A 245,724-nucleotide genomic window follows, 5' to 3' on the forward strand; every position below is an offset into this window, starting at 1 on the left:
CTGAAAGCATGGCCGGAATGACGATCAGAAGCTGAGGCATCGAACTGGGGGCCACTGGAGGACCGACAATTATGCGGCAACTGTAGCGGCAGGCAAGACAAGCAGCAACAGTGATGTTGACGTATCTTTTGGGCATAAAATTGAAATCCCGGCCAGGATGCGACGTTGCCGCCGCTGTTTGGCATTAAATTTGCCACATCTTCGACACACACACCAGCAGAAAGAGGAGCTACAGCAGCAGCAGCAGAAAGAGGCACAACAGCAACAGCAAAACGATGGCAACGACAGCAACATACAAATTTATATGGCCGTGGGGCATGTGAAATTATGCCATCAAATTGGTATCAACAGCCCATGCAGGCAGCAGCAACAGCAGACCCAGCAACATGGGCAACACAGTCCACAGTCCACTGCTAGGATGTTCTGGTTTTTGGCCTTGCAACAAGGGGCAACAGCAGCTCAGCAGCTCCAGCGACAATTTGTGTTGCTGGGTGTGAACCTAATGCGTGCTGATGGAGCAAGAGCCTCGTACAAAGCGAGGCTTGTAAGCAAATTAGAGCAACTCTGGCTGCAACATAAGACTGCAACTCCAATTGGTTTAATATAGACGTTACATCTAGATGGTTATGACAACATCCTAAGTAGCTCAAAAAAAAAAGCAAAGACTTTAAAGGGGGGACTTCTACGAAGAATGGAACTAAGCTGTGAATGAAAGACGAATATTTGAACGAAAGGGGATTGAAAGCTACATTTCTTAGCCCTGAATCATGCCCTTGATCGTGTTCGGAAAATGCTCTTCATGCAGTGAGTAATTTTAGTAACCAAAACCTTGGATCGCCCCGAAAACTTTACGAAAATTAAGAGCACAGAAAATAATTACGCACTTTTGCCATAATTTCATAAAAAGGCCAAGGATCGACCAGAGATGAGAGAGAGAGAGAGGGAACCGACATAGCATCAGGTAACATGAACCTGTCGGCAATCCACAGAGCCCTACAGAGCCAAATGGCAGAGAATGCCTCGAAAAAAAGAAGGAGTTGCACCACAATCAACGCCCCACAAGACCAGGCCAGATCAGACCCGACCGCAGCACTTGGCGGCGGCCCCAACAGAAGTTATGATGAGGCAGGGCCCGGCGGCGGCATCGACATACATACATAGGTGGATGGGATGCCGTATGCTGTTCCTTTCATGGGGTCTGAGGTCTGGGGTCGGACGGTTTTGGCAATTGGCGCGGCCTTTTTAGCCCTCAGCCTGAAATTGGTAGGAGTTGATGCGTTGATGCAATTACACCATAATATTCACACTTTGCGAGGTGAGAAAATTGCGGGCTATTAAAAGATCATAATAACGTTGCACCGCTCTGCTCTGTACCGCTCAGAAGATGAAGGAGATGAAGATGCTGCAAATTGTGGAGCATGCACAGTGGAGCACGGTGCACGGAACATCGATGAACCACCACCGGCAGCTCGAAGCAGTTGCAGATGGAAATTGTGCCCCAGCCAAAGGCCCCCATTTGCCGACATTTATGACAGGCTATGAAATAATTTTTGCACCCCTCTTTTTCCTTTTCTCATTCGTTTGAAACAACAAAAAAAAGAAAAGAAACAGATCATTTTGGTGCAATTTCAATGCCAGAGCCAGAGCCAGAGACAATGTTGCACACATGTCAAACTGGGGCGCTTCGCTTGATTTAGAACTGTGCCAAGTGGCAGTGGCGTTCGCAGAAATTGATTTAAAAACCGCTTTCAAAGCCATAAAAAGCCCATTCCCTTCCATTCGCATACAAAGTCTGAAAATCGGCGAAATTTATTCCCAAATTTAAATGGTTTTGGCTTACTGATTCGTAGAAGATTTGCTAATAGATTTTTAGTATATTTTATTCAGAGAAAGAAAGAGAAAATACAAATCCTTTGACTGAGTTTTAATAGATATTTTATTACCTGAAGGTATACCGTAATCAGAATGGACAGTCATTGTTGAATGAAATCTATAAAAATTAGGTTTTTCAGATCGTCTTAATACAAAGAAACTGCTGAGAAGACTAAATTATGCCATTGAACAAGTAAAGCGAGAAACATGCGAAATAGTAGAGCAGAAAGAACCGACGAACAAATTATTAAAATGCGCGTGTGAGCATGTCGCAATTGCATGAATCTCAATCACATGAGGCTCGAGACTAACAAATAATAAGAATTATATAAGAAGAGTATCTCTTTAACAGAACTACTTTTTTGGATCCCCAACAATTTCTTCGATATACCCTGATATCTTATCCAAAGTGTAATCCAAAAAATTTTTTAAAATCACTTTAATTCCGAAAAGAAACCAGTTTCCAGGCCAGAAAAGTGCCAGGCCAAAGTGTTATCCGAGCGATCGACTAAGACACCAGCACAGACAATCGTGGAGATCGAACAGCCGATATTTTAACACAATATCAAATTACGATCAAACAGGGGAAGCGGAAAAACAGGGCACACATACGTTGAGCATCCAAAGCGGCCTTTAATCAATATCAACTAGTTAGCGTTCGTTTCAATACGTTTTATGATTATTAATATTATATGATTATTTTCAGCTTGATTATCGCTTTGTTCGGAATCGGAATCCCAATCCAAATCGAATCCAGACAACACACGCTCCCCACAACCCATGCATATTATATCGCTTGGATGGAAACAGCAACGACAGAGATGAGGAGGAGAATATATCAAGAGTCATTAGAATTGTCAACGCATAAATTAATTGCTCGTAAAGTGGCAAAGTTATGGATATTGTATCAGTTTTTGTCTCTCCAGACCTCTGTCTATTTTTTTCATTATTATATTTATTAATTTGTGTGAAAGGGATTGTGTCCGACAGACCCTTCGATACTATTTGTATGATTATTATTATTACATTTTTCAATAAGTGCAACATTTCTTTTTCTTATTTCATTGATTGAATGGGAAACGCGCTGGACTTTTGAAATTTATTGCCTTTGTTCGAACCATTTTTGCGCTAAACACATGTCTTTTGTGCCATTTGATATGCGGAAAGATTGCCAATTGAGACGCACATAAATTAGCCGTGTTCTACATATCTAATTAAGTAATCTGAAAACTGGAATTCCGTTTAAACTGGATTGGCCATCAATGGCATTCAATGTTATGATCTGTCAAAGAAAGGCGATACGCAAATGAATTCCATGAGAATATGATTGAAAGATGATGGCAATGAATTGTTAAATAGGTAAGGAGATGCCAGTAAATGAGATAGAACTGAGTTATAGAAGCGATCAAATGGCAAAGCATCTTAAAGATGAATATCGAAAGCGGGTTATGAATGAATTTTAATTTTGATTTAAAGGGGGAAATATGTATCCAACCATCATTTGACCTTTCAATCACTCGGCATTTGACACGAATGACGCCATGGAGCCACTCAATTGCTCACTAAGTCACCATTTCAACACATTATCGGTATTGTTGGAAAACAGACAATTTTCTTCACGTCACTAATCAAGATAATTGCACAACAATTTTCAATGCTGGCAATTACGATTTCACGCGCATTTTGCCACGCACAATTTGAACCATCTTCAAGACTCTCTAAGATGTTTGTTGGCCAAAACACGAGTTGCTGCCAACAGTGGCAGCTGCATTCGACATGGCCTTGGCTGGGCAACCGAAAAAAATGCAGCGTTAAATGTTCAAATTTATGGAATTTTGATTAGCCAGGAGAGTGTCTGTCTGGCTTTGGGTTTTGAGGCAGCTCCAATTAGTGGCACGCCGGCGGAGTGATGCTGATGGAGATGGTTCAATCGGGGGGCTTCAACACAAATTTACGAAATTACATTTCAATTATTTTTGCTATTTTATTTCTCACTGCCAGACAGACCAGAAAAAAAGGGAGACGGCGTTCATCACACCTACTTTCTGGCACTGATAATTGTGCATAATTCAAGGGGTTTATGCCGCACTTTCCAGTCGGCAGTCGCCAGTCAACAGTCGACAGTCTCCGGTCTGCCTGTCAGAGTCCCAGTCCCAGTCGAGTCTTTCCTGACTGTCCAACACGTGCAACATGCCAGCAGCACACAGCAGCCAGCAGACAGCAGCTAGCATCTCTGCTGAATCTGTGGCACACAAATTAGCTTCGTGCTTAATGATTGCGTAAATGGTTGCAGGAATGCGTGTAGTTAATGCCATTAACTTGGTAGCACAGCTCCAGTGCCTGGAGCTCCATCCTGATCCCAAGTGCGAAATATTTTCACTTTTTAGATTATGAAATTAAAAAACAAAAACGAATTCCTGAAATTTCTTAAATATTCATTTGGTAAATCAAATTCTAACCTGCGCGCCCACCTTTTAAATTATTTTGCGACACGCATATCCCTCGAATAACTTCTCGAAAGAATACCTCACGAATACCTGGCTCTGGCTCTTTTTTTTATATAAATTAGCTGTAAGGTGCCTATATGTCTGCCATAAAAACGAAAAGCCATCAGCATTGACCCAGTCGCCAGTTGCCTGGACCCGTCATCAGTCCCTGGCCCAGACATATTGAAAATTAAAGCGAGCGCACGTTTAGCCCCTGGCTGCTGCCCAAGAACCCAAGAACCCGAGCCAGAACCAGAGACGGAGACGGAGACAGCGTCATAAACTCCAACTGGAAGGGAATGAAGCACTTTGCAGATCATTGATCATCATCACACAGACCCAGAGAGCGAGAGAGAGGGAGACAGAGATCCAGCGACGCTGAGATCGGGCGAGGAAGACCCAAAAGAAATTGTGATTATGATTCATAAGCGTCTCTGTCTCTGTCTCTGGCTCTTCTCAGTTCGCTTCGGTTCGGTTCATTTTGAATCTGTTGTGATCTGTTTTGGGGGTTTTCGAAAATTACCGGAATTACTTTTTCCCTCCTCGCTTTTTTTGGTTTTGTGGCCTCCAGCAACGGCCAACACCTTAGAATTGGTTGGCGTGTCTGTTGCGGTGTTCTTTTCTTGTTTTTTAGATAAATGAATTTGCGCTACTTCAAGCGGCTGCCGTGCAGATACAGATACTCGCAGCATACCCGGATCATGGGTCTGGGTCGCCCTCTGTCTCGGCTATCAACAGCAGCCACTGCGACTGCAAGCCGTCAGTGGCTCTGATTGAAGCACTCGCTCCAGACTGGACCCAAACGCCGAGCCCAGAAAACCCAAACTCAAACTCGAACGATCCCTGGCTGCAATTATACCGAAAAACCATCCATAATTATAGAGCGGCAACATATTTCGAAGTTAACACTTTCGTAGCATGGCTTTGGGAACTTGGCTGCAGGCAAATTTTATTGATGCATCACAATTTAATGTGCACTTGGTCCAGAGCTCTCTGACTTTCTGAGGGATCGACATCGCATGGGATCGGATCGCAGCGGATCGCATCGGATCGCTGGTCAGATCATCATCAGACAGGCCCAGGCCCAGACCCAGACCCAGAGCCTCGGGAATGTATAGTAATTTTTTAATAAACATTTTTGGTTTTCTTTTGGTTTTCATGTTATTGATTGGTATCTCGTGGAACTAAGAGAGTGTGTGTTTGTCAAGGCACGCAAGCATATCGGCTCTTTATATAAGAAATTGAGGTTATGTTTTGGCCCAGTTGAGGTTAAGTTGAAACACGAAATATGTGTGTCAGAATTGGAATCAATTTTGGAGAGTGTGATTGATGAATTGGATGGGATATTGTGGTTAAAGGGTATGAAAGTGGATGAAAGTGGCAGGAACGCGTTTAACAGAGATTCATTTTTAATGTTTGATTATATTATAACGTATTTTAAACTGAAATTAATATAAGGGTGTTCGTTATTTAAGCAAAAAACTGAATAAGTAACTTATTTTCACGCGTTCGGTTACGTTTTCTTCTGAAACTAAATACTACAGGTGTATTATGTCATGAATCAGTTGAATTTTCGAATAGGAAAGTTCATGAGGATGATCGATCGATCAGGGGAGTGTAAGACCGATTGTTATCGAATGAATGAAAGTCGGGCCTTTTAAAAGATGATACAGAGCTGCTACCAGAAAACTGCAAAATGACGTTCCTTAAGAAATGTATCTAATTCAAAGAAGAAGATACAAATTTTATGATTAAAACATTTAAAAAAAAAAACCATGTAGCAATCATTCTACTGATTCCCTATAAATCAATCTTTGAATATCTTCAGGTATCTATTCTGGACCTTTTAAAGCATAAGTTAACTTTTAGTCAGGTTAATAAATAATGGCAATATTTACATACATAAACCTTTACAAAAACCCATTTAAAAATCCTCCCACAATAATATTTTTGTAACCATAACTTTGGCAACATATTTATGCCAGGACAAATCGTACACCACCAACAATCCCAAAATTATTATACACATTTTTTCAACCTCAACCAGGAATAAAAAAGAATGTAATCAAATTTGTTTTTACCAACAATCAGAAACGCCAAAAAAACTCTTTATCAACAGACAATACACTGAGAAAAATAAGTTTGTTTTATGGATATTGTATTGCAAGTGCTTTTAACAGGAAGTCCATCCTTTCTTCGTACAATCGAGACTTCTTGGTTTTGTATAAAATAATAGATAATGATTTTGATGATGATTTTCATCGAAAATATCAACTTTAAATGTGCGAAAAGTTTGGAAACTGATTGACTATTTTTATTGATTCAAAGAAGTTCCCATTAAATTATTTTGATCCCTTTGGATAATTGGAAACTTTAGTTGAAATGACTTGAATTTTTTGCTAGTATATGAATAAAAGAGTAATATGTGAAACTGGGGGCATGCGGGCAAAACCACAACAACTCATTATTTTGCATATCACACATATTTTGACATGGCCATAACCGAGAACAAATAAATTGCAGCCAATCAGGTTAGGGGCTGCCTGCCACCAATGACCACCACCGCAGTGGTTCCACAATTCTCTGGGTCATAAATCCCAGCCATGTTCAATAATTCAGTGCCCGGAAATTTGCTTCCCCCCACATCCCCTGCCATCCTCTACGAACGAGCTCTACCCAGCTATACCGCCAAGAAGCAGAAGAAGTTGGTTATACAAATACAAATCAACCGCGGAAAAAAACGCGTAAAAATCTGTGAGGAAATTTATGAGGCAAATAACAACGGGAGATGACAAGGGCCAACACAGCAGAGGCCAGTGGTCAGGAACCACCTACAGTTCAATTTGTTTCGACCTGGTTATGGGGGGAGCACCTCCGAATGCTTTATTTCACTTTGAGTTCCCTCTTTTTCTGGTCTTCTGGTCAGTTGTAGAGTGCACTCTACACACAGATACACAGAGAGACACACAGAAAAAATGGTGATAAATATTTGCGTTTCATTTGTGCCTTGTGGTAGGAAGATATATAAATAATATTCGCACGATATATGTCCCCTTGGCAGGAAGATTCCGAGTGTAAAGCGGAAAGCGGTATGGTGTGTGTCTGCGCAGGCGCGAAACCGACTAAACTGGCGCCCCCGGGCAATACTCGTACTCTTGTGTGCCTCTCTCGCCTCTTTAACCTCGACGTGGGCGCCGCATTCAAAAAATGAACAAAAACCACAGAGCCTGGATACGAAAAGTCGAAGCTAAAGATACTCTGAAATTGGATAAGATGAATATTGATCTTTCTTACTTATACCCTTTATTGGAGCTGTCGAACCCATAATAAAGAAACATAAGTAGCATGAAATTCATTAATTTTCGTAGGAATATCCTTAGGATATACTTGGTCGTAGGAATATACCTGGTCCCAAGTAATCTTCACTGAGATATACTCCTCTTAGAGACGAGATCATTCTTATGAGAGTTCCTAATATTAAGATGTCAAAAGAGGCTGATAGACAGAGGATTTATGAAATACTGAAATATTTTCCTCAAGTTGTCATACCCTTTCGCAGAGCACAAAAAGCAGCAAAAAGCAAAAACTTTATGTGCGGAATTTTCATATTGGCTTGGCCCCCAAACACCGAATCCGCAACTCCCGAGTCCGTTCCGTTCCAGTGTTTGCTCCAACTTGATATATGCGCTGCCTGCTCATAAAAATGTCAAAAAATTGTGTGTTGCATACAGGGCTTTGTGTCGTACACCATGGCACCTTCGGGATCTGCGGTCACAGAGCCAGAGCCAGAGCCAGAGTGAGCTGCGCATGCGCGCATATTTCGCTTTAATTGGCAAGCAGCAAGGAAAAAGCAGCAAAAAAAGAAATACTATAAGAATATGCCCAGCTCTCGGGGCACCTCCAACGATGACGCTAAATGTGCCAAGCACACGCACCCATAGGTGGGCCCCGAGACCCGAGAACCTGGCTCAGACTCTACTTGGGATCGGGATCGGAATCGGAATGGGTTCCCGGTTTGTTTAGCGCTTTAAGCGCATTTAATGTGACACAGAACGAACAGGATAACGACGACGACAGCAGGCGCAGCCTCTCGGCAGCACGTGACACAAAGGTGGATGTGGTTGTGGATGTGGATGAGGTAGTGGTAGTGGACAGACCGGCAGGCGCATGCGTGCCAAAAGCAAATTTCACGCAAATCAAAATGTCATAAATTCGTGGCTTATCCCCTTGGGTCCAGCCCTCACCCTCGCCCCTCCCCACCCCTTCATGCAACCCTCTCTAGTGCTATATATTTATAATGAAAATGATACGACTGCGCATTTCTGATATTTCTAGAAGAAAGAGAGGGAGACGCACGCAGAACGAGGGAACGAAGGAGCGAAGAGAGAGAGGAAGAACAGGCAAATGACAAGTGTTAAATTGGCGCGCGAATTTCAACATGTCGTCGCCGGATCTAACAAAGACAGCAACAGCAACGAGCACCCAAAGAAGCGAGTGGAAGGGGGACAGCCAGACTGGCATGCCATATGTGGGTGTGGACTTCCAGAGACGATTATGATTGCCAGTGGGTACATCTCTACTTTGTGTGCGTCCAACAACATTGTAATCAAAGGGGGCAACCAATGGGTGAAACTCCCATGAATATAAAACATATCTACCAGAAACGATCTCGGTAGATGGTATTCTGACGGAAGTACTCAGGCTATCAGTAAAAATTCTTCTTTAAATACCTCTTAGGTCTAAACAACATAAACATAATTCAGACCACAAATAATTTTTAAATACTGAAAAGAATGACACTGTGCGACAAAAGGACCAGTTTTGAATGTAATTTACACTTGATAAAAATAAGATTGTAGGCCTGCATGAGTAAATAACTTCCTTATAATTGGATATTTCAATATACCCCCAAAATCTTTAAAGAAATTTTATAATTTTTACTTGGAATATGCAACGTGGATATCCATAAAAATTTACTAATTCCAAAGGGTATTGTGCGACCTATTACAGAATTTTCGATTCGTGTCGATAGAGTGGATATACCTGAAGATATAGCGTCCCAAAGTTGAATTTTTTTAGATGTTAGTTCTTTAGTGGCAATAATTCTCAACAAAATTAGCTAATAATCATTAAAATTCTCCAAAGAGTGTTAAATATTACGAAATATTTAGTAAATCAACACCAACACACATCTTTCCCCTACATCCCCTATGCAGACTTAATTTTACCCCATCAAGCATTCAAGTTTCTTGATAATCCCAAAAGCAGATACCCTCAGAATATGAAAGCACAGCCATATGCTATCCATAAGCTATAACCCACTTCTAATACTATTCGGTGGCGGCTCCGATGGCTTCTACTTAGGCAGACACGTACTGTACCTTCTGCGTAAGGAATTACCCCATTAACAATTTAACAGCCTCCATTTGGGGCACAACTGCTACGCTCCAGTGTTTGCGTGTGCGTGTGCCTGTGTGTGTCTGAGAGTGTGAACGCTATTGGTATTGGCAACATGGCAATTGCACATTAACGACATAACACCGTTATAACGGCAGCACACCTCATCGCCACAATCCCAATCCCCCACAAACCGTGGCTCCACTAGCGCACTGATTACGCTGATTATGCATATTGATCGGGAAGTGCCGTGGGCACGTCCCAGTCATCAATCGGGAGAGCTTAGTTCCTCCAATTAGTGTGAAATTACATGGACACTGTGCTCTTAGGCCGCTTGTTCGAGAGCCAAAGAAAGACCTGCCTCCGATTGATTTTCCAAACATTTTTGACAGCCCACCAATCGTAAATATCTCCTCCGTCCCGAGTCCGGCGCTATAAATGCTAATGAGAGAGGAGGCACATACTCGTACGAGTATATATTATTACTTTTCGGTTATGTCGGGCCTTCTCTCGTATAACTTTCATTGCTTTACGGCCATTTCAACACATACATCCTGCGGGGTCACCCAGCGGGTGCAACATTCTCCACTGAAATATGTATATAAAAAAAAAACCAACTTTAAATTTGTTGGTGGGGGGAGATCACACAACAATGCCGTTTTAATTTCGGCGTTTGGCCCAAGGATTCATGTTGCTTTTTTTATACGCTAGCAGCTCATCCATGAAGAGAACTCTTGAAGTGGTTCCGAAATTTGTTGGCCTTTTTTTTATGGGTTTCTGTGAGTCTTTGAGCTATTTGATATTTTTCTTCACACTTTCCGCCTCTAATGGTTTTTCTCTCTCGTGCATATTTTATCACATATTTCTGTGGTCATAACTATTCGTTTTCTTTCTTCGGGCTGCTCTTAATGTTTTCGACACTTCTAGGGCCGTTTATGATGGATATTATAAATTCATTGATTGGGCTTTATGATCGCCATTCGACATAAAACTGTATAATCGAATAGATCGGAGATATGGCAGCAGACTGGCTTCTTTTGAGTGTAACAAAAAGATAATCAATGGAATAATCATGGAAATATTTAATTTAGTCATTTTTAGAATGCCCCGTTGGCTGAGCTCTTGGTTTGTTTAACTTATAAATATTTCGAATATACAAATATGTATATCCCTGTGACTCACCCATCGATGATGATTCACATGTATCGACATCATTTATTATACAAATCTTCCCCTGCAACCTGCCACAAAAGTAGAAAAGAATTTCCCACCCACACCAGAGATCCAGAGAGACCACGTCAAACCGCATGGAACAAAATGCAATTGATATTCCGTTGTACATATCAATTTGCCACACACTCGGAGGACATTTATTATATGCCTATATGTGATTAATATGTCCACCAATTCCACCCTTGGGCTGCAGCCTGAGTTCGAGCACAGGGCCAACCCCTATGGTCCTTGGATGCACAAATCCCCAGTGGACAAATATCAATAATTGGCGTAACAAGTGCCAATTTTATGCCCACAATTTTTGGGCACAAGTAAAGTGAAATAAACCTAATCAACCGCATAGCGTTTTTCCAAGATTTTCCCATCGTTAAAAAATGACGGGCCAGGAAAAGGTTCTCACAAAGAAAACTGAGCAAAAGTTTTCGCAAATTTTCCAAACAAATTAATTTTCACTCAGCTGCAGGTACCCCAACAAATAAAAAAAACAAAGCACTCCTTCTAGTATCCCCAGAGAGACAGTCCTCCTCCCTTGTGGAAAAAGTTGAAAAAGTTCAACCCTGTAGCTCATCAATTAAAATTTAACCATCCTGAAAGTTTCCTTCGTTCTTCTGTTTCGTTCATCAGAATATTAAGGATAATTACATTTTAATCATCTTTATTGCTCTTTCACAAGTTTACTGTTATGTACACGTCGGTATAAACATACATATATGTACAGATACATAGAGGTACATGGGCCACAACAATTAGGGGTTGGCCAGCCAATGCGGTTGGGCTTTTTATGGGCCAGCAAAAAAAAACCCCACAAAATAAAAAGAAGAAGAGCACACCGAGGTCCAAGCAGACCGCAGACATTTTTCAGAAACGGTAGCAACCACAAAATTTCATAAAGTTTTCGGTTATTTTTTTACCATCGTGTGCGCTTCATCAATTGGTAATGAGTGGAGTAAAGTGGTTACTGGCTGGAGAGCTGGAGAGATGGAGGACTTTAAAGGGCGACTCTGTCTCTCTGACTCTGGATCCGACTCGTACCAGCTGTTGTCATTTACTGTGGAGCTGTTTGAACGTTGAACTCGTCGGTCGACGGTCACTTGAGTCACATTCCATTTAATTTGAGTTGAATTCAATTTGGTGAAACTTTTCGGGCCGGGCAGATGGGTTGGGCAAAAGGAAAATGAATTAACTGGCAAGGCAAATGCAGTAAAGGAAAGTTTAAAGATAATTTAGAAAATATACTACATCGAATACTGATAAAATACTCCATTCTGTTTGTTTTTAATGAGTTTCTTAACTTTTAGAGTCTCTTGGAGAGAAATATTTCTAGGTTAGAAGAAGAGTTTTCCTTATAATCCCTTATTTTGATTGGTTGAAGGTTGATATTACTTTCTCGAGAGTATCAGAGTCTTGACACTCACCGAGAATATGGCCGACAACGGCAAAAAGAACATTAAACATTTCCATCCGCTTAGTTCCTTCTTCTCGCGTTCGAGTTCGATCCAAATATTAAATATTCCGCTCATCCGAAAGTGCTGATTGGACAAAGAATGTCTCAATAGAACTGTGACCTGCAATACCGCTTACTGCGTGCGGCCATGAAGGAGAGAAACCGCTCGAAAAAAAAGCCATACACTGTTGGCCCTCGGCGCTCTCCCTTGAATATTTTGTAATTTGTAAAGCGTTCGAGAGGGAGATTCTTGGATTCATATTTACAAGTCTTCTAAATTTACGACTCTTTCGGAGATCCATAAATAGGCAGCATAAACTAATCAATATAAAATCGATGCCCGTATATGGCAGTGCTCTAATGATGAATTGCAATTGAACAATTTTTGGAAGAGCCGAGGGAATCGTCTTGCAACTCATCCTTATCTCCCAGGAGCTGCTGTGGCGGTGGCGGCTGCTCAATACACAAAAATTGAAATCAATTAAAATGACAACAAAAGTGGCCATAAATACTCATGTCCAGTTGCGCTGCTTTTTATGGGTTTGCCGATGCTGTTGCTGTTGGTGTTGCTGTTGCCATTGCAGCCTTTGGTCACTCTGGCAAATCTAATGAAGATTTACTTTAGGCCATAACACACATGGTGGAGGCGGCAGCGAGGCGCTTAAGTGGCAGCAACGCCAGCGGTGGCAGCAGCAGAGACATGGTTAGAGACCGGCGCAGAGGCAAGGGCTGGGGGAGCCTCGTGGCCATTTATTTGGAATTTTACATTTTACAGCACGCCGTCCGAGTGTGGGAGGCCCTGGTGTGGCAGATAGAGATGCGTGCTCACCGAACGTTCCACCAGCAGCAGGGGAAACAGCAACAACAAGCAATTATAAGCGTTGTACACACAGCAATCCCCAACAGCTCATCCCCTCCAGGCTTATACAGAATCACACTGGGCAGAAAAACTTTGGTATAAAATGGAGAATATGTTCACAAAATCAAAAATACATCGTTACGAAGTTATGATGAAGTCTAACAGCAATTCATAAAACTCGCTTTCCATAACTTACGATATATTGAGTATCGGTAAGTATATTTCTATAGCTTTACCAAATAAGAGCTCTCATTATTTTTTAACTGGAACAAGAACACTTTTCATAGATAATTGACGGAACAACAGTCCTTGTAATGACTTTGAAACAATGTCGTTATCATACAAATTGGTTCCCAATTTGAATATTCATATATGTCCCAATGAACCAACAAAACCAATTACAATGGAGACAAGAGCGAATGTTCGTAATTGACACTCACAGAGAAAATGGCAAACAATCAAGCAACAAACAATGGCAGTACATCAAGCATTTATATCCCCTTTGTTCCTTCGATCGAAAAATTGTAATCTTCCGCTCATCCGAAAGTGCTGCTTTGTACTACGTGCGGGGAAATATGCAATTCTGATGCAATTTTTACAAGAGAGATCAAATCTATCATCAGATAAATCGCATCGTTTTCCCCAAGATAAGATTGCACTTACCAATTCCGATATCCAACTTTCGTTGACCTCTTTTTCTCACAGTGCAACCAATTCCAATTCGAATCTCTGGCAGCAATTTCTAACAGTGGCAATAGCTTTGGCGACAGTCCCACCGAAATGCTTCCAGGGCTTGGTTGTGGGTGTGGGTTTTGTGTGTCTGGGGCTAAGGCTGGGGGCGTGGCAGCATATGGCCATGGCCAACCATTGCCATTGCAACACATAAAGTTCGATTTGTCGTTGGCGTTGCTGCTGCTGCTGCTGCTGCTGCTGTTGGCTGGTCCTGGATTTATGTGCGCTATATGCGGTTATAAATTCCAAATACATGAACGACTCCTCTTGGCCAGATCTACGGGTATGCGCCAAATTGCAGCAGCAGCGGCGGCAGCAGCAACAATACCATCGACAGTGGCAATAGCAATAGCAATGGCAGGAACACCAGTGACAGAGTTTTCTTTTTAGAATCGTAATCGGCTGTGCCAATCGGTTTGTGTGCATTCCTGGACTTTCTCATAATGATACCGTGTTTTGAACAAAGAAATATCAATTGAAAGGAACGAGCAGTGATATAATCTAGAACAGGAAGCTAGGTATTTCATGGAAAAATTATGATCATTTATACATGTATTTATCAAAGCATGGCAATGAATATTTGAAACCCAAAGAAAGTTTCAAGAGCTAACCTTAACTCCTTACTCTCCGAAAACAATAGACAGTAGAAGGGAGATTTCTTGTTAAGTTAAGTTTACATCTGCTTCGTTCCTTTTGTGCGAGCCAAATATTGACTATTGCGCTCATCCGAAAGTGCTGATTGGTGCTATGGATAAAGAATGTACCCGTTGGTTAAGCGCTTAAATTCAACCATGCGTCTCCAGATTAAAAACTGTTTCTAAAGTCCCACCGCACAGTTAAATTCATGATTCCAAATGACACCATTCGAAGCAACGAAAATGGTTAACAGTACTACGGCAAATGGTGAACAAAAGTAACATAATTTTGTCTCTATTCAAAAATAATCATATTCTCTCCATATCTCCTCCAACTTATAACCTATAGGGTACGCCCTAAATCGACTCCCTACGCTGCTAAATCTTCTCTTATGTTTTCAATTAGAGCAACTACAACAATCTGAAGCCGGAACAGCATTGGGGACAAAGCAACGAACAAACACACTGGAAAATGGCAAGTGATTCTTCTAAATTGCTTCACTGCCCAATTATTTCAATTTCGAGTGAGGCGGAGGCTAAGCCAAAACCACCAGCACCACCAGCAGCTTCCGGATGAGACCGGGGACCAACCCTAGGCCACTTCCAGCCACTTTCGTGGTGGTGGTCGTCGTATTGTCGTTATTTTGGGTTCCTTGGCCCATAAATCAGTTTGCTGCCTTTTTAATCCATTTTAATTGCTGTTCGTTGGTCAGACACTATGAATGTCGCAGGACGACTGGCATAAGGATATACATAGTTTCCATTTCTCTTGTTGTAACTATTCTCGTTATTGTTGCTACTGTTGTTTTCAAGGCGATTAAGAGAGCTGGAACACGTATCGCAGATGAATCTTCGTCCCTTATCCTAAGCGCTTTTTGGCCATTATAAACGTTGTACGCAGTCCGAAAAGGATTTACCTTTATGTCTTTGTCTGCCAATTGGCGAAATGTGTTTCAATTTTAGAGACTTTAAAGGTGGAAAATTTCACCAATTTGGGTTTTTAAAGAAAGATAAGATGTCTAAAATGTTCAGAGATTTGAATTCTTTAGTGTATCGATGATTAAAGGCAGAAAAAACTTGTAAATGTTACTGCTGTTTCTCCGAAAAAGTGTTTTTCGAATGCATTCCATTCCATTTCATAACGGACATAAATGCAGCATAATTGCGGCTGGCACACCTCCTTTTTTTGGCTACACCTAACCGCAAGTACGCCTTATCCGTCCACAAAAAATTCAAATTAATAATTACAACCCAAAAAAAAAGAAATAAAGTAGGGCCTACCACAGGGGAACCCAAAATGGATCGATCCCATCTGCCCGTCAGGAAAAGGTGAGAAAAGTATTACATGCAATTAGCCAAACAAAAAATTAAACGGAACCAAATGTTAAACGGAACCAAAAGTGGTTTCGAACAACCACAAAATTACATGCATCTGTTTAAATGGTTTTTTGCCGCTCTTAAGAGAAATACGAGTATATGGACAGGCCATCTCTATAGGGAATGTGGGTCAGAAACTGTTAGATCATTCCAGGACAACGCTTATCAGGCGATGGCTCTCGAGAGAATCGTTTAGAAAGTGTCGCCTGTCGGTGGTGCCGCTGCTGTTGCTGTCTCTGTCCCCTGCCTCTTTGGAGCTGTCACTCTTTCAACTTTAACAGGTGCACGCTGGGGGGGGAGCAAAAAGTATCCAGCTAAATTACAACGCCAACAAAAAAACTCAACAAAATACGAGGAAAAAATCTGAAAAAAGAGCAGTACAAAAAATGGAAATGAAAACTGCAAGCCACGAAACAAATGCGGATAACAAACTGTCAAAGTTGTACGCTTATTACAGGCAACATGGCCAGCGAAAAAAGAGATGAAGCAACTGGACCCTGTTCGTATTTGTATGACAGAGTGTCGCCCAATGGACTGTGGTGGCAGGTTCCAGGGACCACGACTCTGTACACAGTTTTAGTCGACGCGAGTGCCCCAGCGGGAAGCGCCTGCTGCTTTTGTGGGTGTACTCCATAAATATGGTGTGTCTTTTATTTTATTTAGACTTCTAAGAAATGTAAAGTGCTCTTGTTGGTGTTTCATCATCTGGTCTGCAACTTCCTTCCCTTTAATATCTACATATTCTCGATATGCTCAAAACTCCCAGGCTTTCCAGGCATTCCGAAGCTTTTATATCTCTGATTTCTCTGGTTTGGCTTTGCCTTAACAGTCAGTAACAGTAAAACGATTTGGCTAATACAAAATTGTCCGTGCACACTAATAAATCCGTAGCAATCCTCTTAAGGCAAAGGAAAAACCGAAAGGACTATGCGACAAGTTCTCTCTGGAAGGAGTGGTAACAATGCTAGTGATCGACGCCCTGTTCAATAGCCTGCTGGTGGTCAGCTCCGGCTATGCAATGTACACCTTGCATCCGGCAAAGACCCCGTACGCCTATGGGGCGGCAACCCTTAGTCTGATCCACGGACTGCTGGGCGTGGGGAAGGCCGCTTGCAACGATCACGACGATTGCAATCGGGTGCGACTGATCACATCGGGTGTCATGGAGATTGCTCCGCTGCCGCTGGTCAACATCGAACTGTACCTGAAGTCGAATCCCAGTCTGGCCTTTGCCCACAGCTTCTTTTTGGTGCCCCTTGCCTTCGATATAGTGGCCAAAATGAGCGATACCGAGGACATCTCCACGGAGTCGCTCAAGGAGCTTACACTCTTGGGCAACCTGGTCTCACTGCTCTTCCTGGGCGTCAATCATTCGAACAATATGTACGGAGCGATAGCCGCTGTGGCCTTTGCGGCCCGCTATGGATCCTTGATACTCGATCACTACTGGGAAGGACGCGGATCTGACTTCAGGCTTCTGGCCAATTCCCTTTTCATTGTATTGATGACCCTCGCCCTGTCGGCCAAGTAAAGAGGGATTCATACATCCATCCATCCATCAAATTATCAATCAGCATCTAAATCCTAACACTGACGAGACTCAATCCAAATGTAGACACTAATAGGGCTGGTTGTTCTCTATTAAAGTCCCATATCTATAAGAATGTTTTCGGCTACAAATCAATAAGTCTAGAGATACAAATATATATCTCATGGGTTCGAAAATGTTTATGTTTCTGTGCTATCCACATTTTCAAACCATAGAGTATTTAGGGTAAATATTTCGAATAGTCAAACTCACAAATCAAAATGGATTAGCCCCTTACAATACAAAAGCCTTTTGAGTGAGTAAGTTGTAAACTTTCAACAGATATGGCGTGATTACAGTTGCCTGCAGCTAGTACTCTGCAATTTTCATTTATGAAATGAGAATTCTGAACATAAAACGAAAGGAAGGAAAAACCCACACAAGTGCAGAGACAGAGACAGAGGGAAAGACAGTAACTTTTCTCGAGCTCATCAAAATATGCTTTTCCACACGAAGACACACACAAAATGGCGACAAAACGACACACACGCACCAAAAGAACATTAACTCACGCACACCAAAACAGAGAAAGCGAGAGAGAGAGATTGAGAGAGAAAGAGAAAGCTGAGGAAAAATGAGTCCCATGTCTTTCATTAAAACTTTCGGCAAATTATCGGGTAACATATGCTTGCGGCTTGATTATCAAATATAGTTCAGGAAAGGAAAGGAAAGGCAAGGAACGGAAACGAAACGAAAGGAAAGGAAAGGAAAGGAACCCACCAACTGTCTGTGCAACCCATGCCACATGCATATACAGATGTACCTACATACGAGTATGTACGAGTATATTCGAGTGTGCCACACATTTCCACTTGAGTGTTATAAGGGGAATTTCTCTCTATATACCCGCAGACCCAGACAGAGACATGAACTCTGTATAAATATTAGAGCAACTTCAACACAGACTCCATACGTTGTGTGTTTCCCTTTGATTTCCTCTGGGACCCCGAGCTAAGGGAGAGACAAAAAGCTTAAGGGAAAGCGGTTACATTTCCCCTTTTTGTTCCAGCATCCAATAAAAGAGGGGTTGGCCCGGCCCAACTCCCCACCGAAAAGAATGTAAATCCGCGCAGGCGTTGTAATAATTTGTCGTTGAGCAACTTTTCAGCTTGGAATGTAGAATGCTCGTTGGGTTTTGGTGAGTTATTTTATGAGAAGCAATAATACAATAGCTATCTGATCGGTTGGTTGTTTGAAGGATTGGTACACAATATCTGTTGATGGCTCATAGTCTCTTCTCAATCTTTCCTTAAATTAAACTTTATTCTGAAATCAATTCTATGCATGTTTTTGTAACTGCAAACTGAGCAATAGGAGTTCCATCTATTGACAGTCGATGGAAATTTGATTGAAATATGTTGTCTATAGGATAGAACTTAGAATAAACCAAATGGCAATAAAATGTTCTTAAGTACCAAAAAAAATAAGAAGTAGCCAAAGGAAAGCTGGGATAGGAAAAGATTTAACTGGGCTTAAGGATAATTATCTTAAAATGTGGAGGAGAATTTAGTTAAGAGGATGGGAACCAGAAACGGATAAAAAAAACAGGCAGTTGTGATTAATGAAACAGTTTATATAAGTCGGACTCCAAAGACGTCTTTTCTTAGCTTAGATTTTAGTCAAACCGAAGTCATTGTAAGGTATATATGTACATATATTCCATAAGAAAGATGCTATACACCCTTGAGGAACCAACTTAACAGCCATCCCAAAGAGTAGACTTTCCATGTTTAAGGGACCAGCTCTTGCCCCGAACTGGACCACCTTCCATTCCAACACGTGGGCGCTCTGCCGCTCAGTTCGTTTGCCTTGGCGGCAGTCATTAGTAGTCCTATGTTAATTTGGTGCGCCTAATAAACTGCTACTTTTTGCCAGCACCCCCCCACCCGTATCCCACCTGGCGCGCGGGCCCCAACCAACAGTCTCCATCCCTTACAGCCATTACTCTGCCACCAGCCTCCACCTCCTTATGCTCCTGCTCCTGCTTCTGGTGGCGCTGTGCGAATTTGCCACTTCAACAGCTCCTTGGTGGCAACACGGTCACGTACGCGAAACGAGTGAAAGCTGAAATTTCGTTGAAAAAGGATATATGGGCCCAGAGCTGGCATTGTCCTGGGGCCGTGAGTTGAATTCCAACTAAGTTCGTATCTGTATCCGTGTGTCCGTGGGTCTGTGTGTATCCTCTCCGTCTGTCTGCCCGCCATCTTGGCTTCTACATACAGACTTTTCCGCTATTTCTTTTTCTTTCGCGTTTTTTTTTTTATTTTTCTGTAAAATGGCGTGGCAATGTGCGGGAGACGCCAAAAAGTTGGTGTGGCAAAAGAGAAAAATGCAGAAAAATTATTGATTTTTTTGTTGGTAGCTGTTCTTTAGGCGCGGATTTCATCCTTAAGCTGCTTAAAGCCAATGAAGGAAGGATGCCTCGCAGGATGCTCGGAGGATCTCTGTCAGGCGGAATCAGTCAAACTAATTTCAGACCCACTCTGTCCAACTGTCAAAGAGCTGTATGTACCTGTCAAATCGGGATATATACTTTTATTTATTCATCGTTCGGCTGCCAACTCGTACATTATTTTCATAGTTGTGACACGGCATGCCCATCACTTTTTACCCACACGTTTTTAATATTCACAGAAAAGCACATGTCACAACAAAAGTCAAAGAACAAATCAGAAAAACTTCTGCCCATCCTCCCCCCCGTCATGTCACGCTGCCGCAGGTGAAGTGAGGAATACAGCCATCAAATTCTCAGAACTTCATTGGAAACTTTCGAAGGTGACAAGTGACTGACAATGGTGGGTGGGAAGGACTTCATTAGAAGCACTGTTCTGCGAGAAAATCTCAAAGGATCCACTGTAAAAGCCAAAAGGTTACTAGAGGTAGATAAATGGCTAGATTGATTTATAATTGTGGCAAGTCTTATATCCTTATCATAAAAATTGTAAAAAATACAATATAAACAAGCCCATGCATTTTGCACTCCATTTTTATATATAAAGATATCCTAAATATTTGGATTTTAATGGATATTAATATAAGTAATAAAGTGATGCTGATAAACAATAAAATCTCCGAAAAGCAAAGAAAAAACCCGAAAAAACACTATTCCCCAAACTGTTTCACTGATTACCCGTACTGAAACTCAACAGCCAAAGACACACACGATGATCCCCGGTCGTCCGAACAAACAACCAGTGGAACGTACTGCAGGATCACGCATCACAGATAGCTTCGAATCATTGAGAGGATGGATTCAGGAAAGCCTAGTCTCCCTGATCGTTATTTTATCGATAATAATAGCAATAATCCTGATTGGGTTTGTAAGATTTCTGAAGAACCAAGTTCTGAAGATCGTGAAATATATAAAGTGCTCTTAGATAAACAACCTCTCAATACACCCCACGAACCTGAGCATCCAGAGCGAAGGTGACTAGCAGGAGATGAAGATGAAGATGAAGGAGGCTACAACACATTCGATCTGCAGGCCATCACTTCTTCACAAGTGAATTTCAATAATTTTCATGCATTTTTACTTCATTTTTCATCAATTGTGGGTCTGAAAATCAAAAATTTCTCTTTTTATAAAAAATCGCCAAAAAGATCCATTATGCGATGTTTGGAAAATTATGCCAAACATTGCATTAACTTTCTCGTAATATTTTTAACCATTTTGTTTCTTGCCTTTAACACTCTTCTTGGTCGTCTGCACTTGTCTTTATATGGTCTTTTTTGAGGGCTCCGCTTTCAACACTCTTTAAAATAAGCGCATTAAATACAAAGCTGCAACTTCCGATTTTTATGCGGTGCACACGAAAGCACTCCGGGGCACCATCGAGGGGAGGGCAATGCTCGAAACCAGTTGTCGGTCTTAATTATGAGCAAATGTTGGTCAAGTTATGCGACCGTTCTTTATTTATTCCTTTTGCTCCCTTTTTGCAGGTTCACTTTTCATTTTATTGAAAGCTGAAGCTCGAAGGCGGCCTCGTATCGAAATCCTATAATTATGTGCAATCAATACTTTTTCAGCATCGGCTTAAAGCCGGAACGGATGTGCCCTGGACCAAGGCATAAGCTTGAACCTCGACTGGAGTCTGCTGGAGGAGGGTTCCGCAGATTCTGAAAAGGCCATGGCTAATAGAGCGATTCAGCAGCATTTTTTACAGCGAAGGGGTTTCCTAATGCGGAAGCAGTTTTCCATTGTTTGAATTTGAACGATACCAAAAACGAATGCTCTATAGCTTTTTAGAACAGGTGGAGAAAATTCAATAATTCTTAGACTGTTTAGGCTTCTATATATGTGCATTTTTGCCTACAAGTCTGTTAACCAGTTTCCAATTCAAATATTTACTTATTCCTCACATTTTTAGACCATCTTTTGCATTTTCAAATCATTTTTAGACCATTTGTCAGCGCTACAGGACATGTAAATGTAAAATATACATCATATATGTAGATACATGTCACATGCGACTTTCATCGGAGAAAACCAAAGACCAATAATTAAAATAAAATATTAATGTGCACAGTTGTCCTAAGTGGAAGTTTAACGCGCGTGTATCCATATATATTATTTTTAGCAAGCAGATTTGTTTGCAGGAAAACAACAAGTTTACACAAAATGCATGTAAAATGTCAAATACACAATGTCGCCAGGTGGCGTCTTGTCCATCAGAGATGTAAGCATCGCGTATACATTTTCAACTGACTTTTAAATCTTCGTAAATTGTAATTGTTTTTGTTTTGTTTCACTTGTTTATCAGCATCCAAATATCGCTGCAATTGTAAAAAAAAAAGAGTTTCCTTTGCTTTCATTTCAGTTTCATAACAAATCAACCCGGTTGAAGGCCTACTACGACTATATGTGTACGTGTGGCACCAAGGCAACGAAGCAACGCACACAACAAAGCAGATGACAAGTGTCAAAGTGAGGCAGCAAGTGAAAAGAGAGAAATTCGGATCCGGTGAAAAGTTGTAATCCAAAATGAGATTCATTCGGCTCCATACGACCAACACGGCGATCGTGTACAAGAATTCGCTGTGCTCGTTCGCCTCGCTACTGGTCCTGGCCTTCATCGCGCTGTCGGTGATGATGCCCGTTCTGCTGGTCTCCCTGCTCAGCCCGTACTCGGGCATTTCCGAGTCTCGGGTGCTGTACGAGCAGCCTAATGTGGCTTACAACTACCAGTACATATTCGTGGGCAGCACGGAGCCTGGAGAGGATGGCGAGCCAGAATCGCTGGTCGCGTGCAGCAGCTTCAGCTATTTCAATGCTCAAATGAGACCCCACACTAACAGCTGCTCCGCCAGCAAGTACTGGACAGAGGACGTGGACTATGATACGGTCACGGATCGGGCACACTTCCAGCTGGAACTACAGGATGTTCCAGCACGCCTGATGCACTTTGATCTGGTGCTCTTCTTCGACGCTCATCTGCAGCACAAGTGCGATCTGTCGCCGCCCTCGGTCCTGGCCTATCAGCTGCAGTTGCCGCCGTCGGGACGCTTTCGTAATGGTCGCATCCAACTCAAGGGTGAGCTGCAGCTAAAGCAGTACGTGGAGTTTACCTGCCCCTTTCCGGGGCGCGACATCAAGACCAAGTTTCGTCCCGTCCATGTGGAGACGAACGCCAGCTATGCGGACATGTCACAGTATAAAATAGAGTCACTGATGGCTCAGATAAAAGCAAATCCTGCTTACTTCCAGTTGTCCATCGAGGAGACCTACTACCGGCCAACGTCGCCACGCCTGAATCGCCTCAGCATCGAGCTGGAGCTGGATGTGCTGCAGGTGCCAGGACGCTATCATCTGAGCATTTGGGAGCGCCTCGGACAGTTCTGGCTGTACTTTGCCTCGTTCTTTGGCATTTCATTCTACATCGTAAACAAGGTGAAGGACTTTCTCTTTGGACGCCACATCATCCGCTCCTGGGAGATCATACCGTGGAAGAAGCTCTACTGACACGAGTCGGGCGCCATTCTGGAAATGGACAACTTCTCGATTGGCGAGTGAGGACTGCTATACCACAACTGGGGTTTTCCAATGGGATTTTCATTGTCAGTCAAAAAATAAATACAACAACTTAACAGAGAATTTAAGTGCAGTGAAGAATAATCAACTATTTGTCCTGACTATTGGACAAAAGGGCCAGACTTCCAAACGATGAAGATGTGGCAGGGGCAGTCTCTGGCTCGGGTATAGAATCAAGGGCGCGATTGTCTTCCAACACGATAGTGGTTCGGGGATAATGATCCAATTGCACAAACAAATAACGATATTCCAGTTTACCTGTGCAAGACTGTGGAAAAGATGGATTTTCATATAAATATAAATAAATTATTTGTTATAAATAGATCGTACCCTTCTCGATTCCAGTTGCACGGTGGCACGGTTCCTTAGTCCTTGAACATAAAACTGCATCCTCATATGTGGTTTTCCCTGTCGCTCGTAGCTCGAGTGCGCCACATGCTGGCGACGTCCTCGACGCGATGTCTCGCCAAAGCCTTTGATGGGAGCTCCAATGACATCCTGAACACGTGGATCATCAACCACACGTTTCAGGGCATCGGCATAGATATTATTGGGGCTTTCACTAGAGAAGAGCTCGCGGAAAATGGCATAAAACATGATGCCGGTCACGCCCAGACCTGCCACAATTATCGCCGTATAGCTGGCCGTCTTTGTGTTCTCCTTGATCTTCTCGCCAATGGGCCGTACATCGGTGGATACATCGGCGCCACCCTTTGACTGTTGTAGGGCGCCGCCTTGACCACTGCCTGGATGCATGAACAGGGGTTTAATTAATGTGAAGATAACTGTATTTAATAAAGTACAAACCGCGCGACGCTTCCTGTCGCAGGCAGGGGCTCATATGCAGCGTGGCCGCACATTGCAGGCGCGCCACTGCTTTGGGCAGTAAGTTCTGCCTATGGAAGACTAGGTTGCGCAATAAAGCTAATCGCGACATAGTTTGAACCAAAATCAATGGCCAAGAGAGTAAATAATAGCAGTTTTATAAGAATGAATAATTAACAACAGCTGTTATTCTTATCGATACACCGATAGCTGTGCATTAGATTACTGTGACACTCGACATCTCTAGAAATTCTAATCGTTTCTACATTTAAACATTTATTTAAAGCTTATTTGACAAAAAATTCAATACAAGGGAGTATTTAAAATTAGCCAATTGTGCAGAAAATTGATTTATATATCGGATAAAACTATGTGTTCACTATTGAGGGCACTAGCTAGCGAGTAATATTAGGCCGAATATAAAAATCGAGGAATATGATTTTCGATCATGGACAGATATTAACCCATTGCTGACCAGTGGGTTTTAAAAAGCACTTCACGAAAATTAAGAATCTTGAAGAATTTTTAGCGGAGATTACATAGGTGAAAGATATCGTGATGTTTTGCTTAAGTAAAGATAAAGGATAGAATGGGCCTACAAGAGAATGTATTATTATTATTACATGTATTATACTCCGAGGATTAACTCAAGTTATTCTGCTGTTTAAATAAAGGGGGCTTAAGTGGGCTAAGTATATCAGCAGGCCCTGCAATAAAATTTATAGAAGAAAAAGTAGTACAAATACAAACTCATACTTGCTAAATTGACTAGTATAAAGTTCGTATAAGAGCCGTACCGTGACTTTTGAAAGCCAGTTATTATAAAAGTGCCCCATCACGTCGGTCACACAGTTGTTCGGTCGCCTAATCAGACGCATATACGCGGTCGGTGTTAAAAAAGCGGATCCCAATAAAATTATGGTCGTCACACACAACGTGAAGGGTTTTGAGGAGTTCTCCAAGAAAATGGAGGAGCTGGAGACTGGAAACAATGCAGTGCATGTGTTGTTCAGCGGCGGCAAGGACGAGAACGGCGAGAGCTGGTGTCCATACTGTGTCAAGGGTGAGCAGCCCCTTTGTGGTTTTCCGCCGTCTATCCAATTACTTTATTCATTCCCAAACGACGCAACTTTTATTACAGCTGAGCCGGTGATACACGATGCTTTGAAGAAGGCCCCCGACAATTCGCACTTTGTGCATGTGGATGTGGGAGAGCGCGCCTAGTAAGTATATAGTGTGATGAAATAAAATATGCTGGGTATCGCCCAGAACATTCACGATAAAAGCAATTACCGGCTTATCGCTGATCGGTTTTTATGAGGGTCATTGGCACTTGAGTTGCCTTATCGTCATCCAGCGTAAATAATAAACTAATTCGAATTCTTATTCGTTTAGCTGGAAGGATTTGAACTGTCCCTTCCGCAAGGATCCCAATACACACTTGATTTTCTTGCCCACGCTGCTCCGCTGGAAGCAGCCACAGCGTCTGGATGGCGAGCGCTGCTCCAACAAGGACCTTGTCGAGATGATGTTCGAAGACGAGGATTAAACGGACTACTTAAAATTTTTACTTATATATTTTAGAACACCCATACATACAACACTGATTAAAGGCGCCTCCTCTCAGTAATTACTCTTGTACTTTTTGATTTCCACCATCACCACATGGATGTTGGTCAACTGGGAGCGCGCGTTGGGCGTCAGGAGCTTATGGAAGCGATGATAGTATTGCACTAGACTGGCCAGAGCCAGCTGCAGCAGCTGTGATCCTGTCAGCAGCGAGGGGAATGACAAAAGTACTTCGCGATTAAGTTCCTCCAGCGATTTCTTCCAGTTGGCCGAGAAGCTGGCCACCAGAGCAAGGCTGCGACGCTCCTGCTTGCGCAACTCATCCATCTGCTCCTTCTCAAAGAAGTGCTCGCACTCCTTGACAAACTGTATGATGCCCCCAAAGTGCGGGGCCAGTATTTCCTCCACATACTCGTTGCTACGGGCATTCAGTTGCTCGCGGAAGGCCTCCGCCTCCTTGGAGTTGTCGCGCGTGTGCTCCATCAGCACGCCCAGGACCAGGTCATAGTTGTTAATGAGATAAATGAGCTGATCCTTGCGTGTGGGAAATATGGCAGCCATGCGCAAAATGAAACACTCCACCTCATTCTGCAGCTCCAGCAGCAGCCGGCTAACCAGCTCGTTGGGTAAATGCTCCGAGATTCCCACAATGGCGGCACTGAACTCCGCATAGCGACGGGTTATCTGCAAGGCAAACGGGTTGTTGATTGTGATATGGCATCGTCATTAATCAGATTGTAAGGCATACATAGTGCGGTCCCAACTCCTTGTTGAACTTGGTGGGATCACAGGCATGGATGCTCTGTATGTTTAGGCGGAAAACATGCTCTAATCGTGGCCAGATAACCGATTGCAGCGAGTCCCAATATCTGTTGGTAATCTATGATTAAATCGGTATCTATGTAGATATGCCCAAAAAAAAAACTCACTTATCGAGGGCGGGCACACAGCGCTTGTGGCACATCAGTTGATAGCGGAATATCAAATGGATGCAAAGGAACATGGCTATGGTGTCGTAGCAGTCGTGTATGGACGTCTCCAGGGTTTTCTACGCAATCGCAAAATAAACATTAATTCCTTTAAGCGTATAGCAGACTTTACTTACAATCATCAGAGTCAAAGTTTTGCCCATTATCTGATTGAATAAATCCTGCGCTTGGCTGCCACGCACCATGAAGAATTCGGTCACAAATAGATACTCCCGACAGGCATTGTCCACCAGCGCATATTGCTCGGAACGAAACAGAGCCTCTACTGTGTACTGCAAATAAAAATCATCTTGGATATCAAGGTCTACCATACCATTTAGCATTCACAAATCTCACGCGATTCTTTAGCTGGGCATGCGGCACTATGATGGGAGCCTCCAGCTGCTGGTTAAGTATGTCTCCCCGCTTGCCAATGGTAAAGATGGTGCTCTTGTGCTTTAGGCTGGTGGTCTTGGAGAACAAACCTTTGGAGGCATTGTCTTCAATGCCCATCAGATCGTCCTTGGTGCAGGATTCCTCGAATTTGAGACTGGTCAAGCGGGTGGAATAACTCTGCAAAAAGCCATGGGTTCGGATTAGGTTTGCAAAATACGATCTCTTGAATCTCTTGAATTAAATGAAGCCTACCTTAAAATAACTATAGTAAATCTTGCCCATGGTATCGATATACTCGCTGCATATCTCCTGGGCCACGTGTCGCTCATTGGACAGAATGAATTCGAAGAAGAACTTATGCTTGAGCATGGCATTCTGTGGTATCTGATAGTTGGTCATGGGCTTGCGGAACTTGTAGATTTGCTCCAGCAGATAGCTGCGGATCTTTGTCATGGCCTTCAGTCGCAGCTTGTGCAGGACATCGCTCACATCGCTGGTGGACTTGGACTCCTTGAAGCTGAGCTCCTTCACCAGGGACAGCTTGTGATTCAGCACGTTCAGTTGACTGCTGAAATCACGCTCCGTGACCGGGGTCTCCATGATGATGGTTATCATCTCCTCGGACACGGCCATGTCCTCAATAAACTGCGACAGCTGTGCCTTCACCGACTGTCGGTTGGTCAACTGCAACGACATGGAGACGGATTTCCGTTGCAACTGGGTAATTTCGGTGCTGATGTTGTTGAGCACGCTCTGGAAGCTCATTAGCATGTTCTCCATACGTTCAAGCACATCGTCGCAGTCGTTTATCTGATTGTGCAGATTCGCAATGTTCTGGGACTCGGCGATGTAATCTAAATGTTGAAAGAACCCACTAAAGTTTGTTGTAATTGTGGAATTGTATCACCAGTACCCACCCTCGATGGATTTATTCTCCACTTCCTTGAATTCCTTTTCAATCTGACGGGAGTACTGGCGCAGATCGGTGGTGTTTTTCAGTATTTCCCGAACTTCTTCATTGTCCAACTGCTCCGTCATCTGAGGCGACGCCACTTCCAAGTGCGTGGCCATGGCCTGGCCTATAAACGTATTTAGCAATTTAGCAGCTCGACGCTATTCAGCGTTTGTTTTTGATTTTGGGCTTTCCAATCCAGTGTGACCACGGCCGCTGCTGATCATAAATTCGATAAACGGTCTTTTCTCAGCTGATTTTAACCCGATATACAAGTTTTGAAATTGATAAAAAGAACTTTTTGCATATATAACTATGTCATCATATTGGAATTTGTAAACTTTTGCAACCAAACAGCTGGTTTCTGTACCGATATACCTCGAAGAATACCCTTACTGCAATAGTGTCGTCACAAATGCATCCGCACACAAAACAAACAGCTGAGTGAGCGTCTATCGACACTATTACACTTGCAGGAGTACCCCTACTGGCTGCAGAAGTTTACGCGAATAGAAGCTAAAAAAGAAGGTTAATTCTGATTGTACAAAAGAAAAGATGACCAGCTTTCGCAAACGCAACGTGCAAAAGCCCATCCCGGGCACTCGCACCAGCCCCCACACCGCCCAGATAATAACATCGAGCGGTAATCCGTATCTTGACGTGGTAATCGGCGGCGGCCTGCCCGTGGGCTCCATTTGCTTGATTGAAGAGGATCGCTTCATGACCCATGCCAAAGTGCTGGCCAAGTACTTCCTGGCCGAGGGCGTGCTCTCCAAGCAGGAAATATTTCTCGGCAGTCTGGACGATATCCCCGCCGAGATGTTGCGTCGTCTGCCCCGGCCCCTGACCGAAGTGGAGCAGCGCGAGGAGCAGATAGCCAGTGAGCAGACGGGCGAGACAGGCGAGAATGGGCTAAGGATTGCATGGCGCTACAATGATTTGCCGTTGGTGAGCTCGGAGCATGCCACGGCCAAGATTGGACATCATTTCAATCTGATGGAGCAGATGGACTCGCGAATGCTGTACTATGCCAACACCGTCATTTGGGATGATAGCCACAAAGACAACTGGATTGGTGACGGCGAACTATCCAAGAGCAGCTCTCCATCCATCTCCATGGAGCAGCAGCCCATGGCCGAGGCTATGGGCGAGGAGGATTCGGCGGCTGTCGAACCCGAAGCCAATGTTGAGGCCGATGCCGATGGCGATATAAAACCCTTGGACAATAACGCCGCCACTGCAGCTACCGATAGCACTGCCAACAACACCGCCACCGTAACGACCAACACGAAAACGGGCAGCCAGCCAGCCGTTTGGCCCCACAATGTCTTCCATAATACGCGTTACGGCGGCCTGCTCAACGATATTCAGCAGCAGCTGCGTGACGAGAGCTTCATCACCGGCACCAAGAAGCATCTCTGCCGCGTTTGCCTCACCTCGCTGGGCTCACCCTTGTGGTACGACGATAACTTTGGTGAGGATCTGCTCAAGTTTCTGACCCTGCTCATGGCCAGCGTGCGCAACTGCAACTCAGTTTGCCTTATAACAATGCCCATGCATCTGATTGCCAAGTACGATGCCAGTCTAGTGCCCAAGATACGTCAACTGGTGGACTATGCCATCGAACTGGAGTCGTTTGCCGGCTCCGAGAGGGAAACGCACCCGGCCTTTAAGGAGTACAGCGGCCTGCTCCATCTGCACAAGATGTCGGCCCTAAACACCCTGGCCGTGCATATGCCGGAAACCACGGATCTGGCCTTCAAATTGCGCCGCAAGAAGTTCGTTATCGAGCGCTTCCATCTTCCGCCAGAGCTGCAGGAGTCGTCTGCCAATCCACAGTCTGCGCTGGCTGCTGATGATATTATGGCCTCGCCCAAGTGCGGGTCCAACGTGTTGATCAATTCCAATGCCTCCGCCTCGTTGGATTTCTAGCTATCAATGGTTGCTACGCACACTGCAGTGGAATTAGAAATTAAGTATGTATCCACAAAACAACAAAATTGCATAATAATAAGCCAAGTAATTGCATTAATATATCAACTCTGCATTTTTCCTCCCACTTTGAATGTCAACCGCCTGCATCTGTGTGTGCTCGATACCTTTCGTTTCGATAGCCATCAGCATCTGTTTCGTCGCTTTATCGACTATCGATAGTGACAATAGCAGACAAATGTAAACATGTCGGAGTTGAATCGTATTTTTAGTGATTTAAGAGAGAATTATGTTCCCGGTCTGCAGTGGGTCGATGTGGAGGAGTGGCTGTACGGCGAGATAGCAAGTCCGGATGAGGGCAATGAGCGCGCCCGGCAGTTCTGGTCGCTGCCGATATGGGGCCGCCAGGAACAACTGCAACAACAACTGCAGACGCTACGCGAATTGTCGGGCGTCATACGGTCTTTGCGCGACGACGAAGGCAGTATATCCACCAACAGCTATAGCAATACCCACGACAACTGGTCAAACATAAGTGTCTCTCCGGCCAGTGCATATCTCGCGTACATCTACACTGTCGTGAGCTTGTCCATTCCGCCCGCCCATATACTGAAGGCAGCTCCTGACGTGCTCAATCAGAACCTCAACCTTCAGCTGTCCCTGAATGCGGCCAGCACGTACCTGCTGACGCTCACCATTCCGGGAGCCAAGCGCTATGCTATCTTTGACGAGGACGTCATCGAGCAAGTGCTGAAGCTGTTCGGCCTGCTGGAGCAGAATGCGAACCGCAGCGTTTTTGCAGACACCATCTGGATGCACTTTCTGACGATGTGCGATGACCTGAAGCTGGTCTTTCGCTATGTGCACTTCAAGGAGCATGTCAAGCTAAGGGACAAGATAATCCGCTGCCTCCTACAGATTCTCTACATGAATTTCCAAATGGGCTATCAGAATTCTCGTAAGTTCAAAACATAAATTTAAGTCCAACATTGCCGTTTTTGCCGATGAGCGCCAAATGACTATCGATAGTTGTGGTGCCAAACAGCTGATAGAACTTGATGTGTACACACTGAAACGTATCAAGTGCCTAGGAAGATTATACAAACAGTGGGTTTTAGATGAAAACAACTAGGATTTACTCATTGGACAGACCGGACGAATAGTTTCAAATGCTGCGCACTCTTTTCGCCGTGCGTGGTCAGTGCCAGCAGCTACTGAGGAGAACATTCACCCCCCATTGCAGTGGCCAACGACCACAACAGCTCTTGCAATGCCGCATCCGGATGAAATCCACCGATTCTCCCGGCGAGGCAGCGCGAAAGCTACGACTCAAGAGTACTTTGTACTACATCACAGCCGGAGGGATTCTCATTATGGGCCTGAGCTATGCGGCCGTGCCGCTGTACAGCATTTTCTGCCAGGCCTATAGCTACGGAGGAACGACATCGCAGGGCCACGACACCGAAAAGGTGGAGCATATGGTGAAGGTGAACGATCGTGTGCTCAAAATACGCTTCAATGCGGACATTGGCTCCTCCATGCGCTGGAACTTCAAACCGCAGCAGTACGAGATCAAAGTGGCGCCCGGCGAGACCGCCCTGGCCTTCTACACGGCCAGAAATCCCACGGACAAGGCCGTAATTGGCATAAGCACCTACAATGTGATCCCCTTCGAGGCTGGCGCGTATTTCAACAAAATCCAATGCTTCTGCTTCGAGGAGCAACAGCTAAATCCTCACGAGGAGGTGGACATGCCCGTCTTTTTCTACATTGACCCCGAAATAACCCAAGATCCGGCGCTAGAGCATTGTGACACCATCACCCTGTCGTATACGTTCTTTGAGGCCAAAGAGGGTCTGAAACTGAACTTCCCCAGCTATGCCAAGCCTCATACGGCGGCTGCCTAGTGAAAGCTTTTCATCCCTTTGTTAATAAGCAATAAATATTTCTTACGTTCTGTATTAACTTTTTTTTAATGCAGATTTATTGATCAGATAAATTATCGATGAAAATTAGAACAAAACTAACTAAGAACGAATTACTACTAGAGCTGAAAGCTATTTTAGTACCTCATCAGTAGAATTATAATCCAAGCATAAGACCCTAAACAGCTCATGCAAAGAAATATTTGTTCTACAAAGCGGAAGGAAGAATGGTGATAACTGATAACTTAATGCGGCTTCAAAATTCGGATATGAGTACAAAGTAATGAATATCTTATAGAAAGAATTAGCCAGGAGGAAAGTCCGATTATGCTATGGAGCCATTGTATAAAGTTTTCCATCAAAATCACACCAAGTATGTTACTAAGATTAGTCAAAGAAGATAATAGATTATCCGATGTTGGGAATATTTAATTTGCATTCCACTGACGTTATACGGTGTTCTGTACTCAGAGCATCATACACAAGAGCAGTATTCTAAAAACGGATGAACTAGTAAGATATAGCAAGTGTTTATACATGATCGTCTTTTCTTGATGGTCAGGAATCCTGTGTAAATTCAAAATTCCAACGAGCCTCAAACAGCTGTAGCTGCAGTTTGAGAGCGATAGATATGTTATCGCCAGAGCGCGTCATATGGCGGCTGTGCTGGAGGAGGAGGCTGAATGCTGGGACATTTAACGCTCGTCATTTATAAATAGATTAGAGAACTCTCTTATTCTCCAGCATCAGTTCGAATAGAGCAGACGCTGCTTCCGTTGTGTGGCAGATAGTGCCTGTGCGTGTGACCTCCTTGAACCGACAATGTGTGGCATGTAATGACGTGGAAATGTTGAAGAAGCAAGTGTTTTCTGGCATCCTCCTGATTTGTGCCTTTGTGTGCATCTACGGCAAGGATGAGGATGAGAAAGAGGCTCAATATGAGTATCAGCCACCGACAGTGCTTGTGGCACTGCTGGTTCGCAACAAGGCGCACATTCTGCCCATGTTCCTCAGTTACTTGGAGCAGCAGGACTATCCCAAGGATCGCATAGCCTTTTGGTAAGGACAATACAACGTTTGAAGGATTCTCTCTGTCTCAACTATTTGTTATCCCAGGCTTCGGTGTGATCACAGCAGCGATGACAGCATTGAGCTGCTGAAGCAGTGGCTGAAACACTCGGGAGATCTCTATCACAGTGTGAACTACGCCTTTGACAGCGATGGGCCGCATGGCTATCAGAACGAGAGCTCCCCTTACGACTGGACGGTGTCGCGTTTCAAGCATGTGATTGCCCTGAAAGAGGAGGCATTCACATATGCCCGCGATATTTGGGCTGACTTTGTGTTTTTTCTCGACGCTGATGTCTTGCTAACATCGCAGCAGGCACTGCGTACGCTCACGGCCCTGAGGCTGCCAATTGTGGCACCCATGCTGCTGTCTGAGAGCTTGTACTCGAACTTCTGGTGTGGCATGACGGAGGAGTACTACTACCAGCGTACCGACGAGTACAAGGAGATCTATCATGTGAAGAAGCAGGGCAGCTTTCCGGTCCCCATGGTCCACACTGCAGTTCTCGTGGACATGAACCACAGGGGTGCCCGTAATCTCACCTTTGATCGCCAACGTTTGCGGGACATACAGCAGAGCAACCAACAGCTGGATCAGCCTCTCTACGAAGGCCCTGCGGATGATATCATTGTGTTTGCCATGTCTGCCAATAGCTCGGGCATTCCCTACATGTCTGCAATGAACTGACCTTTGGCTACATCCTGCAGCCGCTGGAACCCGGTGACAGCCTGGAGCAGGACCTGCAAATGCTATTAAACATCAGAGCCAGCATGGTTAGCGATTTGGGTGCGGTGCCCCCAGTCCTGGAGTACTTTCAGCCTCTGATCAAGACGCCCGAGAAGACAAAGCTGACCCTCGATCACATATTCATGATCAATCTGGAACGACGGCCGGAGAGGCGTCAAAAGATGGAGAATCTGTTTGAGGAAATCGGCCTGCAGGTGGAACACTTTCCTGCCGTCGATGGCAAAGAACTGAACGCGGATCGTGTGCAGGAGATGGGCATACGATTCCTTCCCGGCTACGAGGATCCCTACCATCATCGAGCCATGACCATGGGCGAGATTGGCTGCTTCCTCAGCCACTACCGCATCTGGGTGCGAATGGTGCAGCTCGAGCTAAAGGAAGTTCTCATCCTCGAGGACGACATTCGTTTCGATCCGTACTTCCGGGCCAATGCCGTGCGTGTACTGAATCAGGCAAGGAGCGTGGTGGAGTACGATCTCATCTACTTCGGACGCAAGCGTCTCAAGGAAGAGAGCGAACCGTGGGTAGCCGATGCCGATAGTCTCGTCCATGCTGGCTATTCTTACTGGACCCTCGGCTATGTCCTCTCTCTCCAGGGCGCCCTGAAACTGCTTGCTGCCAAGCCACTCGAGAAACTAATACCCGTTGATGAGTTCCTGCCGGTGATGTTTGATCGCCATCCCAACAAGACCTGGACCGCTGCCTTCAAGAAGCGCGACCTCATCGCCTTGAGTGCCGCCCCCTTGCTGCTCTATCCCATACACTACACAGGCGAATCAGGCTACATTTCGGACACGGAGGACTCCCAGCAGATAAATGTGCAAACCACTGAAGGTGTGGCGCGTCTGAAGAGCGATCGCGAGCAAGTGTTTGTGAAGAAAGGCGACGACGGCATACTCGAGCAGCAGTTGAAAATGGGCGAGAGTTTGTCCAATGTACTGCCAGGCAAAAGTCACCAAGAGCTCTAAGAAGAAGACGGAAAAAGCTCTCTAATGAATTTCCCAAGAATTTTAGCATGCCAAATGTTTGTAGACTAAGTTATCCTTAAAGAGAAAAGCCAAAAACGTGCCTTAAAACGTATCCTCCACCAACAGAAAACTATTCCGCAACGAATGATCAAAAATTAGTTTTAAGACTTTGTTCTGCTCTCTAGATATATTCTGTGGACTTAAAAACGCGTATAATCAGAACAATTAATTAGTCCCTTCAGCCAACTGTTCCCACATGATGCTCGATACGCACAAGTGACAGCATTCAAAGAGAATCACATAGAATTGAAAAACGAACAAAAATAGTTTGTTTTAAAAACATTCCAAGAAAGAGAATGAACAGATAGTACCCACAAAAGCAATTACCCAACAAATTAATACCTAATTATTTGCACAAAGTATATATACATATTACTAAAGAAAACCATTGACATAGCTCTTAGGGAGTGTTTTCTAAACTGACCATGGACTCGATTAACTCGATTTTATTTCGTACTATAAAAACTGTAAACGCTTAAAATTTAAATTCCCCTTGGCGCTTGGCGTCTTCTTTTATTTAACCCATGGCCCCCTTCATGAACAGGTTCTTGATGGGTGGCAAATTCTGTGTGAGTTGGACTCCCAGACTTCGCAGCAGAACCACGGGACTGAACTCAGTGGAATAGAGCGCGTGCAATCCATGGACGCCCAGCATTATGGGCACATTCTTGGCCAGGCATTTGCGCTCGTACTTGATGAGATGCTGCTTATCGCCCAGCTTAAAACCAGCATAGGCGCCGGCGGCCAGAGACTCCACGAGATAGCGCACATCACTGAAGCCCAGATTGACGCCTTGGCCGGCCAGGGGGTGGACCCGATGCGCGGCATCGCCCACTAGTGCGGCACCACTGCACACATACGAGGAGGCATGCAAAAAGCCCAGCGGAAAGGTAGCTCGCGACCCATCCTTAACGGCGCACACTCGGGGCGGATATTGCAGCTGGTTCTGCGTGGCCTGCTGGCCGAAAAATGAGTTAAGCGCCTGCACAGCCTTGTCGGCCAGGTCCACGCGGGCATACTGACGGCAGAAGGCTTCGTTCAAGGCATCCACAAACTCTGCCGGCGGTAGGTCCTTGAGATGCTTGGCCTGCGACACTGTTGTGCTCCACACCAGGGAACTGAGTTTTTCGTTCAGTGGAAGCAGAGCTACAGGTCCATTGGGCAGGAAACGCTGCCAGGCCACAGAGTTATCGCAGACATCGTCGCCCAGCTCCAGAGTGGCCACCAGGCCCATGCGATCGTAGTTCATCGAGAACACATCCACTCCCATTTCCTTGCGCACAATGGAGTTGGCTCCGTCGGCCCCAATAAGCAGTTCGCACGAGAAGGAGCGTCCATCCTGTAGCTGAAGCTCGGAGTGGCTTCCACTGGTATCCTTCGGCAAACGCACACACTCGATCCTTGCTTTATTTAGGATCTGGACATTGGCTGCCTCTCGGACGCGAGCATATACTGCATCGAGGATCAGATCATTCTCGATGATGCAGGCCACATCGCTTGCAAAATTGTCGTGCTGGAACTGGATAAGTGCATCGCTGTTGGACTCCCAGACCTGCATCTGTTTCACGGGCTTGTAGCGAGCCGCCTCAATGTGCGACCAGGCGCCAATCGACTTGAACAGTTCGATGGAGTTCCTATTGATGGCCGACACGCGGTTCTGGTAAAGACCACTGGCATCGAAGCCCTTAAATTCGCCAGCTCCCTCCAGCAGCAACACCCTCTTGTCTGCCAGTGTGTCATTCTTGGCCAGAGCTGCAGCCAAGGTGGTGCCCACTAGACCGCCGCCTCCAATGATGATATCAAAGTGTTCCGATCCCGGCGTTGACGTTGTTGTTGGGGCATTTGTGGTCGCTGTCGTGGACAGAAGACGTGCCGCCACGCACCGCAGCTGCCCTTTGGATGCCGCCCCTCCATTGTGCAGAAATAAGCTTAACATGAGTTCTGCAAACAAACAAATTGTTGATAATTTCGCAATTATTTAATTTATTTCCTGCCTTTAGTTTTTTACGGCGAGGTGGAAACTCTTTGTCTTGAAAGTTGGCAGCTCTGCGAATGTCAGCTGTTTTGTTATCGATTACTTATTTCAATTTTTTAACGCTTTTTAGGTGCTCCTGCACTGCACGCGAAATGCTACGAGCTATTTGGCGAAATAGCCAACGAGCACAATGGCGACGTCTATGACACACTGCATTTATTAATGCGGCAATCATTCCCCATGCACATCTTCACGGACAGTCCGCAGAACATTGGCAGCGGACGACGGGCCGGACCCATGCAGACTGGCGAGCACATATCGGATTGGTTTATTCAGCTCATAGACAAATATCCCGACATATTAGCCCAAATATTGCACGTCTATATTAAGTGTGTGGTGTCCAATCCCCTAAGGGCGGTAAGTAGATCAGATTAGAACCAAATTCAACGAAACGACTAAAATCGCATTTGTTTCGCATTTTGCAGTGGAAAGCCAGTGATGAGAAGATTGCTATTGGCTATGCGGCCAAATACGACAGAATTCTCTATGCCAAATGCAATAAGTCATGTGCAGATTTCCTGTTGGAAGCCGTTAAAGCAGACGATGCGGTGGGCATCCAAACCCGTGCGCTAGATCTTATTGAACGCTTCCTGCTCCAACAAACCGAAGTCGAGTGGATCATTTTTCGCCACGAGGTGTCCAAGGTTCCGCGAGAAGTCCGCCTGCTGCAGGAAGTCATACGTTGCCTCAACGACAGAACCTTCAGCGTGCGCCGGAAGGCCTGTCAAGTGCTCATTTCGGCGCTGAAGCAGGGATCGCCTAGGACTACCAAAATACTACAAGAGAGCATCCGTTTCGTTCAGTTCGATGCCACTGATGTGGAGACCCTGGCCGAGCCGTCTGCTGAACAGCATGAGCTGCGCTTCGAAAAGCCGGCCGTTGTGCAGGGTGCCTACAGTTTTGAGGGCTATGAACAACTGGAGGCAGAGGTCAAGAATCTCCCCAAAATAGTCTACGAGCGCTTCCTGGATGCAGACAACGGTTTGGCCCGCACCTCGGGCATAGCTCTGCTCGAACGCTTGGTGCTGGTAAATCCGTTGATCATCTACAATACGAATTTCGTGCGAGAAACCTCCCTGTTGGCAGTGGACGGACTGGCCTCTGTACGAAAAGCGGCTCTGGAATTAATGCAAACCCTCCTGGAGGCCTATTCCAATTGTTTCGCTTTGATTTGTGTGTATTGTCGCATTTGGGCATGTCTGCTTGGCGACGAGGATGTGGCTCTGCAAAACCTAGCCATTCAGGTAAGAGAAATCCCCTAAATAAACCATAGGCTCGGTTCCCCTATAGATGTTCGTTTCTTTGCAGAGTTTCGATAAAATAGTGCTTAAGAACATCCAACCGATGGAGTATTCGAATGAACCAAAGCATTTTATGCCATGGCGTATTGTTAATACGCTGATGATGACGCAGCCCCGAGCCTATCTGCAGGAGCGATTTGCTATGCTTTTGGAGAGGGAGACTATCGTCACGTAAGAAAGTGGCTGCTTTAAGAAAATGTACTATAATCTAGGGCATCTTCCATTCCTTACAGAACTAAGCTGGTAAATATAATCATATCGCATTTATCCACATCAACGGACACGGATGCCTGGGCCCTGTTGCTACTGCTCTCCAGCCGCATCACCAACAACATGGATGCCCTGATTGTCATTTTCAACGGCCTCTCCTCGTACAACATGAAGGCCAACCAAGTGCTGGCCCTGCAGCTGATCATTTGCTGTCTGTCCAACTTCTCCAAGCCGGCGTTGAATCAGCTCTTTCAGCGTCTACTCGAGGCCTTGCGAACGGGCAATATTTGGCTGGGTCTCATTTCGAGTGCTGTGAATCTGATCAATCAAATCCATCATTTGTCCGACAGTCAAGGGCCGTCCACTGACTCGGATGCCCCTCCAAACTGGCAGCTGACATTGCTGGATGATCTCACGGAGGGCATCTTGGAGAGCGCCAACAATTTTCAGAATGAGCATACGCGTTTGCAGTGCCTGTTGGGCGCGTACACGGAAATACTGGTAATGCTGCCGCAGACGGTGGACACTCGCATCAAGGAGATCGTATTCAAGTACCTGCGAGAGTGCACCAAGCTGAAGGAGTCCGGGTTCGACACGGATAACGAACGCATGACCAACTGGATGATCGTGATAGCTGGACGTCTGTGTCTGCGAGAGCATCGTCTGGCCTGCGAAGTGTCGGAGCTCTATCAGACCATATTAACCAAGAACGACCGGCCGCAAATTATCAATACAACCCTCATAGCCATCAATGATTTGGGAAAGAAGCATCCGAACATATTGGAGCGAAATTTCCAGTGTATTCTAGCCAAAATGCACTCAAAGTATGCGATGACACGGGTGCGAACATTCCGCTGTGTGAAGGATGTGATTCTCTCGGGCATCATTAAGCTAAAAGGACCCATTCTCATTTCCATGCTGGCCGCCCTGGTTGACGACAGCGCTGAGGTGGCCCGAGAGGCGGATGCATTCTTCATTCGCTACAAACGGCTGTACGACAAGACAGTGTTTGTTCATTGCCTCAGAGAATCTCCGTTCTATCTCAATGGCCAGCCCTATCTGAAGGGTGTGGATCCGATTAACAAACGCTACCAGTCGCCGCTGAAGGGTGCCAAGATGGTAAAAAGCCGCAGACTGCTCTATAACCACATTATGTCCACGATAGATGAACACACGCTGCTGCTGTACTTTGGACAACTAAAGCTGCTGGCGGGTAAGCTAAAGGTAGCTGTGTGTGTCTCTCATTTAACCCTGGTGTTTCTTTCTTTTCAGAGAAAAGCAAGGATGAAGCATTTGTAAGTGCCCCCGGCGCCTTGGCCGTGGTCCAGGACATCCTCTTCATTATGCGTCGCATTTGCTACCTTACCAAGGGTAAAGGCAGACAGCACGGTGCCCGTCCCGATGGTGAGAATAGCGATGAAGGTGAACAGGAATCAGAGGCACCAGCACCTGCTCCCAATCCTTCAACATCATCAGCAGGAGCAGCTGCTGGGGCACCCCCAGCGAGAGGACGTGGACGTCAACGTGTGGACTTGGATGAGCCAGTGAGCCAGATTTTGATTTAGAAATCAGCATTAAATTATTATGTTCCTCATCATATATATTTCCGTATTCAGCTCAAACAATTGGAACGTTGTCTGCGTTATGTGGAGGAAACATATAGCAACCTTCAATCGGTAATGAGCCCCGAACTTCAGCATTCCTTTGACAACTTGTGCCAGGCTTTGGCAATGCGCTTTCCCAGCTACATTGACTTTGCCCAGCCGGCAAAGTTCTGGCAAAAGTATCGCTCTTCGAAGCCAACCAAGACACAAGCCAAACAACGCAGGCGGCGCGCTGCGGACGATGAGGCTGAGGCCAATACAGAGGAGGAGGATGATGCGGCCGAGGCCGAAGGAGAAAGCGACAGTGACAATGAACTGCCATTGGAGCGGCACAGGGACACACCAGCAACCGGATCGAGTCGGGCGCACCGTAGGAACAGCTGCGACAACCTCGTAACGGAGCTGATATTTCAGCCGCCCGACTGGTAGCTTAGAGCAAAGTTTTGGCCACCACAAAGCACCCATAAAGATGATTGACTTTGTTCAATTCTTAATTAATATTTCATTTTATAAATTTGATAATTGTAAATACAATCATTTCCCAAACATTTCTATTCCGCCATCTTGCCACAGGAGTTATCGTAAATGATCTGCAAGCCCTTGAAGAATTCGTTGAGGACCAGTTGGCCCACCTGGATATCACTCAATCCCAGCTGCTCCGCCTCTGTGGCCTGGATCAGCATGCACTCGAGCAGTGTCACATTGACGGGCTTTATGAACAGATTGGCTTCCTTGCTTTTCTTCTCTTCCGTGTTCTCCTTCTCTGCCTCCGTTACCTCGCAGCAACTGGGCGAGGAGACGATAACTGAAGACTGAGGCGGAGAGCCACACCATGCCTGGCTCTCAGGCATGCTATGGCTCATCAACCTGTCCTGATCAGGTCGAACCTTGGGAACGACATGATGACGAGGTTCATTTGTTAGCTGCTTCAACTGATGTTGCGGCTGTGGCATTTGGAATGAAACCGGCTCTTGGGGCATACCACGTGGTTTGTCGGGCAGCAGTTTCATGGGCGTGGGCTTCGGGACAATACGTACTCCTAATGGGATGATGGGCTGATCGCCAGGCTGGTTTCTTTTACCCTGTACGATGACCTTGGACGGCGTTGTAGATGCCGGCTTTAGGCCAACCTTCAGGGCGGCAGCCTCGGCTTTGGCAGCCACTGCGCTAGCACGTTGCCGTCTGGAGTTCTTTGGCAGATTGTCGGTAACAAGCGGACGCTCCACCGAGTTTTTGCAATCTGAGTGAAAATATATTGTGGAAAAAAAGATTGACTGACTTCTCGATTGACTTACCAACACATTTGCAAAACTCATGGCAAATCTTCATGGACTGATAGCAGTCGCAGTAATTCTTAATGCACGAGGTACGCTTGCACGCACATCCCTTGATGGTGGAGTCCTTCGGTGTCTTTGGTGTCCGAGGCTGGCGACCTCCTTCAGCTGCTTTTACCGGGGTAGCTATAACTCTTGTTGTGAGCGCACTTGGAAATGGATTCATTTTGCAAAATCTTTAATTTATAAGCACCACAAAATGGAGTTTCTATAGCTGCTGTCAAGGAACGGGGGGAATGGAACAGTAGACAGCTTTAATGACAGGACCAAAAACAGGGACATGAAACATTCCATATCGGATATTCGCTTCCGTTTCAATTTCCTGAGAGCCATCGATAGCGGATAGCGGGAAATATCAGGTTTCAAGATGCTGCCCATAAAAATAAATAATAATTTATATTATAATCATTTTGTTGGCACTAAACTATTAAAGCTTAGATAAAGTAATTTAATTATATATTTTTACTGGTAGTAAAGTTAAAATTTGTCAAGTACCAATTGTTTAACAAGTGTTTTAGTATATATCCGATATAACATAGATAATTGGTTTTCATTCATTTGATTTCTATATAATATGGCATGGCATTATGTTATGATATTGTTGTTCCATCATCATTCGTTCATCCTCTTATTATTGTTACAATAATCGAAAGCTAATAAAGTTTCCAAAAAATGTGTGGCTCTCTAGCTATGGATATAATTTGAGCATAGTCTCGTACTAATGTTAACCACTCACTACTTAAAGATATATTGCTTGATCTCTCTCTATATATCTATATATCATATATATATATACATATATGTAATAGTTGACCGATATATGGCTGTATTTATTTTTTTAGCTTGGAAAGTAATTGTGTGGCCTGCAATCTATAGATATATTGCTTCTAAAGTAAATACCGACTTTGCACTAGTATTATCCATATATGGAAGATTTCATTGTGTGGAACCTCTCTAGCAAATTGTCCCATTGAGGAGCTCGTAACAGTTCTGGGGCGATGCGGGGGCAGCTGCTGCAGCCGCCTCCTGACGTGTCTTTAGAAAATTACCGACCCAGTGGGCCGTCAGATCCAAATACTTGGTCCTCGAACCAGGATTGTAGTCCAGGAAGCCGGCACGCGGCATCACCTCCTCAATCTGGCTGCCATCGGGCCAATTGTTATAGCTGGCTATATTGATGAAGCCCACATGATTGAGTATAGCCGTACGCCAGGCCACGCCATAATACTGAGACGAAAGGAACATATTGCAATATCTATAGGCTCAAAGAAGAGATCTCGTTCTCCTCCCACTTACGCGTCCATTGCTGCGATGCCTCTGTATATCCCCATGGCGGGGGAATTTATTTCTTTCCGCAAACCCGGGACCCACTGTCGGCACAAACATCATTTTGTATGATTGGGCATACGATTTCAGATACGACCAGTTCTTCCAGGTGCTGGCGAATACAGCTCCATTGCTGGGCAGTTTGCTGTAGAAGCCATCGAAGCACAGGCGACGCATCACATCCGCATGACTCTTGAGTCTATAGAGAAGATTCAAATTCAGCCTGTAACTGGAACAGGACATACTCTCACCTTATGTGCCCTATAAAGAAACCATCCAGCACTCGCCGCAGTCCGTCGGGATCCACTTGCGACGGTGTCCGACATAACAGTCGTCCCAGGCTGTCGCTCAGTTTGTAGGCATTGCTCACATACAGAACGGGCATGGCGGCCCCACGCGACTGACTCCACACCCGATAGAAGCCAGGCAAGCTGGCGAAGCCGGCAATCTCCTGCAGCTGCTGGCGCACATACTCCACACTTTGATTCCCGGCCACGCTCAGTTCAAAGGTCACGGTCAGATTGTGCTGCGGGGCCAGGACAATGATCTGATGGAGCAGGGCCGTCTCCGCCGGCTTGCCCGTGAAGCTGAGGATGAGCACGCCAATGCCGCAACTACGGATGTTCTCAAAGTGCTGTGAGAGCAGCGACACGCTGGGCTTGTACAGACCCAAAGCCGGATAGAAGGCAGTGTTGAGTATTCGCACCGCCTTGGGTGTCGTCGTCAGGGGCATATCATTCGGATGCTCAGCGGGCGGTGGCGGTGGCTTCTTGGACTTGTACCAGGGCACTGGGGCCGTGTAGAATATGTGCACGGCCGTGGTGGCCACCTCCAGGGTGGTACGCGACTGCTCCGCCTCGTGGTCATGCTGCTGTTGCTGCTTTATCTGGTCCAGTCGGTTCTGTATGATGCGCGCCTTGATCTTATGTTCGTCGTACTTTTCCGGCACAATCACACCATTCTCCCTTTGCGGCTGCAGCAGACCCACCGCCGCCACAGGCGGCTGCTTTTGCTCCTGCAACGGCTGCTGCTGCTGTTGGTGCTTGTCACCAGGCCGATATGCCCGTGCAATAAATCGTTCGTCCAGCAGCAGCTCGATGGCAGCATTGCGGCCTGTGGAGCCCAGCACAATGATGGTGATTACGAGCAGACCCAAAATCGCCAGCAGCAGCACAATCTTCACCTTGCGTCGGGTTTTCACATACTTTTTCAGCAGCATTTTCGTTTTCCATTTGCATTTTTATCCTCACATTCTGTTTGGGGTCGCGTTTGGCCTGCCTGATGTTTTCGTCCTTCCGTTTCACTGCTGCTGCTGCTTGATTTTTCACACCCAGCCCCTGCCCAACAGCAGCAGCAGCCGGAAGCTCCCTAGCCATTGCGCATGTCCTGACAAAAACGGACACTCGCTCGCTTGCAAACTATTCCAGTGCTGCAGCCTGTTCCGGCTTTCGATTTCGACGGGAAGTTTTTGTGCAGACAGGAATACATAAGTGGAACACACATCGATTAGTGTACGTCAAAACAAAGTCTGAAAGGTTTTTTTTATTTAGTTATAAAGTAGAGTTTTATAAAAGATGGGGTTTTAGGGTTATTTGTATCTATTCAATGTGCATTTTTTTGTATTTTGGGTATCCGTGGTATCCCCATGCACTTTAAAATGTTCTAGCGTCCCTCAACTGGAAAGGAAAAGGATAGTCATTGGATTTCAATAAATAAGGATAATGCTGGGTCTTACTGTATGTGGACAGGTCAATCTCCTCCGGCAGCTCACTAATGTTGACATCGAAACGATCTTGTACTTCGTTAAGTATCTTGGCATCGTTATCGTCCGAGACGAAGGTAATGGCCAGACCCTTGGTACCGAAACGACCCGCACGGGCAACACGATGCAGATAGGTGTCGGAGTCCTCGGGCATATCATAGTTGAACACAATGTTCACACGCTCAATGTCCATGCCGCGGCCAAACAGATTGGTGGCCACCAAAATGCGCTTTTGGAAATCCTTGAATTGCTGATACCGATTCAACCGTTCCTCCTGTGTCATGCCCCGATGGATTCCAATGGCTGGGAAATTCTGCTCGGTCAGCAGCACCGCCAGGGCCACACAACGTTGGACCGACTTGACAAAAATAACCACCTTTACGGAATGGGTGTGTGAATAACCTCAAGAAGTGTGAGCATCGGGGGGAAATATGAATCAAAAGGAGGGGCGATTCGTTGCGTTTTACCTGGTTGAACTCGAGCACATCGAGCAGCTCGAACAGCTTCTTGTTCTTCTCGTTCTCCTTGAGATTAACGTAGTGCTGCTGCAGGCCATGCAGCGTCAGCTTGGCCTCATCGTCGACGTACACCTCCATGGGCTAGATATCGGAAATAGATTGTGGCGCAGCACATTTTGAAAGGGAAACGATTAGGGGATATGAAAAGAAATACAACTAAAACTAGGCTCGCCTCAAAACATACAACAAATATGTTTAGAAATTTCTACATACGGCCACGCTACCACCATATCTCATCAACTAGTAGTACTCTGGACCATGCCGGGACTGCTCCCGAAGACATAGATAGATATTCAATCAATCAATCAATCACTCTGCGGCGTGAAGTGAAGTGTGCAGCTTGCAGTTGAGCGGCATTCGCATAGTCTCTCATCTTAACCAGTCCACGGCTGTTGCTCTCATTTGCTTTTTTCTGTTCTTGTTATATTGGTTTTCGGTTTTCCGTTTCGTTGGTCGTTAAATCATTGCGATTGGGTGTATGATGTGTGTCGCGGATTGCAGAAGGTTGCATATGTGGTATTTGTTATATTTCGTTTACGTTTGCATTCAACGCGTTTAACCATTTAGAAAATGGTTTCTGGCAGTCATTCGGCTAACATTTCTTTGGGTTTTAGTTATGCTCAAGCGAGCCGTTTACGTTGGGGGAGTTTACGCGTTTAACCATTTACAAATATGGTGTGGTGGCTTATGTAGCAATTGTGGAGGAGGGTGTACCGGATACGTATCGATACTGAATAGAGTTTACAAAAATAATAACTAATTGTCGTGATAGCAGTGGATGCGAGGAGAAGTACGAGCAGTTGGGTTATGAACACGTTGATATTTACATCTTGCATAAACTTTTTGCACACGGGACGTATGTCCTTGCTCAATGTGGCAGAGAACATCATCACTTGCTTTCCGTGGGGTGAGCTACGGAAAATTTCCTGCACATCCCTGCGCATATCTGGGGGGAGGGAAAAAATAGTCAGCAAAAATTGAAGATCAGGGATCGGGAACTTGTAGAAAACTTACCTAGCTGCTCCAGCATCTTGTCGCACTCGTCGAGTACAAAATGCTTCAAATGCTTCAGATTCAGTTTCTTGTTCCGTATCAGGGCCAGAATGCGACCGGGTGTGCCAACCACGATATGAGGAGTGCCGCTCTTGAGGGTCTCCTCGTCCTTTTGTATGGCCAAACCGCCAAAGAAGACAGCCACCTAGCGTCACCAAAATAAGAACATTCAAAAGATGTGCCCCTTTAAATGGTCATCAAAGCAAACATACCTTGACTGTGGGCATATACTTGGAGAAACGCTCATACTCCTTGCTAATCTGGAATGCCAGCTCGCGTGTGTGACACATGACCAACACATGACAGGTGTTGTTGTCGGCGGGCTCGAGCTGCTGCAGCGTGGCGAGCACGAAGACAGCCGTCTTGCCCATACCTGACTTGGCCTGACAGAGAATATCCATGCCGAGTACAGCCTGCGGAATGCACTCGTGCTGAACTGCAATTGCGTGTGCATATTGTGAAAAACTGTACCGGGCAAAAGGCAAGGAGTACTTACCTTCGGATGGATGCTCAAAACCACAGTCAACAATGGCGCGCAAAATTTCTGGTTTCAGCAGAAAATCACGGAAGCCAGAACTGTGTATGGAGACGTAAGTGCCCTTGACATCTTTCTTTGGGGCCACCTGGTTCTCGACCGCAGTGGTCTCAGTCTGCTCCTCATCCTCGTAGTCGAGAAGATCGTCATTATCGGCCATTTTTGTTTTAGTTTGAGCTTTGTTTTACGTCGCTTAATACAGATTGGTTGCAAATGCTGCGGAAAAATCAAGCGAAAAGATTCGTGTAAGTTACATGTGTTTTTTCTGTACGAAAAAATGCCGCTTTTTGCGGGACCGGTGCCGGCGTACCATCCGCCATCTTGTTTTTCCGCCAATCATGTCAATTCTGTTGCAAAATATCGCGAAATACCTCAACTTTGCACACTTCCCTTGTGCAGTAAACAGATTGCAATCTCGACTCACCTTTTTCACACAAATACTCGCTCTGAAGTTTAGTTTTAAAGTAATTTTCTGACAACAATAAAAAACCTTTAACGTGACGCAGAGATGAGTGTGACCGCGGATTTATCAATAAAATATACCGTCCGACCCTTAGAAATATACCAAAATATACCATATCATTTAAAAAATATACCGTAAATATACTGACGAATTCAAGTTCTATTTTACATATTCCTCGTTTTTGATATTCCGTCGAATATTACTAGCTATATAGAACATTTTGCCATTCCCACATTATTTCATCCGATTAGTGAATAAATTTTTTACAAGATATGCGTATTTAAGGGTCTTCTTGTTATTAGATTGTGTCTAAAACAAGGTTCAAGTAAAAAATGTCTACAAAATGTACAAGAACATGATCGGTAACAGAGCTGGTACTATCGGTGTCTTTCGAAAAATACCCTCTGGAAATGCGGTCATCGGTAGCCACAACGATAGTTTTTCTATCAATCGACCAATTTCAAGTTCAGGGGCCGCGTTTTTCCTGCAGCGAAATAATTTAATTTTCCAATTTGTGCATATTTTGTTCTATACTAATCCACACGTAAGTCAGCTACTTTACTTCCACAACCCTGCAACATATAAATTTGGTCGAAGTACAACGTAAATCAGACAGATCGGGCTGTGAAAAGTGCACGGCATTTTCACTCAAAATCGAAATGCCCCCCGCTTGCATCTGCAGCAAAATGCCGCAAATATTGAATGAAAATCGCCATATTGCGGAAAACCTTTGAATGCGTTACGAGGCGTACAGCGGGCTTAAATAAAGAGAGAATAAGTGCAATGGGTTAAATTCATGTTTGGCAGCCGCACCCCCACGCCCATAAACAAACGCCGACAAAACCACTCGCTCCATTTTTTTTCGTCCGCTTTAGTACAGTCGACTGAGTGAAAACATGAGTGTCGGAGAGAGCGGGAGAGAGTGTGAGAAAACTAGTTCCCTCTCTGCCTCTTTTGAGTTGTTTGTTATTTCGAGATTTCTGTGTTCTGTTTGGAATTTTATCAGTGCTCTCTTTACTGCTTTTGTCGTTCGTTCCGCGGAAAAGTTCAACAAATAGAAAATAAAACAGCTGAAAGCATACGCTAACAGCATATTGAGGTCGTGATCCGGTCCCAGACGAACTCACGTGTTTCTTGTTTTCCATTTTAACAGCGCAAAAATGTCGAGCAAAACCCGACGTGCTAGCGCCGCCACGCCGCAGCCCGGCAGCACATCCACCCCACTGCCGCCCAATGTGGGACCCGTGCCTCAGCAGCAGCAGCAGCAGCAGGCCTCGAGCCCGCTCAGTCCCACACGGCACTCCCGCGTGGCTGAGAAGGTGGAGCTGCAGAATCTGAACGACCGCCTGGCCACCTACATTGATCGCGTGCGCAACTTGGAGACGGAGAACACTCGCCTCACCATCGAGGTGCAGACCAGCCGCGACACCACCACCCGGGAGACGACGAACCTCAAGAACATCTACGAGGGCGAGCTGGTCGAGACGCGCCGTATGCTAGATGAGACGGCACGGGACAAGGCCCGCGCTGAGATCGATCTCAAGCGGATATGGGAGGAGAACGAAGAGCTCAAGGCCAATTTGAACAAGTTGAACAAGGACTGCAGCACGGCCGAGGGTGAGTTTCCAGCAACCGCAGCTGCAGTAGCAGCAGCAGAATCTTTAAATTGAATCTAATCAATACCATCCCTCCATTCCATACGCAGGCAATGCCCGCATGTACGAGTCGCGTGCCAATGAGCTGAGCAACAAATACAACCAGGCCGCTGCCGAACGGAAGAAGGCTTTTGATGATCTGAAGGAGGCGCTCAAGGAGTTGGAGCGGCTACGCAAGCAGTTTGATGAGGCGCGCAAGAACCTGGAGTCTGAGACCCTGACTCGCGTCGACCTGGAGAACACCATCCAGAGCCTGCGCGAGGAGCTCTCCTTCAAGGACCAGATTCATGTGCAGGAGATCAACGACTCGCGTCGCCTGCGGCAGACGGAGTATAGCGAGATCGACGGCCGCCTTTCGTCCGAGTACGATGCCAAGCTCAAGCAATCTCTGCAGGATCTGCGTGCCCAGTACGAGGAACAGATGCGCATCAATCGCGATGACATCGAGAGCCTGTACGAGGACAAGATCCGACGCTTGCAGGAGACCGCTGCTCGTACCAACAACTCCACGCACAAGTCCATCGAGGAGCAGCGCACCACTCGTGTGCGCATTGACGGGCTCAATGCCAAGATCACCGATCTGGAGCAGACTAATTCAATGCTGAACGGACGCATACGCGAGCTGGAGCATCAGCTGGATAACGATCGCGAGCGTCACAGCCAGGAAGTGGCCATGCTCGAGAAGGAGCTCATCCGGTTGCGGGACGAGATGACCCAGCAGCTGCAGGAGTACCAGGACCTCATGGACATCAAGGTTTCGTTGGATTTGGAAATTGCCGCCTACGACAAGCTACTCATGGGCGAGGAGCATCGCCTGAACATAACACCGTCCAACACGGCCACCGTTCAGTCCTTCAGTCAATCGCTTCGCAGCAGCACCCGCGCTACGCCCTCGCGCCGCACACCATCTGGTGCGCTGAAGCGCAAGCGTACTTTTGTGGACGAGTCGGAGGATCGCAGCGTCTCGGACTACTATGTGTCGGCCAGTGCCAGGGGTAATATTGAAATTAAGGAAATCGATCCGGAGGGCAAGTTCGTGAAGATCTTCAACAAGGGCAATGAAGAGGTGGCCATCGGCGGCTGGCAGCTGCAGCGCATAGTAAACGAGAGTGGGCCATCGAACACGTACAAGTTCCATCGCTCCGTGAAGATCGACGCGAATGCATTTGTGACTGTATGGTCGGTGGACAGCAAAGCCTCGCACGAGCCGCCCACCAACATTGTGATGAAGCAACAAAAGTGGATAACCGGCGACAACACCAAGACGATTCTGCTGAATACTGACGGCGAGACTGTGGCCAATTTGGATCGCATCAAGCGGATCGTTTCCACCCATGTTTCCTCTTCCCGTCAGAGTCGCCGTCGCAGTATCAGCGCGGTCGATGGCAACGAGCAGCTCTACCACCAGCAGGGTGATCCCCTGCAGTCCGCCGAGAAGTGCGCCATTATGTAATCTTTCGCGCGAAAGCACACGGATTTATCTATCATACAGACAGAAAAACACCGCAGCAGCACACACACAGAGACAGATTTGTAGTAATGCTAAGTTTTTTTTTTGTGGCCCGTGTCGCCGATAATATAAACAAAAAACATTTGTGTTGTTTGCTCCACCAGCCAAGAGAGCGATAATCCTTCGTCTTCGTCAGAATACCCCAAACCCAATCCCATCCACGTTTCCGTTTTCATTATATATGTTTCTCTTTCGCTAGCCTTTCGCTTTAATTTCCTTTTTTAATGTTTCTAATTTCATGTTCTGTGTGTTCCCCTTTGTTTAAAGCCATTCATAAACTACTTTTTGTAAGCTTTATTTGGTATATATGGATCGATCGATATCACTCTTGTATACCATCTAGAACATACATGCATAAAACACACTTTTTGTATTTGAATTTGTGCCATGAAGAACATTGAAGATATTGGTAAGAAGACAATATGTTCGATGGACTTGGGCGCACTCTTCTTTCTCCATAAGCAATTCAAGTAGATATTTAAGGAAAAATTAACAAGAAAAACAACAACAACGAGCAACAAGTGCATAAACCAGAGGAAAAACAAGATGCTCCTGACAACAAAAATATTTATTTAAGTATTTTTTGTACGATCCGCATAAAATACAATATTACTTTATATACTATAGAACAGATAATACATACGAAAAATGACAAGAAGCCCGGCAATATATATATATTTTTAAACATATAGATACCCCCAGATCCCGGTCCAGACTCTCAACCGACGCTTTCTCCCAGGCCCAGACCGGTTCTATTTGGCTTCCTGCAGCCGATTCTAGAACAAGAATCACATTTACCAGGAAAAAAACAATACAATAATTAAAATCAACACCAACAAAAATGTACAACTAAAACAAGAAAAATCGGTACGGCTAAGCGATGCGTTGCATTTTCTATGGCTGGGGCGTGGTCGCCCCTAAAAATGTATCATTGCCGCGACGCAGCAAAAACTATTTTAAAAGAAAAGATGAGAAGAAACGTGCAGAACGGAACGTAAAATATAAGTACATTTATGTTTATGTATGTAATTTCTATTTGATAAAACAACAAAAATAAAGAAAAACCATGTTTATTGATCAACATGTATGGGTATTAACTTGTGAGTAAGGCATTTCTCATATGTATAAGCTTTGAAGTCGGGGAAAAAGTCAGTAAATCTACTCATTAGATGAAAAAAAGATTGTACAAATCATACAATACATATGGTGTGTCCATTAAGGGTATAATATTCCTGTGATTAAACCTGGCAAAATGATGTTGATATATCTTAACTTTTGCTGCTTTTGTTATGGGAACTTAAGTTTACATAGATCAGATAGGCGAATACAAACTATTCTGTAGTTGAATAGCATATAACTTAAAGCGTTTTCTCATATTAAACTAGTTTTCTTCAAATCGTTGCCATGGAATATAATTGAATAAAACGAATGCACTTTTTAGAGCATTATCGAAAATTAGTTTGCGTTAAGTATCTTTTAAAACTATGGTATGGACATAGTACATATTATGTACTAAATACTATCTATGGTTAAGTACACGATCCGTATAGTGAATCTATATATTTGCCTGTGTAACAATTCCTCAACAAAAAAATAAATGAAGAAACTGCTATTAAACTTTTATAAACTATATGATCTATCTCTCATATGTGTAGGGTATGCATTCCACTTTCTCATTTGGGCCCTTCTTTCGTCATCTCTTTTGTATGTTCATTCGCCGTGACGAATTATTTTTGGAATTTGAATTCCTATGTCGAACGGGCGATGTGGTAATCGCGGTGTCACTCAAAAATATGTATAATTGAGTGAATTATCGGTAGATTAAATATCGCTTTGATGTTATTGGGCATGAGCGCGATTGCTAATGAATGTATGTATTTATATTAATTTAAATACGAGCTTTTTTCATGCGATTTTTATGATCGATTTAAATAATGTGTGTATTCGACAACCCTGAAGAAACACTCAAACACAAGCCACTCAAAACTGACAGAGAGAGAAAGAGTTCATTAAACTGCATAGAGTTTTCTGGAGTCACGCTGCTGCTCTCTCCTAAAACGAAAAAATGAGTCGTAATTTTGAATGGGCTATAAAAAAAGTGGACAACAGGCAAAAACGTCAAGGTATATAGGCAAAAGGTGGTCTTCATGTTGCTTGCGTTGCAGTTTCCGGGCCGATTCGCCCAGTGCCCATACCCTCATTTTCCTCCCAATATGTAGCAAGTGAGTAGTTGCCATGTAATAAATGAGCAAATTCAAAAAACAAAATGAAGGTTCGTGTGGTGCCCGTGTTGGGGTCATTAAACTGTTGTAGGAGGGGGGGGGAGGGAGAGGGGGAGCTGACGTTTCACATAAGGAAAACCGATGACCGATGACCTGCGATAACAGAAAGTATCTCAAGGTTGCTGCAAGTTCTTTTGTTTTCGTTGCAATTATGCCTGTACTTCCCTTTATCAGCCAAGCCAGAGAGCGCCGGAGTAGCAACCGCAAACACAGGCTAATCGCCGCTCAAACGCAATGCATAAATTGGCAGCCAAATTGAAGCGGCAGGCACCAGTCTCGCACCAGACAGACCCGCTCCAAGTACGACGCCTGCCCGACACTGTCAAGCACCCGCAGAATATATACAGATATAGATACGCCTCTATTTGAGCAGCAATAAGCATTTAATAGGCAGCTGTTTGCAGTAACGACCGATTCGGAGGTGAGTGAGTGTCCGTGAAACTCAAGTGCAGCCAGGTTTCAAAGTGAGAATGAAAGTGCTTTGTGTATGTATGGGGCCAGCTCCATAAATGGGTTAATAATCGGACTGGCTTATCAGTTTCTTTGAACTATTCAAAAACAAACGGAGAAATGTGCCCGCAATCTTTACAGCCTCGCCCTCGCCTCTCTCTATCTTAATCCTGGCCAGTGTTACCAACCGTGTTGGTTGGTGTTTTAATGCGATAAGTGATCGTTATCAATTGTTTTCAAACCCCGTATCAGATTGTTTGTCGCTTTATTTTATTCCATATGGTCTTACAGACAGTAATACATATTTCGACCTGAAATTTTACCTAAAATTCTCTTCAAAATTATTTCAGCTAAAAGATGAGATTGGTTATATTGGAAACGAGCCAATCGGTTGGCATGTGGGCAGCCAAGTATGTGATGAAGCGCATCAATGACTTCCAGCCGGGTCCCAACAGGTAAGAGGGGTGTTCACATTTGACATCATTCGAGTATGACAGTTAACGATATGATCTCTCATTTGTAGATACTTTGTGCTGGGCCTGCCTACTGGCTCTACCCCGCTGGGAATGTACAAGGAGCTTATTGAATTCCACAAGCAGGGAAAGGTCTCCTTTCAGTATGTAAAGACCTTCAATATGGATGAGTACGTGGGTGAGTCTTCGCAGATGCTGACAGGGAATCTAATAAACCTAAATACGCTATCCCATCCACAGGTCTACCCAGAGATCACCAGGAGAGCTATCACTTCTTTATGTGGCACAACTTCTTCAAGCACATTGATATAGAACCACAAAATGTCCATATATTGAATGGAAATGCTCCCGATCTGGTGGCCGAGTGCAACAAGTTCGAGGAGCAGATCAAGGAGGCCGGCGGCGTGGAGCTGTTTATTGGCGGCATTGGTCCTGATGGTCACATCGCCTTCAATGAGCCGGGATCGTCGCTGGTCTCACGTACGCGTGTGAAGACCCTGGCGCAGGATACGCTGGAAGCGAATGCCCGGTTCTTCGACAACGACATGAGCAAGGTGCCCAAGCAGGCTCTCACAGTTGGCGTTGGCACTGTGATGGACTCTAAGGAGGTGATGATTCTCATTACGGGCGCCCACAAAGCCTTTGCCCTGTACAAGGCCATCGAGGAGGGCGTCAACCATATGTGGACGGTCAGCGCCTTCCAGCAGCATGCCAACACACTGATGATCTGCGACGAGGATGCCACGCTGGAGCTGCGTGTCAAGACTGTGAAGTACTTCAAGGTATGCCCGCCCTCGACCCTATCTTCTGTAGAAACTTGCGCCTAGATTGGTATGAGGAAGACGATAAAGGTGCTGGGATTGTTAACCCATTTAGAGGCGCTTGCACTAGTTAACTTTGCACAGATTTTTTTTGGTTACATATAAGGGCTTTAATGGTTGCAGTTTTACGAGTAAACGAGCTGATTAAATTAAGTAAACAGAACTTTGTTAATGCCTATCTGGCCTTCCTCTTCCACCATTCGATTTGACAATTTCACAGGGCATTCTTCGCGATATAGACGAAGGCGCCGCCATACAGGATGGTTACAAAAACTGAGATATGAGTAAAGTATCGCCCCCGACATCCACTTAGATTCAACACTGTATTTACATTTAATTTAGTTAAATTTATGCAATTTTTGTAATGCTTGCCGCAAATTCTAGATGATTAAGCAAAATGAAATGTGAGACTGCGACATTGGGAATATAATATAGTCAAGAGGCTCAAAACTGCCGAAGAGATGCAAAAATTAATTTCTTAATGAATATTATATAAACCTGACTGCAGCGCAAATTTGCTTAAGAGATGGAAAATCGGAGAAAAAACTGACCCTCACTGATGATCGTTTTCAAATATTGTAAATTTAGGATTTCGATCGAAGACTGGACTTCCAATATTCCGTATAAATTCATAACATCAAGATAATAAGTACTTCTAAACACTTTTCATGATGCAGAATGCTATAAGTATCAATGCTTTCAGATTGTTGAGCATAATGCACAAAAACTTGGACAATAGCAAAAATAAAAATTCCAAAATCTAACAGAAATGTAAACCAAATGAACTAAATTAATAAAATTTGTATATACATAGAAAATCGTTTTCTGAACATATTTTTGGCTGTTATAAATCTGTTAGAATAAATGGTCCTTATCATCAATAATATATATCTTAAATATGATCTTATATGATATGTTATGAAGTCAATCTTACAATTAATATAAGCACAAAAATGTAGACAAACTTAAAGGCAAAAAAAAAATACGAGTTTTAAGCAAACAATTTTTAAAACTCTAAAGATCTAAGTTAGAAATTACATGTAATAGGAAATCATAAGTTGGGGCAAAATAATAGACGTTTTTACACAAATTCTATAACTAATTTCACATATTAAACATATTTACAGAGCCTGATGGATGTGCATTCCAAGTTAATAGAGCAACAGAAGACGACGTAACCTTCGAACCTTCATTCCTTTTAGGAGGAACTATATGTGGACAGGATCTACAAAAAAGATCAACATTTTATCAACTTGCTTAGACATTTAAGATGAAAGTAAAATCTGTAGAAATTTAACTGCCGTGTAAATTGTCCAGAAATCTTTAATCTGTTTGTTTTAATGTATACCTAAATATTTTTACAATTTTTTAACAAATCATGCATTATATATAAAGTTTATATAAAAGAAATGAGACCTAGTGGAAGAAGCGTGGCTATGCCAATTGTTTGTAGTACGATTCCATCTGCTCAACGCCGACACAGTATCTGTTTGTCGGTGTAGACGAACTCCTCGTGATCCTCGATGAGGCGAAACAGTTCCTTCGCATAGAAAATCGAGCGAACCGACTCCTCCAAAATGAGCTGATGGTTCTGGACGGCGCGACGCACCTGTTCGTGTATGAACATTTCCTCCAAACGCTTGGCTCGCTGCGTGAGCCGACAGGCCTCGTTGTTTCTCAGCGTCACCTGTCCGGATGTAAGACGGCACTCCACGGCAGGCTGATGGCGGGCCGCATTGTTGTGGTAGCAGCAGATGTCGCTGATGACGCTTGCGTTCACATTGAAGATGCCCTCAGCGGCACTTATCACGGTCTGGCAGACGGCCGGCGAGCAAACCATCTCGCGCTTCAGGTTCTCGCAGATCATTTGCTGGAGCACCGTCTGGCGGGCGGGCCTCAGGAAGCCACGACGTATGTGTCGCCGTCCGATCTTCTCGCGCATTGGACGAAAGCTGAAAACCTGGGTGCCCCAGACCTTGCCGCGTACGGGCTTTGTGGTCTTGCGTCCACATCTTGGCTCCCGGAACAGTTGTCGCTTCACCCGCTTCAGGCTCTCGATCTTCTTGGTGATCCGCTCTGGCTGCAGACAACTGTCCACCTGGTGCCACAGCTCGCGAGGCGTGGCCAGCGAGGCACTCGAGGAACCCCAGTACAGCTTGTGAACCAGACCGTTCATCAGATACAGCTGACGGATGCACTCGTTGAGGAAGCTCCTCTTGGTGGGGCTCTGGAAGTTGGGCGGATTGTTCAGGATATAGTGATCCCGCTTGTAAACGACACAATAGCCAAAGCTGGTCTCTCCACACAGGACGCCTGGACGCTGATACACAATCAACTGCTGGTCCTTATAGTCAATCGGAGAGTTGAATATAAAGATCTGATTGTGCGCCTCATTGGGCGTGCGGTACATCAGCAATTGCTTGGTCTGCGCTTTGTCCATGGCCGATAAGAGTTGATAAACGAGTGATGTGGCTGTGGTCACGCACTAGGGCTTATATATGTCGGCTAGGACTTGGGCAGGTAGCCAGATAGGACCACTCTAATGACCTGCCCACTTGTCAATCCTGTCGTGTCATGATACCAATGTGAGGCAAGGCATAGCTCTTTTGGGGTTTTCCCAAAATACCCATCCGTAAATTTAGGGTTCTTAGTTTTCAATTTACCTGATGTTTGCAGATATTTTTGGGATGCTCAGATGGGGTGTATGTGATCGCTGTATTGTTAGACAATTTGCATTCCTTTTAGGGCGTTAGTATCTATACGGCAATAGTTTCAGCCAGCAGGTTGTAGAAAGTTGCATCTGAAAATATCAAAAACCGAAGAAGAACAAATTAAAGCTATCGAATGCGGCCGCGACGGAAGTCGCCATCGATTGTTACATTGATGAAATTTGTTATTTTACAGAAAATTATAATTTCGTGTGAATCTGTTGGACTGTTCACATTTTGATGTTTGGCCAATTTTATTGTAATTTCAAATTTCAATTTCACTAAAAGGAGTTATGTATAATAACACTAAAGCGTTATAATATTAACGTCACTGAAGACGTTTACCAACATTCATTGCGATTCGACTCAAATCGATCTGCTGCGAACAAGAGCAAAGAATTGAAATATTCATACTCAGAATTGTCAATCGTGCTCCGGCTTTTGAAAATCGGAAAAGTGAGTGTTTTGGTTTTCGCAAACCATAGGATTCTTAAATCGTAACATAATCCGAATGCAAAAACGACATATTTAACTAAAATATTTAAATTTCCAAAAAAAATACAGATTTTTTCATCAAGTGAAATGCTGCTTGTAATCGCCATTATAAATTATAAGCTTTTTTTCTTAATACTATATCCAAATCGAACATCTAATATAATTGAAATGGAAGTGCCAAACAGCTTTCTTAATTTTGTCAAATGGGTATTTTTTAAGCAATGTAAAAGCAGAAACACACGCCAAAGATTTAGTGTCTATAAGAGTTCCAAGCCCCACGTCTTCTATCATTATTGCTCAGAACCAGCACGTGCCTTTTCTTTCAGGTAGAAGCTACACGAAACAAAATCCCAACTATCTGAACGGAATCAGGATCAGGTAGGTGGCCTTATTTTTGGGTAAGTTTGCAAGAAAGGATTTAATGTTGTTATGGATCGCCACAGGCTTATGTAATTGCATTTTGTCAACGATAGTAATCCGTGCCAGGTGTTGACCATAAAACATCGACCAAGACAAGACATGAAAGAAAGCGATACCATAGAGAAGAAACGCAGGTAAAGCTCGAGTGATCTAGACGCAGGTAAGAAAATCCTTACGGATGCTTTTGAAATATAAAACTGACTGAGCATCAGTTGCAGCTGTCACAAACATATTAACCAGCAAATCAGCAACAACATGGGGAACAGTATCGATCGCAAGGTATCACCCACGCCCACGCCCAGCCCCACCGAGACCATCAAGCCGAAAGAGCAAGAACAAGTTGTGGAACAGCAGCCGGAGGCGCCAAAGCTTGATACCAATCTGCCTCTGCAACTGTTCTGCTATCGCCAGCAGTTGCCGGCCAAGAACCATCATACGATGAAGTGGGCCACAGCCAAGCTGCTGCTCACAGAGGAGCTGCTCAAGCTCCAGCAGACCCATCGTCCCAGGGCTCCCCGCTGTCCCTGGGAAAACTATGAGGCGACGAGGCTAACGGACGAGGAGGATAGCGATGGCAACCAGGAGAACAGAGCTCCCAACAATGATGACCTCTCCCGAGAGCTGACCACTTTAAAAAACTATCGCATGGAATTGCGCGAAACCATCCTCAAGGTGGCCCACAAAAAGAAGACAAAGACCTCGCAGAAGAAACTGAAGCGTCTGAATCGCCGCACCCTGATCTCCTCGAAGAAGCCCAGCAACAAGGTGAAGGAGCCACATAAGCCTCTATACAATGAATGGCTCCTGGGCGAAGACGAGCCGGAAAGCCCCCTACAAGCAGACTCACTGCAAGATGGGAGTCCCGTGATGGTGGACCCCCCTGCAGCATCAGCAAGGGACTCCCTCGCATCTGGGGGTCATCACCATTGACTGAGATCCCCTACCTGATTGAACTGAAAACAACCCCCCTAGATTTAGTTCACTTAGCTAATTTGGTCGTTACACTAATTCTAATTGTACATATACTGTTTTTATTTCCATTAAATTAAACCCAATCTGCAATCGCCTCCTATTTGGCCAACTGACTGGATGGTCAATGCTGCTCCCGAGTACAGACTCGGGACTGGCCCAAATCAAAGTTCAATGCGCCCGCCTCCGGCATCCCTTTTTTCGCTTGTTTTGTTCGCCTGCCCGTTTAAGCCAACCAACGTATTGAATAATTAAGCTGCCTCGATTGCGGCCGGCCCGTAATTGATTGCGACGACTTCCGCATCCGTGTCCTGTCTCCTGTGGCTGCTCCTGTGTATGCTCCTCTGTATGTAATTCCTGATCCTGCTCTGCCTTGCCTTGGGGCTGGTTTCTATAAGAACATTTTTTGTTTGATATTTAATTCAATTTAATTTAAAGTCTTCCTTTGAGAATAAAGCTGGAGTCCAGTTCTTGGATGTTCTGGTAGTTCCTCGCTCTGTATTTATTCAAATTTATTAAAGTGTCTTTCTCCACGGAAGTCTTTATTAAAAGGCGAAATGAGTGATACAAAACTGATTAAACCTCGCTTAAAACCAGTAAAAAAACCACTCCAGAATGTACATTTCCTTTCCATAATGGGGTTACAAATGTAACCCAAACAATCCACGCACATATTTCATTAAAGTATTGTATATCCCCTAAATCTGCTCTGACAATGGGGTTCTGTGATAAACTGCCACAAACCATTTCAGCACTTCCCTAATCTAATCTTTTGACTAATTAAATTTAGGAAAAAATACAAGTAGCTCTCCCAAGTGCAGGGGGAAAAGCGTCGCCGTCGTCGTAGTCGTAGCTCAACCCAAATAAATGATTGTGGGTCATGCAACTGCGCTGGCAATTACCAACTGAAGTTGGAGGGATATTTATGTTGCCCCAAGGGGCAGCAGCAGCAGCAGTGGCAGCGGTAGCAGCAGCACTTTGAACTTGTCCCAGAAACGTGCCAAAAAGTTGCACCATTTGCATTTGGAGCAATTAAAAAGTGCGAAGCAATTATCGCATATTAACATGATGTAATATTTAATAAAAATAATTATGGGCCGGGGCCAGGTTAGCCTGGATCCGGAATTGGAGTTGGGGAGGCACACGCACTCCGCATACGCAGACATCTGCAGACGCGATGCGACGCCATCCCCATCCTGACACAAATTCCCTTTCAACTTACATAACAAGCTCTCCGCAACCATCGGATCCAAATGGCACCCAAACGGGGGCGCCCGCTGCAATTTGGAATTCCTTGCAACGCATCAAAGCGCAAAACCAAATTGTGACATGTCCTGCCACCATTTCCTTTTCCATTGCATCCCCACAAACAATGCCCTGCCCCATCGAGTCGGGGAACAAAAGAAGTGGCACATACCACACGATGGCCCTTTCGGGAACCGCCACCCTTTATAGAAGGAGCCAGGACTAGGACCAGGTCCAATGTTATGCCACTTCCACGCATGTGTAGCGGGGTGTTAATTGCGGACTAAGCGGAAACTCCTAAGAATTTCTTCTTTAATTAAATTTTTTTCATATAAATGTAGAAAAATATTTTATTAATTGCTAACATTTTTAGCAGCGCCTTCTAGGAATTGCAATCTCTCGCATTTGCTTCCTAGAGAGGGTTTTGCAACCCTTAAGGGCTTGCGCTTTCCTTCCCATCTTGAGGCAATTTGTTAATGGTTGATGGTGTGACTAATTCGAGAGTTTGAATTTCAAAAGAAAGCAATAGTCATAAATTATTTATAAAAAAAATAAACCAAGCCTGAAGCAACCACCAAAATTTGATTTGATTGTGGGGAATTTAGATGAGGATGGTATGACGTTGTGGCAAGCAAGTACGGGTATATCCCATCGAAGAGTAAGACAAATCACGCACAAAGCACAATTCCCAACAGTATTACGTGTATTCTTTGGTCAGGAATGTATTCTTAGTTTTGGGACAATTGTTCTTGAAGTAATTCGATGCAAATAGGACCTTTGAATATTTTTTTAAGAATATTGTTCAAGTAGCATGACCTGGGACTTTAGTTCAAGTTCTCAGAAAAAACCCTTTAAAGATATCTGACTTTTTAAAAATTTGAGAGGATTATTAACTTATTATGGCCATGGGGTCCCAGCATATACATGGCTCTAATACATATTTAGAGTGTTTTCCATTACAATTTCAAAATTAAAAATAATTTTATTTCATTAATTAAAGAATTTTTAAAAGACTACATATATTGCAATTTGTGATATGTGCATACATCGACAGTGACTTTACTATCATTTTCAAAATTAGGGTAAGCGAAATACTCCTGCTGTTTAATTGGAATTAAACTGATCCACAAAGTAGGCTCTATCTAAGAAAATACAAATGAAAATTTGCCAAAGCCAGTAAGTCATTCCTCAGATTGGATCCATTTCAAACAAAGCCGTATCGTTTCGGGATATATTCGTAGTAAACCTATCCACAAAGTAGGCTCTATTCGAAATGAAAATTGTCGAAACCCAGTAGGTCATACCATTTCAAACGAAGCTATATCGTTTCATGAGAATTTTCTCATTCAGTTTTCGAGTCTCACCAAATTCATATGTTTTGTTTTCGCTCTGTAAAAACAAAAAATTATCAAAATTAAAAAAAAAAATTTTGTATATTCAGTCTGATCTGTAGTTCTGTGAAATACTTTTCATCTTTCGTAAACCCAATCATTTTGTTGGCACTTTTCGAAACGACACACTACAGAAGACTGAAGGGATCCATAACCATCCCACACCGTTGAAGAAGAGACCGAAGATACAGTAACAGATATTTTCCGTGCAAGGAAAAGCATCGAAGCAGCCGCCAAGATGACTGAGAATATTGTGTGCCACAAGTGCAACCAGGCCATCACCAAGCGGATGGTCACTGCTTTGGGCAAGACCTGGCATCCGGAGCACTTCCTCTGCCGCCACTGCGAGCAGCCGATCGACGATGCCGCCTTCAACATCCAGGACGGAGAGCCCGTCTGCACCCAGTGCTTCATCGAGCGTTATACCCACACCTGTGCCGGCTGCAAGAAGCCGATCCTGGAGCGCACCATCGTCGCCATGGGCGAGAACTGGCACGAGGAATGCTTCTGCTGTGGCGGCGCCTGCAAGAAGCCGCTGTCCAACCAGCCCTTCTTTGAGCGGGGAGGCAAGGCCTACTGCAAGCAGGACTACGAGAACCTCTTCGCCGACAAGTGTGCCAAGTGCGATCAGCCGATCACCACCAGCGCCATCGTCGCCATGAACGTCAAGTGGCACCACGACTGCTTCCGATGCAATCGCTGCAGCAATCCTATTACCACACCGAACTTCACCGTCGAAGGGGGCAAGCCGATCTGTCCCGCCTGCGACTGATTCGAGATCCTTGCATTCCTCACCTCCGGCACATGGATGTTTTCTGGCATCCAACCTCTGGCTCACAACTTAAACCAACAACAAACAGGATTGAAATACAACACCAAGCACCACCACCCACAGCAATTGTTATTGCTGCTGTAAGCATTTATAATTCGATGTTCGTTTCAGAGTTGAACAATCGGAAGTTATAAATGCTTGCATCTTCACACTCGACGCCAGTGCCGGCAGTCAACCACAATACATTTGCTGCCAACCTTCAACATAAACCACACTCAAAAGTACACTACACTGACACCGAATAAAGAACCAAAAACAACACGAATCAAATGAAGTTTCAATAACTTATGACGATCTATAGAGCATAAGTATTGACTACTCAAAAGAGTATTATTCCTCCTAGTAATTTTAATATTGCAGATCTCTCGGTTCATATTTTCGTACCTGTACATGAAGAACAATTAACAGCTTTTTTCTAAAGTAAAGCAAATCGAAGTCTCTTTCAAGGCATACTTTGTGAGAATACAAATTGGAAGACCGCAGTTTCTATAATTTGTATTTATTGAACCTAAAAGATATCGGCTTGAATACATTTTAGTAGTAAAAAATCTCTTTTAGACGAATTACATCTTGGAAACAAATATTTTTCCAATTCATGGATACAAGCGATTATCCTACAACTGTTGGGGTTTGCTGTACAATGAGGCAAATTTAAAATTTAATTTGAAATAACTTCTGCGCGTAGATCTGACTTATTTTGTAGTTTGGCCGCGTGACAATGTGGACATTCTTTGTCCATAGCACCAATCAGCACTTTCGGATGAGCGAAATATTCAATATCTGGCTCGTACTCGAATGCAAGACGAAGAAACAAAGCGGGTGGAAGATTTAAAAAAAAGGCAAACAAAAACCATCACAGAATTCTAACTTCCTGACATTCACGAATCTTCAACATCCCCAAGCGAGCTCTAAGAAAGTAATATATGAAAATGCTTCTAAATACAGAAAAAAAACTCTATTCTCTTCTCAGAGCTATAGCCAATCTATGATCCATGCAAACAACATAATCTTAATTACAATTCAGCCATTGAAAATTCTTGGAGGCAGAAATATTTGCTCTCAACCAACAGTTCCCACAAATTCGGGGTGAGGGACCCATCATCGCGATAAGAGCGAACGAAGAAACCCTTTCCCAATTGTGGGCAAATATTTGCAGAAGCTCCCTCCGCTCAAAGAAGCTGCTGCACTCGCACTCGCACGTCAAGGAAAGTGCTTGACACGAGATCATATTTCCAAAGGTAGCTCTCCCACACACACCCTGATATGGGAATCCAAATGAAATCATCGCGAGGGCAACTGCAGCACACATGATTATCTCATGTTCATGTCCACTATCACTCGGGAGTTAGTAGGAGGATGGGCATGAGGATGATTACAGCTAAATAGCAGAGGCAGCAACAGTGCCGAGGAATTATGGAAATGGAAAATTCTACGAGGGTGGTTCCACGCCGAAACCTGATGGAAAACCACTTCGGCCGAAAACCCGATGCGCTGTCGTCGTTGCAACAGCAACAGCAGTTTCTCGGTCGGATTTCTGTGGTGTTTTTGCGGCTTTGGAGTCGCCTGGCTGCCGGTTTCGGTTTCATTGGTCCGACAAGGCGCGTGCGAAGCGGTTCAGTGGCTCAGCGTTTAAGCGGTTTCTTATAGCGCTACTAACTAGCTCTAACCAGTCATACGTTCGGTTGGAAAACTCTGGCAAAACGCGAAAAGGTGGCTAATTAATCGCCTTGTTAAACTGTCCAATAAATAATTGTCATTCCATGCCATAGGGGAAACTGTCAAGCCACACAGTGATTAAGGAGTCTGAGCAAATCTTTATTTTTTGGGACTGCAGCCGCTGCCTGCACCTGCAAGGCATCCATAAATTGAAAATCAAGATCGTGTTTTCGTGTGTTGCTCAAGCAGAGTCTATGTTTTTTGGTTGAATTATGGCCAGAGTTTCCTTCTTTGGATTTTTGTTCAATGGACTGATATCTCAATAAAAAGTTGTGAACATTTTTATATGGATAATGTTGATTAAGATTTGTGGATTTGTGGAAAATGTGAGAGAGAATAATTAGGAATTTATCCAAGTTGAAGAATCTACTACAGAATGGGTGAAGCTTCACTAATTATGGGTATTTTTCAATGAATTGCCAATTATTTCAATCCAATGCCAGCCGAAATATTTACAGGAAAATACAAAAATATATGGTCCACAGTCCTCCAGAGTTTCTTGGCCATTACATGTTCATGAATGCCTCCAACGTTGGGTCCGTGATAATAGTTTGCGTTTGTCCTAGGAAGGAAGACATTATTTTATAGAGAATTTATATTTAGTTTCTGAATGAGCTGACACTGACCTTAGTAATGGTGTGCATGCCAAGTCTCTTCAGTGGTGAAGCTATCCAGAGGATCTTACCCGAAATCCTTCTTCAGATGTTCTTGGGCGTCCACCTAGGACTTTGATCCCCGTCTCTGCTTCTCTAGGGCCTCTATCTTTTACCGGTCCTCTGAAAACTTGAATTCGTAGATTAATGTCGCCCAAAGCTTCCCCTGATTCTTCACTTTTCCTTGACATTTACTTCCCCTATAAAATCTTTGTTATATCTTAGAGCTTTCAGGAAAATTTGCCACGCCTCGAGTATAATGATGCAGACCTTTAGCTAAAATAGATGATTGATTGATGCTGCAAAAATGTTTCAGGGTCCTAATAGAACTGCCCCCAAGGGCGCTTTATTGTTGGTTTGAATATAATCAATTTTCTATACAGTGGATCTAAACATGGCAATTTTTTGTACATTTTGTAAAGTAAAACACGTCTCAAAGTGAGTGTATTCTGTTCGTAATTTGTGATTTATTATTTTTCTTTGTATTTATACTTTGCATCCTCTTCCTTGACCAGAATAGCTTAAGCTTTATTCATTTTCGTTAGGTTCCAATTTATTATCTACTATAAAAAACCTAGGTAGTCCAAGAAATTATTTCTCCACTTAGAAAACATAAACGGATGCTTAATGCACGTTTAGAAATTTACTACACCGTAAAAATGGCATACAAAAATACAATTTTTGGTTAATAAAAATACTTGTGCAATCCATCAATTGAATAATACCGATGTTGATGGTTTTAGAGACCTGTCAGTACACTTGCGAAAAGCTTATTAAAATGTGAATATATGCATATTTCTCACATACACGCATTCAATCATAAAAACATATAATTATAAAATTGCTTCTAATTACATTAGTGACAGAATATTAATTGAAAATTTATGCAAATTTGAAGCGATTCCAACAAGTGGCCAAGTACTCGGATCTCGGATCTGGAAAAACAAACAATAAGATCAATTACGCGAGTTGAATGTGTTTGCTGATATAGTTTCCATTGTTGGTCGATTCTGGGCAAACATCACGCATACGCCACCTGAACAGAAAGCTGACATTCCTGAACCCTTTTTCGTGGAAGCGAAACGTGAACCAACCACCAAGAATTCTAAGATCGCACAAAGGCCAAGCACATGCCATATTGTGGATGCTAAAATCGAATTCTTCTTATACCCCGTTATTCTTAGAGTACAAGGGTATGTTGGATTCGCTCAGATATACTATATGCTAAACAAGCAGAAGGAGGCGTGTCCAACATCAGAAACGATCGACGAGACGATCTTGCAATGTCTGTCAGTCCGTATGTGGCTTTGGGTCTGTAGAAAAACGCTATATATCATGTCATACACCCCAGAAGATCCCGCGAGAGTATCCAGTCATAATTTATAGAGCTATATGCCTCTAAGCCTTTAACTTCCGATTTACCTAAACTATAAACGATACGGTTTCTTGGCTGGTTTTCTATACATATCATTTCCTACTTAGAAAAACACACAAATGATGGGTATCCTATAGTCGGAATATCGAATGTAGCCAATGACAGCAACGACAATGAAGAGACACCAGCGGGGCAGGGCAATCAGAGGCAGACACAGTCAGGGGCACACAGCGAAGAGCCTCACAGTCGTACTTTGACTTTTGCGTGTGCCGGTCGACGCTTCGTCGGTCGTTGGTCGTGGTCGTCGGTGGTGGATCGTTAGTCGGATGGTTACCGCCAGTTCTGAATAAATTTTTATGGTCATTTGCCTTTTTCGGCGCAACAGGATGGCACGGGACGCACCTTAAAAATGCGCCAAAGTATTCGATGCGCTGCGCTGCGGTTTGGCTTAGTCTTTCTAACCTTTAATTGGAAAAATCGCAGGCATAACTGCCGCCTGACATGAGACTCTAAAATTGGCAACTCTCCGGCTCTGTGGAGTACGTGGAGTGAGTGGGGACTGAATGGAGTGGAGTGGAGTGGAGTGTTTTGTGTGTGCAATGCTTAAAGCCTCTTTGTGTCAGTCTTGTGTCATTAGCATCCACAGACTGCACCGTGCTCCGAGTGTGTCAAAAGATTTGAACTTTAAAGTGCTCAGGTGCTGGAAGTGCTTAGACAGACAGAGAAACAGACGTATAGGCACTCTGACAGTCAGTCAGTTGGTCGGTGGGTCTGTGTCTCTCTGCGTGTACGAATTGCTTATCATGTTGTTTGACTTTGAGCCTCTTTTGAATTATGCGTGCTATCTGCCATTGCCATTCCCCGCAGTCTGCCCTTCTGGGCGCGTAATTCATGCCACAATTGTCTCTCTTTTGGGTTCTTTTTATCACACCTGCTGTGAATCGCTGGATACTCGTACCACACACACACTCACACTATACTCGTATATCGCAGAGTTCATAGTGTAGAGTGTAGAGTGTAGAGTGGAGAGGAGTACGACGAGTACACGTACTTCCACTTCCACTTCCACTTTGTTTTGCTCTTTTCATGGCACGTCCTCTTCAAGTGTTTGCCTTGGTACTTGCATAGAATTCGTTAGTTATGGTTTACCTCATGGCTCGGTGTATAGTTTTTTGTTTTTGGTCTTTTTTCAAGTATCAAATTGACTGGCGCTTGCCCTGCTCTCAGACAAAGTTTTTTTATAGGTTGATAGTTTACCTAAGAGAAAAAAGTTTCCCTATTGCTAATCCTACAATCTTCTTCTCAGCAGAGTCCTCTCTCTTTTCATGGACAAACTGAAACTCATAGGGCATCAAATGCCTAAAACCCCCGTCCGAAAGGGTATACAGCGACAACACTTGAAGTAATTGCAAAAGTCCGTCGCGTCGTCACAAATTATTCTCCCCAAATAATAATTAAACAGAATTCTACCATTTAAAAACCAATTGAGCCGCCGTCGAAACCGAATCGCTGTGAAATGAATTGGCAAAAAAAGAATAACAATAAGAACAAAACGACGAAACTTGTGGGTGTCTGAGGTTGACCTTAGAATACCCATAAAAAGAAACGAAAAATGTGCAAAATAATTCGTAAATAATGGCAACAAATACAAGAGCATTCAAGCATATAATCTCCTGAGCTGGCGCTGGGCCAAAAATAGAAATCGAATACTATTTAATAACAATATCAATAATATTGTAATCCCAAACACAGAAATCAAATTCAAAGCTCATTTTTAATTGCAATAATCAGGAATTCATAGACCCCGCGGCTCTCGTGAATTTCCTACGGCATTAAGTGTATGATAAATTGATAAATTTATAAGGGGTTCGGGGGGAGGGTAGTAGGGTTACGGGCAATGGCAGTGTGGGCGCCGCTATCAATAAAAAGAATTTTATTAATAATAGAGCAGCCCGAAAAAAAAACAACTGTTGGTGTTGTACTACGGAGTGTCTTCCACACTTATGGTTCATGTCTTTTTTTCCATTCTATCTTTTTCATATTTTCCTGTTCTGTTTTGCTCACATTTCGCACATTAATTGATAAATGCTGCTTATCAATTTGTGATCAAAGTAATTAAGTTCGCCCTGGAGTCGTCGTCATTGAAGGAACACTGCAGAAAAAAAACTCAAGACAAACCCAACAAAAAAACCGCGCTCAAAATGTGTAAATGTGTAACGTGTGGACGGAGTGCTGCTCTAAACAACATAATTGTCAATGGAATAAGCAATTAAATGAACAAAGAACCAACAAATAAACAGCAAACAATTTGCTGAGTGCCTGGGTACGCAGCAACATCAAAAAAACAGCAAGAACTCCACTCACAGCAGGAGCAACAAGAACAGCCACAACAAAAGATAAGCATCAGCTGATCTAATCTGAGAGAATCTTCAAAGATGGCGAACAAATGGCTTGCCGTTAGCTGGGCCATCGTTCTCTCTCTGCTGATAAGTGTCATACTGCAGCGGCACACCTGTTTGGGTAAGTGTGTAACCCAAAATATAATGGTTTTTATGTTTTGTAATTGTTATACAAATGTTTGATCAAATGGTAATTTAAATAGCTTGGGGGATTTTAGATATGGGTTTTGAGGTAGCTGATGAATAGAGAATTTACTTGATAAGATTTGGAGTACTATAAAATATTATAGTGAGGAAATACTGTTCCATAATGAGAGACAATTACTAATTTGTAAAGAAATTCGTCTAACACCTGCATCTATAATTTTTTGATCCTTAAAAATTAAGACTAAATTTTAAGACAGTTAAGAGAAGGATAGTCCCATATTTAAGAATATAAGCAAAAAGAATATTCTATATACTATAGAACAACAATAATAGCTCCCAAAATACCCAATTTTTTGTCCGCAAGTTTCCACTTGTACAAAAATTATGTATATAACATACAAATTTGAAGAAACTTTAGCTATTGAGGTTTGTATTTAAATAAGGATTTAAAAAAAGTTCTCCTTATTGGAAAAAAAAAAAATTTTAGAAAGGAAATGTTTTTAATTAGACGAATTTAGGTGTGCTTTTTCGTATGAATTGCTTTTGATGTTCGATACGTGTTAGGCTTACAAATGGTTTCGGCCTGCTACGAAGAATGCTAAGAGATAAATTCTAGCTTACTTACAATTCAATTATTTCTATGAGAATGGCTAATCTATTAAGTCATTAAGAGCAGTCATCAAAATGTGTTAAGCTGGTAAATTAGGAATACATGTGTACATAAATAAATATTTATTTTATTTATTATATACATATAAACTCAGTCAGGGTCGATTTGTAAAACAATGGCATTGCAATACGACTCGCAAAAATGGGTTTTCATCAGATAACAGACGAGTTTTTGTGATGTTTTGTATTGTAGATCTTTGCTCGAGATAAACCATCGGGTCTGTCTAACAATGTTGTACAAACACCTGTATGTTGGCGACTTTATTAGATGGAGTATTTGCTGTTCAGAGATCTTCGATACTTACAAAGATAATACCTATTGAGAGTTTCGTCTTAATCCATTAAAACATTGAGAAATATTGGTAAAATATTGCGGTATTTTATGAAGTCAGAATAAACAGAAGATTCAATGCAATCAAAGTATCTGGTTTGTATTTTCTTATCTTCTTACTCGAGTTGTTCAAATAAACCCGAAGTGTCTCATATTCCAATAGTGCCTATACTTTTCCCAGTTGTATTGTGTTTGCTTTGTAGAACATTCATTGTTAATTGCTTGGGACATTTAACCTGCTGCTCATCTAATCGACTTATCATAGCCATTAGGTAAACATTAACCCCTCTACTGGGCCTGGGCAAATAAAGAGCTCATAAAAGGCAATTACACTAATTTGCATCGAGTGGCAGTGAACAAATCTCACAGATAACTTAAACTCAAACAGTCCGTGGACGCACCGTGGGAATGCAGCCGAAGATATGGGGACCGTTTATGACCTCAACATAAAGGGGGATAGCGTTCGGTTCTGTTCTTTTATGTGGTTTATGATGCACTGCTTAGGGTTTAATTATATGCCCAAGCTTTCGTTCTATGAGGGCAGCTCTATCACAGGTGTGAACTGACGTTTGACTTCGCAGACAGCTTTGACATAGCCGTAAGCGATACGTATGTATGTATGTGGAGGTGGGGATGGCTGACGGACCGGGCCTGACTGACGGTGATGGACTGGACTGGCCCCTGGGGGCGCTACATCAAACCGGAGTATGACGGGCAAGGCTAGTGAGACAGCACACGCCCAAAAAATTATTTCATCACGCAGGCGAAGACATATCAAATTTTATACCCACTGTCCATACGTTTTTTTTGGGGGTTGACCACAGCTGACACGCGGCGAGAGAGAGACTCTGTTCTTCTCTGCACTTTGTCTCTGTCAAGTTGAATGCACTGTATGCATGGTGGCGACGGGGACTCCTTCATCAGTCGGACAGCCAGTCCATTCTGTCCAGTCTGTCTGTGAGTCTTTCAGTCAGGTTAAAGGTGTCGAAATGCCTGCCAGCTGTCGCTGTCGCTATCGCTGGAGCTGTACCCTCGCGGAACTCTTATGAATTCATGTGCAATCAATTAAGTCAATAGGTGTGTGCCCCTGTTCGTTTCGTTTTATTGTGCTCCGAAGTTTGCTTCCAATTTTTGCTCACTCTGCGAGTCATTTAAGTGGTTCGCAGGTCGGGGCTCCGCCAGGGGCTCTTTCATGACTTCAATTAAACTATTTGATGTAATAACTGTCTTTAAGTTTCAGCTGCTCAAAAGCACAAAACTTGTCTTACGAAAAAAATTCAATTGAATTTATAAATAGATTCTTGAAAGTATTTTAGAATCAGACCCAAGTTTTTTGTGTACCCTCTAAAAGCACAAATGAATTCTAAATCCTTCATGAACTTACATTTGAGAACTCTTAACTAAAGTAAAAAATCCATAGGGGTAGAACTCTTTACTACCTTAAATGTCTTGTATTCTCAGTTCTCCTTCCCATTAATATCTGTTTAAAATTTATGAAAAATCTCAAATTACCTCACGTTCCACTAAAATTTTGCAAATTATTTGTTATTTTAGTCACAGAAAGATATTGTTCTTAGATTTACGAGCGATCTTGACACATTTATCAGACACTCAAGGCTGTTCTGTTTGTTCGTTTTGTTGTCTTGTCTTACAGTTTTGCATAAAAATAATAACGAAACGAAAATCGAATAAACGAAAACCCATTTGCAGTTATGAGATCTGTCTGCCACTGTGTGTCCGCACCCAGATCCAAGGAATGAATCGACTCTTTTTCTACGACAGAATTCCACTCAATAATGCATTCCCATTCAGTTGTGCCCTACCTCCTACTCTCCTACTCCTCCTTCGAGTGGGTGTCTGCAAATCTGCATTCATTTATTCGATTTCTCTCTTTATTGGCTCGCTTTCCTGTGGGATGCAAATACAGTACAGTGCTTGACATGCGTATAGCTCTTAGCTTGAATAATTGTGGGTTCTATTAATTAGCATACATTTAAAGAGCCCAAAACTAGCGTTGACTTTGACTAATGTGCCCCATGGTGACAGGAGCAATTAGAGTGGCCGCCCATCGATCACCCCCAGAGGGTCACAATTTTCTGTGTGTTTGTGTGTGTGTCACAGTTTCTTGTACGCGGGTGTCTGAGGGGTTTTTTTTTTGTGAATCCCATAGACAAAGTCTTTCAAGTTATTTTCTGAAGTTTTAGTGGGTTTGGCGGCTTCTTGTCTGCATTTATTCTGCAATTTCCCTTTTTTTTTCTTCTAGCTTCTATCTGCTATCTGTGCTTTTCTTTGTGGCAGACTGAAAAAGGAAAACTTTAAAGCCAAAACTACAGCTAAATCAATAAAAACAAATTGCTTTTGTTGAGCATTACCCTGTATTTAGATAGAATAGATGAGGAAAGGGTCCCTAAGGTTAATAATAATAATCCAAATCATGTAATAAACTAGCAAATGATAGTTTCTTTGAAATAGGAACATTTTGTGAAAGACCTTAGTGGTAATTATATGCATAAAATGTATTTGAGAAATATCTAATGTGCACATCTTCTGAATATAATAAATAAAAAATAAATAATTTCCTGGGACTCCATTTTTTATTGGCAGAGTATACAATCTTCGCTAATTACAACCTCCACTCTCCATACATATGAATCCATGTACATGGACATTTTTCTTCTCTAGCTTTTTATTCAATTTGCTTTGGCTCTGTCAGCGACTACATTTCAGGGACAGTACCCCGGACAGGAAAAAAACATTCAAAGACACTTCCACAGACAACTGCCATCGAGTGAAAGTGGAGAAGGAAAACGGAACGAATTTAATAATGCGAATCCACTGCAGCCAGACAATACCCGCCAAAGATTGGCCAATGCCAGCTGCAGCAACAGCAGTCAGTGCCAAGCCAAATACGAGTGGAAACCAAGTCTGGCATACTAGACGTATGAGTAATGAAAAAAACAATGCAACAGACACTGTGGCAAGAATGGGGCAGGAAAAATTACAGGAAAAACTAAAACCCTGACAAAGACAAAGTTTTTCATTACGCAGCAGCAGCAGACAAAACATAATGCGAGACGGATGCTGTGGAACACTGAATTTGCCACACACAAAATGAGTCACGCGAAAACACCCAAACAAAAACAGTGAACTCTGTACACAGTTAAAGGCGGGCCTATAACTACATATATGTATGTTAAACATATCGAAATTATGATATTATTATGATTTTATGATACGAAAAGATATGGACAAAACAACTGCCATATACGCTCCGGCAGACGCCGCTAATATTATACGACTCGACAAAGAGTGCGTGCGAGAGAGACAGAAAACGTGTCTGAACATTTCATTGTATAATTATTATTTTGGATTCATATTGTATATTTATTCAATAAAAATCAAGAATAATAATTATAATAATAACTAATCATTAAAAATCAAAAATAATAATTATTTAATAAAATTCAAGAATAATAAGTATACAATAAAAATCAAGAATAATAATTATACAATACAAAATCAAGAATTTTTATTGTATAATTATTATAATAATTATTATTCTTGATTTTTATTGAATAGCTATTATTTTTGGATCAAAAAATTTATTATGTAATTATTATTTTTGATTTTTATTGTATGATTATTATTCTTGATTTTTATTGAATAATTATTATTTTAGATTTTTTTTTGTTTTTGCTAAAAATAAAACTCAAAAAATTTAAAAAAAGAGGGTGAACGAAAGTGTGGAGTGTGGATACCAAATTTGGTTACTCTAGCCTTAATAGACGCTGAGAAACTAAATTGTCAAGGTTTGATATCACAGGAGTGTGGATACCAAATTTGGTTGCTCTAGCTCTTATAGTCTTTGAGCACTAGCCGCTTATAGGGACGGACAGACGGACAGACAGACAGGGCTCGATCGACTCGGCTATTGATGGACGTTACACACATCCATTTTCACCACAAATTTAATAAACCCCTATACTCATTTTGAGTATCGAGTATAAAAACCTGCCTGCATATTAAAGGCGGAAAGAGTAGAGATATTTATAATAGAGCCCTGCTTGAATCCGTAGTATTCATAAAATCACAGCTATACTCATGTCACAAAAGGAATCCTTCCTTCAGAAAAACCCAATGTTAATGCTGAGATGCTGTTCCTAACTGACCAAACCAACGAAATACCGAATCCTACCGAGTACAAATGGTTGCCTCTAAAGTATATGACTCGACTCGACTCTTGATCCTTAGCATGAAAACTATATGGTTTAAGTATTTAGTTGGAAACGCCTGCCACTATTCCACCCATCCTTGTACCCCACGATTACCGGATATAAAAACAGGGCAATAAACTCTGTTGGAAGGATGGCAGCAGAGTAACCAAGAGTAACCAGGATCAGGTGGGGGTACGAGGCAGGAAGCCAACAGGCAAACAACTGTCGACCTAATTCGATGCAAAGTCAATTAATTCGGGCAGATTAATTAGTTTATTCGAAACTAGTTGACATTCCGTCCACACCGGGCTCGGCCGCACCTCATTTAGTAGAGTCTCAGTTACAGTTCTACGCTGGGCATTACCTTTACCGTTCGTTTGGCAGGCCATCCAAGTTCAGGTACAGGTACAGGCCGAACTAATGGCCGTTGTCATGGCCCTCGTCCCGTCTCATCAATTGTTGACAATGCTGTCATTAACGCGACCAAAGGCGTCCAGGTCCAATCACCCCCCAGTGGAGTCTACCTCCCGCTCCGGGATCATCCGGCTTGTCCGCCTCCTATGTTGTCCGTCTCCCTTTTCGAGCCATGTTTTATCAACTGTCGGTTCGAGTTTTTAATGCGCCATTCGCTCGCTTTTTAATTGTCCTCCTGATAGATAACCTAATAGTCGTAGTCCTTCCCTGTTTACGTCCTTTTCGCTCTGTGGTCTCTCGCTCTCCTTCTGTTTTACGGTTGTTGACTTTTGGTCAGGGTTTTTTCTGGGTGAGTCTCTCTTTTTTTAGCACCATTTTCCGCCCACTTGCCGCTGGGAACCTGGACCCTGGGGACTGGATGAGGTCAAGTTGAGCTCACATTGAGAACTGATTGGGAGAAATCGTTGGGAAGTTGTGGCTTTTAAAGCTGTTTAAGGGTATTTAATGCTGGATTAAAACTTTTCAGTTATGCTGAAGATTAAATGATAATGGGGACACCCTCAAGGAAAGGCACTTGGAGAGAGAGTATGCTTTTAATTTATAACCCAAGAACTGGGTCCAAAAGCATATTATTAATTGGTTTTTTGATAGATTAATATTTACAGATAGATTCTAAAAGAATTCTTTGGGATTGCACGAAATATTATCTCTTTTATATTCATTCAATATATTCAAGGACTTAAACGACAAGGTGGTTTCAAACGCGAACTAAAACGCGGCAAGGGCCGCGGCTCTACTTTTATAACCGGTACTCATTACAAATACAATGAAATACACTTGAAACAGTGTGATATCATAGGAGTCTGGATACAAAATTTGGTTACTTTAGCTCTTAAAGTCTCTGAGATCTAGGCGCTCATCAAGACACACAGACAAGGCTATATCGACTCAGCTATTGATCCTGATCAGGAATATATTTAAATAAGCTAACGGGACGGAAAAGCTTCCATCAGGGTGTTACACGCACATAAAATATACCTAAGCTCTTCGAGTATCGGGTATCAAAAATTATTAGCAGCATTTCTAATTAAAATGTTCACCATGCGCTTTTTTGTAAGCACCTAATGTTTTCCCAAAACATCAGACGAAATCCTTAGAAAGAAATTGGGGAGAAGATATTATATTTTTCGTTCATGAGCTTCCGATTCCGCACAATCTCTGATCGGTTCTTTGGATAAGTTCTCTGTCACCAAACCTGTCTAAAATTTCAATCATCTCCCTCTTATTGCTATATCCTTAACCAACCTCTATGCTCCGTTCTTTGGTTTGGAAACTTCTTTTGGTAATGGTAATCACGATTGCCCCCCACCAAAGTACCAAGTATGCCTCACACCTCATAGAGGGGGAAGTGCAAACAGAGGAATAAATAAAAGTGCCGCTAATTGGATGGCCATAAGCCAACGCTAAAGCCAAAGCCACCGCCACCAGCGGCCGCACTAAATGCCTGTCATAATTATGGGAAGGCTTTCGAGAGGTAAATCAAATAGACGGACCCCGCCACAATCCCCAACCATTCTATACATAGCGGGGGTAGTGGGCGCTGTGCCTGCTCTGACTTAACAACGATGTGGGGGAAATGTGGTCTCCGGGAAACACACACACACATATTATAAATAATATAAAATGTGTTCATTACAATTGTTGACGTTCAGGCATGCGAAAAATGCTGATAAAATATGTAGATGAAGCCGGGGGGAGTCGGAGTACACGAGCGCGCATTTATAATGACATTTTAAATGCTTCCAACGAGCGTGTCCTTGGCGCCCGCCTAAAAGGGGACACCACCCGAGCAAGAAAGGACTCACCCACACAAATACTCGTATTATATATATTAATGCTGTCAGCGTTTTTAATGAAATACGCGTATGTGGAGGGGACAGAGAAAAGGGTGCGTGAAGGGCGATGGGGGAAGAGTGAGGAGTCCCTAACAGGATTATGCGGCCATCCCATTCCATCGATCCCTGGCCAAATGGCGGCGCCAGTCCTGTTTATGTGGCGCTGCGAACCGTTTTGCCGATGATTAAGTACCAAGTGCTTCACTTTACAAGGAATCCCAGTGAGTAGAAAGGAATTGGATGATGATGCTTGTGCACACTAATCAAGATCTTTCAAGGATAAGTAGGAAATATTGCTTAAACGAATTATGAGCGGATTGAGGAAGCCCCAAAGGAGGCAGAATTCATTTTGGAAAGTTATTAAAGTTTCAGAAATATGTTTAAAGTGGATTTAAGACAAATTCAAAGAATTTGTCCAACAAAAATCATTTAATGATTCATATAATTAACAGATCAGATAACAAAAATGAGAACATGTATGGGTACGTGTATATCAAATGTGAATATGATTGTTGATCAATCAATTCCTATTCTACACACCCAATAAATCTGTGAAATTTCCATGGCAAGCGTTCAACTGTTTACTCTGTATATTATGCTGTTCGACCAACCCATACCCCATCCCCCATCCTGTTCGAACCATAACATTACAAGAACTAGGACTCCCTTTCCCCCACACTTATGTTGTTCCGAATTCTGTGGCATAAAATTGGGCGTTGAAGAGGCACAAATTTGTAACCAATTATACTTGGGGTGCTATTGTGTGTATTTTTTTCCGGGCCCGAAATAAAGCGTTATCGTTATCACAAAATCAATACGCAACTTGATGACGCCGACACTTCCATTCGAGGAATAGGAAGAGGATAGAGGAACAGAGCAAAGGGCCGGAGGGCCAGAGGGCCAGAAGGAGGAGGTCTGATAACCCATATGCTAATAACTAATATCTGTATTATATTTATTTATTATAACGCTTGTATTGGACTCGCAGTGGACTCGTATGCAAACACACGACCGCAAAACAGCCAGCGACAACAATCGTGTGACATTAGGAGAGAAATCTTATCATATTACGCATACGCCCTGTCCTGTTCGATTTGGTAGATAGGTTAGACCAGGGGTGGGGGTAGGGGGGTGGGTTCTCCACCTCTATTGAGGTCACAGCCGGCTTATTAAACCAAATAATTTGAATGGATTTGATGACGAGTGTCTGGGTCTGTCTCCTGCACTGATGCCAACCCCCAGGAAAATAAATAATTTTATTTTAGTGGTGGGAACCCTCTTCCACTGAGTGGGTCAATTGTGGACCAACCACTTGTGGACGGACTTCCCTTTCCCCTTCACAAAATCCCCCATGACGCCATCCACATTAACTTGATGCTTCTCTGTCTCTCTCTCTCTCGTTGACAGCCAGCGATGTTTACTTTCCCAGCACATCCGTGAAATTCAATCTGCCCATCAACGAGGAGTCGGAGAGCATCTTCTCGAAGATACCACTGGCCCAGTTCCAAGTGCTGCGCCTGGAGGACAACCAGCTGGCCAGCGACTACATCTACAGCCTCGAGCAGAATCCCCTGCTCCGCATCAATGCCAGCTCCGGCGAGGTCTACATGCGCACTGACTACCAGCCGCTGAATTCGAGTGCCAAATATGTGGTGACGGCTTTTCCCAGGGATCAGCCGGAGGGCCAACTGCTGCCCGTGTCCCACCTGACCATGGAGGTGACACCACAGGCGCTGGAGGAGTACTGCTCGGAGCTGGAGCACATTTGCTTCTGGAGGAAGGCAGACTACAGTATCTCCGAGTCGTCGCAGAGCCAGCGCGGAAGAACCTTCGAGCCCGTCCTGATTGGTGCCCTCAACTCAAGGGCTGCCAAGTACCTGTGCCCGCACCGCACTCTCGAGTACTCGCTGACGGCGGGCAGCTCCCACTTTGTCCTCAAGCAGAACCGTCTGTACACCAGGCACCCACTCGACCACGATGAACTGAATGGATTGATGGCCCGTGCGGGCCAGCTGCAGGCCAGGATCAGTTGCACCGTCAAGCTGTCGGCGCTGGAGCAGCGCAAGTTCTCTCGGAGCTTTGACATCAAACTGCTGGATCGCAACGACAATGGACCGCAGCTGCAGGAGCGCGACTCCCGGTTTAACTTTTACCTGGATCAGCCCTACTTTCAGGCGGTAAGTAAGGGTTGGTGGATGGACAGAGACAGAGACAGCACCAGACCTGGCCCAGACAATCGTCTGCCGGCTGTCTGGTCTGACTCTGGGTGCGGGCTTATTGAATTCGTCCATGATGAACGCCCCGCAGACACGCAACAGAACCAAAGACCCAGCCAAAGAAAGACCCTGCCATTATTTGGCCATTACCGCGTCGCGTCTGGCTCTGGCACTGGTTCTGGTTCTGGTTCCACAAGTCCCGTCCTGTCTGGGGCTGTCTAATAGATAGAGTTCCTTCTCCCACTACTTTCTCATATGTTGCCATTAAAAACGCGTAACGTTTATGGGCTTTTATGATTGGAGCATGACAGCCCAGGAAAGGAACAGGCCAAGACACAGAAATGGGCACGTGGTGGGAGTCTCTTAAAGCTGCCACAGAACTTTGCCATAGCCGCAGTAAATTATGTTGTCATCTACGAGCGGAGCCAAGCCTATCCCCAAGGATCTGCTGCAAAGTGTGTCAGGTTCTGCTGCTCATAGTGCCGCCTGCTCCTGCTCGAGTAATTGGTTCTGCACTAAAGTTTTAGCCATTACAAACTGCCTTAGGTGCTGTGTGGTGCTTTTCATTTAAATTATGTGCACGAAATAATAGACATTTTATTTTATTTCGAGGAAATTGCTGGCGACATGTCCTACAATGCACGGGAATAAAACTGATGTGTGTTTTGTGAGGTGTGGCCCGAGGCTTTATAGGTGTGCGCCTGGATTGGCCACAAAAAGAGCTCTGGGTTATAGGGAGGCTTCCTAATGGTAGATGCATTAGGCACCAGAAAATCCATGTTAATCAGTGAACCAGTGTACAGAGTGCACAAAGTTGAAAAATCTCTGTAAAATTGGTTTCCATCATATCGGAAGGTGTTGCTTCTAAGAATCTGTCTGTTTGAAAGTCTGCCTGTGAAAGATATCACTCTAAATTGAATGAATTTATTAAAATCGTTACAAAAAGTATTCGAAAGTATTTCCTATCTCCACAACTCTCTCTCACCTTAAAAAATACTATAGGTGGGAGTCAAACATATCATTTCCGTTCGCATTATTAATATCGAATCCATTTAACTAATATTTATTTCAGTAAATGGACTTAGAAGCCTCATTTCTCATATACTCAAGCTTGAAATTAGCTCAGTTTATGATATCATCTGAGAGACAATCCTAATTAATGCACTTTATAGCATTGGCGGGATGTAGTAGGTGATGGATTGCCTTAGGGTTAGAGTCACTCCTCTTTCTCCCCGCAGATATTTCAGCTTAGGTGAGAGTTCCGCCTTCTTCTTCCCACATACCAAAACCCAACCCAACCAAGAGCTCCCTTATTATTCAAATACATGTAATTCCCATACAACCTAACATCCTATCCTAATAAACCACCATTCGACCCTACGCCTAACTCCATTGCAAGCACCTTGCTAATGTGCTGAGACCCCTTGAGACCCATTTATGTGGACAGGACAGGGAACCACGCAGCAGGATTGCCAGATCCCCAAGGTCCCAGAAACCCTTGCCTGACCTTGGGCACAAATTAAAATGCAGGATAATCACCAAGAGCATATCCTTGGAGGGCTGCAGAGCGCTGCAATTTGTCAAGTGGAATTTAATTAGCGTTGGTCAGTAAATGCTAATGAAGCAAGCGCTAACGAAGCTCCCTTTTGTCCAACAGAACGAGGCGGTGGGCGAGAAAATCATCTACGTGGACAAGGACACGCTGGCGGCCAATCAGAATCTGGGCTATGCGATACACAACGACACCAACGACCTGCTCCGGCCGGACTGTCATGCCTACGAGGCGGATCACACGGGCAGGCCGCACACCATTGTCAGCTGCCGTAAGTAGAGGCGGATACAGACCGATATAACCGATATAGAAATTCCGATTCCTCCTTGCAGAGCTCCGCTTTTCGCATGGTGGGGTCCTGCGGCAGACGCCCTACTGCTGCGTACTGGAGGCCAGAGATGTGACCATCAAAATGGAGAATGTAGCCATGTCGGCCTCGGCTCACATCTGTCTGCATGTGGATCTCACACAACTGCACAACAGCGACCAGGAGCATCCACAGGCACTGCCATTGCGCGGGCGTCAGCAACGCATCTTCGAGAGCGTCGGCGAAACGTTGCACACGGATGGTTTCGGCCGATCCAATGGCCTTGTGAGCGTCGATTTCGAGAAGGACGTGTTTGTGTATCGATCGGCAGCGTCCTTCTACAGGGTGACACAGCCGGAGAGTTTCCTGGAGCTGATGCGGGCGCGTTCCGTTCGCTTTGACATTGTCGAGGATCGGAGCGGTGCCTTCGACATCACCCCCATGTCGGGTATTGTCTATGTGAAGCATCCCCCAGCCCTCGAGCAGGCGTCAGAGACGATATATTTCCTGAATGTGACCTGGCTGGACCAGGAGCGCCTCTCGCATGCGTTTGTGATCAATGTGCATTTGGTGGAGGGCAGACCGGAGAATGCCAGCTGCGAACTGAAGATCAAGTCGCGTTCGCAGACCTGTGCCCAGATCAAATACCAGTCGCAGTGCACCAAGTTCTGCGGCCTGGCCACCAACGGGGGACCGTGCACGTGGCGCGGCTCGAGCTCGGCCATGTTCGGGCGAAACTATGGATCCTGTGTTCCCCAGGCCCGATACTGTCCCGATCATGTGTGCGATCCGCTGGAGGAACTCAATCCGTATGCCTGTCCGCAAGACTGCACTCCCGCGGGCAAGATCGTGGGGCCACACACCAGCAATGAGAACAGGCGGGGTATCCTCAGTGGCTCGGGTACCTGTATCTGCGAGGATAATGGCAAGTGCTCCTGTGCCCCGATGGATGATGAGCCCAAGGCAAAACGCCCGCGGAAACGAAAGAACGAGACAGACACAGAGTTTACGGGACCCACAGTGGCTGCCACGCCCCTTCAGAGAGATACAGACGCCCCGCAGGATCCTCTGCTCTTGGGGGTGCTTAATGTGGCTGGATTCGAATGCAATCGATCCTGCATGCTGATCGTCATCAGTTGCCCACTGCTGTTCGTTCTTTTGCTGCTCTGCCTGCTCCTCACCCAGCGGAAGATGCTCCACCGTCGCCTGGGCAAGCAATCGATGACGCCATCGTCCAAACAGGGTCTGCCCGAGTCGGCCGACGGCGACCTGCCACTGATGCCGCTGCAGAGCGGGTTTAAGTTCGAGAGCGCCGACACCAAGTGGGAGTTTCCGCGTGGCCAACTCGAACTGGACACCGTCCTGGGCGAGGGTGAGTTCGGGCAGGTTCTCAAGGGATATGCCACAGAGATTGCCGGCCTACCAGGCGTTACCACGGTGGCCGTCAAGATGCTCAAGAAGGGCGCCAATTCGGTCGAGTACATGGCCCTGCTTTCGGAGTTTCAACTGCTGCAGGAGGTCTCCCATCCGAATGTCATCAAGCTATTGGGCGCCTGCACTCAATCCTCAGAGGCACCGCTACTCATCATCGAGTACGCCCGCTATGGCTCGCTGCGGAGCTATCTCCGACTCAGCCGCAAGATCGAATGCGCTGGAGTCGATTTCAGCGACGGCGTGGAACCCGTCAATGTCAAGATGGTGCTCACCTTTGCCTGGCAGATCTGCAAAGGCATGGCATACCTCACTGAGCTAAAGGTAGGTTCCAAAAGTTGAATATTTGTATACTGCCAGAAGGAAGCCGGTATAGCGAGAGCAAAAATTGAGAGAGATCCCGGTCTGCTTTGGTAGTATAGCCGCTCACAACGTACCAACTATTTACTTAATCATACCCTGCTTGACTTATATTCTATTCTGCAGCTGGTTCACCGGGATTTGGCGGCCCGAAATGTGCTGCTGGCTGATGGCAAGATCTGCAAGATCTCGGATTTCGGTCTGACTCGAGACGTCTACGAGGATGATGCCTATTTGAAGCGATCTCGAGATCGAGTGCCCGTCAAGGTGAGTTCAAAGAATAATTGTATTTCCTATCATGAAAATATCCTCGCCCCTGTTTAGTGGATGGCTCCAGAATCTCTGGCAGATCATGTGTACACCACCAAATCGGATGTTTGGGCCTTTGGAGTACTCTGCTGGGAGCTGATCACGCTGGGCGCCTCTCCCTATCCGGGCATAGCTCCGCAGAATCTCTGGTCGCTGCTGAAGACAGGATATCGCATGGAACGGCCTGATAACTGCTCCGAGGCTGTGTACTCCATTTTGCGCACCTGCTGGGCGGATGAGGCCAATGCCCGACCGTCCTTTAAATTTCTAGCAGCCGAATTTGAGAAATTGCTGGGCAACAATGCCAAATATATAGAGATGGAAACGAATGCCGTATCCAATCCGATGTACTGCGGCGACGAGGCAGCCTTGATGCCAGAGGAAGGCCTGGGTGAACCCGACTCCTTGCAGCATTTATGGTCGCCGCCAAAGATATCCTACGATGTCCAGGATCTGGCCAATAGTCGCGACCAGTCCGTGGTCGAGATGCAGGCGGCAGCTGCTGCTCCACCCGGCTATGATCTACCACGTCCCCTGATCGATACCAGCACCACGGAGCAGGTGCTGCGGTATGAGAACGATCTACGCTTTCCGCTCAACATACGTAAGTCCAGCTGTGCACCAAGCTACAGCAACATGACCAGCGGTGGTTCCCCAGCCACCGCGCTCCCCCACTATGCGGTTCCCGTAAAGCGGGGACGATCGTATCTGGACATGACCAACCATAGCCTGATACCAGACAATCTGGATAACCGAGACTTCGAGAAGCATCTCTCCAAGACGATTTCGTTCCGTTTCTCCAGCTTGCTAAATCTCAAAGAGTGCGTGGAGACGACACACGAAGGACAGCAGGCTGAGGATGCCGTCTAAAGGAAGTTCTTCCGGTCTACCTCTCGTATCTCCGTATCTGTGTATACTTTTACATTCCCATGAGTTCTGAATATTTTTCTTGTCTTATCAGCGCCTGTCTTTCAGTTCAAATTGTTTGTTAAATAGTTTTAGTTTTACTTTTAGTCTCGTAGCTTTATTCTGATGCCAAAAAATTTAACAGGAATCGAATTCGTTTTCGAATACTCCCCAATGCATTTAAAGGAGCAGCCTAAGATCACCTAATTATATATAATATTTCCACCTGTATGGCAAATTCTAATCAAATTGAGGGTAATCAAAACCCTCTATCCTGTCTTGAACAAAAAAATATATCATTTAATCTCTGCCTAAACAATGCCAATGAAATCTACATACGCTTCTTGTTGCAAACCAAAAAAGCGTTTGATTAGTTTTAAGATACTATTTTAGTCCATTTTGTACAAACTTAATAATAGTATATTGTCCATTGTATATCTGCTAAGGAGCTTAAGATTATACCTCTTCTGGGAGGGATAAAAAAGTGTCTTCAAACGGAAATTGTATTCCAAACATAAGAGAAAGAATTTTCTTAATGCAGCTGTGGTCACGTCTATTCTTCGAGAGCTCAAGCAAATAGGGAAGAATGCAAGGGAATGCTTGAGAATGCAAAAACAAAATACATACATGTGCGCTACCGAAACTGAGACCGAGAATCCAAAAACAAAATATGTACAAACTGTGTGCTTAAGAGATTTTTTGCTGTTTTTGCTAGATTGCTCCCAGATTTAAAAAGTGTGCTCCATTGCTGCTTTAAAATATTAATTTAAATCTGATCGATTTTCATGGTCAAGTTATTCAAAAAGTTCCCTTATTGAAGCTTAAGCTCAGCTTATGAATGGGGGGTCTTAGCAATCGTGTCATAACACATGTTTAAAAAATTATTATATTCATTTAGGTCATTAACGATCATAGAACCATGCAATTTATTCCAATTACGGGTACGCCTGGTACTGCTAGAGAATGTCCAAATATTCCAGCACCAACACCACCAAAAAATCTCACACATTCGCATTTAAATATTTAGCTATTGAAACCTTTGTACTTATTTATCTACGAATCATTTAAGGGACTGTAAATAACTGTACGTATTGCATAAAATCTAATCTAATATTTATGTAAAACTTCCAAATACAACAACCAAATCGTATGCGCAAAACTCACATAATATTTATCACTCCTCCGCGGGTACCAGGAGATTGAGACTGGCGCTGCTGGCTACGCTGCCAAGGAAGGTCTCCTCGTCGCCACGCACCGAGAGGGACTCCCGGCCAGTGCAGACCTTCTTCTCCCGTATCATTGCCGCCCGCTCCCAGCGCGAACCCTTGCAGCTTTTGCAGCTCTGCTTAGGCAACTTAAAGACGGTGGTGGTGCGATTGCCGCAATCCTTACATTGAAAGAATCGCTTCTCGGCATCGACTACCTTCAGGGGATGCCTCTCCTGCTTACAGCGATCGGCCGCCGAGAAGGCGGTGTACTTGCACTGCTGGCAGATGACCGCCTTGCAGGGCATTTTGAAGGTACCTAGCATTTTCTCTTCCATGGCCTCCTTGCGTTCGAGCTTGTTGAAGTATTCCTCCTGGGCCTCGCGCTCACGCATCTCCACCAGATTCGTATGCGACGACGTGGCCGCCATTATCCGCTCGATACGCGACTTGCGCATCAGCTCGCGCTCGTCCTCGTCGATCTTTTGCCTCTTGGCGCTGGTGGAAAACTTTTCGTTTAGGTCATCGATGGCTCGGCGCTTGCCCGTCTCTGAGCCGCGCGTGGAGTTCGGATTGACTTTCTCCAGCGGCTTCTTTTTCAGCAGGGCAGCCGCTCTCAGCTTTGCGCTCGCCGCTTGTCGAGCACCGATGTTGACCTCAAGGCTGAAATTCTCGCTGCCAGAAAGTTTGGGCGTCAAGTTAGCATCGAAGGAGAATCCGCGATTCTTGAACTTGTCCGGCACGCTGCTGGGGGTAGTTGGTGTCCCAGAGGTTGGTGTAGCTTTAGCTGTGGGTGTGCCCGGGGCGACTCCACCGAGGACATTGCCTTTGGACTCCTTCTCGAATCGATCGTTTTCAGCTTTCAGCAGACGCACTCGCTCGAGATCTTGAAGCCTTTGCTTTGAAGATGCCTCAACACCCCCGGCCAGTCTGGATACGGGACCGCCTCGTTCTGCGTACGGCACATTCTGTGGTGTATCGGTCCGAGGCTTCGCGACATGGTCAACGGTGTGGGCAAAAGGCGAAACATCATAGCCAGCCAGCTTGCTCAGACGATCGCGTTCCTTAGCGATAAGCTTTGAGCTTTTCTTGGCCGGAACGGCCGTGAAAGATTGTCCTCCATAGAAGACCTCCGTTTTGCCTAGGAAGGCATGAATGGATTAGAACAGTCCAAGTGTTGCCAATGGCAGCTGCACTTGCTACTTACCCAGCACTTTGTTGCGCAGCTCGTTTAGACCACGTCCCGCGGTGGCCGATTGCAGCTCCGAGCGCCTGGACATCTTACCATATTCAGCCTTCACGTGGAACACACAATAATCGCATTCGGACAGATTGACAATGGCTGTGCACTTGTCTCCGTTCTTCTTGTTTGCCCGACAGGTGCCCAGATCCTTGGACTGGCCAAGGATCATAACCTTGTGCGACGAATCGATGGAGAGGCAGGCCACATCGCTACTGCCTGCCCGCCTTTCAAATATGGTTGGATTGAGCACAGCCAGGCACATGCCCTCGGCAGTTTTCCACAGCGTCTTGTGGGCCTCCTTGAAGAGAAATATGGAAACCGTCTTAACCTCGCCGCGCAGGTCCGACAGCTTCCAGGTGGAGTATGGATCACCTTTCTTCGTGTTCTTCACAGGCTGCTTCGAGACCAAGGCGCCAGCCAAGACCCAATCCTTGGCCAGATCGCCCTGCTCAATGTGATATGCCACGCCCGAGAATGGCACAGCCTTACGTCCCCCCATGCGCTCCTGCAGCAATGTGCTGGAGATCAGCGGATTGATCATCCGCAATCCGAACACGGGATCCGTATAGACCGCCGAGACTGGTTGCTGTGGGGTGGAGGGATTGGAGGCGGCTGCTAACACTGGCCTTTGAAATGTACTGCTCGCCGGGCCCTGCCGCTTTATGGGATTGTGTGGATTCTTGAGCGGCTGCGGCGTTGAGCTAATAAACTTGGTGGTCTTGATGTCTTGATCCACCTCCCGCGCCACCTTCGACTCGTGGGCGCTTTCCCGCTGCTGCTTGAGCGTCTTGTTGATATCAGTGCCATATTCATTGTACTTCCTTTCTAAAAAGTTCTTCACTTCCTCGTCATCGGATGAATCGAGCTCCGGCTCTTTGGGCGTGGCCTTGTCATCTTCCGTTGATTTTGCGGCGGGCTTCACGGTCTTCTCAAAGCTGAACGCATTGGCGAAACTGCTGTCTTCCCGCAGCCGTGGTGCGGCAGCTACCGACTTTGCTGCTGGTGCTGGTGCTGTCTCTGCATTTTCGTTTTCTGCCTCGCCCAGCAGTTTTTCCAGTGCCAAAATCTCGTCTTCCTCATCGATGCTAAGGTCTGGCTTTGATACATTTGCTGGACTCATTAGATTTGGTCTGCCTACTATGCAATCACGTTATTTATAAAAACTTTCTGAAAAATTCCAAAACGAGCGCAAACTAAACACTTTTGGCGGGCTTAGTGTGGCTGCAACACGCTCACGCTGAAATACCAAAAAAAAATACTGTGTCAGTACAGCTGTCACGATGCAGATGCAGTTGTTTTTTTACTACTAGATTTTAAACAAAATTTGATTCCTTTCCGTAATAAACACAATAATTCGTTTTCATTCATGGAGCACACACAAAATTTAACGTTTTTTTTACTGTAACTTAATTTAAAAGAGCAAATTTGCAAAAATCCAGGAAAATTTTTGCACTCAAGATCCGGTCATACTGCTCGTCAAATAAGTCATCTTTCGGCGTGAAATCACGAAAAAAATTAAGAAAATTGCAAAAAACACAAGCAAAAGCGGCCCCAAATCGTTGCCGTCAAAGGGCCCGAGCCTGTGAGAATCGTTTAAAGTTAATTTGCGGCGCGAACGCTGTCCAGAAAAGAGAAAAATTACAAAAAGAGTGCATGAAAAAACAGGGGACCGCTAACAACGGATCTCTCACCTAGTGTTTAAGAATAAAGTTTTCCACTAATTTCCCCCACTCTACCCGATCATTAGTGACTTCCTGGCCACGACTCTGCAACGACGACATTGAGCAGGTAAGGATCCCAGCCCTGCCCTGTTCTCATCTACCGCTTTTGTCTCACTCCACCGAGCGCACCTTCAATTATTACCATGCGGCGCAGCATTTGCTTTTGGTCCCACCACCTACACGACGCCCATTGCCCACACCACACCTCTCTCCTCCAGTGCATGTGCAATCTCCGCTTTAACCACATCGCCAAGCCAGGCCAGGCTATTGCATTGCCCATTTTCAAGCTGATTTATTTGCAAACATCTTTCTCGTGGCCATTTTGTGGTTATAAGCGCCGCTTCAGGCGGTGGCGGACCTACCTCTGCCGTGTGTCGTCTTCCTAGCTCACGTGTGCTTGTGTGTGCTTGCGCGTGAGCATGTGTGTGTGAGTGAGGGCCTGTGCATTATATTAAGTTACAATTCAGCCACGAGGTTGTTGTTGTTGCTGCTGCTTCTTGATAACCTTTTGCATGTTGGCCTTATCAAATGTATTCCAGCGAGAGCTTTGTCTCTGTCTCTGGAGAAGAACAGCAGCACTTGGCTTACATCACAGCAGTAGCAGCAGCAGCAGCCGCAGCCGCAACCAAGTGACCTAATGCTGCACCACCTTTGTCCCCAAGGAGTATAGTTTGGTAGGGGTGATGGGGACAGGGCTAGAGACGCAGAGTTGCCAGAGAATAATAACAAAAAAAAAATTCAAAAAATTTTCGATTGGCGATGATTGCAGTTTCGCTTTTTCACATTTTTTTGCACACACATTTTCCCTGCGCATATTTTCTTTTGCTCTTGCCATTCATCGGCATATTGCCCCACTCCCTGTTTTTCGTTCTACCTCGCCCCTGTCAACCCAGTTTCCTCTCTCTCTCTCTCTAGTGCTCACTCACTCGCTCACTCTTCCTCTATTACGCTCTTTCGGCATTTTTGCGTTCTGCATGTCATCTGTCGCGGTCAGCAGGCGGGCCACCCCCCTCCTCGCATCCTGCTCCTCCTGCTGCTGGGGGCCAGGGTATAAGTTTTTATTTGAAATATAGGAACAAAAAGATATATATATATATAATCAGATTGCCGTGTCATCCATATCCGCCACTGCCCCATCAGCAGCTGCTGGAGGAGTGAAAATCATTTAGTAGACGCCTCTTGCTTTGTTTGTTTTCTGCCTTGGAGTTTCCACTCGACACTCCACACACCATACTCCGCACTGCACTGCACTGCACCCGTCCACTCGATGCCCCACTCATAAATTCTGTGCACTTTTCACTTTTCCATAAACCGTGCTGGCCCTGCCTCTGATGGTAGAAAATGAATGGAAATGTTTGTTGTCTATCGTAGAATTGTGTCGTGTCTGTGTCGTGTCTCTCCCTTCTCTCTGTTGGATGCACTGCGTCGCGTCTGCCCTGGCTTTCTGCATGTTGAATGTTTCTACGAGTGCTCCACAAGCTATTACCGGTATGTGAGCGTCTCTTCTAGCCCCTAGCCCCAACTCCCAGCCCGCTTGCAACCTTGTAGCCTCTGCTTCGATTACAGCCTCAGATCTGGTGCATATAAAGCGCCCAGGGCAATGCTAACCCAGTGATAGTCGAGATCTGATAATCACATCGAACACTTCTTCCAATCCTCTTTTCCATTTTACAGTGCTGCAACGATAAAGAAATGAATTCAGGCATATTTCTGGGCACAGCGGAGAACGGCCTGCGGCACGATAAGATTGTTATACTGGATGCGGGAGCACAGTACGGCAAGGTAAGAGTCAAGACATTGCTTTGTTCCACATTCCGTACTCAAAATATTTTTTGTTGCTTTACAGGTTATCGATCGCAAGGTGCGGGAACTGCTCGTGGAGTCGGATATACTGCCCCTAGATACACTAGCGGCAACGATACGGAATAATGGCTATCGGGGCATCATCATATCCGGCGGCCCCAATTCCGTGTATGCCGAGGATGCGCCCACGTACGATCCGGATCTGTTTAAGCTGAAAATTCCCATGCTCGGAATTTGTTATGGCATGCAGCTAATCAACAAAGAGTTTGGCGGCAGCGTTCTCAAGACGGACGTCCGGGAAGATGGCCAACAGAACATTGAGATTGAGACCTCGTGCCCGCTGTTCAGGTGAGCGAAAGCCCAGAGAAACTCCCAATCCGATGGCAGCAAAAAGAAAGTGTTCAAATCGATTAAGCTTAATTGAATGCTGATACAATGCTGCCAGAGTAATCTTTTAAGCCAAGAACAGTTCAGTTTAGAGCAGTCTATCAACTGATCTACACGTGGCCTAACAATAACTACCATTTACTGTAGATTTTGTTTCTTTTATTAATGTGGAAATCCGTTTTCTTACAGCCGCCTCAGTCGCACACAGTCCGTACTGCTCACCCACGGGGACAGCGTGGAGCGAGTGGGCGAGAAGCTAAAGGTGGGGGGTTGGTCAACGAACCGCATCGTCACGGCCATCTACAGCGAGGTGTTGCGCATCTATGGCGTCCAGTTCCATCCAGAGGTGGATCTAACCATCAATGGCAAACAGATGCTATCAAATTTTCTCTATGAAATCTGCGAACTAACGCCAAACTTCACAATGGGCAGCAGGAAGGAGGAGTGCATACGGTACATACGAGAGAAAGTGGGCAGTAATAAAGTCTTGGTAGGTTGTCCATACCTTAAAGAATCATTTAAACCGTAATCCCCAATTGAAATGTCTTGCTATTTGCAGCTCTTGGTCAGTGGCGGTGTTGATTCGAGTGTATGTGCAGCCTTGTTGCGCCGTGCCCTATACCCTAATCAAATAATTGCCGTGCATGTAGATAATGGTAGGCATAATCATTCGTTTAAAAGATAAACTCAATGGAATATATATTTATCCAACGAACAGGTTTCATGCGCAAGAACGAAAGTGAAAAGGTGGAGCGTTCGTTGCGCGAAATTGGCATCGATTTGATTGTACGAAAGGAATGCTATACGTTCCTCAAGGGCACCACGCAAGTAAAGCGACCCGGCCAGTATTCGGTCGTTGAGACGCCCATGCTCTGCCAGACCTACAACCCCGAGGAGAAACGCAAGATAATTGGTGATATATTCGTAAAGGTGACCAACGATGTGGTGGCCTTTCTGAAACTCAAACCCGAAGAAGTTATGCTCGCCCAGGGCACCCTCAGGCCGGATTTAATTGAGTCTGCATCGAATATGGTCAGCACGAATGCAGAAACAATCAAAACGCATCACAATGACACGGATCTGATTAGGTTAGACAGATCTCTACACCTGATCCTTTAACATCACGTAACAATCGGAAACCCTTTTTGCAGAGAACTCCGCAATGCGGGACGCGTCGTAGAGCCTTTGTGCGACTTTCACAAGGATGAGGTACGAGATCTGGGCAATGATCTGGGTCTGCCACCAGAGCTAGTCGAGCGACAACCCTTCCCAGGTCCCGGTCTGGCCATCCGCGTTCTGTGTGCCGAGGAGGCTTACATGGAGAAGGACTATTCAGAGACTCAGGCAAGTACCAGCCGCTCAATCATCACTCGATCACAATATCTAATGCACTTTTTTTTATAGGTAATTGTGCGTGTTATTGTGGACTATAAAAACAAACTGCAGAAGAACCATGCGCTCATAAATCGAGTGACGGGCGCCACCAGTGAGGCCGAACAAATAGAGCTACTGCGCATCTCTGCCAACTCAACGATCCAGGCTACCCTGCTGCCCATCCGGTCTGTGGGTGTGCAAGGCGACAAACGCAGCTACAGCTACGTGGTGGGGCTGTCTACGAGTCAAGAGCCCAACTGGATGGACCTGCTCTTCCTAGCAAAGATCATACCGCGTATTTTGCATAATGTCAATAGGGTATGCTATATCTTTGGGGAGCCCGTTCAGTATCTGGTTACGGACATAACGCACACAACCCTCAATACGGTGGTATTGTCGCAGCTCCGGCAAGCCGATGCCATTGCAAATGAGGTACGAGAATCTATAATCCATAATATCCGGATTATATGACCTGACCCATTTTTAGATTATCATGCAAGCGGGCTTGTACAGGAAAATCTCACAGATGCCTGTCGTTCTGATACCCGTGCACTTTGATCGCGATCCCATCAATAGGACGCCCTCCTGCAGAAGATCGGTGGTTCTGCGTCCCTTCATAACGAACGATTTTATGACTGGAGTGCCGGCTGTGCCTGGATCAGTGCAACTGCCATTGCAAGTAAGTGTGGAATCTTTACATACTCGTACACTTGATCTGCAATACAGGATTGATTTGTATACTCGTTCTTTAATAGGTCCTTAATCAAATGGTGCGCGACATAACCAAGCTGGATGGCATCTCGCGGGTACTCTACGACTTGACCGCCAAGCCGCCGGGTACCACTGAGTGGGAATGATGCGCTCAAACCAAATCTTTCAACAGCCATTTCATAGAAATAGAGGAAACAATAACAGCACCAGACAGCAGCAGCAGTTGCAGCCGTACTATGCGGGAGCTTCAGAGTAGGAAAAACGCAACTGATCGATCGAACGATCCAGTCTTGCCCCCTGAGGCAAAGCGACGCTTGGTAGCTGATCCCGACACCGATCCTGATACTGATCCTCCCCCGATAGAGAGCTGCCTTTAAGAGAGAAACGTGAAACGAGCGGAGAGTAACTGAAGCGTAAATACAACTATATAGTTCCCGCTTTTGAAACAACAACAAATCAGGTTCTTAATATCGATAAATGTTTGTAATTAATGCGGAATTAAGCAAAACAAAAAGGAAAGGCAAACTGTTTGCCCCACCCCCCCTAAAAAATACTAATTATGTACATTTGCATGTTTTCTTCCTTTTATGAAAAGGAAATGCCTCTCCCCTCCTCTAACAAAAAAAAAAACACGTAAAACAAAACAATTAAATTACGCATTTTTAGTTATATACATAAAGAAATATATATGATATATATATAGATATGATATATATATTCGTACAGATATTAAATAAATACAAAATGGTCCCAGTTCTGAAAGTTGTAACAGCAGTGTTTTCCGAGGCAAAAGAAAGGCATGTGTTTGCAAAACAGAAAACGAAAAATACAAATAAAACAAACAAATTGTAAGAATATAGAAACAAGAAATATTATATGGTAAGCTAAAATTATGAATTGTTATAAAAACGTCTATATTTAAAGAATGGCAAAAACACCAGAAACAACAATAAAAAAAACCCGATTACGATGATGCAAGAAAAATGTAATAAAACGAAAAAGCGATTTACATGCGTTTTATATTTAATCATGGCACTGCTGACAGTCCGTTCCCTGCTTTGGTCCTATGGTGAGGCTGGAGACTAGTTACTCTATTTAATAAATTTATATTTTCCAAATAATAATGTATTAAGATCCCATCCAAAACTATTTTCCAAACCGGCAGAGATTTGCGTAAGTTGTACTTCAATGCTCGCTGAAGTTGTCGAGAATCTCAGCTTCATCATCATCATCGTAAATGTCGTAGGTACTAATAGAGGCCCGCAGACTAATCCCACTATTGTGGGATTTGTGTTCCTGGCTTGGTCCTATGGGTAGGTTGGAAAGTCACCATTCTTTAAGCAGTCTTTTTCTGTTCCTGTTGCCAAAGCCGAAACCTCTTTCAAGCCTTTGTCAAGTCGACATTCTATTCTTGTATCCCTGGTCCTATGGGTAGGCTTTCAATTCTCTTTTCTTGCAGCAATATTTGCACCTTGCGAAAGGCCTCGGGACTGAGTACATAAGGTGAGCACTTGTTCCTTAGGTTTTCCAATGCCTTCAGCTTGCGGGCATACGATGTCAGACCTGTGCTGTCAGACAACAGCATGAAGCATTCCGATTTACGTTGAGTGGACTATAGGAAGAAGATTCTGACTGAATCAATTGTAAAGAAGAATTCGTTGCAACTTACAGTCTTTGTGCGAAAGGGAGATTTACACCATTTTCTGTCAAACATGTGATTTAAGAACTGCATTTTATCCCCGTATTGCAGTTTCGGTTCCAGATCTATATCCGGTTGGAACTTGGCCGCCTGCTGTTGTATACGCTCCAGTTCGACACTATAGCGTAGCTTGTAGATCAAGTTCTTCCATTGCTCGGCATCTGAGCCTTTCTTCATCTTTCCGGCAATCTCCTGCCAGACCTTCTCCCTCAAGGGTAAATTGAAAAAATCCATATGGCATTGATGCCACAGGCATTCGTGGTCTTTATACAGAGCAATCAACTTGAGAAATTTCATCATTCTACGCGTGAGCTCTGGAGACTCCACAGTTATAGGTGAGGTGGTTGGTTCGATAGGTGCGGATGTGATTCTCTTGGGAGCACCAACATGTCGATGACAACTCATTTTTCGGGTTGGGAATTTTGACTATTGATAAAAATAAAACGAAAAAAAAAACAAAATAAAATCTATATCTAATCCATCTATAAAATAAAACAAATTTGTATTTTGACATATATCGTTTTTTTCGATAATGTTGTTTAAAGTCTATAACCTTTTTTACTTTAAACGACTCTTAAATAACGCTTCATTATACCAATCAAATATTAAAAGTTTTTAAGGTAAATCAAAAGGTTTAAAAAACTGTACCAAAAAATACTAGCCGTGAAACTCGAACCATTCTTGCTATTATGCTTTATTTTCCAATAGTTTATAATAATATCAACTCTCTGGTACCTTCTTAAATCGTATAATTGATACAATTAGTTAATCCTGTGTGAATGATGCGATGATGATGGGTTTTATTGTCCGATTTCGGGTTCAAATAAAAGAGTCAGTTCAATACGTATATTTACTTTAAGTTTTATTCGCACTTCATCGTCTTCATAGTCGTCGCAATCTGCAGATCTGCTCAGACAAGTTCGCAAAACATAATCAAAATCGATATCGAAGGAAACATTGCAAAGCAAGAATTACAAAATAATAATAGTAATAATAATAATAGATGTTTGTATAATTATAAGTATGTATATAAAACTCTCTCTAATTCTCGCTCGGTTACATGTTCATTCACTTTTTAAAATAGCACAAAAATCTATAAACAATTTGAAAAAAAATTGAATAACAATACCATAAACTTGATTGCTTGCGTTGTGTGTCTGAGTATGTGTCTACACCTATCTGGTATCTGATAGGATCGGGTAAACAGAATCGTTTTGGATACGGGGGGATCTTAAGTAAGTTCAAGGGGCGCCATTTATTGGGCGGCCAGCTCCTTCATGCGGTTGAGAGCGCTACCAGCCTTGAACCATCCAATCTGCAGGTCGTTCAATGTGTGATTTAGCTTGATCTTATCGACCTTGTCGCCGTTCTTGATCTCGCAATCGACGGGCTTGCCGGGCGCCAGGTCGTTCAAATTGAGCAGGGAAATCTTGCTCGTGGGTTGGATCTATTAAAAAAACAGATCTTGATTATTTTTGGCACTTCAAATCGAATAGATAAACCCCTCATACCTTATCGTAATCAGCGGCATTGGCAAAGGTCAGTGGCAGGAGACCCTGCTTCTTCAGGTTGGTCTCGTGGATACGGGCAAAGGACTTGACAATGATGGCACGGCCACCAAGATGACGTGGCTCCAGAGCGGCATGCTCGCGGGACGAACCCTCGCCGTAGTTCTCATCACCGACGGCTACCCACTTGACATTGTTGGCCTTGTAGTCGCGAGCCACATCGGGTACACCGCCCCAGGAGCCATTGCGCTGGTTCTTGATGTTGTTCATCTCATTATTCTCTGCATTAGTGGCTCCAATGAACATGTTGTTGGAGATGTTGTCCAAATGGCCGCGATACTTCAGCCAGGGACCAGCCGCCGAGATGTGATCAGTGGTGCACTTTCCCTTGACCTTGATCAGCACGGTAAGATCGGTCAGATCCTGGCCGTTCCACTTGTCGAAGGGCTCCAGAAGTTGCAGGCGCTGCGACTTGGGATCCACAGCAACCGAAACAGATTCGCCAGCCTGTGAGAAAACATGAAAATGTAAAAGGAAAAACCAAACGGACAAAGAAATCTCAATGGATACTCACTTTTGGGGGAGCGGTGTAGGTATCCTGACCTGGATCGAAACCCTTGGCGGGCAACTCATCACCGAACGGGGCCTTCAACTTGAACTTCTTGCCATCGGAGCCGGTAAGTTCATCCGTCAACGGATTAAAGTCCAAACGACCGGCAATCGACAGGGCGGTGACCAGCTCGGGACTGGTCACAAAGCAATGGGTGGCCGCATTGGCATCGTTACGTCCGGTAAAGTTACGGTTATACGACGTGACAATGGTGTTCTTTTCGCCCTTCTTCACATCCTGACGATCCCACTGGCCAATGCAGGGCCCGCAGGCGTTGGCCAGCACAGTACCGCCGAATTTGTCGAACACCTCCGAGATTCCATCTCGCTCAATGGTGGCACGGATCTGCTCCGAGCCGGGGGTCACATTGAAAGGTATCTTCGACTTGATGCCATGGGCCATGGCATCCTTGGCAATGCTGGCGCAACGGCCCATATCCTCGTATGACGAGTTCGTGCAGGAGCCAATCAGACCCACACGAATGTCCATGGGGTAGCCGTTCTTCTTGGAGTTCTCCCCGAGCTTACTGATGGGATGGCCCAGATCGGGGGTGAACGGGCCATTCACATGCGGCTCCAGGGTATCCAGATTGATCTCAATCAGCTCATCGTATTCGCAGTTCTTGTCAGCCGTCAAAATCTTGGACTGGAACTTCTGGGCCTCGGCGGCAATGCCAGCACGTCCGGTGGACTTCAGGTAATCGCCCATGCGCTTGTTGAACGGGAACAGCGAGGTGGTGGCACCGATCTCAGCACCCATGTTGCAGATGGTGGCCATTCCCGTGCAGGAGATGTGGTCAACGCCCTTGCCGTGGTACTCAATGATGGCACCAGTGCCGCCCTTAACGGTCAGAATGTCGGCCACCTTCAGGATCACGTCCTTGGGGGAGGTCCAGCCACTGATCTTGCCCGTGAGATGGACACCAATCACCTTGGGGCACTTGAGCTCCCAGGGAATGTCGGCCATCACATCGACGGCATCAGCGCCGCCCACTCCAATGCAGAGTCCACCCAGACCGCCGCCATTGGGGGTGTGGGAGTCAGTGCCGATCATGAGGAGGCCGGGGAAGGCGTAGTTCTCCAGAATGATCTGATGAATGATACCGCTGCCTGGCTTCCAGAAGCCCAGCCCATACTTGGCGCAGGTGCTGGCCAGGAACTCGTAGACCTCGCGATTCAGATCCTTGGCGCGGGCCAAATCCTTAACGCCACCGACCTGCGCTTCGATCAAGTGATCGCAATGCACCGTCGAGGGCACGGCCACTCGCTTCAGGCCGGACGAGATGAACTGCAGCAGAGCCATCTGGGCGGTGGCATCCTGCATGGCCACGCGATCGGGTCGCAGGCGCAGATACGAGGTGCCGCGCTCAATATCCTGATTGGCGGGATCATCCAAATGCGAGTACAGCACCTTCTCCGACAGCGTCAGCGGGCGATTAAGGCGACTGCGAACCACATCCAGTCGTTGGTTCAGCTTCTCGTACGGCATGAAGACGTCCGAGTCGAACTTGGACAGGGCCACCTTCGAGGCCGAGTAGCAGGAGGCATGGAACTGGCGCACCATCGCTGTTTCGCTGACAACATTTTTGCCCAGCCTGCACACCTGAAAAACCAGATCAAGATCGTACATCGTATAATTAGCACATATTCTCACTAAAGTCAACAACCGGGACAGTACAGTGCAGCCTCCATCCGTCTGTCCTCTCTACCGAGTGGTTTATTATCAAATCGTTTGGTTGGGGTGGACACTGTGCTTGTTTCTTATTTGATGGATTCGTTTAGAGCGTAATAAACACTAGATTAACATGTCACGGGCCCTCTCAACATTAATTTGATTGAAGCCGCGTTATCAAGGAAATGTCTAAATCGTAATTAAGAGCCTATATTAGATGGGTTCTTGATAAGGGTTTGATCTACTAAATACAGTAGAAGCTAGAGTCGATCATCAATTTGTGGCTTCATGCAGACGACAAGTATACTCTTGTTGTACTATTCTCGAGCATTCTCTTGTTCAGCATTCGCTTGTGCGTCTCGAGCTTAGCATCAATATGCCGCGTCAATAACAGGTTAAAATATATTTAAGTATCAAAATTAGCTCAAACTATTGCCACTTTCCAATGCAAACTTATTTTCTCATGTAACCAGCTTTACAAGAGGCTGCAAAAAATATCTTGAAAATCTAAAAAATGGATGCATTTAAGACTTGTTTACTGCTCGTTATGTGGACAGCTGATTGTATATTCCATCTATATGCATACACACATATACACATTTGCATAAGAGTCACGGGTTTTGCTACTATATTTTATATTGTGCAAAATTATTAAGATCAATGAACTGGCACAATGAATCTGTAATGTAATATCAAATCATACACATTTATATACAAATAATGCTAAGCTTTTAAGAAATATGTATGTAGTTCTGTACTAGATAAAAATGTATATTTATCAGATAAACGAATGATAAATTATTTCAATATATGTATACTATTTTACATATAAAAGCAAATATCACCCGATTAATTTGTACATTGTTGCAACATTCTAGAAACCAAAAGAAAGCCAAACAAAATCGAAATTGCAATGCAATTACGTCGACAAATAGGGTCATTAACTTGTTGGCAAGACACAGACAGTACAGAACACCGTACAGTGAAGCCCTTGCAAAAAACCATTGGCGAGCGCGTGATACAATTGCTAAGAAACATTTAATTGAAGCTATATTTAGTTTTAGGCATTATCTTGAATGTAAGTAAACCTGTCACAGATAAGACGGACCGACCGGACCCAAGATATATGCTAGCAAATCTCCTGGTTAAATAACCCACGGCAGGCAGCGCAGCTATTATGTAAATGCAAATTATAATAGATCCAAAATGGTGTTAATTGAAATGCACCGCCCACTGATGCACCAGCCTTTTCCAACCAAGAGATGCGTTTGTAGCTTAGCCATGGAGTAGGAACGGCAGGGGATAGGAGGGAAGGGATGGGAATCACTATCACAATGTACCTCGGTGTTAGGTAACAACTTTTGATTTCGTTTTTAGGTTAGAAAAGAACTGAGCAAAAATATTGGCCACTTTTCCCCATCCTAAAGATCCTGCACATGAATACGCATGATTTTTCGCATAATTTTTTTTTTTTTGCACTGTTCCTCCAGTCTTGATAAAATTTGATTGGGGTGTACGTAGGTTTAGGTTTCTATTGGAAATTCGCACGATAGGCAGGCAGAACACAAACGCGCGGCAATCAACGTACCTGTGCCTGGGCACTCATTAGTCTCGCAGCCATTATTTCGCGTTTATTTGCCTAATTTGCAAGTACGTAGAGAACACGTCGAGATTTGATTACAGCACAAAAAGTTCCAAGTTCAAGCCCAGCCGCGTATCAAAATTTTCAGCCCTCTCAGCCGGAAGATTTTAACACAACAGAAAACAGACTGCGAACCGCGGATGCAGTGGGGGTCCCGCCAGTGTGCGAGAGTTCCACCCACTTAACCCACATTTATTAAAACAAACTTATTTATTTGACAAACTTTAGTTAAACCGTGGAAAATAATACTTTTTGCAAATTATTCTTGTAGATTAATCCTTTTCGTTACTTCGAAAAAAATTACTACGATATCTTTCACCTGAACTTCGGTAAAATTCTTCAACCTTCATCTCTTTCGTGGAGTGTATTTTAATACCCACTGGTCGACAATGGGTTAATCGTACGCTCGCTGGTGCTACCCATTACTGGACCGTTTGCTTGCGTAGGCGGGCGGCCCATTTCTAACAACTGTGCGAATAATAAATAAGTAAAACACTGGGAAACATGTTTGTTGAAGCGCAGTCAGAGTCAGCCAGGGCCAAGCGCCATGTCAGAGCGTCGTGGGGTGCAGGACATACCCGTGGACTACCAGCCAGTGGCCACACAAGCAGATCATATTCCATCAACCTCATCCTGCTGCAGGCGGCCAAACTGCAATATTGTCGCGCGAGATGAGCGAAAAGTGTGCTGCTGTGGTCACGGGTACATCATACCAGTTTTCATACTGTTCGTTCTTGTGCTGATAGTCCTGCTGTTGCCTTGGGAGACGTTCCACCGCAACGAGGGAGCAGACGCAAGCACCCCTGGCCCAGTTGCGGCCGCGTTTCCATGCCAACTCCAGCTGGTGGAGAGCCTGCCCACAGGCCTCAACTACAGCGGCGGCAACCACCCTCAGTTGATGGTGATGACCCTCAGCACGTTCGAGGCCTGGCAGCTGCTGCTGGGCAAGGCAAAGACCTCTGTAGACATTGCCGCACCCTACTGGACGCTACGCGGTGTCGGTGTCAATGACAGCAGCAGCACTCAGCATGGGGATCAGCTCTTTCAGCGCCTGCTCTCCAATGGCGATGCGGGTAGGCCGAAGCTGCGCATACGAATCGCCTTGAACCGCAGCCAGGAGAGTATCTGGCATGCGGACGCCAGGATCTTCTCCAACTACGGGGCTGCCGATGTGGTGGCAGTTGAGCGGCTGCGCGGGAATTTCTGGATTGTGGATGGACAGCACTTCTACCTTGGCAGCGCCAACATGGACTGGCGTTCGCTGAGCCAGCGCAAGGAAATGGGTGTTTTGGGCCAAAACTGTCCCCATCTGACCCGTGATCTGGGAAAGATTTTCAAGGCCTATTGGTACTTGGGCAGCAACGATATGCCCAGCTACTGGCCCTGGATCTATCACACGCACATCAATCAGCGGCGACCACTGCTGCTAAATGTGAACATGAATTACACAATGCACGCCTACATCTCCAGTTCACCGCCTCCGCTGGCGGCCTCAGGGCGTGCGCATGAACTAGATGCCGTCCTTAATGCCATCGACAAGGCGACGGAACTCGTCTACATTGCTTTGGTGGATTATTATCCATTATTGAGGCACGAAAGCCAGGTAGAATATTGGCCGCTTATAGATAATGCTCTGCGCAAGGCTGCCGTCGAAAGAGGAGTGGTCATCAAACTGCTCATATCCTGGTGGAAGTATTCCGATCCAAGCGAAGATCACTTTCTACGCTCGCTGCAGGCCCTCTCCCAGCTGAGGGAAGAAGTCGACATAGAAATTGTGGGTGAGGCATAAAATTGACATCAGCATGAACTTATCTTTCTCATTTTGCAGCGCCGCTTTGTGGTTCCCACCACAGAGGCTCACGAAAAGATCGCCCACGGACGTGTCAGTCATAATTCCTACATGATCACGGAGGATGTCGTCTATATTGGAACTTCCAGCTGGTCGGGGGAGCATTTCACTTACTCGGCTGGTGTGGGACTACTCCTGCACGACATGGTATACAATAACAACAGTCTTCGCACAGATTTATTAGCTGTTTTCCATCGAGATTGGTTTAGTCCGTTTTCGCTGCCACTGAAGCACAATTTTCGGATTTAAATACGTCCGCCTTACCTCAGGCAGTTTGCAGCACTGCACAGTCCAACAGCTGATAATGTCATAACAAAAGTAGGACCTAACCTTAAAATTCATTCACCCAAATCTCAATTTAATTTTACTTTCAAATTTGAATAAAAACAAAACAAATCAAAAAGCAGCATGGCCCAGAAGCCGACGCGTGATATATTTGGTATTATTTTCAAAAACTTTTGGAATTCGTTGCGACCGCGTCAATTCCGCGGCAACTACATTGGAGAAGATTATTTCGGCAACAAATACTTTGAGATTCCGGCAAACCCCGCGATTGGAAAGCGCAAATCCTCGCGTTGGTTTGAGCCGGCAGACAAGGATGCGTTCGATCAAGAATTAACCGCCGAATGGGAGGCCTGGTTGCGGGGACGTCGTGAAGAACCCCCGACGCGTGAGGAGCTGGTGAAAAATCTACAAATTATGGACATGAAAAAGCGAAACGCGGCCGAGCTGGATGCCACCTATGCAAAGGCCAAGGATGAGAAAGCAATGCCGAAGCAGGTGGAGGGCCAAACCATTGGCACGTTTCCCAAGTACAAAGACTACGAATTCATACCGGGACGGGATCCACCAGAAAAGAAGTAGTTTAGGGAAGGGATACATATTTTAAATGAATTTAATGTGTAAATATATTAATTATATAGTTTAATGCTCTACCAATCATTCAAATCCAAGTCCTTAACTATGTCAACAGCCGCCCCGGCCTCGTCATAATCATCGACAGCTGCCTCCTCCGTTGGCTCTGGAATAACAGCCTTTGGCTTTTGGGACTTCGCCACCTTGACCTTTTTCTGCTTGGGCTGCTCAACTTCCGACTCGTCATCATCGTCGTCATCCATTGGGATGTGCGGACCACCCTCATCATCCTCAGAGTCGGAGGGGAACAGCTCCAGCTCGCCGTTTTCGTTGCGCACGGGCACTCCCGTCTTGGCCGCCGGCCGCTTCAGCTTCGGCACAGCGTAGTCAGAGTTGATCTCGTCAGTCTGAGCCGCCTGGCGTCGTTTCTTTGTCTCGTGTGTCTTCAGCCAGCTGGCATAATAGATATCCAAGGGAGTGCGCTTCAGCCGCAGCTGCTGCTCCCAGGCGGCCACAGCCTGGGCATCCTTCAGGTCAAAGGTGACAGTGCTCTTGCTGCGCTGTTGCTCAACGAACTTGCTACTCTCCTGGATCTTATCGAGCAACTGCTTCAGCTTTCGCGTGTAATTGGAATTGCGACACTCCTTGAGATAAGCCTTGATGGCCATCACGGCCGGCACCACCAAGTCGCTAAAGGCCAGTGACGCCGACTCGTGAGCGAGATATTCCAACAGCAAGGCACACACCTGCTCGATGACCTCATCGCGGAAGCCATTCTCCGCCAGCTGGCCCTTGTTCAGCCTGAGGACGCAGGTGAACTGCAACGGCTTCATGGACACCGTCGAGTGTTTGCGATTGAAAGTGTTGCTGCGCAGCACCTCCACAATCAACGGCAGCACCGGTACATAAGTCTGCGTCTCCTTGGCCAGCGAAATCAGTGTCTGCAGGCAGTGGAAGCGCAATGGGAAGTACTGAGCCGTCGGTATCAAGCGGATCACTCCCGTGGCAATGGTGACCAATGGATAGACCAGAGGCTGCAGCTGCGGCTTGTTGGTGCTGGCGCCTAGCAAATCCGCCCACAAACGTAGGGAATTAATGAACTGCCAGTTGTACACGGCCTGGAAGCTGTCCTTCTTTTTCAAAATCACCGCATTGCGCAGGTGAATGGCCAGCTGGCGGATGTAGAGGAACGCATGCTGATAGCTCACGTTCAAGTCCAAGGCGAACATCTCTACTAGCGAGCGGCGCATAAAGTTGATGCCCGGCAATGTGTTGGGGGAGACAAACTTGGAGTTGCGCACGTAGGCCAAGTACATGGCCTTCAGGACATGGTTCAGCATTGTCCCCTGGAAGACAGAGAGAGATAGAGAGTATTATTTTCGTTAATCAGTCCGGTGAGAAGCGGTTTCTGTACGTACTTGTTGGTTCCGTGTAATCTTCAGGATGCAGAGAAAGGCCAGCACGCGAACAGTTTCATCGCCCGTGGCCCAGAGCACAATCAAACGCTTCAGTATGGTCTTGCCCAGGGCCGTGAAGGGGGCGACCATGCCAGCCATCTGATGCAGATGCTTGAGCAGCACGCCCAGTATATTTGCGCTCGATACCTGCTCCACGAGGCGTATCAGATCGGTGAGGTAGTAGCGCAGGCAGCCGCGCACCTTGACCCACTTTTTGTGCTTGTGCAGCGGCAGGCTGCTGTTGGGCCTCACGCCCAGCACTCGGATAATGGCCGGCTGCAAGTGGAGCACGCACAGCTGGATGACACCATTGAAGGAGGCTGCTCCGACGACTTTAAAGGCGGCAGCATTCGGCTGGTTCTCGCCGCCGTCCGCCCCATCAGCGGAGATGCTGGCCAGGGCCGAGTTGAAGGCCTGGATCACTTTGCGCACTATGTCAATGGATACGTTGGTCTGACCCAGCTGCTGTTCCCACTGACGCAACAGGTTCAGGGTGACCTTTTGAGTCCCTCCGACAGCAGCAGCTTCATCCTCGCCCTCGCCCTCCTCCTCAAAGTCGCTCTCATCACTCGCCACAGCCAGATCGTCACTGGGCTTGTGGTACTTTTCCTCGTTCTCCTCGTCGTCCCCACTGTCACTGTCGGCGTCCTTTTGCGCCACCGCTTCCTTCTCATTTTCGTCCTCGTCTTCCTCGTCGCTATCCAGCAAATTGAAATCCAGCAGCTTCTTGTCATTCGTCTTGAGAAACTCGTAGAACTCGGGATCTATCTGCTTAAGACCCTCCAGATCCTCTTTGTGTGATTTCTTCGACCCCTTCTTAGCGGGCTTTATATTTTTTGAAGCCACCACTGGTTTCTGCTTGGATTTCTTTGCGATAACCTTTTCATCTTTGAGCTTTTCTGCTTTTTTCGCGTCTGTCTTTTTGTTGGTCTCTTGTTTGGGCTGTTTTTTACTGATGCCAGCCTTGGGTTTGCCCAAGGATTTAACTTTCTTCGCTGCCACCTTCATTTTTTGAGAGCACAACTAAAACAAAATGCACGTGTGCCGCCTATTCGGAGTTGCCACCTGCCACAAAAGAGTGCTGCCATCGTTTTGTAAAAAGTAAAGCCAAATTGGCGTATCTATTTTAAGCTATGCTTTTTCTAGCTATAATAAATCTTGTTCAACCATTACAAACGTGTCCTGGAAACCACAAACTTTCTTGCCATATTAACAATGAATCAATCTATGCAAAAAAAATATAAATCGGTAAGTTGGTTAAAAAGATATAGCGGTTTGACTTTTGAAAATTGTTGAACCTATTCAGTTGAGCGGCACTGTATAAGTCAAGAGCATTTGTTCCTTCCGCTGAAAACTAAAAATCAAGTTATGTAAATTAATTAAAAAAATAAGCTAAATTGCCATATCTATTTACTATTGTGGCAATTTCAACAGAGTTGGCAGCGCTTTTTTTTCTTTTTGCTCTGCAACTCGGCGAGTGTCACGCAAAAATTTCGAGAAATTGCAATTTGCAACTTGGGCCAAACTTACTGGCCCACCGCAAAGATGGCTAAGAAAATGTACAATGCTATTCCCGCCGGCTTCGAGAACGACGAGGATACACTGGAAGACTACATGATAAATTTGAAAATAAAGCGCTTGGAGAACATCACAACAGGTGCTGGAATTAATGGAACAAACTTTGATGCCACCCTGGACGCTGAAGCACAGGAGTTCTTTACGGTGTTTCGCGAAAAATGGAACATGTGCAGCAAGAACAAGTCGCCCCACCTGGGCCGGGACCTCGGCAATGAACTGAAGGACCACAAAGAGCCGCTGCTGCTGGCCCTCAAGATCTTTGCCAATTGTCCCGACTGCAGCAACATAAAGCCGAAAAGCCTGTCACACTTTGTGCTGGACACAGTGTGCAAGCTGCACATGGATTATCCGCAGCTCGTTTGTGATCAGAACACCAGCATGATAGCGTTTAATTTTGTTAAGACCTCGGGCGTGCTCTCACTCAACAATGCCATAATCGAGACGTACCGCCTGCATCAGATACGCAATCTGCTGCTGCCAAAGCTGCGCGAGATGCTGGACTCTGGCCTGTACAAGGAGGTGGCTCAGTGGGCCATCAGCCTGCAGGTGGCAAACGAATTTGATATGCTGGAGCTGGCGTTTCCACTGATTGCACAGGAGAAGCTGCCGCTGGTCGAAGAGTACCTGGAGCAAGCGACAGCACAACGTCAGCCGCTTGTTAAGTTTCTTGACTCGCTGCTGCACAAAGATAAGTCGGTCTTTGAACTCTGCGAGCCCATTCTGAAGTGCGTAATGCCGTCCCATCCCGCCCCTTGAAACACTCAAGTAATCCGCATTTATCTTACAGCCGCTACAAGAACGTTAAGATCTCGCATAATGTCCTGAGCTATCGCCCCATGTCTAAGATGGTGGCGCGTCTGGCCAAGAAGTACGGCTTCGGCGAAGGCGTCACGCCGAACTACAAGTTCACAAAAACCTGCGGCTACTTGCATTATCTGTTCCGCGAGTACGAGAAGTCGCGTATAAATCAGGCCAGCTTTCGGGAGATGGTTAGCGTGCATGCCTCCGATCATGCTCTCCAGGTGGAATTTGTGAAGTATGTGGCGGGGGCACAAGATTCACGCAACGAAGCTGTATACTGGTACAAAGAGTTTAAGCTGAATCCCACGGATTGTCCGCACGACATTCTATCGCGGATCTCATGCGGCATCGATGAAGAAGAAGCGGCCCAAGCCCCTGATGATAATGGGGCCACATCTTCGGCCACTGGCTGTGATATGTACCTGACCATGGATTTGGCAGACGATTGCCTCATCACCGTGGACACGGCCACACAGTTCAAGCTTATGCTTGGCCATCTGCAGCGCGAACATATCATCTACATGGATTCGGAGTGGGTGCAGAATGTGTGCGGGGAGAGCCAGCTCTGTCTGCTGCAGATTGCCACCGTGCGCAATGTCTACCTGATCGATTGCCTGGCCAGGCAGAGCATCACAGCGGATCATTGGCGTGCCCTCGGAGCGGATGTATTCAACAACATGAACATCCTGAAGGTGGGCTTCTCCATGTGCAGCGACTTGACGGTGTTGCAGCGCTCGCTCCCGCTGCAATTGCGCTTACAGTGTTCACATCATTATCTGGATCTGCGCACCCTTTGGCTGGAGCTGAAGAAGCAACGCTATGCCATTAGGCTGCCATTTGGCAATGTGAATCGTGCCGGGGATGCCCTGTCGGATCTGTCGCTGGTGTGCCTGGGCAAGAAGTTGAACAAGTCAAATCAATGCTCGAATTGGGCCAATCGTCCGCTGCGTCGCGAGCAGATATTGTATGCAGGTAAGTCGTCTATCGGGTCGGGGGAACTGAATCTTCTGTTGAATCAGAAAATAATAATTACCAAATCCCTCTGCAGCCATCGATGCGCGTTGTCTGATGCTTATATACAACACTTTGCTGAATCGCGTGCCCAACATCAGTACGGCGATAGACAAGAGTATTGCTAGCAACAATTTCCTGAAACGCGGAGGCAATGCCAATGTCAAGTGATGCGATTTGGATACGGATACCTCTCAGCCCTTGTCTGGTGATTCTCCTTGAAGCAATATAATGCCACCAAAAACACACACAAAGGCATGTTTGTTTCCCCTTACCCCTACCCTCTTAATCGTAAGTTCAATGTTAAAGTTGAAGAGTATTTAAAGTAAGTTTAATGGTAACTTCTTATTAAGTGTAGTGTTTACGTAAATCTGAAAATCAAAAGCAGCAACCCCTGAAGGACGGAATATTATTAATCTTATTGTTTCTGTTTTTGTAAATACTTTGTAATCTCAATTCTCATTCCTTTTTCTAATAATTTGAATTCTTCTTTACTTTTTCCTGTTATACGAAAACGAATTTTTTATTTTATTTTACATAAAAATATAATCAAAAAAGTGAATACATAATACATTGAATAAAACTGAATAATAAGCAGAGGTTCCTAGTTTCCAGGCTTCAGCAAACTAACAGCAATCTATTCCAACTCATGGGCATAGGGACTGTTCCAATCTCTCTCAAACACATTCCTTAGGTCGCTGCGCAGCGTTTGGGTGTGCTCCGTTTCGTGGGTTTCCCTGAGAACCAGGCCAATGCCGGCGGTGTCGGTGAAGTAGTCGCCGGACCAGTTGGATGTGCCTATGTAGGCCACTCTATCGGTCACCATATACTTGTTGTGATTCACCCGACCATAGGGTATCTTCTCTTGACCCGCATCTGTGGGCACAATGAAACGACGCTGGAATATAAAATAAATTATTTTTAATTTCTGTAAGTTCCATTATTTTTAACTTACAATTTGTATATCGATTTTATCCTTTTTGGAGCTGAGATCCTGTAGTGATTTAAGATATTTATTCTCACTGGGATTCGAATGCTTCCACCAGGAGATGAGCAGCTTTACGGACACACCCCGCTCCACGGCCGCCCGGCGCAGGGCATCATCGATGTACGGCCAATACTTGGGATGCTGGCCATAAATGATCAGCGGATAGTAGTCCATCACAGCAATGTTCACATATGTAATGGCCGAATCGATGGTGCTTAGGATGGCCTCCAGGTCGCCGGTGCGACCATTGGCAGAGAGTGGGGGCGGGGAACTGGACAAAAATCCCTCCATCGTTGTGTTCTGGTTCACATTTAGGATCATGGGTGACGGGAGGTTGTACTTCGTGAAATAATTAGGGTCCCAGTGTGGGATTTTTGCATCTGTACTCTTTCCCAAATACCAATAGGCTTTGAATATCTTGGCCACATCTCGGGTGAGCTGTGGACAGTTCTGGGCTAGAATACCCATCTCCTTGACCTGTGTTAGTGCCCGCCAGTCCATGTTGGCGCTGCCCAGATAGAAATGCTGTTCATCCACGATCCAAAGTTTCGTGTGCAATACCCCGCCTCCAAAGTACTTGGGAAATGAGAGGGTGACCACTTCGGCAGCTCCATTGCTGGCCAGCAGCTTAGTGTCTTCATTGGGCGACACACTGGAGGGTTCACTTTGTGCTATGCGAATATCCAGCCTGGGCGTTTTACCGCCACCGTTTCCGTTGGCCAGGAAGCGCCTGAAGATCTCATCGCCCGGCTGAGTGCTGCTGTCGTTCACGCCCGGCGTGTCCTGGGCACGCATGGTCCAGTAAAAGGAGGCAATGTCCAGGGACTCTTTGGCGCTGTCCAGCAGTTGCTGCCAGGCCTCAAAGGTGCTCAAGAACCGTGGACTGCCCTCGGAGTAGTTGAGTCCGATGGGTATGGACTCCACCAGCTGAATATTGCAGTCATACTTAGTAGAATCGTACTTATTTCCGCTGCCTTTCAGGTGCTGTACTCGTGGCCGTGGCTGGAAGAACGAGGACCCAAAGAAGAGTAGCATGAACAGCGACACCATTAGCAATTGCACTGCCGGGGGATTTGCAGCCTCTTGTTGTTGTTGTCTGTTGTCTCCTGTAGTGGCGGCAGCGGTGGCGGTCGCATTTTCCACATCTTCCTCGTTATGCAGCGGCTTATATTGCTGCGGCATTTTTAGATCGGATCGGTGGACAAAAAAATCTTAAATGATCGCCGATTAGTAATAGCCACACACCTGCTTTGTTATCTATATCGATAATACGCAGGTGATAATGCTTATTCTCGCTCTCTTGAATTGAAGAATTGCAAAGAAAGAACCAAACCTCCTGAAATCACAATCAAGAAAGCTTCAAGTCATAAAGAGAATGAGAAGCGGAGAGAGAGAGACAGAGAGAGGAAAATGAGAGAACACAAAATCAGCTGTTCACTTTGTTTTTTTGTTCTTGAACCAAAATAATGCTGCGAAATTCTATTTTTCCAAATAGGTAAATATGTTTATTATACTATTAATGTTTCATTATATTTTACTATTCCATTTTTTAATCACAGCAAGTTGCGCCAGACGCTGGCCAATGTTTTGGCCAGATGCAACAGCAGCAGCAGCGGCGGTGGCGGTGCAACAATCGATGACGACACCAAACGTGAGGTGCAGCACCACGAGAATCATGCCGCAGATTGGTGGAACCAGAACGGGTCAATGGAAGCCTTGCATGCCCTAAATGAGATACGGTAAGTGGATGCAATTTCTTGAATTTTCTCCCGAGTTCAAAGTTCTAAATTCTGCACAGTGTTCCTTTCATACGCGATGGCATCGTTGCGCGCGGCAATGTGAAGCCTCATTACGTAAATACCACAAAGGTATTGAAGGGACAGCGGCTGCTGGAAGTCGGCTGTGGTGGGGGCCTGCTGACAGAGCAGCTTGCGCGCCTGGGTGCCCACGTTACCGGCATTGATTTGGCCGAGAAGCTCATTGCCGCCGCTCGAGATCATTTGACGGAGCTTAGCCCGGAGCTGTGCAGCAACGTGAAGTACAAAATGGAGCCGGTCGATCAGCATGCCAAATCAAACTGCGAGCGATATGATGCCGTCATAGTATCCGAGGTACTGGAGCACGTGGACGATAAAGTGGCGTTGCTGGAAGCGTGTGTGCGTAGCCTTAGACCAGGCGGTTCCATATTTATCACCACGTTGAACAAAACTCTACCTATGTGGGTGGCCGGAGTGGTCTTGAGCGAGTATGTACTGAATCTGGTGCCCAAGGGCACGCATCATTGGGAAAAGATGATTTCCCCACTGGATGTTCAGCGCATATTGGACACGAGTAAGTAGCAATAATTAGCTGCAAAGCAACACTTCCACGTGTTCATGTCCTGTCTTTAACGTCCCCTAGTGAACTGTCAGACCGTGCTGGTTAATGGCAGCACCTACGACTTCTGGCGCAACACTTGGCGCTGGATAAACACTACCCAAATGTGCTACGCTCTGCAGGCTGTGAAGGAATCGGATTGAAATCATAATATATTTTAGATAACTAAAATTAAGTATCTATGTAACAACTAAGAAGGTTAAAGCATGATTAAACTAAGGCTGCGCTCAATCGTCGTCTTCATCGCGAGGTCTCTTGAACTGTGGCTTTTGTTGCCTTTGGTTATTTCCTCCTTGCTTCCGCTTGAGGTTGTTCTTCGTGCTAAACTTCTTGGACATGTTACTGGCGACACTGGGCGCCTTGTTGGTGTAGTACGCCTTGGCCATTTCCTGGTCGGAGACCTCCTTGGGCTGTTCGGGTTTCACTTTACCGAGCTTTTGGGCCAACTCCTGTTCCATAAGCAGCTCAAGGTCCGGATTCATGCCGCGAAAACTGAGACGACCATCTATGAGGCCAGCGCAAATCGTATAGCTGGGCTCGATGATAAAGTTGGAATTGGAGTTCAACATTTTCTCGTTGATTTCGTTCGAGTACAGTGCCCGACTCTGCTCGTCGTCGTCTTCCTTGTCCACCTTCACTTTGGTGCGCTGCATGAATTTCATGTCCAGGACACCACGCGAGAGTCTCGGCTTAATTTTCGACGGCATTTTATCAATTTAAATGTTAAACCTAAATAGAATGTTTCGTGCACGTTGTTCCTTCCACGAATGTGAGAACAAAACAAACGGAGAGAACTCGTGCTAGTGTTGTGAAACGTCTGTCAGAAATGAGAAAACGTGGCGGGCCTGACATTCAAATTATTTTGAGAGTATTAAATTCAATCTTTGTTTTGGCTCTTACTTGAAATCAAAAATTATAATAATATAGCTATGTAATAACTATGCCTTTTCCCTCCAAGCGATACCCCCATAGACAACGGGACCCAAGCCAAAATATTGATCGCATGCAGTGTTTGGAAAATATATTTTCTCACAAAGGAAATCTTATCACCATGATACGCTTCTACGCCGGACACGAGTGTCTGTGGAACAAACTGCACGATGAATACTCTAACCTAAGCAAAAGACATCAACTTTGGACCTGGATAGCGAAACAGTTCGGCCCGAACGTGTCGGGATATGAAGTTGAATGTGTAATGAAGAATTTGCGTAGAGAAGCTTTGGACGAGTTTAGACGCATTCAAGCATGTAAAAAGAGGGGTGGTCTCTGTGGAAAGCCGTCCTTTGACCTTTTAGATGAATTCCTGTTTTTGTTGCCGCAGCAAGTGAAAGTTGAGAGCCCGGCTCCTGCAGAAGCTCCTGCATATAACATGCAACCCAGTCACCCAGTACTGCAACCTGCTTCCAGTGCATTTGAAGACTCTGAAAGCCTGCAATACTCTGACGAAGTCAGCAGTACCGATGTACACTCTGCCAATCCCGATGCTGATGCTATCACTACATTTCTAAGCTTTGGCTCTGGTGAAGACTTCGATGCCGATTTGGATGAATTCTGCCATGAACTAAGGCAAGAACTGGGTCAGCTCCCTGCAGAAGCTTGCTTGAAAGCACAAAATAAGATACTTTTTATCATGCACGAGTGCCGAGTAAAGCATAAACCTGCTCAAAAGAAACCCACTTGTATGTTGAAGAAATTCGTCCGTTGGAATTTGCCCTAGACTATAACACGTGGTGTGTACACTGTACAGGTTTGAAAAATTCCAGTTTCAAAATTAATTTTGTGGAAATATGTTGTCATGTCAAACTCCGGCTTCATTGGATTAATCAAAAAGAATTATCACAGCTTGATGAATATTTTCTCGACAAGTGGCTCCTCCTCCGATTCAGACGCCGGGTCGTCGCCTCGTCGTCTGAATGCATTCAATGTGACAATAAGTCGAAGAGCCAAATTCCATACATTGCTGTCGCAAAAGGATACGGTGACGAAGCTGATAAATCTATATCGTCAGAACGAATGCCTCTGGAATCCAAGCTGTCCCGATTACAAGAGTGCCGAGTACCAGGAGAAGGTGTGGAAGGATATTGCCTCCGCCATAGATACAAATATGCCGGTTGTTCCAGTCAAACGAAAAGTGCATGTTCTACGTGAGCAATGGGAAGAAGCCGGAAGGAAGGAGTTGCCGATGCCTAAGCTCTTTGATTACCCCGACTTTGGTTTCCTCACCCACGCGGTGGCGGAGACAGCAGCGGCTGCAGTTGAACACCCAACAAACATCCAGGTGGTCGAATTAGATCGCATAGATTCTGGTAGTGAGACTATGCAAGCAGATCATACGGACTTTGCAGAATCATCAGTGGCCCTACTTCCATCAGAATATATAATATCCAATAAGGGCCAGCATATTGCCAATCTTTGCGAGGTTATAGTTATTATTTTAAACTCTATTTTGACTTCACTAGCGACTGCCATTTTCCCCACAGGTAATTCGAATAGATTTGGAGCAAATCCATGATGAATTTTTTTTTGAAGCAAAGTGGAAAATCCTTGATGTACTACGCGATGCGCAGCTAAAACATCTGCAACGGCTGCAGGAGGGTCAAAAAACCAAATTAGATGATGCAGATTCAACAACTATATAGAAACAAATACACACATATAAGAAAATGTAATATTTTTTCGTGTTTTAATTCGAGCTTAGAGTTGGAAAATACGACATGTACCTGTACAGACTGTACACACATGTACAAAATACGAATAAATCGAAATGGAAGACCGTGCCGCCAACTTTGAGGAACTGCAGCGAAGGCCTGCGGAATCTTGGAACCTTGGTCAACTGCTAAGCAGCACTCGCTTGTCTTCGATCGACACAAAGCGCGAGAACGATCTACTAGTACGTTTTCAGATTTTGTTTCTATTGTAAAAGTAAATTAAATTTATTCTAAAATGTACGACAAAAAGCAACATCATGTATTTCGGTATTTACGGTATATTTTGAAAATGAGACCGTATATTTCGGTATATTTCTGCAATGCGTGTCATTTTGCAGCACTATGCAAAAGTCAGAATAGAGTAGAATGAAAAAAGTGACATAAATGGCGGAAAATTTTGCTCAAGCGCCAACATTTGTATTTAATTGAGATTTTTCGTAATAGGCAATCATTGTTTGTTGTTTAAACGCGTGTCAAATCCAGTGCAACCACTTTTATAGTTACCAAATACGGAACAAAGACTTCCATTAGAAAGCGTGCCATGTACAAGCGTAAATCTTCAAGTATTGTATTAAGGGACAGCGCGGGCCCGGGCTCTGCCCTCAAAATGAAGAACAACAGCGCCAAAGGTGCTGCTAGCAATGTGGACACGGATGAGGCGATGACGATAAAGGCATATGAGAATGAGACCGTTCAAATGGACATGTCTCAGGACCAGCAGGAGCAACAGCCGCTAAAATCGCCCTCTCAATCCCATCCAGTTCAGCAGCGCTCTGTGGGCTCGCTCGTCTTATTAACTCAAAAATTTGTGCAGCTCATGAAGTCTAATGGTGGGTCCATTGATCTGAAAGAGGTGTGTCTTCAGCTATTTCTAGTCGATCCATTTTTTTTATCGCTTTTGCTTTGCTCTAGGCCACGAAAATCTTAGATGTGCAGAAACGTCGTATTTACGATATAACTAATGTGTTAGAGGGCATTGGCCTGATCGATAAAGGCAGACACTGTTCCCTAGTGCGCTGGCGGTAAGTGTTCTCCTCGTTGGTGGCTTCCATTTGTCCTATTTTGTATTTGGTTCGCAACAGCGGAGGAGGGTTCAACAATGCCAAGGACCAAGAGGAGTACGATGTCGCTCGTGAGGGTGCCAATAATCTGAAGAAGGAGGAAGAAGACCTGGACAAGCAGCTAGAGTATGCGCAACGGAATTTGCGATATGTAATGCAAGATCCAACAAATCTCTCATATGCCTATCTAACGCGGGACGATCTCCTGCAAATTTATGCTGATGACTCCGTCTTCACCATACCCAATTATGACGAAGAGGTGGAGATCCAGCGCAGTAATGTAAGCCACTTTTCAGAACGTAGTTAATCAAAGTCGAAATGCTAGATTCATCCACTTCCGAAAAAAAAACAGAAGGAACTCCGCGTTTCCCTGGATAATGGCAGCACCATTGATATACGGCTGGTCACAAACCAGGGAAAGAGCACAACAAATCCAAACGATGCTGACGGTTTCTTTGACTATCGCCGCTTGGACACCCCATCTCCATCGACCTCGTCCCGATCCAGCGAAGATGGCACCGGTCCCACGAGCACTGGAAACGTAATCACTGACGAGCATACGTACTCATGTAATCCCGATCTAAAGGAGGAGATGAAGCTGCTGGAAAACGAACTCACTGCGAAAATAATCTTTCAAAATTACATGACTGGCCACTCGCTGCGAAGGTTCTATCCCGATGATCCCAATTTAGGTTGGTTGTTCATTTCTCTTCGGCTGCTCCGAGACCGAATAATATGTTCTTTTTTCTCTTTTCTAACAGAAAATCCCCCACTGGTCCAACTGAACCCGCCACATGATGACTTCAACTTTGTCTTGAAAAGTGACGAAGGCATCTGTGAACTCTTTGACGTACAATGCTCTTAGCTGCTGGACGGACGGGACTTACAACGACTTTGTAACGATTGTAATGGGCCGAGTGCGTTGTGCAAATATTTATGATTAGTACAATTTGACCTTTTGATTTCTTTTATAGAAGTAGAAATTTTAACTAGCTTAATTCCATGTATTTTTGGCAGACTAACAACAAACCAATAAATTTGTAGGCACACGCATACATTCATTCTTGAAAAGAATGTGTGGTGGTTTATACATACCTCTTATATTTATGTACATAATACTATTCATTCATCATTTATTAAAGATTCTCTCGATATTTTGTGTACTGTTCTCGCCCTGGGTGCAATGCATTTTGCAATGCCTGCAGCAAACAGCATATTTGTTTTAAAGGCAGCGGCAGACACGAGGCACTTTTTTTGTCAATTTATTCAATTTTCAGCGCAATTTCCCACGCCTACAACACTGTTTTGGGCGTAGATTTTATGAGTTTTAATTTTAAAATCCGCGGACTTACCGATGAAATAGAGACCGACTCGCAGAAATATACGGAAAATGCGTCACATATTTCCAAGTATACCGTAAATATACTGACGAATTATTTGTATTCAAGTTCCATCATATTCCTCGTTTTTGATATTCGGTTTAATATTACTGGCTAGCTAAGACCCTAAGCTCTCTACTCATAATTTTGCCCGATTGATAAATCAATTTCCTAAAGGGCTGTCTAAATTTAACCCATTTTTACTGGATTTTTTATAACATAGGTTAGGTTAGGTTAGGTAGAGACGGCCGCCAAGCTCGCTCGGAGCCCAGCACACTTAGGCCGGTTTCGGCCCGTTGTGATACCGCTTGGGATCATTCCCTCCCTGCAGATGAGACTTCATGTCAACAGTTGTCCCATCCAGATGCCCTTATAAAGTTGACGATCTTTCTGGGACATAGCGTGGACATCTCCGAGATGTCGTTCAGAAAGGCAGAGCCCAAGTGATGCAGCCTCCTTCTGCTGAGACCTGGACAGGAACAGAACAGGTGTTCCACTGTTTCTTCCTCGTCCTCGTCTCTGCAGCTGCGGCAGAAATCATTGTATGGGGCACCCAGCTTTATAACATAAGGCTTAAGTAAAAATGGTGCACAATAATTTCCACTAAATTAATGTCTTTACACTTTTGGAAAAAACTATGAAAAGTATAAAATTTGCAGGGTGTGTGAGCTAGAGCAAGGTACCATAAACCGCCCCAGACTTGCTGTATCTTGTTTTAAACAACCAACATATTGTTCAAAATAGTGAAAGATCTAGCGCTAAAGTAATTTTGAAACATGGCAACTACACAGGGATGATATTCGCACAGAGGCACCTGACGGTCAAGAAAAGTATCATCAGCTAAATTATCCGATACTTCTTAGGTGTACCACTAACCATACAGTATATACTGTAAATACCAGGAATATACCAAATAACAGGAATTCGTCGTAATAACCGGTTGATAACAATGATTCCCGGCAACACTAATTTTCATACCCTAGGGAAAAGGATATGATAGACTTCGAAAATGTTTGTCATCCCAGGCTCCGTGGGTTACAAGATACTTATCATATGAATGAATATGTCTAAAACATATCAATTTGGGAAAATTTCTTTATTAATTACGTTTTAAAAACAGTTTGGAAAACAGGATCTTCATATGCTATAAACGAAATAGGGTGTACAAATGTCTATACACGCATAATGTCTTCCAATATAAGCAACACTGTGACTGCTTTTTTTTGTTGAACTATTTTATTTAAGCCTTGTTTTAGCCAAAATAGAATAAAAGCAATGACTAAAAACTAGCCAATCTTGTAGAAAATGTGTTCATCAATGGCTTAAAATTATGTGGGCAGAACTAAGTGTTTTAGTTACCCAGAAAAATTCAACGGAATCTCTAAATTGAGCAATATGAACGACTATCCTCTTTCGTTTTTTTTTTGCTTTGACCTATTTCGCTAAAACCACTTTTTGTTTGACCTATTCGCTAAAACCTTTTTTTTAAGACAATATCTAAGAAAAGCAAGTATTTCAAATACGCCAGTCAAGTAGAAAATAGATTCATTAATTAGATACAATTATGTAGGCAGGGCTGAGAGATCATTATCGCGGAGAACCACGGCATCTATTGCGGTGAACCAAGGGCATTATAATAATAATAATATAATAATAATAATATAATAATAATATTATATAATAATATGATATATAGTATAATAATATACATAAGTCGAGGAAAATAAAACTTTAATTGGTCAGTATATTTACGGTATATTTATAAAATGAGACGGTATATTTCTGTATTTCTGATCATCGACAGTATATTTGCCAGGAAAAATCAGTGATGTAAGTTTGAATGAAAACATCGATGTCGATGTCCATCGATGTTGTCAAAATCAAACATCGATGTTGGATTGAAACATCGGATTGGTTCTTCGATGCATCGATGTATGACCGATTCAAAACTTTCCCATTTGATTATAAAACGAATATTCAACAAAGGAAAAATTAAACTTGAGCTTTCATAGCAGTCTTTTACATATAATAGGACTAAACAAAAAATATTTAACATAAAAGAAATGATTATGCTTTCATAGCAGTCTTTTACATATCATTGTAGATCAAAGATAACTAATATTTCAAATAAGTATTTTTTGTCAATGCTTTGCAAAAACCAAAATGCGACTTAGTCGCGCAGGTGAAAGTCTATTACGTTTTCGAATTAATATGCTAGCAGCCGCTGGGTACACCCGTTCAGAGGGTACGGAAGATGCCATTAACGTCAAAAATTGCATTGCAATTTTGTATAAATTAGGATAGGTACTTTTCATACCATCCCAAAAATACGAAGGATTGCTTTTAAATGAGGCAGGCATTGCTGTGTTTGCTGCTTACAGACGACAAGTGCGCAATGATTTGAAATTAAACGATCGATGTTTTGCAAAACATCGATGCAAAAACATCGGCAAAAAAACATCGAGGCTCGATGCATCGATGTGTTTTTACATCACTAGAGAGAATGGCTTCTTGAACATAACGGCACTTGATTGGTGATAAAAAAAAAAAATTAGGTTTAATTTTCACGTGCGTTTAAAACATAACAAAACTGAATGTAATAAGATCTGTAACAAAAATGAGAAAAGAGCAGAAGTTGAGACTATGGCGGCAGATGACGAAGCAACATGGCGCAGACAGATTATCGAAGCACGAATGGAAGAACTTGCGCGCAGACTTCCTAAGGAGTTGGAACACAACAACAGTTAAGTGAAGGTAAATACTATTTATTGAATTGCTATTAATAAATATATCTCTTTTCAGTTCGATAAGTTTTCTAAAGATCAATTGGCCGAAGCTGCTTTGCGCGAAGAACTGCAAGAGACGACAGTAGCACCTGACGGATCTATGCCGGTTACTCGGGCGTACTCTGGCCTTGAAAAAGCAAGAAACATAACAAATGCTGATTGACTAAATAATAACATATTACTTACATCGTTCAGGGGCTTGCATCGCGTCTATCAACGCGTAGACGAAGCACTAAACTTGAGACCAACCCGATAGCAACTTCTGAAGGATCTATTCCGCCTGCTCAGGAGAACACTGGCTCATCACAGCGTAAGCCCAGTTCGCTTCCTTTGGTCCTCCTTGGGCTTGAAAAGGTGAGAAAAAATATATATACCGATTGAATTATGTTAACATATAATTTGTATCGTATAGGACCAAACGCAATCATCAAAGCCAAGCCGCAGCGCGGTGAAAGCTCGGGAAAAACCGGTAGCAACTCCTGAAAAATTTATTGCGCTTCCTCGAGAGCCCACTAGCCTTGAAAATGTACGAAAACTGATAACAGAAATCCAAATAGCTATTAATTAGGTAATTTATATCGTACAGGGTGACCAATCGCGATTATTGAATCGTGGACCCAATTCCAGAGGTACATTAAAACTGGCACCGACTACTGACGGACACATTGAGCTTAAACAAGTAAGAAACATGATAAATACTGATTGAATAGCTATTAACGTATCATTTATATCGTGCAAGGGGGACCAAAAGCGATCATCAAAGGCTAGCCAAAGCAGAGTTAAAACTGACGTTAAATTGTCAGCGATCTCTGACGGCTCTGTTCCGCCTACTCAGGAGAACACTGACTCATCACAGCGTAAGCCCAGTTCGCTTCCTTTGGTCCTCCTTGGGCTTGAAAAGGTGAGAAAAAATATATATACCGATTGAATTATGTTAACATATAATTTGTATCGTATAGGACCAAACGCAATCATCAAAGCCAAGCCGCAGCGCGGTGAAAGCTCGGGAAAAACCGGTAGCAACTCCTGAAAAATTTATTGCGCTTCCTCGAGAGCCCACTAGCCTTGAAAATGTAAGAAAACTGATAACAGAAATCCAAATAGCTATTAATTAGGTAATTTATATCGTACAGGGTGACCAATCGCGATTATTGAATCGTGGACCCAATTCCAGAGGTACATTAAAACTGGCACCGACTACTGACGGACACATTGAGCTTAAACAAGTAAGAAACATGATAAATACTGATTGAATAGCTATTAACGTATCATTTATATCGTGCAAGGGGGACCAAAAGCGATCATCAAAGGCTAGCCAAAGCAGAGTTAAAACTGACGTTAAATTGTCAGCGATCTCTGACGGCTCTGTTCCGCCTACTCAGGAGAACACTGACTCATCACAGCGTAAGCCCAGTTCGCTTCCTTTGGTCCTCCTTGGGCTTGAAAAGGTGAGAAAAAATATATATACCGATTGAATTATGTTAACATATAATTTGTATCGTATAGGACCAAACGCAATCATCAAAGCCAAGCCGCAGCGCGGTGAAAGCTCGGGAAAAACCGGTAGCAACTCCTGACAAATTTATTGCGCTTCCTCGAGAGCCCACTAGCCTTGAAAATGTAAGAAAACTGATAACAGAAATCCAAATAGCTATTAGGTAATTTATATCGTACAGGGTGACCAATCGCGATTATTGAATCGTGGACCCAATTCCAGAGGTACATTAAAACTGGCACCGACTACTGACGGACACATTGAGCTTAAACAAGTAAGAAACATGATAAATACTGATTGAATAGCTATTAACGTATCATTTATATCGTGCAAGGGGGACCAAAAGCGATCATCAAAGGCTAGCCAAAGCAGAGTTAAAACTGACGTTAAATTGTCAGCGATCTCTGACGGCTCTGTTCCGCCTACTCAGGAAAACACTGGCTCATCAAAGCGTAAACCCATGTCGCTTCTTCTGGACCACTCCGAGCCTGAAAGCGTAAGAAACATTATTGATACTGAGTGAATAGGTATTAATACAGAATTTATGTCGTACAGACGGACCAATCGCAATTGTTGAATTGTAGACCCAGTTCCAGACCTAGACCAAAACTGGCACCGACTCCTGACGGACACATTGAGCTGGAAAAAGTAAAAAACATGATAAGTACTGATTGAATAGCTACTAAGATATCATTTATATCGTGCAGAGAGACAAAAAGCGAGCACCCAAGCCTACACAAAACCCATTCATGAGGGAGGTAAAATCGGCAGCGATTTTTTACAGCTCTATTCCGCCTGCTCAGGAGCACACCGGCTCTTCACTTCGTCTAGACCGTGCTGGCACTGAAAAGGTAAGAAACAAAATCAATAATGATTTGATTGGTATCAAAATATAATTTATATTCTTCTGGGGAACAAATCGCAATGTAACAATGTAAGAAACATAATAGATATAGATAATATATTGAACAGGTATTAGGTAACATTGAGGTGGGACTTAGGCCGTGTTCGTTCCATTGTGGTCCCGCTGTGGTAACTGAAAATCCTTGGAGACAGTTAAGTGATTATTTGTTAGCTGCTACTCCCACTTGGAAGCTTCTGCAGTGATCCGGGAACCTGAGAGAATGCCTAAAATTCAGCTAATCACAGTAGATGGAGAGGATGTAAAGGGGCCCGTCGGGGGCCATTCGTCTCTGTGAGGGATGCTTATATTGAAGCAGGTATTCGTGTACTTCCTTGAAACGCAGTAGTTGTTCATTAGAATAGATGAGTGATAGATGTCCATTGATCTGAGTATCTTGAACGTATTGCAGACATTTCTTTCCCCTTTCCTGATACGTCAAGGCTTTGTAGGCATAAAATGGCATTTTTGTGGTGATGCAGAGAGCTCCACTGATGCTGATGCTCGACTGTTCGCTTAATTTTGTTTAGCGTTTTAGTGATCCTCTTGATAAAAACGGCCAACATCACCACTACTGTGATTCCATTAAGTTAAATTGGAATTTTCTAGGAATTGAAAAATTATTTTGAAATTTTTGTTAATGGGATTAGCAATATAGTGCATGGGATCAATATTAATAATGAAGCAGGTACATATGATGTGGTGTAGCTGGGCGCAGTTGTAATTATAATTTATATTTAGGGAGAAAAATCGCAGTCACCAAAGCATATAACGAGTTTACTTCCTCTGGATTTACTTGGGACTGAAAAGGTAAAAAACATAATCAATAATGATTGAACAGGTATTCAATAACATATGTATCGATCAGGGGGATCAATCGGGATCATCAAAGCATACCTGCACCTCTGTTAAACCACGGACAAAATCGGCGGCGACTCCTGACAGAGATATTCCGCCATCGACTCTTAAAGGATCTATTCCGTCCAGCCCTGTACTTGAAGAGGTATGAACCTCAACTTATTCTGATTTAGTAGCTCCATAGGTACATATTCTAGTATACTTTTTATCGTTCAGGCGGACTTTTCGTGTTCATTGAAGCTTACAAAGTCTGGTAAACAGCGCGATCGCATCGTAGAATTGTCTGAATTGCGGAAGCACATAACCAAAACAAATGGGACTGAAACTGAGGGAAAAAATAATGAAACTATAGAAAACAATAGCCCCTTAAAGTCTCCAGTTAAGCGTAAACCAGCAGACACCATACCAATCCCACTGCAGCCAATCAAGAGAAGGAGACAAACACATGTTCCAGTAAAAGTTGTACGCTGTATTTTGGAATATATACATCCTAATAGATTTTTTTTGTTGCCACAGATTAGCCACCATTTGGAGAGCGTTCCTTTCATGCCTATGATTGAAATGGTTCCTGCTCCTACCGATTTAAGCACTGACATATTGGAGGAATCTGCAGAGATAGGGATAGCTATGCGACAGATCCAAGAGCTTATGGATTTAGAAAAGGAAGCAGAAATAGTGGACGATGCTCCGGACGATGCTCCGTTCGTCGAGAGTCCCATAATGGCGTGCTGGACTGACAAAAAGATCGATTTAAGCCACGAGAACAATGTAGAGGACAATGTAGAGGACAATGTAGAGGACAATGTAGAGGACACTGAGATAATGACTCTTTTCGAATTGGGTGATGAAGGCGATCGTACACCGGAAATAGATCGTTGCCTGAAAATCTTTACCACTAAAACGCCAAGTGAAATTGACGATCAACTGGCCGTCACAACGGAGTTCTTCGAACGGTTGCCAAATTCGTCCACAGTCGATTTAGAAAAGGCAGACCTCATGGAGGAGGAGGAGGTCCTTGACTATGAAGAGGATGAAGACGTGGACGATGATGTCTTGTCGGTTACGGCCACATCTTGGGATGACATGGATGAGGAGGAAAAACAACCAGAGCCCTCAAAAGCTTCATTGAGAAATTTTCGTATACCTCGACTTACCAAAGAAATACTCCAGTCGCAGCCGCAAATAATGTGCTCGCTGTACAATAATGAGGTACTCAACAAAAAGGAACAAGAGGAGCCACAGAGGCGGACATCAAAGCAACGGAAATCATCAGGGTCTGCTACATCTACAGCATCTGCTTCACCATTCGTGCTCGCCCAACATGTAGTGCCTCCTCCAGCATTGGCGTCTGCTCTACCATTGGAGGCTACCCCAATAATCGAACCGCTGTACGACCAGAGGCAGAACATATTCGGCCATAACGCGAATCCAGTGGCTCCAGCTATAACTTTAACGCCGCCTCCAGCTGCAGTATGCACTCCAATAATAAGTCCCCGACAGGATAACCGAACATTGACGATGCAGCAGGCTGCAACAGTAACGCCATCGCTTGGCAATCCACGTACCCAGGCAATTGCTGCTCGGCATGTGATCGAACCCGTACCGAAATTTGATGCGCCTTATCCTTCAACTGCTGCGACTAAGCAAACTATTAGTACGGACAGGACCAAGTGGTTTAGTGCTGAGTATTGGATGTTGAATTTGTTTGGAGTCAATTGCTTGGCAAATCTAGACGATGTGAAGTGCGCCCAAAGCTGTAATCATACATTTACCGGCATCGGAGAGTTTAGCCAGAAACTGATGAGACTGGATGTGGATAGCCTGTTATTCACATATCACCGAATGCTAATGCGTAGTCAACGTCTCTTCCTGACATTCGCTTCGGCTTATGTTGATATATTTGAAGCTAAAAATCTGCAGAACGACTTGCTGCACTTGCTGATGGATTGTCGATTGTACAAGTCACTTTGTGCTTCCATTATTAATAAAGCCTTTACTGCCTTGAAAAACATGGGCTTGGAAACGCAGGCCACACGTTGCATTATGGAATACCTATGGATGCCTTGTAAATCGCGCAAATTCGCGGAAATGACGTTTACAATATTAAAAGTTCTTGGATCCTCTAATTGGTACAACTATACTGATAAAATGGTAGAACTATGCCAGATATATGAGTTCAGTTTACCAACTGAGGTTTTATTAACCATTCTCTCGTCGGCCAACGAGAGACACGAATTGAAAAGCGAGGCCGTAAAGTTCTTTTTGGTCATGGGTGTGGCCCCTGAGGAACGGAAAGAAGAGCTGACGGCAGCTCTCAAGCTATTTGCGGCAATAGATCATTAGTTCTTATGCGGTTGAACAGCAGAATCCAACCCAAATGAAGATGTATTTAGGTTCGGAATTATAACATCCCATCGGACTTGGTATCATTACGACGGTAATGATATTAAAACTCAAATTTAAAAATTTACAAACATGTTTGTATTACAAACACTATGATAATTAAATAAAACAGGACATAAAAAAATAAGTGTGTACTTACAATATTTCCTGCTTTCAGTTGATCACTTTTTTCTGCCGACAGTTCCTACCTATTACCTATGGATCCCCAGTAAAGCGCATGACTATAATGACTATAACAATGTTTCGAGTTGTAACTGGTACGATTATACTGATAGGATGGCAGAATTTTGCCAGACACACTGGTTCTCTTTACCAACTGAGATATGGAGAACCATTCTTTCGTCGCTCATGCGAATCGACCCTGGGGCGAAAATCCGAGAGCTGAAGGCAGCGCTTATCAAGCTTGGATTCAATGAAGCCCTTAATAAAAGCCTCACTTCATACGGCGAAATACTCTTGAGCCCTTCTTACGCTCCCTGAGAGCTAAATGCAACTGAAGACATCGGTGTTCAAAATGTAGGAATTACATCTTGGCCACCGCCAAACAATAGATACAGAAAATAAAAAGATTGTCTTGCGTACAAATAGATTTTCTTGTATTCCGAATTGTATGACAATTAAATAAAACGGGGCTTAAATATGTATAAATTACTGTATTATTATCTTTTCTGCTTTCCCTTGTTCCAGTTTTTCTTGGCAAAGGGTTTCTTGCCCTTACCCCCACCCCCATTGGCCATGGGCTTCATACGCTTTCGCGCGCCCGCAAAGTGCTCTGAATCATCGTGATTGTCCCCCCCACGCTTGTGACCCCTGCCGCCCTTGGTGTCCTCAAGATCTTTCAGCTCTAGCTTGGCCGTACGCTGCGCCTCAGCCACACGCTCCTGCAGGGCCATCACCTCGTCCTCCTCACACTTGTAGAGCGGCAGCTGTTTGCCCAGCAGATGCTCGATTCGCTGATACAGCTCGATATCATATTGGCTGACAATGGTGATGGCCTTGCCCGAGCGGCCCGCTCGAGCTGTACGCCCCACCCGATGAATGTAGTCCTTGCTGTGGGTGGGTATGTCAAAGTTCACGACCACATCGACATGCGGAATGTCCAGGCCACGTGAAGCCACGTCTGTGGAGATTAGAATGGAGCGATTCTTGGCCTTGAATTTGTTGAGCGCCGCCAGACGCTTGTTCTGCGACATTTGCCCATGCAGGGGAATTGCGGCCAGTCCCAGGGCTCGCAGCATTAGGGCGGTCTTCACAGTGTTGTTGCAGGTGCTACAGAAAATCATGAAGCTATTGCCGGCTAGCTCGTTGAGTATGTGAACCAGATATACATCCTTGTACTTGACGGGTATGAAAAGGTACGATTGCTGCAGCTGCTCCACGGTCTGATACTTGTTGGAGACCTCCACTTTGACGGGATCCTTCAATGAAGCCCTCTGCAGCTTCTTAACTTTCTTGGTCATTGTGGCACTGAACAGGAATGTGCGACGTTCACGTGGCAATACCTTTAGTATTTTGTCGAGCTCCACCTCAAAATCCATGTTAAGTATTCGATCTGCCTCGTCCATGACCAAATATTTGATGGCCTTCAAATTGAAGCCCTTCATGTTCTCCAAGTGGTCTACCAGACGGCCCGGTGTGGCGATGATTATATGCGGTTTCTTGGCTAGCTGCAGGCCCTGTGCAACCATGTCCATGCCACCCACAACCACACAGCATTTAATGCCAATTCCGCTGCCTGTAAGAAACAAAAACTTGCATGAGATATGAGTTCAAAGAGAATTAGTTCAGTGCCTGTAGCCGGTTTGCTCAGAGGTAGTGACGAATAAATAAAATAATAATTTCATGGCTTCGTTGAACAACAAAATCAAAACTGGTTTAACATCATTGTGCAAAAGGAAAGATTTATAGTCTAGGACTAGCTGACCACTTACCAAGCGCCTCGAACTGTTCGCCTATTTGGAATGCCAATTCACGTGTGGGCGTTAGCACCAGCGCGAAATACCGTTGCGGGTTCTCCAGTAGCGCATGCAAAATGGGCAGAGCAAAGGCTCCCGTCTTGCCAGAGCCCGTTTCGGCCAGGCCGATCACATCCTTGCCTTGAAGTGCCACTGGTATCGCCTCTCTTTGGATTTTGGATGGTGCCTTCCATTTCAGCTCATCACATGCCTGGCACAGCGTGTCGTTCAGACCCTGTGGACCGATCAATCGTTAAATACAACCAATTCAAGGCGCGGGGTTTACGGTAACATACAAGGTCCTTCCATGTCAACTTCTGATCCTCAGTTGGTGCAGCACTGTCCGACTCGGAGCCACTTGCTGCGAGCTCGTCCTCGTCCCCGCTATCCACTTCGTTGACATCATTTTCGTTGTCCGACTCCTCATTCTGGTCTTCCCCCTGTTCCTCCTCTCCACTAAGCTCTTCCTCGTCACTGGTCTGCAACTGCGCTTGCTCGTCTTCTGAAGTTTCCGACATTTTGTTAAAAAATTTTCATGGTGCAGATATACCAGTCCACGCACGTGGTCGCCGTCTCGTATATCGATAAGAAATCGAACTTAGCCCACTTAACACCCTCTACTTAAACAGTTTAACCACTTGAGGTAAATGGCGGAAAATATTACTGATTGTAAATTCTTCTTGTAGATTCGTGCCATCTTTCCTCTGAACTTAAAAAAGAAACCACGAGATCTTTCAGCTGAACTGCGCTAAAATTATTCAATTTTCATTTTCGGTGGAATATTAAAATACCCCCTTGGTTTACAATGGGTTAATAGTTCTCGGTCAAGGATTGGAAACCATATTCCTCGATTTTGATATTCCGTGGAATATTACTAGCTAGCTAGAACATTTAGCCATGCCCACATTGTTTTATCCAATTAATGAGTCAATTTTCCACTCGACTGGCTTAATTTAAATACCTGCTTTTATTGGATTTTACATAAGCAAGGTTTTAATGAAAAAGGTAAAAAAAAAAATTCGTAAGAGAGTAATCGTTGCTCAATTTTGGTATTTCGCTGAATAATGCTGGCTAACTAAAACCCTTAGCCATGATTACATAGTTTTATCCCATTGATGAATACATTTTCTACAAGATTACCTACTTTTAAGTACTGCCATTAATTGTATTTTAACTAAAACAAGTCTTAAACAAAAAAGTTTAAGTTGTCACGTCAATGTGGCTGGTATTTGAATACTTTTTGTTTTCCAAACTGTTTTATAACATGCAACTGTTAATCATGCATTTGATTAGTTTCTTGTACATATGAAAATGTATCCTGATCCCGACACACAATCTCGTCAAAGATAAGACTAACGCATTTTTCAAAGTTAATGTTTGACAGTTATTATTTATTATAATGATAAATTTACTTAAAACATAAAACAATTGCAGCATCATTTTAGAAATTTCATGGCCACCTGATGGGCATCGACGACCAACTCATCCCCATGCGATGGCGGACCGTCTCCCTCCCACAGCTCCTGCAAGGACCCGATGTACTCTTCAAAATCGTTGGCGTTGAAATTGTGGGTTACAGAAACTCCTAGGACGTACTTGTGGTACGGGCAATTGAGATGGTAGACGTACTTGCGAGGTTTGGTTACAGGCAACCGATGCACCTTCATGTGATTCAAATAGCGGTCACGGTCCCCATTGAAAGAGTCGGCCATGGCGACGTAGGACATGGCATCGGTAAGGATCGTTTCTGTTGTAGGATCCGTGTTGAAGGCGAGCAGAATGGGGTCTGCCGAGAAAAGGTGAGCCTTGTCCGGGTGCGTGAAACCGTCGCGAAGGGTCCACAGGAAGACTATCGGCATTAGATTGAATCTTACGCAGTTCATTAGACGACCCAGATGCTTCACGCGTTCGTCACGCGCCAGGTTCATCCAGCGCAGGACCAGAAAGAAGACCTCTATTTCGGAGTTAACTCCGATAGTGTTGCGCATGAGTAGGTTTTCCAGGTCATCAACTGAGAGCTCGGTGAAATATTTGCTTCCCACGAGCGCTAGAAAGTAATTGCGAATCCTACCATTCATCGCATTGCATAAATCACGAAGTTCCGGGTATGCCTTTGCCTGGCGAAACACCATAAAGGCGGCCTTTTCGCGCAGACTATTGGAGGCCAGCACCTCCCAGCATTTGGGTTCAAGTAGGCCAATCTTCAGGTACCTAGCGACCTGGAGTGTTTCCACCACGTCGCTGCTGCTGGGCGGCTTCTGGAGGCGTATCCATTCGTAGGCGCACTTGAAACCTCTGGCCGGCACTTCACTTGGCGAAAAGTTAAAGCTGGAGGCACGCCAGTCGCATCTCGCGAACCACACCGAATAGCACTTGACAAGGTTTGGTATGCAGTAGAACCGACGCCCCTCGATATTCACCTCGAATGTGGCCCCTGCGTTGTCTCTCACCTGTTCGGCGAGTATTTCGAAGATCGGCTTCTTGTGCGGTAAGGTTCCCACGTAAATAGGATTATCCTGCAGGGGCAAGAAGTTGAAGAGGGAGCGTTGGGGAACCGTCTGCTCTCCCAAGCCCCAGTATTCCTCGGGAGAGATCAACCAGCAGTGAGTATCCTTGGTTCCAGCAGTAGGATTCTGATCCTCTAAGGCAGAACTGGTCACATCCGACATCTGCGAGATGGTTGTCTGGTCGGTGCTGGACTTAGTTTTAATTTCATTATTTAATTCAGACATTTTTGTTTGGTTTTGATCGTTCGACTTCAAACTGAAAGGGAACAGGGCAGCGGTGTGACTTACATAGAGATGATGTTTTTTTTGTGGTGACTTTAAAAAAATTAATATTTTTCGGTTTTTGAATATAGACATATAAGAATTTATTGATATTGAGATTTTTTTTAAAATTAATCGTAAGAATATATCGGTATTTTTGTGCGATAAACGGCACTTTTAAACGTATTTTACAGCACTGCTTGATAAATTTGATGGTCACACTGATTCCTACTATTGATTGAAACAAAAATTTACGCAAATATAACAGGAATTTTTTTATTCCAATGAAAAGTAAGAAAGCCCTGTAAAGTTTCATTGAGTGTGCGGTGGTGTCGGCATATAATGAGAAATGCAAGTGCATCATTAATTCCGAGTAGCGGTTACCTGTCGATTTTCTGTGCAGTGAAAACGCCTACCAATGCGAAAATCTGAAAGCCCTTGCATTTACTTATCTCGGCCGCTGTCGCTGATCTAGTTTTGAACTGTTTTAAAGTGTATAGACTACGTGTGTTTCTAACATTAAGAATTGCATTTCAGGTAAAGCATAAAATCCATTGTGAAAAATTGTGGGGTGGTGGGAGCAAAAGCAGTAGCAAACGGATACGATACTCAATAGGCCATAGTAAAGAGAGCGAAAGGCAAGAGCATGACATGTATTTGATGTGTACTCAGCAGCGGCCGAAGAGAGCGCACTAAGCACACGCACACAACTATACACACTTGTGTGGGAGTCGCAAGAAATATATACACATACGGAAGGAAACTGGGATACAACACCGAAAAAAAGGAAAGGACGGACGGAAGGAAGGAAGGAAGGAAGAACAGAACCTGTGCGTAAATTAGAATAAATCGCGAATCGCAACGAAATGAATCCAGCGGTGGATGCGTGGGCGGTGACCCAGCGGGAGAAGCTCAAGTACCAGGAGCAGTTCAAAGGCCTCCAGCCCCAAGCGGGTTTCATCACGGGCGCCCAGGCGAAGGGATTCTTCCTGCAGTCTCAGCTACCGCCGTTGATCTTGGGCCAAATCTGGTGAGTGGAGCGGAGTGTAATGACTCACTGGCGCGTCGGCTAACAATCGCTTCGACAGCCACGCCAAGGCGTCCGTGCCGATAAGAGCTATTTTGTTTACATATTTGCTTTCCCGTCGTTTCTTCATTTCCTGTAGGGCACTGGCCGATGTTGATTCCGATGGCAAGATGAACATCAATGAGTTCAGCATAGCATGCAAGCTGATAAATCTGAAGCTGCGCGGTATGGAGGTACCCAAAGCACTGCCCCCCACGTTGCTAGCCTCGCTCACCGATGGTCAGAAAACGCCCACAATGACGCCACGTGGCTCCACGAGCTCCATGAGTCCACTCGATCCGCTAAAGGGCATTTTGGCTGCCCCAGTTTCACTTCCTGTGGCCGCACCTGTCGCCGTGCCCGTTGCTCCGGTGGCTGTTGTGCCAGCAGCAGCAGCAGCAGTGCTCGTCTCGCCACCGGGAATACCGGCTGGGCCCACGCCGCCCTCCAGCAATCCACCTAGCCGCCATATGTCCATTTCGGAACGGGCGCCATCCATCGAATCGCCGTAAGACCCAACAACGAACCTATGCCAACAGGGCTGCCAGTAATCTAAGAAACTTCTTTTCCGTCTCACAGTCAGGCGGAGTGGGCTGTACAGGCTGGCCAGAAGCGCAAATACACGCAGGTATTTAATGCCAATGACCGCACCCGTTCTGGCTACTTGACTGGCGCGCAGGCGCGCAGTGTCCTGGTGCAGAGCAAACTACCGCAGGTGACGCTGGCCCAGATCTGGACGCTCTCGGACGTCGATGGCGATGGGCGACTCAGCTGCGAGGAGTTCATCCTAGCCATGTTCCTCTGCGAGAAAGCCATGGCCGGCGAAAAGATACCTGTCACGCTGCCCTTGGACTGGGTGCCGCCCAACTTGCGCAAGATGAAATCGCGTCCGGGTTCGGTTTCGGGTGTGGTCTCGCGACCAGGTTCACAGCCCGCCTCCCGGCATGCGTCTGTTTCGTCCCAGGGCGGTGTGGCTGCAGGCGATGCCGACCCACTGGCCGGCTTACCGCAAAGTAAGTCCCGAGAAAGTCTCTCAGATTTGACTTCAATAATTGCCAATCCATTTCCATTCTTAGCTTCATTCGAGGACAAGCGCAAGGAGAACTATGTCAAAGGCCAGGCAGAGCTCGACCGCAGGCGAAAGGTCATTGAGGATCAGCAGCGCAAGGAGCGTGAGGAACGCGAGCGTAAGGAACGCGAGGAGGCGGACAGGCGCGAGAAGGCTCGCCTCGAGGCGGAGCGCAAGCAGCAGGAGGAATTGGAGCGCCAGCTACAGCGTCAGCGTGAAATCGAAATGGAAAAGGAGGACCAGCGAAAGCGAGAGCTGGAGGCCAAAGAAGCAGCCAGAAAGTAAGATCTGTCTCAAGTCTGTGTCCATCCTCATTTTACTGAGATCTCTTTTTTTTTTGCTTGACAGGGAGCTAGAAAAGCAGCGCCAGCAGGAATGGGAGCAAGCGCGAATTGCCGAAATGAATGCACAGAAGCAACGTGAACAAGAGCGTGTCCTCAAACAGAAGGCACACAACACTCAGCTTAACGTGGAGCTGAGCACGCTAAACGAAAAGGTTGTTGGGTTTGGGGTACAGTTGCATACGAAAAGAGTATTTATTTTCTTGGCTTACAGATAAAGGACTTGTCGCAGAGGATTTGCGACACTCGCGCAGGCGTCACCAATGTCAAGTCTGTCATCGATGGGATGCGCACGCAGCGGGACACTTCCATGAGCGAAATGGCCCAGCTGAAAACGCGCATCAAGGAGCAGAATGCCAAACTAATGCAACTTACCCAGGAGCGGGCCAAATGGGATGCTAAGAGCAAGTCTAGTGGTGCTGCCATGGGCGGTGAGGCGCAGCAGGAGCAGCTAAATGCAGCCTTTGCCCATAAGCAGGTGAGTTTTTGCATAGCAGCATTCATGTGCAATAAATAACATTAAATATGTTTTCCGTTGGATGCGTAGCTGCTGATAAATCAGATCAAAGACAAGGTGGAAAATATTGGCAAGGAAATCGAGTCAAAGAAGGAGGACATCAACTCGAACGACCTGCAGATGACGGAGGTAAAAGACGAACTCTCCGCTCTGCTCGCCAAATGCGAGGAGCTCTATAAGGAGTACGATGTGGAGCGCACATCAGTGTTGGAATTGAAGTACAATCGCAAGAACGAGGTGACAGTCACTGCGGCTTGGGACACGGACGCCTCTAGCGGAGGCTGGGGCGAGCCTGACACAGCGGCCACCGCCGACCCGTATGGTGGCCTAACCAATGACACTAGCGCTGTTATAGCACCAGCTGTGGATCTGAGTGGACCAGCACCAGAGGGTTTCGTTAAATATCGCGCCGTCTATGAATTCAATGCCCGCAATGCCGAGGAGATAACATTCGTGCCGGGTGACCTCATCCTGGTTCCACTCGAGCAGAATGCCGAGCCGGGCTGGCTGGCTGGGGAGATCAATGGCCACACCGGCTGGTTTCCCGAGTCCTATGTTGAGAAGCTGGAGGAAGAAGAAGGCGTCGCCGCTGTGGCTTCAGCCATCGAGCCAACGGTGGTCGAAGAGACGGCACCAGCAGCATCCGTAAATCCGTATCCGGCAGATACTTACAATGACAATATCAATGTGGCTCCCGCATTGGACGCTGACCTGGCCTCCGCTGGCTCCGACATCGAGTACTACATAGCCGCATATCCTTATGAATCAGCCGAGGACGGAGACCTGAGCTTTGGAGCCGGTGAAATGGTGATGGTTATCAAGAAAGAGGGCGAATGGTGGACGGGCACCATTGGCAATCGTACCGGCATGTTCCCCTCGAACTATGTGCAGAAGGCTGACGTGGGCACAGCGGCGAATGTTGCGGCAGACGCAGCAGTGACTGACTCGGTCGATCAGGTGAGTAGAGTAGCTGGCATACCTGTAGGATAGACACTACTGCAAAAAAAAAAAACGGAAGCTGTGTGTACACCCCTCCAGAGTAGAGTCGTGTGTTAACCAATCATGTTCATCTACTAATCCAATGCTTTTCATGTGCTGTGTCCCTTTGCCACCGTCATATTTGTGCACTCGCTACCCAGGAGGCTACACTAAACGGCAACTCTGCCTACGCTGCTCAAGCTGAAACATATGCGTTGCCACAGCACGAGCAGCTGCAGGAAGAGGTACCACTAACAGAGCAGCTGGAGCAGCAGCAGCCCACAGTCCAGCTGGCAGAGCAGACTGCCGCGGCGGAGGAGGCGCACGAAGACCTAGACACTGAAGTTTCCCAGATCAATACACAGTCCAAGACACAAAGCAGCGAACCGGCCGAGAGCTATAGCCGACCCATGTCACGCACCTCTTCCATGACACCCGTAAATAGTTGACACAGCTTGTTGTTGCCTCCCTTTTGCAGCGTCCGTAACTAATCTTACCTTCATCTTATCCCGCGGTCCTCTAGGGCATGCGGGCCAAACGATCGGAGATTGCACAAGTGATTGCGCCGTACGAAGCAACCAGTACTGAACAGCTTTCGCTGACGCGCGGCCAGCTGATCATGATCCGCAAGAAGACCGACTCTGGCTGGTGGGAGGGAGAACTGCAGGCTAAAGGCAGGCGCAGACAGATCGGTTGGTTCCCGGCTACCTACGTGAAGGTGCTGCAAGGTGGTCGCAACAGCGGACGCAACACCCCTGTCTCGGGCAGTCGCATTGAGATGACAGAACAAATCTTGGGTTGGTTTGAACAACGTAAATCTCGCTGTGGACGTACGCATAACTCTCCCATTCTCATTATATTGCAGATAAGGTAATTTCTCTCTATCCGTACAAAGCACAAAACGACGATGAGCTCTCATTCGAGAAGGACGACATCATCAGTGTGTTGGGCCGCGACGAGCCGGAATGGTGGCGCGGAGAGCTGAACGGCCTCTCCGGTCTGTTTCCCAGCAACTATGTGGGTCCCTTTGTGACGTCCGGTAAGACAGCGAAAGTGAATGGCACCGCAAAGCAGTGAATCTCCCGAAACCCAGACACCCCACAACATCCTATGCTCTCTATGCGACACATTCCACACTCGACAGTCCACATATACATATATCTTATGATTTATTGATTTCGAATAAGCAATGCCAATTTGGTTCTCGTTATGCCTTCATTCAAGAGAAATACCATACCTTCTTATTATGTTTAGTTATAATTTGTTGCAATATTTTCGACATGTATGTATATCTATTTGTTAATTGTGATTATTTAGTTTTTAGTGCTGATATTTATAACTAAGTTGAGCGATGGCTGCCTCTCTATTTCTCTCTCTCTCTCCATATTGTTTAGCCAATCTATATATGCCTAGTAGTCCGTTTATTTGTGCATTTTGTATTTATTTAGTCTACATATTTATATCCTTATACTTTTATCCCCATTATGTGTACATATATACTACAAGCAAACTAATTAAATGCAATTCTGGTTCCAATTATAATCTCCTCTCTTCATGCGGCATTTGAAACAGGAAACGTATAACGAGCCATTGGCTTTGGCCTGTAAGCGGCATAACGCATTCGCTTAAACACAAAGAAACAAATCTACAAACACACACGATCCCCTGCTGGGAATCGGCGATAATTTTAAGATCACCACAGATTATACATAATCATTATGCTGCATATTCATACGCCTAAAAGATGGCTTCACAATAATCTAAAATCTAAAAATCTGTTTGTATTCGTCGCTCTTTTGGGCATGTGTTTGGGGTGTTCTTTAGATAGACGCTCCGTCATTGGGTCAAACATTGCAATTAGCTAAAATTCAGCTCTATCTCTATTCCTGTCATGTTCATATTCAATTAAACGAAAGATACAACCGAATTCAAGTAAGAAAACTCATTGTTAATGAATATACTTACACGTAACATAATCTGCATTTGGAAATCCGAAAAACATATTGATATCAAATCACAATTACAATTGAAATTTCGTTGTACTAGGTGTGTGTGTTTAACAAAAAAAAAAACAACAAAAACAAAAACTAAAACGATTTAATTAAAGAGTTTTTTTCCCCCCCAAAAAGCTACAACACTTATGCATATACTCGTAGAACGTATATAACGATGGTTTTCTGTGTTTTCCAATAATATCCGTATTTAATTGTACATATACATATATTTGCTGTAAAAGTAATGCGAGAGAAAGAGCAAACCAAGAGGTAATACCCAGCAAAAATAGGTGGAAAATAATTATTGTTAACTAAATATTAAGCATTGATGACCGACCATTCATTCTCTTGTACTCGTACTCGTACCGTATCGAAAGGAAAACTATGGAAATATTAAAGGTAATGGCGTAGGGGACGAGGAAGGTAGGGAAAATCGAGTAGCCGAGGCTTACGGGCAACAGTATTGATAATATTAATGAGATATGATATGTTTAAAGAAAGGCCTATCCTATGTTTATGTTTGATGTGTAATCTAGCTGATTTTTATTTCTAATTTAAGCGCTTCTATCAACTGCCATAATTGTATTTATTTACTGTCTATTGTCTAATTGATAAATGTTGAAATTGTTTGCCGCTAATGCTGGAAGTACGAGTATCTGTAGTGTCAGATAAGGACCGTACCGTACCGGACCGGTCCGGATGGGATGTATAAATTGAGTATGTACAAAAGCCTATATAGAGAAATTGATACATACATACATACGTATTACAACAAGCCGGTATATAGAGCAATGTTACGCTGTTCGAATCTGTTTAATGCTAGTTACAATTAGTCTCTATATCACACACACACAAACCAAACATATATCTATGCTATCTCATACTTGCATACATGTGATGTAATGATGATGAAGCACTGTCGAATGCCTTTCAAAAAGATATCCAAAAAATCACCTTACATGGATTAATCTTAATCGTAACTTGTTATTGCATACAACAAAACTATTTATGCGCCTATAGCTCTATTAAAAAAAAACAAAAAAGTAATGAAAAAAACAAAAAGCAAACGTTATCAGTCCATAGACGGCCGATCAGCAGACGGACAACCAAGGGGTTCACGATGCACGATCCACTGATCGGCGGTTCTTTTGGGCAAAATTCTATTGCATACAAAAAACATAAACATAAAAAACATAAACGTATTTATGTAGCTAATGTTGGGTTGATTATTGATTCTACACTACATATACGAGCATATGTACGAGTACTAATAAATTTAAATGAACCACAAAACTAAGCATATACATACATACATACTATATATATATACTACTATATATAGAGCAAGTACATACTACAATTTCTTTAGAACGAAACTAACAAAATGATGTTAATTGAGACGCATACATTCCCCCACACACTACATACCGACACACACACACCATGGCATACATATAATGCTCATATAAAAGCGTATTTGTTTAATCGTTACGAGAGTTAATTAATGTGAACAAATTAAAGAGGAATAGTTATCAAGGAGTTGGAAAACCAATCAATCCGCCACACACACGGAGAACAAATTCTAGACGCATTTTGCACACTCACCTACCACTGAGAGACTCACTTTAAATGCGAAATGGTGACCATCGATATATATTTACCTATATACAAACAAAACCAACCAAAATCTATATAACGGAAGTGTTTCCATCTTCAGCATATAGTACATATACATACACACATATATATAAAGCGAATTCTGCAAGAAATGCAAAACTAACGAGCAAAAGAAATACCATACAAAATATTGAAATATATCAGTTTCGAAAAATAATTAGAAAAAACCAAAAAACAAAAAAGTAACAAGAAAACAACAAAAAGCATTACAATTAAATTATGGAAAAAAAAAACAAAAATTCAACATATTTGGTGCAATAAATGTATAAACGGAACTTCAAACAAAATTAAAAATTTTGCTTTTATTTAAAACTATATCGAATGCTTCTGTCCCGCAGCGATCCAGAGTTCTAGTTGCAGGCCCAGTAAAAGCGCAAGCCGTCAGGCCTTGCAGCGGCTGTGGCGGTGGATTACAATCTGCAGGGTACCATACAATCGGTCCTCAGCTCCGAGCTAATGGACCACTCCATGCTCTGGTGGACAGTGTCAATCATCGAATGGGGCGTCTAGTGCTGCCCAAGCAACGAGATAATGCTCTAGATTCACCGATTAAATAATAGGCTTTCTTTCTAAATGATTTGTTCATTAGTTTTATTTTTAGTAAAATTGTCTTATAGCTTATTTAAAATCAGTTTAACAATTTACAATTCTGTTTTGTTTTCAGTTTCCGCATGGGTGTTGCTAAATTTTGAATTATTTATTGGTTTGCAGTTTGTATCCGTTTTGAAATATGCACAACTTAAGGCCTACAGTATGAAAATTGCAAACTTTTTTTGGTATTAATCAATCTATTTATATGATTCTAACTCCTATGTATGCTCTGCTCTCAAGCAAGTAAGTAATTTATTTATGGGCCAGCGCCTTTTATATAAATTCCCAATGACACAATCCGCTAATAATTGAATAACTTTATTGGTTGGCAGATTGTGAACAAGTCAAGTTTATATAGAAAAACCTGGTCATAATGTAACACAGCTCTGATTTTATTTTTTGTTTGTTAGTTTTTCATAATTTTTCCTTTTCAGATTTATTGAAATGACAATTTCCAGGAGACAAGTAGTTTTTCTCCATCTGGCTGGTTATTGTCTTTCAGATCGAAATCAAAATGCACATTAAAACGAATATTACAAAATCTATGCAGTAGACAGAAGTTGGAACATAAGCAGATCTCTCTATCTGTATCTCTATCTCAATTTCAATCTCAATCAAGACACGATCTGATCTAGCGTGCATATTCAGAAGGCAATTTATTGGATAAAAAAAAACATAATACCAACTACTTGTATTGTAGGCAGACAATTAAATTATAGTTTGGTACAGGGCGCGTTGCACATGAATTACAAAATATACATACATATATATTGTATTTTATATTAGTAGGAGGTTCCATGTCATTCTTACTCCCTGTAGGAGTTCCACCCCAGATGTATACAGACGAAAATATTTGTTGGTAGGTAGGTTTCGTTCCCGATCCTGGTGATTGGCTGCTACTCGTGTATTTGTTTCTAGTTGGCTCTTTCTGATCTGATCTGTTCTGCTCTGGTGTCTATGTTCTATATACCTCAGCATATTGAATATTTAACTATGTATTTCTTAGTGATTACTTTACTTGGGTTTGAGCATCTAAATCTTCGTCTTTCGCTTGCCCCAATCCTAGTCATACATACACTCAGTGTCCACACTCTTAAAAATCGTTCACAAAACACTCTCGCGTAATTTTAGTTATCTTTATCATTATCGTTCGTAAATGTTTACAAAAATAATTTATAAATTACATAACTCTTGCCATTTTGCATTCCACTATTAGTTAATCGTTTTGTGTATATATTTATACATATTGTATAGTTTTGGGCCAACAGATCAGCCACTATCCCAAACGAAACGAAGTTACAAATGCACTAAACTTTTATTCCCAAAGAGTAATTATTTAATCTGTAGTAACATCCCATCGATAATTCTTAGTATTGACTCTGCGGCTATACAGAAATAAGGTGTTAAGCATAGAACTAAGGCTAAAATTGAACTAAACTCTGCGGTTCACTAAATTCATATCGAACTAAGTGCGCGCTTAAGTACGGATCTGTGTATGTACCTGTATCTGAATCAGAATTTACATAATTTTAGTAGTAGTACATTTTCGCTAAACTAAAACACAACGAAATCAACGTTTGTCAATGAACTTTGGCTACGCTTTGTTTAATTATTACACAATTCATATTCTTGCTATTTGGAACACATCAGCTGTAATCACTAAAGTATATAATATAAATATCGGTTCTATATATGTACTATGCATGTTCACGGTACAATAATTATAACAATTGCTCGAGACTAAACACTAAACACAAACTGGAAGTGTACCCACCTTTCGGGTATCTCTGAAGAATGAAAACCTTAAGAAGCGACTTAAACGAGGAAACAAGAATAAATCAATTTGTGGCTCAAATTTCGTTCTATGATATATACATTCCAATTTCATTAATTTATCTTTTACTTTTCTTTATCTAATTTTCTGTCTGATTTGTTGTTTTTAATATTTATAAAGCTTTTTGTTTTAAACCGTTTTCGGGGAAACTATTTTGCAACGTTTTGTCAACTTTATGCTTAAAATTAATCCATATAAATGTATATCCCATCATCATCGTATCGTAGATTGCAGATTTCAGACCCCTAGTAGAACATCTCGTACTTGAACAGACTCCTCGAACGGGTAAGACTCCTCCTCCACATCGGCCACATCGCCCTCGGTACTTGACACTCAAATGATGCTCTCGTCGTTGTTCCGTGTCAGTCGAATGCTCGTCGTCGTCGTCTTGGTGGTGGGCTCTGAACCGGAGTCAGGACTCGATCCTAGTCGTCGACCCACCTCGTGGTGCCGTGGCGTGGCGGGCGTTGTAAAGGTGGTGACCACAATATTCTCGTCGTCATACAAATCAAAATCCTCGTCCTCATCGTCATCCTCCTCCTCCTCATCAGAGTCCGAGTCGGTGTCCTCATAGTCCAGCAAGGCTGTGGTCACCTGGTTCTTTCTACCAGGCACACCCACTGCCGAGCCACCTACCGCTCCCGCGTTCATACGTCGGATCTGGGTGCGTGGCGTTGCCCCAAGGCGCGGCAGAAGAGGCTCCCGACCACTGTGCATGAGGCGCTCGCTGTTGGCTCCGTTGGCGGCTGTCAGAGGAGCACCCTCCCAGTCGTCGGTGTCCGCAGGCTCGCAGAGGGACTTGGAGTGTCCGTGTTGGTACGTTGATTCCTCGGGTATTGTGTCTCTGTTGTGGTGGTTGTGTTGTGTGTGCGGTTTTGTTGTTGTTGGTTTGTTGGTTGGTGTTGGAGGTGGTGACGGTCGATGGGTGGTGGATGATGTGAAGAGAAGGCGTAGAAAGTTAATGTCAAAGTTGTGATCAATTTTGGCTGATGAACTGATTTGGGGGTTTCAGGTTTTTGGGCTTTGATTTAGTAAATGTTGGGCATGAGTCTAAGTCTAATTATAGTACGAGTAGGGTTTTAAATAATTTCTAGTTGAAAAGAAACTTAAGACTTAATTTAAAAGCACAGAATAATAAAAGGTTGTTTAATAAATACATATTTATATATATTTATTTTGAGCACTACCAAAAGCAAATTAAAATGGAACAGAAAATGGGAGTTCGGGTACAAGAGCAAGCGCTGAAGGAAGACGACGGTGTTTAAGGCACAGTATAGCAGTTACGATAGGGGTACTCTACAATTTACATTTATCTAAATTCTATCATAAATACAATACAATTTCTTAAGAGATTTATGTACATCATGAGAGAAGAACCAGTCTGTTCGGCGTCTATTTATCGGTTTTTTAAGAAATATCATCGTTAGTGATTAGCACAGTATGTTAGACTGCATTTTTTTTAGTGGTTTTATTTAATGATTAGTTATTGTAGGAGTTAGTGGGTGTTAGAACACGTGTCCTCTACTTTTAGTAGAACGATTATAAGTTTTTGTCTAATACTTACACATAATTCGTGTGATTAAAGCCCATAACAGATACACTTTGGTTTTAGGTGTGTGTTTTTTGTTTTTAATTTTTCTACGGATGTTATCACAGGTGCTCGACTGTATAACAGTCTGGTGTCTGTGTGCATGGATGTGTCTGGGTCTGTGTGTGTGCTATAGTACGGTTTTTGGGTGGATTTAGTGGATGCTGTGATTTAGCTAACGGAAAGTGCTTTGGCTTTGGCTCTACCTCTAGCTCTGTGCTCGGTTTCGGTTTTGGGCTATTCGGACTCAATTGAGACGGCGCTAAAAATAATAATTTTTCATAAAATCGTTTACCAATTCATTGGCGTTCAATTATTTCTTATATTTCGACCTTAGTTTAGTTACCGGTTTTTATTTATTTATTTATTTTTTTTGGTTGGGAATCATCACAAAACAAAGAAACACAGCAGCACAGCAGACAATCGTGTGAACATTTAGTTGAAGTAATTTCCTTCAGTGTCTTTTTGTTGGTTTGTTAATGGTTAAGAAATTGCATTGCATTTAGTTGGGGTTAGCTTTTTTTTGGGGTGGGGATTACGGCAAGGATTAGGTCGAAAGCTGGACGGGAATTCGGATACACAAGTTGTTTATAATTTATATACAAACAATGTTATACACATATTAGATTCAACACACAGAAACATATAAAAAATACAGAGAAAGCGTGCAAATGAAAATTCTAAAATTGAAATCAAGAAATGAAATCAAACCTGTTAAAACTAGTATACATGAGTATACGGGTATAAGAGCACTAGTATACGAGTTGTACACAACAGCACTAAAGTTGTAATAACGGTGAAACGGCTGTTATATAACTAGAACAAAATTTTACGACTATTATATAGACAGTTGACAGACTGCCATACAACATAAATTCAGCTGAGCCAGTTTTGCACTGTTATACAACTGGTATACGACTAATCTGCAGCTGTTAACCAATTTTAAAACAATTTTTGCTTCCGTGCAGCCGTTATACACAAACGGTTATACGACTGTTATACAACTGTTATACGAAAATAAACTGAAATTAACACAATAGCACATTTTGGACTACCTCAGCAGCCCAGCATAATTTTTCGAATGCAGAAAGTGCATGGATGCAAAATAGATCGGATCCATCCAATTGAAACAACATCCTATATTTATATACATACAGAATATATTCTATATACAATATTGGTATAAATTGAGGAGAAATTGGAGGGGCCAGCTTAGATCGGGCGGGGTGTATGCGTACGAGTGCTGTGATTGAAGCTTCTGCCAATTGCAAAGGGAATGGTTCCCCACAGAATCGATTAGATACAAGTTTACCAATTCCATTTGGGATTAGATATTTGAGATGAGAAAGATTGCTATCAAAGTTCAGCCTACGGGTAGAAGGGATATCTGACTGTTACTCTACAATGATATGCACTGATCTGTGGGCTTTATATACAGTATATAAAGATAGAGTTTGTTAGTATATATGTATGTATATATTCACTGTAGTATATACTAGTATATGCGATAGTTAGACTGAGTCTCTCATGGTTCACAGAGACAGAAAATTCGATTAATGGCCGGTTTGGTTTGCGCTTTAGACATTTTGATATCATTACTATATCATTCGATTACTCATTACTTGGGATAGTAGTATGTGGCGCTACTCTCTGATGTGGTGGAGGTGGGCGTGGAGCTTGACGCGCTCCCTGTTGTGCTTTCTGTTGGATTGTTGGAGGTGTTGTTCTTGTTCTTGGAGGTGGATGTTGTTATTGTTGTTGTTGTTGATGGTGTTGTTGGAACTGTTGTTGTTGTTGTTGTTGAAGTAGAAGGTCGAGTAGAAGTACAAGGAGGTGGAGGAGAAGGAGTTGCTGTGATCTTGGCTGATTCTAGTAAAGTAGCGGCTCCCGGACTAATATGCAAAATTCTACTGGGTCTGCGTCCAGTTACAATTAGTCTGTAAAATAATCATCAACGATAGATAGACACAGGACACAGCACACAGTTGCACAACAGCACAACACATACGCACACACATATAAATGTTTGTTTGGTTGTTGTTGGTGAGTGCGAGCAATATTTTTTGAAATTTTAATAGTAAATGTAATTAAAAAGTTTCAACAACTTTGCTATGCCTTCGCCGGGAGAACAGGGTGCAACAAAATACCATGGCAGTGGAAACACTTATGAATAGAATACAAAATAATTATGATTTGTTTTGGGAATCTTCTGCGATATTTAAAAAAAGAATTCAATACGAATTGCAGATTTTTCAAAAGACTTAAATTTTGTGTTTTTGTTTCACCAATGGAATAAATCTTGGCAAGCAAAATTCTTTCCAATTCTTCCAACTCTATTAATTGGTCAACAATTTAGTTGGAATAAAAATATACAACTTGGATAAATATGTATTTCAATTGAGTATTAAAAAAAAATCATTTGAATTTGCTCCTGGGAAATAAAAATGTATTTTAATGGGAAGTAGGGGATTTTCTCGTGGATGTGGAAATTGGAATTCGGTACATTTCTTCTAAAAAATAAAAAAGCCATATGGGGAAAGGGTTGCTAGCAATTTTATGTAACACAAATTAAAAATTTTCCTGAAGGCAAAACGTTATTTCCCTTTTTTGAGAAATTTTTTTAAATCAAAATTGAAAATTAGTTATTTGAAAGGAAAATGCTTTTGGTACAATTTCTTTTCGTTAAGGCCCAAAGCATTTTTGGAAACCAGAAAGTCTGAGCTTGATTTCTCCATGGCAGAAAAAACATTAGAACGCTGGAAGAAGACGACTTAATACAATTTGGAAGCGGAAATTGAACAATTTCTGTAGTTTTTGATTTCAAATATTATTTTTAAACAACTTTTGGTTTGAAAAAGCGTAAAAAATATTCCTTTTTTTTTTGAAACCGGTAATAGTAAAATCATTAAAAAAAATTAACGAAGTGCAGTCTTAAATTTTTAAAAATTGCAATGAAGCTATTACATGCTCCAAATACTATGAATTTTAGGTTCTGCATGTTGAAAAAACACGAAAATATTTGTTTAGTTCAGTCTTTTGATGTTTTATTTAATTAAATATTTACAGGAAAATCTACACAGATCTAATTGAAGCATAGAAAAATAAAGTGAAGCAAGCTACGGGTTGATGTAAAAATGTAGACAAAAATCAAATTTGTTTGAGTATTAGTAAAGAAAGAATATTAATAAGCTAAAGGAAATATACAAGCGCCAAAGTAAAACAAAATCGTACTGAAATGGGTCTCACAACGCGGAATAATATAATCAGTTAAGACATTCTATTTGTTTCCAATTAAAACACACATATAAGACCCATTTTAAACGATATCAGCCATGATATTATACAAAACAAAACACTTGATGAGATGTATGTACAATGTACATATCTACACAAAATCAATGGAACAACACTGACATATTCGTGAATATTTGGTGTCTGACCAAAAAGAAGAGTGGAACTTACCCGGTGAGCTCCAGCATGGAGCCGCGACGGACATTTCGCCGATGGCTGGCGGTGACTGGAAACGGGCCGGAGTGTCCATCCGGACCCAGTTGGTGGTGGGGGACCATGCCACCGCTCGCGCCGCCGCCCAGTGAACCCGACGATATCGACTGGGAGCGCTTGTCCAGGCGCGGGTTGTGCATGGACGTGGAGGGGGCTGTGCTTAGGGCCGCACCTGGGGGACACATCATAGTAGACGAAGGCACAACCATGGGATCACCGCTGGCAGTGGCGTCCACGGCACCGGTGCTGCCGATGCCAATGCTGCCGCCCTTGGAACTGGAACTCTCACGCCGAAAGAGACCTATGACGGACTTGGGCTGTTTAGGCTTGTTTATACCACCTTTTTGTTGGGTCAGTTCGGATCAGTTTTTGGATCGGTTTCGGATCAGTTTTACAACGAGTTTTTACATGGTGTGGTGGCAAGTGTAGGTGTTTTTTTTTTGGTGGTGTGGAGCGTGGAAGTGGGGCAACAGTTACCGAAGGAAAACAATGCGGGAAAAGAGAGAAAGAAAAAACAAAGTTAAGGAAAAATCACATGAAAAATCAACAAATACATTAAACACACAAAAACTAGGGTGGTGTAATGGATTTTTCTTTCCGATTTCAGTAGAATTTTTGATGGTGCTTTTAAAGGAAACAAGTAAACCATATATATACACAAGTACTGATAGATAGGACCGATATATACAGATCTGATTCGAGGAATAGCAGCCTCCTTGTAAAAGCCAATTTACAATCAAATCAAATGAGGACATAAGAAGAACGACCCCTCAATAACCGTTTGGTCTTTAGTTTTCAGTTTTCAGATTTGTGTATGTTTTCCCCCCATTAAGAGATTCCCGGAAGGATCGTTCAAAGATCTATTACTTTATACATTACCTAGGAATGTTGCGCTTGGAGAATTGTAGGCCAAGTACTCCTTGTTCGAGGCCCAGGCGGGAAACTCGTTCTGCTGCACTGCATCCGTGCATTCTTCCCCGCCGCGCTTCCACGGCAGCTGCGATTCGGTGGCCGTGGGCGTGGCCACGCGTCGTTCTCCATCCGATTCGCGGGACAGATTCCGATCCTCCTCGGGTATGGGATGTTCGGCCACTAGATCACAAAAGAAAAGGCGGTGAAAAATGCAAATAAGTTTCGAAGTCGGACAGATCTATTGGGAAGTCTTTGCTCGGGCATGCAGCATACAGTTTATACACTGCATCGATCGCATTTAGAGATTTTTTTTCTGTTTTGGGTGGTCCAATTCGATCGGTAGATATATCGTTCAATGGAATCGAAACAAAAGCGCAGTTGATGGGAGGAGGAACAAGAGTCACATGGGTTTAAAAGACAAACAAAGTGCGCTCAACTTAGGTACAAGAAGTAAATAATAATATATCGAATAAAATTATAAGAATTCCCTATAACAAACAGAGTTTCGAAACCACCACTAAAACATATGGAACAATCTTCAATAGTATACTATTTCTATTTTGTCAATTTATATGATTCTGAACTGCGATACTTCTCATCCAAGATTTGATTTAAATCAATGCTTCCAAGATATCAATTTAAAGTTCCCTACTATTAATAAAGTTGTCTTTTTTTTTTATCTATCTATCAATAAAAAGGGAAATCACATGAATTTCCGATACCACAAAGTAACATCGATACCCAAGGCGATATGGATATGTCTGTCTGTCCGTCTGTCTGTTTATCAGTTCTCGCCTTGTTCAAAGCGACTATATAGAAGATACATTTGAAGATATAATAAGTCCGTAAATGCAAAAAAACATAAAAAATGATCACATCTACTCGATTGCAGAAAAACGTCGCGATTGGTTAATTTGTATAGCCAGAATGAATAAAATAAGTAGAAGCACACCTATCGTTTGGCTCTTTGAACACCTGGCTTTCGGACACTATCAATGCATACGCGTTCCTCGTCTTTGACTGCTTTATGATTGTGATTTGGTTTTCTTAGAAAATATCACATACAAAAATAAACTGAATTAGTGGTCAATCAATTTTGCTGGTATAACAAAAATATGATTTAGGACCCGATCTCTACACTAACTATAAATACAACACAGCCACATTAAGATCTACCTACACTGTCCCAAAGGAAATAATCACATAAGACCTGTTGACTTTACCCCAAGTATCCATTAAATTTATACAGTAAACACATATAATACTCTTTACCTAACTCCATTTTTAAATAAAAATTAAATAAATACTAGAAAAGTAAAAAAGAAGCAAGAAATTTCGTCATGCACAAAAATGCCATGCTTTGCTTTGATGGTTCTTCTTTTTTCAGTTTAGTTCTTTTTTTTTCTTTTTAAAAGTGTTTTTAAAATTATTATTTTTTTGGTAAGAATTTGCAGCTAAAATGCATGCAATTTGGGCTTTTGGCTAAAGGCAACTTTCAATTTCATTCGTGGTCTAGAATCAATCTACCAATTAATCAATAGAGTTTCAATCATTGGAAATTGCCGCTACAAGAAATCTTACAATTTTATGTTAGCGACGCACGAAACACAATGGTAATGACAGCTATTTTGAGATGGGTTTCTGGACTACATCTAAGTAACACTTAACATGGGTTACAATTTCCGAGAACAAATCAAAGTTAAACGAAAATAAAAGGTACAGATTAGGCACTAAATATAAATCGTTAAACTCAATCAAAAATAGTTATCAAATCGCGCAAAGTGCTGAGCACAGATGCAAAAGATGCCGTACTAAGCTCGTGGCACTATATAAACGAGCATTGGATACATGACTGGCATTATACGAGTATTATAGAAATTATGAGTCGAGTTGAGTTTAAAGTACACATAATGGTGGTAATGTACGAATGTATTTTGTGTGTGTATTTTTAGTTGAATGGTAGCTATGCTTTGGATCAAACTATCAAAACTGGTAAGGAAATACATTCTGTTTCGGAAAAAAGTGGAAGATTTGGTCTATAAAGAATGCTATACAGAATATTCGAATAGATATACGTACAATACGTATCATTTCTGAAACAAGTTTAGTTATAGTTATGAAGGAATTCCTGATATATTACATCAGGTAAGTGGCATCATTTTTTTTAATAGAAGGAATTGTATGAAATATTTTTACGAATCACAGTTTGTAAGCTTCAATATCTTATTCCATACTGTCTGATTACTTCCTGATCATTTCTTAGCTCTAAGGCATATTAAGGGTATATTTTTATTGTAGAAGGAACATTTACATATATGTATATGTACATATATATTCCTAAATGGAAGGAATGTATTTCTTTGGATTTGGGATCTAAAGAGTACAGTATATTGTACAAGAAGGAAAATGTACATTAAAATATCTTTCAGGAATGGAATCTATAGAGGATCTTCCCTTACTTGAATGATATACAAGGATAACTCTAATGTAATATGGAACTATATATCTAAGCATGTTTGATGAGCGAGAGGAGTGCATGACTAATGCTGTTCTATACAGCATTCAATGTTTATTCGGTTTGTTTCAAAATTCGGTATGGATTGATGATGATCTGGTTCTGAATCTGAATCTGGATGATAATCTTTTACCAATGCTCTGGTATGAACGATCCCGTCGCCAGGGCAATATCAATTCAGCCGCTGTGGGTCCAACTGGATCCGGCGAGTCTAACTCGGAGTCGGGATCATCGGCCTTCGGGGCATAATGCTGTACGACGATGCGCGCCTTGGAGGCATCAAAACCGGGCAGGTTTTGTATATGTGCTATCAGGGAATTGTTATTCGCGCGATCCGAGTCAGCTAATCGTGTGTATCGATTTACATATTGATATATATATTTTTTGCAACATGTTTTTTGCGCCCAGCAATAGATTTTTTGCAACAGGTTTGTGTGTTTTCGAAATAATTTGGGAAGGCATAAAACAAGAAAAAAAATATATAGAAAGTTCGTTGTTATAGCTTTTATTAGGTGATTTTCATTTAAAACTGTAGGAGGATAAAAACATATGCAAAATACAAATAAAAAAAAAAAACAAAAACAAAAAAAAAAACAAGGAAAAAGGAAAATGAAATCATCAAAAGGGCTAGCAGAACTTTCTCCAAAGGGGAAACGAAACAAATTGCAATAATCTTTAGTTGAAATGAATGGTTTAATCAAACAATCAATCATATATATTTACCTACGTAAACCTTGTGCTACTTTACTCAAACTATTCGATTGGATAGGTGTGTTTTAATCGTAGTATCGTTTATGTACAAAAACTGTTTAAAACCTTTTGAAGATTTCTTTCATTTTTTCACAACAGAAAACAGAAAATATTATTTAAAATTATGGCATTTTTGTGTGAACAAAACAAAAAACATAGGGTCGAGTCGAACAAGGATAAACAAGGTAAATATCAGATATCGCCATATGACTGCTGATAGAAAAAACGACGTTGGTTCACAGTAAGGAGAAATGGAAGTGTCGAAACAGTGTCGATATAGGGACAGAGGCTATGTGGCACAGCGCCCCTCAACTCAAAAGATTAGTAACGAAATCAAAGTTAAGTATTCAAGAAATATGGAAGTATATATACGTTCGTACGTATTCTTTATATAGATCTTTAAACATTACTTACGTGATGATTTGGCTGTGAAGGTCAGGCCGTCATCCCAATCGTCGCTGGCGCCAACAACATTGATCTCGTTCGGATTCTGTTGGCTCTCCTCGGCTGTTTCATTAAGCACATTGTTAATATAGTCTTTTGAATGTTTTCAGTTCGAGTTAAACAAAATGAATGAGGGCACAGGCAGAGGCAGTAGTGTGGAGTGTGTTTATGCAGTTTTAGTTACAGATTTTTTGGTTTTTTTTTTCGGCCAATTGTGTGTGTAGGATTGGGTGTTTGCAGCATCATTTTGGATGGGTGGAAAAGCAATGCAGGGAAGAAAGAGAATATTTTGGGATGGGAAAATCAATTAGTTGCCAATTTTTCGGAAAATTATTTAACATATATGTCACATAAAATGAAAATGGTACGAGTATGGGTATGGTATTGGGGGAGAGTTTGTAAGGTTTTTATCTTTGATTTAAACCAACCAAAACAAAAACCCTGCATCATGAATACGCAATGTGTTTTGTTTTTGTAGTTGTAGAACATTACAGCATTACATTAGAGGTACATACCTCAATTGGGATCAAAGACTTGCCCAACGCTTATTTTAACCTTAGAAACACTCCCTTTCATGCACAAACTTTTAATTTAGAAAAAAAATTATATTAATCGTTTTTAGCAGGGTGTTTCAATAAATAAGAAGGAGTATGACTTTCTAGATATGGACAGCGCTTGATTATTTTTTAATTTATTACAAATATTTTCAGTTTCAAGGCTGTGTAAAACTAAAGAAGATAAATCTACATGAGATTTTTTTCTACGAAAAACTTTTGATCTGGGAACAGAGAAATCTGCTCCGATTTAATTAGTTTGTTTGTTGCTGATTTGATAGCGTTTCATTTACCTATTTCTAATCTACGATATTTGTTAAGTGAATTGTGAGAATGTCTTTTTCTGTAAGATTTTTTTCGTGAATGGTTTGAACTCGAACTCGTACCATTGGAGAGCTGCTTGGTGGTGCCGTTCTGTTGGAAATCATGGAACGACACATGATTCTGCTTCACATTCTCCTTGGGCTCCTGCGAGGTGCAAAAGAATATCCATTAATATGGGCTAAAGAATATATAATTTATACGAATTTACTAACCTTATTGTTAGCACCACGTTTGCTGCGCTTGTGATGTTTGCGATCATTGAACATCCTTCGGAAATTCATTTGCATTTTGTAATTGACCTGAAAGAGAGGGGGTTCCCATGAGTTGTCCTTCCGTATAAGTGATCCAGAAATTGGAAACGCAATATGTTTTGTTGTGTGTGTTCTGATTGCTTTCTTGCTGACGAGACAACCGCGACTCACCTGTGTGGACAAATCTCTGTCATCTACTGCGTGTCGGCTATAACTAAGACGACGGTGCTGTAAGAACATTGATGGAATGCAAATTAGGTTTCGAAATCATAAAAATGCCAGGCAACGAAGTGATGTAGTTAGACAAAGTTTTTCAGTTGCAATTAAGGACAAGTATATATAGTATTGTAGATATATATGTATGTATATATAAAGTACGATTAATTTTTCTGGATAACTAGCAGAAACATGAACGGAGCAAGTGTAAAACGACTTTCCATAACATTTGTACAGCTTATGAGTAGAGATTAACATAGATCGAGTGCTTGTGTCTAGTACGGACTAACATATTTGTGGCTCTTCGGCTAACCGAAGTCTAGTTTTCTAGGATATATATTGTAAGTACTATATATATGAGAGAGCACAACAATTATTGGACAGACAACATGTACATATATTGGTTGGTGTGTATATTTAGTTTTTTTTTGGAATAAAGTGTAAAAGAATACAATGCAAATATAACAAACTAAAGTGCTTAGAAAGGGTATTTCTGAAGAGGGGAAAAACAAAAGAAAGCCAAGGGGGGAGTTAAGCATTAAGAGAGTAGGGAAAAAGCTACAAAATCATATCAAAAAGATTTTAATAAAAATATTTCAGGACAAAACAACTAAGATTTAGGTTGAATATTCTAAAAGAAAGTTAAATTACTTAAGGAAATTTGTGTTCGAGTATTTTTGTAAGTGTCAACATTAACTTTTACGATACGAAACATTTACATTAGATATTTGCAAAGAGATATTCTTTTACAATTAGATATTTATATATTACTTTATTTAAAAGAATTCTTTGTGTGATCTGTTATTCTTTTCTACAGTTTCGGAAATATAATACATTTCATTTCTTCCCCTATTTATTGGTGACTATTGGGAAATGCTTTTGAATCGCAATCGCACTTATCGCAAAGCTCTAACATTTTGGAATCCTAAAAATTTGGAAGTATGATTGCTGGTCTCATTTTTCCCAAAACGTGTGAGGATACAGAGAATTCACATAGGACATTTTCTATCCTTTTATTTTGTATAAGTCGCGAGTGTGGTTCAGTTAGAAATATAATATGTTAAGGGGTAGAAACTATCAATCTTAAACTGGTATATTTTGGGATAATCTCTGTTTTATGGTCTCTATATAATGTACACGATATTCATGTTGTTTTTTTTTTTAATTTGTGGGATTGTCTTGCAGAGGACATGTATTTTGTTTTTGCATTCTCGGCCATTCTGTTTTTCACATTGGGAGCCAATGCCCAACGATACATGGCATATGAGTGCATACATGGCATTTATCTACGGCATGTACATACATATATCCTAATAAAATAATCAATCATATTCCCCTGTCTATTCGAAATTTCTATTTGCTTTTCAGGTGATGCATATTAATGGGCGGATTTAAGCATTGCCTTTTGTTAATTAAATAATTAAATTAATAGTATGAGATCATATTAGAGAACACCAATTAGAGAACATTTAGAAAAGTAGATTACGAGTTTAAAGTTTTTGTTGGTTGCAATCAAAGAGATATAGAGACACACACAGCACAGAAGGAACGTGTAACATTTAACAAAGTTGTTGAGTTTCATAGTTAATCCGAAACGAAGGTTATATCAAAAATCAATCAAGAAACAGATTAAATCAAATAGAACTAAAACCAATTAACCAATTTATTCGTACCATTTGTATTGAGGCCTTAATCGAAAATATATATCGACAGTAAATCGATAGTTTATCGAAATGTATTATTATTATTTTTTTGGTTTTTTATAAGCACACGAAAGCGGATTTTGGATTTATTTTGCAACCGTTGTCGAGAAGTTGATGTTGAGTATTCGAAACAACGGGAGAGAAATTAAATAAACGATTAATCACAAATATATCTATAGATGTATATAATATATAGTATATATGTATATAGTCGGCGGATTGAGGCTATATAGAGCTAGAAAGCGTAGAGTGTCTCAAAAACTAAATGCCCAAAAGTACAAAGAACAGAAAAGCCGAAGGTGAAGAAGTTACAGTAGAACTCTTGGCATATAGAGATGCTTCAGTGAATAACTAGCAGAGATACAGATAGACAGAGAGAGAGAGAGAACGAAGAAGTGGTGACAGATAGATTGACAGATAGAGTCAAAAACTCTTTGGGCTGGTGGTGTGCTAAACTTGTACGCTATATAGAAAATCCAACCAAAAGAAAAGTGACTGCAAAATTGAGGAACGAAACTGAAACAAATGGATATTCTAATCGATTCCCTTTTCGAATAATACATACCCTTCTATAAGGCTTCAGCTCTTCGGCCAACAGATGATGGATCCTGGCATCAGTCAGATCCTTCTTGGATGGATTATAGTCCAGCTCAGCCATGTCCAGGTTGCGACATGTATTGTCTAGATTTGTTAGACTGGGACTGCAAAAGCACACCATGACATTAATGTATCTTATCAATAAAACAACAGGACAAGCTAGATATCAGTTCTAATAGTTTCAAGAAGAGTAAATCATACGAGTGGTTAAACGAATTTCAGATCAACAGATCTATATAGAGACGTGTAGTAATGTTTTTCGGTTTTGGTTTGGTTAGTGGCCAGATTAAATAGAAATAAAGTTTTGTGCAGAGTTTCATGCTACTTCTACAACAGATAGATTTGAGTTTCAGTTCGTACTGCATGCAGATCGATCGTTAGATCGATTGGTGTGAATACAGACATATTATATTGAGAGCATCGGCTTAGCGTGCCGGATTCAATCCAAAATTCGTTTACCATGTGGTATATATGGTTGGCGGTGCCCACCTGACACCAATATAGTTATTGGTATAGTTCCTAAACAAAGCGCTCATCGACTCGGTGCCAGTCATTTGGCCAATTGTGGAGGGATTTCGTCGCATCACCTCCATGGCATCGCGCATCGTTAGCTTCGAGTACGTCTCAATGATCTTCGGTTCGGCTCCCTGAAGGTGTAAGGAAGGTGGAAAGGAATGGATACATTTGAGTATTTTAATCCCTCAAAAGGATTAAAAAAAACAATTCGCTTAACACTAAGCCTCTGCATCGCCTTCGTACAGACGTCGAAGGTTTATGGTCGTCGTCCTTCGGTCTATAGGCTTTGGCTTATTCCTATTCAAATGCTTCTCATAGTTTTGCATGGGTATATGATCCAATAGATGCAATTCATGCACTTCCTGTGTGGCAGGATTCAGGGGATGTGTTTTGTTTTATCCTCAGCTTTTGTTTCCTACAAACAACCAAATCTCACCTTCAGATCCCTTATAATCAGTGGGCGTATAAAGCGATTGTCGAAACGCTTGAATTTATCACGCACATTATAGTTGCCCGTCTTGCCCACAATATCCTCAATGCCTGCCATCAAATGATCCATAAACTGGAACGCAAAAGTCAACAATAAGTCTCAAAATATCTATTACTGCTATAAAGAAGCATTACCCTCTCGTGTATACGCTCATTCATGGTGGGTTTACGCTTATTTGCACGCTTCACATTCAGTATGCTGACCAGCGGCTTGATGGTGATGCCTTGCAGGAAGACGGTAAAGTAGATCACAGCTATGGTGGTGGTCACAAACATGTTCTTCTGCTTGACCACGTTCTCATCGACCAGTAGTACCAGGGCAAAGGCCACAGCGCCACGCAGGCCGCCATACGACATCACGAACTGGTCCACACGCGACAGCTTGTGCAGACGGAAGCGATTGGCAATGGCAGTCAGAAGGATGACACCTAAAAGAAAGAGAGTTCAATATGCATTTGGTGCGCAAATAATCCATAGATATACTCACCTAACACCCGAAAGACAGAGCAGAAGGTAATGGTTAGGACCACAAACCATGTATTCCATACATGCATATTGTTGACCGTGGCTACGCCTAGGAACATAAAGATAATGGTCTCCGCCGAGCTGGATAACATCTTTAAAGCATATTTCACGGTTGTGTGCGACTTTTGGGATATATTCGACTCTACGTAGTTCTTCATTGTAATCCCACAGAAGGTAATCCTTTGGAAATAAAAGATATTTTAATGATATATCACATATTTCATGCCAATATATTTCATACTTACGCCAATATGCCACTCATATGAAAGATTTCCGCATTCAGATATGCCAGATAGGCCATCACAAAGATGAATATGGGTTCAATTACACGCACATGATCGGTGAAACGTGTCACCAGACCCGTCAGGAAGCCCCAAATGACGCCAATGGCTGTGCCACCCAGGGCCACAATGAAGAAGGAACCGCAACCACTAAATATATCCTGGGGTATCACATTGTCCAAGCCAATGGTCGTGTAACCCTCCATCATGTGGTACATGACAACCTGTGCGGGGAGAGGGAGGAGCAGAATGGAAAACCAAGTTAAGCTGTTGCATCCTTTAAGCATGTCAAGCGGCTGTTGACTTAATTGACCCGACATCCGTGGACCATCCATCCGTCAATCAATAACGTTCTTTGCTTACCGTAACGGCATCGTTCAGCAGGGACTCGCCAAAGACAACAATGTACAGGATCTCATTGACGTGTATCTCCTCGAATACGGCCAGCACAGCCACCGGATCCACGGCGGATATCAGCGAGGTAAACAGGAAGATATCCATCAGTCCGGGCGTCTGGCTCTCCCCGTAGATGCCGGTCAATCCGCAGGCATACAGTGCACCGCCTGCATAGAGAGAAATCAGAAAAAAGTTGAGGATGAGAGGATGCCTTCACGTAATTTATTTTCTAGCCCATCAATTCCTGGGACTTAATTAGAGATTGTCTCCACCCATTGCAGTGCCAATAGATTGCAGTTCGTGTGTGACATTGACATTGAACTACTACTTGTACGAGTAGTATCTCGAAGTTACTCAAGTCAATTGATAGACGATCTCTTCCGCCAGTAATTTAATTTGTAACTACGCAAAATGATTGTTTGCTATGGCTATTTGTTCAAGGTTCTTAAGTGGACAGATACCGATACTCGAGAAGGTGATATACAATGGCAGCTACTATATTTGAGCTCTTTCAGAGGTGTTTAGTTGATGTTTTTCCAAGAATTCGATGAATGGAATGCTACAGAGATGAGCTTCCGTTGTGGTCAGCCTTTTGGGAGGTGGAAACGGGGTCACCAATAAGCATTTTGTTGTTCTTCAAATATACGACTATATGTACTTAAACTCTATTGATTTAATTGGATTCCTACAAGTTTTCCTTATTATGATGCTAATTTCAGGCCTAAGCCTACAAAACGACAGAGAGGAACTGCTGTATGACGCGACACGCTTGTTTACTATTTATTGTTGTACCCACTATCGATATATATATATATAAAGATATTTGAAATTCCTTACGTAATCATTCTACAACTCTTCGACGGCACTGTGGGCTTATGTTAAACTTTACAATAATTCTGGATGTCCAGAGTTCAAGTCTTACTCATTTATTCAGGGCTTAAAACATTCACTAAACAAATACCAGAAAGTGTTCCTTATTTATCTTACAAATATTTCTATATCCCCTTTAATACTTCCTACATTAAAAGCTCAACTTCATAGAGAACATAACACTCTTCGAAAGCCCTAAAATAATCTAGTTTTTTCCAGATAAAATAATAAAATAGTTTGAATATCAGAATGAAGCTTAAGCTCCCAACTGAATAAATGACTAATGAAATGGGAATTTTTCAAATGAAGTGCGATAGACACTCGTACTCGTTCGCGTATATTCACTGTGATGTTCTCGCTCGCATTCGTATGTAATCCAATTTGCTAAACATAAGTAATTGCCATCTAGGGCTGGGTATGTGGTAAGGGTAAGGGTTTGGGGATCGGGTTGTTGAATGGTATTGTTTGAGGCAACTCAAGCGTGTATCCCCCGGCATCCGTTTTGGCGGTGTCGGTCGTTCATCTAACTGGCGTCTGTCCACTCCCCCTTTGTATCACTTGGAACATTGTTTGCTATCCACATCAATCGCATGTTTTGTTACACTTTGTGTAAATCACATCTAAGCGCTCTTCTCGTTACAAGCTATACCCAATGCCACGCCTCCTCCCCTGACTGTCATATGTCTGTCTGGCAATGTCTGTTCGCGTGCCAAAAAATTTATACAGGGCGGAGAATTCATACATTGTCTCGTCGCAGCTTTGTTTCAATGGAGATGATTCACATGATTCATGCTTTACTTTGCTCATCTATATCATGTGTCTAATTGGTGGCTGTGTCTATAGCTGGGGTGTTACCTGCCACCCTTTTTCACCTTTTTTTTGTCTAATTGGCTAACTTGTTGACCAAAACGGTTATTTTGTTTGTGTTTCTAATTGACGGCCGGATTTTGTTGTTTCAATATACAACCATTATATTTACAATGTACAATTCACAGGACATTCGGTTTGAGGGGTTCTATGACTCTTAAGCACTTTTTAAATCGGGGTCACCAATGGCTCTAGCCTCAGAAATTTAAATACAATTTTATATGAAAATGATTAAGTTGAATATCCCAATTATTGATTATTTTGTAGGAGCAGAGCAACCAACCCAGCCCCTCGATGACCACACTTTCCACAACCTAAACAAACACGACATTAAACCTACAAATTAAATACATCCATTGACCGATAGTGCCAGTAGTTGATGGACATAGATGGATGGGATTACGGAGAGCATGGAACACAGCCATCTACCCGCCACCTTTATTTATCAAGCCATCAACTAAAGGACAAAGAAAGAACGCTATCCGGATCATGTTTCAGTCCCAGTCCCACCCCACTCACCGATTGTGGCTATATTGAAGATGGTTCCGACAACGGCCATCAGCAGAATGGTTCCGAGGTTGTCGAAGAACAATCGATTGGGCATAAAGTACCCCGCATCCAGGATAATCGGTGGCAGCATATAGAAGAAGAACGTGTTGGGGGTCAATGGAGAGACGGCCACATCGGTGCAGAAATACAGGACTACTCCGATGACCACGCCCACGACAATCAGTAGACATGATTCCGGAAATATTAGATGCAGTTTGGGCGTCATATGGAAACCTGAAAGTGTGAAAAAATAAAATAATGAAATATGAAAATTATTACCAAAACATAAACAGGCAGTTGTGCAACGCAATTGATGGTGGATATATATACATATGTACATACATATATGTATATAAATATATTTGGAGGCATGGGGCAGTCGGGTATGCAAAACTATTTCCATTAATTACGAAACGCTAAAGTTTTCTATCTGCTGTTGGGTTTTCTGTCTGTGTGGCGGCGGCTATAAAAGCGAAACCACATTTCCATTTCAATGATGGCAAATTTGCATGCAATTTGTAGCAGAACGCTTTTCTTTATCCTGTGGGCTATGTTAACCTTTAACCTATCTAGGAGTACATATTCTTTATTGCCTTTACTACTCTGTTTTCTTATCCCCTACAATTCGAGTTCAAGGGCAAATAATAAAAGAAGCGAGCCAATGAGCTAATACTGAATCATCGTTCCTATGAAATGATCCTATATGATGTATGTATTCGTATATATATTTACTATTGAAAGTCTCACTGCAAGAGAGCAATTGGTGGAAAAAACAGCATAGGGAAAGTCTTTAATAACTGAAGTTTTGCATAGTTCCAAGGCTAGTTCGATTCCCATATAATTCAAACATTTTATTGGGTAAGAAATGCTTTCTTTTTCTTTGTTTTAAAAATAGAGCAATCGGAAGTAAGACGCATGATACATTGGCGGGAAATGTTTTATTTATAAAAACTAATCAGTTGGCAGGCGGATCGATCTGGAAATGTCCCACCTATGCGTTCTTCTGTCTGCCTGTCTATTCGTTTGAAGGTTTCTCTGTCTTTCCGCTCACAAGAACACCTACATACTCGTCGATCTCGCAGACCATCACAGCTTAGGCTACCACATTTGCTAGAAATTCTAAAATTACTCAAAAAAAAATCTAGTTTATGGTGGATTTCTGCATAGAAACATTTTTGGTTCCATTAACAGGAAGTAAACGCAGATAGCCATTTGCTATAAATGTGTTATGCCTCGTATTGCCATCTATTTTTGGTCTCCTGAGGGTCCTTGGCCGCTTATTCAATTTCAGAAGCTGCAGCAGAAGCGATTTCCAACTTGAAAATATAAATTGAAATGGAAACACGCCCAAAACGGCCAAGCGTCCTTGATGGCGGAAATGGATTTTCTCGCTTGGCTTTCGACAAGGTTTAGGGCCAGGGCCATGGCCAGGACCACCGACAGAGATATAAACGCTTATGTCCAGAGCCTGACATTGAATGCATTTTGGGGAAAAAGAGGCCTCCAAAAATATGTGCAAGTCTCAAGAGAGTGCCGGCCGAATCGTTTAAATGATTGATGCAACCTCGGGGCCAGTTGTTGCTCTGGGGCAGGGCCAAGGTCAAGGCCCCGCTTGTGGCACAACAAACGTGTGGGCTGCCGCCTGATGATGGCTGGACGCCATCAGCTTATGCAACGTCCTTCGGCCAGGACACAGACACGCGCGCCCCGACTTGCCTTAAATCTGCATGAACGAAGGCATCGCGTTGCTAGGAATTACATAAACCATATTGATTTTGTCCTGGCAGCAGCAACAGCAGCAGCAGGAAAGGAAAATCACGCCCACACTTGAGCAGGAAAAAAGCTTACGGCAGCTGGAAAAACGTACATTTCCATGATAACCCAATGGGGGATTTTTCACCTAATTGGCATGCAATTCAAAAGAACTGCAGCACCGCACCCCACTTTCAAGTACTTTTAGAGCGTGTATCCCAATCTTTTCGGTTGGGGGATTAGTATCTTTATCTTTATCTTTATAATGTATTTTCATGAAAACAAAAGTTGCTTTTCACTTGAAACATTGCGTCATGTGCGTCATGGGATTCATAAAAATATTATAAATAATTGTAAATATTTGCTACTGCGTCTGGCAGTTGAAGACCACCTCTCGTGGGGATTGAGATTGCTCTGATCCCTGACACACTGTTTGTTGCCGCCACACTTTTCTTGCGATCTTGAGATGATTTTATTTTGGACAGGGCTTGAGTACAGCACACGATAAGGGTGATATTTTTTAAAATAAAAGTCTTACTGGGAGACAGATGATGGTGGAAAGAGAGATCGCGAGGCTGTGGCACCTGTCTTTGAGTTCTATATATTCCGTATGACTTAATGTTCATGTTACTAGTAAAAGTCTCTCTTATCCCTAAATAATCTTTCCCTTGAGATAAATTCATTTCTCATAATCGAAAGTACATAAGGACAAGATAAAACCTAAAGAAAAAATCTAATTGTATGTGCTGTGAACCCTTCTACCACTTCTACCAATTTTGACTGTGTAAATGCCTTTTACTTACCGATTTTGGCTATACTAGCCGACAGTATCCACACTCCAATGATGAACGGTGTCTTGACATGACCAAAGTCCACCTGGGAGAGCGGATACCGCTCTATCTTCTGATGTTCTCCACCTCCACCATCTTCTTCGTCTGCTTTCATCTCCAAGACAGTCGGCTCCTCCAGGGATTCCGCCCGTGGTTCTTTCACAGGCGGCGCTGTGGCATCTTCGCCTCCTGCTGTCGCTGCTGTCTCTGCCAGCTGTGGATACAAAATGATTGAGATTTTGGGGGAGTTTATAACTGGCCAACAAAAACAAACATCAAATATTTGACAGGGCATTTAATGTGAGGAAAATCAGGTCCAGAATAAACATAAATCAAATGAGGATTAACCATGGGGAGCACGGCGCAGCACTCGGCTTTAGCCGTGAGTTTGGGTAACGTTTAGCAGCACGCCAACGGAAAATTACAATCATTTTCATTAATGGCCCGCCCGAACGCCGAACAGAACTCTGAATTTTCGTGAATGAATGGAACCGAAACCTAATGTCTATGCATAAAATACGGCATTCAGGCCGCTGAAAATGTTGATCTAGGTCAGTGAGTGAGCGAGTCTTAACAAGAAGGCTAGCCATCTATGGAATCTCGTATGGGGATATGTCACAAAGATTAAATGAATATCGTACTAGGGTATACAGAATTAAGGTTAATCATTTTGCCTGCAAATGAAAGTTGTTTGAGAGATACACAGATACATATGCGAGTATCTCTTCAACTTCAATGCGTAGATGACGTCAAGAAACTTTGCTAATTAATGGTTGGCTTCTCGCAATGTGGTTTATGGGGTTTCAACAAATCGAATTTCAATTGTCAATGTCTATTTATAGAGCCATAAGGGCAATAAGGAAATTTTTGCCACTACGATAGAGCTAGACAGAGAGACAGAGTCTCACTGGAATAGCGCTGGACAGACAGACAGATAAATGTGACGTCAATCGATCAAAAGGGGGCTTACGATAAGGTATTCCTTAGCTATCTCCCAGTCATGTGAGCTCGTGAAAGCTGTCATCCCCTAGAAGACAAGCGCAGAAATAGTTTGGGGATTTATCTCTCAACAAAATTGATGGAAAACTTACAAACCCATCAAAATAAATATTCCATGAATCGTATTATCTTTTTTTCTATTTGCGTATTGAAGTATTTATACATATAGACACATCGCACAATTCCATCTCCCACTCCTCCCCATTGACATGTTTATGAGCTAATTTAACAGACGGAAAACGGCATGAAGCGAGTATTGTGTAAATATTTTGTCAGTTTTTGTAGACTCAAATGCACTTCAATGATAACCAATCATCAACTGCGAATTGCAATTGCATTCGGAGTGGAATTTCTCATCTCTAGATCTGTTCTGTCGAATTGTCATCAAAAATATTTTCTCATCATCAAAACATTGCGGCGTCTTTCATTCGGACATCACTAATTGGCTTTATTACGGTGCCTTTTTTATGATATACGGGAGGGACTGCCAACTGGTTGTAGATTGACTCTCTTTTTTAAATCTTAGAGACTATTGGAGCTAGTGCAACCAGATTTTGTATGCAGACAGACTCCTCTAACGGCTCATTTCGCTCCTTGAAATCGCGCAACTCTACGACATCCACAATTTTGAAAAAATGCCAAGACCGTAAAGGCAGAATCATTAAGAATAAACATATCTTCTTGGTTGCAAAAGCACTTTGCGATCGGAACATTATTATAGCCAGAATGAACAAAGTTAGCAGAAGCGCACCTATCGTTTGGCTCTTTGAACACCTGGCTTTCGGACACTATCAATGCTAGAGCAATGCGATTTGGAATCCACATTACTATTTACCCTAGGAAACTAAATGCTATTCTAAACATTCAGATTTGTTATAAGTACATATTTCTTTGGTTATTTACTAACTAATCTCCAAAATTGTGTATTTGAACAGCTATAGATCTATGTATTTAAATTTTACAAGTATCAGAATAACTGGTATTCCGATTACTTTCTAAAGTTGTAGTTTATACATTATATAATGACCTATTTCTCAATTTTTAGCGTATATAAAATACCTTAAAACATTAAAAAGAAAGTTCTCTATTGCCAAGCACATGTTTTTCCACACTCCAGATATAATAATTATCCGATCGTAATGATTTTTGGCACACAGGTAGATAATGGCTTATATATATTATCTGCCTACCAAAAACTACAGCTAAATCGTTAAATTAGTTAAATTACATCAGTTTTTAAAAGACACATCAATAGTTTTTCCTCTACACCGACCAAACATTTTCCTCTCCCACCGAAACAGTGTGAAATTTTGTACTCACATTTACTTGGGTGACAGCGTCTCCATCGCCTGCAGAGGCCACGCCCACACTGGCACTGGTGTTGGGGCGTGCCAGAGCGGTGCCCGCCAGCAGACAGAAGATGGCGCAAAGGACAAGCATCCTTCGGTCCAAAAGGCCGCCACCACCACCACTGCAGTGTGGCATCCGTCGCCTCCTCTGATTTAATGTGCTGCAGGTAGTTCTCATCGGTGGTTGTTCATTATTTGTTGTATCAACTAATTCTATCCCGTGCCTGTGCCTGGGCCTCTGCCTGTGTCTGGCTGTGGTTTCATCTCTAATCTCTATAGCACCATTCAAGGGACCTTCCCTTCTGCTGCTCCAGCAGGCACGTCTGGCCAGATTCATTTGCTGTTGCAGTGCCGGCGTGGCACTGTCATAGTCCTGTTCCGTAAGGCTGGTCATTGTGTTGCCACCTTAGGGATATCCTGTGGGTTTCTGGGGCGTTGCTTCCTGGCTCAATTGGACTACTCCATAGGCATAGGCATAGGTTCTTGGTTACTCCTTAAAGCCTCCTTCTTGTTCGCTTAGTTTCTGCAAGGAAAGAGTTAACAAATATTGAATTAGTTTTTTTGGATTTTTTCTTAATTTTTGTTATCACTCCCTTACACACGCCGGTCGACCGACCTTCCACAATAACCAATCGAAACTGGATTAAACCCACACATTTCACTAACCATGAAGACTGGGTGCATCATCTACAGATCATCTGTAGATCTATTGGTGTTTACCCAGTTGAAAATCCATGCCATAATTCACACTTTAATCGATCGACTTAAGAGTCCCTTTCTTATCAGGTGAAGCTCTCTTTTTGGATTTTTTGAAGCAGGTGCAAACACAAATGTGCTAAAATCTAAAGCTGAAAAACCAAGCCAATCTGTGGCTGCGGCACGTGATTTTCCACAATTTCCGAGCCAGCACCCACACACAATCTACCCGATTCGAGTAGGTGTGTAATATATAGCGGCGGATCAATCATTCACACTTGATAATGATGGAATCTTTTACATACAGTGTTTCGAAGGTCAATGTAATAAATATTTTGGGTTTGTTTTCGTTTTTTAGCTTTTATAGATTTTTGTATGAATCAGAAAGGAAAGTAATTGAAATAATTCGGAATTGATTATTTTTGGTGAGAGATTAGTTTTGTATAAAGTGTCTAGCGCACAAAATCGAATTTATCAGAATTTTAAAAGCTTTTAGGAAGATATTGGCGCAATTTCAGAGTGGATTTTGCTTCAAGTATTCAAAATTATGAATTTCGAATTACGATTAAGGTCATCATGGACCAGATTTAAATATAATAAACTTCTAGGAAAGTATCTATATTTATATTTTTCATTAATGTAATCCCTAAAACCATCTACAACATTCTTCTAAGTCAATTTTTAATAGTTGCCCATATTTTGTAAATGATTTTGAAACCCAGGTTTAGCTGAAACTCGTAATCATTCGATCAAAGTTAAATACTAATAGCTCTTATTTATTTCCAATGTTAATTTGATATTAAACCCAGTGGCTATTGTTAGCCCTTCTGATTAACATAATTCACATAGAAAAATTAGCAAAGATTCGGCAACACAGATGATAAGTATCTTGCGGTAAGTATCCCCACCTTCTGCACCTTCAACAGACAATATTTGTTTTTCGAACTGGATAGATCCAGTGCACTTAGCGCCATGCGAAATTAGTCTCTTGGTTAATACCCGGAGTAAATATGGCCAGCAATAAACCAGAAGCAGAAGCAAACAGAAGACGAACAGCCCGACATTCAGGTGCCCAGAGCCCATGTTGGTAGTCGGCGGAATTTAGATTGCGGTTCCCTGCGTTGGCCAACCGCGATAAGAACTGATTTCAATTACTATTTGCAAAAATTATATGATCCGGTATTAAGCCTTATCTATCAAGTGCGCGCTCCCCGACTGCGACTGCGACTGCGACAACCAGATAAAGCCTCGGTCCTCGAATTAAATTAAATAATTCTACTCTACACATGTTGCAATTAAGTGGATGATGGATGTCCTTATCCTCTCGCTATCATCTGGCATATCATTCCGAGGTTGGTGTGGAGATACTCGTACTTTTATACTACGAATGATGTTTATTCGCTGTACAAATTTCGCTTAAGCGAATGGCAATTCGCAATTCTCTATTGATGGCACTGCCTGAAAATTATTCTTTTTCACCCGAGGCTATCCGAATGTAAATTGAGTGAAAGGTTCGTAATACTCCAAAGAATATAAATGATAATGATTAATGCAGGGCTCTCTCTATTTGATATGAGGATTAGATATAATTGTGCTGCTACTGGAACCGTGGTACAAAAGGACTATCCACATGGAGGCATTCCAGAGTCTGTTTGTACAGAGTTTTATATACATATTTTACACATTTGTTCATATAAAATTGATGACCAAAGAGTGATGCCCGCTGTTTCCTCATAATAGGAATCATATTTCTTTACCTCCTATCAAATTGATCTTTACATTCCTTAGAGCCTGTCCGTCCTATCCCAAGCCACACACGACTATTACTCAACTTCAAAAATTGATTTGAACCACTATGCCAATTTGTTGCAAACTGACGATTAGATTAGCAGCAGACATAAAGACACACAGACAAGCTATTTTCAAGTTCAGTGACTCTGATTAAAGACCGTTTAACCAACAAACCGGTACTAACTGCCGCTTTGGCTGTAATCGAAGAAGCGTTAACATAAATTCTTTGGATTAAATCGCGGTAAAATAAATTAGGCAAGCAGTTTTAAATTAATAGCTTGAGAGAACTCAAAACATAACAGTGGATGAAATTTGCGATTCAAGTAGCCACAATTAGGGATAGATTACTTAATAGTGGATCTTAATTGGGGATCAATGGAAATGAGTACAATAAACGTGTACGAGCACGTGTTTTCATAAACTTTTTAGAGGAATATGAGTATATGGTCTAAAGTTTCTGTTACTCTAACTATCACCCAGATAATCACTTTAAATATCTCATGGAATAGAATAGAATATCTCTATCCACTGTATGCATGAAATCATTTCACCTCCCGAGTCGCACATCGCACGGCCCGAGGAAATCCTTGGAAATCAAGCAGCAAGTGCGCCAACATTTAATTGATTTCTTCGCACATCGCCCCGGAAAATGTTTTAATATTTAATTTGAGTTTACTTTATGGACCGAACCCTTGATCCCCCTTTTCCGCTTTGGTGCTCGGGGATTGATTCCTCTCTCGCTCTCTGTTTCGTTATCACCTCTCTGTTTACTTTGCCCCGCAAAGAGTGCGACTAAATATTTGAGGTAAGGATTTTCTACCATCAGCAGAGTTCAAGTTTAGCCAGCGGAAAATATTGTATAATTTCAAAGGTCAAACGAATATTTGTATGTAAGTCTAGTATATATTCATGAATATAACCAATTGGGCAGCAATGTGAATATAATGGATATGGCATGATATATATTTTGGCCAGGGACCAAGTTTGTCTGGTTGTCTGACGCTCACGTAAAGACTGTTTGCAAATGAAACAGAAAATATTGAATTATGGCAAACAACAAATATATATTCATTTTTGGGGGTTGCATTTTGATGGGACTGTACCTGGAGCGGTAGGAAACAAAGTTGCATTACAGGTATAGATCCATGTTTTTGTCGAGGCTGTACCAGGAACTGTCCAGAGCATCATTTGATCGGACTTTGGCAGAAACTGTGCTTATCTTTGGTAAGAGTGTGCCAAGAAGAGTAAGAATTTAATTTCATGTTAAGCATTGTAACTTTTGTAGAGACTGTACCAGTAAGAACCTGATTTGCCTTACCAGACAGACATCGAAAGACACCATTACAATCGATCCGAATCGGTCACCGGTTAAAGCCCGAAATGGAAATGATTCGCCATCCCCATTCCCTAACCAAAAACTCTATTCGTTTTGACCAAGTTGTTTTTTTTTGGCTTGAACCTTGCCCTAAAGCTACTGAGGTTTGTCGTTACGCTTTCTGCATCGCCTAATCGATAGGAAAATGCCCCACACACTTGTACACAAAATGGTAAAATGGAAAAATGCCATCGCTGCTAGCAGGGCGAAGCACACACATTATTTATAAACAAATCAAATGCTCAATTGATTTATGAAAAATGCAACCGGTAAGAACCCACTATTACCGGTTACAAGCGATTATCCAGAGTCCAGAGAAAACATAGAAGAACACAACAACAGAACGGCAACACACATGAATACTTTAGGAACTTGGCAGGAAAACTGAACGAGTGCATGTGTCTAGCAGTTTAATTTAAGTTGGAAAAATACGGTAAAACGTTTTCCACATGCGAAAAGACCTTCTCATAGGATATACACAGATGTGCATGGGCAGCACTCGCAAATGTAAATTTCTCCGTCGATGCCAACTTGAATAATGACTGTTTACGACTGAACAAAAGTTCCATTGTCTGGGCGCCATTGGTTTCTGGTTCCCTGAGGCGTGTTCCGGCAAAAATAGTTTTTCAAATAACATTTTATTCCATTATTTGTTTTCTGAATGAATGAATGAATGCCGAAGCATGTCCCATCAGAGGCAAGTGGCTTATTTGATGATCATTATCACCCAACCTGCTGAAACAGGTGAATTTTGTTTTGTAAACTTACGTTCCGTAGAGGTAATAAATATTTACGAGTCTTCCTCTTTTCTCTTTGTAGTGTAATGTTTATCAGATTTGTGATATTAAGTCATTTATACTACTAGACAGGTAGCACGAATTCACACTTTTGAATAAGTAGAAAATCGAAACATCCAAGGGGATCAACCTGAAAGGGTGGATTTTGATGGGACTGTACCAGGAATGGAATGGAACGAAACTGATATGTACATAGATATGTTTTTTTTTTTTCTAATTGAAAAGTTATAAATTTATATTGGATGTAATTACTTATGTAATTTTTAAAAGTCAAAATCTATTATTTTTTTAAAAGATTTAAGCGCTAACATTTTTGGAGATACGATTTATGATTTATTTTTATTATTTTTCTATAATCATTTATTTCATTTTATTTATTTGTTTAATTTTATTATTTTTAATTTTGTTACTAAAAAATATAATAAATTGTGTCTCATCTTCTTAAGAGACTAAACATAAATTTACTTTTACATTTTCCTCTACCTTTATCACACCAGGTCCTTTATGTCTTTTTACATCCTAAGAAAACATTACAGATTGTATTACAGATGAAATCTTTAAACCTGCTCTTAACCATGTCATCTTGAGACATGTGCAGGATAAATTCAGAGAGTGACATACAATAAGTATTCAGAGAGAAAGCAAAAGTATTCTGCCATTGGCAGACTTTCCAAATAATAAATGTTCATCAGCATAAAGCCAAGAGCATAAAAAAGAGTTGCCAAAAAGAAAATTTACATATGTACATATGTGTCGCGGATGGATGACAAACCTAAAGAGAAAACCCAACATAAATGAGAAGTAGAGAACCCAAATAAGAAACAAGAATCAAGGCAAAGCGAAGCAGAGCCAGTCTGGGTATGCTTTTCACTGTACGGACGTTTTAGATACCCTTTCACAACCAAAACGTTTATTAGATTATGGAATTGCAACGAATGTGTATCCCTTCGCTTATGGATACATTTTTACAGCAAAAAAACTTCATTCTGCATTCTTCTGTCTGCAAACTTTATAGAATGCTCGAAACTGAAAGCTTAAAAACTCATAGAAACCGATGGATCTAAATGATCTCGACTTATGTTGAAACCTATAATATCCTCTCTGCTAGGGTATCTACAAATCATTTTGCGGTTTTTTGCGACAAATTTGTGACTGGGACGTGGTTTGAGTGACTGACTGTCTGACAGGCGCCGGATGAGAGGGCGGCCGATCCAAAAAAAAAACTTGTATCAGAAATGGCATTGAAATTGTCAGTTGTTGGCGTTTCATTCACTCTTTGTTGTATTTCTATAGGAATATATAAGTACATATGTATGTACATATATCAGTCGTCGCGAGGGGTAGGCGCCATGGCAGTAGACGATAAGGCATTAGAATCCCCCTAACTGGGATTTCAGAGGAAATATTGATTCGAGAAAGTACATTAGAAAATGAATTTGATTTCCCTTCAAGTTTTAATGTTCTTAAATTGAGTATTTATAGCTTTCACTATCGTCATAATCACACCGCTTAACGACAACTTTGGCTTTTATCTAGCAAACCAATGTTCAAAGAAGTTTTCTAACATTATGACTGCATTCTGATAAAAATATTCCGGTCAGCCCCAAACCAACTGGACCGTAATTAAAAGCTTTAAAATCGATTTGGCATGAACATTTTTCTACGTTGTTCGTTTTTCCCCCAAATTGGATTTTTAGCTAAAAGCCTTTTTGGGCTGGTGTCTACACTTGAGATATTGCTCAACTGATTACAAGGAATAAATAATAATTGGGAATAGAAATGGCAGCCCAGCCCCGAAAAGTCATTACACTGATTGTGGTCAAGGCCTCCCCATGTCGATGATGTCAACACTCTCAATCATAAATCAAAATTCAGTTGTTTTGTTGCAAAAGGGAAACCTGTCAAATATTATCAGGTGGAAAAGGTCGTAAATTTCCACGAGTTTCATGGTTAAAGTAGGGGGATTTCTACAGGTATCGAAAATGTTTCCCGACTTTCTAAGAAGAGCAGAACCGTCCGAGAACTGTAAGAAACTTTTATATATAGTTATAGTCATTCCCATGAAAAAAGGAACACTCAGAGAACTATCTGTGTCACCTCTGTAAATATCATACCACCTTTACGACAATGCCACTGACCATCAGCACCTCCATTCTCGTAAGTACATACATGGTCTTAATTAATGAGCAACCACATAAGATAACAAAATGAACAGAGTTTCCATAAGAGTTTCATTTATAAACTACATTTGTTTATTGGTTGAACGATGTGGCGGTATCTGTGTGGTTTACTCCTATCTAAATTTATTGGCAAATTGATAATAAAATCAAATTGATTGAAGATTTAATTCCGATAATATGCTCGTCTCTCTCTGTCTCTTCCCACAATCGTGGTACGAGTAAATACATCTATTACATATGTATTGTATTTTTTATTTATATAAGTACATATGTACACATAAGAATACGTGCCTATAAATATTTATTCATGTGCACCGCTGCTGTTGATAGAGAGGGGGTCGCCAAATCGAGACAAACTTGTTTTGTAACGATGTTAAAGCAACGGCTTTTTGCCGATAGTCGGCTACTGGAGATTGAGTCATAAAAATGCTCACTAAAAATTGTATTAAAACTATTAGAGTATTTTATGCCCTTTAAGAAGCATACCCTTGAAAGTATCAGGAATATTCTTAAGAAAGATTATTTCAAATCTTTTCTTAGTCTCAGGAACCTTTTCTACAATAAATACTATGGAATCAAGATGAAAATAATCACCAGTGATAATTATGAAATCATGTTGTAATATTGAATGAGTTTTCATTCATTCATGTACAATTTCTTGCACAGTTTAAGGAAATTATTACTTCAATTGTTAATTTAATATTAAAAATAATTCAGGATTGAAAACTTCTTACAAATATAGTCACTAATAAAAACAAAGACAGTGGTCCTAAGAGCCTCGTTCCTATATCGAGTCTATATAACCATGTTTAAAAGTTTACTTTTATACTAGTCTCTCAATTTAATACAGTTTCATATACTACTACAAAAGTAGGAATTACCCGCAACTGATGCTCGATATCTGATGTATATTTGCTTTATGCATGATTCGGTCGAAAGAAATAACAGATAACTATATTCTACCCCTATAGAGTGCAGATCGTTCCAAAATTAACCTCGTATTCGTCATGATCTCTTGACGGAGGGTATAGCAAATGTAAATAACAGAAAATAAAAGAGAGAAAACCCAGATTAGAATGGCCTCGCTCTCGGATTTCAGCGGATCTTTGGCTCTGGGTGAAAAGATGCTGGAGAGATGACTCAGCAGTCAAACATTGAATTACCAAACGAGCCACATGGGTGACTGGAGTACAGAAGAGAGAAGAGGAGGCGTATGTATACGGTTGGTTTCTACGAAAATGTCATGTTGTCATGCGTTATCTGCTTGGTAACAGCATAAGGCAGAATAACAGAAACTAGCGGAACAGAACCGAGGCATCGTATACCCTTTGCAGATCGATACCATGGTATCTACTATATATTCGATTCCAATAACTAAAGAAAAACATTCCGACCTTCGGTGTTCGTTTGACTATAGGGGACTTTTACTGTAGTTATTGTAGGAAATGCTAGGTGCTTGTCAAAAATGTAGGCCAACGATTGGTATACCTTCTGCAAAGGGTATAAAAAAAACCGAAAATATTATGCACAGTGGCGGAAAGAACTGTATGAACTACCAAAATGTATGTCTTCTGTATAGTATCTGAGGAAAAGTATCTGATGAAAACGGAGGATTGCTTCTGAGCTCTGGCGATGGTGCAAATGAGGTCGTACATCGACTTTTGTCAGCCACTATGCCGTACATATTTCGGAATGCGAAACGGGAACAGCAACAACAACAACGCTAGACAGAAGTAACAACAAAAGTAGAGCAATTCGGTGAGCGGGGGTAGAAGATGGAGAAGAGAAAACAAGCGGGAAAAGCAGAGCAGAACAGAGCCGGGTCACGCAGCACCAGCGGCAGCCGGCAACAGACTCAAAATAAACTCAAGTGCACTTTTGGTAAGAAAATTTCAACACGAACAAAAAACTACAGAAAGCGCTTTGCTTGGAAAAAGAAAAATTATAAAAGATGGCTAAAAATACGCAGATATAAGTACATACATATGTATTTCCTACACGTCCGCTGCCTTGATTTCCACTTTATCTACGCACGTTTTTCCACTGTGGTTCCCTTTACTTTACCGCTAGGTTTCGAAGTCGACAGCGACAACAGCAACAACAGCCAAAACAAATCAGCCGGCAGCTGTTCTGCCGTTTCTGTTATTTTCCTTTGCACCCCCTCTCGCACCATTAGGACGCAAACACACTCTCTTTGGCTAGACCAAAGAAGGGTATATTAAATGGAAGGTTTGGCAACAAATATCACACACTCCATATCCAATAGTTTTAGTCTTAAATGTTGATTAGAAGACTTTTTTAGAGAATGAGATAATACCAAAATAGGACCACATATCATCTAGAAACTGGCTTGACTTCTACATAGAGGATGAATTCTCGCGCTGTCTCACCTTATATACAATATTCCTTGGTTCAGGCTTTCCCTTGAATTTGTTTTGATTTTTGATTCAGCTTCGATATTGCGATACACGTTATTAACAATTTCTTCCCGCCAGCAACAAAAATGTTTTATTAATACAAACAAAAAACACTGCCTCTGAAGGGGCCGCGGGTGGAAAAGGGCGCGCACAATTTATACACAAACAACAAACACACACGAACGAGCGTACCGTAAAACACACAGCTTGCTACTCATTTACATATACACATCACGTACAGGTATGTAAGTGTATTTTATTCATTTTCGAATAATTTTCAAATAAATTGAGTACCAAATTGGCAAACCAAAGACAAAATCGGACCGCTGCTTGCTTGCTCCGCCGGCCGTGGAAAAATTAAAACTGCCTCATGAAATCTAAATACAAATTCGAAAATTCCACTGCTACAGCGACATTTCCAGCTGTTGGGAGAGTCTAACAGAGCGCGGGTCTGTTAAGCCAGAGAACAGAGGAAAACACAGCCGGCAACCAAGGTGTATCAGAACAGGGTGGGGCATTGCTAGAGAGCGCTCTCACGGATGCTGTTTCTGTGTGTCGCAGTATTTAAATATTTTCATGAAACTGCAACGTGAGTTTCAAAAACAGACCAAGTGTGCGATGAAATTTTGCGTGCCTCCGTTAAAGAACTTCGTTTGGATTTCTTGGAACTGTTCCTTACAAAGCTCAACTTTCAAAATGTATAACTGTTGTTGCTAACTTGCGGGGTTTGACTGTTTTTTGTTGGTTTGGTTGGTTGTGAATTCCCATTTCTTTTGCAACTTTGCTTTTGACAGCGTCTAACAGAGAGCTGTTAATAGGTCTGCCTCTGTTAATATAAATAACAGACGTCAACCAAGGTGTGTTAAAACAGGGAAACAATTTCCAGACAGATCTCTTTTACACGTTTTATGGATTTATTATGGATTAATATGCTGAATTCGAATAAAATATGTATGTGCATACAACTTCACATTTCACAAATTCTACAACCGAAATGACTAGTATCTGTTGCAAATAGGTATCCGGTCATTGGAGGCAGAGAAGCTCAACACATTTTTAATTGGTTCTGGGATATGACAGGCAATTTCTGAATTCCCATTCCTTTTGTAATTCCTTTCCAATTTTGTCGGGTTAATGAAAATGTATGCGGTATAATTGAGCAAACAGACGAACCGGACCGCAAGGGACAGAAGAGTTTTCTGCAGTTTAAATTGATTTTTTTTTGTGTGCATAACAAGGCACAAGCGTGGGCATGGGTTGGGTCCTGTGGCAAGGATAACAACACGTTTGCCATTCCCTTGTAATTGCAAGCCTGTGTGCTGCTGCTCCGGCTGCACTTGGTTGGCAAACATTTCAATATAGTAGTAGGGTTCGTGGCATTTCCATATCGATCGGTTGGTTGGCTACCGCCATTCGCCAGCAGCCATCTATCTAGGAGAAGTACCTCCCACCCACTCGTATTACGTAGCATCCAGCAGTGTACACTCAGTGCTCTGGTGGACACATTATCCTTGTACTTGAACGATTTGCAGGCTAAGTGCACATAATTGAATACTAAGGACAATCCAGTGCAGGTTCTCTTTTTACGACATTGCGTCGTCCGTCTCCGTCTGCCTTGATTGGGCGCTCCTAACGACTATTTTATGAATGAAGAAAAAGGGAATTGCTACCATTATGGTTAGTATATAATTTTGCTAATGATTTCCAGCATTGACAATGCGAAAATAATCCTGATTAGATTGATTTTTGGAGTGAGTTTTCCTGGGGAAACCAATCATACTGGTAAATGTTGGCGAAACCTTTGACAAACGTCTCGTTAACTTCTACGGCGTCAAACTGACAGTTGAGAAAGTAGGCCTTGATCAGCACCTCATTAGTGAAGTAGTTTATTATTAATTAGTATTATTGCAAAAGTCAAACAACAAACGAGTCTGCGGACTCCGTCGCGCTGCCTGCGCTCTGGGCAGTCATTAGTTTCAGTCAGTGAAAAATATAACTGCCTTAGGATTCGCTCGGTCCTTCAGATAGATAGCCACGTTGTAGTCATTCTGGTGTTTATCGAAAATGTTGGGATCCTCGTTTTGGTGAGTTGAAGAAATCAATGCTCTGTTTTTGCTATTTTCTTTCTTCGCCTTTCCAGTCAATTGTGCGCCCCCCTGGTGCTTTGATTTCTGCACCCATCGTATAAGAGTGGTTCTATGTCTAGTATGTCTTGATCAGCACTCGAAGAGGGCTTCAAACTTTACAAATGGTTTGGAATCGCCATGGTTTTGCTTACAGCCTTCATCCAGGATCCTCTTACGCTCATCGAAGACCTCATTGGACTGGGTCTAATTTGAAATACAGACAAAACATAACAAACACATTTTTAACACATAAAATACATACACAAAAGCCTTGAATTACACTTTTACACACTCCTGGAATTGCCGAACAAATAACAAATATTATAGATTGTACCAAAAATACATATTTTATAATGTTTATATGCCATTCATTGTGTTTACACATATATCTTAGTCGGCTCTTTCTTAAGCAGACATTTGCCGTGGAGAAAGATAAGCTTTTCAAACTTTGGTATCAAACTATCATCAAGGGACCTTCCATCTGTACCGCCCATGTTCCCCCATTATGCTCGGCTCGAGACAAGCGAATGCTAATAATAATGACTGGCTGAACTGGTTTCTTATGGGTATCTGAAGTATTTTCAGGGACATGAAATATTTTCCCCATAATTAAAGACTTTATTATTATGCGCATTCTGCCTACAAATATTTATACTACAATATTATCGTCAATTCACAAATAAAAACCATTTCTATTCAAATTTCACCAAAAATTAGTAGAAATTTTCCTGTGCACAGAGAAAAACAATGGGAATTGCTGACTCTTCGATAAAGTATAAAGGAAATACCCCAAAGAGCCTCAAAGTCAAACGAAAAGAAAAAGAAAAACCACCACAAAAGCAACAAAAACTTTGTAGGAAAAGTTTTGGCCTTCAAGGAGGCTCTCTCTCAAAGAGGAGCAAATCCATACTTCAGGTTCATTAGACTTGAATGCAAAGTGTGCGTGCGGCTTAAACTTTCAGCTGAAAAACATCATGATAATAATAACAATGTCCCGAAAACCAAACCCCCAGCACTGCGGGAGGCACTGCTGCGGCGTGCCATTATGTAAGCGTCAGGCGTTGCTCAAGGACAAACAAACACACACACAGCAGAACCGAAGGATAGCAAAGCGCCAACAGGAGACGGACGTACAAATCAGGCGTCTTCTCCCCCTCAAAACCATCACATATATCCACCAGACAGTTGGGGAACGGGACCCACTCACTCTAATAGCAAATGGAATACTACAACGATTTTATTACATATTACACTTTTGCAATGACCATGGAGGAAGGACAACAAATGGACATTGGAGGAGAACCACGCAGCAGCAGCAGAAGCAGCATTTGTAAATCAGGGGAAAAAAACAAACTTGTAGCATTAGAACGTTTGGGGCGTGACAGCTAGACAATACTTATGGCTTTGCCGCAGTGGCAGCAGAAACAGAACAGAATGACTGCCAAAAACTAATAATCCGAATGACAGTAAACTCCATTTGCCACGGAAACAGGAAACTAACATTTCTAGATGGGGAAAGCTACTTGTATTTACAGTGAAAGAAGTCTTTGGTAGACAGGGAACTGTTATTCTAAGAGTCCAAGATATTGCAGATAGCAATAAGGGGATGTTTTCGCAAAAGAGATCTTTGACTGTATTTATTTATGAGCAATATTTGTGAATGGGCTTATTGTTTATGATGGATATTCCGCCTTTAAGAAGTACAGCAATCTAATAACAGATTTTTAAGGTTTGTTTTCCATACACAACATAGACTTCAGAATTTACACATCATACAAGAAGTTAATCCCTTAACTTCCGGTATCGTAGGGAAAACTAATGAAAAATCTTACAACAAAAGTTTTACTAATGATTTAAGAACTGCAGCTTTTATCTTCTTCTGTCTGACTGACTGCTTAATATGGATTAAATGATTTCGGTTGTCAAGAGCATCCCCCCCCTTGTATTTCAAGTTCATTTCGGTAGAAGGTCAGCCAGCAAAAGATTTTTTTTGGGCTTCGATGCCATTGTCCACATGACAAAACAAAGTTATTTACTTGGACAGGCGGCAGTTGGAAGGAACAACAATAATGGTACAAACATGGCGCCCTGTGGCTCATTTATCATTATATAAACAACACACGCACACACACTGCAAGCTCGTACAAAAACCAAAGCATACTTTTGAGCGTTTGATGCAGCTGCGTCTGCGAGACGCCGTTATTATTGTTATTGCAGTAGCAGTAGCAGCAGCAGGAGTAGCAGAGGCAGTGGCAGAGTCTGGACAAGAGGCAGAGACAATAGCAGGATACAAAAACCGGGGCAGAGAGAGGCAGCAGAGATGCAGTAGCAGATACAGTACAACAGAAGCAGTGGCAGAGACCGGGTAAAAGGCAGCAATCTGTGACGTAAAAACGACGTCGACATTGGTGTCCGGCATTGTCAACTTATTTTTGTTTAGCGTAGGTAGCGTTACGAGTACCAGTGGGTGGCGCTTCAGTTACATGCGCATTCGGTAGGAAAACATCTGTTTGCCGATTGACGTCGGAGAGAGAGAGAGCCACACAAAACCAGAGAGAGTGTAAGTTGTATTGAAGGTAGGGTGAAGCTCTCTCTGTATTTGTTTGTGTGTGTAAACGCGGCAAGCCAGAGACACAATGGACATCGAACAATAGACATCGTGAGAGCGGCAATGCCTCACCTTATATAAATATGTCTTGAGAGAGCGCAATTGACAAGCAGAGAGTGAGAAATCCTTATTTTTTACCGACGACGGGTTGTTTTTTTTCTTTTAGGGTACCATTGGTTTTGGACCTTTAGGATTTATGCCTTTGCAGGAGCTTATTAGATGCCACAGTTACAACAAGATTTATGGCCACCTATTATGCAATTAGGGACATGAGCACCTGTCTAGACCAAACAATTGTTTTTCTTACAAAAGGATGAGAGAGCAGGGAAAAGCATGTAACTTACCGTATATTTTAGAGTTTCTCACAGACACACCTAATATATATTTATTAAAATATTTCTAGGTTTCGTAAGCCGGTAATTTATCAGTTATGTTCAACTCTCTGATATTCTTGATTTATGGTTTTTCTTTAAACTCTACTTTTTACGGTCTTATAGTACTAACATAATGGGATTCTCAATTTTAATAGCACTATGTAATACACTTACACACACAAAAACACACACGCACAGCCCGATTTTTGTTATTGGATGAGGAAGGAAGGGAGTGTGGGAGGCAACGGGGCAACACGAAGGACAGCAGCGACAGTCCGGCAGAGCAGGGCGACGGCCTGCTCCTGCTTAAAGCGAACGCTTCAGCACATTCAAGATTTGCATTAGATTTGCCGTTTTCATATAAACAGCAACCAATTTGATGTGATTTTTGTGGAAATTTGTGTACTTGCTAAAGAAGAACTGGTGCGTGGACATTTTCATTGCCAATTCGATGGAGATGGAGCCACGGCGCACTGATGACTGAATTTTCTCTTTCGTTATCCTGCCGCAAGTTTCCTATCGATATCGATATAGGCGCAATGATACAAAATAGTCGTTTCCACTGGCAGCCTCAGGTTACTGCTTCTAGAGAATGTGTGTTTAATGACTAGGAAAGCAGCCAAATTTTGGAAAACAACAAAATTATGGAAGACGGACGAAAGATATGCTTAATGATGATATTTATTTGTTATTTTCAGACTGGATGTCTGCCAGGGATGATATAACTAGCTCGATAGCTATCAGTGTTCAGCAATCGGTTCGAAATTGGAACCAGTAATTAACTGACAAACGTGACGTTACAGAATTTGCATTAAATTGCAAATTTAAGCGCTTAAACTAAACAAAAGTTAGTGCCGAACAGTAACTGAATCTAAATTAATTTTAGGAATAGACTTTCCTTTATCAATGATCACCAAAAATACGAAATAAAACATAAAAAGGAACTAAAAATGAACCACAATATTGCTTCATAACAAACAAGGTTGATTCTTTATTTCATTTCGATTCAAAAATTAAACAGTTCTCAAGCAAAACTGCCCAAAAACCGCTTAGAATTTGTGCGCACATTTCTCCATAGAACAACACCGACTAAAATTTAAGTTCTTAAGTTTGGAAGAATCGAGTTACAATATGTTTAAGTACACTCAGCCTGGAACGGCAGTAGTCAACAAAAGGAACACATATGCACGGACTTAGGTTTATAGAGAGAAACGATATATGGGGTGGGGGGCGGAGATCTGTGCGTCTTGTGGCAAATGCAAAGGCAAAAGAGGAAAGGAAAGGAAAGGAGGGAAAGGGGGGTCTCTAGGGTATGCCTATAGTACAAACTAAACGATAAGTATACAATTAAGTCTTTTATCAAAATCACAAAAAGCAATAAATCAAACAGGCCGAGGCACCAAGATCGTTTCCATGGGGATCACAGCTTGCACAGGCAGAAAAGCAGCGGTATGAAAGCTCCGATGGCGATAAACACTGGAAGCAATATGGAAGAGTCATCCATCGAATATGGATTGGGTTGACGTGGTCCGCTGAACGCGCGTTTCGAGTCGGGCGTCTGTGATTGGGATTGCTCTTGGCGTTGTTGTTGCTGCTGCTGCTGGGGCTGCTGTGGGGGCTGTTGTTGTTGATGATGATGATTCTGGTGTTGGTGCTGTTGCTGCTGCTGTGGTGGTGGTGGTGGTGCATGCTGCTCGAGCATGTCCTCTTCCTCCAGCTCATCCAGATCGTCTAGGTCCTCGTCATCCTCGTCTATATCGTCTCGTTGAGTGCGTACCACACGCTCCTGCTGTCCCTGATTGGGCTTCTCGGGTCCAATCCTGGTGCTGGCTTCCGATGTGGGAATTTGGCTAATGTCCCCTTTGAGCAGGGCAAAGGCATTGATCTTGGGATTGTCCTGGGCACCCTTAATGAAGTCCAGCCGCAGCTGGCCGTTCCTCACATCCGATACCTCGCCCAAGTAGTGCAGTCGCCCGTTGTTGATCTTGAAGTAGACAATCTCATCGTGGGCCGAGCCACGACCCACCTGCTCGTAGATGTCCAGCTGCCTGATGACCGTATGCTTGCGATTGAGCAGCACATCGAACACCTTGCGCCCGGGGGCATCGAAGTACACCTCGCAGAACTTCATTATCAGCGCGTAATCACCGTCGCCGTCGGTGGGGAAGTCGTAGCCAAAGGTCGTCGTGTGGTAGCGCTCCGTGCGATACAGCATCTCGTCATGCTCGTGCGTTCGTCCAATCATCAGCAGATGCTTGCCGTAGTCCGAGGCAATGCCCACATTCTTTAGCGGATCTGCCTCGTAGGTAATGCCATTGCGGTCCGTGTGCTCTTCTCCGCCGGCATTCACTGCGTACACAACCTTAAGGGGATCGGCGGCGGCCATACTGAGGCAGCAGCAGCCGATGAGTAAAAGCAGCACCACGACCGGCTGCAGGGGCTGCCCTCCTCTGCATCCAGTACTACTATTACTACTTGCCCGCAAGTAGTCTCCACCATTGCATGCTACGTTGCACATGTTCTCAGTCGTTTTTGTTGTTGTTAATTTGAGTTTCTTCTTCATGTTGATTTTTTGTGGCTGCCGCCGGGCACTGCGGTGCGGTTCTTTTTTAGGGGGCGTCCACTCGTTGCGTGCCGTTCAGCTTTTAGCTCCGATCCCTTACTTCACAGTAAATGTACGGCCAATTGATCCATTAAAAATATATTTTTATATATTGCAGCCTTCGTGTGCCAGTGGGTTGCGCAGTAGTGTCACACCAGCGGCTAACCACACCATTCGCGGTATTACAAATATTGGCAAAAGACACTTGCTCCGATCTAAGCCACTAATAGCTTATCTTGTACTATTAATTTGCAAAACTTATAAGCAAAATTAATAATTTTATTTCTGTCGACTTGTGTCACCAGTGAACGGACTTATCGTTAAAATATAAAGTCCGACCCTCAGAAATATGCCAAAATATACCATATCATTTGAAAAATATACCGTAAATATACTGACAAATTCAAGTTCTATTTTACATATTACTCGCTTTTGATATTCCGTGGAATATTACTAGCTATAAAAAACTTGCTCCGATCTAAGCCACTAATAGCTTATCTTGTACTATTAATTTGCAAAACTTAAAGGCAAAATTAATAATTTTATTTCTGTCGACTCGTGTGACCAGTGAACGGACTTATCGTTAAAAAATACCGTCCGACCCTTAGAAATATACCAAAATATACCATCTCATTTGAAAAATATACCGTAAATATACTGACAAATTAAAGTTATATTTTACATATTACTCGTTTTTGATATTCCGTGGAATATTACTGGTTATGTAGAACATTCAGCCATGCCCACATAATTTTATACGATTTATGAATAAATTGTTTACTTAACTGGCTTATTCTAAATACTCGCTTTTATAGGATCTTGTCTAAAAAAAAGGTTTTAGCGAAATAGGTCAAAACAAAAAAAAACGAAAGAGGATAGTCGTTCAAATTAAATTATGCACTTAATGGAATGGAAGTTTCTATACCCTTTGTTCTTAATAAACCTTTAAAACGTTTACCCTGCAGTAGTGAGAGGTGTTCCACAATTAAGGAACTATGTAGTTCAAATGACCAGTAGCAATAATTATATTTCGTCGTAGAGATGATTATAACCTAATATGAACTTTCTTTTATATTTATTACATGTTTTGCAGAAACATATTAATGTTTATCTCAGCACATTTCCTGGGCTGCAACATGAAAAACACTTTGCAGCACTGCTTTTTAGTTTACTTTCGCTAAAATGAGCGGGAGTATTCAAATAATTATGCCGTATATAAACATTTTACAAATTAAAACGAAAAGCAATTAATCAAATCAAATAAATATCTAATAAAATGCCATACTTAATTCATAATATAAATTATGGAAGGCTTTTACATAATTTTTAACAACTGAATTATCATAAATGTTAGCCCTAGAGTTGCGTGCCTCATGTAAATGTTTGAAATCCAATTGAATTTGTATATGTATATTTGACTATAACGTTTAAATAAACTTAAATATTTAAATTGATCGTCAATGCTTTATATATTAGCACACTTAAGATAAATATAATGAAATTAAACATTTTAGCGCGCCAACAGCTGGTTCCAAAACACGAGTGCTTAACAGCTGCACACAACCGCTTTACAACACTAATCCTGTCCGCTACACGTGCATTGGCTGTGATGGAACTTTTGTTCGAAAATAAATCAGAAAAAGGAGTTTTAGTTGCATAAAATAAGTATATTTAGACTGCATATCCAGTGCTCAAGCACTATAGAGTCGGCTAGCATCCGGAACATCGCCAGACAGCCATGAATTTCGAGGAAGAAGACCAACTAGAGCTGCACTACTTGGCTGGCGGTAACATTGTGGAACATCCGCCCGTCTTTTCACCTGAAGGAAGGTTAGTAAAAGTCAGCGAAAGACCTTTCAAGTTCTTACCACAAATGTCCCCCTTAGATTCATCTTTGTGCGATGCGGCCCAAAGGTTCAGGTCTATGTGACCAGCACGGGCGAGCTAACCCGCGTCCTGGACGATGCCACGGCGCCGCTGATTAGCCTGGAGCTGGACCAGAAGCAGCCAGAGCTGCTCCTGGGCTGCACCAGCACAGGCAAATTGCTGCGTTGGAACTGGCGGGCGGGCGTCCTCAAAAAAATGGTGCATCTAAAATTGGCAGATTTTCAAGTCTTAACCTGCAACCTATTGAATCTGTACCGGGGCGGCGACACCGCCTGCGCCTTTGTGACAGTCAAGCGGAAGAGTGGCAAGCAGATCGACTGGTTTGTGGTCAACACAAACACTGGAGATAAAATCGCGGTCAAATGTGGCCTCAAATTGAAGTGAGTTTTGGGTTTTAAATTCAGAAAATCTCTGTGAATCTTTCTAATTTGTTTGTCTTTTCACAGACTGCGAACACCCGTAGTGGATGTGGGAAAGGGCGAGTTCAAGTACATAATCTTGGCCCAGGGTTTCTATGTGTATTTTATCAACTATGAGACCTGGAACTTTTGTCGCTACAAGAACGCCAACCAGAACCCCATTAGGTGTGTGCGCATGAGTCCCAGCGAGGAGGTGGTAGCCACGGCCGACTCAGTGGGACGCATTTTTGTCTGGCGGCAGTTTGACAAGCACGAAACCATGACCAATACCCTGTTCCATTGGCATCACACGGAGGTGACCAGCCTGGCCTTCTCACCATCTGGTGCCACGCTCTACAGCGGTGGTCATGAGACAGTGCTGGTCAAGTGGCCCTTGGACAGGCCCGAGGAGCGGAAGTACCTGCCGCGCATGGCCAGCGCCATACGCCATATTGTGGTGAGCGCTGACAATGAGCATGTACTCGTCTGCACCGAGGATAATGCCATACAGCTGCTCGGAGGGAGCAATAGCATCATCAAGTCTACGGTACAGCATTTTACATACGACGTAAAGGATCAGACGGGCAGGAGCAAGTTCCCTTTGGGTTTGCGCCTCAATCCACGTACCAATACGTTGGTACTCAATGGGAGAGCCGGACACTTGCAGTTCTATTCGGCTTACACCAAGAATTTGCTCTACAATGTGAGTTCTTAGCTTCCTATTTTGTGTGCCTAATTCTTTAGTTGCTTCTTTATTGATAGCTTCGCGTGGTGGAAAATAACATACACAGCCATGAGGATAGCTTGATTGTGTACAATACGCGTGTGACACGTGCCGCATTCAACATCAATTGGATGGCCACTGGCGAGGTGTACAATGATTTGGAGAACTTTCCCGAAGTGCGTCTCAAGTTCTGGCAATACAATGAAAAGCTACAGAGGTACCCAAAACCAAAAACAATGTGTATCCACAACTAAAACATAAACATTTATAGCTACATTCTCAACACGGACATTAATCTGCCGCATGAGCAGGGCTTTAAGGCCATCATCTTCTCCAATCAATTCCAAGTGGACAATTTGCGTTGCGCCACTGCGGGCAAGGATAATGTGATCAAAGTGTGGGGCATCACCGACTCGGAGAACATCTACAGGCGCGGCATTATGTGGAGCTGCTTGGCCCAGACGAGCTACAGGAATCTGCCCATTGGTTCCATTTGCTTCTCCCAAGATGGTTCTCTGCTGGCCGTGGGTTATGGCAAAATTTTGGCCCTCTACGATGCCAGGAATCCGACCCAGCCCCTGCACTCTCTCAGCTGTCCACCAGGTCTAGACGGTGTAGTGTCCAAGGCCCAGCTGCGTCTGGCAAAAACGACGCTGAATGGAGTCCGCAATGAGATCGTCCAACAGCGGCAGCAACTGTGGGGCATCTTGAAGACACTGTGTAGCAGCGACGACAAGACATTGGTGCAGCAAGCCAAGGATCTGATTATGGGTAGCCCAGTGAAAGGGAATCAGCTGAAGGAGCCCGAGGCCGACAGCAAAGAGTCTGTGTTCACGCACATCATGAAAATGTCCGAACTGGCGCTCCACCAGAAACTGCAGCTGCTGCGACGCTTTGGAATCGAGTGCAGTGTGCCCCTCGCCTGTCAGAAACAGCTGATGGAGCACCTGCAGCGGTGTGTCGTGCGGCCAGAGTCAGCCAGAGTGCGTCTCAGGAAACTCGATTCACGATTGCATCGCCTGCATACGAGGCATCGCTACAAGGCCAAGCATCGGCTGGATCAGCTAAGCAAGCGGCGACAGAGTTATGAGGATCTGGTGCAAACAGATGTCTTGGCTCTGTTCAGCATCCTCAAGCTGGATGACAACACCACACCGAAGCAGCCGCCGGCCAAGCGGAGGCATCTGCACACGACAGCACCCAAGGGAATACCCTCCAAGGCGGCACCCATGCAGGGACTGGCGCAGATATCGCATGTGCAATTTGGTGCTGGCGCTCAGGGGCATCTGGTGGCAGTATGCACGGAGTCGCGAGTGTTGATTTGGAACCTGCTGACGCTGCGCCTCCAGGCGGGTCTCAAACTATCGGTGCGGCAATTGGCCTTCGATCCACTGACCAATCTGATCGCCGTCATCACAAAAAGTGACGAATGTGAGTTGCGAATGGCAAAAGTAGGTCTCTTTATATTCTCAATCGTTCCTTGCAGTGCATGTATTCCAGCCGAATGTACCGCTGCCGCTCTACCAGCGAAGGAATCTGCCCAAAACCTATGGCCTGGCCTGGCTGCCACGGCGCCAGCCGAAACAGAACTCCATTAATGTGGACTGGCAGGCGCAGTCCACGCTGCTGATGCTTACCCAAACGCAGGAGATTGCATACCTGGCGGCGCCCGGCCAGAGTCCATCGGATGATGCCCCAGCACCGATCAGCTTTGCCCAGACGCCCGCCGTCACCGAGAACCTGCTAACGCATGCCACCTTTGGTATTCATGTGAGGCAACAAAAGAAGGAACTGGAGGCCCTCGAGACCACTAGTGGGCCCCTGATAGTGGGTCGGGGCGAGCATAGTGCCGTCAGTGCGGTAAGTTTTATTTTTATTTACAAACGAATTAAAATGTGCCTAAATACGACTAAGCGAGATATCGGGTCAACATTGGGGAAGCAACACCCTACAGGCTTTGGGAGATATTAGACCCAGCAAAGTCCTTAAAAGCCTTCAACATACAGGGATCTTTCACATAATCCTAAAGGTCAAAGTTTGATAAGACCTTGGACGATGTCTGCCTTTTATATCCGTAATAGCGCAGGATCAACCAAATACATGATATTGAAAGTGGTTTTATGAAATATTCTCCATGAAGATTAAAGTCCATTTGGAAATGTCTTAGCCTCTTTTCGGAGTACTTTTCGCACTCAGAAGGAGGTCACTCTAAAAGAAGGCTTCATCAGCCTCGAAAGTCGAAAAACACCCATTAGATGTGTGGACATGTCTCAAAGTCAGATGACTGTTGTGGTTTATTGTGTACCACTCAAAATTGATGAATTTAGCCTTAAAAGTAGTTGATTTAGATATGGATATATGTACATATATCATATTCATTATCTTTTTCTATTGTCTTATTTTTGGTGAAATCTGGAGATAATTGTCTCGTTCAAAAACTATTTTAAAGTTGAGAGACCTATGTATAAACAGTTCTCATAGTTATTGTTTTTATTGAAACCTTACGCATCTATGAAGTACAATGGGTTAGACGTATCTTAAGTTTATAATTAATTATTTTTCGTATATGGTTTAGTATGGTTTAACTTTGGTCTGGGTATAAAAATCTCCTTTTTGTGGCTATATTTTAGCAATTGCTCAGTCGTTTAAAGAGTATTGACGATGATTGTCTTGTCTTGGATCGATTCCCTTTACTTCTTCTTTCGCTTGAGGACATCGCCCAGCCGCGGCGCCGTTGGTACACGCAAGTGGCGACAGCGACGCATCATCAAGACGTCGTGCTTGAAGTAGCGCAGACAATGCCATTGGGGCACCTTGGGCATCAGCTGTTGGTGCTGTGGAAGAGATTTATTTCAGTTTCGGAAAAACAAAATGTACTTATGGAAAATCTGCAACTATTTTGAATAGCTTTAACGGAGTCTTTTATAATTATATGCTAGCAAAAAGGTTGTCAAAGTTTTCTGATCTACGTCTGAAACATCTATTGAACTATTTTTACAATGTTGCCTCTTTTACCTTTTTGTTCTCCCCCACGGGGGCACCCTTTAATCTTTCTGTTATGTGATGTTCTTTTGTGTCGTCTGCTGGTCTCAATTTGAATAATTTCCATTGAAATTTATAACGACATCTAGTCGAAAGTGGGTTTTATTTTTGGACGCGCCTTTCAATTGGTTTTGTTTAGGAATTTTTGTAAATCATGCGCAATAATCATCAGCCGCCTAGTAACTGAATAATAATGCGATTTTTGAAGTCTCGTGCATTGAAAAGATCTAATGATACGATGCCTAACAGATCCCATTTTGAGTAGAATATTGTTGAATAATCATCAGAGAACTTTTCCATTTGTTTTTTTTTTTGGGGATTCCTCACTTTTTTTTTGGTCTTTGATCACTTTTCCAATGATCATCCATCTATGGAGCAATCAGTTGTTATTTATATAATTATTAATCACTTTGTTTATTCTATCAAAGGTCAAGTCTGCAGAGACAGGGAGACATTGATAAGGTTGATCCACAATCCTCGAAATTTTTTATAAACTGCTCTGTCTACTATACTCTTACATATGTTGTCTACTTCATTACCTCCGGCTATATATAGTTACAGAGATTAACAACACACGACGTAAACGTGTACAATGACTGTATTTTTATACCCTTTGAAGAGGGTGTTGTACTTTCGGCAAGGGGTTGGGAACACCTTAAAGGTGGGAAGAAGTATGTTTAGATCAGCTGCAATCTGTTTGTTTCTATGCCAGTCAAAAGTTTCTCAGTTTTATAGCTATCTGTTTGGAACTTTGCTCAGATCATCTTATAGCTGGATTTCAAACCGGCCAGATCCGGATAGCTATATCATTCAGCTGACATTTACATTTCAGATGACTATATCATATTTCTGCCATTGGATTGATGATACATCGAGTACATTTTTAAAGAAAGTCCAATACATTTCCCCTACTTTTAGTGGAATATTATTTTTCTCATCCTAAAAATAGAAATTACAGCGTAATCGTTCTGGAATCTCATATAGCTTGATTTTTAGAGGTACCCTTTAATTCTTGTTTATTATGTCTCATGTTTTAATTAGAAAGCAATTTTTTAATTAAGACTGCAGTTTATTTCTTGAGAAAATGTTCAACGCCCACTATTCATTAGAAGGGGGTTGCACTTCCGCACTTGCCGCACATTGGGTTGCATTTACCACCCACGCAGAAGATTTTCAGTGAAGTCATTGCCCCAAAAAGATGCCCTCTTCCTCTGCCCCTATATATAAGCCCCCTGCTGTACTTCTCCTAAATGTATGCATCCTGCAGTTGAACTGAACTTTTCCTTCTTTCTCCTATTCTTCGAATAGGGGTCGTCCCCTTTCTTGTACTGCACTCCTTTTGTTTTCTTAGCCAATCCCTAAATAGTCTCCCCTTCTGCGCTGCTTTACTCCTTTATTTTTTGCCTCTTTCCTATAAATGTGGCCTTTGCTGCGCCCCCCACAACTCCTTTGGCTCGCACTCACCTCATTCACAATTGGCACGGGTCCAGCATGGGCGCCGATGGCGACGAGTGCAAGGCACAGCATGGAAATGACAGCAAAAAAGTTGGGCCACATTTTCGCCGTTTATTTTTGGTGACTCTTCCTCTACTTCCCAATCCAATCCAATCCACTTCACTCCACTACGTTCACTCTCTCTTGGTGTAAATTGTTGTTTAATTGGATCGTAAATTGTTTAATAAGAATCGACGCGTTATTGTCAGCTGCTGCAGTTGCTGATGAGGAGAACAAATAAGCCTCTTGGGGGGGGGCTTGCGCTTTGAACTTTTTTGTGTTCAGTTTTATTTCCGTAAACTTTAGCGGCACGCGCTTCCGCTTGCGCTCTCTTTCTCTTGAACTTGCTCCGGCTCCCTTGTTGTTTGAAATACAACGGTAAAGTGTAAACTTGTCGGCGAAGCACTTCGACATTTATACTCGGCGTGGCCGGGCACGAGCACCAGGCCAGCCGCTTCGTGCGTGCTCCGCTCTCATAATTCTAACGGAACGAAAGCCCCGCTCGTGGCTCGTAAAGTTTGTTTTGTTATTGGTTGCGAATCGCTCGCTCTTTACTGCCTGTTCCTTTCTCTTAAGCTCCGGTGGTGGCTATTGTGAATGGGAAGTGCAGTCGTGCCGATGCAAGCCCCCTCTTGGACAGTGGAAAAGAAAATTGATATGGTGTTCTTTATGCTAAAGACCTAATATTTATATTTATTTCCATTAACATATATATTTATAATATTTTAAATGCCTATATCATAATGGTCACTGAAATCTGAGGTTTCTAGTTTCACCTCAATCCAGGGTTTATTGACCATTTGCTTCAGCTTCCGATTGAAGAAAAATTTACTTTTGGGAAGAAATTATAGGAACTCTGAACATAAGCTTAAAGTCTGAACTTTCCGAGTCAGCATTCTATTATATATAGTGGTCCCACAACCAGTTATTGTTATCTTTGTCCCACTGTGTTTTCAATTACGCTCTCCCTCGTTCTCTCCTTGCGCTCCTCTCTTTTCTCTCGGACTTCGTTACTCAATATGTTGTTTATGCGTAGGGCATAGCCATTGCGTGCTTTTGACACTTTACTTTTCTTTTCTGTAAGTATTTTCCTGGCCAAAATATGTACGTAATTGGGATCGCTTTTCTAGACTGTGTAAATAGTAAATTTCCGCAAGTCTGTTGCTAGGTGTAATAATAATTTCTTGTGTGCGGGCCTGGCACTTGCCTTAATTATATTTAGCCATTACCATTATTTTTCCCAGAGTTTTTCTAGTTTAAGTCGGTTCAAGCTTGTGGAAAGCTGAAAGTCAGCTCAATATGTATACTCTAGCTGGGTTATCGCTGCCGAGTCATGTATTGAGTCACAAATGATTGTTTGCTTCCTGCCGATTTTATTCTTTAATTAATTTGAGGGAAAACAACTTGATGTTGTGCAATTACAATTGACAGTTGGTCACATGTTTGCAAATCGACTGTTTTTGTTCAAACAATTTTGCATTAAAGTGGAGCAACAAATAGCCAAGTGGATGGCCAAGCGCATGCGCGAAGGTTAAACGACAATCCACTCGAGGGCCTGAGCAGTTTATTAATGCGCCGCACAAACCCCAGGCAATGACAGACGATCAAACCAATACCAGACGGGAAGTAAGGTGTTTTTAGTCGAAGAGTTAGATACCCTGGCGGAGTTATCGTGGCACATACATGTGCATATATGCATAGGAATATATGATAGGATATATGGCTGGCAATGGCTGATGTTGATACTTAATCAAGAACATAGCTATGTCTTTGACAGTGCCGTAGATAGCATTACAAACCTCTGCTGTGAATCATAATACCCCCTTTGAGGGGTACAATAATCATGTGATTAATATTGTTGAGTGAGGCTTGGGTCTCGGTGCTGAGACTGGGACTACGACTGAACTTGAACCGCAATCGCGACACCCGAAAAAACCGAAAAATAATAACGCACACCACTAACACACACTTTGTTGTGAACTTCAGCAAGGTCAATGCCAATTAATGTTCATTTCGCTATTACAGTTTGTCAATCTGTCCGCCCACACGATGCCTGCCATGAGCCTGATCTGCGGAGAGTTTGTCAAGTCGCTGCTGATTCCGGCGGACGCAACCTCGCGGGTTACCGCTGCTGCAGCGGCAGCGGAGACCAATGGTGCCACCATCAATGGCAACGGAATGTCCCACGAGGACAGCGACGTAGAAGATGAAAACGATGCCCAGCAAGAAGCCACTTTAATAGTCCGCAAGGCATTGCTGGAGCGGAATGCCGAGCTGGAGGAGGAGCTGCAGCCCCTGGGAACGGATGTGGTGGACCAACAGGCCCTGGACCATCGATTGAAGCTCATCACGGGGCTGAAAAAACAATTGAGGTTATCAATTTAGACAAAATCCCTATATAGTTGTTTAAAAAAAAAATTCTATAAAGTTTTTCTATATTTTTTTAGGGCAAAACGATTATTGATATTATACAAAAGTCATTTGTGCACAAAGGAAGTTTTTGTTTATTTTATGAACGGTTTGTTTCCTGGTGGGTTGCGAGGATATTCAAGCTATACACATCTGAGATATAGGTATCACAACGAGCCGCTTATCTAATACGCGAAGTCTTACCAAATACCTTGTACTAATTATAATTTTAGGCTTATATGCTTTTATATTTTCGAATTCCATGGAAGCCGACTGTCCAATAGCCACGGCAGAGTGGATTTGCTATACAAATAGCCGTCTAACAACAACATATTTATCGAGGAATATGTATAAATAATATAAATAGAAATAATCTATTGATGATCTAGATATGATAATATCCAAACAATCATCTATTAGCTCTTAATTGCTCTTTTGAAGCGATACGAAGCGCTAAGGACAATGAATTTACCATGACATTTATATATATCGTTTTATATGCAATCTATAGAGGTATGGAGTTCTACAAAAATTATCAACAAATTGTGGTAACTGAAGCAGTGCAAAGTTTCTTCTAAAACTAAGAGAAAATACTTTTAAACTCTTATCTATTAAATCTGTTTCAGTATCCAATGAAACATCAAAAGCATTTAACCACCATTAAATTAATCAAATTTTGTGTCCGTTTTGTTCCTAAACTAATGACTGCGATTGTTTATTTTCATATGGTGTACATAACATAATTTGATAAATGCAAAATATTTAAAAGAAACGCCGGCGTGGTATCAGACCGGCATGAGATAACACATTGTAAATTTCCATGCGTGGAATTTTCTCAGCCTGACGATCATAGACCTGAAAGAAATGAAATTCCATTGAGATGAGAAAATTATTTCATCATGGGATTTTGTAGGTGATGAAACGTACCACCTCTTCGCCAGGACCAAACCAACTGGATCTGGCCAAAGCATCCCGGACTCTGGGTGTCTTGTAGAAGGGATTCTGGAACTGTTGTGGAAGGGTCTGCTCCCAGGCGGCATTCTCCACGACGGCAATGTGTGCGAGATCCCGTTGAGGCTGGGGACGTCCCTCGATCAGCATTGAGATACCCACGACAATGGCCACCGACCAGATAAGGCGACGGGGCAGGCACCTTGACGAAGAGTTGGTGAGAAGAAGAGTTGAATTGAGTTCACTATACCACATCCACTTGCTCGATTTAAATTATTATTATGATGATCATTACATAATTGTGGCGTGCATATAATATTACAAGTTTCCGCCTGTCACGCACTCACACACACACAGCCACACGCATGTTCCCCCAAGAGCTCTCCCCAGTCCAGTCCACGCCTAAATGACCGGCTTTTCACTGCTCTCCCAGTCCCAGTCTCAGTCCCAGTACCAGTGCCGGGACAACTTGTTGGCCAAGTCAGCTGACTGTTGGCTCTGTCTTTCAGTCTCTGACTCCGACTCCGACTACGACTCCGTCTGTGGCAGTTTCTATTTCTCTTTTGCAGTTGCAGTTGCAGTTGGGTTGTCATGTGGCCAGTCATTTCCTAGATGTCGCGTGCTGCGTGGAGGTAAAAAATCTCTGCTTTTGCCAATCGTCATTCGGTGGCTAGTTGGTTCGTTCGTTTCGTCCCAGTTTGGTGGCAAAAAGATCCCTGATCTTTGCTTTTAATTGGATAACCGGCAGTGACGCCGCTCTTGTTGCACCGCTTGCCCCTTGGTGATGTAAGTTTTGGACTTGATATTGCCACCGGCGGCACTGGCATTTTCAATGTGCCTGTTTTCTGGCCGCCCTTTGCTTTTTGGCCAAGTCATGATTGGCTGCCGTTGTGCCTGAGCCAAAGGCTTGGCTGGACCTGTACGATTTCCATACTCGTACGAAAGGGGGAAAATTGTATGATGCAATAGCATGTAAATCACTTGAATTACAATGGTACGGCTAGCCAACAGATATTCCGAGTATCTGTAACTGATTTTTTTTTTCCATGGGGATATTTCATGTGAAACTATTCGCTTGAGATGTTTTTGATAATGTAATCGTATTCAAATTTTTATATGTGGATGTTTATACTAATTTAAGGCTGATCTAAGGCAGATCCATTGGAACAAAAATTATTCATATAAATTCTTCTCAATAGATCTGTTAACTAGTTATCATTAAGTATTAATATTCGTTATATGTTCTAATAAAATGGGAGCGTATTTCATTCTTTAAGGAACCATAGTGTTAAGTATACCCTCTTAAAGTATTATTTGAAGATACATACAAATCTCAGGCAAAAGGCATCTCCCTATTCCGATACGACTTGAGTTCCATCTCATAACATTTCAAAACTAAAGGGTTCTTTGGGTTTCTCCCTAGTTAACCCAAGAGATCTACAAAGCATAGCTTAATATATTCCAAAAGTAAACAGAAACGAGATCACAACCTTGATCCACATGATCGATCCTTCGACAACCTTTCCTTTCCACCTATTACACCAAAATCATCTCCCTGTCTTGTGTACATTCCAGTTCACTGACCCACCTACCGATCACCAACCATTTTGGCTTCTTGGTCACACCCAACTGATGTCCCATGACTTGGGCGGGTTGCATTTCGCTTTCGGTTGGCAACCCGACCATCGGACGGACCCCAACCGTCTTATGCAATTCTGGCGTTTTGCGAATGCGCAAAAGACGCCAGCGAAACACTCTCCTCCACAACCTCCCCAAAAATGTGCTGGTATTTTCAGGTTTTCATGCTTATTTTGTGTACGCCACTCAATTGTTGTTGTTACTGGGCACAGAGACTGGGCCGGAGACGGAGACGGGGACGGGGACAGCTACTTACATACTGCAACTACGCTTTGTGGCTGTCTCCGTCTCGTTCCAGGTCTCAGTCTCCATCACCCATCAGCCGTCTCACACCGTCTCCGTCTCCGTGTCTGTGTCTGATTAGGTCAATGGAATCCAATTGGCGTCAGCGTCCGAGAGTCGTTGCAGTTTTCGCTTTTTTACTTATGTATGTACAGTCGTACGTAGTCGTCTCTTCATTCCATTCCATTCCAACATTCCAAATTTGGGTCATGTGGTTAATTGACAAAGATTGACGTATTGTTAGTATTGTTATTCTACAGAGTCCACAAATTTGTTTATATTTTGCATACAATGAGGAAATATGCTCACGCATCTGTTACAATTTTCATTCTTACAAATCGGTAGCGGGTATTCGGATAGAATAGGGGATTACAAAATCGAAAGCGTACAAAAAGAGGATTGTGTAGGAAAAGTACTCAAAGCGGGTCATTGAAAGGAAATTTCATCTACAAATTGCTTGGAATTTCTGAACCAATTTTTCTATTTCTTCAAACTTGAAGGGAACATGGAATGGGGATGTGGAAGCGTAGGTACTGTACCCAACGATGATTGTCAATGATCTACAATCTACATTCAGGGCTTCAGTGGATGAAGCATCGAAACCGCAAAAATGAGGTTGTATTGGCTGGAAATAATGTACTTAATTAATAAACACGAATAATCGGAACCGGTCAAAAAGTTTTGACTCTGGTAATGGTAATAGGAACGAGGCATCGGAAGCACACACTATAGGAATTGTTGGAATGGTTTCAGTTTCTGATTCAGTTTTAATTACCCCCAAAGGTGACGGTGATGGGATAAGCGAAAGGGAAAATAGGAACTGTTGAAATGAGCTTGGAGATGAAATCTACTGCTGCTATGGAATGGAATGAACCAGTCTTCATTCCTCAAAACAGAAACATTTACGGAAATGGGGAACGTTGAACGAAGAATCGTAACCGTACAAATGAGGTTGGGTCACGCAGAGCCGTGTACCGTGATGACAGATAGTGAGAGGGGAACCTTGATGCGAAACTTGAGCCAAAAAAGAGTCTGCACTCAACAACAACGCTCATTACACGTTTTCGCCGCTGACTGAAGCAGGCGATCGTTAAGTTTTGAAAGTGTGAAACTCTTTAAACCGTTTCAAGGTTGTCGCAGTTGAGGATGTTTTTTTTTGCTGATGCCGCGGCTGGTTTCATGCACATCTCATTTCCCCATGAAAATTTTAATTAAAAGTCGGGTAATACATGTTCTTCTTTCAAATATGTTTTAGGCGAGGCCCTTAAAATGTGATGAAAGGGTCATTAAAGGTGTTTTTAATTAGTTAATGTAATAGTTAGTTAATTTATTTATTACTGGGTGTAATGATGCTGGTAAGAGATTTCATATATTGGGTACGAAACTAAACAGAAACCTCTGTAATATCGTCTTATTTCTTTCACTCTTTTCTTTTTATTGAATTCACATGAATAAATTGCATTTTAAAATTTAAAAATTAGTATTCCGAAAGGTGCAATTAAAAGTTGCATCATTATATTTTCACTTTCGATTGACTTGAATCCAAAACTGTGTCAACTTTTTTAGTCCACGAAGCACGATCGGTTAACTGCCTCCCTGACACCACGCCCCCTCTTCAACACTTTATGGTCAATATTGATGGACAATCGTTGTGGATCATATTTATTAGCCGAATGGCGTAACGGGGCTGGGCAGCACCTGCTTTTGGCCATTTGTTTTGGCCTCTTTTGTTGGCCTTTCTGTCTGGGTCTTCACATCGTTTAATTGAAAACGCTGTGTGCCATGACAATCGGAATAATTGTTTTCGGTTATTGCATTAATATTATTATAATTTTTTTGAGGTTTACAGTGGTTTCAGTTTTGGTATTTTTTGTTCATTTTTTGCGGCTGTGTTAAGAAAACGTGACCGTTAAACGAAATTATCTGTCAAGTGCAGCATTTTTTCAGTTCGAATCTTTTTTTGTTGTCTAATTTTATGGTTTTTGGTTTAACTTCTTTTGTTAGAATAGTAACGACTTTTTTAGTATAGTTGTTGGCGGTTTGTGATAGGTCAAAGTTGTTTATGGTTTGGGTTTTTTCTGTCACACACTTTTTTATGTAGGTCTCTGGGTGGCCACCGGAACGAATCATTGAGTTTTTTCGGTTTATAAATTATGGCATGCTGATGGGATCATCGCCTTAGTGTATTGAATGATTGTGCAATTTTGATTTCGCATAATCTTAGAAAATGGCCGTAGGTTTAAGATGCTAGGTATTTGAAAATATACAAAATATCAAGGATGGAATTTTTAAGTATAATTTTGGTTAAAATAATTGTTTATAAATTTATTTCATTGCTTGATTTTAATGAATTTCCGAAATAATTACATATTTTGAAAATTGGTTTTATTTTAAAAGGTTTTTTCTCAATTTTTATGGTTTATCATTATTGATTATTAATCTCAAAAATGCATTCGGGTTACATATTTTTTGAAAAATGTCTCTTATTCTTTACGAATTTATTGGATTGTGTATTTTGAATGTATTTTTGAAGTAAGAAGTTTTTATTTGTATCCTTTATTGTTTTAACTTTTGTTTATTATTTTATGAGACATTGTATTTAAAGGTTTTTTAACGGAGTTCTTTATTCAAATTTTATACAGGTTTTTTGCGGTTGAAATTATTAAATATTGAACTTTGTACTTTTTTCGATTCCAGATGTACCAATACATTTATGTACATATATATGTAGGGGTTTAGTTTGATTTCTAAGGAATGTAAATATCATAATTCATTGAAATAATTTATTATGTTCGGATAAGTATAAGTGGTAGAATTTTGTTGTATTATTAAATGCAATATTAGAGTTTAGTATACTCATTTATTAAATTGCATAGTTCCATCAGTTCAATAAATTATTTATTTATTAACATCACCAATCGACCATTAAGGTAATGCGAAAGATCGCACATTGAATTATTTATCATGTAAAATAACTATTTTTTTTCAAGACTACATATTTGACACCTGATTACGCTGATCACCAAACTCACATTTTGTATATGTCTATGACTTGATTTTTTCAAAAATTAGCAAAGCTATTTAAACGCTTTATTTAAGCATCAGGCGGTTAGGTTTCAAAGAGAGCCCGAAACAGCAGTTGTGGGATTGAACGCGGCCAATTGGCAACTGAATTGAAGTTTGCCGCCAGAAAGCCACGAACTGAAACTGCGAGTGCTACTGCGTCTGGTACTGGTACTACCAGTAGGTAGTGGCCGAAAGCCGAAGATCGGTTTGTTGGCTTGGCAGGTTTTGGACACTGCTCGAAAGTTTTTCAAACAAAAAGAAGAAAGCTAAATGACAACGAAAACTCAACGAAGCATGAGCTGAAAAGCTGAGCAAGGTTTTGGGGTTTCTATATTTAGATAATTACTAACTTTAATTTCTTTCTTTCAATACAAAATTGTCCACAAAATCTTCAATCATGTCTGTCAGGCGGGTTCTGTACAGCTCATCCGTGTCGAAGGCCTCCTGGCAGATCTCTATGCGACGATTGCTGAAGAACTCAGTGAATCCATCCTCAGAGCCGGTCAACTTTTGCGTTGAGGATGGTGGCAGCATCACCATATGACAAAAGAGACAGCTCTCGATGAGGCCCACACTGCGGAACTCCTCCACAGACTGATAGAAAGAATCCTCGGGTATAAAACGAGCTATATCCAGGCCCGCTCGCTTGAGAAACTCGCTCATAAATCGGTAATACTCCGCCAAAAGTTCATCGAGATGAGCGGCCCGGAATTGACTAGTTGTTGGTATTGTAAGGACGGTGAGCACATCCAGTGCTGGTGGTGCATATCGAGCCAGCTGGAAATCCACGATGCGGCATTGCAGTGGGGTCTCGCCATATTTTCCATACTGAAACATTATGTTGTTGGCCCACAGGTCGCCATGAAGCAGGGTATTCTGATATTTATCGGATGTCCTGATGGCTTCGAATATGTACAGCATTCGATCGGTGAAGTTATCCAAAATGTAGTCCATCTTCGATTGGTATTTGGGCATCGTTTTGATGATTTTCTTAAACACCGAACAGCATTTGTGGAAGTTCACAATCCGCAAATGATCTGGCTTCTTGTTGCTGGGATATGCATTCTCGACAACGGCAAGGGGCTGGGATTGGGGCAGCCTCTTACCCGTACGTGCCTCCTGGATGATGGAACCCGCATGCATGGCGGCCAGGGTCTTCAGGCAGCAGTGGAGCTGCTCATAGTTCATTAGACCATCCCGTCCGGTGCCCATGCGGTAGCCCTGATCCGCAAGGTTCTCGAAAACCAGCAGATTCTTATCGGCATAGTAGCACCTGGGTGCCACCTGAGCGCAGGCCATCTCCAGTTCGGGCAGGACATTCTTGTACACGGCAATCTCCTTTTCGAACACACCGAAATCCTCCAGATACTCCATGCGCGAGGCATTACCCTCGGGGGCAGCCTTCACAAAGAATCTTAGCTTTAATGCCGCCTCTGCATTGTGCAGCTGTACCGTGACCTGCAGATAGAAATGACTTCCTAGATATCCGGCTGGTGCCTCCGATGTGGGCTTTAACTGATAGCTGACTATATCAAATCCCGGATGGGAGCTTCTGTCATCTTGATCTTGATCAAGGTATCGCTGGCACAAGCCGCGAATCTGGTTGGGACTCAACTCCAGTGCCGTCGCCATGTCGATGTCAACTGTTGGGCGATCTGTTCGCGGCTACAACGTTTTATATTGGCTCCACAATTTGCGACTTTCTCTCTACTAGTCTGTTGTAAATTCTCCCAAGATAGCGCCACGGCTAAGAGATAAGATTATGGCATCCAAATGCCTTAAAGGAAGCCCATTTGCTTTATTTGCTCTTGGCCTAGACTGAAGCAATTAAGGGTCACACTTTGGTGGTGTGAAAGTCAGGGAAACGTGCCATGGAAAAGTGCTTTGGGAAAACTTTTATAATTTTACTCACATTTAACACTATTACATATTTTAATACAATTTTCAGTAATTTCCATCAATTTCCATTGATATTTTAAAAAAAGTTGTGAGTTGAACTTCTTTGTTAAGTATACACTCAGAGAAAAATGACATAATAAAATGAAATACACCTATATATAAATGAAATATTCGGTTTTTAAATAAAAACAGTCAAATTAAATAGAATTCTCTTCGACGTAAATAAATACTTAATATATATATAAATAAAATATCGTATAAACAAGTTTTTAGTCGTCCGATATTTTACTCATGTCGGCGATAACGACAGAAGCGAGTGAGCCGGGGGCTGGCGCGTTAAATAAATAAAACACGGCCTTTATTTAATCTCAATACAAACAAATTTCAAGTAAATAATTAATATATTCTAGTCTACATATATACCTAGGTGTAAAAGTAATTTTTTTCGACGTGTATACACACACTTTTCTAAGAGATTAAAACATTTAAACACAAAACACTCACGCTTCCCCGTTGGCAACTAATTGTTTAAAGTGGGGATTGGATTTATGATGTAGGATTTAGACCCGATGGAAGCCCGCTTATCAAGTAAACTGCGAGCTAAGCCATTGTTGATGTGAGGCAAACAAATTTGTGCCACTCAAAGAGCAGGAAGGTGCGTGTGTCGGGGCTGGGAAAAAAAACACCTGATAGATACCCCATCAAGATGGATAAATCGAATGAACAGGAGTCATTAGCAAGGGACACCGTGCTCCGTTCCGGTTCACTCACAATCAGTTTCGGTTTAGAGTTCATAGAAAAACGTGCCGCCATGAGGTTCAGTCGAAGTATAGAGGAATATCTGTCGAACTCTACCCTACATGGCGCCAGATTCATAGTGGACAAGGATGCCAGTTGGCTGGAGCGAATCTTTTGGGTCATTTGCCTGGTGGTCTCCTGGTACGCCTCCTGGTTGCTTATCAAAGCTTCGCTAAGTGAGTCGCCTACAGATCACGACACAGATAAGATGGCTCGGACTTACGGTGCATTTTGTGATACCTTTCAGGTGCCTTTGAGAATAATGCCATTAGCTTTGTGGTGGAAAGCTCGTATCGCGATTGGAATACAAATTTTCCAGCCATCATAGTGTGTGAATCGAAGAATATGGATCGCATACAGGAGGTGGCTGAACAGTAAGTAGAAACCGTATCAGGGAATTGTCCTTAAAGTCCCCAACTTCTCAGACTCTGGGGCGCTGATCATGACTTTACCTTGGAGGAGGTACTCAGTGAGATTGCCTTCTTCCGGGGCGAATCCTATCACACGGTCCACGAGTGCAGTGGCGAGGAGTCCACGGCCTCCTGTTTCTACTCGAACTTTTCGTACTATGCCCAGCTGGTGAGGAGCAGCTGTGTGGACTCCATCAGTAATTGTGAGTGGAACAACAAGCCCTTCGAATGCTGCAAGTACTTCCATCGCATGGAAACAGAGCTGGGCATATGCTATGCCATCAATTCTCTGCAGGCTGGGTGAGTGTGAGTCCTTCCAATGAATATGCTTTCTTCTCACAGAAGATGTATTATTGCAGAAAGAACAAAGGCCCCAAGCTGAATATGTATTCGAATCGTTATACTGGACCTGGAACACTCACAATGGAATTGCATACGGAGGCTACAGTGAGTTCTATAATCTTAATGAACAAAGAACAGTTCATAGAACTTGCCTCATAAAGATTATTTCCTTATTACAAAAGAGTTCATTATGTACCTAAAAGTCGGCTCATTTTCTCTTCAACAAAAGCAGGAATTTTAGGCATTAGAAATTTAATCCAAATGTCTGTGCCGTCTCTTTGAACAGGTCTTCATATTGGGCAACGAAGAAGTTCCCACTTTGGTCACGCCCAAAACGGATTTTCTAGTCGTGGGTCCCTATATATCCTTCACGTAGGTCTTCCTTATGATCCCAAGATAACTCTTTATACAAAATTTAAACTCCTTAGACGCTATATCTCTAAGCGTGACATTGAAAACGATGAGGAGATCCGTCAGACGAGCGTCTATCAGCGTAATTGCCGTTTTGCCGATGAGAATATTCTAGGTGTCCACAATTATTATAGCTATAGTGCCTGCACGGTTCAGTGCCGCAAGGATCGCCAGATGGAGCTGTGCAACTGCTCCAGTCATCTGTCCCCCAACTCGCCCGACTGGCAGCTCTGCAATATGGATGGTCTCGAGTGCCTCAACAGGAACTATGAGGATCTTTCGGTGATCATTGCCAAATGGTCGAAGCGTCGTGGTCGCAAGGGTCTGGTCTGCGATTGTCTGCCCTCCTGCACGGAGGTGGATATAACTACAGTGTCTGACAGCAAGGACAACATGGTCGGGGAGCAGGATTCCGTCTCCCGCATTGAGGTGGGTCTCATAGAGCTGCCCACGGAGCGGTACAAGAGGAATTTAGTGCGTGGCAAATTGGATTTGGTCGGTGAGTGGGATCACCAGAGAACTTCGTAGGTTTTCTGTTTAATCTGGTTTAATTCCAGTGTCCATTGGTGGTACAACAGGACTATTTGTGGGGGCCAGTCTGCTTAGCTTCGTGGAGATCTTTTACTACATCACTATTCGTCCTTATACGACTTATATGGATGCTCGTTTGAAACGTATGGTTTTTGATTAAGAATGCTAGTTGATGTTCCACAAGTTCAATCATCATCTTCTCGTTTTGAATTATAAAATATAATTAAAGTTATTAATAAATCTATAGATCCCAAAATTAGCGGCAAATGATTTCTAGACTTTTATTTTGGGCTTCCTGTTGATAAGGATATTTGGAAACTAATTAGAAATGTGGATTGATGGGTCTAGAGGAACATAGATAAATTAATAGATGTGTAGATGCATATGGAATCTAAATCCATTTTTGTGTGCCTCTTCTTTAAATTCATTTAAACAAAATTATTTGCTTTCTTTCCGGATATTCCGTAATTTCTCCTAGTGCTCCGTAGTGCAACAGCAAACACACCCACTTACCTATATCTTATCGTATAGATCTCTAAATCATTTGCAGTGCTTATGCACCGCCAACATCTGTGCATGCAAATTTCTTGCTAAAAGAAAATAAAAACTGAGTAGAATTCTATTTTCGCTTAGTTGCTTACGACCGTCAGATGCTGCCACATTCTGCCGAGTGAAATTTTTTCGGAAAAGCGTGCTCGAGAGAGAGAGAGAAAGAGAGGAACATCGAACGTATACGTAACAAGATATTACGTATACGCAATATGCTGCTCAGCCGCCTCGAATGTGTGAAAATATTGGAAAATCTAACAAATTGCGAGAGCAAGCTGTTGGACTATCAGGTGGTTCGAGATGACACTGCAGTTGGGTATCTGGGGGATTACTATGCACTGACTATAAGCTACTGCAACGTGAGTATCTGTATCTGTATCTCAACGAGACATTGTTGCCTTGGCAATCAGTGCAGAATGATATCAACTTTGTGTCCATATGTTTGTTTGTATAATTTAGCTTGCAAGTTTGTATCCATATATCAAAATGATAGTATAAAATTTGTCAGTATTTGTGGTGAGAAAAAGTAAAAAATAGTAGATTATGGAAAACTTGACATTTTCTTTTAATAACTTCCAAAAAGGTTTCAAAAGAGTTACTTAGAAATAAATGAGTAGATAAATAGATAGATCAATCTCTCAATATATACATTTTCATATCTATATCTTACTAGATATAGGAAATATAAGCTAAAATACCCATTAAACTCTGATAATTAACCTTCATGTAGAATAAAAAGTGTAACGTAAATGTAAATTACATGACATGACTACTACATACAAGTTTTTACTTTAAATTTACATTTCATTGCATACTCTTGTGCATATGTTTTTGGTACTCAGTGGAATATCCACAGATATATATCTGATAGATAGATATGTGTAGATAGTTCTGTATATATATTATAGCTAAACGGATTTTTATTTCAGGCTGAACAAGAGGAAATCATCCAAAAAGCGCAGCTTTTCATCAAAACCCTGCCCCTAAAAAGCGCCGAAGTGGCCAAGGAGGCTATATTTCGTAAAGAGACATGGTTCTACGAGACAATGCTAAGCAAAATGCAGCAATACTGTGAGTAAAATCAAAAACTAAACTAAAAAACCAATGGAATATAGCTAGAGTTCTCTTTAGCCAAGCTCAAATGGAGTCCCTTTTGTTACTTCACTCGGCCCGATCTACTAGTCCTCGAGGACATAAAACTAAAGGGATATCGGGCAGTGGAAGCCACTCAACTGACTGAGAATCACCTGCATCAGCTGATGCGTTCCGTGGCAGCCTTTCATGCCGCCAGTCTGATTTACGAGCATCAGACCAAAGTGAATATTGGGGAAGCCTATGGCGATCAATTGCTGGAGGTAACAGTTGCTTCGGAGATAGCCTGGTTTACTACTGGCCTCTCTGCGGTGCTGGCTGCCGTACGAAGTCTTCCCCAGTATCAGGGAGACAGGGAACTCAATTTCATTGACAACCAGCTGCTGGCGATCATGGAAGGCATCTATGAGCAGGCGAAGCCTTCAATCAAGTACAGGAATGTGCTTTGTCATCGCGATCTTTGGGTGGGAAATACCTTCTATCCACGCGAAGAAATCGGGGCCGCTCTCCTTGTAGACTTTCAGACCTGTCGGTACACTCCGCCTGCACAGGATCTAGGCTTTAGTTTGTATATGAATCTCACATCAGCGTGTCGAAGGCAAATGGAAAAGACCTGCATTGATGTGTACTACAATAATTTGGTGGAGAATCTCTCAGAGTTTGGCCTCCAGGCAGAGCTCCTGTTGTCCAAATCAGAGCTCCTGGAATCCTTTGAGGAGTTTCGTTTATTTGGGATTGTCTATCGCGCTGTGGCGGCTACCATCATTAAGGTGCCAGCCGCCTTTGTGACCAATGACTTCAAGTATGTGGATCGCAGTGGAGTGATTTTGGGTATATGGAAACCAACCAAGAGTTCAGGTCCTATATGGAGGAGTGCTGTGTGGACGTCATGAACTTGGCCTTGGACAGGGCAAACATGTGAGAGAGAGTCTGATAAGGATGAGTTCTATGCGCTGTGCCGGCAGACGATAAGAAAATGATTGTAAATATCAACCAAGTGGAAAATATACTATGATCGAAATGGGTATACTCTAACAGAAGGGAAATTAAACATATCTGAATGAATTTTATATAGAGCTACTCGTTATACGATTAGAATTTTAAGATTCTAGCGATGAGAGTATCTAATGCACAGAGACCAGGGACTAGAATGTGGAATACCCCTAGTCATCTACGACTCTTGATTGCAAACGATCTTTACCCCTGTTTTATAGAGTATTTAAGTCAATATAAACTCTGCAACACAATCGAAATCAAATCAGTTTGAGACCAAATCCCGAAGCGAACATTACCTATCGCTGGGAAATCTATATCATCATCTAACAATATGAGTACAGACGATTACAAACCGGTGCTCACGCGACAAAATCGCTTGGAACTGTTTACGTTGGAAGAGTGTCAAGAGATTTTGGTGAATTTATTGGCCGATAAGCAGCAGCATGGGGTCCTAAAACACTTTGAAATAGTGCCAGCCTCAGAGCACGTTGGTTTTCTCGGAGAATACTACCATTTGGAACTCAAATACCAGCTGCAAGATGTGAAAGAAGAGCAGACCACACGACTGTTCGTCAAGTCGGTGATCTTTCAAAATGCCAACATGGAATACTATATGGAGAAAATGGGTCTGATCAAGAAGGAGAGCAAGCTCTATGAGCTGCTGCTCAATGAGCTCAAGAAGTTCTGTAAGTCTTAACAGTCCAAGAAAATGTGAAAGAGTAATATCTATAGCTACAGGTTTACAGCTCCTCATGTGTGGTGCACCAAATGCTATTTCACACGCAATGATCTCTTCGTGATGCAGAATGTCGAGGATATGGGTTATGTGGCCCTTCCGTCGGGCACTCGCTTTCTCAGTGAGGATCAGTTGGGTCCCATTCTGAAGACTTTGGCCACCCTTCATGCGAGTAGCGTGGCCTATGAGCGACAGCAAGGACAAACTATCGGCGTTCAGCTGAGGGAGTGGCTCAAAGAAGTATCCGTTGATCCGGATGTAGAATGGTATACCGCTGGTCTAAGGGTGAGCTTATGGATACAGAGATATTTCACTACCCAAATAAACGTATACTAATTTTCAAGGCCGTTCTGGCGGTGGCTGCCACTCATCCCGATGTCCGCAACGATGTCCGGGCCCAGCAGTATATAGCAAAGGAACTGCCCCGTCGCTTGGACAGTGTCTATTATATGGTCAATCCCTCGCCAGTTCACAGGAATGTCTTCGTTCATCGGGATGCGTGGGGTGCCAATGTTTTCTATCACAAGGAGCGGCCGCTGGAAGAGCGCTCTGTCCTGGTGGACTTTCAGTTGTGTCGATATTCCCCGCCAGCCATGGACTTCCATTTGGTTAGCTATCTCAATCTAGAGCCAGCCAATCGTAAGGAAATGATTGGTCGCTTGGTAAATCTCTACTACGAAACATTGGCGGAAGAGCTCAAGACAATGGGCATCGATCCCAGTCAAGAGCAGCTGAGTCGCGAGGAGTTTGAACAATCTCTCAAGGATTTTGCCCTGTTTGGGGTCACGTACAACTGTATAGCAGCCACAATACTCCGCTTGCCCGACAACTACCTGAAGAGCCTTAAGGATCAACGACCAGCGGACTTTCATCGCTTCTGTAATATCGATCGTACACCCGATGTTCTCAGTCTGATGAACGATCATCAAGACTTTGCCGATTATATGTATGACTGTGTGGGGGATTTGTTGGCACTGACATATCATAAACGAAACTGATTAAAATGGAATTGTCTCACTATCTTTGCTGTTCACCTGGTAACACTAGGGTTCGTATCAGTACGGGGTACCGCTGGCTCTCTCACTCACATTCTTTCTCTTTGAGAGATTATCTTATCGCTGAAAATCGTACTTCACGGTTCTCATATTTGTGGTATATTCATTTGTTGTTGGATTTAATATGGGATTGAATCTGATACTGGCATAGAAACATATAAAGACAGAGTCTCCGTATAAAGCTTAAAGAGATGTAAATGATGGTTTCCATAAATTATTCTACCTCTGTTTAATGAATCCTTTTGCAGTATCCAAGGGTATTATCTCAAAATATGTGTGTGATAAGAAATATTATCTCTAAGACTCCAAAAAAAAGATAGCAGTTCCAAATTCATTGCTTTGTGTGTTAGACATACCCCCACACGTTCTTAAACAGTCACATGAAGATAGTTTTTAAGCATTTTCCAGCCGAAAACCATTCATTCTATCTTTGAAAGCCAAAGAGACAATAGTTTAGACATTCCCAATGGATCTACTCAGCCCCGAAGAATGTCTGCTCATAGCTCAGAGGACACTGAAAGAAAAGGATAAATCAAACCTTATACTCTTGGACTCCCAGCTAGAGGCTGGCTCCAACGAGCTCATGGGTTACATGGGGAGTACTACAAATTGAGATTGACGGTGGAAGACACTGCAGATAAGGAGAAACAAATTCTGGATTATTTTATCAAAAGTTTGCCGCGTAAAAACGAACCGCAACGTGCAGAGTGCGAGCGCAAGGGGGTGTTCCGCAAGGAATCAGCCATTTACACAGAAATACTACCAAATGTACAAAAATATGGTGAGAATGTTTAGTGTGGAAATGTGTGAAGCCAAATAAGATAACTGGGATTATTCATATCCTAGCCACAAAGAAGCTCTTTCCAAAATGCTTCTACAGTCGTAATGATATCATAGTCCTGGAAGATCTCACCCAGGAATATCGACATCTCAAGGCTTCGGAGAGCTATACCCTGGAGCACTACAAACTGGTACTCGAGCATTTGGCGGAGGTACATGCCGCCAGCATAGCCTGGGAGGAAAAGGACCAAGTCAACATTTGCGAGCGCTTCAAGGATGTGCTGATTGAGCTGCACTTGAGCATGGATAACTCTTGGTTCACGACTGGACTGAAAGTAAGCATCCTTCATACCGTTTAAAGGTAGTTCATATTTTAGAGCATCCCACAGGCAATTGTCTTCCTGGCCGCCAGACATCCCCAATATCAAACAGAGGAATATCAGAGTTTCATCAACAATAAACTGTACAATCTACTGACCAAATCAGAGGAACTGGTGACCCCCTCGCTGACCATTAGGAATGTCCTGTGCCATCGCGATACCTGGGATCGGAATATCTTCTTTGGATTTGAGAGTGAATCATCCGCTCTGCCCAGTGCCTGTTGTATTGTGGACTTTCAGCTAGCAAAATACTGTTCTCCCACTCTCGATGTCCTCTTCCTGCTGTACATTGTGGCATCGGCAAGTGTGCGGCGGGAGATCTATGAAGAGTGCCTGGACCACTATCACCTTGCTCTGCAATCTCACTTAACTCGTCTGGGACTGGATGGCGAACTCATTTCGCGGGAAAACTTTTTGGGGGAATGCCAACGCACTCGTCTGGCTGCTCTGATCATTTGGGCCCTCACCGAACCCCAAACCAAGATGTCGTCCAGCGTTTCGAATCGACTACGCTCGGAGGAGCCCGAGAAGTTTGACTATTATCTCAACACCGATCGCAGTGAGATGCTGCTGCGGGTGATGAAGCTTCAGCCCGGCTACGAGCAGACTATAATGTCACCCGTCAAGGAGCTTGTGGATTATCTCATCGAAAACGAACACTTGTATGCCTAGAAAAGTCGGTCTTATCGTACTGTGATCTTGAGATAAAGAAGTGTATTTCGATTTGAGATGTATCATACCTGTAGTGCTTCCAACTTAAGATAGAAATACGATAAATGTTGGAAAAAAGTTCATTTTGGTATTTATATTTTAGCATCCACGGATCTTGTCAGTATCGACGTGCTGAAGAAAATTGTAAGGGGTCGATCAGGGAACAAGGCCGCAATTTAACTGATTTGTGCCACACTTAGGTGCTCTGATCATCCTCTCTTTAAAATCCTCCAGAGTAATCCCTGTTCTTGGTGAATTGTTGGTTTATCTAAAGAAGAACAAAGATATCCTCCAGACATGAAGGTAGTTGAAAATTGCATTTTATTTGTAAAGAGAGTTGCCTAACTAAGACATATACTGTAAGTAGATTTTGACATTGAATCGATCTAGCTAGAAAAGTCAGGCATTATGGCTCGCAGCTTGAAGATCATCTCGGAGATCCTCAAAGCATTTTATATTAGTATATATATTCCATCGAAATATCGAAGGCGGCTGGGAGGCTAATCAGTCCAACAATCCTCGCCAGCATCGCCATCCTCCTCGTCGAAGTCGCGGACATTGAAATCCTCGTGGAACAAGTCCTCGCCCTCCGACGACTCCGACTGTCATCTATGGCCATTGATGCGTTGCGGCAGACTGACCACCCCCACACCCTTGGGAGGCCTGGGTATCCGAATACTGGTCGATGGTCCCGCTCCACCATTCGAGCCGGATGCACTCGATGCCGTGGTCTTGCCCGAAACACTAGGAATAAGCTGGGCATTCATCATGGACGTGTGCTCGAAGCAATTGCAGCAAAACCTATCGCATCGCACCACCATTATAAGTCCAGCCACCAGCCAGATGATCAGACCAGGCCAGGAATGAACCGCACAGCCGCTGAACAGTATTACACCCAGCAGCAGCGACATGCCGCAGAGCACGGGACTCACATTGATCACACTGCCCGTGTACTTGGGTATAAAGCCCATTATTATGGCCACAATTAACACCCCAATGGCTCCGGTAAAGGCCGCTGGTGCCCAGTGCATCTGGAGTCCTGCCACACACAGAGCAATCCCCAAGGCAATGACCACCAAAGCGAAGATGGTCACCCGCCACGAGCTGACAGTGGGCACACGAACGCTGCGCTCCAAGGGTCCTGCTGTGGTTACCTGTTAGCCCGGATGAAAGGGGGATTTGTCAGGGCAACCAATTAGCAGTGATTGACAAAAGCTATTACCTTAATCTTCTCCCGATATTCATCCACAATGGCATCAATATCCGTTGAGGTATCCGAATCGCTTTTGTCGAACTTGTCGGGATATTCAAAGTCCGATGGCTGGAAAGAATAATACCAGGAAAAAATTATTTAAAAGTTGTTTATACAGTCTACTAAATATAAACTTATAAAAAACGGTAGAAACTTTTTACTACAGAAACTCTATTCTGCAGTGTTAAATAATAAACCTAATGATACTTTTTGGTATACCGGGCTACCTTGGGAGATATATCCTTAAATATGTGGATGCTACGAGTACTTTCATTTAACCATAACATTTAAAAACCATAGCATGGGATTTATATGATGTCAATACCAAGATGTTGCTAGATTCTTGGGACCGACTCAGCTACGTTGCTTGGTAATGAGACAGAACAATAATATAATAACAAATTGTAGATCTTGCGCAGAGACTGGGACCGTGAATCGAGTCCAAGCATCGCTCTCGAATTTTGTATTTTGTTGCTGGATTCGGAGGAACGACTTATCTGTCAGAAGCGGTCAGAAGAGATCGATAGCCCAAAATAGAATTAAAGTACCAGTACCAAAACAAGTTTCTTGGTATGTTAATATTTTATAGTCGTTGATTAAGTCTATAGCCATATAGCCCTATAGACAGATGTACGGAAAAGGAGTAGGAATCGTTCCTTCATTCAATAAACCCGTTTACTCATTTACTATTCCGTATATAGCAGGCAACTCACCGGTGGCTCTCCATCCGAAAGAATGGTGGACTCCACATCCCTGCCCTCCCGCTGCGGACATGGCGATGTTGGTTCCCCAAGGAGTAACCACTCCTTCTCCACTTCCTGCTTATTCCTTGGCTTCGTCTTGGGCTTTTTCAGGCCGCTGTGCTTGACCAGACTGATGTTCCACAGACTGCGTTTGAGGCGACTCGAGCTGGAGGTGGCCGCACTGCTGCAGCTGCTGCTCTTGGCAATGGGCGCCGTGGAGAGGCGACTGTACGACAGTGAGGACTCGCTGCTGGGATGCATGAACTTGGGCCTGTAGGGGGTATACAGCAGATAGAAGGCTCGCAGGAATCCAGCACTAATGTGGCTGGCGGCCAGGGTATAGCTGAGATGCTGTAGGGGACAGGCAAAGGCCAGCATCGCGCACAGGCTTCCGGCAATAAAAACAGCCAGCACGGGATTGCCACTCTCCGAGCTCTCGTAGCTGATTTGCTTGGAGAGTATGCGCCACTCGGAGGTGGCCAGACGCACCACAATCCCATATAGCTCGGGGAAGAGCTCCAGAAAGGCAGCCGAACTGGTGAGGAGGAGCATGCAGGCGGAGGCAGGCACCAGCTTATGGAAGCCACTCTCATCGAGGATGTTAAACAGAGGCACAGCCACGTACTCCTCACGGGCTCTATATGGAAAGAGAGAGAGAGAATAAGGATTAGTTAATGGTTAGACTATGCTAATATTTTGTTGGATATACTCACTTAAAGTGCACCACTGTGGAAAGACATACGGTTGTCAGGAGTAGGGAAACACTGACCAGAGCTGTGATCAAGCTGGACGTATACCGTCCACTCCGATGCTGTTGCGGCCAATCGCTGGGAAACGTATACGTTAGCAGGGCAGCGGCCAGAAAAACCTATAAAGAGGCAAAACAACAAGTTAGGAGATCCATTTATTAGCCAAATAATTCCGCTCAACACCCAAGAGTCCGCAACAATTGTTCCTTCACCTTTGGCAAAGCCTTTTTGTACTATCTGACTGGTTGGATAAAAGAAAAACCCGAACGCGCCACTACGTGTCATAATCAAAAGCCCGTATCCTGTGGCTTCGTCACGCAATTGCTTCCAGTCACGACACCGAAAATCGATATAACAAAAGGAAAACACAGAACAGAGCGACTGGTGGCATAGTGCACTGACCCAGTAACACAGCCAGAAGCAGAGGGGGGCGGTAGGGGAGGGGAGGGGTATAGTATCCACTTACACTGCTAACGCCATCGGGCTGAAAGTAGCTATCCGTCGACCAGGCCAACAAATCACCACGCCACCAGCCAACGGCACTGAGGATTGCATTCAAGCCAAACATCCCAAGTGTCAGGATGAGGCTGAAGGCCTTCGAGTGCTGTGAATTTATATAGTAATGTAGTGAGTGTGCCTGATATACGGCGTAGAATAGAGAGCACTTACCACCAGACCAAGCATGAACATTCCAGTGACTAGAAAAACAACGGAAACACCTAGGACATCCGGCCAGGGCTCGTTCGCAGGTGCATTCCGGCCCAATATGAGTATCCTGGCCAAGCCTCCAGTCATGGCATCCAGACAGGCACTCAGTGTCCTTGCCAGCGCTGCGCAGGCACACATGGCCGCCAAGGCATCCAGCCAGATGGCCAGAAAAAGGCTGCCATGGTCAAATTTGTTGGTGGCCCGAACATAAGGCATTTGTAGGCTACGCAGACTCGTCTTAATGACGACTTTGAAAGGAAAAAAACATTGAATTTAATCTGAACAACAGTCTCAACAGTGGACTTGTCTCTCACGTGAAAATATCCCATAAAGAGTCGCCAGCCAGACGCCAAAGAGCATACTCGTTGCAGAGGCCTCATTGTAGACAATTAAATAGGAGACGATGGAGGTACCCAGGGCCAGGCGGGCCCCACCGCCACTGCAGAGGGCGTCCAGCAGGCTGCAAGGATAAAGCAGAGGCCGTTAAGTCAGCAAATTAAATGTAATTGCCAGAAGTCTTCCCAGAATGAATACGAAATTGTGCAAATTAGGAGCGGCTTTACTTTCTCTTAAGGTGGATTTACATATCTTGTGGTGTAAATTAGTGTTTGTGGTCTGTAAACGAAATATTCTTAGAGCTTTAGAGCTTTAGACATGGCAGCATTTTGAATGGTCTTTAAAATGGTTATTTTGTTTGGAACATTTTTACGTAGATGTGGGTAACACACAAAAGGAAGCGTTTTTGACCCGATAAGCATATATATTCTTTATCATCATCAGTAGCCGAATCCATATAGCTATATCTGTCTGTCCGTCGATCCGTCCGTCCGTCTTGTTATTTTATTATTATAAGAGCCAGAGCAACCAAATTTTGTATCCAGACTCTTTTTATATTACAGAAAAGATGATGAACGAAGTGAATGAACATAACTAGCAGTCGTGTCTATTTGTTTCCGATCTCTCATGACAAGTTTTAGCAAATTAAGAGAGAGATCGCGGTCTGCTTCTTCCCTTTTCCGAACAGTGATACCAAATACAGCAAGAGAGAGAGCATGAGGCAGTAGACCTATAAAATATATTGTATGTATAGGCTACAATTCATCAGATTACATATACAAACAGAGTATCGGATATATCAGGGGCCTCTGCTGCGGCTGCCTTTTTTTTGGTCATCATACAAAATAAATTCAATTTCTAAAGTATTCTTGTTTTTTTCTATATTAAAGTTAAACGAATTTCACGTATGAACATGTACATGTATGTATGTATCATCCACCAGTACAACTTGTATTTCGTCATACCAATCGAATCTATATATGCATGTTTAGGGGTTCCCCCATAAGTGTGCCGTTTGTTGGTCACGTATTCGACCGCCTGAAATCCCACATATGCAAAGACCGAAAGACAGACAGATACATACATATGTATATAGATAGATAGATAGATAGAAAGGCAGGCAATCGGGAAAATTGAGTGCAACGGGGGTGATGTGGTATTTATAGATTATTTGTTTACTTTGGCATACGTTTGCACTACTTGCGGTTAAGCAGCGACAAAATAGAGCAACGAGCTATAAATAGAATGCGAAAAATGTACCAATGGATTACAGTGTAAGTGAGGGAAATGGTTAGTACTGTCATTAAATTCGAATAACCCTCACTCCCACAGAGGCCACACAATCACTCCTCCTTTCCTCAGAAACCCACACAACCGCCTCCTTTCGCTCCTTTCCTTAGAAGACCGCATCAGAGCCCCAAAAAAAGCTTCTCCTTTTGCCAGCAGAAGCCAAGGATACTATTAGCAGCCAGTCATGTAATTAGGATAATCGGGCTGCTTAAAATATGCACGAAATGTACATATAATTACAATCAACACAAAATTGGCAAAGGAGAGCAGTTTGGGGATCTAGGGGTCTCTGAGGGAGTATCAATTTCCATGGCATAATGGCACGAGTATATGCTGCCCGGGACAGCGACACATCAATGAGTCATGGCTGCTGAGGGAGCAAGGGGTCTCCGGGAGCAAACAGTTTCCAGTTTCCAGTTTCCTTTCTCACAACTCATCTCCCCCCATCCCCTTTCTGCTAATTTTGAACACATTTTCCTACATTTTTCCCTCCTCATCAGCTAGACGCCAAGAAATTACTAGGCACATATTTGCATTGCTCTTTCGCTTCCTTTTTTCTCTGTGTATCTTTGTGGTTGTGTGGTTGTGTGGTTGTGGTTTAGCATTGTGTGTGTTTCATTCTGTTTGCTCAACCACAAAAGTCGTGTCCAGGCAAAGATGACAGAGCCGTCACCTCACATTGCTTAATCAACGGAAATTTGACACTTGGTTTACAATTTCAAGGCTAGAATATTCTTTCTTGAGAAAATTTACATTAAATGATTAAGTAAATAAGTAAGTAAATATGTATTTCAATTGATGTTTAAGTTAAATACAAATGTCATTGTTAGAGTGATTTACCATAAATATACCTGTTTGTAAGTACAAACAAAAGTTAAAGCTTAATTGCGATTATTTTATAAGCTTAGATTCTTAATGAACAGCATGTCAAGTCATTTCACATTTCTTCAAATTGCACAAACCTTCAAAAAAAGGTTGAGTTTTAATCAAAAAATGAATGAATATTATTGTCAAATCAACTGATCAACGATCAAATAAATGAGCGTGGAAATTAAACTTTTTATTCAGAGGTCTCTTTGTGGTGGGGCTATCGACAGAGTTTACAAACAATCGATATGAGAACAGGAAACAACAGAATTTAGCTGAAACCCCATTGGAACCTTTGGACCAGAAACTCAGTTGCTATATTAATTGAAACCTAATCTGCTAGTGCATCCTAAAAGCTAGCATAAATAGTATTTGAAAGCCAGGTGCTTCAACCTCATCTTTTATTCATTCTGGCTATAATAATGAATCAATCAGGTTATACCTACTTTATACCCCAAATAAAACATTAGTTGATATTTATGAGCCAAAGAATATAAAAGTAGCATTAAAAATATAGCTTCGCAAAAGAAAAAGGTCAAGAGTGAAATTAAAGATGAGTAAACATATTTTAATAATTTATAAAACCATCTCTGAATTTCCATATGTTTTAAGAGCCAAGAAACCCCCACATGTGCACCATCAAGTATGCGCACTGTGGGATTTTATGGCTCAAGGCAACAGCGAGAGTAGCCCTAGATAAAGGCGAAACCCTTTGCCAGCCAGCTCGACGCCGAAAGCACAAAAACAGAAAAACAAAAACCAAAAAAAAGAGGAAAAACCGAAGACAATGCTAAGGAAAACCCACACACGTGGCAATCAAAATCAATTTATTGATTGCACGACAAATACCAGCCAGTGGATAAGTCGTAATACCACTCAAATATGACACTCAGTATGGGCGGCTATGGTCTGTGCCCTATCTATATCGTGTACGAATACTATATGGTAATGGATATGGATATCCTATATGGGGTATCCTACCTGCCACTCGACATTGTCGTCGTTGTGGTTGTTCTGGCTGTTCGTATCGCTCCGTTGGTTTCCGTTTTTGTTGGCAATCGGCCAGACTTAAATTGTAATTTGCTGATGCACTTTCTTGATAGTGGAGGGCATTTTTAGAATCAAGCTAAAGCTATAGTCAGCCGAACTTTGATTCGCTTAGGCACTTTGACACTTGACTTTTCACCATTGATTTTGAGAGCATATGAACATTGGCCCTTAATTAGCCAGGGCCGACGGTTTTTAGCTCCTTGACACGTAACCTGGGCAACAATCGACAACCCAACCACGACGTGACCAACAAGAACCGTTCGCCCAAATTGGCAGCAAGTCACTGAATGCTCACTTGAAGCTTTTCCCCCATGGTATTTCCCAGAAAGCTTTTACCCGAATTGGATGCACAGCTGTGGCCGATTCGGATTCGGATTGAGTACTGTCCTGCGCACTGAAGATTGTTTACGTTTACAGTTGGTTGGGCCTTGCTTTTTGCTCTTTGGTGGCGACACCGAGACTCTGAACATTAGGTTGGGTGTTGGGGAAGCTCTCTATGGGGGCGAAGTAGGGTCATTGCTTTTGATGCTCCTCAAGTGGCGGCCCAAGTGCAATCTTTTTGCATAGTTAATGGATGCTTTTTTTATGCATTTCCCTTAGTTGCTTTTTCGGTGTTTCCTTGAGAAGTTTAATTTGGTTGAAACTTGTGAAATTTTCCTAATAAAGGGAACAATGATATAAGCATTAACTTTGTCAATTTAAAGAGATTTAATACCATTAAATGAACATTAATAATAAAGTAAAACTAAATATGTTTAAATGCGTGGACAAAAATGGCTATATTCAATCAAATTCGAATAAAAACATGAATATATGTCCGATATATGTTTAAATTTATAGTCTCAAATTCCTTTTAGAAATCTCATAAATATTTAATTGTTTCTATATTGAGAAATTACTTATGTTAGAATGATTATTTTAAGAAACGAGAAGATCTGGTTTGATATCCACTTAAAACCTTGTTTCTGAATCTGTTTGTGTACAAACAAAAATATATATAAATATTAAACAAAATTGAATGCAGGTATTAAATCTCGATGGTCTTCGAAACTGATTCTTAACACGTATATTATTATTATTTCCCTCAATTTGCAATACAATTATATACAGGTATTAAACCTCGATGGGCTTCGAAACTGATTCTTAACACATATATTATTATTATTATTATTTCCCTCAATTTGCAATACAATTATATACAAGTTTTAAAGCCTCTCTTGGGAATGATTGGAATTATGTTTGTTTTGCCCAATGAAAGCCAAAGAATATCTTCTCCAAAGCTGATAAATCTGGCATGTGTCTGGCAAATCGACCTTGACTTATCGAGGCTCTGTGCAAATAACACCCGCGAGTTGTGCTAAAATTTGAAATAAACAAACAAAATTGATGTTCGTACAATATGGCAGAAACCTTGTGGTAATCAGGGGGACAAACATATAGATAAAACATAGAATCAAATGAAATCGAATCGAATAGAATCAAGAGTGTTCTACAGTTGCCAGTGAAAGGATAAACCAGTCTCCATTTATCTAGAACGAAACGAGTTTCAGAGGCAATCAAACGGAATACAATGGCCATAGCCAGACTCGTAAAAGCCAAACACTATCGAAATTTATAACAAACCATTTAACTTGAACGTGTCCACTACAGTGGAGTGTCATTCTGCCAGCTCTGGACTTGGATTTGAATGGGCATCATTTGGAGTAGCTGCTGTTTTTAGAGGCTGCCGTCAGCACTCATCAAATCAACGACTCCAAAAGTCCGACCTTCCGCACAACTTTAGACGGCACTCTTTCAGCCGTCTGGTGTGGGATAAATTTGTCAGTTGTTTGGCCTTTTTACTTATGATTTGTTTAGTAATTCAATTAAAAATACATTTGCCGGTCTCAGTTGGGGGTCTCACAAAGGCTAACTTGTCGGGTCTATAAATAATATTTTTTGGTGAAATGCATGGATATTTTAAGCCAGCAATGGGTGTTAGTTGGTGCAGAGATTTATCTGTGATTTATTTAACCAAGAAACCAACACATCTGCTGTCTAAGCCCTAGATATGAGTTTCCCTACAACATTTTACAACTGTCTGCGGGTATGACAAATGTTTGCCCATAAGACATTAGAGCGCTTATGTTAATTGAAATCAAAGGCAGAAACAATATAATCAAAATTCAATGTCATGCCAGCCCCACACATATGTATTTTCTTCATTATGAGAGGTGTTTTTTTGTTTGTTTTGTTTTGAGGCTTTGGGAATGTGGCCCAATCAAATCGGAAGTTGTTGGTCAGGTTCCACAGAAGTTTTATGAAAAAGAACCACTAAGATTGGGTTTTTTGGATCTGGGAGGGCTATGATATTATTGTAGTATGAAGATGTATGGATTTTTGGATTTAGAAATGACAAGCCACTTCTCAAAATTGGATTAATATCGTTTTTAGGGTGTTTTCAATTTACATAATTTGAATCTTCAGACTGTTTAAGAGTTCTCAAATACAAAGTAGAATAACAATTATTCAATCCAGTTTTCTACTTCAACATTTTTTTGGTTCTAATAATGACTAGACAGTCTGAAAAGATGACTAGACAGTGACTAGAATTTGCATAAATTAAAGCTGGAAAGAATATTAATAGCAATGCAAATGTATAAATACATACCATATACATATTATAGTCTATGCATTCTCTCGTCTTGCAAATATTCCTTAAAGTTTCTTGGGAGATCAAATTTAGTATGTGTTTAAAAAGCTTATCATATCAATATAATTATATACAAATTATATATACACACAATTATATATAGACTACTCAATACTGGTATCATCAACTTTTGATTTTTTTTTTTGCTTTACCAGAATTTTACTTTATTCTCCTCCACCAAATACATACTTAAATGTATTAAATCCATTCAAATTATATCTATTCAACACTAGACTCCCGTAAGCCTTCTAATACTAGATTCCTTTGGTGCCTCTTTAAAACTAATTTTCATTTCCTTCTACCAAAAAAAGGCTTAACTACAGTCCCCAAAGATAAAAGAGCCCCAAAGAATGGAACCACACTGTACTCCAAACCACAACGCAATACCACCCTAAGCAAAATTATGTTCTGCTCAAAGAGAATCCCCCCAAGCGTTTCAAATCTTCAAATAACCAAAAAACTTCAAACAGAACGCAAAGTAGAAAAACGCAATTCGAGTAAGTTCCAATTAGCACGTCGCAAATGGAGATTTTAAAGAGTGTCTGGCAAATGTTTACGGTAGCTGCGATGACCTTGAAAGTGCTAGGAGATTTGCCAATAATTATCGTGCTCCTTATTATTGTCCAAATAAATCATAATTAATAACTCGTGTGTGTGTTGCCCAGGCAGTTCTAATCAAATGGACCATCATCATCAGCACAAAAATTAAACTTTAGGAAACCAAATGAAAGACATATAAAAGACATATATACATACATAAGTCCACAAGTCCACAGTAAAAAACACGTTGAAAACACGTTCGTTTCTCGGACCTCTGGCCGGAAGTTAGTTGGCAGATCGGTAGATCGAAACGAGAATTCTATGGTGGGCTCTCAGAGATCTTAGAGGTAAGGAAGTAAAATAGGTTAATGCTTGTATCGCCGCGGCGCCTAGCGACTTAGCGGCCTGGCCGTCTTCCAACTGAGTTACGTTCATGCTGGGGCCTGCTGGTTCTAACGGGTTTTTCAGCGAAGGCTACCCGTTGATTCATTTGCGATTGTCTTGGCCAATCTCCGTGTTTATGGATTAGACAGAGTTCAGCATATTTTCGGCGTTCGGTCAACAGGGCACGAGGTTAAATTTCCGAAAAAGGAAATAACAATTTTTGTTGAGCTTTGGACATGTGCCTCCACCGCCACCTGCCACCTGCCCAATTTTTATAGCATAGAACAAATACCATTCGTAGAATATTGTTATTTTTTTTGCTTGGCCATAATTATTGCGGAAATTGTCGGGCGATGAATTGTGGTTCTGTTGTTGAACAGTCATTTGGAGTTTGATTGTTTTTTTCTATGACTAAAAATGCTTCCCATTTTTGTTTTGATTTGCCTTTGAAGACAGCTCCCTTGGGCCTCATGTTCTGTAGCAAGTATTGCCCGCATAGGAGTGAACATTCTTTTGGGAGCTATATTTCTTTAAAGAACATCACTATTATTCAGAAGTATTCATATTTTTTGCGCGAATATTAGGAGGAGATCTTTCAATGTACATTTTTGAAAATGTGTATTATTATTTTATTATTTTTAGTGTTACAGTTACTCTGGTTACAAATTTGTGTACAATAATGTAACTGAAATTTAAAGCATTTAAGTAAGGCTCTTAGAATTTAGAAGTTTAGAAAAATTAATGTCTGAATTTTAATAATTTATTTTTATTTGTTCGATTTGATATTTTTAAAATTTAACAGTCTACCTTTCTAACGACAATTAGAGTTTACATTACGTTACGTTGATTACGTTTTCTAGCAGACGATAACTCTGTTCAACATCTGTTCACTTCTTTCTCTTTCCCATTTCTCTCTCTTTCCTTGTAATTTTGCCAAGCAACCACCAAAGCAAATTCGAAGCAACAGCTGACTGGCACTCTCTCACTCCCGCGTTTTTGGGTTCCTTGTTCTGCCAGCTTCCCACTGCGCAGGCGACCGAAACGTCAGAAAAGCGACAAAGGCAACGCAAAAAGCAGTCGAAAAATATAAATAAGCGAAAAGCTAAAGTAAAACGAGACAGACACAAAAAGAATGCCCGAAAGTCATACGTAAAACGATTAGCATATTTTGGTAATTAATTCAATCGATTAGGCGATGCCGGCTAAACCGTAACATTAACGATCAACCAATACATAAACGCAGTACTTTTTTGTGTAATTAAAAGGTGAATAAAATCAATTGAACAACGAATATTGTGTACCAAAAGACCGAAACGAGAGTGAAAGAAATTGATTCCATGTGTGGTGTTTTTTCTTGTGTTGTGCAAAGTTCGGAATTGGCCTTAAACATTTTTATAAGTTTTTTGACCCATCGCAAGCGCCAGCGCCAGCCAATCTTCTTGTTAAAAATGCAAATCAAAATCTAGAAAACGCACGTACACGAAATCGAATCAAAATCAACCACAAATTTGCGTATTATTATTATGCAATCCGAAGATGTGACGAAATCTTTAAGAATGGCCAACAAATATCATTTCAATCAATTAACATAACCTGTTTTTATGCAAAAAGAAACAACAACAACCAAAGAGCAAAGTACATTGAGAGAGCGGCGGCGAAAGAGAACCATGCTGTGGCAAAACAAGGAGCGACAGAGAGAGGATTACTGGATCCAGGGTGTATAAATATACCTTCACGAAACCCAAAAATTTAACATTTAAGCAAATTTATGTGCTGTCCGACTTTCTTCTTGTGTTGGGCAAATGCGATTTATAAAATATATGCATATGTCAGCATCAGCAGACGCAGATTTTGAGGGGAAAGTGAGCAAGAGTATAAGAAGTTGAGGCCCCATAGTACGATTGTTATAATGACCATGTGATTAATGCCGGCATTTCACTTTCAATTTCACTCTTCTCCCCTCCCCCATCACTTAACAGTGTCGACGGTGTGCAACAGAGATTTTACATACTGAGTACGACACTGTAATGCTTCCAGTTTACATTACATTCTGTTATACATACAAATGTATGTAGTTCTATCAAGCTATGATTCACTATATTCAGGGCTCGACAATGCAATCAATCAATAAATTAAAAGAATAGTAACAAAGAATAAGTAGCAAGAATAAGTAGTATTCGTTTCGTATTTTCTTTTTCGTCAGCTTTGCAAACAGTTAAGGAGGAAGTCGAAGCTCTAGAACAGCCACCTACATATTTACATTACAGACTTAAGATAATGTTAGCATGATCTTTACATGTGTAGTATTTTTCTTATCAGATCACAGTTGATCTCGTTGAGAGTTTATTTAGTAAAGGGAGGCAAAAAATCCAACTGTAAATATATACGTGAGAAAAATACCCAAGAGCGCACCTGTTAGATTCTGAGGTATTTGAAAATATACATATATGTATGTGGACATATTACCACACCTTTCTCATAAGTAATTTTAGTGAATGACTAATTATAATATCACTTGAAGCTTGCCATAATTCATGTATAATGTCTCATAAAAGGGCTGGGTCAAATTTCAATTCTCTTTAATGGGAATGCACTCAAGTAATTGCATTTTTATGCTTAAAAAACGGATCTTAAAGTTAATTAGTATTCTCCGGGGCTCCGGTCCGTCCTTCTAATGCAACTGTTGACAGCAGATAAATAAACGCTGGTCTACTGCACTTTAGCAGCATAAATCTCAATTAATTTTCATGTCCAATGAGAAACAATTAGGCAAACTGCAAACCAAAGCAAAAGGCAGCAACAATAACAGTAATTTACACATAAACCAAAGCGAACTAAATGAATAGCGAAAAGCGAAACGCAGCTTAAAGCAACATAAGAATGAAAAGAAACAACAACAAACAGCAAACCAGAGGAAGATTTGGCTTGGGCGCCGAAGCTTTTGATACCCTGAAAGACTGATACTTTAAATACGAGAAAGTACTACCTATGGACTATTGATAGAGTATTGATTATAGGGCTTAATAGATATTGTATTTATTTAATAGAATTAAAGCTCGAAAAGTAAAGGTCTAGTTTGTGTAGAAACAGATATGTGGATAGAAATGGCTATATAGACTTGATCCTCTAATATATATACTGTATAAGGATGGATGATCTTCCATCTTTATTGTCAAAGATCATCATTTCAAAAGCGTAATATACCCCCGGCTAGCGTAGGGTATAACAAGCAGCGCAAATTGAAGCTCTGACGCTTACGCCGAAGCTTCAGCTGAAGCTCAATGACGTCACAGTCAGAGACGCGAGACGAGACGAAAGCTGAGCTTGAGCAGCGTTCGGTTCGGCTGGCAGAGCGTGAGCGAACGGTAAGCAGCGCCGTCAGCTTCAGCTCCACAGCTCCCCAGCTCCAGCTTCGAAGTCAGCGTCAACGCCAACGTCGTATATCCAATAGCGCGCCAAAATAAGAAGTCGAAATTCATTCCTTTCGAGCCCCACAACGTTCAAATTCGTTTGATACGCTCTCGAGAGCGGACGTGCCGTGCGGACAATATCCAAAAAACCTCAGAGCTCCAAAAAAAATATACAAGAAATATACCACAAAAGCTGTCTTTGCGGTTGCGTTTCGTTTGCATTTAAATTACGGAAAAAATTACGAAAAAGCCTAAAAATTATAACCATTTCAAAATCGTATAGTGTCTTGTTCCAGAGTGAACTAAATCTAACAAAAATAATCCAATATAAAAGTGCACAAATCTGTGAAAAATGGTGAAGAACAATAACAATCTAATGGCTGAAGATATACCCAATGGCAATGGTCTGCCGAATGGAAATGCGAATGGACATGGTATCCCCAATGGACATGGCCTGTCCAATGGCAATGGTGTGGTCCATGGCCAGGAACCAGTAGCTCCTCCTGCCTCTGGCTGGCGTCAGATTCTATGGAATAGCTGGGATGCCTTTGCGGATGTGGCCTGGTTCATCATCTGCTGCGTGGGATTCATTCTTCAGGTGGGTTCCATACACATCTTCTTCAGATCCATAACCCTCAATGCCAGACAGACCGACTTTTGTGTGCCTATAACATTGCCGGAGAGCAAAACCTTCTGAATCTCGGACGCTTTTGTTTACAACTGATTAATTAACAACAAATGAAGGTTAGATTTTAGAGACTGAAGCAACAGATAGCCGACGTTTTTGTGGTAGACAGGGTTATGTGTCAATAGATGTTCGATTTTCATCTCTGTTTGATTGGATTGTTTTTTAATGGCAGCCTCACATTCATAGAAAAAACTACTCAGATATTATTAAAAACCTGTTGGAATTATACAGAACAGAATTATACAGAACAGAATTATACAGAAATACAGAATTATACAGAAATACATTATTCTACTCTGGAGCAACAAAGTAGTATTTCCCAGTAGTAGTTGGATTAAGTAAGAACAGATATACAGCTACTCGAATAAAAAACTGATCTAGACAACTATGGAACTGATAGTGCTACCTGTTATTCACAACAGAAATGATAATGCCCCCTGCAAAGGTATTAAGAGACTTAAATGCCATTTGTTTCTACCGCTTAAAGGAATTAAATAATTCACCTTCGTGTTTTGAATGTTTTGGTTGATTAGCAACATTGTGTGATTTACCTTCAACCATTCAGAAAATGTGTCAATGCTGTCAGAAATATACAGAACCCCAACGCAAGCCTTGCATTGCGTGCAAATATAATGAACGACAACATTTAAGTTATTTAATTAACTGCCGAAAAGGATGCCTCTCAGGCAACCTGTGTGATAAATGGCCAAAAGTAATGGCCAATGCCGATGGCAGCACGTGTGACGTTTAATTGGGGCCATGAAAGAGATTTAAAGCATTAAGATCAGGCGGAGACAAGTTTTCAGATGGTATCTGTCTGTGATGCGCTGGGATGGCTGTCTCTGGGAGGAGGGAAAAGGCAGTTGAGAGACGGCCCCAAGATGATGTAAAACCAGACCGCGAACGATGTGAAGTTATTGAGTGAGATAATTTATTTTGATTCACGAATATACATATTTTGAGATAATATAATTAAAGAAGAGCACACAGGATATGAATTCCAGTTTTTGTGGTGGGACGGGTATACAGTTATGGTTTATAACTTAATTTTAGTTGAGTGATTACCCATAAATAGATTCTTTGAATACATAAACAGTTCGGGAATATGCAGTGCAGGGGTATTTTTTATAGTTATTTTATAAGCTTATACAATCAAGGATACCATCTGTGAAGAATTTTCTATTCCCAAGTAAAGATATGCTGAAAAGATCGAGTAGAACATAGCGATGAAGACAACGATAGAATGTCAGAGAAGCAGCGCTTTCTTTGAATACACGCTTTGCTCTTCAGTAATAAATCCACATGTAAAAGAGGTTCTAAAAGAAAACAAAGGATATATGATTGAAGAGAAACTCATTTTACATATAGTAAATATAATTTAATCTGGTGTATGAAAACCACAAAAATCCCTCAGAATAGATTATATAAAATCCATAAATTACAACACAAGTTCTAGACCGAATTAGAAAATTCTATAGAAATCTCAAAAGAAATTATTGGCAAAAAATGCAATGAATTTGCATCGCCAGCAATTATGGGTAATAAATAATTGATCATAAACTATCGCGTGTTGAATTAATCATTAATCAAACTCAAACTAAAAAATATGCAAACAACGGCGTAAACAACAACAACTTAACCTGTCTTGAGATACGTTTTAGTCTAGTCATAGACTAAGACTCAGCCAATGACTTAATTAATTGCCTTCAAAACGGCCAAGTGAGTTGGCAAAATATCTAAAAAAATGTTCAAATCAGCCATCAAATGATTGAACTACCCTGAAGAGGAGATCCCAAAGGGAATTTTCAAATTTTAGACCTAAAATTGAGAGATAGGCAAAAAAAAACGTCTGGCGGCTGACACGCTAAGTGGTTTTTAAATAAAACGCACAGCCAAACAAAACAAAGCGAAAATAAAATAAAAACAATTTCAATTTCGTTGCATAAGACTCCTCCGGGTGTTGTGGTAATTATATTTTCACTTTACCGCAAAAACCAAACCGAAAACCCAACGAGAGACCTTTTGTGTGTGTCGCTTTGAGCTAGAGAAAGATATGATCGTGAAATGTGTGGCACGAATGTAGTCCCAGTCCACCAAAACCATCTCTAACCGTATCGTTTGAATCATTGTGCATAGCAAATGCGGGGGATGGTCTGGGGGTTACTGAAACAAGTGACATTTGCATGCCAAATGCAAAAACCCGACGCTCATTACCTGAGCAGCACCAGCAGCAGCAGCAGCACTGAGGAGCGTCTCTAAAAGCCAACTAAATTTGCATTTCAATTTACTTGATTTGTAAAACCATACAGGGGCTTTACACGACAATGATTCTCGCATCTGACAGGGTTGAGTGAGCTGTCGTTTGGAATACCGTGGATTTTTTAGAAGGAGTGGTATACCATCATTAGATAATTCGATCTATTCCTGACTTGTGAATCTCACAGAATTATTTAGGCTTTCTTTAGCTACTACTCGAAATATATCAATTGATCTGTTAAAAACGCTCTGTGCAACAAATATTACCACTCGAAATATAAACCAACATACATTCCGAAAGGAATTTCTATGGAACAGTGAAATTTCCAGATCGCAGGTATTTTCGCCTACCAACCGAGGTGCTCTTCCGCATGACAGTTGAGAAGTTTGGAGAGTCTATTCCACCCATTGTGAGTACTCCTCTTTACTTTTAGGTATATGATTAGGGGAAATCTCCACAGTCTTCAAAAATATCATCCCCAAAATCCAAAAGCGAATCCGCCTCGTTGCAAATTCATTGAGGCTTTACACAATGACAATTCCGCGAGGCTTGATAGATGGCTGGAAATTTGCAAATTACCCATTGATGGCTGTGATCAAACTAGCAATCGTTGAGCTATCATGGGCATGGTATAGGTATCGATAGGGTATTATTAGGTGGATTTATGTCATTGCATTCTCTAGCATTTTTTCTGCTTTTCGAACAAAAGACTTGGGCAACAAACTTGTGCCGAAAGTTCCACCCCCAGAAAGGGGGAAGAGAGTGAGTGGCATTATAACTTTGGGGCAAGTAATGAGCCAAGTCGCAGGGGGGGCGGTGGCACAGACAGCTGTTGTTGCCACCACGGCGGCGTCTACCTCTGCTGCTGATGCTGCCGACTGCGACTGCGTTTGGCTTGTTGACCTAGTTCAACTTTTGCATTTTGCCGGCATTTTGTGGTGTCAGCCACTTGGGCCACTTGGAGAGCCTGTTTTTATTAGCCACCGCTTGGGCTAGCCGCAAGCCTACACAGACACATGTGCTCGGGCGCACGTATACTTGTGGCGGTGACTGTGTGCGCCAGCAGTCACCGCGATTTCGCGGGCATTCGTTTGCCTCTGTGTGTGTGCGTGTGTGTGTGTGGATGTGCAAACGCAATTGAAATTGAAAGTGTTTGTTGTTGGGGCGGGGATGATGCGTTGTCTTACACATACCACAGCCTCCCAGCCAAAAGCTAACACCATTTGTTGGCTCGAAAGCCGAAGCCGGCTGCAGGTTCATAACCCGCATGCGGCCTTGTGCTTTCAGCCATGTTACGGCTGCGCCATGTGGCTGTCTGTCTGGCTTTTCGAAAAATGGGTTATGGGGCGGGTGTGCCTTGTCAAAGACTACATAATATCTATAAAGTAATAAAATGTGTGTCTGAGATGGCTATAAAAATGTGAGTAATATTTTTTACCGAAAAGCTGAGGAAATTCATAGAAAATCTGTGGGAATGAATCTATAAAGAACCATTTTATTGGGCAATAATATATATACAATTTGTTTGACATTTTGGTCGTTAAAAATCACTAAAAAAATAGCTAAAAGTTCTTTTGTTTTGCACATTTTATGTAGGAATATTTTCTAAGAATTAAAAAAATTAAATCCTATAAACACTGACACTTGTTCGTAATTCTTGAATGATTGGTCACATTCCATTCAATGCCACGTTTTCTAAAGTGTCGGTCATAAATTGTGGTTTATTATTCAGGTTTTGTTTTTTTTTTTTTCTTATAAGCAAGGTTACTCTTAGACAAGAAAATATACCCTGTAAATCGGGACGTTGATATGCAATGAGTGCATCTATCAAGTGGCTATGCAATTATTGGACACCAGCAGAGGGCTGTTACGCACTGATTTATATTCTTTCTTAGAATATTAAAGATTTCCTGGTTTTTTTTCAAGGTTTACATCGTTTGGTCTATGAAAAACAAAGCATAAAACTAGTATGCTTGGAATAAACACATTTAAATCCACTGTAAGACCCTTTCTAAAACCATTATGCTAATGGAAAACCATTATACATACATTCTCTTAATAACCTCAATAGTCTGCAAATCCGGGTATAATAGTATACCGGCACTTGTGTCGCGACCTTCAACCCTCTGGAATACTTTTCATCACAAGCCTTTAATTTTATGAGCGTTGGATATATTCAATTATATTCTATACCTATTCATTCAATTATATATGTATAATATTCAATTTCTGACTAAAATAAACTGCGGTTTCTTTATGCCATTAATCACTCAAGGGGCTTTGGGTGCTTAAATTCTATTCCATGCCATCGAGTTGTCAGTTCTTTAAGCTAATGCCGAAAGCACTTTTGCCATGCCACCAGCTAATCACTCAACGTATCCGTTTGCATATCCAGGTGGCAGGCACCTTAACACATATCCGTTGTGGCTTGGCTGACAAATTGCCACTCGAAACACTCGAAGCACTCGAAAGATTGCAGTGGCAAGCACTCGCTTCGCTCAGATCGCATAGAACTTGATTGGCTCTAGCTCAAAAGTCTATTCATAAGTAAGGCACGGCCATACACTGTCAGAAATCGATATGGGGACGCTAATTTTTGCACAGAGGCGTAAATGAAAATTGCCATTTGAAGGCCGCACAGACCGGCGGGGTGGCAATCGATGACAGAGACCACCCGCCTGCAATAAATCAAACCGTGTAGCGACGGAGAGCCACGGAGAGCGGTGCTGGCTGTAAGCCAAACAAAACTTAAAGTGCAAAATCATTGGCCAATTGGCTAAAAGTGTTTCAAGTGTACGAGTGCCGCCGAGTGTGTGGGGGCGAGAGAGGGAGAGATGCATCGGGCAATAGTTTTTGTTGGGGGTTCAATTTCAGGTTTATGATTATATTTTGTTTATACTTTTTTCCACTGGCTGTGGCTATTGCAACTGTTTGTGGCAAAGAAGGTCACTCATAGTCAGGGAGGGTGCAGGCAGGCTGCAAGCCGGCCACGGCACGTTGCAACACACACACACAGTGGCTGGCGCTTACAATGTTTTGTGGCAAGTTCGTGCCTATAGTTTTTTGTTTGCCGTTTGAGCCACACTCGACCAAATACTCGGCCTGCTCAAGATTCACTCGAGATTTTTGATACTCTGTCTTCTTGGAGAGGGTATTTATAGTAGGTCTATCTATTCAAGAGAAACTCGGAGGAATCTGATCTGAGGATAGGAATTAGAAGGAACAGATATAGCTGATTCTCTTAAGCTACGAATAATGAATAGTTTAAGGCGATATTGGATTATATATATCATATAGTAAATCCAAGAAGCGATTGCCTAAAAAATATCCTCATCTATTGCCTAATGGCTTTTATATATCATCGATTTTTGCCATATTCTTGGTTGCTATTACACTTTGTTTTAAGAGAAATCCTTAACCAATGTTTTAGCTAAATTTATGGCTATAATCTTTACAAAATAGCTCTCTTTTAAATCTCTTAAGATTCCCAGAGAACTGCGTCAAGTACAGCTCAAATTTGACCCTTATATTAGCTAGTACAAGCTGCTAATATATACATTTTAAGACTATTAGTCAGCGGCCATGTGTGAATGATCTCCCAAGCAGCAAGAGCATACAAAATTCGTTGCACGTAGTCATTTTGTTCCACTCCACTCATAAAGTGACCAAAATTGGAGCCTATTTGGAGGCAGGTGCGAGTCTGCAGAGTGTGTAGTGCTTTGGGGTTGGGCAAGAGGCTGTTGCCTGTAGCTGCCACTGCTGCTGCCGCCTCGCATTCAGTTTCACTTTCAGCTGGCTCTAGAACCGCAGTGCAACGCTGGCAAGGCAGACAAGGCAGACCATGCAGGCGGCCACTTCGGGTTGTTGATATTTTTTCGCAATTCTCATTGGAATCGGGGGACCGACACAGAGACATCAGGGAGCAGTAGAGAAACAAGTTTGTACCATTTGCTTTTGTCTTCTTAGTGGTAAGCACCAGGCAAACATTTGATTACCAAGCTAACGATACTACACACTACACACACTGCCAGTGATGATGATGATGATGATGTGCCGGCTTTAACGCCTTAGAAGTCGCTTCCGCGACAGCCGGCCATTTGGTAGTTTGTGTACCTTTTGCCATTTTGCATATTTTTCATTGATTTTTTTGCAATCCAGAGAGCCGGAGAGGGGATTTGTTGCTCCCCAAAGGGGAAGAAGAACCCACGTTAATTAAGATCCCAAGCCGCACACTAATGAGCCAAACACTCAAAATACTTGGCCAACTTGAGCCACTGATCAATTGAGTGTGTTTTTATGCGAATGCCAATGATGTTTGCTGGATTTTACTTCATTAAAGGTAAACGTTTGCGGTATTTGGATGGATGGTTGGATTTTTGAAGCACAAATACTTTAAGAGGTTGTATAATGGAGATTAAACAATTAGAATCTAATGCTTTGAATGCACATTTTGAACAGATAATTAAGAATGAAGAACAATAGGCAAAAGCTTCAGTTAGAAATGACATCAAAGTTAGCACCCCTAGAGGGAAACCTCCAATGGGTTTCAGATTCTCTGAAAGCCCTCTTTGAGAAGGGTTTGCTTTGATTCGACGGAAGGGCCATGGGCCCTTGTGCTCAATCCCTGCAGCACGTAGACAAAAATCTTTCATATCAAAGTTGTAATTATAGAACATTGTTGGCTTTTACGAGAACATCTTCGGCTGACCTTCCTTAAGAACAGGTTCGAGCCAAAGAGCTTGATGTTGCTGGGGCATTCAGTGGGAACCTGGCAGAACCATACTCCAGACATTATTCCGTGTTGTCTCCATGTGTCTATGGATTTCCATCTCTCCGTTAGGAGGAGGAGACTCGGTGGTTTCATGTGCCGCACACAGTATTATTGAAGAGGCCCCTTTGCTAGTGGTAACAAAGGTGGATTTGTTGTTCTTGTGGAATACTCACTGTTCCTAGGTGCTCCACAGGCATTGTAGCGGTCTCGCCTTCGTTCAAGGGTGCCCACTTCCTCCAGACGACGTTCTGGAGTCGCTTCAGCCCTACACTGTCCTGCGTTGAGCCCCAGAACTACGGGACTTTCAGTTTTCTATGGAACTCATGGAAGTTTCGTATGCTCTTGGATCCAAAAGATCTCTAAGTCTTGCTGTGGAAATCCCAACTTTAAAGTCTTTGTTGCCATTGTCGCTGATGGAAAATTTCCAATTATTTTAAATAAAATATAGAATTGAAGCTTCAGAAAAAGCAACATTAATTATAATCCAAAGCTCAATAATTGATTGTTTTCATTTTCTAGCCCTTTCAAGGCCAAATTTCAGATTAAAATTCCATTTCCCACTGACAGAGACCTTCAAAAAAATTCCAAATCGATTCAAAGTCAGTGCATCGAAGTTCAAGCCGATTTGATATGGTTTTCCGGCAGTCTTACAAAAGTTCAATGCGTTGGGGACCTTGACAATCAACAAGAGACACAGACAGACACAAGGAGACACAGACCAATAAACCCCAACATAATGCTGACGAGGCAGTTTTCATAGATCCCAAGCCCAGACCCAGACCCAGGCCCATACGATTTGTAAGAAAACAAACCAAAAAACCAACCCAAAAAATTCTCAAACAACAAAACGTGTCTGCAAAATTTACATTTATGTGAACAAAAAGTTTCCATGATCTGAGAGGCAGCCGAAATCTTTCTCTCATTCTTTTTGCCATACAAATTCGTTTTCGATTTGCATTTATGTATGTATTTTTTGGTGTATCTTGCTATAAAGAAATCGTTGCTCTTATTATGTTGATTATCGTATTATGTATAAATTATAATTGTGCGCTTCCTGTCCGCTGAGTTGCATGTTAAATTATGTGACAAAATGTCTGTCAACGGGATCGCAGCAGCAGCAGCAGAGCAACAGGAAAATAATGGGACAGCAGCTGAAACATACCAAAAGCCACTCATCATCATTGTTGTCTGCAACATGCCTTCCTTTTGATTAATTTTTTGTATAATTTATGATACTTTATTTCTGGGGGGGGTAGGAAAACTTTGCTACTTGCAAGAAAGAGTGCTACTCGTAGTGCGGAGGAATTCGACGAAAAGATACCTAGTAACTCGAATGATGAATGAGATCTGGAAAGATCTTTACAGATGGGGGAGTTATAAGTGGGATGAAGGTTTATTTATTGGAAGGAAACTACTTTCTTTGGTTCTTAAAGTTTGCTCCTTCAACGAGAGGAGATTCGGTTATTCGGTTTATAAGAACACGCTAAACGACTCCAAATCTATTCGAAATTTACTTTAACCTTTTTAAGCAAAATTTTCGTGGATACTCCTATTTTTCATATATCTATGTCTCTGTTTTGACTGTTATACTTGTCCAATTCTAATGATTCTTGGTAAACGGGGGATAATCGATCTATACATAATTGTACAAAATTTAAGTTTCATATCTTGAAGATGTATTTCCTTAAATTGGGAACATAGTTACCATCCAGCACTTTTTATAAATAGTTCCACAAATATATGTACATCGATTGTAAATATCTTCTAAATGCTGCCAAAAAGAACTATCCATAAATTACTAGCATTATTCCACATATATAGATTCTTTATAGTGATAACTATAGATATAAATCAACCAATTTAAAAGTTTGGTTTATACTCCTTTTTCTTTGTCAAATTCATATATCTGATAAATAACATACAACCCATGTATTCCCCAAGTACTGGGTATATGTTAAAAAAGCACATTGTTGCGACACATTCATTGTTAATGTCAAAATAATTGGACACGGTTGCCAGGCTCGGACCCAGACCCAGACCCCAGTCCCCAGATCCCAGATCCCGCATCCCAGGCCCCTGCCCAGGGCGCTGCCCAAAACCCAAGCCATGCCCCATGTCCAAAGGCCAGGGGCCGCCCTAAGCGGATGAGGCGAATTTGCTGGCAACAAGTTCGCGTGTGGCATGAAAATTGATGGGACGCTTGCAACACAGAAAGTGCTACTGTGCTGCCACCAGCACAAAAAAGAAAACATGTTAAATATTAAGTTCGTTGCTTGAGTCTTTTGTTTCGTCTGTTTTCCTCTGTTTGCCTCGTTTTTTGCTTTTTTATGGCCACAACTGGAGGCGTGATAGCCATAAATTTTGACAGCTTATTGACACTAAATTGACATAAAAAATTTTGCAAATTTTACATCAAAATATATACGATCCCATATATGTTTCAATTAATTGTGGGGCACCCGCCTCCTACAATGGTTTTTCTTTCTTTTGGCTTAGTTTTTTTGTCGTTGTTGTGGCCTATTGACATGAACTCGTCAATTGGCCCGAACAAATGCTCGGAGGCTCTTTACAATTTTACACTTTATTTGGGTTTCCTTTTCTGGTGCTTTGGGTTTTTTTATGTAAACTTTAAATGGGGTAAACATTTGGGCGCACGCGTGACTTGGTTATTCGGATCGAGAGCATATAGGAAATGAAATGGAATGAAAGGAAAGGAAAACAAAAGACTTGGGCAATAACAAAAGGCAGTTGATCATTTATAGAGCATTTTTTTTGTTGATTTATGGTTGCTTTTTTATACATATGTGACTGGGGATATTGCTTATAAATATTTAATTGGAATTTCTGATAGTAGAATGAGATTAGAATGGGCAACGAAGTCTATAAAGAATTTATTATATTAAGGGAATAAAGAATATGGGCTAAGGAAGGAAAAGCAAAGGGGAAAACATACAGTGACTAAAATATATAAAATTGTGCATTAAGTACTTGGATGCCCCTAATGAGATATACCGCCAAGACACTTTGTTGCAGCATAATTACATATTTACTTGGGGGCTAAGGTACAATAGCCAATACTAGTACTATAGCCCTTATTGTAGACATAGAACTACCTCAATTGACACTAATAAATGTTCTACAAGGTTGGTATCTATTCATTAAAGTAGTTGTTCAGTCTGCAAAGAGTGTTGAAAACCACGATCCTCGCTTTGTATTGGAGTTCTTTAAAAGTATAAAATGTTAGGGCTTCCTACTCTCTAATAGAATTCCTTAAGAACCATCAGAAGTCTTCTTTCGTTCATATAATAGGGTTGAAACAGCTTTAGAGATATTCAACCAAATTTTTATTTGATTATTTCACAGAATAAACTAATTTTGGAACCATACGAACAATCAATCATCAGTCAATCGATTAGATCTCGTGGAAAAGAACATTTTACTGAGAAATTAACAAAACTTTATATCATTCTTTACTAATCATTCTTTCGTAGTCTGATTATAGTATTTAATTGCAATAATTTATGTCTTAGGGCTTTCATTTAACCAAAAAGTTATACAGGGCTCAAATGTCGCACGTAATGCGTTAGCGCCCCTCGGCTGGTTTGGGAAACAGGCTTAAAACTTATACAAATTTTTCTATTATATATGAAAAAACAACTTTTGGAAGAAAATTCTTTAATAATAAACCATCTGGCATTCGATTCATTAAAACCCTTCCTTGACACTTGCTTCCAGTAATTATAGCCTTAACCTAATTAAAATCCACTTCCCTTTTACTTATTACAGGACCTCTACTACATTGTCTTTGGCTATCCCGAAAAGGAGCTCAAGACAGACATTGCCCTGATCACCGGTGGTGGCAATGGCCTGGGTCGCTTGCTGGCCGAGAGACTCGGAAAGATGGGCACCAAAGTCATTATCTGGGACATCAATAAGAAGGGTAAGTGCCCGGCCCGAGACTTCTAGCAATAATAATTTGATAATAATATCATTTGCAGGCATTGCGGAAACCGTTGAGATCGTCGAAGAGGCGGGCGGCTACTGCAAGGGCTATGTGGTCGATATATCGAAGAAGGAAGAGGTCTATAAGGCGGCCGATGTCATCAGAGAAGAAGTCGGTGATGTAAGTATTACAAAGGAAAGAAAGAAAGGGAGAGAGAGGAACGGAACGGAGGATCCGTGCCGCAATTGAAGCATAAAAGTCGAGTAATTACTGTTTACAGTCGAGCGCCTAATGTGGCATCAGACTGGTCCCCATATAATTGTTTGTTGAGGGGCGTTTAATGGCCTGTCTTCTTGGCCAGAACACAGAACGCAGAGCGCAGAACCCTTCTCCTCCTCGAAAAACAAAACACATGTAAGACGGTGCCGCTGCCACACCCCGTTGCAACACATTTATGCATATTCATGTCATAAATTTAAACCGAAGTCGGAGGGGGGCAAAAAAAAGGGGCAAAAATGTATATGCATGAGCGCATCGTCATCGTAGCGGCAACCTTGAGAAATTGTTGCACATTACACAAACTTAAAAAAAAGGCAAAAACTAGAAAGAAAGTCTTATTGCCAGAGTCGAGGCTTGAGATACTCTGGCGGAATGATTTGGTGGAAAATTTGCTGGAGTTTTGTTTAGAGAAAAGGCTTTTCATTAATGTCTTGAGAATGCATAAAAAAAGTGTCTTATGAATCTATGTAAAATTGTTCCTCCTAAAATATGTCCTACGACCGATCATTCCTAGATGATTTGTTCAAAAATCTTAAAATAATACTCGGAATAAATGTTTTTTGTCTAAGATTAAAAATAAACATAATATGGTGCTCCTAAATTTTTGTTTTATCAACGATTGTACTATGAAAAAATTCTTATATATTGCCTTCGATGTACTGGTACATACTCTGTAAGATCTAAGACAGATTTCTACACTATTAAATTAGTATTTTACAAAGATCAATACGGAATATCATGGCCTATCTTCAGGGCATTGCAACCTTTCGGTTAAACTAAAGCTACCCCCTCTGTATAGAGTGTACGAACACCAAAGAGAAGGTACGAAGCGCTCAAAAGAAGTAGCCAGGTCGGGTCCCGGTGCCGGTCCTCTGCAAACTGGTTGCCACCAGCTCTCCAACGTATTCGCATTCGCATTCGATCTGCTCATTTATCACAATCTGGGGCAGTCTCAAGCCCATCCCAAGCCCAGTGCCATTGCCAGGCCTGCCACAATGTGGCTGCTACTGCATCGGAGACTGCTACTTTTGCCACTTTGCTGCATTCAAATTAATTGCAGGCGGCACGAGTAGCAACATTTTTGCTGCTGCTAATTGCAACTCCTCCTCTGCCACTCTACCACTCCGCAAAAATATTACTGCCACAAAATGTGACGGCGAACCTTTGTTCCGCTAAGCTCTTGTGACTTTTAACATTTTTATTCAGAAGTCAGACATATTTCTCGTTGTTTTTTGTTTGCTAATTATTTTGGTTTTATTTGCTTTATTTATTTGTTGTTTCAATTAGAACCTGTACGAGTTTATGGGGAGTGTGAGTATTTGATGTACCAATACTCATATTCGAGGAGCTTTGCTAATGAGGTTTTGCTACAGTCAAGTCAGGGCTGAGGCAATCCGTTAATTAGAGAGGAAGGAATTTATTCAATGAACAAATAATGTTAAAGGGCATAAAGAAGATCTTTGATCTTGGTTGATTTGCGGCTTGTAATTTATTGGAAGAAGTTTTCAAGTAAATTTTGAAGGTTATAGAAGCTTAGATTTGTATCGCCAAAGAATTTCAATTATTTGTACGATCTTAACTATTATTTTAGAATTTGCTAATAATGAAAAAATACTGTAATAAATAATAATACTTTACTCTTCCAGCATTTAGAAAAATGCAAAAAAAACAAAATGTATTTTATCCACAATCTGCCTGGCAATCATTTCCTTTTCTACACTTTATATTCGTTGTATAATTGCTCCAAAATCGTTTGTACAACCATTTAATGGCATAACAACCAGCATTTAAGAGATTTTTCATGCATGGCCAGTGTCCGATTTCCAAATAAATGTTTACCGAAGTGACACAAGTTCAAAGTAGAAAAACCCCCAAATAAACGCCAAAAAAAATGTTGAAAAATGATTAAAATTATATCAAAAATTCAAGCATAAAAATGCCAACAAACCACTAGAACGAAATGAAAATGAAACAAAGAGTTATATAATGACAGCCCCAAAAAGCGTTGAACCTGAAAGTCGCAAAAAAAAGAAGAAAAAGAAGATGGGAACAAAAAGTAGCAGAAAGAGCAGCAAAAAAAAAGCAAAACAAGTGGAAAAGAAGTGAAGGATAGATGGGAAATCCGAAGCTTATGATACACTTGGAAGATAATAATCAAGGATTATTAAAAAATAAATACTAAAAATAAAATATAAATCTATCTATTGTTTAGAAAAGTTTTGGGTTGTGGTCGAGCGAACCGAAAGTGAAGGAGGATTACCCGTAGTATAAAATAAAATGCAGTGCGGCGAAAAGTTGGGAAGCCCCTTAGGGATTAGTGGATCTGGAAAGTCATAGTAAGATATTAAGACTGGAGTTTGAAAGCGGAATAGGTATCTCCACAAAGTCATGGGTTCCATTTGAGAACTTCCAAGATATAGTATAACGTTTTAAATATAATTTAATTGATTAATGTTTGGTGAATTCCAAAATGGCTCTCCAAAATTAGGTTCTGTTTAAAGTTACTTAAGAATAACAATACATATAACCTGTATGCAGATCCAAATTTTTATTAGAATCATATAACCCTTGGAAAGTGTATCAAATACACAGCATTCAGGCTAGGCTGCCCAGTAAGTCATGCGTTATACAGATGACGCGTAGCTTTTGTTGGAGTTTTTTTTTGTTTTTAAACTTTTATTGTTGTTTTTTTTCTGTAGAGTTTTGGTGTTGTTTTTTTTTAGTTTTCCTACGAGCAATGCTTGGATCTGTCTGAAATATTACATTTAATATTTTTTAATGACCTGGCGATGTTGTTGGACTTTTTGTTGCCTTAATTATGCGAGTTGTTGTTGTTTCTGTGGCTGTTTGTATCTTAATGCACGCCTCGTTAAATGTTTTTGCCCGGTTACAGCAAGAAGATTTGAAATCGCTCATACGCAATGTATGACCCACGGCCCGGCACGGCACGGCCCTGCCCCACACTCGTATTTGCACTTGAACCCGCCCTCAAAATCGGATCATTATGGTTGTGCACTGCACTTGTTGTTAACTTATTTAACCAGCGGCAAAAACAGCAATCATATGCTACTCTTCTACTCTACGATTACGATTACGAGCAGATGGTTAACTACTTAGGGAGCGAGGCGGCGCGACCGGACGGAGACGGAGAAGGGGACGGATGCCGGCCAGACAGAGGCTGGCATTAAAGTCTGTTTTCTTTCAAGCATTTTACATTATTCGCAACTGGACCTTGACACGGCTCAACTTTTGTTGAATGATTTCACTTGCTTAAATTACATTTTAATTAGCATTTTATTCGAAACTAAATTTGGTAATTGGCAAATATCGCAAATGCGCAAGAGAAACTTTAAAGCAAGCTAATAATTTAATTTAATTTACTTAAAACAAAAGATTCTTCGCTTCTAGAAGATAGAATTTATAGCCAAAAACTCCCCATTTCTTGCGCAATATTTTCCTATATTTATTTATATATTTTTTAAGACTTCTCTCAATACATACTTCAGTCAGTCTTAGAACCGAAAATATCCAATTATAATTGGCTCATACTGTAATTATGGAAGCTTTTGATATTCTTCTTTTGATTGAGCCTTCAAAACGTTGCATGTTTTGGGTTGTCATCGAACTTCAACGATTTGAAGGCCATTTGGTGGTTTTTTCAGCGGTTCTAAAATCTTCTTAGGCTTTGAAGCGTGTACAAAAACAAAAGCAAAGAATGTGCAGACTTAAGTGGTTTTAAGGCTTTAATAAAAATTTACCAAGTTCATGTATTTTCCATCAGAAATAATAATGAAAATGCATGTTTATTTTAGTGCTTTAAGTTTTTTATGAAATATAAATAATTTTCCTGACTGTACACATGTGTTCTCAATCTAAAGTTCCTAAAATGTATTCCCAAAGATTCATTGATTATAGAATTGGGTTCTTGATGCTCGTATAACAGGTAGTTGGAGTAGACAGCCAGAAATTCAAGCACATAAAATTCAAAAATTTACATTCACTTTATTTGAGGAGAAATAATGAATGATATTTCTAGAAATTCTATGCCATTTTACTCAGCTATTTCTTAGGCTGTAGATCTCGATTTATGTACTCTATCTCTATTTATGTAGGTGTACACACCTAACTAAAAGTATTTCCTAACCAACCTCAAACTCGGACAATAAATAATGTAACTAATGTCCACTCGAAGCCCCCAAATCTAAGACCCGTCAAGGCCACCAAGATACATGCATGTCTAGATAGCCAAACAAGTTGAGAATATTTACTCGTTTTTCGACACAGACAAATATTGCGAAATATGCAAAATTTTAGGCTAAAGTTTTTCTATTAATTAAGTGTTTTTCCATTAGTTAAAACTCACACATGTTTTGCTTGTTTCGTGTTGTATCTTTCAGATTACTTTGCTGATCAACAATGCGGGCGTTGTCTCTGGCCTGCATCTACTGGATACACCCGATCATCTGATTGAGCGCTCGTTCAATGTGAATGTTATGGCACACTTTTGGGTGAGTTGAACAAACAGCCGGACAGGTTGAAGAATGTGAGACCATGATACATGATACATGATATTGAAATTCCTATAGACGACAAAAGCGTTTCTGCCCAAAATGATTGAGAATGATCGAGGACACATTGCCACAATTGCCTCGCTGGCCGGCCATGTGGGCATTAGCAAATTGGTCGATTACTGTGCCAGTAAATTTGCTGCGGTAAGTGTTTCGCAAATCCCTCCGACTACTCCCTTCCCTCCCCTTCCCAATGCGCCATGCCACTGTCTTGACGGTCTCGACGGTCTCGATAATTACAGGTTGGCTTCGATGAAGCACTGCGGCTGGAGCTGGAAGTCCTTGGCCATACGAACATACGAACCACCTGCATTTGTCCGTTCTTCATTCAGGCGACTGGCATGTTCGACGATGTGAATGCCAGGTGAGTGCCATGCTTAATCTCTCTCTCTCTCTCTCTCTGTGGAGGGACTGGCTCTCTGGAACTCTGACACTGACATTTTGACTTGCTAAATGATTACAGATGGGTCCCCACTTTGAATCCCAACGATGTGGCCGATCGTGTCATTTCTGCCATCAGGAAGAACGAGAAGCTTGCCGTAATACCTGGCTTCCTGAAGGCCCTGCTCTCACTCAAATGGTGAGTAAACAAATGGGTTCTCCATTTAAATTAAACACAATCATTTCGCCCCCCTTCCTCCTTCCTCCACGTAATTAGGCGCCATAATGCTTGTAAGGGGTCTTGTTCTGCCCTAATGGGTGGTCATCAAAGTGAAATACTTGACTTGAATATATTCATTTGAATTTAATTTTGGGTTTGTGGTGTACGAGCGCATTTTACAGTGGGGAAATTGATAGATTCATGTAGGGATCTGTATGTTATGGATGGAATGCAGGTGTTGTCTCTGTCATTGGTTTCATTTTCTTTAAGGGATATTCTAATAGAAGTTAAGGAAGTCTAAAGAGGGCCATTTCTTATATGGAAGATATGTTCGAGAAGGACTAGAGATACTTTGGTACTTCTAAGGTACTTTCTTGATGTATTTTCTGCAGTTTATAGCTTTAATTTAATTTAGAAACCGATCTTAGGTTTTTATTTTGTAGACTTGCCATTTGGTGACCCCGATTCTAAAAAAAACCGACTTATTTGCTTGCATAAATAGTCTTACGTCACCAAAGATTAATAAATCATTGGACTTCTTTATGCTTTTACTTATTTAAAAGTATAATAATTCTACTTTTCTGAATTTTAAGAAATGGTGACCCCGTTTCATTCTTGCTTGAAGTCATATTGATGCGGCATTCTTATAACTCTTTCAAAGTAAAATAAATCACTGTTTATACGTTGATTTCATAGATGGTTTTTGTATCCATAAAGCCAGAATTCTTCTCTTTTTGCTTTTGGTGACCCCATTTAATTGATCAAGAAAGTACTTGCTAAAAGCATTACCATTAATTATTCAAATACACCTAGGACTTTCTCGTTCTTAGGTATTTACAAAACCAAACATCTTCCCCTTAATAAAGTTTGAAACCAAATTTGATACCTCATTATATAAAAGGTCACCAAGTCAAGAAACTTCCTCGGGTTGACCTACTTTCTTAACCTTATTTCTTATCCCAGTTAGAGTCTTGAATCTACAAGTTTCCTTTTTATTTGTGTAATCTCACGACTAGCCATAAATCATGTTTCCCCAAATAGCTTCCACTTTGGACTTTAAACAGAAAGTTTTTGTCTTTGTTTATCCCCCATTAAAAAGTAAGGATTTCAATTCCATATTCAAAGCATGTCCGTGTCCTACCCCTCCTGTGAAAAATATGATAGAAATCCCAACCTATTTAGTAACTGCTCACTCATCTACCCACCCTTCAAAGGGCACCCCACACCCATGCCGCTGGACTTTGCGACTGCACCCCTCCCCCCAAACGTAACATCGTAACATTACCATGCCTAATGGTCTCGCTTTAATGTGTTTCTCTTTAATAATGCATATTATTTACCTTTACCTGAACTCTCTTTCATTCTCTGTGTGTGTTGGTGTTCGTTCATTTTTGCAGGACCTTCCCCTGGGGCTGTGTGGGTGGTTTGCTGCGACGCCTAGTGCCCGATGCCTCGCCCCAAGGTCTGCCCAGCTCCATTGGTGCCGTTGCCACCGCCACCGCCACTTCTGCCTCGCCAGTGAACGCCAAGTCAAAGTCTAGTATTGCCACAACCACCGCCGCGGATATGGCCGCCCTGGATGCAGAGCTGAGCAGCGTTACCCTGCCGGCGAAGCCACCCTCGATGCTGATCCAGCGTACACCTTCGCTGGGGGAGCGAGTCCTCTAAACAGGGAATCCACAGAGTACCCCAGAAGCCCACAACACAACCCCCCTCCCCCGCCAAATCCAAGGTTTTTTTTGCCTGTTGTGTGTGCATTTTATGAGCGTTACCGCGTTATGGAGTTACGAGCATGTGTAATTGAATTTTGTGTTTTTGGCATTTTTCCGGGCGCACCTCCACGCGGGCCGAAAACGTTGGTCTACGGTTTTTCGGGGATTGTGGGTTTGAGGTTTGAGGGTTGAGGGTTGAGGCGAGGAAAGAACCATTTACTAAATCTAAGCTACAAATCTAGTGATATTACATTTAGTTAAAGCGTGAAAGAGAGAGGTAGTAGTATACTGACGGGGGAGTGAAAGCGTTTAGCCTTAAATTAATTGAATTGTATTTTTGTATAAACCACATCTATAAGAACCTTATATGTACTACAACACATATGTAAATGTCCAGGCAGTCGTCTTAGATAATACTTTAAGATAATACTTTGTTTTGCATTTTCCGTTTTGCCGTAGTCATTCTTGAGTTAAGTTTTCGCCCTCTTAAGCCATTAATTCTTAAATGAAAAATACTTTTGCTAAATTCTGAAAAACTTTAAATGAAAGATTGAACACTTGTTGGAACACTTGTTTTTTGTTTAGCCAATAATTATTATCTAAAGATGTATCAAATTAATTCTATAAAATATTTACTTTAAACAACAAAAAATTATAAAAAAAACAAAAAAAAGTTTCGTTTTTTTGTTGGGAAGTGTAGTGAAATAATACCGCCGTAAAAATACAGTCTAAATGATAAGAAAAGGGGTTTTTGGTAAGGTACAATGAAAAATTCCCATGGGAAAATTATGGTAAAACTGTTAGATACTGATTTCAATAAAGGATTCTTAGTTTTAAAGTTTAATCCCAAAAATCAAAGATTTGGATCAAAAGCAAATGAAAGGAAAAGGCTTTAATTTATTTTGAATTTAATTTTTTAATTTATTTATTCCTTCGTTACGAGTGACGAGTCGTACACAAAATAATCTAATCATTTTTCGAAAAATAACATTCGTATTACATATTTTCGTGGCTTCAGGAGAGCGATCAGTCAATTAAATTCAATGTTTTTACTTCTAACTGAAGTTTTTGTTATAATTTTGCCTTCTTAATTATGCTATACGTACAATAGCATTTATACTCAGCGAATGAAAGCGTTCTGTTGTTCTGATAAATTTGGGGATTGAACATATTTTTATGAATTATGGTCTTGTTTATGAATTTTTTATTGATTGGTTGTGATTCTTTTCTTTCACAAATTGGTCCTGAAACCTTCAGTTTACGGTCTGGGAAATATAGGGACTTAAATTGCAAAATTAAACCTTATTTTTGTTTTTTTTTTTCAAAATTTTCACTCTAGAAACTCTGGAAAAGTCGAAGAAAAATCTTTTCTAGTGCTTTTATATTTTATTTATATAGATAAATTAATTGTTCGTTGTTTAAGATATCGTTTATGTCTATAAATAGATGGCAACGGTGCAGATAATTATCTGTTTAAAAGTTGGGGTCAAAACATGAGAAGGGCCTATGGATACGAAAGGTTTTTGTGTACTAGTTGTAGAGCAGTGTATGAAATAATTACTATGAAAGTTTACTATGAACGCGATAGTAGGAATATAGCCAATTCCTGCGAATGATCCTTGAACACAACGAATGGTACTTAGAAATATATAAAGCTATAAAAACCTATGATCTATCTATACTTAAGAACCTCTGACTCTTTAGAATGAGTCTTTGCTCTTCACATATGATCCTCTCAGCCAAAAGAGGCTTTTAAAATAAACCCTTAACTAAAGATATCAATCGATGATCGATCAACTGGCAAATGGATTCTCATCAAACTTGTGACTCAATGCCTTCGGTACTACATAGCGACCCATGGGATCGCGGTAAAGGGGATTCTCCTGGTTGACACGATTGGCCTGCTCCTCCTCGAAGCGGGCATACTCGCGGGCGTCCTTCCTTCGGATGCACCAAATGAAAAGAAATATCAACAGCAGGCCGATCAGCAGCGTGAACCCCGAAATGAACCCAAACAGAGCCACATAGTCGAGGGGTTCGCAGTCCGTGGCCTGGATCGAAAGATAGTTGGCATGATCGATCACCTGATAGCCAAAGTAGCTGTCACACTGTATGCCATGCTTATTGACGATCCGCACCAGACAGCGGACATCCGCCTCCAGTTCGGCCACAAAGGAGTAGGTGAAGCGCTCCTGGCTGTCTAGGCTCGTGCAGATCTCACTCAGATTGTCGCACGCCCCCATGCCCTGCCGCTGCTCGATCAGGCAGGTGACACACGGCTCGTAGAACTGGCACAGTTTGTTGTCCTTCTCGGGATCGATCTCGCAGAACTTCCCCAGGAAGGGGTCATCGCAGCTGCACTCGCCACAGTCGCAGGTTCCGCGCTGGGAGCACAGCTCGCCCGTGGGTCCCAGACAGGCGTCGGTATCCTCCTTGCAATTGCACCGATTGCCCGACCATCCGTACTTGCAGACGCATTTGCCACAGTAGCAATCGGCCCGATCCTCATCACAGTCCTGGCACTCCCGACACTCGCAGTAGTCTCCCGTATAGCCAGGATCACAGTTGCAGCTGCCACAATCGCACTCGCCACGATTGGAGCACACCTGTGCGGACCGGCCACCATCGTCTGGGTTGGGTTCACGGCACTGCAGCAGCAATGCCTCGTTGGTGGTGATATTCGTGTGGTCGGTGGGGCACATGCAATAGGTACCCGTCCAGCCCTCGTCGCAGACGCACATGCCGCAGTACAGGTAGCCTTGATCCAAGCACTGAAAGCGTGCTTCTTCGTTCTGGGGATCGGCCTCCTCCTGGCACGGACACGGACGCTGCAGCTCCACGTCCAGTTCCATGTACTCATTGAGAGAGGTCTCCTCTACTCGGATTTTATGCGTCTAAAATGGTGGAAGGTTAGACAGATCTTGAGCGAGAGTTTATAGGGCTGTTCCACTTACAAGAACCCCATTTGGGAGATACTCCTTGAGTGTGACATCCACATAGAATTCGATCTCCTTGCCCAGGCTCAGATTGTTGCAGTAATTCCGCTTCCTTAGCTTCGGGAACTGTCCGGCACAATCCGTATAGTACTCCAAGTCGATAAAGTCCGGACTGTTGTCATCGAATTGAGTGCGCTTGATCAGGCTCTCGTAGCTAGAGAAATCAGAAGAAATTATCAATGAATTTAGAAGGGGATTGATATGCTTTGCCAACCTTTTGTTAATCAGTTCCAATATATTCGATGAATCCGCACTGAGTATATCCACATAGCTGATCTCCTTCATCAGGGCACTCAATTCCCGGTAGGTGCTGACCACCTCCTTTGTCACGGCAAAGATCACATTGATCTTGCGCCTCAGAAGCTCTCTATAGATCTCCTCCAATGAGGGATAATCGTACTCCAAGGAACCCGTATACTCGCCCGCTCTATTCAGATGACACTGACGATCATTCCGCTCAATGATGCCCGCCAGGAGGCCATCGCCAGCCAAGTGCATAAAGCCATCGGTGACAAGGATCACCACTTTGCGGGCCTGCTGCTGCCAACCGATCTCCTTGGGGCAGACAATCACCTGCATCAGAGCATCCAGTCCGCCCTCCAGATTATCCAGATTCCCGGTGATCTTGCTGCCCGCAACTGCGGCTGTAAATGCTCGAATATCTTCGGTTAACGAGAGCTGATGCCGATACCCGTAAGTAGGCTCGCAGACGGCCCCCACGAGGGCGCAGGGATTCTCCTTAAACTGAGGCAGTACCATCGGCATCGTGGGCTTGTCCGCGAACGAGCCGAACCCCAAACGATAGTTTTCCGTGAGATTGCGCAGTGTTTGGGTTAGTTGTGTGCCCAGTTCCTCGAGCGTTTCCTTGTCGTCGCGCATTGTCCAGGTCAGGTCCATGAGCACATAGAGGTCGAGTGGATTGTTGCGTGCCGTTCGATACCGCAGCTTGATGCGTTGCGTGTTCCCTAGAGAGACAGGACACAAAGGTTATAGCTACTATAGATTATAGCCACAGGTTTATGAGCTGTTTTACGAGCTGCCACATCTGCATAAATACTCGTAAAAACAAGCAGAAGGAGGGCTCGGGTCTGCTCTAGATTCCCCTTTCATTACTACTTGGACTGGTTAACACCCCTGAGATAAATGGCTGTCTTCCGTGTAATCCTTGAGCGTGTAATTTTCGACCGAAACCTAATTGAAGCTCTTCACAAATGTATTTCTGAACCAGACTTCATTCGATCCCAAAAATAAACGATGTTAATGGCTTTTCAATTGGTTCTGTTGGGCAGCTGGGCCACAATCCTTTAATCGGTGCCCTCAAGAACCCTAATTGAAATGTAAATGGCAGCTCATTTAATATTCATCGATGGGTTTTTATTCCCTTCTTTCAAGACAATTCATAAAGGTATATTTAAATTTGATCGGGAATTCTTGGACTTTATGTGAAGTCATTTCGAAGGCATTGGGATATTTCGGAGATAATTGAGTTTAACTGCAGGAGACCTTCTTTTTCCTATAGGAGAAACTATTTCTAAAGAGAAAAATTAGAATAAAAATACCCATGCAATATCTAAACATTAGGGCTTTAGGGATCCACATAGTACTACCTTCATCGCCCAGTAGTTCCTCTTTATAAGAAGCTATTTTTTAATTCTCTGAGATTTCGATTTGCACTCCCATGATAAACCCCATCTAAATGTGATTTTGTTAATCCTTTACTTAGCGCCTCTCATGCCTTCACTCGACAATTAACAGTTCACTGAACCCAAGGCGAACAATTGAGAGAGAGAGAGTGAGTGAGATTATGAGGGAGAGTGACAGCGAGGGAGAGGAGAGATTTATTCCCACGCCTAATACACGAACAAACACCCAGCCCCCGTGTACAGCGAGAGAGAGAGAGAGAGATGTGACAACCAAAAATGCTGATAAGCGAAGCAGGAACACAAAACAAACTGTTCAAAATGATGTGGAACAAATCGGCAAAGCAAACACAGCTCGCAGACGAACGAATGCGAAGGAGAGGCAGAAGAGTGACACAATTGATAGAGCCGTAAAGAAGGGAGCTACCAAAACACAACAACGGAAAACTGTTCGCTGTTACATTTGATAAATTATTGGATAAGATAACCACCACCACCACCATCACCACATGGGTACACTCATACGCTCATATGCACCTTTGACCAGCTTGAGGTATGCCCGCTGCGGCGTCACCTGAACCGCTTGATCATCGCTCGTCTGGTAGTCCTTGAGGGGACGCTCCTGCAGTAGATCGAGCACCGGCTGGTTCTCGTAGATCTCATTTTCGCTGCAGTTGAACTTCAGGAGTTGGGAGCGCGTGAAACAGCGCCAGCGCACCTGATAGACCTGTCATAATGAGAGAGGGAGAGAGAGAATTAGTACACAGGAAAAAATCCATAGGTGATTGGTGTAATTCTTTCATTGCTAGACTACAATCCCACCAAATAAATGTTCTACGGTATCGAATTGATCGAATTGCATTTGCTGTACAAAATTTTCCATGAGTGAATCATTTGAATAAAATGAAACAAGTGAAGTTCTTTTAACAGATATTGACTCATATCCTATAGGAATCCACAGAGTATTCGTCGTTTCATTTTGTTTTGATTGCCTTAAAAAAGGACCACTGATTACCAGCAGTAGTTAACAGCTGATGTGATAGGGTAAAAAAATACTATTTCAAATATGTTTTTTGGTTTTTCAAGTGGTATTTCGGATCAATAAAGATTTGCGATAACCAATCAATACCATTGCGGAAGGGAAGCCTACATAAATTCAATGGTATTTGCTTTGCAATACTAAATTGTTTTACCTTGAATGGGCTTTTGACCCAAATAATGACAAATCTCATTCATTCTCGTTTCAAACGTCACAAATTTGATCATCAAATATCAAACACTGTCTGATCCTCCCAGCATATTTTCTCCCAGTGTTGGGGTTAAATCTATATTGATTTGAGGAGGGGATGTTAAATTTTGAATGGCTCACCTTGTCTGTACACCAGGCACAATCCAGGTGGGCGCCCAGGCATCTCTCACAGCTGTCCGCATGCATGCATTGCTCATCTACCCCCATCCAAGAGAGAGCCAAAGAGTTAAAGAGAGTGCAGGTGAGAGTTATGTAACGGTAACGAACCAATCGAAACAGCTGTGATCTTCGTAGGCATCAAAGAGAGCATCGCGGCAATCAGCAGCAGCGCCAACAAAAAAACACCTTGACCGCTGACTAACGGCATGTTTTTTTTCGCACTTAATTAAAATTTCCCGCAAATTTTCCAAATTGTAAAAAAAAACCAGAAAACAACCGTTCGGCGACAAAAGCAAACCGCAACTAATATTTTCCCCCTCTACGAAAAGCTTTCCGTTTTCAGTTGAGCTTCTAGTATTATCTTATCGTGTGTGACAGAGAGAGAGAGAGTGAGGGATGGAGGAGGGGCTGGCGGGGAAATGGAGTGACAAATGTGTCAAATTATTAAATATATCAGAAAATGGCACCACAAAGAGTAGAGACGATTAGAAGAGAGCTAATGTTTTACCTGTCAATAGGAGAGGTCGCTCTCTTTTCTTACGGGTAAGAGAGCGAATTAACAGTAATTAAAGCCTATTGATCAGCTGATCCAATCAGGTGGTTGGAGGGAAAATGGCTGCCATCCTTTTAAAAGGCGAAGAACATTGGTTCCTCTATTTATATTTATAGATTTGTATAGATTAATATCTATGAGAAATGTATATTTATTTTACTTTTTGGATTGCGATTTCCACAGCAAATTTCAGCGATCTTGTGGATCCAAGCACTTACAAAACTTTTCTAAGTTTGCTGGAAGTCCCAATCGCAAGATTCCTGAACGATCGACCAGCTACGGAGCACTGTAAAGGGTTCTCAAGAACCCGCCGCTGCCTGTGGGACACTTCGGAAAAGTGAGTATCCAAAAAGAAACCGAGGGTATAACAAATAATCCTTCGTCACCCCGAGAAAGAGACTCTTCAAGAATGCTGGGTACTACAAATCAAAGCATTCCAAAACATTCTTTGATTTTTCTATCAATTCTGGTAGCTTAGTTTTACTCATTCGTTCCGATCCGTTTCGTTCGTTACGTGAAGTGATTTTTGTCGCACACAAATAGAAAAATTTTTTCCAGTAATAAAATCTAAATTCTCTTGAAAGTTCATTATGGAACACAACCGAAATACTGCTCGCACCATTTCGCGCGCTAAAAAGGTTATAAATCAGAATGGTCAACTGATTTTACAAGCAATATTACACCTGAACAGGCTGTGCACGTACGCAGATATTGTGGAGCAGCTGCTCATTCGCGTGAATGTGAGTGTACCCATAGTCGTTGTATCCTCTATAATTTTTGTTCCGCAGCGTTCGAGTTTTGAGCCTCACATTTTGCATGCGATTGCCATTATACTGAAAGAGGCAGTGCGCTTTGGCTTTATACAGAAGTTGGGGGGCCGGTACTGTGTCATGTTCAACCCAGTCTCGGAGACCCCGGAAATCCGAAGGAAACGAACCCAAGAGCGTGCAGAGGAGTCTGCTAATATCGTAGTACCCATTAATGTATCAGTAAAAACTAAGTAAACTATCAAAATTCTCAATGATAAAGCAGTTTTATATTCAAACTTTCGCGCTCTGGTCTAGCGCGTTTAAAAGTAATTTTAGACGTCATATTTACGGTATATTATGAAAATGAGACCGTATATTTTGGTATTTATTTGAATCGGTAATACTCGGTTGACAGACAGGGCCAGACTCATGTGCCGAGAAAACTTCAGCATGTCCCGCAACATGGGTGCAACATTCGGCATACACTAGTGAAATGGATATTTTAGAAATTAAAATTTTGGTCATCTCAGGCTCCAATAATATGTTATTATTTTATATTACTTTTTGAAAACAGTTGCGAAAACAGTATCCCCATGGTAAATTAAAGAACATACACCGATTGATAAGCAACAAGTCTTCAAATACCAGCAACATTGCCGTGTCAACATTGCGACTGTTTTTGTTGAACCTTGTTTTAGTCAAAATATAATAAATGGGAGAACTTAAATGTAGTAAATGTTAAAGAAAATTTATTCATCAATGGCATAAAACTATGTGGCAATTATTCAACGGAATATCAAAATTGAGCAATAGGAACGATTACTCTCTTTTGTTGTTTTTGTTTGACCTTTTTCGCTAAAACCGTTTTTTAGACAAAATCAAATAAAAGCAAGTGTTTAAAATAACAGAGTCAAGCAGAAAATTGATTTATTAGCCGGATTAAATTATGTGGGCAGGGCTAAATGTTCTATATAGCTAGTAATATTCCATGG

The 245,724-nt window shown here is 42.6% G+C and overlaps 52 protein-coding genes, 1 long non-coding RNA gene and 1 other non-coding gene across 102 annotated transcripts; 30 read left to right on the plus strand and 24 right to left on the minus strand.

The window, feature by feature from the left end:
- The first annotated feature begins 16,843 nt into the window (after nucleotides 1–16,843).
- LOC108161510 lies at nucleotides 16,844–17,699 on the plus strand. The gene has a single exon (XM_017295787.2). The coding sequence runs from the start codon at nucleotides 16,997–16,999 to the stop codon at nucleotides 17,564–17,566; it is 570 nt and encodes a 189-aa protein (XP_017151276.2). The 5' UTR covers nucleotides 16,844–16,996; the 3' UTR covers nucleotides 17,567–17,699.
- A 4,777-nt stretch (nucleotides 17,700–22,476) lies between these two features.
- On the plus strand, nucleotides 22,477–23,817 carry LOC108161831. Its single transcript, XM_017296190.2, has one exon. It carries the CDS (start codon nucleotides 22,605–22,607, stop codon nucleotides 23,580–23,582), a length of 978 nt encoding a protein of 325 aa, XP_017151679.1. The 5' UTR covers nucleotides 22,477–22,604; the 3' UTR covers nucleotides 23,583–23,817.
- On the minus strand, nucleotides 23,652–24,747 carry LOC108161835 (mitochondrial import inner membrane translocase subunit Tim21). Its single transcript, XM_017296193.2, has 3 exons — nucleotides 24,459–24,747; nucleotides 23,982–24,397; nucleotides 23,652–23,919 (listed from the first exon to the last, which is right to left on the minus strand). The coding sequence occupies exons 1-3, from the start codon at nucleotides 24,586–24,588 to the stop codon at nucleotides 23,740–23,742; spliced, it is 726 nt and encodes a 241-aa protein (XP_017151682.1). The 5' UTR covers nucleotides 24,589–24,747; the 3' UTR covers nucleotides 23,652–23,739.
- Nucleotides 24,748–25,189: 442 nt separating this feature from the next.
- LOC108161836 (thioredoxin domain-containing protein 17) lies at nucleotides 25,190–26,106 on the plus strand. The gene is made up of 3 exons (XM_017296195.2): nucleotides 25,190–25,539; nucleotides 25,618–25,699; nucleotides 25,872–26,106. Exons 1-3 carry the CDS (start codon nucleotides 25,395–25,397, stop codon nucleotides 26,023–26,025), a joined length of 381 nt encoding a protein of 126 aa, XP_017151684.1. The 5' UTR covers nucleotides 25,190–25,394; the 3' UTR covers nucleotides 26,026–26,106.
- Nucleotides 26,035–28,713, minus strand: LOC108161825 (vacuolar protein sorting-associated protein 52 homolog). Its single transcript, XM_017296184.2, has 7 exons — nucleotides 28,327–28,713; nucleotides 27,662–28,263; nucleotides 27,371–27,586; nucleotides 27,151–27,306; nucleotides 26,975–27,093; nucleotides 26,794–26,914; nucleotides 26,035–26,729 (listed from the first exon to the last, which is right to left on the minus strand). The coding sequence occupies exons 1-7, from the start codon at nucleotides 28,478–28,480 to the stop codon at nucleotides 26,100–26,102; spliced, it is 1,998 nt and encodes a 665-aa protein (XP_017151673.2). The 5' UTR covers nucleotides 28,481–28,713; the 3' UTR covers nucleotides 26,035–26,099.
- A 108-nt stretch (nucleotides 28,714–28,821) lies between these two features.
- On the plus strand, nucleotides 28,822–30,401 carry LOC108161829 (putative elongator complex protein 4). Its single transcript, XM_017296188.2, has one exon. The coding sequence runs from the start codon at nucleotides 28,917–28,919 to the stop codon at nucleotides 30,291–30,293; it is 1,377 nt and encodes a 458-aa protein (XP_017151677.1). The 5' UTR covers nucleotides 28,822–28,916; the 3' UTR covers nucleotides 30,294–30,401.
- Nucleotides 30,402–30,539: 138 nt separating this feature from the next.
- Nucleotides 30,540–40,760, plus strand: LOC108161824. Its single transcript, XM_017296182.2, has 7 exons — nucleotides 30,540–31,251; nucleotides 37,168–37,454; nucleotides 37,523–38,341; nucleotides 38,406–38,569; nucleotides 38,632–39,821; nucleotides 39,881–40,152; nucleotides 40,225–40,760. The coding sequence occupies exons 1-7, from the start codon at nucleotides 30,540–30,542 to the stop codon at nucleotides 40,639–40,641; spliced, it is 3,861 nt and encodes a 1,286-aa protein (XP_017151671.2). The 3' UTR covers nucleotides 40,642–40,760.
- LOC108161834 (cytochrome c oxidase assembly protein COX11, mitochondrial) lies at nucleotides 31,297–32,258 on the plus strand. Its single transcript, XM_017296192.2, has one exon. The coding sequence runs from the start codon at nucleotides 31,463–31,465 to the stop codon at nucleotides 32,198–32,200; it is 738 nt and encodes a 245-aa protein (XP_017151681.2). The 5' UTR covers nucleotides 31,297–31,462; the 3' UTR covers nucleotides 32,201–32,258.
- Nucleotides 32,360–35,549, plus strand: LOC108161826 (glycosyltransferase 25 family member). Its single transcript, XM_017296185.2, is given in 3 exon segments — nucleotides 32,360–33,277; nucleotides 33,335–33,951; nucleotides 33,954–35,549. Coding segments are annotated over 3 exon segments (1,878 nt in total). The 5' UTR covers nucleotides 32,360–33,065; the 3' UTR covers nucleotides 35,003–35,549.
- On the minus strand, nucleotides 35,471–37,107 carry LOC108161828 (ubiquinone biosynthesis monooxygenase COQ6, mitochondrial). Its single transcript, XM_017296187.2, has 2 exons — nucleotides 37,057–37,107; nucleotides 35,471–37,003 (listed from the first exon to the last, which is right to left on the minus strand). Exon 2 carries the CDS (start codon nucleotides 36,996–36,998, stop codon nucleotides 35,580–35,582), a length of 1,419 nt encoding a protein of 472 aa, XP_017151676.1. The 5' UTR covers nucleotides 36,999–37,003; nucleotides 37,057–37,107; the 3' UTR covers nucleotides 35,471–35,579.
- Nucleotides 40,741–41,765, minus strand: LOC108161833. The gene is made up of 2 exons (XM_017296191.2): nucleotides 41,508–41,765; nucleotides 40,741–41,452 (listed from the first exon to the last, which is right to left on the minus strand). Exons 1-2 carry the CDS (start codon nucleotides 41,710–41,712, stop codon nucleotides 40,764–40,766), a joined length of 894 nt encoding a protein of 297 aa, XP_017151680.2. The 5' UTR covers nucleotides 41,713–41,765; the 3' UTR covers nucleotides 40,741–40,763.
- A 104-nt stretch (nucleotides 41,766–41,869) lies between these two features.
- Nucleotides 41,870–44,300, minus strand: LOC108161827 (glycoprotein endo-alpha-1,2-mannosidase). The gene is made up of 3 exons (XM_017296186.2): nucleotides 43,124–44,300; nucleotides 42,843–43,071; nucleotides 41,870–42,773 (listed from the first exon to the last, which is right to left on the minus strand). Exons 1-3 carry the CDS (start codon nucleotides 44,089–44,091, stop codon nucleotides 42,501–42,503), a joined length of 1,470 nt encoding a protein of 489 aa, XP_017151675.2. The 5' UTR covers nucleotides 44,092–44,300; the 3' UTR covers nucleotides 41,870–42,500.
- Nucleotides 44,301–44,378: 78 nt separating this feature from the next.
- On the minus strand, nucleotides 44,379–47,277 carry LOC108161830 (ATP-dependent RNA helicase WM6). The gene is made up of 8 exons (XM_017296189.2): nucleotides 47,165–47,277; nucleotides 46,702–46,956; nucleotides 46,418–46,641; nucleotides 46,167–46,350; nucleotides 45,980–46,098; nucleotides 45,102–45,233; nucleotides 44,608–45,010; nucleotides 44,379–44,548 (listed from the first exon to the last, which is right to left on the minus strand). The coding sequence occupies exons 2-8, from the start codon at nucleotides 46,898–46,900 to the stop codon at nucleotides 44,535–44,537; spliced, it is 1,275 nt and encodes a 424-aa protein (XP_017151678.1). The 5' UTR covers nucleotides 46,901–46,956; nucleotides 47,165–47,277; the 3' UTR covers nucleotides 44,379–44,534.
- Nucleotides 47,278–47,643: 366 nt separating this feature from the next.
- Nucleotides 47,644–51,472, plus strand: LOC108161879 (lamin Dm0). Its single transcript, XM_017296273.2, has 3 exons — nucleotides 47,644–47,747; nucleotides 48,357–48,820; nucleotides 48,909–51,472. Exons 2-3 carry the CDS (start codon nucleotides 48,364–48,366, stop codon nucleotides 50,309–50,311), a joined length of 1,860 nt encoding a protein of 619 aa, XP_017151762.2. The 5' UTR covers nucleotides 47,644–47,747; nucleotides 48,357–48,363; the 3' UTR covers nucleotides 50,312–51,472.
- A 1,381-nt stretch (nucleotides 51,473–52,853) lies between these two features.
- LOC108161881 (glucosamine-6-phosphate isomerase) lies at nucleotides 52,854–55,804 on the plus strand. 4 transcript variants are annotated; one of them, XM_017296275.2, is made up of 6 exons: nucleotides 52,854–53,071; nucleotides 53,451–53,555; nucleotides 53,624–53,751; nucleotides 53,814–54,355; nucleotides 54,615–54,678; nucleotides 55,522–55,804. In XM_017296275.2, exons 2-5 carry the CDS (start codon nucleotides 53,458–53,460, stop codon nucleotides 54,669–54,671), a joined length of 825 nt encoding a protein of 274 aa, XP_017151764.1. In that variant the 5' UTR covers nucleotides 52,854–53,071; nucleotides 53,451–53,457; the 3' UTR covers nucleotides 54,672–54,678; nucleotides 55,522–55,804. The 4 variants fall into 4 exon arrangements, with proteins under 4 accessions (XP_017151764.1, XP_033250027.1, XP_033250028.1 ...); XM_033394136.1 differs by lacking the exon at nucleotides 55,522–55,804 and adding an exon at nucleotides 54,779–55,228; XM_033394137.1 differs by lacking the exons at nucleotides 54,615–54,678; nucleotides 55,522–55,804 and adding an exon at nucleotides 54,779–55,228 and having other exon boundaries at nucleotides 52,855–53,071.
- Nucleotides 55,700–56,885, minus strand: LOC108161880. The gene has a single exon (XM_017296274.2). It carries the CDS (start codon nucleotides 56,832–56,834, stop codon nucleotides 55,863–55,865), a length of 972 nt encoding a protein of 323 aa, XP_017151763.1. The 5' UTR covers nucleotides 56,835–56,885; the 3' UTR covers nucleotides 55,700–55,862.
- A 1,231-nt stretch (nucleotides 56,886–58,116) lies between these two features.
- LOC108161882 lies at nucleotides 58,117–59,079 on the plus strand. The gene is made up of 2 exons (XM_033392961.1): nucleotides 58,117–58,151; nucleotides 58,236–59,079. The coding sequence occupies exons 1-2, from the start codon at nucleotides 58,117–58,119 to the stop codon at nucleotides 58,945–58,947; spliced, it is 747 nt and encodes a 248-aa protein (XP_033248852.1). The 3' UTR covers nucleotides 58,948–59,079.
- A 59-nt stretch (nucleotides 59,080–59,138) lies between these two features.
- Nucleotides 59,139–60,564, minus strand: LOC108161885. Its single transcript, XM_017296279.2, has 2 exons — nucleotides 60,209–60,564; nucleotides 59,139–59,377 (listed from the first exon to the last, which is right to left on the minus strand). Exons 1-2 carry the CDS (start codon nucleotides 60,370–60,372, stop codon nucleotides 59,158–59,160), a joined length of 384 nt encoding a protein of 127 aa, XP_017151768.2. The 5' UTR covers nucleotides 60,373–60,564; the 3' UTR covers nucleotides 59,139–59,157.
- Nucleotides 60,565–61,560: 996 nt separating this feature from the next.
- Nucleotides 61,561–62,719, plus strand: LOC108161883 (transforming growth factor beta-1-induced transcript 1 protein-like). The gene has a single exon (XM_033394138.1). The coding sequence runs from the start codon at nucleotides 61,861–61,863 to the stop codon at nucleotides 62,392–62,394; it is 534 nt and encodes a 177-aa protein (XP_033250029.1). The 5' UTR covers nucleotides 61,561–61,860; the 3' UTR covers nucleotides 62,395–62,719.
- Nucleotides 62,720–64,021: 1,302 nt separating this feature from the next.
- On the plus strand, nucleotides 64,022–83,885 carry LOC108161877. 4 transcript variants are annotated; one of them, XM_017296269.2, is made up of 7 exons: nucleotides 64,022–64,164; nucleotides 68,311–68,718; nucleotides 77,675–78,444; nucleotides 80,141–80,306; nucleotides 80,368–82,097; nucleotides 82,260–82,400; nucleotides 82,458–83,885. In XM_017296269.2, the coding sequence occupies exons 2-7, from the start codon at nucleotides 68,634–68,636 to the stop codon at nucleotides 83,310–83,312; spliced, it is 3,747 nt and encodes a 1,248-aa protein (XP_017151758.2). In that variant the 5' UTR covers nucleotides 64,022–64,164; nucleotides 68,311–68,633; the 3' UTR covers nucleotides 83,313–83,885. The 4 variants fall into 4 exon arrangements, with proteins under 4 accessions (XP_017151758.2, XP_033250021.1, XP_017151756.2 ...); XM_033394130.1 differs by lacking the exon at nucleotides 64,022–64,164 and adding an exon at nucleotides 65,761–66,746; XM_017296267.2 differs by lacking the exon at nucleotides 64,022–64,164 and adding an exon at nucleotides 65,761–66,639.
- Nucleotides 65,314–87,031, minus strand: LOC108161878 (protein MCM10 homolog). Of its 2 annotated transcripts, XM_017296272.2 has the most exons (3): nucleotides 85,761–87,031; nucleotides 84,513–85,694; nucleotides 65,314–65,758 (listed from the first exon to the last, which is right to left on the minus strand). In XM_017296272.2, exons 1-2 carry the CDS (start codon nucleotides 86,914–86,916, stop codon nucleotides 84,523–84,525), a joined length of 2,328 nt encoding a protein of 775 aa, XP_017151761.1. In that variant the 5' UTR covers nucleotides 86,917–87,031; the 3' UTR covers nucleotides 65,314–65,758; nucleotides 84,513–84,522. The 2 variants fall into 2 exon arrangements, with proteins under 2 accessions (XP_017151761.1, XP_017151760.1); XM_017296271.2 differs by lacking the exon at nucleotides 65,314–65,758 and having other exon boundaries at nucleotides 84,238–85,694.
- A 1,794-nt stretch (nucleotides 87,032–88,825) lies between these two features.
- On the plus strand, nucleotides 88,826–92,793 carry LOC108161886 (GMP synthase [glutamine-hydrolyzing]). Its single transcript, XM_033394132.1, has 10 exons — nucleotides 88,826–89,005; nucleotides 89,192–89,299; nucleotides 89,364–89,668; nucleotides 89,897–90,197; nucleotides 90,267–90,363; nucleotides 90,426–90,795; nucleotides 90,859–91,051; nucleotides 91,112–91,513; nucleotides 91,569–91,760; nucleotides 91,837–92,793. The coding sequence occupies exons 1-10, from the start codon at nucleotides 88,973–88,975 to the stop codon at nucleotides 91,936–91,938; spliced, it is 2,103 nt and encodes a 700-aa protein (XP_033250023.1). The 5' UTR covers nucleotides 88,826–88,972; the 3' UTR covers nucleotides 91,939–92,793.
- LOC117189211 lies at nucleotides 89,701–89,837 on the plus strand. The gene has a single exon (XR_004473267.1).
- Nucleotides 92,794–92,901: 108 nt separating the features above from the next.
- LOC108164239 lies at nucleotides 92,902–93,972 on the minus strand. The gene is made up of 2 exons (XM_017299873.2): nucleotides 93,462–93,972; nucleotides 92,902–93,404 (listed from the first exon to the last, which is right to left on the minus strand). Exons 1-2 carry the CDS (start codon nucleotides 93,894–93,896, stop codon nucleotides 93,198–93,200), a joined length of 642 nt encoding a protein of 213 aa, XP_017155362.2. The 5' UTR covers nucleotides 93,897–93,972; the 3' UTR covers nucleotides 92,902–93,197.
- Nucleotides 93,973–94,332: 360 nt separating this feature from the next.
- On the minus strand, nucleotides 94,333–99,032 carry LOC108162750 (probable aconitate hydratase, mitochondrial). Its single transcript, XM_017297629.2, has 4 exons — nucleotides 98,869–99,032; nucleotides 95,574–97,211; nucleotides 95,003–95,506; nucleotides 94,333–94,938 (listed from the first exon to the last, which is right to left on the minus strand). Exons 1-4 carry the CDS (start codon nucleotides 98,899–98,901, stop codon nucleotides 94,747–94,749), a joined length of 2,367 nt encoding a protein of 788 aa, XP_017153118.2. The 5' UTR covers nucleotides 98,902–99,032; the 3' UTR covers nucleotides 94,333–94,746.
- A 119-nt stretch (nucleotides 99,033–99,151) lies between these two features.
- LOC108162752 (phospholipase D3) lies at nucleotides 99,152–101,046 on the plus strand. 2 transcript variants are annotated; one of them, XM_017297631.2, is made up of 2 exons: nucleotides 99,152–100,696; nucleotides 100,751–101,046. In XM_017297631.2, the coding sequence occupies exons 1-2, from the start codon at nucleotides 99,470–99,472 to the stop codon at nucleotides 101,018–101,020; spliced, it is 1,497 nt and encodes a 498-aa protein (XP_017153120.2). In that variant the 5' UTR covers nucleotides 99,152–99,469; the 3' UTR covers nucleotides 101,021–101,046. The 2 variants fall into 2 exon arrangements, with proteins under 2 accessions (XP_017153120.2, XP_033250024.1); XM_033394133.1 differs by having other exon boundaries at nucleotides 100,776–100,909.
- Nucleotides 101,047–101,079: 33 nt separating this feature from the next.
- LOC108162753 (NADH dehydrogenase [ubiquinone] 1 alpha subcomplex assembly factor 2) lies at nucleotides 101,080–101,719 on the plus strand. Its single transcript, XM_017297633.2, has one exon. It carries the CDS (start codon nucleotides 101,180–101,182, stop codon nucleotides 101,633–101,635), a length of 456 nt encoding a protein of 151 aa, XP_017153122.1. The 5' UTR covers nucleotides 101,080–101,179; the 3' UTR covers nucleotides 101,636–101,719.
- On the minus strand, nucleotides 101,679–104,145 carry LOC108162751 (nucleolar complex protein 2 homolog). Its single transcript, XM_017297630.2, has 2 exons — nucleotides 103,045–104,145; nucleotides 101,679–102,972 (listed from the first exon to the last, which is right to left on the minus strand). The coding sequence occupies exons 1-2, from the start codon at nucleotides 104,089–104,091 to the stop codon at nucleotides 101,704–101,706; spliced, it is 2,316 nt and encodes a 771-aa protein (XP_017153119.2). The 5' UTR covers nucleotides 104,092–104,145; the 3' UTR covers nucleotides 101,679–101,703.
- Nucleotides 104,146–104,521: 376 nt separating this feature from the next.
- Nucleotides 104,522–107,058, plus strand: LOC108162666 (exonuclease mut-7 homolog). Of its 2 annotated transcripts, XR_004473196.1 has the most exons (4): nucleotides 104,522–105,386; nucleotides 105,449–106,434; nucleotides 106,511–106,764; nucleotides 106,832–107,058. XR_004473196.1 is itself a non-coding variant. In XM_017297507.2 (3 exons), exons 1-3 carry the CDS (start codon nucleotides 104,629–104,631, stop codon nucleotides 106,642–106,644), a joined length of 1,878 nt encoding a protein of 625 aa, XP_017152996.2. In that variant the 5' UTR covers nucleotides 104,522–104,628; the 3' UTR covers nucleotides 106,645–107,058. The 2 variants fall into 2 exon arrangements, 1 of the variants encoding a protein (XP_017152996.2); XM_017297507.2 differs by having other exon boundaries at nucleotides 106,511–107,058.
- Nucleotides 106,969–108,790, minus strand: LOC108162667 (phospholipase D3). Its single transcript, XM_017297508.2, has 2 exons — nucleotides 107,429–108,790; nucleotides 106,969–107,371 (listed from the first exon to the last, which is right to left on the minus strand). The coding sequence occupies exons 1-2, from the start codon at nucleotides 108,641–108,643 to the stop codon at nucleotides 107,111–107,113; spliced, it is 1,476 nt and encodes a 491-aa protein (XP_017152997.2). The 5' UTR covers nucleotides 108,644–108,790; the 3' UTR covers nucleotides 106,969–107,110.
- Nucleotides 108,791–108,847: 57 nt separating this feature from the next.
- On the plus strand, nucleotides 108,848–110,068 carry LOC108162669 (ubiquinone biosynthesis O-methyltransferase). The gene is made up of 4 exons (XM_017297511.2): nucleotides 108,848–108,956; nucleotides 109,021–109,200; nucleotides 109,260–109,792; nucleotides 109,862–110,068. The coding sequence occupies exons 1-4, from the start codon at nucleotides 108,928–108,930 to the stop codon at nucleotides 109,978–109,980; spliced, it is 861 nt and encodes a 286-aa protein (XP_017153000.2). The 5' UTR covers nucleotides 108,848–108,927; the 3' UTR covers nucleotides 109,981–110,068.
- LOC108162671 (M-phase phosphoprotein 6) lies at nucleotides 109,972–110,646 on the minus strand. Its single transcript, XM_017297514.2, has one exon. It carries the CDS (start codon nucleotides 110,542–110,544, stop codon nucleotides 110,065–110,067), a length of 480 nt encoding a protein of 159 aa, XP_017153003.1. The 5' UTR covers nucleotides 110,545–110,646; the 3' UTR covers nucleotides 109,972–110,064.
- A 49-nt stretch (nucleotides 110,647–110,695) lies between these two features.
- On the plus strand, nucleotides 110,696–112,506 carry LOC108162670. 2 transcript variants are annotated; one of them, XM_017297513.2, is made up of 3 exons: nucleotides 110,696–111,567; nucleotides 111,680–112,256; nucleotides 112,318–112,506. In XM_017297513.2, exons 2-3 carry the CDS (start codon nucleotides 111,684–111,686, stop codon nucleotides 112,474–112,476), a joined length of 732 nt encoding a protein of 243 aa, XP_017153002.1. In that variant the 5' UTR covers nucleotides 110,696–111,567; nucleotides 111,680–111,683; the 3' UTR covers nucleotides 112,477–112,506. The 2 variants fall into 2 exon arrangements, with proteins under 2 accessions (XP_017153002.1, XP_017153001.1); XM_017297512.2 differs by having other exon boundaries at nucleotides 110,697–112,256.
- Nucleotides 112,507–112,886: 380 nt separating this feature from the next.
- LOC108162668 (transcription factor E2F2) lies at nucleotides 112,887–114,707 on the plus strand. The gene is made up of 5 exons (XM_017297510.2): nucleotides 112,887–113,398; nucleotides 113,458–113,567; nucleotides 113,628–113,886; nucleotides 113,959–114,298; nucleotides 114,368–114,707. Exons 1-5 carry the CDS (start codon nucleotides 113,087–113,089, stop codon nucleotides 114,469–114,471), a joined length of 1,125 nt encoding a protein of 374 aa, XP_017152999.2. The 5' UTR covers nucleotides 112,887–113,086; the 3' UTR covers nucleotides 114,472–114,707.
- A 2,765-nt stretch (nucleotides 114,708–117,472) lies between these two features.
- On the plus strand, nucleotides 117,473–124,072 carry LOC108163323 (nucleolar protein dao-5). 9 transcript variants are annotated; one of them, XM_033392900.1, is made up of 18 exons: nucleotides 117,474–117,728; nucleotides 117,788–117,907; nucleotides 117,967–118,125; nucleotides 118,184–118,297; nucleotides 118,340–118,450; nucleotides 118,511–118,672; nucleotides 118,731–118,844; nucleotides 118,887–118,997; nucleotides 119,058–119,219; nucleotides 119,278–119,391; nucleotides 119,430–119,540; nucleotides 119,601–119,762; nucleotides 119,822–119,914; nucleotides 119,974–120,117; nucleotides 120,909–120,977; nucleotides 121,036–121,170; nucleotides 121,242–121,484; nucleotides 121,542–124,072. In XM_033392900.1, the coding sequence occupies exons 1-18, from the start codon at nucleotides 117,603–117,605 to the stop codon at nucleotides 123,366–123,368; spliced, it is 4,077 nt and encodes a 1,358-aa protein (XP_033248791.1). In that variant the 5' UTR covers nucleotides 117,474–117,602; the 3' UTR covers nucleotides 123,369–124,072. The 9 variants fall into 9 exon arrangements, with proteins under 9 accessions (XP_033248797.1, XP_033248796.1, XP_033248791.1 ...); XM_033392901.1 differs by having other exon boundaries at nucleotides 121,242–121,478; XM_033392904.1 differs by having other exon boundaries at nucleotides 119,448–119,540.
- Nucleotides 124,003–125,974, minus strand: LOC108163325 (probable ATP-dependent RNA helicase DDX47). The gene is made up of 3 exons (XM_017298555.2): nucleotides 125,680–125,974; nucleotides 125,360–125,618; nucleotides 124,003–125,163 (listed from the first exon to the last, which is right to left on the minus strand). The coding sequence occupies exons 1-3, from the start codon at nucleotides 125,899–125,901 to the stop codon at nucleotides 124,088–124,090; spliced, it is 1,557 nt and encodes a 518-aa protein (XP_017154044.1). The 5' UTR covers nucleotides 125,902–125,974; the 3' UTR covers nucleotides 124,003–124,087.
- Nucleotides 125,975–126,743: 769 nt separating this feature from the next.
- LOC108163874 lies at nucleotides 126,744–128,270 on the minus strand. 2 transcript variants are annotated; one of them, XM_017299388.2, is made up of 2 exons: nucleotides 128,179–128,270; nucleotides 126,744–128,077 (listed from the first exon to the last, which is right to left on the minus strand). In XM_017299388.2, the coding sequence occupies exon 2, from the start codon at nucleotides 128,050–128,052 to the stop codon at nucleotides 126,820–126,822; it is 1,233 nt and encodes a 410-aa protein (XP_017154877.2). In that variant the 5' UTR covers nucleotides 128,053–128,077; nucleotides 128,179–128,270; the 3' UTR covers nucleotides 126,744–126,819. The 2 variants fall into 2 exon arrangements, with proteins under 2 accessions (XP_017154877.2, XP_033248804.1); XM_033392913.1 differs by having other exon boundaries at nucleotides 126,744–128,082.
- Nucleotides 128,271–128,336: 66 nt separating this feature from the next.
- On the plus strand, nucleotides 128,337–137,058 carry LOC108161796 (intersectin-1). Of its 6 annotated transcripts, XR_004472796.1 has the most exons (13): nucleotides 128,337–128,442; nucleotides 128,689–129,181; nucleotides 129,318–129,725; nucleotides 129,797–130,230; nucleotides 130,294–130,567; nucleotides 130,635–130,782; nucleotides 130,842–131,105; nucleotides 131,175–132,101; nucleotides 132,284–132,559; nucleotides 132,646–132,919; nucleotides 132,988–133,161; nucleotides 136,458–136,627; nucleotides 136,819–137,058. XR_004472796.1 is itself a non-coding variant. In XM_033392909.1 (12 exons), the coding sequence occupies exons 2-12, from the start codon at nucleotides 129,018–129,020 to the stop codon at nucleotides 136,574–136,576; spliced, it is 3,462 nt and encodes a 1,153-aa protein (XP_033248800.1). In that variant the 5' UTR covers nucleotides 128,337–128,442; nucleotides 128,689–129,017; the 3' UTR covers nucleotides 136,577–137,058. The 6 variants fall into 6 exon arrangements, 5 of the variants coding, with proteins under 5 accessions (XP_033248800.1, XP_033248801.1, XP_017151635.2 ...); XM_033392909.1 differs by having other exon boundaries at nucleotides 136,458–137,058; XM_033392910.1 differs by lacking the exons at nucleotides 136,458–136,627; nucleotides 136,819–137,058 and adding an exon at nucleotides 136,132–136,284.
- Nucleotides 137,059–137,506: 448 nt separating this feature from the next.
- Nucleotides 137,507–161,416, minus strand: LOC108161795 (sodium/hydrogen exchanger 3). 20 transcript variants are annotated; one of them, XM_033392883.1, is made up of 20 exons: nucleotides 160,971–161,416; nucleotides 158,625–158,865; nucleotides 156,040–156,303; nucleotides 153,751–153,950; nucleotides 153,352–153,611; nucleotides 153,069–153,286; nucleotides 152,717–153,009; nucleotides 152,529–152,654; nucleotides 152,066–152,223; nucleotides 151,545–151,680; nucleotides 150,950–150,964; nucleotides 149,232–149,288; nucleotides 149,022–149,108; nucleotides 148,872–148,953; nucleotides 147,902–148,024; nucleotides 146,871–147,080; nucleotides 144,190–144,402; nucleotides 143,269–143,650; nucleotides 141,429–141,743; nucleotides 137,507–139,062 (listed from the first exon to the last, which is right to left on the minus strand). In XM_033392883.1, the coding sequence occupies exons 1-20, from the start codon at nucleotides 161,391–161,393 to the stop codon at nucleotides 138,552–138,554; spliced, it is 4,314 nt and encodes a 1,437-aa protein (XP_033248774.1). In that variant the 5' UTR covers nucleotides 161,394–161,416; the 3' UTR covers nucleotides 137,507–138,551. The 20 variants fall into 20 exon arrangements, with proteins under 20 accessions (XP_033248774.1, XP_033248773.1, XP_033248771.1 ...); XM_033392882.1 differs by having other exon boundaries at nucleotides 147,902–147,994; nucleotides 152,036–152,223; XM_033392880.1 differs by having other exon boundaries at nucleotides 152,036–152,223.
- A 10,661-nt stretch (nucleotides 161,417–172,077) lies between these two features.
- On the plus strand, nucleotides 172,078–172,741 carry LOC117188689. The gene is made up of 2 exons (XR_004472797.1): nucleotides 172,078–172,339; nucleotides 172,396–172,741. It is a non-coding gene; the product is annotated as an uncharacterized LOC117188689 (long non-coding RNA).
- Nucleotides 172,742–175,618: 2,877 nt separating this feature from the next.
- LOC117188688 lies at nucleotides 175,619–176,226 on the minus strand. Its single transcript, XM_033392914.1, has one exon. The coding sequence runs from the start codon at nucleotides 175,802–175,804 to the stop codon at nucleotides 175,670–175,672; it is 135 nt and encodes a 44-aa protein (XP_033248805.1). The 5' UTR covers nucleotides 175,805–176,226; the 3' UTR covers nucleotides 175,619–175,669.
- Nucleotides 176,227–176,330: 104 nt separating this feature from the next.
- Nucleotides 176,331–178,292, minus strand: LOC108161800 (malectin). Its single transcript, XM_017296150.2, has one exon. The coding sequence runs from the start codon at nucleotides 177,924–177,926 to the stop codon at nucleotides 176,784–176,786; it is 1,143 nt and encodes a 380-aa protein (XP_017151639.2). The 5' UTR covers nucleotides 177,927–178,292; the 3' UTR covers nucleotides 176,331–176,783.
- A 1,230-nt stretch (nucleotides 178,293–179,522) lies between these two features.
- Nucleotides 179,523–188,006, plus strand: LOC108161797 (WD repeat-containing protein 75). The gene is made up of 7 exons (XM_017296147.2): nucleotides 179,523–179,795; nucleotides 179,852–180,232; nucleotides 180,299–180,953; nucleotides 181,013–181,191; nucleotides 181,246–182,405; nucleotides 182,461–182,834; nucleotides 187,536–188,006. Exons 1-7 carry the CDS (start codon nucleotides 179,704–179,706, stop codon nucleotides 187,893–187,895), a joined length of 3,201 nt encoding a protein of 1,066 aa, XP_017151636.2. The 5' UTR covers nucleotides 179,523–179,703; the 3' UTR covers nucleotides 187,896–188,006.
- On the minus strand, nucleotides 183,428–185,894 carry LOC108161802. Its single transcript, XM_017296158.2, has 2 exons — nucleotides 185,481–185,894; nucleotides 183,428–183,808 (listed from the first exon to the last, which is right to left on the minus strand). The coding sequence occupies exons 1-2, from the start codon at nucleotides 185,571–185,573 to the stop codon at nucleotides 183,665–183,667; spliced, it is 237 nt and encodes a 78-aa protein (XP_017151647.2). The 5' UTR covers nucleotides 185,574–185,894; the 3' UTR covers nucleotides 183,428–183,664.
- Nucleotides 188,007–188,588: 582 nt separating the features above from the next.
- On the minus strand, nucleotides 188,589–194,029 carry LOC108161801. 5 transcript variants are annotated; one of them, XM_017296155.2, is made up of 3 exons: nucleotides 193,823–194,029; nucleotides 188,847–189,072; nucleotides 188,589–188,774 (listed from the first exon to the last, which is right to left on the minus strand). In XM_017296155.2, coding segments are annotated over exons 1-3 (321 nt in total). In that variant the 5' UTR covers nucleotides 193,825–194,029; the 3' UTR covers nucleotides 188,589–188,681. The 5 variants fall into 5 exon arrangements, with proteins under 5 accessions (XP_017151644.1, XP_017151640.2, XP_017151645.1 ...); XM_017296151.2 differs by lacking the exon at nucleotides 193,823–194,029 and adding an exon at nucleotides 190,765–190,943; XM_017296156.2 differs by lacking the exon at nucleotides 193,823–194,029 and adding an exon at nucleotides 190,840–190,940.
- A 94-nt stretch (nucleotides 194,030–194,123) lies between these two features.
- On the minus strand, nucleotides 194,124–195,515 carry LOC108161799. The gene has a single exon (XM_017296149.2). It carries the CDS (start codon nucleotides 195,486–195,488, stop codon nucleotides 194,208–194,210), a length of 1,281 nt encoding a protein of 426 aa, XP_017151638.2. The 5' UTR covers nucleotides 195,489–195,515; the 3' UTR covers nucleotides 194,124–194,207.
- Nucleotides 195,516–196,406: 891 nt separating this feature from the next.
- Nucleotides 196,407–198,517, plus strand: LOC108161798 (sodium channel protein Nach). The gene is made up of 7 exons (XM_017296148.2): nucleotides 196,407–196,729; nucleotides 196,801–196,927; nucleotides 196,979–197,263; nucleotides 197,323–197,410; nucleotides 197,592–197,677; nucleotides 197,734–198,215; nucleotides 198,274–198,517. Exons 1-7 carry the CDS (start codon nucleotides 196,462–196,464, stop codon nucleotides 198,405–198,407), a joined length of 1,470 nt encoding a protein of 489 aa, XP_017151637.2. The 5' UTR covers nucleotides 196,407–196,461; the 3' UTR covers nucleotides 198,408–198,517.
- Nucleotides 198,518–198,875: 358 nt separating this feature from the next.
- On the plus strand, nucleotides 198,876–200,920 carry LOC108164167. Its single transcript, XM_017299778.2, is given in 4 exon segments — nucleotides 198,876–199,155; nucleotides 199,726–199,867; nucleotides 199,928–200,716; nucleotides 200,719–200,920. Coding segments are annotated over 4 exon segments (1,170 nt in total). The 5' UTR covers nucleotides 198,876–199,008; the 3' UTR covers nucleotides 200,811–200,920.
- Nucleotides 200,921–201,011: 91 nt separating this feature from the next.
- LOC108164166 lies at nucleotides 201,012–202,640 on the plus strand. The gene is made up of 3 exons (XM_017299777.2): nucleotides 201,012–201,570; nucleotides 201,631–201,905; nucleotides 201,965–202,640. The coding sequence occupies exons 1-3, from the start codon at nucleotides 201,216–201,218 to the stop codon at nucleotides 202,616–202,618; spliced, it is 1,284 nt and encodes a 427-aa protein (XP_017155266.2). The 5' UTR covers nucleotides 201,012–201,215; the 3' UTR covers nucleotides 202,619–202,640.
- A 68-nt stretch (nucleotides 202,641–202,708) lies between these two features.
- Nucleotides 202,709–204,687, plus strand: LOC108161385. Its single transcript, XM_017295634.2, is given in 4 exon segments — nucleotides 202,709–203,265; nucleotides 203,268–203,456; nucleotides 203,522–203,790; nucleotides 203,845–204,687. Coding segments are annotated over 4 exon segments (1,245 nt in total). The 5' UTR covers nucleotides 202,709–203,141; the 3' UTR covers nucleotides 204,508–204,687.
- Nucleotides 204,688–204,844: 157 nt separating this feature from the next.
- Nucleotides 204,845–211,824, minus strand: LOC108164188. The gene is made up of 8 exons (XM_033393447.1): nucleotides 211,473–211,824; nucleotides 208,313–208,458; nucleotides 207,960–208,246; nucleotides 207,757–207,894; nucleotides 207,255–207,409; nucleotides 206,512–207,178; nucleotides 205,769–205,867; nucleotides 204,845–205,700 (listed from the first exon to the last, which is right to left on the minus strand). The coding sequence occupies exons 1-8, from the start codon at nucleotides 211,484–211,486 to the stop codon at nucleotides 205,152–205,154; spliced, it is 2,055 nt and encodes a 684-aa protein (XP_033249338.1). The 5' UTR covers nucleotides 211,487–211,824; the 3' UTR covers nucleotides 204,845–205,151.
- Nucleotides 211,825–216,162: 4,338 nt separating this feature from the next.
- Nucleotides 216,163–237,947, plus strand: LOC108163769 (estradiol 17-beta-dehydrogenase 11). Of its 2 annotated transcripts, none has more exons than XM_017299245.2 (9): nucleotides 216,163–216,422; nucleotides 218,851–219,165; nucleotides 230,070–230,223; nucleotides 230,282–230,406; nucleotides 234,903–235,013; nucleotides 235,092–235,217; nucleotides 235,316–235,437; nucleotides 235,537–235,653; nucleotides 237,072–237,947. In XM_017299245.2, the coding sequence occupies exons 2-9, from the start codon at nucleotides 218,920–218,922 to the stop codon at nucleotides 237,340–237,342; spliced, it is 1,272 nt and encodes a 423-aa protein (XP_017154734.1). In that variant the 5' UTR covers nucleotides 216,163–216,422; nucleotides 218,851–218,919; the 3' UTR covers nucleotides 237,343–237,947. The 2 variants fall into 2 exon arrangements, with proteins under 2 accessions (XP_017154734.1, XP_033249110.1); XM_033393219.1 differs by having other exon boundaries at nucleotides 216,163–216,328.
- Nucleotides 237,948–238,750: 803 nt separating this feature from the next.
- LOC108162555 (integrin beta-nu) lies at nucleotides 238,751–243,742 on the minus strand. Its single transcript, XM_017297348.2, has 6 exons — nucleotides 243,539–243,742; nucleotides 243,392–243,468; nucleotides 242,560–242,749; nucleotides 240,597–241,347; nucleotides 240,341–240,536; nucleotides 238,751–240,280 (listed from the first exon to the last, which is right to left on the minus strand). The coding sequence occupies exons 1-6, from the start codon at nucleotides 243,636–243,638 to the stop codon at nucleotides 239,180–239,182; spliced, it is 2,415 nt and encodes an 804-aa protein (XP_017152837.2). The 5' UTR covers nucleotides 243,639–243,742; the 3' UTR covers nucleotides 238,751–239,179.
- Nucleotides 243,743–244,459: 717 nt separating this feature from the next.
- On the plus strand, nucleotides 244,460–245,004 carry LOC108162554. The gene is made up of 2 exons (XM_017297347.2): nucleotides 244,460–244,723; nucleotides 244,772–245,004. Exons 1-2 carry the CDS (start codon nucleotides 244,574–244,576, stop codon nucleotides 244,985–244,987), a joined length of 366 nt encoding a protein of 121 aa, XP_017152836.1. The 5' UTR covers nucleotides 244,460–244,573; the 3' UTR covers nucleotides 244,988–245,004.
- Nucleotides 245,005–245,724: the final 720 nt, after the last annotated feature.

This window comes from Drosophila miranda, chromosome 4, assembly GCF_003369915.1.
Source record: "Drosophila miranda strain MSH22 chromosome 4, D.miranda_PacBio2.1, whole genome shotgun sequence".
Taxonomy (NCBI): Eukaryota; Metazoa; Arthropoda; class Insecta; order Diptera; family Drosophilidae; genus Drosophila; species Drosophila miranda.

Excerpts from the sequence above, each read along its gene's own strand:
- LOC108162668 (XM_017297510.2), top strand. The coding sequence starts at position 113,087 with ATGTACAAGCGTAAATCTTCAAGTATTGTATTAAGGGACAGCGCGGGC. Across the intron at positions 113,399-113,457 it reads GGTCCATTGATCTGAAAGAG|GCCACGAAAATCTTAGATGT; the intron begins GTGTGTCTTCAG and ends GCTTTGCTCTAG. Across the intron at positions 113,568-113,627 it reads TGTTCCCTAGTGCGCTGGCG|CGGAGGAGGGTTCAACAATG; the intron begins GTAAGTGTTCTC and ends GGTTCGCAACAG.
- LOC108161829 (XM_017296188.2), top strand. The coding sequence starts at position 28,917 with ATGACCAGCTTTCGCAAACGCAACGTGCAAAAGCCCATCCCGGGCACT.
- LOC108163323 (XM_033392900.1), top strand. The coding sequence starts at position 117,603 with ATGAGAAAAGAGCAGAAGTTGAGACTATGGCGGCAGATGACGAAGCAA. Across the intron at positions 119,763-119,821 it reads ACCACTCCGAGCCTGAAAGC|ACGGACCAATCGCAATTGTT; the intron begins GTAAGAAACATT and ends TATGTCGTACAG. Across the intron at positions 121,171-121,241 it reads CCAGCCCTGTACTTGAAGAG|GCGGACTTTTCGTGTTCATT; the intron begins GTATGAACCTCA and ends TTTATCGTTCAG.
- LOC108161799 (XM_017296149.2), bottom strand. The coding sequence starts at position 195,488 with ATGGCGACGGCACTGGAGTTGAGTCCCAACCAGATTCGCGGCTTGTGC.
- LOC108162667 (XM_017297508.2), bottom strand. The coding sequence starts at position 108,643 with ATGCCGCAGCAATATAAGCCGCTGCATAACGAGGAAGATGTGGAAAAT. Across the intron at positions 107,372-107,428 it reads ATAAAATCGATATACAAATT|CGTCGTTTCATTGTGCCCAC; the intron begins GTAAGTTAAAAA and ends TTTATATTCCAG.
- LOC108161796 (XM_033392909.1), top strand. The coding sequence starts at position 129,018 with ATGAATCCAGCGGTGGATGCGTGGGCGGTGACCCAGCGGGAGAAGCTC. Across the intron at positions 129,726-129,796 it reads GCGCCATCCATCGAATCGCC|TCAGGCGGAGTGGGCTGTAC; the intron begins GTAAGACCCAAC and ends TCCGTCTCACAG. Across the intron at positions 130,783-130,841 it reads TGAGCACGCTAAACGAAAAG|ATAAAGGACTTGTCGCAGAG; the intron begins GTTGTTGGGTTT and ends CTTGGCTTACAG.
- LOC108163325 (XM_017298555.2), bottom strand. The coding sequence starts at position 125,901 with ATGTCGGAAACTTCAGAAGACGAGCAAGCGCAGTTGCAGACCAGTGAC. Across the intron at positions 125,619-125,679 it reads AGTTGACATGGAAGGACCTT|GGTCTGAACGACACGCTGTG; the intron begins GTATGTTACCGT and ends ATCGGTCCACAG. Across the intron at positions 125,164-125,359 it reads CGAACAGTTCGAGGCGCTTG|GCAGCGGAATTGGCATTAAA; the intron begins GTAAGTGGTCAG and ends TGTTTCTTACAG.
- LOC108161833 (XM_017296191.2), bottom strand. The coding sequence starts at position 41,712 with ATGAATCCATTTCCAAGTGCGCTCACAACAAGAGTTATAGCTACCCCG. Across the intron at positions 41,453-41,507 it reads TGAGTTTTGCAAATGTGTTG|ATTGCAAAAACTCGGTGGAG; the intron begins GTAAGTCAATCG and ends ATTTTCACTCAG.
- LOC108161797 (XM_017296147.2), top strand. The coding sequence starts at position 179,704 with ATGAATTTCGAGGAAGAAGACCAACTAGAGCTGCACTACTTGGCTGGC. Across the intron at positions 182,406-182,460 it reads CATCACAAAAAGTGACGAAT|TGCATGTATTCCAGCCGAAT; the intron begins GTGAGTTGCGAA and ends CGTTCCTTGCAG. Across the intron at positions 182,835-187,535 it reads AGCATAGTGCCGTCAGTGCG|TTTGTCAATCTGTCCGCCCA; the intron begins GTAAGTTTTATT and ends TCGCTATTACAG.
- LOC108161879 (XM_017296273.2), top strand. The coding sequence starts at position 48,364 with ATGTCGAGCAAAACCCGACGTGCTAGCGCCGCCACGCCGCAGCCCGGC. Across the intron at positions 48,821-48,908 it reads GGACTGCAGCACGGCCGAGG|GCAATGCCCGCATGTACGAG; the intron begins GTGAGTTTCCAG and ends TTCCATACGCAG.
- LOC108163769 (XM_017299245.2), top strand. The coding sequence starts at position 218,920 with ATGGTGAAGAACAATAACAATCTAATGGCTGAAGATATACCCAATGGC. Across the intron at positions 235,218-235,315 it reads GTGCCAGTAAATTTGCTGCG|GTTGGCTTCGATGAAGCACT; the intron begins GTAAGTGTTTCG and ends CGATAATTACAG. Across the intron at positions 235,438-235,536 it reads TTCGACGATGTGAATGCCAG|ATGGGTCCCCACTTTGAATC; the intron begins GTGAGTGCCATG and ends AAATGATTACAG.
- LOC108161836 (XM_017296195.2), top strand. The coding sequence starts at position 25,395 with ATGGTCGTCACACACAACGTGAAGGGTTTTGAGGAGTTCTCCAAGAAA. Across the intron at positions 25,540-25,617 it reads GTGTCCATACTGTGTCAAGG|CTGAGCCGGTGATACACGAT; the intron begins GTGAGCAGCCCC and ends CTTTTATTACAG. Across the intron at positions 25,700-25,871 it reads GATGTGGGAGAGCGCGCCTA|CTGGAAGGATTTGAACTGTC; the intron begins GTAAGTATATAG and ends TTATTCGTTTAG.
- LOC108161802 (XM_017296158.2), bottom strand. The coding sequence starts at position 185,573 with ATGTGGCCCAACTTTTTTGCTGTCATTTCCATGCTGTGCCTTGCACTC. Across the intron at positions 183,809-185,480 it reads CCGTGCCAATTGTGAATGAG|CACCAACAGCTGATGCCCAA; the intron begins GTGAGTGCGAGC and ends TCTCTTCCACAG.
- LOC108161830 (XM_017296189.2), bottom strand. The coding sequence starts at position 46,900 with ATGGCCGATAATGACGATCTTCTCGACTACGAGGATGAGGAGCAGACT. Across the intron at positions 46,099-46,166 it reads CAAGATGCTGGAGCAGCTAG|ATATGCGCAGGGATGTGCAG; the intron begins GTAAGTTTTCTA and ends CCCTCCCCCCAG. Across the intron at positions 45,011-45,101 it reads ATGTGCTCGAGTTCAACCAG|GTGGTTATTTTTGTCAAGTC; the intron begins GTAAAACGCAAC and ends CATTCCGTAAAG.
- LOC108161881 (XM_017296275.2), top strand. The coding sequence starts at position 53,458 with ATGAGATTGGTTATATTGGAAACGAGCCAATCGGTTGGCATGTGGGCA. Across the intron at positions 53,556-53,623 it reads TTCCAGCCGGGTCCCAACAG|ATACTTTGTGCTGGGCCTGC; the intron begins GTAAGAGGGGTG and ends TCTCATTTGTAG. Across the intron at positions 54,356-54,614 it reads AGACTGTGAAGTACTTCAAG|GGCATTCTTCGCGATATAGA; the intron begins GTATGCCCGCCC and ends ACAATTTCACAG.
- LOC108161824 (XM_017296182.2), top strand. The coding sequence starts at position 30,540 with ATGTCGGAGTTGAATCGTATTTTTAGTGATTTAAGAGAGAATTATGTT. Across the intron at positions 31,252-37,167 it reads AATGGGCTATCAGAATTCTC|GTGCTCCTGCACTGCACGCG; the intron begins GTAAGTTCAAAA and ends AACGCTTTTTAG. Across the intron at positions 37,455-37,522 it reads TGTCCAATCCCCTAAGGGCG|TGGAAAGCCAGTGATGAGAA; the intron begins GTAAGTAGATCA and ends CGCATTTTGCAG.
- LOC108161882 (XM_033392961.1), top strand. The coding sequence starts at position 58,117 with ATGAAAGAAAGCGATACCATAGAGAAGAAACGCAG. Across the intron at positions 58,152-58,235 it reads ACCATAGAGAAGAAACGCAG|CTGTCACAAACATATTAACC; the intron begins GTAAAGCTCGAG and ends CATCAGTTGCAG.
- LOC108163874 (XM_033392913.1), bottom strand. The coding sequence starts at position 128,247 with ATGTCTATATTCAAAAACCGAAAAATATTAATTTTTTTAAAGTCACCA. Across the intron at positions 128,083-128,178 it reads AAAAAAAACATCATCTCTAT|TCCAGCACCGACCAGACAAC; the intron begins GTAAGTCACACC and ends ATTAAAACTAAG.
- LOC108162669 (XM_017297511.2), top strand. The coding sequence starts at position 108,928 with ATGCTGCGAAATTCTATTTTTCCAAATAG. Across the intron at positions 109,201-109,259 it reads CATGCCCTAAATGAGATACG|TGTTCCTTTCATACGCGATG; the intron begins GTAAGTGGATGC and ends AATTCTGCACAG. Across the intron at positions 109,793-109,861 it reads TCAGCGCATATTGGACACGA|TGAACTGTCAGACCGTGCTG; the intron begins GTAAGTAGCAAT and ends AACGTCCCCTAG.
- LOC108162752 (XM_017297631.2), top strand. The coding sequence starts at position 99,470 with ATGTCAGAGCGTCGTGGGGTGCAGGACATACCCGTGGACTACCAGCCA. Across the intron at positions 100,697-100,750 it reads AAGAAGTCGACATAGAAATT|CGCCGCTTTGTGGTTCCCAC; the intron begins GTGGGTGAGGCA and ends CTCATTTTGCAG.
- LOC108161885 (XM_017296279.2), bottom strand. The coding sequence starts at position 60,372 with ATGGGGCAGGGCATTGTTTGTGGGGATGCAATGGAAAAGGAAATGGTG. Across the intron at positions 59,378-60,208 it reads GGTTGCGGAGAGCTTGTTAT|AAACCAGCCCCAAGGCAAGG; the intron begins GTAAGTTGAAAG and ends ATGTTCTTATAG.
- LOC108161834 (XM_017296192.2), top strand. The coding sequence starts at position 31,463 with ATGCTGCGCACTCTTTTCGCCGTGCGTGGTCAGTGCCAGCAGCTACTG.
- LOC108162554 (XM_017297347.2), top strand. The coding sequence starts at position 244,574 with ATGGAACACAACCGAAATACTGCTCGCACCATTTCGCGCGCTAAAAAG. Across the intron at positions 244,724-244,771 it reads AGCTGCTCATTCGCGTGAAT|CGTTCGAGTTTTGAGCCTCA; the intron begins GTGAGTGTACCC and ends TTTGTTCCGCAG.
- LOC108162670 (XM_017297512.2), top strand. The coding sequence starts at position 111,633 with ATGTCAAACTCCGGCTTCATTGGATTAATCAAAAAGAATTATCACAGC. Across the intron at positions 112,257-112,317 it reads ATATTGCCAATCTTTGCGAG|GTAATTCGAATAGATTTGGA; the intron begins GTTATAGTTATT and ends TTTTCCCCACAG.
- LOC108161886 (XM_033394132.1), top strand. The coding sequence starts at position 88,973 with ATGTTTCTACGAGTGCTCCACAAGCTATTACCG. Across the intron at positions 90,198-90,266 it reads TGGGCAGTAATAAAGTCTTG|CTCTTGGTCAGTGGCGGTGT; the intron begins GTAGGTTGTCCA and ends TGCTATTTGCAG. Across the intron at positions 91,514-91,568 it reads CCGATGCCATTGCAAATGAG|ATTATCATGCAAGCGGGCTT; the intron begins GTACGAGAATCT and ends ACCCATTTTTAG.
- LOC108161510 (XM_017295787.2), top strand. The coding sequence starts at position 16,997 with ATGCTAGTGATCGACGCCCTGTTCAATAGCCTGCTGGTGGTCAGCTCC.
- LOC108161883 (XM_033394138.1), top strand. The coding sequence starts at position 61,861 with ATGACTGAGAATATTGTGTGCCACAAGTGCAACCAGGCCATCACCAAG.
- LOC108164188 (XM_033393447.1), bottom strand. Across the intron at positions 208,247-208,312 it reads TCTTTATGGGATATTTTCAC|TCGTCATTAAGACGAGTCTG; the intron begins GTGAGAGACAAG and ends TTCCTTTCAAAG. Across the intron at positions 207,179-207,254 it reads TCCACAGTGGTGCACTTTAA|AGCCCGTGAGGAGTACGTGG; the intron begins GTGAGTATATCC and ends CTTTCCATATAG.
- LOC108162555 (XM_017297348.2), bottom strand. The coding sequence starts at position 243,638 with ATGCCGTTAGTCAGCGGTCAAGGTGTTTTTTTGTTGGCGCTGCTGCTG. Across the intron at positions 241,348-242,559 it reads ATACCTCAAGCTGGTCAAAG|GGAACACGCAACGCATCAAG; the intron begins GTGCATATGAGC and ends CTGTCTCTCTAG. Across the intron at positions 240,537-240,596 it reads TTGGAACTGATTAACAAAAG|CTACGAGAGCCTGATCAAGC; the intron begins GTTGGCAAAGCA and ends TGATTTCTCTAG.
- LOC108161880 (XM_017296274.2), bottom strand. The coding sequence starts at position 56,834 with ATGGACAAAGCGCAGACCAAGCAATTGCTGATGTACCGCACGCCCAAT.
- LOC108161801 (XM_017296151.2), bottom strand. The coding sequence starts at position 190,820 with ATGGAGACTGAGACCTGGAACGAGACGGAGACAGCCACAAAGCGTAGT. Across the intron at positions 189,073-190,764 it reads ACAAAGCGTAGTTGCAGTAT|GTGCCTGCCCCGTCGCCTTA; the intron begins GTAAGTAGCTGT and ends CTCTTCGTCAAG. Across the intron at positions 188,775-188,846 it reads TTGGTCCTGGCGAAGAGGTG|GTCTATGATCGTCAGGCTGA; the intron begins GTACGTTTCATC and ends CATTTCTTTCAG.
- LOC108161827 (XM_017296186.2), bottom strand. The coding sequence starts at position 44,091 with ATGCTGCTGAAAAAGTATGTGAAAACCCGACGCAAGGTGAAGATTGTG. Across the intron at positions 43,072-43,123 it reads TTCTTTATAGGGCACATAAG|ACTCAAGAGTCATGCGGATG; the intron begins GTGAGAGTATGT and ends TCTTCTCTATAG. Across the intron at positions 42,774-42,842 it reads GGCATCGCAGCAATGGACGC|TATTATGGCGTGGCCTGGCG; the intron begins GTAAGTGGGAGG and ends CTTTCGTCTCAG.
- LOC108161825 (XM_017296184.2), bottom strand. The coding sequence starts at position 28,480 with ATGGCCACGCACTTGGAAGTGGCGTCGCCTCAGATGACGGAGCAGTTG. Across the intron at positions 27,307-27,370 it reads ATGCCCAGCTAAAGAATCGC|TACACAGTAGAGGCTCTGTT; the intron begins GTGAGATTTGTG and ends TTTTATTTGCAG. Across the intron at positions 27,094-27,150 it reads AAACTTTGACTCTGATGATT|AAAACCCTGGAGACGTCCAT; the intron begins GTAAGTAAAGTC and ends GCGATTGCGTAG.
- LOC108162750 (XM_017297629.2), bottom strand. The coding sequence starts at position 98,901 with ATGGCTGCGAGACTAATGAGTGCCCAGGCACAG. Across the intron at positions 95,507-95,573 it reads CCTACACCGCTCCCCCAAAA|GCTGGCGAATCTGTTTCGGT; the intron begins GTGAGTATCCAT and ends GTTTTCTCACAG. Across the intron at positions 94,939-95,002 it reads ATGCCGCTGATTACGATAAG|ATCCAACCCACGAGCAAGAT; the intron begins GTATGAGGGGTT and ends TTTTTTTAATAG.
- LOC108161835 (XM_017296193.2), bottom strand. The coding sequence starts at position 24,588 with ATGTCGCGATTAGCTTTATTGCGCAACCTAGTCTTCCATAGGCAGAAC. Across the intron at positions 24,398-24,458 it reads GCGACAGGAAGCGTCGCGCG|GCAGTGGTCAAGGCGGCGCC; the intron begins GTTTGTACTTTA and ends TCATGCATCCAG. Across the intron at positions 23,920-23,981 it reads TGCAACTGGAATCGAGAAGG|TCTTGCACAGGTAAACTGGA; the intron begins GTACGATCTATT and ends TCTTTTCCACAG.
- LOC108161831 (XM_017296190.2), top strand. The coding sequence starts at position 22,605 with ATGAGATTCATTCGGCTCCATACGACCAACACGGCGATCGTGTACAAG.
- LOC108162751 (XM_017297630.2), bottom strand. The coding sequence starts at position 104,091 with ATGAAGGTGGCAGCGAAGAAAGTTAAATCCTTGGGCAAACCCAAGGCT. Across the intron at positions 102,973-103,044 it reads AGATTACACGGAACCAACAA|GGGACAATGCTGAACCATGT; the intron begins GTACGTACAGAA and ends TCTGTCTTCCAG.
- LOC108161795 (XM_033392880.1), bottom strand. The coding sequence starts at position 161,393 with ATGACCAGCCTTACGGAACAGGACTATGACAGTGCCACGCCGGCACTG. Across the intron at positions 156,304-158,624 it reads GGCTAGTATAGCCAAAATCG|GTTTCCATATGACGCCCAAA; the intron begins GTAAGTAAAAGG and ends TCACACTTTCAG. Across the intron at positions 149,109-149,231 it reads ACAGAGATTTGTCCACACAG|GTCAATTACAAAATGCAAAT; the intron begins GTGAGTCGCGGT and ends CCTCTCTTTCAG.
- LOC108162753 (XM_017297633.2), top strand. The coding sequence starts at position 101,180 with ATGGCCCAGAAGCCGACGCGTGATATATTTGGTATTATTTTCAAAAAC.
- LOC108164239 (XM_017299873.2), bottom strand. The coding sequence starts at position 93,896 with ATGAGTTGTCATCGACATGTTGGTGCTCCCAAGAGAATCACATCCGCA. Across the intron at positions 93,405-93,461 it reads CTCCCTTTCGCACAAAGACT|TCCACTCAACGTAAATCGGA; the intron begins GTAAGTTGCAAC and ends TTCTTCCTATAG.
- LOC117188688 (XM_033392914.1), bottom strand. The coding sequence starts at position 175,804 with ATGAAAATGTCCACGCACCAGTTCTTCTTTAGCAAGTACACAAATTTC.
- LOC108161800 (XM_017296150.2), bottom strand. The coding sequence starts at position 177,926 with ATGAAGAAGAAACTCAAATTAACAACAACAAAAACGACTGAGAACATG.
- LOC108162671 (XM_017297514.2), bottom strand. The coding sequence starts at position 110,544 with ATGCCGTCGAAAATTAAGCCGAGACTCTCGCGTGGTGTCCTGGACATG.
- LOC108161878 (XM_017296272.2), bottom strand. The coding sequence starts at position 86,916 with ATGAGTCCAGCAAATGTATCAAAGCCAGACCTTAGCATCGATGAGGAA. Across the intron at positions 85,695-85,760 it reads GCTGCGCAACAAAGTGCTGG|GCAAAACGGAGGTCTTCTAT; the intron begins GTAAGTAGCAAG and ends ATGCCTTCCTAG.
- LOC108161798 (XM_017296148.2), top strand. The coding sequence starts at position 196,462 with ATGGATAAATCGAATGAACAGGAGTCATTAGCAAGGGACACCGTGCTC. Across the intron at positions 197,678-197,733 it reads GGTCCCTATATATCCTTCAC|ACGCTATATCTCTAAGCGTG; the intron begins GTAGGTCTTCCT and ends TAAACTCCTTAG. Across the intron at positions 198,216-198,273 it reads TGGCAAATTGGATTTGGTCG|TGTCCATTGGTGGTACAACA; the intron begins GTGAGTGGGATC and ends GTTTAATTCCAG.
- LOC108161877 (XM_017296269.2), top strand. The coding sequence starts at position 68,634 with ATGGCGAACAAATGGCTTGCCGTTAGCTGGGCCATCGTTCTCTCTCTG. Across the intron at positions 80,307-80,367 it reads GCACACCATTGTCAGCTGCC|AGCTCCGCTTTTCGCATGGT; the intron begins GTAAGTAGAGGC and ends TCCTCCTTGCAG. Across the intron at positions 82,401-82,457 it reads GAGATCGAGTGCCCGTCAAG|TGGATGGCTCCAGAATCTCT; the intron begins GTGAGTTCAAAG and ends GCCCCTGTTTAG.
- LOC108164166 (XM_017299777.2), top strand. The coding sequence starts at position 201,216 with ATGAGTACAGACGATTACAAACCGGTGCTCACGCGACAAAATCGCTTG. Across the intron at positions 201,571-201,630 it reads CAATGAGCTCAAGAAGTTCT|CTCCTCATGTGTGGTGCACC; the intron begins GTAAGTCTTAAC and ends ACAGGTTTACAG. Across the intron at positions 201,906-201,964 it reads GGTATACCGCTGGTCTAAGG|GCCGTTCTGGCGGTGGCTGC; the intron begins GTGAGCTTATGG and ends CTAATTTTCAAG.
- LOC108161828 (XM_017296187.2), bottom strand. The coding sequence starts at position 36,998 with ATGTTAAGCTTATTTCTGCACAATGGAGGGGCGGCATCCAAAGGGCAG.
- LOC108162666 (XM_017297507.2), top strand. The coding sequence starts at position 104,629 with ATGGCTAAGAAAATGTACAATGCTATTCCCGCCGGCTTCGAGAACGAC. Across the intron at positions 105,387-105,448 it reads CTCTGCGAGCCCATTCTGAA|CCGCTACAAGAACGTTAAGA; the intron begins GTGCGTAATGCC and ends TTTATCTTACAG. Across the intron at positions 106,435-106,510 it reads CGAGCAGATATTGTATGCAG|CCATCGATGCGCGTTGTCTG; the intron begins GTAAGTCGTCTA and ends ATCCCTCTGCAG.